The sequence below is a fragment of the Balaenoptera ricei genome, chromosome 15, assembly GCF_028023285.1.
Source record: "Balaenoptera ricei isolate mBalRic1 chromosome 15, mBalRic1.hap2, whole genome shotgun sequence".
In the NCBI taxonomy this organism is placed as follows: domain Eukaryota; kingdom Metazoa; phylum Chordata; class Mammalia; order Artiodactyla; family Balaenopteridae; genus Balaenoptera; species Balaenoptera ricei.
In genome coordinates this window covers 67347683-67616472 of record NC_082653.1, presented here as the reverse complement: position 1 = coordinate 67616472, position 268790 = coordinate 67347683, and the positions used below count along the sequence as shown (strand labels likewise).

The following is a 268790-nucleotide window of genomic DNA, read 5'->3' as shown; positions in this document are numbered from 1 at the left end:
TGTATGTGTCAATCCCAGTCTCCCAGTTTATCCCTCCCCACCCCACCACAACCTCCCTGTGGTCCTCAAGGAACTGTCAATCAAAGTACAAAGTGGGCAGGCACAAGATCCAAATTAGGCCATTCGGAGGCTTTATCCTGGAAATCTGAATCTGGATAGCAGACACAAGGATTTAGCTCACTAGTGGGGCTGGGAAGGAAACTTCCAGACTGTTACCTTCTACTAGATCCCCACATTTGCCCTGGGACCTCCCTTTCTGAGGCCTGATTATTTCCCTTTCACCTTCCAGTATATAAGCTACCTCCTTCTCAAAAAAAATTGCTTCTTCGCTAATGTTGGCTAGCGTTAATTTCTGTTACCTGCAACCAAGGAACCCCCCTGATCACCTAGGCCTCCCCAAAAGGAACCTTGTTTTTGCAGAAGAGACAGTTTAGTTGCTTTTGCAGAGCACACACCCTCAGCAAGGTGACCAGGGCACTTCTGTCAGAAACAAATGCTTAATTAGGAGAACTGGGACCCTGGAGTGAACTAGGACTCTCCCTGGTGGACCACATGCAGTCATCTTACACCTTGGCCACTTAAAAGTCCACCCAAATTGACAGACCCGAGTGAGATTTCCTGTGTTGACTCAAGTTAAGCTGAAGGCTCCACTACTGCTGGCACCCTTCCTTCAATACCTTTACGTTTCAGCTGTTCAAACACACTCCTGTGTCCTGTGCTGGTAGATCATGGGAATAATGCAGCAGCAGCTACAGTTGGCATCATTTATGTTGAAACTATGATGGTGTTTGAGCTTCAAACCTCCACCTTTCCTTCTTGATGAATGAAAACATTCTTATCAAATACTTTCGCTATGGGATACCTTTAAGCCTCATTTTTCTCATCTGTAAAATGGTCACAATAATACTGAGGTTTGTTGCAGGGTTAGAAGGTGACTGTGTATGTCCAGCCCAATGTCTGGCATGCCATATATCATTATTTCTAAGACATTTTTTTTCACATTTTAATATCTCTAAAATTGACCTGCATCTTATGATCGATGGCATACAGTTTATTTTCAGTGGTTTTTTTTCTTATTAATACAGAAAATAATGGTGCATCTTAAGATCAGTAGTGTCTTAGATTCAACATAGCATAGTAGTAGATGCTCAATATATGAATTACCATAATGAATTTTTAACTTAGCAAATTTATAGTATTTTTAGCTTAGTAAACATTTAAAATTCTTACTTTGAGCTCTGCAAGCTATCAATCTCTAGAGAGGAAACAGGGCCTCCTGCAAATTTGCCCCCTGCAAATTTCTCTTGCGGTTTCTTCTCTAGCTGGACATACCATATCAGGAAGGGAATTCTTGAAGATGCGGTTCAGCTTAGCCAAGTTGACATCTAGAACCACCACAGGCTATCACTGAAAGCCTAGTGAATGCTGGCACTAGCCTATGGAATCAGGCTTTATGAGATGGCAGTCAAGATAACTGAGAGATTATACCAATTTTCTAAGAGCCTGGCAAGAAGAGGAACAGACATAAAATGTAACAGGAAGCTGTGTTACTCCAAAAATATCGCAGGATCGGATGATGTGAAAACCTCCACGGAACATTGGACCATGACACCATTCGCATCGGGATGAGCTGCAATGAAGGAAACATCAAATCGACTAAAGGAAAGACAGTTTGCTTGATTCTACGTAAGACTCAAAGTACTATAAAACATGGCCCTTCTCACTATTGATCTTACCATCTCACTGAGGAGCTAAGACATACCCAAGTGAAAAATTAAATGCTGAAAACTAAACATGTGTATACAAAGTAATAATAAATAAAATTCTTACTTTGATAATTTTATCAAAGTTCTTCATGTGTATAATATCAATTCTACAAGGCTTGTTATCAAAATAAACAGTATGCCTACTCCTTCCACGCCAGGGAACCACTTTCAACTTTTAGCTGATTCTTTTTGTGTTTCTCTCCATATGTCTAAACAACATATTGCTGCTTTTTTTGTTTCCTCCCTCCCTCCCTCCCTCTCACCGCCTCTCTCCCTCTCTCTCTCTCTCTTTCAGCTTTAGGCGTTTCCTATTGACTTCCTGCTAAGGAAGATAAGAATTTAACCTTAATCATCCCACCTCTGCCATCACAAACACCTCAACCCTCCTAAAAGTGTTGTCTCGTAATTTCATTTGAACAATAATTAGTAAATGCTACTCACTAAGCTTGAGCTTAGCTATGTACTCAACTATGATTATTTCTCCTTTTCTGGAAAATATTGTTTACCTTATTCTTTACTTAATAATTACCTTTAAAAAAATGTACCTACTTTCTATGAATTCATCCCTAATTCAACTTCAAACTGTCCATCCTTGCCACACAGACACATGAGGTGTTCTATCGCTTCAACTTTTTGAAGACATGTCTCCCACAGCATCCTGACAGGGGCCCTAAACTCTAGGTTTATGGTAAGGCCACCATGTTGAGATGGCCCTTCACCCTCACCTGGGCACTGACTTTGTCTCACTCTTATGCTGGACCTCACACATTTCTTGTTATTCCCCCCACACTGGCCCTCTTTTGATAGAGCAACTCTTCCAGTGGCTTCTGGAGGAACAGTATTTGAGAGGTTACTTTCTTGAGAATTTACATGTCTGAAATTGTCTTTATTTCACGCTTATGCTTCATTAATAGTTTGGGCATATGATTCTAGGTTAAAGTGTATTTTCCCCAGAATTCAGAAGCCATCAGCTTCCAACTTCCAGTGTTACTGTTGAGTTGTCTGATGTTATTCTGATTCTCAGTCATTTGTATGAAACTTGTTCTTTCCCTCTGAAAGTTTCCAGGATCTTTTCCCTGTCCTCAGTGTTCTGAAATTTCATGAAGATGAGTCTTGGCATAGGTCTAATTTTATCAATTGTGCTAGATACTTAATGGGCCCTATTGTTCTGGAGACACACATCCTTCAGTCCAAGAAATGTTCTCAACATTTTTAAAAGACTCTCTTGGGGACTTCCCTGGTGGTCCAGTGGTTAAGACTCTGTGCTTCCATTGCAGGGGGCATGGGTTTGATTCCTGCTAGGAGAACTAAGACCCCTGCATGCTGCACAAAAAAAAAAAAAAAGATTCTCTCCCCTCTACTTTCTCTAACTCTGTTTTAAGTTAGGCTCCTAGACTTATAAAAAAATTTTTTTTTCTTTTATTTTAGTTAAGACTACTACATTTATTTTTTTCCAGTAGATACTACTTAGTATTAAGAGCTCTAATTCTTTGGAACTAATTTCCTTTATAATTGGAAAAACTAAAATTGTGCAGGAAGTCAGAAAGAAATATATGTAGGAAGAAAAACAAATGGATACCTCAAATGGCTCATAAAAGGAAAAAAAACCAAACTCAGTCCTAACCAGACTTATGAATTCCTTTTGGTGATCTTAAATACTGATAAGTATATCAAGGTAGGAGAAAAGAAAGCAAACCTTTTTGGAACCTTCATTGTATTACAATGAAAGCATTTGCTTACTTCTAAATGATTTGCATACTGGTAGGACTGAGTTACACTTCTTTACATTTTAATCTATATGCTAAATATAATTCAGTAAAAATATCTATATCTACATGTACGCTTAATTTCTAGTAGAAGGCTATATGAAAATTTTGACTTTGAAACTAGGATCGTAGAATTCTGGTTCTAAATTTTAAAAAGCCAAGGAAAGACCATTAAAAACTACACGTACATAATCTTAGGCTCTTCTTAGCTAATTTCTCCACAAAGCAAAAATGGTAACAATTATAATGGTTCCATCGGGGAACAGTTGTACAGCCCAGAGTGCGTGCTCCTCTAGCTCCTAGAATTTCCTCTCCTATTCTTTAGCTTTTTTTGTTCTTTTGTTTGTTCCACTTCCTGGGAGATTTCCTCAACTTCATTTTCCAACCCTTCTAATAAGTTACTCATTTTTGTAAGGGTATATTCGATTTACAAGAGCTCTCTGCTGTGTGAATTCTTTTTTTTTTTAAACATCTTTATTGGAGTATAATTGCTTTACAATGGTGTGTTAGTTTCTGCTGTATAACAAAGTGAATCAGCTATACCTATACATATATCCCCATATCCCCTCCCTCTTGCGTCTCCCTCCCACCCTCCCTAACCCACCCCTCTAGGGGGACACAAAGCACCGAACTGATCTCCCTGTGCTATGTGGCTGCTTCCCACTAGCTATTTTACATTTGGTAGTGTATATATGTCCATGCCACTCTCTCACTTTGTCCCAGCTTACCCTTCCCCCTCCCTGTGTCAAGTCCATTCTCTCTGTGTCTTTATTCCTGTCCTGCCTCTAGGTTCATCAGAACCCTTTTTTTTTAGATTCCATATATGTGCGTTAGCATACGGTATTTGTTTTCTCTTTCTGACTTACTTCACTCTGTATGACAGACTCTAGCAAGACCTGTATGCAAAAAACTATAAGACACTGATGAAAGAAATTAAAGACAATACAAACAGGTGGAGAGATATACCATGTTCTTGGATTGGAAGAATCAACATTGTGAAAATGACTATACTACCCAAAGCAATCTACAGATTCAATGCAATCCCTATCAAATTACCAATAGCATTTTTTTACAGAACTAGAACAAAAAATTTTACAATGTGTATGGAAACACAAAAAGACCCTGAATAGCCAAAGTAATCTTGAGAAAGAAAAATAGAGCTGGAGGAATCAGGCTCCCTGACCTCAGACTATACTACAAAGCTACAGTAATCAAGACAGTATGGTACTGGCACAAAAACAGAAACATAAATCAATGGAACAGGATAGAAAGCCCAAAGATGAACCCATGCACATATGGTCACCTTATCTTTGATAAAGGAGTTAAGAATATACAATGGAGAAAAGACAGCCTCTTCAATAAGTGGTGCTGGGAAAACTGTGTGAATTCTTAGAATCACATCTTGATCCTTTTTTCATGGACACAACATTTTATCTAAGGATATTGATAGTTTTTTATTACTTGAAGTTTTCTTCTCCAGGCATATTGTTTCCTCCAAGATGCTGTCTGCTCTTGGTTCTATTTGTCTGTTATATGAAATGCCTTCCTTACATATGGATCTTTGGGTGGCTGTTCAAGTTTAACAACAGGGCTCTAATATGTTATCTGGGAATTTCTGTAGGTGTGGGCGGGACTTGGTGGGTGAGGCTTTTTTTGTGAGGTGCTCTGGCCAGCCTGTTTCATTAGGGGGAAGTACCTTAAGTCTTTTATCTTAGGCTAGTCAGATTCTCAAGAAATTTCTTCAATTGTCTACCTTCCCCCAGGAGGGACAAAGTCAGCTGCCAGTGTCTGGCAGCACAGGGGGAAAGAAGGCTGGTGGACACTCTACAGCCAATACAGAAACTTCCACCAATCCTCCTTTCAGTAGAGTAGCCTCACTCTCTACTGTGCCTGGTGTCCTAGGCTTCTGCAGGGTGATGGAGTGGCAGCTGGCTGGCTACACAGGGGAGCTGAGTGGGTCTAGAGGTCTGATGCTTTGTCTTTCAACTGAACCTACAGTTTTAGCCCCATTTCACTCCCCCTTCCAGAGGTTCCTGGTGCCAATTCTTCAGCCTTTTGGGGGGGGGGGTCTTCAATGATGAAAACTGGGTTCTTAGATTTTCCTACTGCTGACCTAGGATCCAGCCTTCTTGGGTCTGCTAACTCAATCACAGTCTATCTGCTTTCCAGCATCCAAAATTTTGTTACTGTTGATGCCTCTTCCTTTTCACCCTCATGGGCTTATGCCATTAAGAAAATCTCTTTCCTGTCATTTTAGTGGAGACTTAGGAGCAAATGGACCTAAATATGTGTTCAATATACCATGTAGAGTTATGGTATATTGTTCAAATTTCTTAAAATTCTGAAAATTTTTAAAGAAATTCTCATACCAGTAACGAAGATTTTCTTAAGTTTTAGATCACAAAGCATCTTTAACATTCATTTTCTTTGAAACTGATGACAACTATGTAATGATAAAGATTATTGTTTTATAGATGAGAAAAACCAAGAAAAACGAAGAGGTACACATCCTTTATTTACAGCAAACAGAAAATGTATGTGCCAAATCTAGAAGTTTTTGTTTTATAAGAATTTATTAGAAATGTTAAAAATCAAGAAACCTTGCATAAAAAAATCCAATTTTCAGCAGCTTGAAAAATTGGAAAATGGGGCAACACTGGGCCCACACTCCCCATGGGGACAACCATTCGGAGTTGAATCTGGACTGCCTCTTTCAGGTGGGGCTGAGCCCTCCAATTCACCCCACCTCCACCCAGCTACTTCACTCATGTGTTACCAGGAGACATTTGAATTTGAGACCAGAAAGAAAGAAACCAAGAAAGAAAGGCAAAATGGAACTTAATATATATTCAAAAATAAATCTATAATGCAAGCCACTTCTCTGGGTCTACCCAGTGTCCACCTTGTCTAGGTTAAAGGGGTACCGCAGAGATTAGAAAAGTGAGTAACAGGCACAAATGCAGAGAATATGCATATTTTATCTCCTTTCCCCCACACAAGCTGCATATACTTGTGTAAACATTTGTTGATTTCTAAAACATGTCTAGTACTGCAGACAAATGTGCTGGGACGAAAGGAAATGAAGTCACTAAAACAGCAACAACACTAATTTACCTGGCTTGGTTCATCAAGGTTGCATTTGATGATAAATTCCCACAGGGCCTCAGGTGAGGAGGAGGGGATAAGGATATCCAGGTGCACAGGGGTTAGGGATTTTTTCCTACTTACATCCATAAAGCCTGCTTTTTTTCTTTCTCAACCTGCAGCAAAACTGAAAGAGACATTACACTCCAGTTTAACTTTAAATTTTATTCCCAGGATCCTCTAAATAAAAGCAGCTCTCAAATCCTAGCTCCAGCTTAGCCTCTAACCAGCAGGGTACTTGGAAAGAGTCTACCTTTCAGGACCTTGGATTCTCCATCTGTGATTGAAGATGCAAATTACATCTCCAACTCTGCTAATCTCCTGGACCTTCCCCTGTTTCTTGCACCTGAAAAGTTTCTGATGTCTCCCCAGTTGGGCTGGAATGTCCTGGGGTTTTTTTGCTTTTTGCTTTTTTTTTTTTTTTTTGGCATGTCTAGCATTTGTGGAAAAAGATGCCCTAACCAGCTTTAGAAGGCACAGAACTAGCTTTTGAAAGTGGAATAAGTTCTGCTGGCTCAGAAGGATCTCAGTATTTTGCAGATCATTTTGCTCTCAATGGTCCTTAAAGAAGCATTTGCCTAGCTATCCCAGCCTCCTGCAGGAGAAGGGGACTGCCCTGACATTAAGGCCATGTGAGCGGGTGGAATTACAGGGGTGACTGTTCAAGCCAATCCAGACAAGGAATCATTAACTGGTTGGAGGAACCAGAGCCACAAAGAGTGAGTGCTGTGACTAGGGCTGGATCTCCATTGTTCATGAATTTACTGAGTGTCTACTCTGTGCTAAGGCACTGTTTTTAAGCACTGGAGACCAAAATAAAAATTGAGATGACTCTTGCCCTCAGGGTTTAATATAGTTGCTCTTAAGTCAGGATTAGAGCAGGGGTTGGCAAACTCTAGCCCAGGCAGGCTGTTTTGTCAATAAAGTTTTATTGGAACGCCAGCCATGCTCATTCGTTTAGGTATCGGTCACCGATGTTTCTGCACTACAACAGCAGGGCTAAGTAGTTGCAACAGAGACCATATGACCCACAAAGCCTAAAATATTTACTATCTGGCCCTTTACAAAAAAGTTGTCGATCCCTGTGTTAGAGGAAAGCACTGACATATAACTAAGAAATGAGACAGGTAGTCAGGGAACATAAATGATTTGCATAATAAAATCTCAAAGAGCAAGGAGGCTGGTTGAACTAACAAAAGCATGAATTTTATGAGGCTTGACACCTTTGAAGAGATAAGTCAAAATAAAGTTGCTCCTAACTTACATTTAACAAATGCAAATTAACTACATGCACTGGTTTAAAACACGCAAACAACTTAAGACAAGCCAACTACTTGATCTGTGCAAACAGAAAAAGGGTGATCAGTTCCAACTTCTAAAGGAAACTGGTTGTGATGAGTCCAAATACAAAAACAGGGATACTGTCATTTATAGGTGCTCTAAAGGATTTTTCAAGGGTAATTTTGACTCTGCTTGATTTTTCCTTTAGGGCACACACTGAACTTTGGAACCTAATGCATGCACAGGGTCATGACTTCACAGTACTTAACACTAACATGCTAAAGGACCTGTCTCAATGAACAGGTAAGAATGGTTTGTATGGAAATTCCCTGGAGGTCCAGTGGTTAGGACCCTGAGCTTCCACTGCAGGAGGAACCGGATTCAATCCCTGGTTGGGGAACTAAGTTCCCACAAGCCGAGTGGTGCGGCCAAAAAAAAAAAAAAGAATGGTTTGTATGTTACACTCTGTTTTTTTTATGTTTTCATTTTTAAACAAAGGAAGAGAGGCTGCTTTAGCACTTGGGGTTGATCAAAGCAGTCTGTTTTCTTTGCTATTTGAAACACCAACTAAAATCAAACTGGTGTTAAATCTGAATTCCTTCTAAAGAGAATGCTCATTAAATACAGATAGCCATAGCCTGGCCCTGGGGAAACCACTGGAATTAATGAGTGTTTACAGTTCTTGCCCTTTCATTCTCCAACAGCTTAGACAAATCTCAAGGGACTGCTGCTGAAAGCATCCTGCTGCAAATAACAAGAAAATCACCAAGCTTCAAGCAGAAAATGCCAAGGACAGGGGTTGGGGAGCAGATTCTTCATAAGAACACCAGGTGCTAAGAAAATACGGAGGAATACGGTACCAAGGGTACTTCAGTATATTGTGGATGCTGCCATTGAGATGCAGGGTGCATGTCCGCTTGGAGGACAGGCTCCAACTTTCCAAGCCACTGTCCTTACATGTAAAAGCTCTGAGGTGCGCCCAAAAAGGTGCACAGTAGCTGATGGAGGAGTTAGAGGTAGTAAAAGTGTGCATATAGAAATCAAACCTGTTTTGTAAAGCCCACTGTAGACAGCATGCTTCAGAATGGAATTTGGCTGTATTCCAGAAAATAAGCTGCATTTCAGGAAGGACATTAAACTAAAAGATTAGAAAACATGGGAATTCCCTGGCAGGCCTGTGGTTAGGACACGGCACTTTCACTGCTGAGGGCCCGGGTTCAATTCCTGGTTGGGGAACTAAGATCCCCCCCAAAAAGAAAAGAGTGTGCGGGTCCTCCCCCATGACAGAAGGGGGCCTGGGTGATGTACAGTCTCATATCCACCAAAAAATGCCAGCACACTTCCAAATGCTCTGAGAAAGAAGGCTTTGCACTAAGTCATGACACTACACACCCCATGGAAAGTTAATGTGCAGCTCTACTGTACCCCATCGCATCCTGACTCAGGAAACACAGGCTCTGTGGGCCTGAGATTTCAGCCCAGCCTGAAAAGGCTGATGAGCAAAGCCTTAGTATTTTCCATCCAGGGGAGAAAAGATACATTTTCTTACATCTCATGACAAAAAACAACAATAACAACAACAAAACATAGAAGAAGAACCTCAAAGAGATATGTTGGTTCATTAGGCTGCTTTTTCAATCCCCCTCCCCCAAAATGCTGCCCTAGGGGACAGCTGCAGTGTCTCCACTGGTAGCAAAGACATTTTCAAGAGTCAACAATAAAATACAAAAGTAGATTTACAACACGCTAAAAATATTTGCCTCCTCCGGCCCCAAAACAACGCTAAATAAGTAAAGAAGTCTTTTTCTTTCCCCCACTCCTAGCCCTTTAGCTTGGGACTGGCTGGCAGTGATTTGTCCAGCAAGTTATTCTTCCATCTGTGCCCAGGCCTCCTCGGCTTTCTCGTAGTACTGGTTGGCCAGCCGGCCCTTCATGGCTTCCATTGCTGCCTCGGCTGCCTTGGTGTACAAGTCGCCTGAAAGAAAGTAAAGTGGGGCACAGAGAGGTGAAGCACCTGTTATTTTTGCCACCCAGTGTCCCCGACCCCCTCTCTAGAAGATCACCCTGAGGTTACCCTTTCTTGCCTCTCCTTCCACATAACCTGGGTGGGGCTCTGGGTGGGCATGTGATTCAAGCCTGGCCAATCAAAGCACTTCCCCATTCCCCACCAGGCCACAGGGACTGGTCCACATTTAGGCACAGCCAATCAGAGTAAGCCATCTCAATAAGCACAGTGATTGGTTTAGGGATGGGTAGGTGATTCCAACTGAGCCAATGAGAATCAGGCTGAGGGCTTTTACAGGGCAAATTGGGAATATATGAAAGTAGAAAAGATAAAGTATAAGAAATAAAAATTATGAACAACCTCATGTCAGTTCTGGACAGGTTTTGCCACCAAACGAATTTATGCAAAACATATAAAAACACTTGGTTTTCAGAGCTTTTTGGATTTAGAAGTTTCAAATAAAGGATTGTAGAGTTGCAGTATTATTTGCTTGATTTTGTTACACCACCTTAACAAAAAACTTTTAAACTTAGCCTCATCCTATACCTGTGAAATCAGGAGTTCAGTATGTCTATCATGTTATTTAAAAAAATACATATAGGGACTTCCCTGGTGGTGCAGTGGTTAAGAATCCACCTGCCAATGCAGGGAACACGGGTTCGATACCTGGTCCGGGGAGATCCCACATGTCGTGGAGCAACTAAGCCCATGCACAACTACCGAGCCAGCATTCTAGAGCCCGCGAGCCACAACTACTGAGCCTGCACACCACAACTACTGAAGTCCACGCACCCTAGAGCTCGCACACCACAACTACTGAGCCTGCGTGCTGCAACTACTGAAGCCTGCGTCAATAGAGCCTGTGCTCTGCAACAAGAGAAGCCACCGCAATGAGAAGCCCACACGCTGCAAGGAAGAGTAGCCCCCACTCATCGCAACTAGAGAAAGCCCGCATGCAGCAACGAAGACCCAATGCAGCCCCAAAATAAAAAAATAAAAACATAAATACACATATATATATATTTCATATATATATAAAAGTGTGAATCAACTGATGAATGTATAAACAAAATGTAGTATCTATACAATAGAATATTATTCAGCAATAAAAAGGAATAAAGGACTGATACATGCTACAACATGAATGAACCTTGAAAGAAGCCAAGACACAGAAGGTCACCTATTATACGATCCCATTTATATGAAATGACCAGAATAAGTAAATCTATAAAGATGAAAAGTAGGTTAGTGGTTGCCAGGGATGGAGGGAGGGGGAAATAGGGAGTCGCTGCTAACAGGTACCAGGTTTCGTTCTGGTGTGATGGAAATGTTCTGGAATTAGGTAGTGCTGATGATGGCATAATACTGTGAATATACTAAAAACCACTGAACTTTACACTTTAAAATGTTGAATTTTATGTTATGAAAATGTCAGCTCAATTTGTGAATTACAAACAAACCTCCCAAACTCCTAATATTTGACTATTAAAATAAAAATGTTCATCTGCATACCAACTGCATAAAGCCCCCTTCTAAGCCAGCATCATATGGGTATCCAGCCTGGCAAAAATACAGGGCCAGTACAAATCTTTCTCCCAACCAGAACTGAAAGAAGAGACTCAGTCTTGCATGTTGTTGTAATTCCCAGCGAGACAGGAATTATGTCTCTCACTGTCTAGCACTGTCCCACCCCAGGGGCAGGTCTGCCAGGCCCTACCTGATCTCTGCGGGTTCTTCTCCAGCCCGCAGCCGCCTGTGAACAGCATCTCTGCCTCCCTGGCCAGAAGCAGATACCGGGGCTCATCTTGCATCCCATCATACTCCCCACCTTCATCACAGTCAGTTGTCTCCAGGGCAGTGTTGTACCAGAGTAGAGCCTCTTGCCAGCTTTGGGACCTTGCCAAGAGATACAGAGGAAAAAGAGGGAAGTTACCATAGCAACAGGGCAGGAAGGAGGAGGCCCATCAGCAGGAAGGGTAAGTCAGGAATCCCAATGGGGCCACCACCTATGATTCAGGACGCATAGTACCCAATGCCACCACATCTAAAGGGTGTCATTCACATTGTAGATTTACATACTTATTACAATAGTGGTCAAGCATTTTCCCTAAAAAAATTGGTACAGTACAACAATTTTCCAACAGATGGAAGTAGAGCATCTTGAGGAAGGGGAACACTTTCCTCATTTGCACAAAATCACCCTATGGGAATTCCCTGGTGGTGCAGTGATTAGGACTCAGTGCTTTCACTGCTGTGGCCCGGGTTCAGTCTCTGGTCGTGGAACTAAGGTCCTGAAAGCCACACAGTGAGGCAAAAATTTAAAAAAAAATCACCGTATGGGTGATTTTTGCATTAGCAGTGGCTGGTATCCCAGCCAATTTGCCCTATGACTCACACAGGAGAGAAGGTGGTTGGGGGACTCTTTGTCGAGGCCTCCAGAACCTTCTCACAGCAGTCACTCAGCCTCATCTTTTGCTCTGCCTCTTCTGGCCAGCTCTGGCTCTACTCCAGCAAATGCAGAGTTTACCCGGAATAGCTGACTTCCCCCTTCTGGCTCTGCCCTCTACCCTCAACTCTTTCTCCTACTGCAGCACATGAATGGCCAAACCACCAAGGGCGTATGCTGAATTCAAGTTCCAGCTGAATCTGAACAATACAAAATAAAGAGCAAAGAGGGCAGTGGGCTCTTTTCCTTGGGGTGTACTAATGCATATTACCAAACATGTGAGTAACTATTTAGAGTACATCAGGAACGAGCAAAGAGAGACACAGATAAGAAGGTCTATGGGCCTCATGAAATGTTCCAGGAGCAACAGCTATATATTTATGGACCTGGCTCTACCCTCCAGTCTTAGCTCCTGTCAACCTCCTCCCATGCCAGGCTCGTTGGGTCACGTTCTCCTCCCCGAACGTGCCAGCTCCTGTCTGCTCCTTGGCTTTTGTACTTATTGCTCCCTCTGCTTAGAACGTCCTTCCTTCAACTCTTCCCATACCTGGCTCCTCATCTCTCCAACCTCAGCTCAACTTCTTCAGAGATGCTGTCCCCAAACACCCTATTTCTTATAATCACCTCAATCTGTAATTCTCCTGTTTACTTATTTACTTGCTTATTATGGTTTCCCTGACTAGAACATAAGCCCCAAGAAGGTTGGGACCTTGTCTGTTCTATTCACTGCTGCATTCCCAGGGTCTGGCAAACAGCACAGCCTCTCTAAATGTCTGTTGAAGTGGCTGGCTAGGATGGTGTCAGGAGATAACTTCCCTTTTTTATAAAATAAAATGGAGTCAAGGTTATTTGAAAATTACTGGTGACACACCCAAAAAATCAGGGTTTTAACAGTGGATTGGAAGCCACTAAACTAGATGATCTCACTTCTTTCAGCTTTGACCCTCCCCAGTCTTGAAGGGCAAGGCAGAATCCCCCCAACACATTAAATGTAGAAGAAGGGAAAGGGCCTACTCTCTCCCCACCCACCCCTACCCAACTCTGCACCCAGCGGTTAGCATGTCTACCCTGCCTTGGAATTTCCAATGACTTTTCCTTGTCCTATGAGATGGTAACTTCTAAGGGGGTCAAAACCCCTTAAAATGCAAATAGCTGACCCTCAATTAATGCTCCCTGAATGGAAGAGGCTGGAGCTGGTTGGAATGAGGAAGAAGAGTAAGAAAAAGACTATAGCAGAAGCTACAGAAGAAAATCTTGATAGATTTAACTACAAAATATTAAAAACCAGCATGTCCCCAGACCCAATAAACAATGGTCATTGTGTGGCACATGTGCCATCCCCTGCCCCCCCAAATCTATGATAGCCATCTCTCTTTTTTTTTGGCCACACCTTGTGTCATGGGGAACTTCCCACACCGAGGATCGAACCCATGCTCCCTGCAGTGGAAGCACGGAGTCTTAACCAAAGGACCACCAGGGAAGCCTTTTTTTTTTTAATTTAACACTATCTTTTTTTTTTTTTTGGTAGCCATCTCAGAAAATTTTTTTAAAGCCAACTCATATACCAGAGTTAACAGTGTTAATATATTAAAATTTTTTACACGGAATTCCCTGGTGGTCCAGTGGTTAGGACTCCATGCTTCCACAGCAGGGGGGCATGGGTTCAATCCCTGGTTGGGGAACTAAGATCCTGCATGCCACACGGTGGGGAGGGGGGGGGAATATATATATATATATACACACACACACATGAATATATATATATATGAATATATATATATATATATATATAATTCTTACAAATCAAAAACAAAAAAACTATTGTCTCAAATTAAAAAGAGAAAGTAGACAGAGGACATAAGGAGAAAACACATACAGCAAAGATTTTTTTTAAGGGCCTCAGATACAGATATTCAATGCCCAGCTCCAGCTCCCCACACCCATGCGGTGGTGCTTCCCCACTGCACTCAATGGGCACCACAGATGTTGGCATTTGATCAGACACAATTGTGTCGTGTCTGTTTTGTTTACCTCCCCTCCATGCCAGTGTAATTCTGAGTCCCCTAAGAAGTAGGCTAATGTACAGTCCACTGGAGGAGAGGTGAAAAGACCTAAGTTTTGGCTCCACTACTTACTGGCTACTTGACTATGGACAAGCCCCTTCACTTCTCAGAACTACAGTTTACTCATCCATAAAATAAGCCCCCAAATGCCTGCCCTGTCTGTGTCAAAGAGATGTGTTGGTTCATTCATTCAAACAACTACTGAGCCAGGCCCTGCACTAAGCACTGGGACTGAAGAGATGCAGGAGACCCAATTCTAGTTCTCAGTGAAATAAAATCACAGATATGAAAGTGCATCCAAATATAGGGGAGCATTACTGTTACAACGCAGTAGGTAGCTGACAAATGTTTGCATGACATGTAATTCAGGCAGGTTGTCATGTATCCAGATGTTTTAGACCCTGAGAGCTTGATGTGACAGACCCACAGCCCTGACTTTCCTTCTAAACCCAGTGAGAGGGACATGAACACTTGACCCACAGAGGAGGGAACTGCCAAACTGCCCCAGTCCTGGAGGTTTAGACAATGAATGTGCCCACCCTGCTCCCTGCGCCTGAGGACAACAGGGGGAAGCAGAGATCCACTGGGAGCCACAGAGGGTGAGCAATGGGTCCCACTAAGAGTTCAATTCCCCCAACCATCCTCTGCTCCTGGATTTCTGGGACCTCCCACTGGCCAAGCCAAAGAGCCGAGATGAAGCTGCCATTCTCCCCTCTTCCCACCGCAGAACCCAGTCCTGGCATCTCTGCCAGAGGGATAACCGAAAAGCTGTTGACACCTGCAGGGTTGTAGCCATCAGGAGTCTTAAAACCACTCTGGAAAACTCACACCAGGCTTGAACTCCCCTGGAGCTTGCTTCCTTCCCTCCCCTCCCTCTCAGAAGTGAAAAATAGTAAGAATAAAAACAAAAGTAGGAAGAGTCAATTAAAATCACCCCTAATTCTAACATCTAAGGACAACCGCTCTGGACCTCATGCTACATATCCTTTCAAACTCTTTCTCAGGCACATCTTTACATAAAATGGCTAAGATGCCATTTACCTCTCACTTTATGTGCCAGGCACAGTGAGGATTACAGGCAGCATCTCATTTAACCCTCATACAATGACACACAACCACCCTAGGATGCAGGTTCTGTAATAGCTTCCATTTTACACAGTGAAGAAACTGAGGCCAGGGAGGTAAAACTACTTGTCCACGGTCACTGGGCTGGTACTCAGGGGAGCCACATCTGGAACCCAGGTCTGTCCTAACACTGGAGGGGAAGCTCCCACCTGCAGCCCAGGTTCCCACCAGTGTCACCTGAGCCATGGTCACAGTACCTGTCTGGGCTGAGGTTCTGGCCAGTGTCAAAGGCTCGTGCCACCAGGATCATGGACTGTCTGTCGCCAGCTTCAGCTGCCTTCAGTAAGTAATCAAATCCTTTGGTTTTATTCTCTTCTGTCTCCTGTTAACACAAACCAAAGACGGGGAGAGAAAAGGAAATGAGGCTTACACGGGAGGGGCTGCCAGAATCTCACTCATCAATTTTCCCTGTTTCTTGAATTGTTTTGAGAGCTCCAGGCTGGGGCTGCGGTAGAATTGCACATCATGAGAAAGAGAACAGGGCTTCCCCTGCTGCAAAGAGCTCCTGGGGGTTCCCATCAGGCAGGGAGAAATGGAAGCTTAGCTCACTCCCGCTCGCTCTCCTCTATCTGCTCTGATTCCTCCAGAGACCACATCATCTCTCGCCTCCAGCAGGGGCTCCCTGCTTCCAATTCTTTTTACATTTTTTAGCATCTTTCTTGAGATATAATTCACATAACATACAACTCACTCATTTAAAGTGTACAACTCAATAGTTCTTAGTATAATCACAGATTGTGCAACCAGCACCATAATCAATTTCAGGATATTTTCATCAAGCTGAGAAGGATTCAAAACACCATACCCTCTAACCATTACCTCCCAATTGTTCCATCCCACCCAGCCCTAGGCAACCACTAATCTACATTCTGTTTCTAGAGATTTCCCTATTGTGGATATTTTATATAAATGTAATCATATAACATGTGGTCTATGGACTTCCCTGGCGGTCCAGGGGTTAAGAATCTGCGCTTCCCTTGCAAGGGGCGCGGGTCCGATCCCTGGTCAGGGAACTAGGATCTCGCATGCCGCTTGGCTCAGCCAAAAAACAAAACAAAACAAAAAACATGTGGTTTAGTGTGACTGGCTTTTTTCACTTGGCGTAAATTTTTTTTTTAATAAATTTATTTATTTTTGGCTGCATTGGGTCTTCGTTGCTGCGTGTGGTCTTCCTCTAATTGCAGCAGGCAGGGGCTACTCTTTGTTGCAGTGCGTGGGCTTCTCACTGCAGGGCTTCTCTTGTTGCAGAGCACACGCTGTAGGCACACGGGCTTCAGTAGTTGTGGCTCGCGGGCTCTAGAGCTCAGGCTCAGTAGTTGTGGCGCATGGGCTTAGTTGCTCCATGGCATGTGGGATCTTCCCAGACCAGGGCTCGAACCCGTGTCCCCTGCACTGGCAGGCAGACTCTTAACCCCTGCACCACCAAGGAAGCCCGTATCCAGTCCCTCCTGATCTCATTCCCTGTCACAATTTCCCCCCAGCACTTAAGAACAATGCTTGGCACAGGCAGTGCTCAATAAAGGTCAGTTATTTTTACTTCTGTTGGAAATATTTTCATTTGTTAATTATTATCTGTATTACAACCTTATCTGCCTGAAAAGTTTGCTGTTGTGAATAAGAACCTAGGACGGTGCCCAGAGTGTAGGAGATACTCAAAAAGCATGTGCTGGATAAATGAATGTCTTAGCAAGACAACAGGAAAAGGCCCTAAGAATGGGGGCTTTGGGGAAAGCGGGAGATGGGCCAGCAGCCTTTCAGGGCATGTGGCCATGGTTTTCTTTGCTGCCAGATTCTGTCCTGGAGAGAAAGGCCTTTGGGACACCTGCAGATGAGAAAACTGAAATAGCTTCTACATCCCTTTACAAAGGTGCTCGGGTGCAGTTGGTGTAAACAGCCTGAGATCACAGGGAGAGTTACCAGGGAGTCTCAGCGAGAGCGGTCTCCCCAGTCCTGGCCCCTAACCACTCATCCTGGACCCTGGCATTCCTTTATTCAGGCCTCAAACCCTTCTGAGTGTCCTCTCTGTGCCAGATGCTGGGAGAACAGGCCAAACGCAGTGGGTACACTGGAGCCGGCTCTGCAGGCTTGTGAGAACCGATGTGAAAGCAAGCCAGTCATAAAACACAGCCATTATTAAAAATTAAATTATGTACACTTACAATTAAATGAAAGGTAACAAATACCCAAAGGTCATCACTTCCTAATTATTTTACTATATTTTACTGTTGTCTGTCCTCTTGAGGTTATTTATATCTATTGCAGGGCTTCTCAACCTTGGCACTACTGGCATTTTAGATGACATAATTCTGTGTTACAGGGACTGTCCTGTGCATTGTAGATGTTTGGAAGCATCCCTGCCCTCTACCCACTAGATGCCAGTTGCACTCCCAGAGTTGTGACAACCAAAGATGTCTCCAGACACTGCCAAGTGTCCCCTGGAGAAGGAGGAGGCAAAATGACTGGTTGAGAACCACCAGCCTGTGGAATCTTCATGGTGGACATGCTATATAATGGTGTGCTGTTGTGCGTTTCCTCCAACTCCATGCTCAGTGATGTCATCTTAGTGCTTGCACATTGGCCGTGGTAGAAGCAGTTATACCACGAGATGGCAAAAAATATTAATAATGCAGATTAATTTGAAAGTGTGCCGTATCTGTAGCCATTACATTGTGACTAGCACAAGAAAATGGAGAAACATTCTTCAGTATTTAAAACTATTGTCTGATTCAGCAAAGAAGTTGCTCGTATCAGCAGCAAATAAATGAAGTTCCAACTCTGACAAAGGACTTGCTTATTTCACTTTCATCTTACTCACTAAAGTAAGTGAAAGTATCAACCAGTATCTAATGTCAGAACTTCATGCCTCCATCAACTGCAACCAAAGGTGGGCTACAGACATGAGTTCCACAAAAATGAGCGAAGGAATTCTGTAAGGATCAATTGACTATATAGAATTCACAACAGAGTATTTTTATGATTTGTAAACTGTATGCTCCACGTTCCTTATATCTGTAAATGTATAATAAACTTACAAGTAGATGTATAATAAATGTACATACATATATGTGCAAACATTCCCTCCCCACCTGCAAGAGCCAGTTGTTAAGCATTTATCAGCACACCACTGGCTAAATGAGATATATTCAGTCCACTCCTCAGATACATTCATGCTCCACTCCTCAGGGAGCATGGAGACGAGAGAAAGAGGAACAAATCAACTGCCTGTCAAAACCCCCTCCCCCAACCAAGCCTGCCCTTCACCATCTAAAACAGGAAATAAAAATGGTTGTAAGTTACCCCTGACCGCATGCCAAAGGATGTATTTGACTGAACCATATGAAACTGCCAATATTCTACCTTCATGACCTACAAAAATGGTTCAACTTAGTATGTCCAAGTCTGGTCACTGCAGCAATTTTTGAAATATCATAAGAATGGAACCAACCCAAGTGTCCATCAACAGGGCACAGGTTAAATAAAGTACCTGTACAATGGAATGTTACTCAGCTGTCAAAAAGAATGCGGAAGCTGTCTCTACAGCACTGAGGGAAAAAGTCTGCAGGACACTGCAGAAATAGGGTCTTTCCAAACAGACAGATGTAACTAGTTAAGATGACGGCAGACTGGAGTAGGGTGGGCCCTAAACTCCATAGGACGGGTGTCTTCGTAAAAAAAGAGACACAGAGGCACAGAGACACACACACAGAGAAAAGGCCATGTGAAGATGGAAACAGAGATTGGAGTGAAGTACCTACAGACCAAGGAACACCCAAGATTGCCTCCAGTCACTAGAAGCTAGAAAATCATGGCCTGTCAACACACTGATTTTGGACTTCTGGCCTCTAGAACCGTGAGAGAATGAATTTCTGTTGTTTTAAGCCCCCCAGTTTGTGGTTATTAGTTATGGCAGCCCTAGGAAATGAATACCCTCTTGGAATTACATGTGAGAAACTAATAACGATGGTTACCCCTTATCAGGAGAATGAGAAGATGGAGGAAAAGGTGGGAGGGAGATTTTTCACTGTAAACCTTTTCACATTAAAAAAACTTTTCGTCACATGAATGTATTAACTATTTTAAAAGTTAAATAAATCAAGGACTTTTGGGTGTCTTCCCACACCCTCTTCCAGTCTGAGACCCCCAACCTGCTGGGCCATGGCGAGGCCCACAGAGGAGGGCTGGTGCCCTGTGCCCACACCAGGTCCAGCCTCGTCCGGCTGCAAGCCTGGCCCACGTGACAGAGAGCTGGAGACATTTACGCTGGGAGCACGTGCACACCAAGGGCCTCTCAACTTCTCTAAGGGAAGGATCACACTCCCTAGGCCACGTCAGGTCCTGTCCACTGTGCCCATAGACCAGGGGAGTGATGAGAGAGCAGGCACCCTCACGGGTTCCCATCACACCCATCCTGCCCGGGCCCCTCTCCAGCCTCATCTCCTGCACCTTCTCACGCTCCACACTCCAGCTGCACTGATCGCCTCCTGTCCTCTCACCCCAACCCTGTCTCCCCAGGGCCTGGGCCCGCGCTGTCCCCTCTGCCCACGCTCCCCCTCCCACACTCTGCCTGGCTGACTCCACTGGGCCTGCAGGTCCACCTTAGGGATCACTTTATTCATTCGTTCCACAGACGAATGCTGATTTTCTAGTGTGTGCCAGGTCTGTTCTAGCCACTAGGGACAGAGCTGGAACTGCCAATCAAGAAACCCCAGCTACGGCCCTTCCTCATTTATTTGCAGTAGCATCTGCTGCTTCTCCCACCGCACCACGTCGCAACTGCCTGGGAATGTGACTGTCACCTTCCACTCAGTCCCCAAGGCCAGAGACCAATTCTATCAGCGTCAACTAACTTGGAAGTGCCTGGTCCCAAACTGATGCTCGGGAAATTTCTGAGGCATAAACCCAGGGAGGGAAGGGTGATGGGTTGACTGAGCCCCCGGCCCCCTCACCTTCAGAGAGACGTCCGCCAGGATGTGGTGGGGCAGCTGCGAGTACATGAGTCCCAGGCCCACGATGGCCTCCAGCTCGCCCAGGTCGGCCGCGTGCTCCAGGTGGAAGATCGCCGACTCCCGGTCCCACTCCTCGTCCTTCTCGCAGAAGCGCCCGCCCTCATGGTAGCGCACCATGGCCAGATGGACCTGCCACACAGACGGCAGGTGGGCCTGGCTGCTTGGAGGCCGCAGCCGCAGCCAAGGGCCTCCCAGCCAGCCTGGGGGAGGAAGCGATTCTAGGGGGAGGCGCCGGGTTAATGCAGAGAGGGCATCACCATACCTTCCCCAAAATGGACTTCCCGATTCTCTTCTCAAGGTCCAGAGCGTTGAGCCTCTGCACTTCCAGGGCCACGGCTGAAGGCCTCGGCAGGTGGAGACGAGAGGAGTTGAGGAGATTCCACTTCTCCACACAGACCTGAAGGGAGGACCGGGCATTTACAGGCCAGAGAAGCGAGGGGCTGGGGATGGACACACCCTCCCAGCTGCGAAAGTCGGTCTGGCAAGTTAAGGGGCGTGGACCTGTACGGTGTCAAGTTTTCTTGGACAAACCCGGCTCCATTTCCAGTCACTTGAATTATGCCAGCTTGTGGGCACTGAGGGAATGTTGTAGCAACAGGACACAAAGGCTAGCACACTGCACTGCAGCAGTTCAAAGAAGTGCCTCCTCACTTATCCATCTGACTTAGGTTGGGGAGTTTCAACCCTGAGCTGTTCCTCTGCCAGCTCCCCACACAAGGCACCAGAAGAGCCTGACTTCAGACCTGGCAGCAAATCCACTGTGCTTTCCCTGTGCATCCACAGGGACCTTCAGGAGATGGGCTTAGAAAACACATCATGTCTCCCAGCTAAAAACATCCCTGTCCAAAGTTCTCGCAGGACAGAGCCAGGCTGCTGTGTGTGTGTGTCTGTGTGTACGCACACTAAACATCCTACAATGCACAGGGCATCCTCCACAAAAAAGAATGACCCAGCCCAGAATGTCAGTGGTGCTGGGATCAAACGACCCTGCCTCCGCACCACGCTGTGGCCTTGACCCAACTGAGAAATACCTTGTGGTAAGGAAATACTGTGTGATAAATAATCTGTGTTCTGGAAGCAGCAAGAGTCAAGCCTGCCCCGGGGATCAGGGAAGGCTCCTGGAGAAGGTGCCACTGGGGTCCAGCCTGGGAGAGCAGACAGGCTTGAGGAGATATGACCACAGGGGAGGAAGGACCTTGCAGGCAGGAGAGAGACTCGCCTTAGCAAAGGCTGGAGGGTGAGAGGTTCAAAATGTGGTTCAGAGTCAGCTAGAGAAGAGCGTTTCGGAGGCTGGTCTTTCCCACATTGGCCTGATGATAATCACCTGAGATACTTCTTCCAACTATTAGCCAGGTAACCTGGGGAGAGTCGCTTAAGACCCCCTTTTTCTAATACATCAAAAGAGGATGAATAACATTAGCCTGTCTCAGTGGGTGGCTGCAAGAATTAAATTTTTGGGGGCTGCACCACGCAGCTTGTACGAACTTCCCCAACCAGGGATTGAACCCGGGCCACGGCAATGAGAGCCCGGAATTCTAACCGCTAGGCCACCAGGGAACTCTCTAGACATAAACTAATGTATACTGGAAGGCGTTGTGAGCTGTGGCCTCCAGGACAGGCCATCCTGACCTTCTCTAATTCTCCCCGCTGATTCTGCAGCGTCACACCCAGGAGCTCAAAAAGTATTTGCCGAGGGGACTGGCTCCTTTGCAAAATCGTCCTTTAGGAGACATGCGAAGCACCTGGGCAGGCAGAAGCGACATGATGTGAGGGGGAAGAAACAGAAACAGAGTCTGAAAAAGGCAAGCACGCAGCCACGACGAGGATTCCTGGGGGCACATTACCTGTCCGGAGCTGCCCAGGCTGTCTTCGTCCGACTCGTACCTCCGGTTACTGTTTGAGTGGCCCTGATGGAGACATAGATTAGAGTGATCCAAAGAGCAGCCTTCCTCCCAAGAACCTCCTTCGGGGGAACCGGTCCAGCCCTCCCAGGGGATCCTCCTCAGGGAACTGGCTCGGCCCCCCAGGAAGCTGGCACCTTCATCTGCCAAGCAGAGAGGATGCTGGGTAACAGGCAGGACTGATGTGCTGGGGCAGCCGCAGCCTCCCTCTCGCTCTCACCATGTGCATGGACGGAACCGACTCAAAGGCACAGGATCCCAGCAGACAGGCACCAAGAAAACTGGGCCACGTGCTTCACTCAGCCAAAGCTCCCATCGCCTGTCTATATATATTCGCAGTAACAAAGCCGAGACCAGAGGCTCCCGGCAAGACCGCCCGCAGCGCTCATGCTCCATTCTGGCACCTGGTAAAACCTCTAACTGGCTGATACTGCCTAAGACCACCCGCACCAGGATGCTGCTGAAAAGATACCGTAGGGCATCTTTCATCCTCTGCAGCCTTCCCGAGGGACTGCTGGAATCCCATGCCTTTGAGCTGGGCCCTCCCACCTACCAGCACCATTCTGGCCCACTGCCCAGCATCCTCTCTGCTTAGCAACCAGAGGTCCAGCTTCAGCTTCACTGTAAGATGTGTCCGCCATGTTCAACCTTGTGTCTAATCCCCCATGCTTGTCCCCTTACTAAAACTTACTAGTCCACGTTACCCTGTTTTATCTTCTGCCCTGCATTTATCTTTATCTGAAATGATTTATTTATTACTTTACTTTATGCTCTTACCACCCATTCACATTCCCCCCTCCGCCCCAGCCCTCTATCCTCCTGGACAACTAGGCAACAGGGGACTCTGTTCTCATTTCCTTGGGGTTCCTTACATGTTCTCGGGGCTCTGGGTCGTCCAGCTCACCCCGCTTCTCACTGGGGTATCCGCTGTCTCCACTGTTCTCAGAGTCCTGCGGAGAAAAGATGGCCCTAGGGTCTCAGTGGTCCTCTGAGTACCTGGTGGTGGTGATATCTGGAATCCCAGTCATTTGCTTTCCCTCCTTTGTCCCATCACCCCACAACATTCTCTTCTTCCTACCCTTGCTGGTTGGGTGACAAGGGAGCGGTAAAAAAATAGTGGCGAAGAATGTGGGCTCTGGAGCCAGACAGTCTAGGCTCAAATCCGAGCTTTGTAACTCACCAGCTATGACTCTGGATAGCTGCTCAGCCTCTCTGAGCTTCGGTTTCCCTAGCTATGGGGATTCATTATAACTACCTACATCAAGCGGCTGTGAGGATGAAATGAGATGTCACGCTCAGAGTGTGGATCGTAGTAAGTGCCATTGTTAAGAGTGACTCACCCATTTCACAGGCAGAAAAACAAAGCCTGGTTTAAAGGATATGACCCATGGATAAAAATGCAGCATTGGAGACGCAGACCTACTAGAGAATGGACTTGAGGATACGGGGAGGGGGAAGGGTACGCTGGGACAAAGTGACAGAGTGGCATGGACATATATACACTACCAAAAGTAAAACCGATAGCTAGTGGGAAGCAGCCGCATAGCACAGGGAGATCAGCTCGGTGCTTTGTGACCACCTAGAGGCGTGGGAAAGGGAGGGTGGGAGGGAGACGCAAGAGGGAAGAGATATGGGGATATATGTATATGTATAGCTGATTCACTTTGTTATAAAGCAGAAACTAACACACCATTGTAAAGCAATTAAACTCCAATAAAGATGTTTAAAAAAAAATGCAGCACTGGGAACAATTATTTACTACAACTAAGCCCTCTGCCAAAACCGCACACATCACCTGGGCATATGTTTTATTCTTCTAGATCTGAGTTCTGTTGTGAAAAGGAACCTGGTATAATTTAGAATCTCTAAAACTTCAGTCATTTGTCTACCAACGTTAAGTTCTGGCCATATCCGCATGTCACCTGCATCACTGTTCAACTAAAACTTTTATTTTTTTCCTCCTTCATTCCACTGAGAAACATTTCAAACACACAAATAAGAACAGAGAATCCTAAAATGAACTCCTGTGCACCTGTTGCCAAGTTTTGTCAACTCTTAACACTAGGCCTTAGTTACTTTAGATCTTTTATTTCTAAAAGGAATTAAAACATTGCTGTTAAAATTTAGACCTCTTATGAGTCCCCTCTGCATCCCATTCTCTTCCTCCTTCAGATAAAACTCTTCTCATGAATTCATACTTCTGTTTTATTATTTTTCTTTTTTTTTTTTAAAGGGATTTTCAATTTTACTCATTTTTTTAAAAATTAATTTATTTATTTTTGGCTGTGTTGGGTCTTCATTTCTGTGCGAGGGCTTTCTCTAGTTGTGGCAAGCGGGGGCCACTCTTCATCGCGGTGCGCGGGCCTCTCACTATCGCAGCCTCTCTTGTTGCGGAGCACAGGCTCCAGACGCGCAGGCTCAGCAGTTGTGGCTCACGGGCCTAGCTGCCCCGCGGCATGTGGGATCTTCCCAGACCAGGGCTCGAACCCGTGTCCCCTGCATTAGCAGGCAGATTCTCAACCACTGTGCCACCAGGGAAGCCCTTATTATTTTTCTTTAAGTAAACCATTTTATTTTACTTAAGTCAATATATTTTTAAAAGAAGCTTGGTATCACTACCATAAATGTAAAACCTGGATCAGTCTCCTAGACAGATGGGCGCCATGGAACATACACAGTGGAATCCTTGGTCTCTGGTCTGGCCAGGATCCACTCCACCCGAAGGAGCTGCGTTATTCTAAAAAGGCCCCTGCCCTGGTTTCTAGAAGCACCACAGGCTTCCTACCACCCTCCCCCAGGTCTTTGTTCTGTGTGAGCCAAATAGCTGTTCTTTTTTTTTTTTTTTTTTTTTAAATTGAGGTATAATTTACAGACAACCAAATTGAAGTGTTCAGTGTGCTGAGTGAAAGTCTTTTTTTGAAACTGGATCACAGGCTATACCTAAAAGCTCCAGGCAGCCCCCTCCTCGCACCCACTCTGCATGACCTTGGGCCCCACGTCCCACCCTTGGGAACCACTCCCAAGCCGGGAAACAGAGAGCCTCACTCAAACCCCAGCTCTGAACTCCCCAGGTCAGACCCTGGGCAAGGCAGCTAACCTCTCCAAACCTCAGCGTCCTCATCTGAGAAATGGTGGAGAATAAAAGCAAAGGGGGGTGGTGCAGTGGTTAAGAATCCGCCTGCCAATGCAGGGGACACGGGTTTGAGCCCTGGTCTGGGAAGATCCCACATGCTGCGGAGCAACTAAGCCCATGCGCTACAACTACTGAGCCTGTGCTCTAGAGCCCACGAGCCACAACTACTGAGCCCATGTGCCACAACTACTGAAACCCGCGCGCCTAGAGCCCATGCCCCGCAACAAGAGAAGCCACCACAATGAGAAGCCCGTGCACCGCAACGAAGAGTAGCCCCTGCTCGCTACAACTAGAGAAAGCCTGCGCACAGCAAAGAAGACCCGATGCAGCCAAAATAAATAAGTAAATAAACAAATACATTTATATATATAAAAAAAAAAAAGCAAAGGGCAGCAGTATAGAGGGTGGGTTCGAGGCCAGATGGCCTGGGTTTGAACGCTGGCTCCATCATTGAGTGACCGTGAGCAAGTGGCTTACCTTTCTGTGCCTCAGTTTCCCCGTCTCTAAATCAGGGATAATGAGGGCACTGTCTAAGCAGCTGCTAATGCTGGGGATAAGCAGGTGACTGAGGGGACAGGTGGGAGGGAGACTTTTCACCTTGTAATTTTCTGAATCTTTTCCTTTTCAACCTACTCTGAAATTCTAAAACTCATCCTAGCTCTAGAGTAAAACATAAAACCTATTCTAAAAGGAATAAAAACTATCATCTATTTATCTCATAAGTTGTTGTGAGGATTAAATGAGAAGTATCTACCAAGCTCTTAAGACAGTGTCCGCCCATGGTGATGAGTCCATATGTGTCAGCTATTCCTATTTTTTTTTTTTTTTTTTTAGCTATTCCTATTTTTTGTTCCCACTCAAGAACTCTGAAAAGCTGTCAGGAGCGAAGTTGAACCTTTGGAGCTGAGAGTGCAGCTTAAGATGCTATGGCCTGTGCACGTGTAACGTTTCTGTGAAGTCTGTTTAAAACATTCTCATGAATTTTTAATTTGACACCATAATATATGTTTGTCTGAATGCAAATATGTCATCTACAGCTTCTTACTGCTAGTCACGCAGAGGCTGCAGGAAACCTGTTCTGCTTATCCAAGCTGTAAGCATCACAGCTACCTGTGCTATAAGTTACACATCAGAGACCCAACGTAGCCCCCTGTGCCCCAAGATAGCTTGGCCACACAACGTGCGGCCAAACCAAACCCAGGGCCAAGTCCAGCATGTACCAGAAGGTTGCATTATTGCTGATTTGGATTCTCTCTGCTTTAACCACCTCCAGGAACTGGAATAGACCCAGCTCTTCCCAGACAAAATGCTGCCCTGGGCAGGAGGCTGGGATTCCCCCCATGCACCTGTATCCTCCTGCCAGTGCCCGGAGCAGACCTGGGTTACCCACCTCTGGACCTGAGGTCTCATCCTCAGTTCCCGGGAGAGGGGGTCCACTCCTCCCCGCCCTGCTCCTCCACCCCCTCTACTCACCCGGTGGTTGTCCAGAGGGTCGTGGTCTCGGGGTGCCACGTTATCGAGGTCGCTGAACACAGGCCAATCTGAGCAGGGAGAAAATGGAGTAAGGCACCAGGCTCCATCGCTGGAACAGTTCACAAGACCCATCTACAGCCTACAGCTGCCACCAAGCCTTTTTTATTTTAAATTTATAAAGTACAAAAATGGGTGAAGAATGTATGTTGTCAGCACCGGGGGGGCCACAATTATTCCTCGAGAACTTACCCAGAGTCTCTACTCGCCAGCTGTGGGGTCCTGAGCAAGCAGCTTAACAGGTGTGCCTCCTTGGGGTTGTCATAATGCAAATACAATTGTGTCATGTATTGATAAGCACCATGTGCATGACCTATGGTCAAACCTCAGTGAGGTGCAGTTGTGAAGGAAGGAAAGCCATTTGTATATTTGGGGCCCAATGAGTAGCTACAAATGGGAGAAGCCTTAGATGGCTTAAAAACCAACAACCCCAATCTTTATCTCCTGTCCTAAGCTGCCACCAGCCAAATCTGCCTTGTCGCCTATTCTCATGTGGTTTTTAAGAATGCTTTTTACATTTTTAGATGGTTGAAAAAAGTCAAAAGGAGAATAATATTTTGTGATATGTGAAAATTATATGAAATTTAAAATGCAGTGTCCATAGCGTTTTACTGGAACACAGCCGCACCTATTTGTTTTAAGTATTGTCAATGGCTGCGTCTATGCTGCAAATGCAGAGACCACATGGCCTACAAAGTCTAAAATATTTATTACTCTCTGGCCTTTTAAGAAAAGGTTTGTCAACTCTTGCTTCAGACTATTCCCCAGGCCTTTCAGTGGTGATTTACAGGCTTCTTTAATATCTGACATTAAAATCCTCCTCTCCTGCTTCCCTGGGGCCTCCTCCAGCTGAATAAATGGCCCCATCATCCTGCCAGTTCTTCAGATCAAAACCTTGGAGTCAGCCTTGCCTCCCCTCTTTCCTGCAGACCCCGCATCCATATCATGAGCAAACTCTGTCACTTCAACTTCGGAAATAATGATGCCCATTTTTCCCCTTTGACCTGTTCATATGATGTTAATTGGTTTCTGAACACTGAACAACTTTCAGATTCCTGCAAAAACCCTATTTGGCTGTGACAGACTATTCTTTTAAGGTACTAGTCTCTTTTTTTTTCCCCCCCGATCAGGGATTGAACCCACGTCCCCTACAGTGGAAGTGAGGAGTCCTAACCACTGGATCGCCAGGGAATTCCCTAAGATACTAGTTTTTATTTGTTAATACTTTATTTAGAATTTTTGCCTTGTATATTTATAACTGAGGTTGGGATATAGTTTTCTTTTTTGGTGTTTTGTCAAATTTTGGTATAAAAGTTTTTGCTAATTTCATAAAACACTCTGAAAAATGTTACCTTGTTTTCTACAACAAAGGCTGTTTTTACAGCATTTGGATGACTGCATCTTGAAAGTTTCTTAAAAAGAACTCACCCATAAAACCATCTGGGCCATCAACCTTTTTGGTTGGCATGTCTGATTTTCTAACATAAGTGAAAGCCAGTTTAGCCCTGTTTTACCTGTGCTCGTCCCCTCCAATCACAATGCCCAGGGGCCAAACCATCACTCACGAAGGTGGTCCAGTTTCTGGCTGTGCGGCGTGGCAGAAGATGGCGAGGAAGGTAGAGAGTCAAAGGTTATGTCACTCATGTTCTCATCTCCAGAGTTCTCTGAGAGGCGAAGGAGCAGGGGGGGCCGGCTCCCCGAGAGGGTCCTCACCCGGGGGCTCCCGCACTTTTCCTCTGTCCCCCTCAAGATGGTCTGGGCTGATTGCTGGAGAATTAACAGGGACATGCACATCACACAGGCACCCTCTGGGAAAGAGGGGCTCTTCCTGTTGCCTGTTGTTCCCTCAAAACCTGAGGCCCTTCCAGCCACAGCACCCACCTGTGCCTATTAAGGGACTGGCAGAAAACCTAAAACGAATCAGTGGGGGATTAACCCAAAGGCCTCTAAGAAGGGGCATCCGGAACAGGAGCTCAGAGGGCCAGCAGTCCCAGAAGCGCTGCCCACGCTTTACAGCCCTGAGCTGGGGGATACATTCCAGAATCCCAAGCTGGTCTTTGCCAATATTGTCTTATATCTGGTCCATGCAGTGGGGGTGGGGATGGGGGCACATTCTGGACACGGCGAGGTACTCAGTGAGCCAGGTCCAAGTCTGGTCCAGCCATTTGTCAACACATCACACAAACCACATTCCACACACCCCACTTGCTATCTGTACACACCTGGTCCCCTCACTCTGGGCAAAAATGCGCCCAAATCAAGCAGACCCCAGTTCCTCTATTAGTGGGGATACTCAGGAGGGCTGTGGGCATTGGCTCAAGAGGGACGAGGGACACAGACAGGACTAAGAGTCTTCCAGCCCCAATACTCTTCAATTAAGCATTGCAGGGCCTGAGCCACCAGCACACAGGAAACACAGTTTGCGGGTCCTGGCAGCAGAAGGGCCCTGCCAGTCCGAGCAGGTTTACACTGGGTACCCACCAGTAGCTTGGTGTTCTGAGTCACCGCATCCCTCTCTCTTGGGGAGAGGTCGAAAGGAGCGAGGCCCATGCTCTTGCAAATCTGGTTGCAGGCATGAGAGTGGAAGAAGAGAGCCATCCCACGGACACCTGCGGACACAACACAGCAGGGGGTCTGGAGCATTGCTCTGCTTTGGGACGGGGACAGGACGGTACTGAGCACCCTAAATGTGGCAGGGGCAGGTGTAAAACATGCTAAACTGGCAGGAGCCAGAGGCCCCAGGATCCCGTCTCCACAATCTTGGGGCGCCCCATATATCACCTCGGCCTGCTTTCTTGGGTGAACAAAGAGCCCGGAGATTTTGTGGGGAGTGTGGTCTCCATGGACACGCTGGCTTTCCCTGCCTACCTAGGTTGCCATCTCCAAAGTCAGTGCCCCTCTCGGTGTGGATCTGTGGGTCGGTGTAGAGGTCACCCACACCCTGGACGTCCACCACAATCAGCTGGTGGCCGGAACGCTCAAAAGTGAAGTGGCTGAAGGCCTGTGGGGTAACATGAAAGAAAAGGTGACCGCAAGAGACCAGGCCGTGGGCTGCACAAACGCTGGCAGGCACTGCTCTGAGAGGTTTCAACACCCCACCTCTGCCCATGCTGGGAGCCTTTATCTGCAGGGAGGAGTTGTAGAGAGGCAAAGACAAAGGAAGGAGCCCTGCTTAATTCGGAGGGACCCGAGGTCTGCTGAGACGGGGCACGGGCCTCTGCAGGGGCCTCACCTGCGGTGTCAGGCGCATGTTGTCATCGCGGACGAAGCCTGAGTTGGAGTTGTACTTGATGTACTTGCCCTCGATGTAGTGCTCTAGGTGGAAGATGGGCCGGCCCAGCCTTTCCTTCAGCTCTATGACGCACATCTGCATGATGTCCACCTGGCGGGAAGGTGGGAGGGGGGGTCAGAGGGAGGACCCAGGCGGAACCCTCCTCTGATAAGAGGCTGGAGCAGAAAGGCTGAAACTGCTAATTGTCCCCAGAATCCATTCCCCTTTTCCTTTGAGAATGAAAACCCCTGCTACGGCCTGAATGTATCCCCCCAAATTTCATAGGTTGAAATCTCAACCCTCAAAGGTGATGGTATTAGGAGGTGGGGCCTTTGGGAGGTGATAAGGTCATGAGAGAGAACCCCTCATGAATGGGATTAGTGCCCTTATAAAAGAGACCCCATAGAGCTCCCTCACTCTGCCCACCATGTGAGGACACAGCAAGAAGATGCCAGCTATGAACCAGGAAGAGGGCCCTCACCAGAACGTGACCATGCTGGCACCTTGATCTTGGACTTAACAAATTTCTGTGGTTTTTGAGTTACCCATTCTGTGGTATTTTGTTACAGCAGCCCAAATGGACTAAGACAACCCTCCATCCCTGAGCTTTAACAGGATGCACAGCCATTCGGTAAGGATGGATGGCATCGCTTGGCTTCCCCTGGATGCTAAGTGTGGCCATGTGACTAAGCCTGGCCAATAGGAAGCAAGCAGCAGTGATGATGCCACTCCAGCCTGCCCTCTCCTTCCCTGGCCTTCCTGAGGCTGTAAGGTGGACATCTGCCAGTGAGCCAGATCCGACCATGTAGTCCAGGGCAACTCCCGGCAGGTGACAGAGCAACAAGACAGAAGGAACCAGGCCTCTGGATGACTTAAGGAGGCGAAGCCCCAGCCCACCCTGAGACCCCACCAAAGCGGGATTGTTAGGTGAGACAAAAGGAAACCATTTCGAGTTAGCACACAACTGTGGGTCTGTCTGTTAAGCAACTCAACCTGTGCCTTATGCTAATACAGTGAATTTGCGCAAGTTATTTCACCAATCTGTGCCTGAGTTTCCTCACCTGAGGAATGGGTAAGAGGATGAAATCTGTTGGCACAGGAAAGAGCCGGTCAACGTTTGCTGATGTCATTATTATCAGCAGACACAATTCTAGAGTGATACATACCAAACCGCAAGAGTGGTTCTTTCCCTGCAAAGGGGAATTACAGGGGACTCAGACATTCCTTGCTAAATTTTGCACCAAGTATATGTTTAACTTTGTACTCAGAAGAAAACATGTAAGTACTGTGTATGTTTGTAAAGTAGAGCAGGGAAAACCTGAAACTCTAACTTGTGATCTGTTACACAAGATAATACCCACGGCACCCTGTTCCCTTGACGCCACCCACAACAGGAGCCAGGTCTGGGTTTCCCAAGGAAATGACCACCCAGGAAACTGCTTGGCTGAGTCACCAGACAGGCAGACAACAACTGCAGAGGCCAAAGGGGCCCAGAGCTGAGAGGTGAGAACCTCCCCAAATGTGGCCTCAGTTCTGAGAACCAGCCAGGGGTGAAGGAGTGGCTGGTTCCCAGAGGGCTCCTGTCCCAAAAGTTGGCTCCATTCCTACCAGGAAGTCTGCTGCAGGGCCACCTGCTTGAGCAGAAGGCCACTGGGTGAGGGTCAGTGGCAAGGACACATCCGCAAGGAGACAGCCAGGTCCTCCGCAAACAACCACATTCCTCCCCCTTCATCAATTCAACCACGTTAGTATTCACCGAGCACCTAGGCACTCGGACAGAGTTGAACAAGACAGATAAAATCCCTGCCCTCGGGGGAGAGAAGCAACTGAAATATTAACTACATGAATAAGACCCTTTCAGACGGTGCCAATTGCTCTGAAAAAAAAAAGAAACCAAAACAAACAAAGTGACAGGACAGAGGGTGCAGCAGTGGGTTACTTCCTTTAGGACGGTCTAGCACAGCCTAGCTGAGGAGGTGACATGAGCTGAGACATGAACCGTGAGCAGGATTGAGGAGATGCAGTGATGCAGCCTGGCAGGAACAGTCAGTGCAAAGGTCCTGAGGCAGAAACAAGCTTAGGGAGGAAGGAAAAAGTGGCCAGGCCTGAGTGTACTGAATTACTAAGGAGGTCACAACCCCCGAGGGTGGGAATGTGGCTTTTTGTATCCACACCAAGGACACTTAATCAGGGGCTCTGCAAACAGTAGGCACTCAATAAATTCTGCTGGCTGCCTGGAAGTGTGGCTCTCCTAGGCACTCAGAAGATGGTACCTTATAGCTAGTAGGTGCACAAACAGTAGGAGAGCCGAGGTGTGAATTTAAGCAGGGCAGAGGCCTGGGGTGCTATTTCCTCAAATGCCTGCAGGCAACAGGAAGTTCTGCTTGGTTCAGGTCACCAATACCCTGGGGGCTCAAGTGAAGAAGCCAAGAGCAGGGGCTTGGAAAGCCTGGATTTGAGCCCTGACTCCATCCCTGCCCATTTGGGCAAGACACTTAACCCCTTTGTGCCCTGGGTTCCCCAGGGGCAGATAAGGAAGGAATCCATTCCCCACTCCCTCTCCTGCTTTTCCTCAGGAGCCACCAATCTCAGTCCACCTAGTCTGGGTGGAAGAACCCATATTGCTGGTGGGTACAAGGCTCAGGCCTGCCTAATCTGCATATTCCCACACCCTGGCCGTCGTGATTGGCTCAGTGATAGGCACCTGACCTAATCAAGCCAATGAAACCCATGGGACTTCCCTGACAGTCCAGTGGTTAAGACTCCGTGCTTCCAACAAAGGAGACGCGGGTTTGATCCCTGGTTGGGGAACTAAGATCCCACACGCCACGCGGTACGGCCAAAAAAAAAAAAAAAAGAAAAAAGAAACCCAGTTTTGAGACTTCCATTGAAACTTGTGGGAAAACATGTCATTCCATCAAGGTTGCCGAGAAACGGAAAGGGAGCCTGCAGCTACTGGGACCAACATGTCACTACAAGTTGAAAAGCCGCCTGAGAGTGATGCCAACACAGAACACTGAGGCTAGAGCTGGAGGAAGATTCCCAACAACTTCAGTTTGGTCCTGGATCCAGCTACGCCTGTAGCCAGCACTATTTCTCAGTTATAGGAGGCAATAAATTCCCTTTTTGGATTAAGCCCGTTTGAGTGGGTTTCTGTCATTTGCAAGCAAAAATCCTGACTAATAGATCCCATCTGTAAGTGGAATAAAAACATTCCAACCTCAAACAACCTCAGACCTCTGTTTTCAGAAAGAAATAACTCTTGGCATGTAGAGTACTTGGCCTATCAGGCCCAATACATGATGGTTGTTATTAGCTGCTGCTGAGACGGTGAAGAAGGAAGCCTGTGACAGGCACCTCCATCGCCCTCATCTCCAGATACGTCCTGGTGTCGGAGGGTGGCAGAGTGGGGTGCCACACACCTGCTTAGGGGGCTTGTGCCGATTATACTCCTCTCCCCAGAGCTTGGCTTCCATCTGCAGACGCACGTCCTCAAAGTACACGTCCCTGTCCACGGACTCGATGTAGCGCTTTGCCACGTAGTTGGAGGCCCCCTTCCACTGCTGAGTGTGCAGGAAGTTGGAGAGCTTCTTCCTGAGGGGAGAGGCACCAGGGGGCCCGTCTGGGTGCTCCAGATCCCAGCCCTAGTCCTCAGGACGGGAAGACCCTGCCTGACCCGGCTGCCTAGAGCCAGGAACAAAATGCAAGAGGTGGGAGGGGCTTCCCCACCCCACAGCATCCTTCAAGGAGCTGCGAAGGGGGCTTAAGGGACATACTTCCTGTTCTCCTCCAGCCCATCCCCACGGCCGGTCCCAACGTATGGTCCAAGGGAGACCAGATGGAGAGGAGCTTGGGCTACAAGAAGAGAAGCCACTGTCTCCATTTCTTGACTGGAAATGTCACAGTGCCCCTGCTCTCAGGGGCCTGAGGGAGTCTGGGCAGGGCCCCCCGAGAGGCAGGCTGAGTCACTTACGTCCTGAAGCACTCCCTCATTGCTCCCCGGCCGAAGGGCTGAAAGACATCACACAGCGGGTTATCAGTCCCCACACCCCACCCAGAGGCTACCCTGAGCCAGGAGGAGATTTTCCCCTTGGACGTCACCCACCAAAACGATGCCCTGGACCTCATCTCAACCCTAAAATCCCTGGGCCCTCCTTCCTTTACTGCAGCACCAAGGCCTCATAGAACTTCCAGCCTGGAGGCTGCAGGACTGATGAGACCACCCTATTCCCCGCCCTAGCTGAGCAGAAGACCCCCCAGGGGGTGAAGATATTATGGGGGTGATGGGGTGGGGTTAGAGACAGTACATGTCAAAGGATGTTTTTTGTAGCCCTGTCTGTAACAGAAAAAAAGCAAAACCACCCAAATGTCCATCGACAGTATAATGGATCAATCATTCAGGTCTATTTGCTTGACAAAATATTATACAGCAATGAGAATGAACAAATTACAGTTCTAGAAAAGACACGTACAAACCTCATGGACAAAATGTTGAGCTATACATATACTGTACAGTTCCATTTATACAGAGTACAAAAATAGGCAAAACCAATCTTGGGTGATAGAATTCAGGGTAGTGTTTACCCTTGGGGGTAAAGGAGTAGTAACTGGGGCTGAGAGGGGCTTCTGGGGGTGCCGGTGATGTTCTGTGTCTTGATCTGGGTGCTAGTTATACACATGTTCACTTGGTGAAACTCATCAAGCTATACACTTTTCTGAGTGTGTGATACACTACAAAATGTTTCACAAATCGATCCTGCCCCTTACTATGCAGGAAGTTCTCTATTTTCTAGTTGATTCCTTTTTCTTGCAACCCACTGAGTTCACCTTGTTAGATGAAAAGTAATAGGTGGTGACCTGCAAGTTTTGAAAACTGATATACACATTCACGGTTCACTGATTTTCAATAAGAGTGTCAAGAAAAATATTTTGATATATATGATTAATACATGAAATGCCCAGAATAGGTCAATATACAGAGACAGAAGATAAATTAGTGGTTGCCCATGGCTGGGGCAGATGAGGGAATTGGAGACTGACTGCTAATGGGTAGGTACGGAGTTTCTTCTAGAGATGGTGAAAATGTTCTGGGACTGATCGTGGTGATGGTTGCATAACTCTGTGACTATACTAAAATCCACTGAACTATACACTTTAAATGGGTATGGGGTATGGTGTGTGAATTACATCTCAATAAAGCTGTTGTAAAAAATAAAATAAATATACAGTACTATAAAGAATTCCCCAAAGTTAAAAAAATAAAATAAAGTGGGTGTGGAGGAAAGGAAGCAAGCCCTGACGTTGGCTCAAGAGAAATCCCCAGTCAGCCCTAACTACGCTGGGCTCAAGGCTCTGCTCACCTGAGACGCCATCTTGATCACAATTTCATCCTCCAGCCACTCCCCGGTGACAGCGTTGTACCTGCAGAGACCAGAACCCACCCCAGGGCGCAGCATCCATTACCTGATCCTGTCACTCACTAGCTAAAGGCAGAAGACTTTTCTGGGTTTCCCACTGCCCTCGGGATCAAATCTGCTCTCTACCCACAGGCCCAGCCGACCTCCTGGGTTGGGTCTGTGGACACTCCCCCTCCCTCCCAGGTCCCCACCACACTAGCCTCCTTCCCCTTCGTCAAAGGCAGCTATTCCCTCTCCACCATGTCCCCCAGCGCTTACTGTTGTGCAGTGGACGGGCTCGCTCCCTACCTATCTGGCTCCCCCACTGGAGTGTAAATCCACAAAGACAGGCCAGTGAACAGGACCTGGTACAGGGGAGGCTTAATAAGCGCATGTTGGATGAACAGTTGAATAAGTAAATATCCTTATTATAACTGGCCTAGATAACGAATGGCGTGTCCCAGGATGGGAGGCGGCTGCATCCTCGGTCTTGCCAGTGTGAGGCCCAGCCCAGGTCCCGGTGCAGGCAGGGCTGGGGGAGGGTCCTGCCTCTGAGTCCAACCAGGAAAGGGGCTGCTGGATACACACCCAAGGCAGAGAGGGATGGAGAGGGTTCCAGAACATTTTCATCTCTCTTTTCCCAGGGATCCTCTTTCCCAGAGCAAATCTGGCCCTAGGCCTGGCTGGGCCTTAACAGGTTCGCCTGGTAGGAAGCTCCTTGGCCCCGTAAATCCCTAAAATCTAAAACCTCCCCCAGGGCTGAGGTGTGTTCTTAGCTCCAGCAGATGCCTCCCTGGCCCTCCCTCAGGGGCGACAGACTCCAGAACCTCCCAGCTCGTGGGAACAGCCTTCTCAGAGCCTGAAAAACAAGCAGAGGCCTGGCAGTTAACCCATCCCAGGCCCAGGGTGGGGAGGAAGGCTTGTCAGAGCCACACACCTGCTGGCACCAGCCCTCGGCAAGTACTGTGCTCAATAAATAACAGCAATCATTGTTATTACTACTATGTAGAGGCCAAGGTAAAGGAAGTAGTCTTCCCTCACTTCCAAACAGACTGAAAGCTGAGAGGCGCCCAGAAGTTGGGGGAGGACAGAGACATGCAACAATGGAAGGATCTTAACTGTCCTTCACAATCACTAACCTTACAGAGGACAGAGCCGCTCTAGGTTCACTGAGCATTCACTGTATGCTGAGCGCTTACACGGAACTCCTCCATCAACCATCACTCAGCCCTGTGAGATCCGTACAAATATTGTGCCCACTTTCCAGATGGGGAAACCAAGGTTCAGAGAGGTGGAAAAAACCTTCCTGAGAGCCAAGATTCAAACCCAGGTCGGTTTCAAACAGAACCTTGCTCTTAACCAGCCTGGGTACAACCCACGTGAACAGGACATCTGTCCCAATAAAGGGCTGGCTTGCAGCAGAGCTCTTTAAAAACCAGGAATAGAGGTGGAAGCCTCCAATTTAGAAATCTCTGGACATTCTGGCCATCAGTGCCTGACCTCCCTCTGCTGGCAGCCAGGGCAGGTGAAATCAGCTACTATGGTTAAGAAATAAACACAATTTGGCGCGGCCCCTGGTCTCTGGTCCCCAAGGAGCTCAGGGACACACAGAACCAGCCCAGCATGTGAGTCCTGCTTTTCCAAGGGCCTCCCTGGTGGCCTGGTGTCCTCAGCCTGGAGGCCAGATGTCACCGACCAGCCACCACGCTGCGTTTACAGGCAGGAAGGAACAGAAGTCCACAACCTGGCCTTCTGGGGCCCCGACGATGCTGACCTCAGCTGCCGGCACAGACCCCAGCGCCCACTAGGAGGTCAGCCTCCGAAACGGGGAAAGGTGCACGCCAGGCTCTAAGCCATCTCCTCACAAGGTGGGAGCAGGAACACATTGCAGAAAGGTGGAGAGGGCTCCACGGTTTCTGCCTACCTAGCAACTGCTCCCCTTTCTTCTGGTAACAGCACCCCAATTTTCCTTTGGAAAACCACCATCCTCCATTCTCAGAACATATGGACTGGGTGAAGCTGATCCCCCAGCACCTTCTGGCTTGTGGCATGTGATCTAGACCTGGCCAGTGAGAGCAAAGCTCCTGGCACAATGACTGGTTCAGTAACCGGCCTATAACCAAAGCCAGGCCAATGAGATTCAAATGTGGAACTTTTGTTTTAAAAAAAATTGAGAAAGAAAGATCCTTTCCCATTGAGTGAGATGAAATGTGGGGCTCCTAGGGGCCATCTGTGCCACTGACGTAAGACAGTCTGTCTGGGGTCAGAGCCAAAAGCATCCTTGGAGCATCTGGGACTAGCCATACGTGAAGCCCATGTAGATGAGCCCACCATTCCTTTCTATGCTTAAGCCACGGTGAATTGGGTTTCTGTCACTTGCACTTGAAACAGAGTCCTGACTAATTCAAAGACACTGGTCTGAGTCAGAAAGTTATCTTATTAACTACCTGGGTGACCCTGTTCAAACCTCTCTCTCTCCACTGGGGCAACTGAGGGAACTCACAGGGTTGACCTGGATGAGTCAGAGCTGGAGGGGTCTACAGAGGTCACAGGACACAGGACAGGCCCCAGGGCAGATCCATGAGTCTTCTAAAATTATGAGTAAAATTAGACATATGTGTGCAACTTTCTGAGATGGCTTCATCAGATTCTCACAGGAGTCCCGAATGCTTGACACAACTACTCCAGAATTTTTTTGATGAGTAAATACATATAGAGCGTTTAAACAGTGCCTAGCAGATGGAAAATTCAGTAAATAAGGACCCTCGTCATCATCATCGTAGTCTTCCTTACTATTATGTTGGTGGTAGTGTTTTGTTGTTTTTCATTTTTCTTCCTGAAACCCCCTGAAAACACTCTTGCTTCCTTCTGCCTTTTCAAATAGGAAATCTAGACCCTCCCAGCTCTATTCGGTGAATCTTCCTGGGGCCAAGGCACTGAAAAGCTGGTCTGCTCTCTTTCCCTTTGATAGCAATTGTGGGGTCATGTGTTGAGATGATGGAGCCACAAGACACAAGTAGCCTGGATCCCTGAGCTGCCCTGAAGAGTTACTCAACTCTCACCCAACTTCATATGAGCAAGAAATGCACCTTTGTTGCATTAAGCCCTTGGGGTATTTGTACTTGCAGCACAGCTCAGCCTAGCCTGTAGAATACACACCTTACAGAATTAAATACACACTGTAAGGGTTAAATGAGATCATGCACAATGCCTTAAGCATGTGTAAATACTCAAATATTGGCTGATATTATTATTATTATATTCCCTTTTCCTTGATCTCCAAGGGTACTTAAGCCTCACTGATTTTAAGCAGAAGGAGGACCCAAACCCCAAGGACTCCTCGTGGACTGGGGTCATATAGCGTCTGCAGACAAGGCACTGACCTGTGACGCGTGGCGCATTCCGTGGCAATGTCCTCCAGGTGGAACTCGGCCCAGGGGTCAGGCATGTGCTTGGCCTTCTCGATTGCATGCTTCCAAGCTTCCTGCAGAAGCAAAGGGGAGTGTTAGGTCCAGACCAGGAGCTTCTGGGACAGTGCAGGGCAGCTCCTCTCACCCTGTGATTTCCCAGTGTCTCCAACCTCTGGGGAGGCAGACAGCATCAGTCAGAGAGAATCGTTCCCATCTATTATCCCTGTAGGAACATAGTTCCCCAAAGACCTCACACGGGCACAGCTCACATGGGCCCAGCTTTCCCACCGCCAGACGTGACCTGTCTTAACTACAAAACCGAAGAAGAAACATAATATGTATAGAAAACACATACTGCTTCACTTGTTATCAAAAAGTTGAGAATGAAAATAAGATGATATTCCCCCATCCCGCCTTGTTCAGACTGGCAAACATTTTAACAGCTGGTAATGACGAGCCTGACCAGGATGTGGGGAAACAGGTGTTCTCACGTACTGTCAGTGGGTATAAACCTCTTCTAGCGGCAATCTGGCAATGTACTAAAATGGAAAAAGTGTATCCCTTTATTTTGACCCAGCAATTCTACATCTAGGAATGTATCCCCTAGAAATACAAACATAAGTGTGCAAACATATGTGTACAAGAGTTATCACTGGTATTGTGCAAAACTGAATTCATCCCAAACGTCTGTGGGGAGTGGTTAATACACTTTGATTCTATTCATTTAAAATGCTAAACCACCTTATGGTGGGAATTCTGGACCCTATCAGGCCCAATGTCACCTTTTCATAAATATTGTATAAATCATAAATACACCCCATTTTACTGCCCTAAATGAGATTCATAGACAATTTAACCTTCTTAAACTCAAGAGTATATCAAACTATGCAAAAGATATGTTGCCTTTACATTAACAAAGTGCTAAGTTCTCAGTTAATTATGAACAGATTCCCATGAGACGTTCCAAGGTCCTGGGGGTGCAGGACAATTCCTTGTGCAGATCTGCTCTGCCCGTTGCAGGGTTCAGCATCCCTGCCCTCCACCCATTCGGTGCCTCAGTGCCTTCCATTGTTGTGCTGCCCGAAAACATGTCCCCAAACGTTCAAACCCTGTTAAGAACAGGGCTTCAAGGGTACCAACTGGGAAAGACGACCAAGGCACGTTATGGAGAGAACATGCTGATTCTCAACAGCGTCATAGTACGACCCCATTTTTTTGTTTTAAGAAGCTCATTTGGGACTTCCCTGGTGGTCCAGTGGCTAAGACTCCACGCTCCCAATGCAGGAGGCCCAGGTTCGATCCCTGGTCAGGGAACTAGATCCCACATGCCACAACTAAGAGTTCACGTGCCGCAACAAAGATCCCGAGTGCCACAACGAAGATCCGCACAGCCAAATACATAAATATTTTTTTTTTAAAAAAAAGCTCATTTTACTGCTTTTATAATCCCAAGGTGGACTCCTTTCTTGTCCCCTCCAAACAAACACTCCGACTCTCACAATGGGTAGCAATACCCTCTCCATCTTTTCCTGTAGAGCTTGAACCTTTGCCCGACAGCCTCTACAGAATCAGTGAGACCAAAACTCCCTTCCAGGCCACAGGCCTGAGCCACAGGGAGGGTCTGGATGGTGGGCTGGCCACTGTCTGGGCCTGGCAGATTCCAGACCTCCCCACCCCCCAATGGCATCCCTCAGCCTCCTGGACCAGCTCTTAGGAGCTCTTCCACGGACTTGGGTCCAAACAAGACAGCTACCAGCGCACGCCCCCGGCCTAAGCTCCATCACTGGGAGCCTGCTCCGAGGAGATGAGGCACTCACACACATGCACGCACACGACCCAGGGCTCCCTTACTGGGGCTTTCTAATCTCTGCAAAGTCTAAAAATGAAGCCCGTAATTTTTTCCTTCCTATTTGGAGCTAATTCATGCTTAATGAAAACACTTGGAAAATACAGAAGACAAAGAAAATTCAAATCTGCCACATGCCGTCCACCAGAGCAACTATCATCAATGTTTTGGACTAGTTCTTTTCCAGATCCCTTACGTGCATTTTTAAATAAAATTGGAATCACACTGCAAATATAACTTACAGCCTTTCAGGAGAGTGGGTCAATGGGACTTGGTTCTTTATTTAGTGATCTTGATTTTTTTCCCTGATTCCAAATGTTTGATCTGCTTATTACAAAAAAGTACAAGTACTACAGAATTCTGAATTAGAAAGCAGCAGTCCTTTCTAACCTCTATTCCTCTGAAAACCTCAGCTGACAGTTGATTTAGATATTCTGCAGGTTTCCTCCTATGCATTTGTTAACACACACATGAATTTAAGAGCACTGGCACAGTATTCTGTTCTGCATCTTACGTTTCTCCACTTAACACAGGATCCCGGACCCAGCCTTTCCATGTCAAACGTACAGACAGGCTGGGTCGACCTCGTTTCCCTTCCATGGTTGTAGGATATACAATTGTATAAATGTACCTTAAGCTGTTTCTCAGACCTCAGTTGATGGCTATCTAGATTCTCTCTAATAATCCCTCGTATAAACAGTGCTGAAGGGACCATCCTCGTATCTAAATCTCTGTGCACTTGTGCAAGAGCTCAGTAAGACATACTTCTTGGAAGTGTAATCACTGGATCACATTTAAAGTTTAGAAATTTGCAGTTCTCCTCCAAAAAGATTCTCCTAGGTTACACTCCAAGAAGCAAAGAACAAATCACTCAGATTTTTTGACACAAACATCACAACATGAATTTACAAGTTAGCTGTAACAGCTGTGTTAACAATCCACTGGGGCTTCCCTGGTGGCGCAGTGGTTGAGAATCTGCCTGCCAATGCAGGGGACATGGGTTCGAGCCCTGGTCTGGGAAGATCCCACATGCCGCGGAGCAACTGGGCCCGTGAGCCACAACTACTGAGCCTGAGCGTCTGGAGCCTCTGCTCCGCAACAAGAGAGGCCGCGATAGTGAGAGGCCCGCGCACCGCGATGAAGAGTGGCCCCCACTCGCCGCAACTGGAGAAAGCCCTCGCACGGAAACGAGGACCCAACACAGCCAAAAATAAACATAATAAATAAATAATAAATAAAAATTAAAAAAAAAACACACAACAATCCACTGCATGGGTTTATCATTATTGACTTAACTGTTCACCTGTGTTTCTCCACAGTGAGACTCTGAGCTTGTCACTGCCTTTTCCCTGTTATACAGAACCCTGCAGCAGACATGTTTACGACTAAAGCAGCTGCTGGATTTCTGTACTTTAAAAAAGTGCCACAGTCCCCTCTTGCATTCCAGCTGCTGTGAGTGGCAGGGATGGCCTTCTGACCCCGACCTGTCAAGGAGCCTGCTGAGTTCTGAGTAGTCAGCAGGCCGCCCTTCTGAGCATGTCTGTACAAGCGCCCTGTTCTCTGCCTGAGACACACGACTTTCTCAATGTACCTCTCTCAACCGGTGACTAAGACGCGCCCTAAGCAACCAAAGATAGGGCCCCCCATTCAATGAGGATTATCGACAGAAATTACCTGCTGGCCGGATGCTATGGCAGCAACCAAAAAAAACAGTCAAGGAAAAAAGTATTTCAGAATTAGAGGGCGTGTTATTTCACAGGCTCAGAATTACCTTTTTTTTTTACAAACCCAGAAAAAAAATCAAGCCACGCCTTACTGGCAATAGGTGGGTTTAATGCAACTGACTTTTTTTTAAAGCACAATATAAAAAGTCCTGTACTAAGATTCAGTTCCCTCAGCTCTGGTTCCCGCCCACTGCTGACCAACTGGGGGAACCTCTATTTCCTCATTTACAAAAGACAATGAAGAATATTTTGACTACTGGTGGTCAGCTTCTTTCCTGTCCCCACCCGTGGGGTAGACAGGCTCCCACCAGAAATAGTGGCTGACTGAGCATGCAGTGCTCATTACAGGTGAACAACCTCAGCTAAGCTGAAATCACTGGTACTGTTTTACCCATCAGGTTAGGAAAAACAGGTGGTTACGGAGGACTGGGAAGTGAGTGCTCTCAGACACTGTGAGGAGAGTGGAAGCAGGTACTGCCACCTTTGAGGGCCATCTGGTTATGCCAGATGGTTGGCCAGCAGTTATTAACCTTCTTCACTGACTTCTGACCCAGCCATGCTGATCACCTACCCAGGTGTGCCCAGGTAAGCCAGCCCAAAGACGGTCGGTGCTCATGACGCTATGTAACAGGCAAGCATTACAAATAACCTGCCAGCCCACAGGGGGATGATTAGGTACACTTGGCATACTTGTATGCAGCCGTTAAAAAGATGATGGTACTGATATGGGCAATCCCTAAGGCCTACTGTTTGGGGGTAAAAAGCAAGGTGCTGAATAAAGCAAACAGCATGACACCATTTACTGGTGGAGGAAACCCACAAATCAGTACTATAGATTTCTTAGACTCACAGACAGATATCAGACCTGTGGTTGCCAAAGGGGATGGGGGGGTAGAGGGATGGAATGGGAGATTGGGGTTGGTAGATGCAAACTATTACATTTAGAATGGATAAACAACAAGGTCCTACTGTATAGCACAGGGAACTATATCCAGTCTCCTGGGATAAACCAGGAGATAAAATAATGGAAAAGAATATAAAAAGAATGTCTATATGTGTGTAACTGAGTCACTTTCCTGTACAGCAGACATTGGCACAGCATTGTAAATCAACTCTACTTCAATAAATATATATATGAAAAAAATACCATAGATTTCTAAGGATATGTGTGTCTGTAGATATATGCATAAATGTACATTTATATATAAATGCATCTTAAAAGGTCTGAAAATTTTACAGCACAGGAAATATAGCCAATATTTATAATGACTTTATTTTTTTACATTTATTTATTTATTTATTTATTTTTGGCTGCGTTGGATCTTCGTTGCTGTGCGTGGGCTTTCTCTAGTTGCGGTGAGCGGGGGCTACTCTTTGTTGCGGTGCACGGGCTTCTCATTGCGGTGGCTTCTCCTGTTGCAGAGCATGGGCTCTAGGTGCACGAGCTTCAGTAGTTGTGGCTCATGGGCTCTAGAGCGCAGGCTCAGTAGTTGTGGCGCCTGGGCTTAGTTGCTCCGTGGCATGTGGGATCTTCCCAGACCAGGGCTCGAACCTGTGTCCCCTGCATTGCAGGCGGATTCCTAACCACTGCTCGACCAGAGAAGCCCCATGATGATTTTAAATGGAGTATAATCTACAAAAATACTGAATCACTATGTTCTACACCTGAAACTAATATAATGTTGTAAATCAGCTATACTTCAATAAAAATTAAAGATAAAAATAAATTTAAAAGGTCTGAAAAGTGATTATTCAAAACTGACACAATGGTTATCTCTGGGAATAGAAGAGGATAAGAGGCTGATCAAGGTGACTTCAGCTTCATCTACACTGTCTTCATTTTTTTACTATGAGAATGTCTTCAGGCATTGCATGTGTAAGTCAACGCTATTAAAAAAGATCACTGGGTTAGATGACCTTAAGGCCCTGACAGCTCTAACATTCTCTAGTTTCAAAGAGCCTAAAACTCAGGTGAGTGGACTAATTATTCTTACATAAAACAGGGGCCTAGGGGGTTTCACAAAGAGGAAAACATAATCCTGGGACGAGAACAGAATGGCTTTGGTTCCTCAGAGCCTGAGAGTATAAAATAAAACTAAATAAATAATTAATAATAATAGTAAATTTCCTGAAATATGCCAGGAGTGAGACCAGATGTGTGGCTAATGTGTTTGCAATCTCTTTGGCACATATGATGTTATCAGCTACTGCTGCCGTTTTTATATCACTATTCTTATTACTACTATCACAGCAATCAAAGCATCCAGATCTTACATGAAGAAGCATCCAGTAGCTCCTTGAAGCTTCCTTTTTTTAAAAAATTAATTTATTTTATTTATTTTTATTTTTGGCTGCATTGGGTCTTCGTTGCTGCGCGCAGGCTTTCTCTGGTTGCGGCGAGCGGGGCCTACTCTTCGTTGAGGTGTGCGGGCTTCTCATTGCAGTGGCTTCTCTTATTGCGGAGCACGGGCTCTAGGCGCGCAGGCTTCAGTAGTTGTGGCACGCAGGCTCAGTAGCTGTGGCATGCGGGCTCTAGAGCGCAGGCTCAGTAGTTGCGGCACACGGGCTTAGTTGCTCCGTGGCACATGGAATCTTCCCGGGCTAGGGCTCGAACCCGTGTCCCCTGCATTGGCAGGCGGATTCTTAACCACTGTGCCACCAGGGAAGCCCGAAGCTTCCTTCTTGAAACATCAACTGTTACATTCAGTAAGCAGATGTCATAAAATATGTTTTCCCCATCATCACTTCTGTAGATTTTAAGAACTATAGCCCTAAGTCAGCCTTACTTACCCCTCCTGACCGACAGTAAAGGGCTTAAACCACAGCCAAGGACAAGTAAAAGAAGTGGGAAGAAGTGGGGATGCACAGTCACGCTCTGGGATGGAAAGAGGCCACATCACTGTGTGGCTGCCCCACTCTGGGCCACACACATTTAGAGGTTTCGTGTAATTTCCATGGAACCCAGCACTGAATATAATAGCAAAAACCTGGAAACTTCCTAAGGATCCCACAAAAGGAAATACTTAAAGAAACTGTGGCATATCTATACAACGGGCTGCCATGGGGCCACTAAAAAAATGATGGACTAGATCCACATTTACTGATGTGGAAAGATATGCACCATTTCTTGATTGCTGAGGAAAAACTGGTTATTAGAGAGCATATATAGCAAAATCCTGTTATTGTAAGGAAAAGTCCCTGTTTATTTAGTTGTGTCTGTATTTATACGGAAATACACACTAAGACCTTAACAGCAATTGTATCTGCACTTTCAAAGTTGTCTTCTGCAAGGAGCATACATTACTTCTATAAGCAATAAAACAAATAATTATAAAGGAAACAAAGTTAAGAATCCTCAAGAAATCTCCCTCTGTTGAAAACAGTAGCTGCAGCTCATCTTCCCTGACCAGGGGGATTCAGAGTCATGGCTAGAGAGGACGGGAAGAGAAGGATGGGAACAAAAAGCAGCAAAGCAATAACATTCCCTAGGATGACAAACCGCCCTGTCTCCTGGAAGTCTTTCCTCAGACAGCATCCTGGCCGGCACCTCACGGTAACCTGGCCAAGGACGGACAGGCAGGTAGGATAGTTCCCAGTCCACTGACGAGGTACCCAAGGCTCAGAGAGTGAGGAGGTGATTTGCCTTCAGACCTACAGCAACCATGAAATGGAAGACCCAGGACTCAAGAATGTGGACCAGGGCTTCCCTGGTGGTGCAGTGGTTGAGAATCTGCCTGCCAATACAGGGGACACGGGTTCGAGCCCTAGTCTGGGAAGATCCCACATGCCACGGAGCAACTGGGCCCGTGAGCCACAATTGCTGAGCCTGCGCGTCTGGAGCCTGTGCTCCGCAACGGGAGGGGCCACGATAGTGAGAGGCCCACGCACCGCGATGAAGAGTGGCCCCCACTTGCCGCAACTAGAGAAAGCCGTCACACAGAAACGAAGACCCAACACAGCCATAAATAAATAAATAAATAAAATTTAAAAAAAAAAAAAAAAAAAAAGAATGTGGACCAAACACAGAGTTACCATATGACCCAGCAATTCCACTCCCAAGTACCTACCTAACAGAAAGGAAAACATGGTCACACAAAGATTTGTGTAGCATTATTCAAAACAGCCAAAAGGGAGAAACAACCCAAATGTGCATCAACTGATGGATAAACAAAATTGGTATATCCATCATCAATAGAAAGGAATGAAGTACTGACACATCAACATGGATGTGCCTTGAAAACACTATGCTAAGTGAAAGAAGCCAGACACAAAAGGCCACATATTGTATAATTCTATTTACATGAACTGTCTGGAGGAAGCAAATCCATAGAGACTGAAAATAACGTTAGTGGGTACTAAGGTCTGGGTGGGATGGGGATACTGGGGGGTGATGGCTAAGAGGTACGGGGCTTCTTTTAGGGTAATGAAAATGAGCTAAAATTGGCTGTGGTGATGTGGATGCATAATTTTATGAATACACTAAAAGCTATTGAATTGTACATTTTAAATGGCTAAATTGTATGGTATGTAAATTATATTTCAATAAAGCTGCTCAAAATTTACAAAATAAAATTAAAGAAGGGGGACCCCTGTTAATGAATATCCAGCATATTCCATAAAGGACCACATGCTTCATAAAGATGAGTCCCTCCAGCCGGGCTTGACTCTCTTCAGCCTCCTCCTGTTTTCCAGACACCAGGTCACTGATGGCTTCCTGCCCAATGCCAGAGGCAACGTCTTTTTCCTTCATCTGTCCAGCAGGCCCTTATTTTGCTGGAGGTCCAAAGCTTTTTGGACCCAGGACACCTAAGCTTCTCTTTCCCATTCTGCATTCCCAGAGCACTGGGCAAAGTACCAAAATGGTCACCACCTCTGCGTATGCACAGAGTTTCCTGTGGTCAGTGGGCAGGGGCAGAAGCCCAAAGCTGCCAGGCTGGGGTTTCCCCGGGCTCGGGTGGGCAGCGATGGCTCTTTTCCCAGTGAGTCATCAGACGCTCATCCACTTCATTCTGGGGTGACTGCTGGACTTTGACCAAGCTGTTAGAGCCACACTGGGCGGGTTGAAAGTATCAGTTTAATCACCAAAGTCTACCAAGAAGGGCGTGGGAAGCAGGCGTGCCCATGCGTCACGGGAGCACCAATGCCAGTGCAACCTCTTTGAAGGGCAATGGGCAATGCTCAGCCAAGTTTTGAACCCACAAACATTTTGCTCCAGCCATTCTACCTCTGGGGATTTACCAGGCAGTCACACCCCCGAGTGGGCACCAGGACACACGCACATGTAAGAGACACACATAAGACATGCTTACGGAAGCGGTTTGTGGTAGCAAAAGACTGGAAACGACCTTCACACCCACCCATGAGGGACTGGCTAAATATATTACAGTGCTTCCAGATAATGCCATGATATTCGGCCATTAGAAAAACAAAACAAAATAAGCAAGACAACATACTGCACTCATGAAGCATCAAGCAATTAAGATCTCAGAGCCTCAGTTTTACTGTCTGTCAAAACATCAATCCTCATAGGACTGCTGTGCAGATTCAATGAGTTGATATGAGTAAAACATGTAGAGCGGGACTGCCTGATCCACAGTGCCAGTTCTATAAGTTCTAGCTGATGTCAGTTCATATGTGCCAATATGGGAAGACAGCACAGGAGTGCAAAACAGGTTTGCGGTAAACTAACATTTCTGCGAAAAAGAAAAGGAAGAGACTCACATACGTACATATGCTTATACTCACAAGGAACATCTGTGGAAGGACATCCCCCAGGGAAACAGGGATCAGGGGTGGGAGGGTTACTTTTCACTGTTTACCATTTGTACAGGTTGAATTCTTTCTACCGTGTAGGTATATTACTTACATATTATAAAATACATGTATTTTCAAGTTTGTTTAGATATGTGTATAGATTTATTACAGCACTGTTTGTAACAGGAAAAAAAGGAAACAACCCAAGTGTCCCTCAAGACGGGGAACTGGTTAGGGACTTCCCTGGTGGTCCAGCGGTTAAGACTCCATGCTCCCAAAGCAGGCAGCCCAGGTTCGATCCCCGGGCAGGGAACTAGATCTCACATGCCGCAACAAAGATCCCAGGTGCTGCAACTAAGACTCAGTACAGCCAAATAAAGAAATTTTTTTTTTTTTTAAAAAGAGGGGGACTGGTTAGAGAAACCCATGTACATCTTGTGATGGAATACAACTTAATTCACTTAAAGAACAGGTGATCTATATGTGCTAATAGGAATGATCCCCAAGATATTCTCAGACCAGGAAAACAATTCTTTTAAATAAAATTTTCCACTTTATTAAAAAATTGAAAACATATGCTTATTCTAGAAAATGTAGACATGGCACAGAAGTAGAAAAAAAATGATCCTATCCAAAGACAATCTCTGTTGGCGTGTTGATGTACTTCCTTTTAGGGTTTTGTTTTGTGTGTGTGTGTGTGTGTGTGTGCACGTGTGTGTATTTACAGAGCTAAAATCATACTCTAAATTCTGCTCTTTAAAATTAACTCCAGAGCAGAAGCACTTTCCCACATTATGATAAACTGTATAAACATCCTCTGGTTGGCTGCCTGATATTCTACCCAGGGGGTGGCCCCCTGCACGATTCTGCCACCATCCCCCTGGGAACTCAGGCAAAACGCCCTGGCCTTGACAGTGACAAACTCAACAGTTCACAATACACGCCTGGTACCTGCCAGGGTGGCGGTGCCACCTTGGAGGAATGCCAGGTAGCCATTTTGGTTAAACAACTCAGTTGCCATGTCGACAGTAAATGAAAAAACACGTTCAGTTTGTTGAGTGCCAGGGAGAGTGAGGTCTGGAAAACTGAGCTGCCATCTCCCTCTGAAGTCACCACTGGCAACAAGAACCCCATAGAGCCTCCCTTCGATCACCTAGGACAGTGGGCAGCCAAGAGCTACATCTCGTCCTTCAACAGCCCTTCCTCTGAGTACAGGGGATGAAGTGCGATGGGACACAAACCCTAGCCTTGAGGTCAGGGGCTGACCTGTAAACAGAATGACATTCAAGAATGACAGATGCACAGAAAGGTCTGCTACGAGCCCCAAGGAATGCCAAGACAATAGCCAGGGCTGGGTGTCTAGGGAGGCTGAACAATCATTTTAACAGACCCAACTGAAAAAGGTTTCAGGAAGAGGCGTGAAAAGAGAAGCCTGCTGCAGGAGCGGGGAGAGGTGCGGGGCCCCTGCGGACCATGAGCTACCATCGTCAGTGAAGATTTTGAACTTTCTCTTGCAGAATCGATGAGTTTTAAAGACAGCCAATTATTTTATAAATTTATTTATTTGTTTATTTTTGGCTGTGTTGGGTCTTCATTGCAGTGCGCGGGCTTCTCATTGCGGCACCTTCTCTTGTTGCAGAGCACTGGCTCTAGGCGTGTGGGCTTCAGTAGTTGTGGCTCGTGGGCTCTAGAGCACAGGCTCAGTAGTTGTGGCGCACGGGCTCAGCTGCTCCGCAGCATGTGGGATCCTCCCGGACCAAGGCTCGAACCCGTGTCCCCTGCATTGGCAGGCGGAGTCCCAACCATTGCGCCACCAGGGAAGCCCAAGGACAGCAAATTACTGATGTTTGTTTAGGGGAGGGGCGGTTACCTGGCTGTGCTGCTTTATTTTTCTTCTTCTATAAACATCCTTTTGCACACAGAAGGAATACATACGTGTAGTTTTAAAAGTTCCAATGTTTAAAAATATATACCATGTAGATAATCAAAGTCCCCCTTAACGCCACCCTCTCCCCCAGAGAGAATCACCATTAACTGTTGGATGCAAATTCCTTCTTTTTCTTGTTAGTAATTTTTAAATTGTTTTATAACATTCTATGAGTTTTTGCTATGCAAATACTAATACATGTATATCTATGTTTTTTGATACAAGTGGGATCATATTTCAACTTGCTTTTTTACTTCACAGCACATAAAAATAAAAATAGCTAACTTTTGTTTGTCCTTATTATGGACCAGCACTATCCCAAGAGCTTTTCATGGATTTTGTTTTCTCCCCACAAAAAATATATCTTGTGTATATCTTGGCACTGTTTTGAAGTCAATTCACATAGAAACATTTTTGTTTTAATGTAAATACAGCATTCTGTTAGGACCATGGTCTATAATTAAACAGGTCCCTCTCAATGGAACTTTTGAGCTGTTTCCATTTTTTCTTTATTACAAACAATACTGTAAAGCACATCTTTGAATATGTAAATCTGAACACTTGTACAAATGTTTTGTTACTTGTTCTCAACTGAGGGCAGTACCCCCTCATGCGAGCTTTGCAAATATACAGTGGGGAACATTTTGGGTTGTCATAATGAATAGGGGAGAATATGGCATTTAGTGAGCAGGGGTCAGACATGCTGAATGTCCTACAATATAAGGGACAGTTCCACCAAATAAAGAATTGTCCCCACCTGAAACTAATGTAATAGTCTATGTTAATTATAACTGAGGTATAAGTATTTTTTACTTTAATAACTATTGTCAAATGGTCCACAGTGGTTTCTGTTTTATGTAAATACCGACTATCTGTCCGTATCTGTCGTTTAGCAAGATAGCACCCAATGAAGTGAGCTCAGCACTCATCCCTCTCCTCACTGATTCCAAATAAAGCACCTGCTGTGTGCACGGCACTGGGGATGAATGTTGAGCAGGCCACAGGGTCCTGCCCTCATGAAGCTCACGTCCTAAGCCAGACCTAGAGACAAACTTCCCTTTGCTGGATCACTCCATCCGTGTTTCCTTTAAAGGATTTACCATACTGAGTTTTGTGGTCAGAGACTGTGTCCATCCCTCCCTGTCTGAGACCCTCCAGCTGCGGGACCCACTCGATGTTTGCCAAAAGGCCAAACCAGGCTCATGGCTCCTCTGAACAGGCAGCTATGGGTGGAGCCCTTCTGAGGGGTCTGCCCCACTAGGAGGCCTCCAGGATCCTCCTTCTCTGGAAGCAGCCCCCGTTCTGTGATCCCCGGTGCCCCACCATGCCGTGCCCTGGCCAGAGGTGACTGGACCAGAGACAGAGGACGCCTGACTCGGGCTGGGCCAAACAGATAGATTTTCTCCTCTTAACAGCTGGGATGGAAGAAGGTCAGATCTGTCTTAGCATGTGGCTCCGTCTGTAATGAGGGGACCCTGGGGCTGGGGGGGTCCATTTTCCCACTGTGTAGACTGAGGTGCAGAGAAGAATAAAGAATAGGCAAAGAGAGTTGAGGAATGAGACAGAGAGAGACAGTCCTGTGGCCTTCCAGCTTCCTGGATCCGTCCCCTGAGAGGCCAGACATTGTTTCTGCCCCTGCGTCTCAAGAAACACTTCTTGACTGCTAGAATAAATTTCCTTTTTTTTTTCACTTGAGCTAGCATGAGTTGGTTTGGGTTTCACAAGCTCTGACCCCTCCAGCCCCCTCTGGCACCTGGATCCCCTCACATGTGGTACACGAGGCTGCAGGGGTAAGTGTTTCCGCGAGCCTTCCTGACTTACTGGAACAGACAGGAGCGCCGAGCTGCTCCCCTGTCTTCCCACGCTGCCCTCTGTGGGCCAGAGTGTGTGTTTCAGAAGCCGCCTTAGGACAGGAAAGCAGGGCAACTCGCAACCTGACCCTTCAGGGGCCCCCCAACCTCAGAGGGGACCCACAGGCCTATTTTTGGAGCTGCCTGCCCGAGAGACCTAAGCTAGAACTCTGACTTGAAAGGAAAAATATACAACTGTCTGAGAACTAGAATTATTAATTTTCTAAAAACAGATTAATTCGGCAGTTAGAGAAGAATGACTTCAATTTCAAATCCCAAAGTGGTACTAGGCATTTTGGTCACAGTACAAACTGATACTTACTGTTTGTGAGGATTAAATTAAATAAGGATAACAGTACTGCATTAAAAAAATTTTTTCACCACCAGTTATTACACAAAAGTCCAATAACGTTCGCCTTTCTCCCTCTTCTCTATACCAGCTTTGCCATGGTATGAACACAAATTCCTAACAAAATAAGTCCCCTCTTCCTCAATCCAGAAGAAGGATGCCCAACTCTAAGCAGTGGCTCTTTTGACCACAACCAACATGAAAAACTACATTTTACATCCTTTCTCTAGACCCGCATACACACAAATGCAGGGATGAAATAAAAATACTTCACAACCGCTATGTCGGAGAACCTGGTCATCAACAACCGATTTGGTCACTGCGTGTGAGTGTGTAAACGTGTGTGTATGTGTCCCTAAAATATCTTTATAACTGTCAGTGCTCTCTGATATTTTTTCCCCCTCCCTCCTCCCTCTCCAATATTTTCTAGTCTATTCTGTTCTGTTCTGGGTCTTGAAAAATTGGCCAAGGTTTCCACAACCCACTAGTGGGTCCAGAGCAGCTATTTGTAAAACACTGCTCTAAAGTAATGAAACTTATATTAAAACAACCAAATCTTCCCAGCTTAACAGGCATAGCCTCAGATCCAGAATTTATGCACTGGCGAGAGTTTGGAAACAACCTCAACCAGCGACCCCAACCTCCCATCCCTACGGCAGGTGAGCTGGGCAGGGGGGAGGGGGGAAGGGGGGAACCACTCACCTTGAAATGGAAGGAGATGGCCGGGGACCCGCTGGAGCCGTAGCTCTCGCTTTTGGCTAGGTTGCTGTAGTAGTTATTAACCTTGGAATTAACATTCTGGTGTGCCCCCGGGTCCTCAGTGATGGGGCAGATGAAGTAACCGTCCTCACCATCGCTGTCTGCATCTGAATCACCAGCCCGGGAGGTCGGGCCGCCATCCACGCCTTCCAGGCGGAAGATGAGGTCTTCCTCTGCCATGTTCCCGGGATGCCCGTCTTACCCAAGGGCTGGACGGCACAGCCAGAGTTACCGGGCAAATGCAGCAGTGAGGGTCCTGCAAGGAAGCAAGAGAATGGGTGCTGGGGTCCAGGGGCTGAGAGCTTGCAGGGCACCTCACCCCGAATGCCCCTGGCACAGAAGGAGTGGGCACCCTCAGAGTGAAAACTACTGCTACCTTTAGGGGAGACACGGGCAGGCAGTGTCTAGGAACATTTTAAATGTACAAACTCCTCCACCCGGTAATTCCACTTTGAAGAACTCAGCACTTGAAACAGAAAATAAATGCTTCTTAAGCCACAAGGCTGATCTTTTTAGAACATAAATTAGATCAAATCATTTCTCTGCTTGACACCCTCCAGCAGCTTCTCTTCACATTCTTAACAAAATCCAAACGCCTTTTAAGGCTACCAGGCCTGTGTTAGTCTGGCCCCTGTCCACCTCTCCTCCGGCCTTGGCAGCTCTCCAGGCCCATGGTCTTTCTTTGTGTTCCGTGAACACTGGGGGCCCATTTTCCACCTCGGGGCCTTTGTACTTGTTGTGTTCCCTATGCCTGGAACAACCTTCCCAATTTCCCAACAGTGGGTCTTTCTCATCATTTGGATCCCAGCTCAAAAGTCACCTCTCCAGAGAAATCTTCTCTGATTCAATTCAAAGAACCCCTCTCAAACATACACCCAGTCACTCCCTAGCACATCACCCTGTTTTATTTTCTTCAAAGAGATTTTCCCAAGCCAAAATCATCCCATTTAACTTCTTTATCATCTGTAGCCCTGTTGCCTTAAGAGTGCCTGGCATAAGAGCAGGCCCTCAACACACGTCCCCGGAATGGATAAGTGGCCTGAAGAGCGTTCTCTGTAGCACAATCAGTAACAGTAAAAAGAGGGAAGAGCCCACAATGACCATCAATGGAGGCCTGTTATATAAACTACAGTTTTTCTACATCATGAAATACTGTGTGACTGTTACAAAGAAAAAGGAAGCTCTAGATACACAAAGACGTGCAAAGATAGTCAAGAAAGAGTTCAGCAACATTGTAGGATACAAAAGTCAATAATATTTCCATATACTAGCAATGAAAAAACCCAAAAATGAAATTAAGAAAACAATTTTATCTATAACAGCATCAAAAAGAATAAAAAACTTGGCTAGGGAATTCCATGGAGGTCCAGTGGTTAGGACTCCACGCTTCCATGGCAGGGGACACGGGTTCAATCCCTGATCGGAGAACTAAGATCCCACAAATCATGCAGCCAAAAAATAAATAAATAAAACATCTTGGCTAACAAAAGAAGTGCTTGACTTGTACAGTGAGAAACAAAACGTGTCAGAAGAAATGAAAGAAGACCGAAATAAGTGTAAAGATATCCCGTGTTCATAGATCAGAAAATTTAACATAGCTAAGGTGGCAATACTCCCAAAACAGATCTACAAATTCAACCCAATCACTATCAGAATCCCAGTGGCTTCACTGAATAAATTAACAAACTGGTCCTAAAGTTCACATGGAAATTCAAGGGACCCAGAATAGCTGAAAGAATCTTGTAAAAGTTACAAGAATCACACTTCCTGAATTCAAAACTTACTACAAAGCTAAAGTAATTAAGACAGTTGACAGTGGCATGAGGATAGACACAGAACTGAGAGTCCAAAAATGAACCCTCACATTTACAGCCAATTGATTTCTGAAAGGGGTACCAAGACAATTCAATGCGGAAAGAATACTCTTTTCAATAAATGGTGCCAGGACAAGTGAATATACACATGCAAAAGGATGAAGTTGAACATCTTCCTACATTAATATACAAAGATTAACTCAAAATGGGGACTTCCCTGGAGGTCTGGTGGTTAAGAATCTGTGCTTCCACTGCAGGGGTCATGGGTTTGATCCCTGGTTGTGGAACTAAGATCCCCAAGCTGCGCAGTGTGGCCAAAAAAATTAACTCAAAATGGATCAAAGGTTTAAATATAAGAGTAAAACTCTAACACTCTCAGAAGAAAATATAAGAGAAAATCTTTGTGACACTGAATTAGGCAAAGCCTTAGATAGGACACCAAAAACACAAGCAACAAAAGAATAGATACACTGGACATCATCAAAATTAAAAACTTTTGTGCTTCAAAGGACACCACCATGAGAGTGGAGAGATAGCTCACAGAATGGGAGAAAATTTTTGCAAATCATGTCTGATAAGGGACTATGTAAAGGACTCATACTACTTAACAATAAAAAGACAAATAACCCAAATAAAAAATGGGCAAAGGGGGACTTCCCTGGCAGTCCAGTGGTTAAGACTCCACGCTTCCACTGCAGGGGCACGGGTTTGATCCCTGGTCAGGGATCTAACACCCCACATGCCACGCAGCACAGCCAAAAAAAAAAAAAAAAAAAAAAAGGCAAAGGATTTGAACAGACGTTTCTCTAAAGAAGATACACATGGCCAGTAAACACATGAAAAGATACTCAACATCATCAGCCATTAGGGAAATACAAATCAAAGCCACACCCACTAGGATAGATAGAATTTTAAAAGTGGAAAATGACAAGTGTTGGTGAGGATGGGGAGAAATTGGAAACTCTCATTCACTATTAATGGAAATGTAAAATGGTGCAGTCACTTTGGAAAACGGCCTGGCAGTTTCTCAAAAAGTTAAACACAGAATTACTATGTGATCCAGCAACTATACTCTTAGGTATACACCCAAACATGTCCACAACAAAAACTTGTGACATATGGTTCATAGTAGTATTATACGCATTAGCCAAAAGGGGAAACAATCCAAACATCCATTAACTGATGAATGGATAAGCAAAATGTGGTCTATATATACAACGGAATGCTCTTCAGCCACAAAAAGGAATGAAGTACTGATGCTAAGTGAAAGAAGACAGTTCAAAAAAGACCATATATTGAACGATTCCATTTATATGAAAAGTCCAGAGAAGGCAAATCTATAAGAAAATACGTGAGTGGTTGCCTAGGGATGGGGGAGGGGAGAGTTGGGGGGAAATGGGGAACGATCACTAAAGGGTTTCTTCTGAATGGATGAAAATGTTCTAAAACCGATTGTGTTGGTTGCATGACTCTGTTAATACATTAAAAAACCACTGACTATATTAAATCCACTTTAAATAAGTGGATTGGTAGGTTTGTGAATATACTTCAATAATCTAATGTTTAAAAAAAGAAAAGACATGGGACTTCCCTGGTAGCACAGTGGTTAAGAATCCACCTGACAATGCAAGGGACACGGGTTCGATCACTGGTCTGGGCAGATCCCACCTGCGGCGGAGCAGCTAAGCCCGCGAGCCACAACTACTGAGCCCGCCTGCCACAACAACTGTGAAGCCCGCACACCTAGAGCCCATGCTCCGCAACAAGAGAAGCCACCACAATGAGAAGCCCGTGCGCCACAATGAAGAGTAGCCCCGGCTCGCTGCAACTAGAGAAAGCCCGAGTGCAGCAACAGAGACCCAACACAGCCAAAAATAAAATAAATAAATGTTTTTTAAAAAGATTAAAAATAATAATAAAAAAAGAAAAAAAGAAAAGACAAGAAAAACCGTTACATTTAAAAAGCAAGTTGCACAAGAGCAGTTACATTATGGTGATCCTATCTGTGCTAACAGAAAAGGTATGTCCCGGAAGGGCCCACAAGAGCGCTACCAGCACTGGGGTGGGCAGTGGGCAGTGGGATTGGGAGCTGGGGGGGTGCAGGGAAGTTTTTAACATTCTGTACACTTCTATACTGTTTTAAGTTTTTACAAAGCTGGTTGCTTTCAATATAAAAAAATTAAAAAGTGAAAACACTTAAAATTTTTTTAAATCAACTAATTCCAATTATTCTTAACAGCTGTTTCCATCGGGAGGCAGTTTCCTAGACCTGAGGCTTCAGCACTTTCTTGACAGTCATCCGAGCAAGAAATATATTTATATCCTAACCCAGTACCCACCTACAAAATGTAAGTTAAAATTTCAGGAAACTGTACTTAGCCTTACTTTGTACAATGCCCTCTGCTATTTTCTATCCTACTTGTTTTTCTTTCTTTTTTACTCTTTATCTTTAATGCACCACCCACAGTGATTACTCAACTCCGTTTGAAAATTGCTGCTCTGGGTGTCAACCTCCGAGTTCGTTTCTGACCCTCTGGGCACGACAGTCACCGCCCGGATCCGATGCCAGAGCCACCTGATCCTGCTTGTTACCAAAATCGTCCCGGGGCCCTGTGCCCACTTCTCCCCACCCTCGGCCGCTCCCAGCCCCAGTGCCTACTCTGCCCTGGTCAGCCCTTGGCCAGAGTCCGTGCTGACCAAGAGACACGGTTGCCTGGAGCTGCCAGCAGCCCAGCCACGTTACTGGCCTCTGGGGCTGCGCTGGGGCCAGGGGAGGGGCCGGAGCCACAGCCTCAGCTACGGACCTCCAGGCGGTGTTGCCCAGCCGTTAAGAGCCCGGGCTCAGGAGCCAGGCTGCCAAAGGGTGCAAATCCTAGCCGTGCTGCTGGTGACCTTGACTCAATTAGTTCATCTCGCCAACGTCCCCATTTGTGAGGGGAGCTGAGCGGGAAAGTGGCCTGACTGAGGCTCCACAGGAGTTCACAGGGGAATTGGGACCAGAACCCCAGCCCTTGGCCACGTCCCACCACAGACCTGACATTTTCCTCGGCCCTGGGAAACAACATGAGCTGCAGACAAGCAGCTGTGACCCTAGTTGGCACAGTGCCTTGTACTCGGCAGGCACTTGATATGGATTCCAGAACTGAGTGAGGGGGATCTGTTTCACGGCTTTTCAGCTGTCATACATTTGCTTTTAAAAGGCAGCTGTGGCAACGCCTGCTAACTGTCGCCCGACAGCTATTCTCTCCTTATTAATAACAGAACCACTGCTTTTTAGCTAAGCATGCGGCCACTCATAATAAGGTCTATGTTTCCCAGATTACTTTGCAATTAGGCGTGACCATGTGACCAAGTTCTGGCCAAGGGGATATGAGCAGAAGGGTTGTATGCAACTTTAGGAAGGGTTTTTTTTTTTTTTAATTTATTTTATTCAAGTGTAGTTGATTTACAATGTTGTGTTAATTTCTGCTGTACAGCAAAGTGATTCAGTTATACATATACATACATTCTTTTTCATATTCTTTTCCATTACGGCTTATCACAGGATATTGAATATAGTTCCCTGTGCTATACAGTAGGACCTTGTTGTTTATCTCGGAAATGGTTTTTAAAAAGAGGGAGCGTACCCTCCTGCTCTCTCTCCTTCCTGCTGGCTGGAATGCAGGTGTGATCGCTGGAGCTCAAGCAGCTAAATTTATTCATGAGAAGGAAGCCATGTGCCGAGGATGGCAGAGCCATGAAACAGAGCCTGGGGCAGCATAATCTTACATCATGGGGCACCATAATTATCCTGGACTCACAATCTTCAGAGTTTGCTATCTAAACTTATATAATATACTATAATTTTCTTTTTTTCCTACTACTTGCTAATTCTATCTGGTCCAGTGCCCCTTCTCTCCCATGTCATAAAAAGTCACATCATATCTCTTATGACAAGTTGATGCCTGGGCAGGTCAGCCTTGGAAAACTGTGGTCTCAATCCAGAGTCCTAACTTGGTAGCTGCTTCCACATCTGCCCATGAAGACTGGCCACCTGGAGGATGTTGGATTCCCCTAGACAGGCAAGGAGCCCTCACTGGCCCATAACCCAGCCCCATGATGCCTGTTCCAACACCAGCCTCTTAGGAATCTCCATCTAACCTGGGCTTTGCTCGGCCCACAAAGGGCCTCTCTGTGAGCAGAGAGACTGAGACCAGGAGCAGAACCCCAGTTCCCAAGACATCAGGATTCTCTAGAAGCTTTCCTCTGCCCTCACTCAGGCATCCACATCTTCCCCTCCCAGTCCCTGACACATCCTGGGAAAATATTTCTATGGAGAGGTAGCTGAGCAGAGTTCTGAGTCAGACCCGAGTTCAAGCCCCAACTCTGCCACTTACTAGGTGTGTGACTTAACCTCTTGGCCTCGGGTTCCTCATTATAACCTGGGATGCAGAGCTGTACCCACCCCACTAACTTGACAGTGCTAGCACAGAACAAGCACTAAGACTATAATTATCACCACCATCTTAAGTACCATCAATAAAGGGGGCTGAATCCTGGGTCCCAGCCAGGCTGGTGATCTGGACGCCTGGTTAGCAGCCAAGCCAAGCTTCTTCAGGGGTCCTCAGGGAACAGGCTATCTTAGGCTCTGGCCACTGAACCACTGCTCTCACTGCGTCTTGCTGTAAAGGGCTTCTCTGGCAGCCCCTGGGGCAGGAAATGATGACAGCAATGCCTAGGTCAAGGCCTGTGGGCCAAGCCACAGTGACCACCGGCCCTCCTTGGGGCTCCCCTCACCCCCAGGAGCTGCCTTCCTGATGTAGAAATGATCTGGAATCTCCCACCCACCACTCCTGGGAGCCAGCAGCCCAGAGCCAACACGGGCTGTGCTGAGCCACCAGTACACACACTAGTATATGGCCAGCACGGCAGAACTCAGTGGTCCTCACCTTCAACCACAATGGACCGGGTGACTTATGCACCACCTCGCGTCACGCACCTGTTTCTGTTTGGGGATCTGCTTCTCCCCCACTCTCCAGTCATGGGATTGGGGTTGGGGAATCCACCCCCAGGTAACGGGGTGTGTCACATGACCCCACTGAGCCAATCACAGCACTGGGCACCTGGCCATAGCGATTGGCTCAGAGATGGGCATGTGACTCAAGTCAAACCACTACGGCCGGGGCTTCCCTGGTGGCGCAGTGGTTGAGAATCTGCCTGCCAATGCAGGGCACACAGGTTCGAGCCCTGGTCTGGGAAGATCCCACATGCCGCGGAGCAACTGGGCTCGTGAGCCACAATTACTGAGCCTACGCGTCTGGAGCCTGTGCTCCGCAACAAGAGAGGCTGCGATAGTGAGAGGCCCGCACACCGCGATGAAGAGTGGCCCCCGCTCGCCACAACTAGAGAAAGCCCTCACACAGAAACAAAGACCCAACACAGCCAAAAATAAATAAATAAAAAAATAAATAAAAACTTTAAAATGACTAATACTCCCTAAAAAAAAAAAAAAACCACTATGGCCTAATCTCAGGTAAGCCTGGGCCTTTAGCTTGAGCAAATGGAAGAGAAGGTCAGTCCTTTCCTGCAGGATGTTAATCTGAGACAGGGGCTGAGGCCACCAGAGAACAAAGCTGACTTTTGGTGAAGAGCAGAACAAGAGATGAAGAGAAAAATGAACAGTGATGACATCATTTGAGATTCTGAATCCAAACATGCCTGGGACTCACAGATACAGAAACCAAAGTCGTGGGGACAGGGATAAAAGGAGGGGCAAGTTAAGATATATGAGCTACTATGTATAAAATAAATAAGCAACAAGGATATATTTATAGCACAGGGAATTACAGCCATTATCTTGTAATAGCTTTTAATAGCGTATAATCTGTAAAAACACTGAATCACTATGCTGTACACCTGAACCTACTATAATATTGTAAATCAGCTATACATCAATTAAAAAAAGAAGTTGGTGAAAATAAAAGAAACAAAAACCAAAGCTCAGCGTAGTGCCCGAGACACGGTGTTCTGCAGTCCCAGGGCCCAGTTTGAATCCTGGCTCCCCAACTAGGAGCCTGAAACAACAAACTCCATGGGGCAGGCTGGGACTTCCTTGAGTCTTTACCTGCACAGTGCCTGGCACTGAGCAGGGTTCATAAAGTGCTAATAAAATACCTTTCCAGGCTGAGTTTCATTAATTTGCTGCCGGTGGGAAGGGTAACAAAGTGCGACATCAGGAGTTACTAAGTCAAGCCTCCAGCTAAGAGTTCAGGTCAGTGACTTATTAACATATATACCCCCAGGATGTGGTGGGTGCTCATGAATAAACATTTATTAAAACTATTTCAAGAAATAATACAGTTCATGTCAGAGAAAAAGGACTGATTTACAGATGTCCCCACCCAAGAACCAGTCCCCATTCACGACCAAGTTCTCACTTCCCTGCCCCTGCACCCTAAGGACACTCTTTCTGGAATGCCTCTCCCACCTGCTGCCAAACCCCTGTTCCCTTCAAAATCCAGCTCAAATTTTTACCCCCTCCGGAAAGCCTTCTCTGGGTGGTTTCCTGTCTGTAAAACAGGGGACAGCTAACCCCTGGAGTTGTTAGTGAGATCAGGCCCATGGTGCCTGACAGAGAATTGTCCTCAAAAGCACCAGCTGCTATTATGCTCTGACCATACCCCACTCCCCAATTCCTAAGTCACTTCCCTCCTCCCAGGCCCTCCATAAGCATTTCCGTCATACCCAGAGACCCAACAGTCTATGTCGTGGGCAGAATAATGCCCCTCCAAAGATGCCCACATCGTAGTTCCCAAAGCCTGTGAATACGTTCCCTTATGTGGCAAAAGTGACTTTGCAGGTGTGATTAAGGATCTTGAAATGGGACAGTATCCTGGATTATCCAGTGAGTCTTTATAAAAAGGAGGCAGGAGGGTCAGAGTCAGAGGAAGAGATGGGACGATGGAAGCAGGGGTCATAGAGAAATTTTGAAGATGCTATGCAGCTGGCCTTGAAGACGGAGGAAGGGGCCACAAGTCAAGGAATGCAGGTGGCCTACAGAAACTGGAAAAGCATGGCAACAGATTTTCCCTACAGCCTTCAGAAAGAACATGGCCCTGCTGACACCTTGGCTTTTGAACTTCTCATCTCCAGAACCATAAGAAGAGAAGTTTGTGTTGTTTTAAGCCACTAAGTCTGTGGTAATTTGTTACAGTGGCCATAGGAAACACGTATAGTCTAGAACAGTGGGGTAATTTTGCCCCCTCAGGGGACACTTGGCAATGTCTGGAGACACCTTTGGCTGTCACATCTCTGGGAGTGCAACAGGCATCTAGTGGGTAGAGGCCAGGGACGCTGCCAAACATCCTACAATGCACAGCACAGCCCCCACAACAAAGAACTGTCCAACCAAACTGTCAATAGTGCTGAGGCTGAGAAACCCCGTTCTAGAATGACTCTGGTGGATTCCAAGGAGACTTCCCCCAATCCACCCTCCCTCATCTCCTCTTTAAAAACACATCTCCACGCATACCAGAGACAGAGAAATTAGCTTACTCGCTGATGAGAACAGCAACCCGCAGCTGGACCCAGAGAGACAAGTCAACATTCACTCTGCTAAAGCTCATCGTTGCAATTCACTGTCCTTCATTCATATAAAACTGTTAAGGTGCAAAGGCTACTTTACTGTTTTAAAAATCAGAAAAATACATTTTAGAATACAAAGCACAATAATATAGTTACAGCTTCAATTAACAAAATGCACAAGAGGGCTTGAATTTTAATTTTTAATCGTTTGCACCCTTCTCATGTTCCCAGGATACTCTGTCCTCCTGATGGGTCAGATCAGAGAGACAAGTGTGTCTCACTTCTCAGGGCAACTCTGTGTTTACACAGCCTCTCGGTGGCCAGACCACGTGAGTGTCTGGAACAAAAGGGGCCGTGTCTTAGTCCTTCTAGCTACCAGCCCAGAGCACAATGCCTGGCACACACTAGGTTCCCTGTAAATGCAGGCTGCATGAATGAATGAGTAACTGAACAAAAGTGGGCAATTTCTGCGGGTATAATGAGCATTGTAGGCATGGAGGAATGGAGGGGCTATCGAGTTAGAACTACAAGGCATCTGGGGGTTACTTAGCCCAGAGACGCAGCTGAGATCCCGAGTGGGAATGCCTGGGTCATGGGGAGGCCCTCAAAAAGCAGCCAAGACCAGGATCGGGCCCAACAAGTCTTTTGGGATGAACAGATCTGTGTTCAAGTCCCGGCTCTGCCACTAGCTGAGTGACGTTGGGCAAATTACCTAACCTCTCTGAACCTCAGCTTCCTCATCTATAAAATTCATTCATCCACCAAAGTGGGGCAGAGGGAGCAAGGTGAAGAAGAGGTGAGAGAACTGGTCTGTGGCATAGAAGCCAGCTGTCCACTATGGATTTGTTCTCCCCTGCCCAAATCCTTTTCCGTCTAAGTGGGGCCATGTGACTACATTTGAGCCAATGGGATGTGGACAGAAGTAACCTGCACTGCTTTCAGGCCCTCCCATCCCCAAGGCCCATTTCCCATGACTTGGTCAGCCTCCCCTCCACTGCAATCCCACCCTGAGACATGTAGCCCAGAACAGATTCATAGCATTTCAGCACCACTTATAAAACTCTTGCTCCATCACTCCTCTCGGCTCCTTGGAGGACAAGCGTTGCCCCCTCCCTTGGCTCGCCCACACTGTGCCATCTGCTTGGCACATGCTCTAGCCTGCTCTCCCTACCTGTCCCCTGGCCAACTCTGCTCATCCCTCAGGTCTCAGGTTAGATAGATGTCACCTCCTCCAGGAAGCCTCCCCTGAACCCCAGGAGGTACGCACCATTGGCTCCATCCTACAGGTGAGGAAACTGAGGAACAGAGAAGTTAAGTGACTTGCCCCAAATCACATGGCTAGAAGGTGGGGGAGGTGGGTCTGAAGCCAGTGCAGGTCTATCCAGGGCTTCACTCAGCCATCACTTGCTAAACCCCTTTTAAAGTGTGATCCTGGGACCACTAGCAGCAGGAGCAGCCTCACCTGAAAACTTGTCACATGTGCAAATTCTGGGGCCCCACTCCAGTCCTGCTAAAGAAAACTCTGGGGGTGGGCCCAGCAAGCCATGTTTAAACAAGCCCTCCAGGTGATACCAATGTTCACTAAAGTTCAAGAACCACTGGCGGAGAGAATGTTCTGCAGCTGAGCCTCCTGCCTTTCAGCCACTCCCTGTGGGGTCCTTGCCAGGTCTAGAAAGCATCACAGCTGGAGAACGGAACAATGACCGCCCTCTGACTTTCCAGCCCTCTGAAATGCTTCTCTGGGTGTTCCACAGCCCTGGGACTTTGGGGACCCAGAGAATGTCATCTTCTACTTCATCATCAGCCTGTTAGTGACTCACTCCTTCCTTCGTTTGAAGCCTTCTTCTTGTGCCCATCAGCCTTGCCTGCAAGAGTTTAATCCAAGCTACTTTTATCCTGTGGTGGTCACTATAACCACTTTCTTCTAGAACATTCTCAGTTCACGGGGGTTAAGTCTGCAGCTTCTTGGTCAGCAAAACTGATCTCCCCAACGCAAAAATGTTTATTTTTGAATCAGTCCAGCCAGCCACTATTACTTTGAATGCAATCCTGATCATCAGCTTTTCCTGTATCAGCTTTAGGAATAGGACCAGAAAGAGTAAATCCTAGAGAATGAGTTTGAACAAATCCAAGTTTCTGCTGGTGACCCTCAGCTTTCTTCCACACTGCTCTCAGTGTCCTGGCACCTGGATGCCAATCCTGCCAAAGACTGGACAAGACTTCTTTGGGGAATCTGACCAGTGTGAGAAAAAAGGCCTAAAGATACCCTTCCCCTGTGGAACAGCCCAGTTAGATCACCCTGAGGGGAAGGCCACAGCCAACAAGCCTCTCTCATATCCAAAGACCTTCCAAAGAGCTTCCTGGAGCCCCATACTCTTCAGTGGACAGCCACAGACCACCAGAGAGGGGGAAAGGAGAGGCTCTGCTCCACAGTCATTCAGAGGCCCAGGCTCCTTCCAGCTTGTGGCTCTGTCCTTCTCCAGGCCCTCAGAGTCCTCTCAACTCTGCTGGTAAATGAGGAAAGTGGGGAGGTTTTTACGGTCCAAGCTTGAGGGGGGCACACACTATTTCTGCTCACATTCCATCAGCCAAAACTCAGTCATGTGGCCCACCAAACTGTAAGGGAGCCTAGGAAATACATCCAGGTGATACCGCAAGAAGCAGAGGACATGGGTGATCAATAGCCATCTCTGCCACATAATTCATTAAAAATGTTTTAAAATCATATCAGTTATATATCCTTAGTAGTCAGCCAGAAAGTACTGTTCTGTCACCAAAAGCACACACACACACACAAAAAAACCCACTGCAAATCATAGAACATACACAAGTGATCATATGTAAACTGAAACCATTTCAAGGGATGGTCAGGCCCTGACTTCCTGCTTCCCCACCCCCTGCAAAAGATAAGAACTTGGGACCCCAGCCGACACCCCCTCTTTAAGAAGAACAGGAGAGGAGGGAGGATGGCAATCTCAACCATGTTACATCTAATTTCCCATCATCAAGCAGCTTTATTGTATTTGCTGAATAAATGCATTGACCAAACAATGACTGTAAGGTGCTGTGGAGGCCACAGAGAAGGAAGACGCCTGCCAAACTCTATCTCCTAAACCCTACCTCCTACCACTGGCATCCTTTCCATCACCTCCTCCAGGAAGCCTTCTCCAATAACCCTTCCCTCCCCCCCACCCCCCCGAGTGGGCATTATCAGCTCCCACCTGCTTGCTCTGTATTCCCAAACTTAGTCCATCTTGCTTATTAGTATCTGCCGTTAGACCACTCTGGACCTGTCTCCTCTGTAAAATCAGAGGGGTAGACAATTTCCTGGCTGAGCGGCCCCAAGGCAGGCAGCTTCCAGGGCCGAGGACCCAGAAGTCAGGCTCCCATAGAGCGTCCCCACAAGGCAGACTGAGCAGCGCCCCCCTGCCAGCAGCCCATCTGTCTCACGCGGGGCGCAGCTGGGCCGGTTTCCCGCAATCCCCCAGGCGTGTGCGGCGAATCTAGGCCGGGACTCACCCGGGAGGCCCCCGCCCCGCCACACGCATATTAACGCCCGGCCCCTTGGCGCACAGGTCCACGGAGCCTGCCAACACCCGAACTCCTGCAGTCAACAATGCAGCAAGGGCGCGTCTACACGGTCCTCGAGGTTCCCGGAACTTGGGCCTCTCGTTCAGGGGCCGGGGTGGGGGATGCGGGCCCTGCAGGGGAAGAAAGGCAGCGCTGCCCCCACCCTCTGCGGGCCTCCAGGCGCCGCGGGCGGAGGCGCCCAAGCTGCCTCTCCCCGACCGTCACGTGCCAAGTATTTTACCAATAGACACTGCCGATAATCTGCACGACTCCCCCATTTTACAGAAGCAAACACGGAAACCCGAAGAGCTTAACCCCCACGCTCTCCTTCCGCCTGGGGCCCCACTTCTAAGCCCCAGACCCTCCGCGCTCCGGGCGCCGGCTGCACCGGGGAGCATAGGCTTGCAGCGCCGGATCCCGGCCCCCCAGGCCAACCGCCGCCCCACCTACCTGCCTCGGGCGGAGAGGCACGGCAGCCGCTACCTACGGCCGCGAGGATCCAGAGGAGCTGGCAGAGGCTCGAGGCCCGGTGCTCCAGGGTGCAGGGCGGGCGGGCCCCCCGAGAGTGCCGGGGAGCGGCGAGCGGGGCGCGCGGGCTGGCGCTCCGGGGAGGCAGCGGCGGCCGCCGGAACGTTCCCGGGGCGCGAGGGGCGCGCGGAGCCGCTGGAACGATCCCGGGGCGCTGGGGGCGCGTTCCAAGGGCAAGGGCGCCGGCGACCGTCGGCTGGGCTGGGGCAGCTGCAGCGCGCGGCGTGCGGGCGGCGGATCCGGACACTCGCCGAGCTGGGGCTGTGGCTGGGGCAGGAGACTGCGGGCAGGGGCGGGGCCGCGGGCGGGCGGGCGGGCGTAAGCTCGGCGCGGCGCTCACGTGGCCGCGGGCAATGACCATCACCGCTCCTGCAGCCGCCGCGTGGATCTCCTGGCCCTGCGTCTGCGGCTCCCGAGCCTGCTGAATACACAGCGTCCGGATCTAACGCGTGGGGCCGGCCTGGCACCTACCAGCGAAGGGGGCGCCCTCCCAGCGGGTAGTTTGAGAGGGGGCAGCTAACCCCTCCCTCGCCCACCGCACCTTCCCATTCTCCATCCTATGCCCGCCTAGTTCCTGTATTTGAGTCCTTTCCAAAATCAGTAGTGATCGGATCTCATTGTACGTCTCTATGCATAACCTTGCAATATTTTCATAAGAAATTGCTTTTTTTTTCTGATTTCTGCTTTGTGAAAACAGGCACTTATGACTGTGGCAATTATTTGTGTAATTATTTGTCTAATACGTTGCTGTATTCCTAACTCAGCGCACAGCCTGGCACATAGTTAAGTGCTTTAATAAATACCTGTAAAATAAATGACTAAATATGGAAGGTATAAAGAAGAAAAGGAAATAAAACTAATGATAAGTACTGTGAACATGTTCATATTATATTCTTCCAGATATTTTTTCTAGTGAAATTTTAGAAATTTCACAACTCTTATTTTAGAAATAAAAGTAAGGGACTTACCTGGCAGTCAGTGCGGTGTGGCCAAAAAAAATAAAAATAAAAGATATAAGTGACAACAGTAATATTTATCAAGCGATTTATCTCATTCCATCTTCACACCAACGCTAGTAGCTCTACTTCACAGATCATAACACTGAGGCTTATAGAGATACACTTGCCCAGAAGGTTTCCAAGGTGGCTCCTTCCTCTTGGCAAAGGGCATCTATATTACAGGGCTCCTGCTGGTTTGGGGTCTGCTGAGTTACTCTGTGTAGTAAAAAAGGGGAGAGGAATTTGAAGGACCCCCGCAGGTGAGAGGAGCGGAGCAGCCAGGCGGGACCTGCCAAGGGCCGTGGGAAGGATGAGGACGGGAAAGGCTTCCAGTAGGGCGATGTCTAGCGGGGGCTGTTTAAATAGTTCGTGGTGGGGTTTGTGACCTAACCACTTACCTATGCCCCAAAGAGTTCTTCAGTGAAAGCCTCCTTGGACTGGAATGGTGTACGTGACCAAGTTCTCCCATGGAACTGGAGGGAGGGCTGAGTGTCCAGGTGAGCCCCAGGCAAACACAGAGAAACAGGTGTGTGCAAGCAGGCCAGAGACAGACACAGTTATCTGGGTATGCATATGGGAATATATACATTTTTCCTAACAAGAGTGGACTCATCTATTTCTCCTTTCTACTCAACACTAGGTTGTAAACATGTTTCTGTGGTCAAGGCCACCTGTCATTTGTAATGCCTTCTTTGGTGAGCCTTTTTGGGGTTGTGGTAAAAGCTGATATTTACAGGGCATTTTTTGTGTGTCAGGTACTGTGGTAACTGCTTTACAGACATTATCTCTTTTAATTCTCATCACAACCCTCTTACTGTCCTCACTTCATACACAGAAAGACTGAGGCCGGTTAAGTGACTCTCCCAAATTTACATAGTAAGTTGCAGAATTTGACCCAGGTCTAGGTATATACTGACCCCTTTAATGTCCTGTCTGTAAGCCTTGCCTCTTCAGTTTTTGTGGCCCCTAAAAATTCAGATCCCGTTGGGAGAGTGAAGTCCTTCAGCTTACCAGCTGCAATGGCCCCTGCAGGGAGAAGGTTCAAGTTTATGAGGCTTGGGGAGTGGGTGACATTCAGGCAGCATCTCATAAGGTGGTGAGGGGAATGAAAAAAAAGAAATGGTCCTGAAACCCATCACTGAGTGTTTTAACTTTTTGGTCTCTGTACTACAAGTTTCAGAAAATATCAATACAAGATCTAGAAGATATAATCATTTTGGTTTGAAGTATTGGCTCCTTTAGTCACCTTGAGAAAACTCCTCTGGCTTTTGGCAAAAAACAAAATTGCACCTGAAATTTTGACTGTGGGAAAGTTGGGCAAGGACAAAGAGTCCGAGCTAGTCTGTCCAAGCCCAAAGCCAGACCAAAAAAAAAACAAAAAAAAACACTGCTCTACTTATAGCTCTGTGACCCTGCGCAAGTTATTTAGCTTCTCTTTTTTCCTCTTTAATCTCTTCTGTGCATGAGCATCTTGATTTGTCTTCAAGGAACCAGTCCACCCTATTCTCAGTTCATGAAAACTGCCCTCCCCACTCTCCTGGCTCTAAGATTGGACATATGATTAGACCTGGCCAATCAGCATATTCCATCCCTTTTGCCCCATTCATTGGTTCTGGGATGAGTATGTAACCCAAGCCAAGCCAATGAGATACTAATCTGGGTCTTTTATAGAAACCATTTAAAAAGAGAATCTCTTGGAAGCAACCTAAATGTCTATCAGCAGATGAATGGATAAAGAAGATGTGGTATACATATATACATATGTGTGTGTGTGTGTGTGTGTGTGTATATATATATATATATATATATATAATGGAATATTACTCAGCCATAAAAAAAATGAAATAACACCATTTGCAGCAACATGGATGGACCTAGAGATTATACTACTAAGTGAAGTAAGTCAGACAGAGAAAGACAAACATCATATGATATCACTTATATGTGGAATCTAAAAAAAAATGATAGAAATGAACTTATTTACAAAACAGAAATATACTCACAGACATAGAAAACAAACTTAGGGTTACCAAAGGGGAAAGGGGGGAAGGGAAAAATTAGGAATTTGGGATTAAAAGATACACACTACTATATATAAAATAGATAAACAACAAGGACCTACTGTATAGCACACAGAGCTATATTCAGCATCTTGTAATAACTTATAATGGAAAAGAATCAGAAAAATAATATATATGTATATGTGTAACTGAATCACTTTGTGTGCACTTTCTGTAACAGTTGTGTTAGTTTCAGGTGTGCAGCAAAGGTATATATATATATATATATATATATATATATATATATATATATTCTTTTCCATTATAATATTTACAAAATATAGAGAGCTCTTATAACTCAAATAATAAAAAGATAACTCAATTTCAAAATGGGCTAAAGATTTGAACAGACAGTTCTCCAAAGAAGATATATAAATGGCCAATAAGCACATGAAAAAGATACTCAACATTATTAGTCATTAGAAAAATGCAAATCAAAACTACATCCACTAGGATGGCTATGATCAAAAGTCAGATAATAACAAGTATTGGCAAGGGTGTGGAGAAATTGGAACACTCATACACTGCAAGCAGGAATGGAAAATGGAAAACAGTTTGGTCGTTTCTCAAAAAATTAAACATGGGGTTACCATACAACCTAGCAATCCCACTCCCAGGTATATACCCAAGAGAAATGAACACATGTCTGCACAAAAACATACGCACAAATGTTCATAGCAGCATTATTCATAATAGGCAAAAGGTGAAAAAAACCCAAATATCCATCAACTGATAAATGGATAATTAAAATGTGTTATACCCATACAATAGAATATTACTCAGCAATAAAAAGGAATGAAGCACTGATAAATGCTAAAACATGGATAAACCTTAAAAACAGTATGCTAGGGCTTCCCTGGTGGCACGGTGGTTGAGAATCCGCCTGCCAGTGCAGGGGACACGGGTTCGAGCCCTGGTCTGGGAAGATCCCACATGACGCGGAGCAACAGGGCCCGTGAGCCACAACTACTGAGCCTGCGCGTCTGGAGCCTGTGCCCTGCAACGGGAGGGGCCGCGATAGTGAAAGGCCCGCGCACCGCGATGAGGAGTGGCCCCCGCTTGCCACAACTAGAGAAAGCCCTCGCACAGAAACGAAGACCCAACACAGCCATAAATAAATAAATAAATAAATAAAATAAATAAAGTAACTATTAATTAAAAAAAAACAGTATGCTAAGTGAAAGGAGCCAGACACAGAAGGCAACAGATTATATGATTTCATTTATACGAAATGTCCAGAATAGGGAAATCCTTAGAGACAGAAAGTAGATTAGTGGTGGCCCACAGCGAGGAAGGGAGTCTGGGGGGAATGGAGAGTGACTACTAAAGGTACAGTATTCCTTTTTGGGGGGATGAAGATATTCTAAAATTGATTGTGAGGAGGGCTGCACAATTCTGTGAATATTATAAAAAACAATGAACTATACACTTTAAAGGGGTGTCTTGTATGGTACGTGAAGTAAATCACGATAAAGCTGTTACCCTCAGAAAAGGGCTCCTGGCATCCTCGCGGTGCTTCAGGGTGTGGCAGCAGAAGAGAGGTCACCAGGAATGGTGCTCTAGCCCAATCTAGGTATGTGGCTTCTCCCAACTTCCAGGGATGGGTGTAATCCTGCCACGGGCTCAGGGGGGGTTGGAGAACTGCTCTAGACACACATGCCAAGGGAATGAAATGCTTCCCAAGCGCTAGCTGCTCGGATTCCCTGTCCACAGGAGGCCGTGTCTGTGGGAGTTTAAGGCAGTTTTAGGTTCACAGCAGAATTGAGTGGAAGGTTTGGAGATTTCCCATATCCTTCCTGCCTCCACACAAGAATAGCCTCCCCCATGATCAACATCTCACACCAGAGTAGTGCATGTGTTACAATTAATAACGAACCTACACTGACACATCATAATCACCTAGAGTCCACAGTTTATATTAAAGTTCACTCTTGGTGGTGTACATTCTGTGGGTTTGGCCTAATTTATAATAATATGCATCAACTGTTACAGTAACATACACAGCAGTTCCACTACCCTAAAAATCCTGTGTTTCACTTGTTCACCCCCTGCATCCCCCTCCATCCCTGGGAACCACAGTGGGATGTTTTTAAGCAGAAGCTTTAAAAAAAGTCCTTGAAAGTCCTCCTTGGCTCCTTGGCTCAGGAGGTCCAGGGCCTACTGGGCACAAAGCCAACACAGGGCCATTCAATGACCCACCTGTAGCTACAGAAAGACTCACAGAAGCAATGAAATGACCACTCTTCTGTCTTTTGGATAGTGTCTTTCTTCCTTTCTCTTGCACAAGGCAAACCCCAGGATTAGGGTGGGGCATGTGTGGGCCTCTAGTTGCCCCTACGTCTGCATAGGGAAAGATCTGGAAGGATACAGCTAAACTGTTACTCATTATAATGAGTTGTGGGATTCAGCTGTGAAGGAGGAAGGTGGTGAAGAAGAGAACTCCCTTTAACTTTATACAGAAGATTTGACATTTGAAAAAAAATTTACAAAGAGCATGCATTACATTATATTTCAAATCTAAAAAGACAAAAAAGCACCTTCCTTTACCAAAGTGTTGACAGAGCTTAACTGGGAGGAGAAATTAAAGGTGATTTTATTCTCTTATTTGTGCTTTTCTTTCTCAGCTTGGAGTTTCAACAAGGAACACGTATTTATTATTTTAGCAAAAGTTATTTTTAACTGTTACTTAAAAAAAAAAGAAAAGAAAAGAACAAAAACTAAACAGAGCCCAGTTGCCCTGGTTTCTGTAGCCTCCCCACCCTTGCCTGCCTGGGCCTAGGTTTTGCATAGGAACTGCCCTCCCAGCCTCAACCTTAAGGCATAAATCACTAGGAAAGCCGAGTCAGCACTACTGCAGAAGTCTGCAGGGAGACAGGCCTGCTCGCTGGAGCAGATGAGCTCATGGCCTTGCTTCCACTGGATTTTTGTCCTGGTGAAGCACCTCTGTCATGCAAGTTCTGAGCAGCTCTGCTTCTCCCGAAAGACCTGATTTTTGCCTGATCTGGCCTAGTAGGTGTTGGATAAATGTTTACTTGAATTAAATTATTAGAGACAGAGAGAGTTGGGAGGGGAAGGGTCACATTACAGAGTCCAAACTCATACTACTCGTCGCACGACAGGCCAATAAATTGAGAGACGAGGTATTGGGGCAAGGAATAGCAACTTTATTTGGAAAGCCAGCAGACTGAGAAGGTGGTGGACTGGTGTCCCAAAGAACCATCTTCCCCAAGTTAGAATTCAGGCTTTTATATTAAAAGGGGAGGGGGTGTGGTTAGTTGTTGTAAATTTCTTGGTGCTGGAATACTTTGTTCTCTCAGCTGTCCACATGGGTCAGGTCACGATGTTCCTGTAAACCTCCAACAAGACAAATGTTCTTTTCTGTTCTGCAACTTTTTCTCTCTATATGAATGGAAAAGTGTTAAGTTTAAAGGTCAGAGCCTTGAGAAGGGAGTATCCTGTATGTTTCAGACTACAGGCAACAATCTTTCACAAAAGGTGCAGTGCCAGTATGACTAAGCACAGGCAACAGAGCACAAAGGTTAGAGCTAAAGGAATAGATTCAATATGGAGTCAGGTTTGTTCTTCTCTGTTACAGTTGCTGCTAGCAAATGGTGCAACTACTGGAGAATGCTTTGAGTCATTTGTCGGGGGGATGACTCAAAGAGATCTCTGCTTCCTTCTTGTGGCCGCAGGGGGTGATCTTTCAGAAGAGCTGAATACAATTAATTCTCGGTGGCAGGAAATGGAAGTTTGTTATGTATTTATTGATATGTATTTGCTCTGAATTTACTGCATTTTGTTTCTATTTTATTTTTTTTTTACAAGGAAAACCACCATTTTGGTTCCCAAGTTTTATTCAAGAACTCACACAAAATATTCCAGATAACTGAGTTTTAATCATCTTCCTCCTCTTCTTCATCTTGATTAATCTGGAAGTAACGCAATTCGTAACTCTCTTTGCTGTTAGCAACTACGCGTAACCAATCAAGTAGATTATTCTTCAAATATTTTTTGGTGAGGTATTTCGAATACCTTTTGGAAAAAGGCACCTCAGAGGTTACAGTAGTCTTGCTTTTGCTTCTTTCGGTTGTTACAACCCCTGCACCAGGATTCCCAGCTTTTCCGTTCACTTTCTCTCCTGAAGAAACTGCTCAAACTTGGCAGCATCTATGATTCCATCTTCTATAGGGTGGGTACAGTCAAGGGTAAACTTCGGGACCTGCTTTTATTTTGCTCCCCTTCGCCACAAACTTTCTCACGGGCGCCATGGAGGCAGCGAAGGCAGAAAGGGCTACTGCATTTTAAAACACACTGAAATACTCTACATAGAAGAACACTGGGTTTTGGGAAGCTAGGGAATGCTGGCTCTGCCTGGGGGTAGCTAACACAAGTTACTCTGCCAATCTGAGCCTCAGTTTCCCCCTCTGTAAAAAGTAGATAAGAGTGATGATTGAGGGAGCCTACACAAGGCAAGGATCTGTAAAAACGTTCAATGATTTTCCTTCCTGGACCCATGATTTTTACATCGCGGTGGCAGGGGCCGGCCATGGGGCCACCCGAAGCTGCAGAGGTTCCCTGAAGTAGGGCTAGAGAGTCCAAACAGGATGGGGACTCGGCCGGCTCCGCGCAAACCCGGGTTCCCGGCGGGACCCGCAGCCCAGCCAGGAGCAAGCGGCAGCGCGACACTGCCCCCACGTGGCCGTAGGCAGTATGCCACGCTCGCGAAAAATCAAATGCAAACATACATGACGATTGAATATTAATATTAACAATTGGGAACTTTGTTTTCCTTTTCAATGCTGCGTCCCGACTGAACTTACTACTGCCGATTACAAGAGCACTTTGACTCCAAAGCCCAAGAGGAAGCCAGGGGTTAATACGCTGTTAACTGGCGCGGTAAGCGTCAGGCTGATATCGCGCATGCGTAAACAGATGAGGGCGGGGCTTAGAGAATGTGAGGCGCCGCGTCATTAGACTAATATAGTAAGAACGGAAGAATTTGTGAGCGGGCGGTAGCGTGGCCGAGTGGTCTAAGGCGCTGGATTTAGGCTCCAGTCATTTCGATGGCGTGGGTTCGAATCCCACCGCTGCCACACCTGAAAGGTTCTCACTTTTCCATCCTTTAACTTCTATATCCTCTCCCAATTACTCTTCACTTTTTCTGCCTTCTGACGGTTTTTTTTTTCCCCACAGTAGAAAATCCCCAGAGGGATCCTTCATTTCATTCACTTTCTCCTTATACAGGAATTTCAACCTGTAAAAGTGATTTCTTCCAGTTCAGCCTTTATTTTTTTTTTAATGGAATGGGGAAGGGAGGGGAAAAGAAGGAAACTGCAGGACAAGCCACCTCACTCCCTAGCCTAGTACACAAACCCACCAATCCCGCTACCTTAAAAAACGAAAACAAAAACGTCTCCCTATTTCCATGGGAAAGCATCCTGAGATACCTTGAAAAGCTCTCAAGAGTCTGTCTGCGCCTTTAATTTAATGCTTCAAGGCCTGAGGCCACCGGGAGTGGGCCCCTTTACCTCCCAAGGACAAAGATTAGGTGGAGGTGATTTTAATCAAGACGTCAGTTAGGAAGGGTCCCTTTCTGGCCCGCTCTGTGTCAGCGGAGAGCCCAGGCTGACTCCATAAATCCCTGTTGGTAGAAACTGTGTCAGGTGACTTTATGGAGGGTCTGGGGTATCAGGAGCCCTGCCCCGCCCAGGTGTATCAGCCTTGAGGTCCCAGCTTCATTGATCCACTTCCTACTTGGTTTTGGTGCTTGTTTATTTACTCATTCAACAACCATTTATGAAGGGCCTACTATGTGCCAGAAATTAAGATCAACCTGAGGCTACAGAGCAAAACAGCAGACATGTCTTGGCCCTCATAGAGTTCACAGCCACTGTAATTTCTTTAATTATACCTGTGAGGAGTGTCATGCAGAATGCGGAAGCTGACCCAGGGACAACGGAAAAAGTGACGTTTAGCTTGGACTTGAAATTGAGAGGTTAGCTAGTGAAGGTGGGAGAGGGGAGTTCCAGGAAGAGGGAACAGCATGTGGAAAATCCTAGAGGCAAAGGAGAGCCTGGTGAGTCTGAGATGCTGGGAAGGTAATTCAGGGCAGCTGGAGAGAGAGCAGCTGGATAAATGGCTAGAGATGAGACTGAAGTGTTAGGCAAGGAGGGCCATGAATGCCAAGTTAAGGCTTTGAACTTGGCCCTGAGGGCATGGGAAACCATCGAAAGCCAGAGGGTGGCATGTTCCAATTTTGGATGTTCCCTCTGGCAGTAGGAATAGGAGGTTCCATTCAAAGCCTACTGTAGTTGTCTAGGAGAAAGGAGAGTGGCTTGTACCATGGTTGTGACAGTGTGTTGGACAGGGAGACGTTTTGGAGGTGGATCTGACAGAACTCAATGACGAAGACATGAAAAAGAAGAACGCATCGAAAGTGATGACCAGGTTTTGGGCTTGAGCCACTGGATGGCTGGCGGTGCCTCTTGTCTCCCTAGGAGGGAACACAGGATGAAGAGGACGTTTGTGGAAACGATGATTTCAGTTTGATCCACACTGAGTTTGAGATTTAGGACATGGGGTTGAGTAGATTGGACATAGAAGTCTGGAGGCCAAGAGAACACTCTGAGCAATTGATACAGATTTGGGAGGCACTGGAGACTGAGGTCATGGGAATGGATGAACTTGCCCAGGAAGAGCACGCAGAGGAAGTAGAGGGACCAAGATGGAGTCCCGAGGACCATCATCCTAAAGGGAATGCAGTGGAAAAGAAGCCAGTGAAGGAGATAAAGAAGGACTGGTCAGAGACACAAGTGGAAGACAGGTCTGTTGTCATATAGATTGTTGTCAATAAGATTATGGCAAGAAGGAGGGAGTAGCCAACTATGTTGAAGAGACTTGGCAAAATAAAGACTGAAAAATATTCTTTGGTTTTATGATTTATGGACAAGGTCATTGATGACCTTGATTAAGCCATTTTGGTGTGAGTTGAAGAGAAGAAATGGAAACATAAGTGTGGACATCTCATCACGAAATCTGGTGAGTGATGGTAGCAGTAGCGGGAGGGGGAATGGGGAGTCAAGAGAAATATTTTTAAGATGAGAGAGACCGGATGGTGTTTTAGATGCCTGGCACTGGGTCTACAAAGGGGAATAGCTTCATCACTCATAATGGAAAGTTTATGAATTCGCCTTACTGGTCCATTCTGACTGGCTATTTCACCTTGAGCTGCCCACAGTAATGACTCTGTTTTCTGCATTTATAATGCTTCTGCTTAGTGTCTCCAAGAAAGCTAGGACCTCTTCCTACTTGCTGTCTCAAAATTAGAACACTCCCTAACACTATACACAAAAATAAACTCAAAACGTATTAAAGACCTAAATGTAAGGCCGCATACTATAAAACCCTTAGAGGAAAACATAGGCAGAACACTCTCTGACATAAATTGCAGCAAGATCTTTTTTAATCCACCTCCTAGAGTAATGAAAATAAAAATAAAAATAAACAAATGAGAACTAATTAAACTTAAAAAAAAGCCCTTGCACAGCAAAGGAAACCATAAACAAGACGAAAAGACAACCTACAGAATGGGAGAAAATAGTTGCAAGCGAAACAACTAACAAGGGATTAATCTCCAAAATATAAAAACAGCTCACGCAGCTCAATATCAAAAAAACAAACAACCCAATCAAAAAATGGGCAGAAGATCTAAATAGACATTTCTCCAAAGAAGACATACAGATGGCCAAAAAGCACATGAAAAGATGCTTAACATCACTAATTATTAGAGAAATGCAAATCACAACTACAATGAGCTATCACCTCACACCAGTCAGAATGGCCATCATCAAAAAATCTACAAACAATGAATGCTGAAGAGGGTGTGGAGAAAAGGGAACCCTCCTGCACTGTTGGTGGGAATGTAAATTGTTACAGCCACTATGGAGAACAGTATGGAGGTTCCTTAAAAAACTAAAAATAGAGCTACCATATGATCCAGCAATCCCACTCCTGGGCATATATCCAGAGAAAACCATACTTTGAAAAGATACATGCACCCCAATGTTCATTGCAGCACAATTTACAATAGCCAGGACATGGAAGCAACCTAAATGTCCACAGACAGAGGAATGGATAAAGAAGATATGGAACATATATGCAATGGAATATTACTCAGTCATAAAAAAGAACAAAATAATGCCATTTGCAGCAACATGGATAGACCTAGAGATTGTCATACTGAGTGAAGTAAGTGAGACAAAGACAAATATCATATGCTATCACTAATATGTGGAATCTAAAAAATGTACAAATGAACTTATTTACAAAACAGAAACAGAGTCATGGATGTAGAAAACAAGCTTATGGTTACCAGGAGGGAAAGGGGGGGGGATAAATTGGGAGATTGGGATTGACATATACACACTACTATATATAAAATAGATAACTAATAAGGACCTATGCATAGCACAGGCAACTCTACTCAATACTCTGTAATGACCTATATAGGAAAAGAATCTAAAAAAGCATGGATATATGTATATGTATAACTGATGCACTTTGTTGTGCACCTGAAACTAACACAACACTGTAAATCAACTATTTCCAATAAAAATTTAAAATAAAATATCTATGAGAAGGTATACAAGAAAAAAAAAAAGAACCTCACGGAGGGTGGGTTATCTGGGCAGCCTCTAAAACCCTCAGGGGCACTTGGTTCCTCTGTTGGGTGAAAGTGCCACCTCCTTTCCCACTGGGTAAAGACACTTGAGAGGAAGGAAGCTTTCTGGCATAGTGACCCATGCTGCCCCCATGCCCAGGGTTTAGACAGTCTACTTTCAGGGGAAGAGGTGACTTAGAGAAATCCAGAGAACAAAGAAATTGATTTTGCTTTTGGGTTTCACAAGCTGAGGTTCGGCGTAGACAAAAGATCTAGAAGATTATGTGAACAGTGAAAACCTGTTTTCCCTGCCCTAAGAACAGATTTCTCAGGATTGGTAGAGAAAGTCAGAGGAGAAGGTGAGTTTACATGCAAGCATGTTACTGAGAAGAAAGAAAGCCCCAAATGGCCTGAGGTTTGTGGATCTGAGACTGAGAAAGATCCCAGAGCTCAACCCAAGCACTGACGTGGCTAAGGTGCAGAAAAGCAGAAATAACCATGTGTCATGTTTAGGCCAGTGGGCCTTGGGCAGGTCCTCCAAATTACCCCGCCTGTAGAGAAGTGACCCCCACCCTCCTCTACTCTTTGAAGTTAGGCAATCCCAGTTTCTTCATTTATAAAATAAGAATAATAAGCCCTATGTAAGGGTGGGCCTGAGAATTAAGTAAGAGCACACAGATGAAAGCTCTTTCAAACTGTCAAGCATTAAACATAAAGGATAAAGCATAAACAAAGCATAAAGATTATTGAGCTTTTAAAAATTATATACACACATGCAAATTCAACATAGCAAACAGGAGCACACATTTTTGAACTGCTTCACGAACTTTCTTAATTGTTCAGCAGAGGACATACTGCTGATGCCCACGCCGTGCGATGGACATGTTGGCCCTAACTAACACATTTGCTCCTCCCCGTCACAGATTTCTTTAGGCTTGTGACGGTTTTCTTCTCTGCTAGGATCCATAGTTTTATCAGCCAATTCCACGTGTGCATATTATGATATATACACAGACGTATTTACCCACTAATATTTTGGTTTCACAATTCATACCAAGATGATAGGGAGGTGCTGTTTCTGTGGAGAGCAGCGCTGGATTAAGAAATTTTGTGATTTAAACATTAAAGATTACGGTGATCACCACTGGCCCCCTCATTAACAAATTGAAGCAATAGTAAAACAAAAAATATGACCAACTAATTTCTAATAATTCCCATTATTACTATATTGGTACTTTTTAGAGAGATCCAATTCTTTAAAAAGGGTGTTTTTTTTTGAGATTTAATTGACATGTAACATTACATTAGTTTCAGCTGTACAACATAATTATTTGCTATATGTATATACTGTGAAACGATCACAATGTCTAGTTAACTTCCATCACCACACAGAGTTCCAATTATTTTTCTTGTGATGAAAACTTAAGATCTACTCTCAGCAACTTTCATTTATACAATACTGTATTATTAACTATAGTTACCAGGCTGTACGTTTCACCCCCATAATTTAGTTACTTTATAACTAACTGGAAGTTTGTATCTTTTGACCACCCTAAAAAAAATTTTTTTTTTCCTTTTTTGATGTCCCTTCTGGTATTGAAGTCTGTGCTTACTGAGTCATCCCCAGACTCATGCACCGGAAACCCAAAAAGGCCAGGTTGGGCTGGGCAGAAGCCTGGGTCTCACGTGTCCTTCCAACCGTGGCCATCAACACACAGGGAGACCTGCATGAGTGAGCGAACCCAAAACATAAGCGTAGCAGCTGATCAAACTCAGTGCTCCTAGAAGGGGTCTAATCCAAGATCCCGAGACGATCTCAGGACAAGCACAGAGAAGCTCGGGCAGCGAGGAGGGTCCGTGTCCCTAGAGAGGTAGCAGCAGCCAGCGAAAACTTGCAAACGTCAGCCCAGCCTGCACGAGCGGCTGCAGCTAGGCCCCTAGGAGGTGTGACTGGAGGGAGGGGAGCCAGACGGGAGGGGATGGGGCTAAGGCTGAATCACAAACAGGAGAGGAGAGGGACCGACCAAGAGAGATGAGCAAGTCTAGTTACCAACGGAGAAACCAAGGCGAGGGCTCAGGCGTTCGGCTAGAGCCAGAAACGGGGCGGACCAGAGCAGGGGAGAACGCGGCGGCGGGCCAGGCCTGGGCAGGGGCGGGGAGAAGGCCTGGAAGGCGGAGCAGGCTGTGAAGACCGGACCTTCTCGTGGGCATCCGGGCCAGGTCAGAGGGAGACCAAGGCCGGAGGGAGGGGCAGGGGCGTGGCCAGGGCTCAAGAGGCGGGGCAGGGGCACGTTGAAACCCAGAGGGCGGGACAGGGGCGGGGTTAGAACGCCGGACTATCCAAGCGGAAGACTTGCTGGGCAGATCCAAGCCCAGAGGGTGGGGCAGGGACAAACCCAGGACTCAAGGGAGCGCCCAAGTCCGGAGGGCGGAGCAGGGTCTGGTCCAAGTCCTGAAGGCGAAGCAGGGGCAGGGACAGGCCGGCGACGATGGTTAGACGACGAGCGGCCGCGGGCCTAGGAAGTGCAGGGCCAGCACGAGCAGGCCAAGGAGCAGCAGCAGCCCGAGCAGCAGCCGCAGGAGTGTCCGCGCTGTGGAGCCGCGGGTTCCCCGGCCCGTCGACTGCACGTATCGCTCCACGGCGTCCGCGAAGCTGAACTTGTCGGGCACGTAGCCAAGCTGAGCGCGGGCCTTAGCGATCTGGAAGGTGTGCGTCACGGCCACGCTGCGCACCTGCGGGGAGAGGCGGGGCAGCCGAGGGACGGGACTAGTGGGCGTGGGGAGCAACCTCTACCATGTTTCACTCGGATGAGAGAGGGTAGGGATTTCCCTTCCGTCGCACAAAGATTTAAAAGAACCTCTATGCTGGATCTTGCGTCTGCGACGCCCTCATCGGGGAAGACTTCCTGTCTCTCTTCCACCTCCATTTTCCTCGAGGGGGCCGCCTCCAGGATACACTTTCTGCATCTCCCCACCCTACTGAACTCCTCAGTCCCCCAAAAGTAAAGGCCCCACCTCTGCACTCCCCTTCCCCGGCCCTAGCACGATGCCGGGGCTCAGGAGGCCCTTGATACATTCTGCTTGTGGCCTGAGTGCAGCTATCCGGAAAATTGTCTCCAGGAAACGTCCTTGACTTTTCAGCCCACAGCCCCAGATGGAGTCTGGGCAGGCAGGCTCCAGGGTGCAGGCTTCACGCCCTGGCTGATTAACTGAGCTTCCCTAAGAGACGAATTCAATTATGCATAAGTGATTACTCTCTCCAGGGTTTGAAGCTGCGTTTCCTGATGCCAGATGGCCTGGGTCCCACAGGCTTCAAAGGTAGTGCTGACAACAACAATTACTGAATAAGTACTCTGTGCCTGTCATGGGCTAAATTCTTTCTAGGCCATATCTCATTTAATTTTCTGAAGTGGTAATACCACCATCTCCTCTTTTGAAAATTGAAGATCAGAGAGGTTAAGTGACTTGCCCAGGGTCACACAGAGGAGCCAAACTCTAGCCCATGCCCTTCCCTGCTATGCTAGGATTGAGAAGATACCCTCCCACCTGACTCATTTCTTCGCCTTTTGTTCCTCAGCTGGACACTGGGAAGGAGTCCACTAGCTGCTTGATTCTGCCGTGGCCCTGAAACAGCCCTTGGGGTCAAGCCCCTGGTCTTGGATGCTTGTGTGAGGAGAGAGGGAGAGAGGCCAGTTCTTGTCTTTTTTTGCCTCAGCTAGTAAGTTCAGGGCTTTGGCGGGTACAGCTGTGAACTAGGTAGGCAGGGTCCTGGGACACAGCATTCTCAGATCTCAGGCTTAGATGTCACCTCCTTTGGGAAGCCTCCCTAACTTCCTCAGAATTGGCTTAGGTGCCCCTTCTGTGTACTCTGAAGTTCCTCATTATTTCCCCCAGTATAGCCCTTGCTGGGCTGTCTTCCCCTTTGGGCTGTGAGCTCACTGTTAAATGAGATCATAATCTTTTTGCCCTTCCTAACTTAGCAAAGCATCAGAGACAATCAAATGAGAGAGTGGACTGGAAGGATTTTGCAAATAACACCAAACACCACGTGTTGCTTTACTCTTTACAATCTACATTAAAACATCCTCTCTTTTAAACTGTATGTGCGAATAGAAAGCAAGGACTGTCTTGCCTCCACTCCTCAGCACAGTGCCTGGCATACATTAGGTGCTCAATACGTGTCAAATGAATGAAAAAAGGCTATGAAGTCAAACTAGAGGGCTAGTTGGTGTGTCATAGACTGACCAGAAGAGGGCGCCCGAGCTACAGTGCCCAGAAACTTCCCAGCTAACTAGGGATCCTTTGCCCCCCGAGTTGAACAAGGAAACCCACAAGTGAGTGGAGAGAGAGGGGAGCCAGCTCCCTACCTGACCACAACTCAGCAGCACTTTGGCAGCTATTTTACGTGACTATGATTCCTGACATTTCACAAGCTAATGGTTAAGCTTGAAATCATTTAGGTCTCCTCTGGGTTCAAATCTCGATGCTGCTACATAAGGGAATGATCATGAGCAGGTTATTTCACCCCTCTCCCTCTCCCCGCTGAGTGTTCCATTTCCTTCTCTGTACATGGAGGTGATAACAGAATCCACAGTGTATAGTAGTTGTGAAGATTAAATGAGATAAACACAGTGCCTGGCATTTCACACTCAATAGATGGTCCCTATTTTCATTATTCTCTTTCCTCTGCTAGTCCAGACGGTTCAAAGGAGAGACCATAGGGAACCGCTTCTTTCTGTGGCCCGTTCTCGATTCTCTGAGGTGGAGAGCACTGAGCTTGGAATGTGAAGCCAATTCCAGAATGGTGGGACCCAGGACAAATCACTTATTTCTCTAGTGCTCAGTTTCTCACCATTAAATGAGATCATAATCTTTTCGCCCCTCCTAACTTAACAGAGCATCAGGGACAATCAAATGAGAGAGTGGACTAGAAGAATTTTGCAAATAACACCAAACACCACGTGTTGCTTTACTGTTTACAACCTGCATTAAAACACCCTCTCTTTTAAACTGTATATGCAAATAGAAAACTGCATCATCATTATTTGAGAACGGTGTTCTTAACACAGTAGGTACTTAATATATACTTATTATTCAGTGAGCAGGAACTGTGAGCCTCGAATCAACAGGCTGTGTGTGTGTGTGTGTGTGTGTGTGTGTGTGTGTGTGTGTGTGTGTATTGATGGTTATTGGGAGTAGTGACATTCCAAAAAGTGAATTTCATGGAACCTGCCTTTGGGAGCCTCCAGTCTGGCTGGGAAGACAAACTGCTTATGAATGAAATGACAGTGATAAAGGATGGGCTTGGAGCTGTTGCCCTTCAGACCAAGAGAGCACAGCCTCAGCAAAAGCTCAGAGGTTGGGATGTTATACAGGATCTGGCCCTAGATTTGAGCCCACATGGGAGGTTCTGAGACCTCAGACAAGCATCCAGTTACGGTGTCAAAAGGTGAGGGTTTGTGGCAGTGGAGAAGGGGCAGGAAGGCAAGTGAGGGGCACAGGGGCTCCCCTCACAGCAGCCCACTTACCTCACTCCGGGTGAGCAGCGGGGGGAGGCTGCAGATGGGCTTCAGGGCCAGGTGCAAGTACTCCATCACTGTGGCTGTGTGGGGAGAGAGGGACCAGTGACCAGGGGGCCTGCTCTAGGCAAGCTCCAGGGAGGTTCTCAGGGACAAGTCAGTTGGGGGCATTATTTGCTTTGCTAGGGGGAATCTTCACTTTGCCAACTTTTCCTGTCCTTGGATTCCTTTAAATCAGCAGTTCTCCGCACACCCTGGGGTGCCTTGTTTGGCTGTGAAATATGTCACAAGTAAGTTATTATTAATATTCAAAGACTGACATTTTAAAATAAATCTGAGCAGATTCAAAGTGATCTCTACAATCATGTCTCTCTCACTCACTTCTATCCCGATATGCTCTCTTGAGTCAGGGAGAAAGAAGTTGGAACAGTGGTTCAACTCAACCTGGGTTGCACTTCGGACCACTTTTTAAAATGTTCCTTCTTCCCCCACCCCCTTGCTTCCTGCGGATGCTGAGGTAATGGGTCTGGGGGTGTGGCTGAGGCATTTCTACATTTTAAATGATTCCCAGGTGATTCTACTGTGCAGCCAAAGTTAAGAAGCACTGAGTTTACAGTCAGCTCACTGGGAATTGGGAATTTATAGACAGTCCTCCAAAACTGCCAGAACCTGCGGTTGAACTTTTCTCAGCTGGGGGCCAAGGAGTGTCAATCTTGGTGGTAATGCTGTGCAGGGGAAGTCATCCTGTGTGGGCGCCCTGGGGGACAAAAATTTGCAAACCCCTGCTTTAAATGGCAGGCATCCCAATGCCTTATTTTTTATTTTTATTTTTTGTCTGCGCTGTGCAGCACGTGGGATCTTAGTTCCCAGACCAGGGATCGAACCCACATCCTCTGCATTGGAAGTGCAGAGTCTTAACCACCGGACCACCACGGAAGTCCCCCAATGCATTTAAAGTGCAAGAGATCCAGCTGAGGTTTTCCAGGAACACAGTTATCTGTGACTTGAGGGCCACCTGCCCCCTCGGGCTGATCACTCCAAGCCTGAAGCCCGTGCAGCATTCCAGCTGGAAGGAGGCCAGCGTAGGGAAGCTGGGGCGTGAGAGTAGAGACTGACCTTCAGGGTGAGGAGGAGAATCTAGGGCCAAACAGAACCCTCACATGTCCAAAAGCAGCCTTAACTCCAGGGTGACCTTGGGGGATGGGGCAGCCCCAGGGCTCCCCCTCCTCCGCCTGGCATAGCGCATTCCAGCACAGACAGCAGGACTGGCCGTGGGCTGCGGAGTCAGCCGAGCCCCGTGTGAATTCTGCCTCTCCCACCTTCTCACTGGGGCACCGTGGGCAGGTTGCTAACCTCTCAGAGCCTCAGTTGCCTCATCTGTACAATGGGCCTAACCACACCCACCTTGCAAGTGGGATAGGGTTTAAACAGGGCCAGGACTAGGGTGAGGGGAGTGAGGTGCCTCGAGTGCAAAATTTAAGGAGGCACTTGCTCTCAGGGCTGGGCAAGTGCAGATGGGGCTTGGAGCATTTGACTCCTGAGAGTGAGGGTTTCCTTAAAGTTTGTGCTCTCAGTGCCCCACTCACCTCAGCCAGGTCCTGGCTCTGGGTTTAAAATGAGGTAATGCATGTACATCTGGCACATGGAGGGTTTTCACATACACACTCCTTTCCTCACCTGACAGGTAAACCCAGGAAGTAGGAACCTGGATCCAGGGCTTGCTGTACCCCAGCTTCTCAAACTGCAAGGAAACATGGCTTGAGGTGAGAACAGATCCTTGGGGGGCTGGTAAAGGCCACATGTTGCCTTTACCCCAGGGCCAGCAGAGCACCTCCTGGCCCCTCCTCAGCTGCCCACCAAAGGGGGCAGACCCCACAGCCAGCCCCAAGTTTACACCAGTCTTTAAATGAAGCCCACACTGTGACCTGGAAAACTAAGTAGGAACTGACTGCATGGGGTGCAGTCCCATCATTTAGTTATTTTTTACATCTGCGTACACCCAAAGACACTCTAAGGCACTTATATAGAATCTGATTATTCTCTAGAATCTACTTTTCTGCTATTAAATTAAAAAAAAAAAAGCATACGTATGGAGGGTGGTGGGAGAAGCATGAAGAGATGGGCTGGAAAAGGATGAACTGAGGTCTTCACTTGTATGAAAACTCTCCAGGTCAAAAAGACAGATAATAACAAGTGTTGACAGGATGTGGAGAAACTGGAACCCTCTTACACTGCTGGTGGGAATGTAAAATAGTGCAGCCGTTTTGGAAAACAGTCTGGCAGTAACTCAAAAGGTTAAACATAGAGTTACCGTATGATCCAGCAATTCCACTCCTAGGTATATACCCAACAGAAATGAGAAAGTATGTCCACACAACTATTTACACACGAATGTTCATACAGCATTACTGATAACAGCCCCAAAACGGAAAACCCAAACTTCTATCAATTGATGAATGGATTAACAAAATGTGGCACAGCCATTGAATGAAATATCTTTTTGGCAATAAAAAAGAATGAAGTACTGATATGACACATCCGCAACATGGATGAACATTGAAAACATGCTAAATGAAAGAAACTTAACACAAAGCCCATATACTGTATGATTCCATTCATAGGAAATGTCCAGAACAGGCAAATCTACAGAAGCAGGAAGTAGCTTAGTGGTTGCCTATGCCTAGGGGTGGGGTGTGGTGAGAGGCAAATAGAAGTGACAGCTAAAAGGTATGGTTTGGGGAGGTTCTTTTCTGGGAAGGTGATGAAATGTTCTAAAATGTGTTTTGGTGATGGTTGCACAACTCATACTAAAAACCATCGACGTGTATGCTTTCAATAGGTGAACTGTACAGTCTATAAATTATATCTCAATAAAGCTGTTAAAAGTTGACATGCAAAGGGCCTGAATGCCCCCAGGACGTATCCTCCAGCACGGGGTTTCTGGTCTACCCCTTCCAGGAGTCTGTAGGCTGCTGGGAGAGGAGGCCAGGACTCTCAGAGGGGCTGCAGTGTAGGGGCCCGAGGGCCAACACCTCCCTTTGTGCTTTGCCTACCTTCTACTTACCTCTTTCAGGGCCTCACCACATAGTACGGGGACCACAAGCAAAATCCCACAGGGCAGGACATCGACATAAACCAGGAAGCGGGCTGGGAGGGACTATGGCAAACTGGGGGAGCCCACAGCCCCCCAAAGGGGCAGCCGCCACCCAGCTCCAGCCAGTTCCAATGTTGCCCAGTGGACACTGTTGCCAGAGCTGGTCTTTAATGTGAAATCCTCTGATTGTTTTGGAAAAGGTGACAGGGAAAGAAGACGTGGGGATCCCTGAATTCTCACTTGGGATGGGGGCGGTGTCCAGGCACCTACCAGTGGGGCCATCCACTCGAAGAGGTTGACGCTCTCCCCATCATTGATGTAGTACGCCTGCCCACTCTGAGGGGGACACGCGGGGAAGGGGATGGTCAGGCACATGCCCGCCGCCTGACCTCACCCTCTCCGATGGCTCCCAGCAGCTGCCCCAACTCCCCACTTCTCCTGAGCAGCCCTGGAGACGGACCTGAACAAGTCCCTTTGAGTTCTGGGGCTGCCAACTGACTAGCTGTATGACCTCAGTGGAGTCACTGAACCTCTCTGTACCTCAGTTTCTTCATCTGAGAAATGGGAGCATAATAATGGCATCTCCCCCTTGGGCTGTTGTAAAGGTGCAGGTGACAATATATGTAAAACGCTTAGCATGCGGTGACTGTAATTCCGGGCTCAACAACACCTACCTCACAGGGTCATTTCAAGGAGCTAACGATGCTCTAAAAGGCCACTTTCCCCCCCACCCCATCAGGCAGCTTGAATCGGGGAGCTATGTCGTGTGTGAGCCAGGAATCCCCAAGGGATGGGGGACACGCCTGCAGCCCGAGGGGTAAGGTCGGGGGAGCACTGCAGGAGACTCACGGCCACGTAGCCCTTGGCGGCGGTGAGGGCCTCGGCTGCCAGCACGTGTGCCTGCACCAGATTGCACACGTGGACCCAGTTCATCCTCGTCCTGCGGTCCCCAAATCGGAACATGAACAGTCTCTTCTTGATGTGGCCCTGGTGGTGAGGGGAGAGGGCGAGAAACACAGACCAAGCCTGGAGTGGCTTTAAAATCCATCTACACGCAGAAGGCTCCCAGGCCAGACTCCTCTGTCCCAGCCCCACATGCCTTCCGGAAGTCTCCACCTGGCTGCTGGATAGACAAGGCAGACTTGTCCTGTCCTGTGAGCGCCTGATCCCCATTTGGCTGTCCCCTCCCTCACTCTCCACACCCAACCCGTCTGCAAACCCAGTCGTCTCAGCCATTACAATCTGTCCAGAATTCGGCCACTCCTCATAGTACTGACTTCCGCCCTCATCTCTCACCTGGACACTGAAACAGCCTCCTAACTGGTCCCCTGCTTCCACCCCCGGCCGCTGTGGCCTGTTCTCCATGCAGCTGGGGGATCCTTTTGAATCCTAAGTCAGATCGTGTCTCTTCTGCTCAGAAACTTCCGGGCGCCCATCCCACCAGGTCAGGTGGCAGAGGAGGCCCTTCTGCTCTGGCCCCAGCTACTCTCTGACGTGTCTCCCACCGACCCTTTTGCTCACTCTGCACGAGCTACTCGGCCTCCTCCCTGGAACGTGCCAGCAGGTCCCCACCTCAGGGCTTCGGACTAGCCTTTCCCTCTGTCTGGAAGGCTCTTCCTCCAGATAGCTGTGTGATGCACCTGGTCACCTCCTTCAAGTTGCTCAATATCCCTGCTTGAAGAGGCTCCCCGACTGCCGGCACCCCCGGCTTCCCCCAACCCCACTCCACTTTTCCTCTTTCTCCATAGTCCCTGGCACCTTCAAACGTTCCTTGTATTGTATCATGTTTATTCTCTCTCTCTCCTCCTGTGAGAATATAAACCCCACAGGGGCGGGAATCATCTGTTTTGTTCACTGACCTGTGCCCAAACCTGGAACAGTTTTTCATTTCCAGCTTTGTGCCCAAGCTGTCTCCTCTATTTGGACCACTTTCTCTCTACCACCCCATTTCCTTGGTTAGCTCCTTCTGTATCCAAACAGCACAGCCATCACTTCCTCCAGGAAGCCCTCCTGGACCTCCCCTGCCAGGCCCTCTCTGCTGTGCTCCCATCTTCTCCCTCTCACCTCTACACAGCCCTTACCACCCTGAATCTGTGACTATGGCATCTGTCTCCCTGACTAGGTTGTGAGAAATTTGAGGACAGGATCTAGAGCCCCTTGTAGCTATATCCCTGGCAACCAGCCTTCTCTGGAGACAGGTTTTCTGCGTGAAAAGCCTGGTGCTGGCAGCATGAGATGAGCCATCTGGCCCTCAAGGGGCTCACGTCTGAGCAGGGCAATAGTTTCCTCTGCCTCTTCGGGGTCATAGCTCCATGTCTCCTCTACCGGTACCCAGGCCTGGCTGGCGCACCCCGAGAGCTCTGTTCCTGGTGGGCCTAATGGGGGCAGGACTTCTCCCAGAACTGAGGGTCCCCCGCTCGGGACACTGCCCCAAGACTGACGCGGTGACCGTGGGTCCCCATTCGCACACATATCAGCCAGGCTCCTCCTGTGCCTCCGGCCTGGGGCTGGGACAACATACCGCCACGCGGGGCAGGTGCCTTTGCTCTTCGGGGCCGTAGATCCCTGGGGGCCGGAGCACACATGTCCGCAGAGCGCCTCCTCCTACAACACAGGGGAGGGCAGTCAGGGGCCTGGGGAGGGGCGGATGAGCAGGGAGAGGGACAGAAAGGCTGTCCGCATCTCCTGGTTCTTACCCGGAAAGGTTAGTGGGGAAGGCAGGGTCTTGGGGTTTCCTCATTCAATTAATTATTCTCTCAGTCGATCAGTCAGTCATTCAACAAACACTGTTCAGAATCATCCCCCACCCCCAGCCCCCTCAGCACTGGGCCCTGGGATGGATGCTGTGAAGAATCCAAGGATGACCAAGAAATGGTCCCTGCCCTCACTGTGCTCTCAGGCCAGTAACAGAGGCAAGACCTACATGCAGGTATCTGCATGGCCCGTGAGAGTTCAACCAGCACTTGACAGACATCTCCTTCGACTCCGAGGGTCCTACTGTGTCCATTTTACAGATGCGCACAGACCCACACGCCCTCATGCCAATAGCTATAGTTCTTTCCTTTTTCTGGTCATCAGTTAGATAAGGACCATGATGGCTCTCAGAGAGGTCCTACTATGTGGCTGGTGCTCTGGTAAGCCTGGAATTTTTCCCTCAAAGCAACCCTATGAGGTGGGAGCTGTTATTATTCCTGTTTTATGGATAAAAGAACCAAGGCTCAGAGAAGGGTTGTGATTTGCCTAAGGGCACACAGCTCAGCCTCGTGGAGCTGAGATGGGGACCAAAGTCCAGGCACTTTCCACTAATACCTCTGGTGATACAGTACTAACAAATAGGCCCTCAGCTCTCTCAGCCTGGGTCTCCTCACCTGGAAAATGGGTGCTTTGTAACTGGTGGTAGCAGTCATACTTTCCAGACAACCAATGGAGAAATGAAAAGACTAGAGCCATCAGCATGAGAGCTGGGGGTCTGTTCCCCTAACTCTCACTGCTCTGTGCCAGCAGAGTCCCCAGACCAAGACACAGCTTGGTCCAGGGCTTCCCAAATTCTCTGCTGAGGGGCCCCCACTGGTGGAAGTGGGAGCATGTCTCCCCAGGGGAAGTCTGGGGGTACAGCCTGAAGGGCTGCTCCAAACATATTCCTTTTAAGTCTTAAGAAAGCCTACAAATTTTTCAATTTATTCTCATAATTCATTTGTGTTTAAGATTAAAATTTTTAAAAATTATTATTTGTAGGGCTTCCCTGGTGGTGCAGTGGTTGAGAATCTGCTTGCCAATGCAGGGGACACGGGTTCGAGCCCTGGTCTGGGAAGATCCCACATGCCGCGGAGCAACTAAGCCCGTGAGCCACAATTGCTGAGCCTGCGCGTCTGGAGCCTGTGCTCAGCAACAAGAGAGGCTGCAACAGTGAGAGGCCCACGCACCGCGATGAAGAGTGGTCCCCACTTGCCGCAACTAGAGAAAGCCCTCGCACAGAAACGAAGACCCAACACAGCCATAAATAAATAAATAAATAAATTAAAAAAAAATTACTATTTGTAAATTATTATTGATTATTGATCCCCAACCCCAACTCCTTAACTGAGATGGAGCCTCCTGGAAGATGTTCCACTCCTCCAAGGCTCAGGTTTCCCTAGCAGCTGTGCCTCCAGTGTGGGGAGCCTAGTGTATGCCATCCTCTGGGACCAGAAGCCCACCTTCCTTTGGGGGTCCCTTCCGCTTTACACCAGGTCTAGCGGGGGACTGTCAGTCTAGATGCACCTCTCTGCCCTGAGATGGCAGCCACGGGACCCAGGCTGGGCCAATGCCATGTTCTCACCCAGGAATGTGACTCTGTGCATCACTGACACGGGATCGAAAATCATAGGACTGGGTTCACCCTGAGAGACTGATCATCAGCTCCTGCCTCCTAGGTCCCTGGAACTGCCCCGACCCTGTCCATTCTAAGCCCTGGTGGTCATTTTTCTGGAATATATTTTCCAGAAGCTATCCCACATCTTTCCAGTATAAATTCCATTTTCTCCATAAATTAGCCAGGGTCAGTGTCTCCGGGTCATAGCCAAACACTCTGACTTCTCCCCCTCCAAAACCCTCACTTTACAATGAGGCCCAGTGTATTGGGTTGAACAGCGGCCCCCCCAAAAGATATGTCGGTGTCCTGGAACCCGTGGATGCTACTTCATTTGGAAAAGGGGTCTTTGAGGATATAATTAAGGACCTAAAAATGAGATGATCCTGGATTATCCGGGCGAGCCCTAAATCCAAGGTCAGGTATCCTTATAAGAGACTCACAGAGAAGAGACAGATGGAGAAGAGGAGAGGCCATGTGAAGACAGAGGAGGAGACTGGAGCGACGCAGCCACACACCAAAGAAGGACCCCCAAGCTTCTGGGGCCACCAGAAGCCGGAAGAGTCAAGGAAAGATTCTCCCCTCGCACTTTTGGAGGGAACGCAGCCCAAATGACACTTTGATTTCAGACATCTGACTGTAAACTGTGGGAACTGTGAGAGAAGAAGTTTCTGTTGTTTTAAGCCACCAGGTTTGTGGTAATTTGTGCCCGCGGCCCCAGGACACTAATACACCCAGAGACAGGAGGACACAGCACATTCACGTGGAGCTGGGGTCTGCACGCCTCAGGACTCTGCTACAGGGACCAGGGTGCTCCATGCCAGGTTAGAGGCAGAGTCTCAGGGACCAGCTTGGGTAGTAGGGACTGGAAATCACCCAGGGTGACCGTGGCTGGACTCCTGCAAGGCAGGTATCAGGTGAGCTTTTCTGTAAACAGCCTGCAGCTAATTTTAAACTCTGGGTCACCTGGGCATGGTGGGGGGAGGTTGGTTGGGCTACAGCTGACACTGGCCAGTGGGGCGCTGGGTGGCCACGTCACAGAGGGACTGCGCCCAGGGTATCCATGACTCTCCTGACCATGGAAAGCTGGGGATGCTTGTATAAATAATTCTCAGCCAGAGGATTAGGTGTCTGGCTTGTAGGCTGCTGGTCCAGCCAGGGGAGGCCCTGGTAGAGAAGAGAATTCAACTGCAGAGGGTCAAACTCCTGGGAAACACAGATGGATGTTCCCACTGGGATAAGGGGTTGAGGCTTGACAGGCCCAGGGTGAGATGGTGGGGTAGGGAGGATTTTAGGGAAAAGAGTTCATGCTCAGAGACTTACTCAGCCATAGCTACAGTGGAGCACAATGGTTAAGCCCCAGGCTCTGGTTTTAGACTCCCCTACGGGGAGAGGGGGTTTTCTTTTTTTTTTTTTTGAGAGGGGGTTTTCAAATCCCACCTCTGCCACCTAAGAGCTATGTGACCTTGAGCTAAGTCAGTTAACCCCTTAGCCTCAGTTTTCTCTCCTGTAAAATTGGGGATTATAATTTGAAACAAACTTTGCTCTCCAAATCCACTTGGCTCCTGAGCTTAGACAGTGAGGGAAACCAGGTTTTCTGTTTCTTTTTAGTTTCTGAATTTCAGAAAGCAAATAATGATAATTTAGATAGCAGGAATTTATCTGAATCTATTGATATTTGACTCCTGAGTTTGGAAAGCAAGGGGTAGCTAAGGCTCTTACCTCATATGGATGCTATGAAGAGTTGAGACTTTTGCAGGTAAAATCAGCATGTAAAATAGGGCTCGGCATGTAGTAAGCACTCAATAAACACAAAATGTCCATGTTGGTGTTTTGTTTTGTTTTGTTTTTTAACAGCGCCCATCATTATTTTATTCTCTCTCAAGCTCTTTGAGGTAAATTCCACTATCCATTTTTTCATAGGTGAGGAATCTGAGGCTGGGAGAGGGTAAGTGCATTGCCCAAGATCACATAGCTGAGAGGCGGTGGAGCTTGGATTTGAACTCAGTTCAGTCTGATGCCAGTACGTGGGTGCTTAGCCACTGTGCCATGCTGCCACCTGTCCTTAATCTACTATTATTTCTCTATCACAATACAGTAAGAAGAGGCAATCCAGTAAGGCAGCCGAGGCCAATTTTTCTGGGAGTTACTGAAGGGCCCCTCACTTGCACAGCCCTTCCAAAGCGCTATACTTCATGCATATTCATAAGTTTGTACTCTTATAAAGAGGGTCCCCAAAACTGGATCCCCTCCTATGTGGCAGAAAAGAGAGCTAGACGTGGACTAGCTCAAGTGTCTCCCCACCAGGCCATGAGCAATGTGAGGGCAGAGACTGGGCCTGACGTTTTCCGGGCTGTATCCCTGGTGCAGTGTGGGTGCTCAGAATTTGTTGGACGATGAATGTCCAAGGCCCTGGGGAAGCGTTCTTTGGAAGGAAGCTGGGAACATACCAGCTAAAAGCTAGGATCGCACATGTGCTTCAGGGAGGGAGCAGTGGGCATGCATATTGGCTGTGAGCAGGGCCCCCCAGTACTCACCTGGGAGAGGAGTCCCGTTGGCCATGAGGATCAACTGGTCGGCAATGGCTTTGGTTCGGGAGTAGTGGTCCATGTGCTATCAGAGGACGGGAGCACAGAGCCACAGAACAGGGGTCAGAGACACTGCTGGCCACACCTGCCCGGCCCACCCAGCCCTCCCGGCCCCAGGGCTGTACCTCTGCTTCAGACCACATGGGGGTTCACTTCTGGGACCCCCACTGGGAAATGGGCAGGCCCTGAGCCCCACTGGCCCTCCTCTCCCCCTGGGTGGGAGCCACAGGAACAGAGGAGAGAGTTCAGAGCAGTAAAAACGACCAGGGGCTCCTTGATTCAGGGAGGCTCCCGCAAGCCACAACGCCTGCTCTGGGATGTGAACGCTGGACGTGAGTTGATGGATTGTTCACATGGAGTCCTTTAGTGCTCACGGGGCATTTTCACATACATCATCTCACTTCCTGGTCTCCACGTCCCCATAGGGTGGTGCTGTCACACCCAGATGAAGAAGGAGAGCCTCCAAGTGAAGTGGTTTGCTCAGGGTTCCACAGTAGAAAGTGGCTTTGCTGGTTCAAGGCCAGGTCTATGTGATTTCAAAGCTCCTACTGGCACGACCAGCCAAAATAGGAGAAGGCTTTTGTGCCACGTCGTTTTGGGGACCCTTTCTTCCTGCGTCTTACCCTGAGTTGTGAAATTGACCCCGGCTCCGCCCATCCCTACCCTTTGGGCTGTGGGTTCCAAGTCCATTGGCCCCGCCCACCTCTCCTGGAAGCCAGGTACCTTCTCCAGTGGGAAATATGGCACAGAGTCCTCATCGCCCTGTTCTATGGGCGTCCCGCCGAATGCGACATTGACGGTGCTGGTGTAGACAAGCCTGGGAACGCGCCGGTGGACACAAACTACAGCGACAGGTCACACGGCAACACACACACACACACACACACACACAGTTGATGTGAGCAGGGAGTTGGCTGAGGAGGTACCCGTGGGGACCTCCTTGGGTGAATCCTCCACCCAGCCTCCTGCACACATCCTGGCTCGGGAGGGAAGAGCCTCCTTCCCTTAACTTGGGGAGGGGTCAAGTCCCCGCTCCCTGGGCCCTTGGGGGCCGGGCCGGCTCATTCTTCCTTCTCAGTGTGGCTGCGGCCCCTTAGCTACATTGCCAGGGACAGGTCAGAAGAAAGTCTCACTCAGTGGGGACATAAGGAAAACACACTTTAGAATCAGAGAGAAAAATGGGATGCAGGACAAGGCAGGACATGCCCAGAGAGCCCAGATGTGAGTTTTCTAATTTGGTGCTTCAGCAACTTTTCTTGCTCCCAACCCCTAACCCCTCTGTGCAAACTCCACTCCCTGTGTCCCCAGACACACTGAGGCCACGCTGAGCCCCATGCCGGGGCCTGGGCAGGCCTGCAGAACAGGAAGGATGTGCTGCCCACAGGCCCTCTACTGGGGAGGGCGGGGGTGGGGAGAGGCTCCCACCTCTGTCCCCCTGCCCTGTCCCCCAGAGCCGGGCCTGCGCAGGGGTGGGGAGAGAAGCACAAACACACAGCAGGTCACACTCTGCTCTGAGCGCCTACCATCAATCACTAGTTTGGTGCCTCCAACATTTATAGACTCAATCTGCTCTTTTTGCAGCTAAAAGACAAGATGGAGGTGGGAGAGTCGGGGTGCTGTCTCATGCCTTGTAGCTGAGGCCGTGAGGCTGGGCTTGGGTGGCAGGGCGGGGGCCTGCAGCTCAGAGGCAGGGATCCCGAGGGGCCCATGGGCAGTGCGGGGGTCCTGGGCTCTAGTGCCCCTTTCTGCCACCATATGCCTGGGCCACAGGGAAGGTTCTATCCCCCCTCTGGCCATCAGCTCCCTCATCTATGAAGTGAGGGAAGACCCCTTTGGGTGGTCAGCAGGATTTAATAAGCCCCATGAGAGGACATGGTACAGGGCATGACACAGAAAAGAGCCTCAGATGTGTTAGATTGTTTCCTGGCTCTAGAAGTCTCAGCTTCCTTATCCGTAAGATGGACAAGTAATACTGTCCCTACCCAAGTGAGAGGGCTGGGCTTTGAAAAATAAAAACAACTGGGCTACAGTGAGAGCTCCTTGTGCGCCAGGGATGGGGCGAAGCCTTTACATCTCATTTAATCCCTACAACCACACGGGAGGTGGGTTCCATATTGATTTTCAAACTATATTTATTCTTGTTGCGGTTGTTTTCAATAGGTAATACAATCGCAAGGTTAAAAATAGCTCAAACAGTAAAACAAGAATGCAATGAAGAGGAAATTTCCCTCCCACTCCTGATTCCAAGTCTCCCTTTTCCCTCACCAGACTGTTACCAGTCTCTGTATTTCTAGAGATAATCAACACATCAATATCAGCGCACACAATGTGTGAGTACATAGCTTTTTTTTTTTAAAAAAAAAACAGTGTCAAACACTGTTTTCATACCTTGGAAATTGTTCCGTTATCAGTACATATTGAGTTACCTCATTCTTTTGAATGGCTGCCTAGAATTTCATCGTTTAGCTATATCACAATTTATTTAAATAATCTCCAACAGATGGGCATTTCAGTTGTTTCCTGTTTTGTTATTAAAAACAATGCTACAAATACATAAGTAAGTGTAGTTTCTGAGTCAAAGGGTATTGCATGCTTTGATAGATACTGTTATACTGCTCTCTGCGGAGGTCGTGACATAAGTACTAGTGGTGTCCTCACTCTACAGATGAAGAAACAGAGGCTCAGAGAGGTTAACTTTCCGAGCCACACAGCTAGAAAATGGCAGAACTGGCATTTGGTCCCATGCGTGTAGCCCAAATCCTCCCTGGAGTGGGTGACGAGCATGATGAACACCGGGCACGAAGGGGGCGGGCAGAGCCGGGACCTAAGCCTTGCACGTGAGGCACTCACCTGCTCGGCACCAGACATTCCGCAGGAGGCCATGTGGAAGACGCAGTCCACCCCTTCGAAGGCGCGGTGCAGGGCTTCTGCATCGCGGACATCAGCCTGAAACAGAGAAGGAATACACGGAGGTAGGAGGTCTGGGTTCAAGGCAATCAGAGGTAACAGCTGTGCCAGGTCCCGGAGCCGGCCCCCTGACCCGACCCGGGCCCAGCACCTGCAGGGCCCAGACAGGCTGTGGGGCAGGATTTACTAGATGATCCCACTGGGCATCTTCATCATCATCGGCCCCATTTATGGAGCTAAGTCACAGAGGCTGTGCTCAGTGTTTTACATGCACTGTCTTCTCAACTCCCCACGAGACCCTTGCGAAGCAGATATGGTTAGTGTCCCCTTTCAGTGGATGAAGACGTGAGGCTCACAGGTGCGGGACCCTGTGGCCAAGGCTGCCCAGCTGGGAGCTGGAGTTGGAGCTTAAACAGTCTGACTCCGAAGCCTGTGCTCTTCAACGCCAGGCACTGGTTACACGTCAGACACCATCCCCTGACCTCCACCACCAGCCTTCCCCCCCGCCATCACTGCACCTGGATGAACTCGGTCCCCGGGCACAGCACCCACTGGGGTCTGCGGAGGTCGAGCAGGATGACAGAAGTGCCGCTCCTGGCCAGGCTGGAACCCAGGCTAAAGCCCAGGTAGCCTCCTCCTCCAGTCACCAGAACCTTCTGCTTAGAGGCCTGCACAGGTGTGGCCTGAGTCTTCTGCTGCAGCGCTGGCGTTGGGGCTGTCACGGGCTCACTGGGTTTCTGCCCAGCCCCGGATTCCCGTCTGGGCCCAGGCCCTACCCCTGACCCAGGTAAAGGTGCAGCTCCTGAAGCAGGTACTGACCCAGCTCCTGGCCCAGGCCCCAGAGCTGGTCCAGGCGCTGAAGCAGCACCAGGCCCTGGTCCAGGCCCCAACACTGCACCAGGCCCTTGTCTGGGTCCCAGAACAGCACTAGGCTCCTTCCCAGGCCCTGACACTGCCCCAGTCCCTGGCCCAGCTCCTGAAGCAGCACCAGGCCTTGATCCAGGTTCTAGAACCACACCAGGCCCCAGCCCAGGCCTCAGAACAGCACCAGGACTCGGCCCAGGCCCCGGAACAGTACCAGGCCCAGGTCCAGGTCCTGACACAGCACCAGGCCCCAGCCCAGGTCTGGACACAGCAGCAGGCCCTGGTCCAGGTTCTAGAACCACACCAGGCCCCGGCCCAGGCCCTGACTCAGACCCCAGGCTTGAGACCCCACCCCAGGCCTGGCAGACAGGGCAGCTCTGCTCGCCCTGCCCTGCAGCTTTGCAGGCCTCTGGGGAGGAGCCTGCCAGGTTGGGCTTCATCTTCTACTGAGCCATGTGGACCCGGGATCTGTCCACCTGTAGGAAAAAATAGAAGAACGTATGTTCTAGAGTTGTCTCAACTCATGTAGATTATCAGACCCCTGGGGGCTTAGGGGACCTCCTGGTGGGAATTAGAGACCCTCTGAGTTCCCAAACCTGTCCCTTTCAGAATCTTGAGAACTTCCAAGGTGGCTGCTGCCTTCGTCAGAGAGAGTCAGAGACAAAGCAGCCAGGCCTTGGGTTTCACAGCTCAGGAAACCAAGGCCCAACGTCACACTGCGTGGCTGAGATTTACACCAAGAATTCCTGGCTTCTCTTCCAGTTCCTTAAAATCCCGGTTCCCATGTAGTACCAGAGGGAGACAGATCAAATCGTGCCAAGGGGAACCCCACCTGACTGGGGGGGTGACTGCTTTCTGATGAGGAAATGGGGAGGGCTTCCTGGAGGAGGAGAGAAGGGAGGAATCCACATGGGATCCAAAGGGCCTTGGAAACTTGCACAAGTGCTGCACCGCCTCTGCCCTGGCAACTGCTGCCTCTGCTTCTCCCAGGTCCCCCAGCAGTGCAGATGGCTGGCACCACAAGGCCTACCAAGCCCCCAGTGGGCTTCAGGATCAGGTCTGTGGGTCTCGGGGGCCAGCACTGAGGATCTCTTCCTCCTCACTCTAGACTTAAAGCGAGCCAGGCTGTCAGTCACTGTTACCATCGTCTCACCCCCAGCCCCCCACCTCCTGCTCCACCTGAGGATAAGGCTGGCCCAGAGGCCGGATCACCATTATCATCATTAATAACAGCAGCAACTGTGTACTGTCAGCCTGCTGTGCGCCAGGCCCCGTGGATACAGAGAGAGGTAAACTCTGCCCTGCGTGGCACACAGTGGCTGTAAAAAAAGAACAGGTGCAACCGGGTGACTGAATGACTGAGTAATGAGCCCCACAGGTGTTGCGGGTGGTGGTCACGGGTCAGGGACCAGGACAGCTATACAGCATCTTCTAGTCTCCTCTGTCACTGCCCTGCTCTCCGAAGTTCTGAGTGAGGGATATAGTCATGCCGCATACAAGCACTGACCCTCATGGGTGTAACAGGGAGGGGATACACCCCAGATGTTAGTCGTCACAGGGGATGAGTCTAATTCCTCCACTGGGAGGGGGGAATACAGCCACAGAGTGGAGCCCTCCTCTACCCAGGCCCAGGGGACTCTGTCCTGGGGAAGGGTTTGCGGCACCAGAACTGTCCTTCTATCCTATGGGGCTGCTTCCAGCGACAAAGGCTGGGACCCTGCCTCAGGTCCCATTTGCTGGGTGTGCCCTTGGGCAAGGTCCTTATCACCTCACTGCACCTCAGTATCCACGTCTGTCAAATGAACCCCCATAACTCTCACAGATGGCAGAGTCCTCACAGACCACTGGCATGCACGCTCCAAGAAGGCTTGGATCACTATCGTGTCCATGGCACCCAGTCCTGTGCCTGGCACAAAGCAGGCCGTCAGTAAACAGCCGCTGAGTGAATGAAACCACTCAGGACTGTTCTGCATGAGGGAGCCAAGGGCCAAGCACCCGGCTGACCCCCGGCACTGCCGCATTTAATCTTCCTGGCGGTCCTCTGCAGCGGGGGCTACTGTTCCCATCATCCGGGGAGGGAAACTGAGACTCAGAGAACATTTGCGAACTCTGATGGAGTCTCAGCGAATGGCTGGCCCTGGATCCAGGTCGCTGGGGACCCAAAGCGGGGTTGGGTGAAAGGAATCGGTGGAAGATGGTCAGGGACCCCTCCGGGCGCGCGGGCGCGCCCGCCTCGATGGGGTGGCAGGAGCAGGCCCCCAAGCTGAGAGCGGCCGCCTGGCAGCTCGGGGGCGGGTCCTCCCTGCTGCCGCGTGCGCCCGCCGCCCCGCGTCCCCAGCCTCGCGCCCTGGCTCCGCTCACCCGGCCCGGCTCCCGCGGCGCTGCGTGATCCCGGCTGCAACCCCGCGTCAGTCAGTCTCCGCGCACAGCCCGGCGCTAAGGGGCTGCCCCCTCCTCGGGGCGGGGCCGGCCTGGGCTCCGGGGACCGCCCCGCGCCCGCCCCACGCCCGCCCCGCGCCGGTTTCCTGCGTACCGGCTGCACCCACTACCCCCTCCGCCGCAACCGTCGTCTCTAAGGCGGGGACACGCACGCTCTCCCAGCGGGGAAAGTGAGGGCGGTCGAAGGGTGAAATGGGCCACGATGCTAGTGGGGAAAGGGCGCGAAGGTTCTGCGTGCTGGTCCGGGTCCTGCCCGCATAGACGGCCTAGAACCCCAAGAAACGGTGTTTTTCTCTCCACCCACCTACCCATCCATGTCCTCTCCCACGTGGTCCCGTCTGTTCAGCCTGCCTCTTGCCTTCTTTCCTCCTGCCCGCCTTCCCTCCCTCCTTCCTCTCTTTCATCTATTCATTATCCCACCTATTCTTCCATCCACCTCTGTCTATTCATCCATCCTTCCACCAATTTTAAACTATTTTTTTGGTCCATTCATCCATTCATCTATTCACCCGTTATTCTGTCTTTCCACCTATCTATCCATCAAGCCTTCCATCCATCCAGTTCATTTCATATCTTTCTTTCCTGCCTTCCACCCATCCATCTACCCTTCCTTTCTTACATCCTTCCACCCACCTCTGGGTTAGCCATTCTCCAATGCCATCGTTCCACATTTAATAGGTGATTCTTCAGTGCTGTCCTTTCCCTTGCACTGGGGACCCAGATGGATCGCACCATCCCTGGAAAATTCATTTGCAAGTGCCAGTGGCAGAGGGCAGGCATCTGCCCAACAGTGGGCACAGCTTCCGAGCACCAAGGGCTGGTTACTTTGGTTTGAAGAGGGCTACTGGAAAGGCTTCACCTAAATGAACCTCCTCTGTGGACATGGGTGTGGGGAAGAGAAAAACCTCAGCCAGCACATGCGATGTGCCAGGTGGTATGGTATCTTGCTTAATCCTCACAACTCTGTTTTAGCCCAGTTTTAGAGACAGTGAAGCAGGTTCAGAGAGATAAAAAGGGGCTCAGAGTGTAGTGGGAAAAGGCCATGGGGTCAGCCCTGGGTTTAAATCTTGGCCCTGCTACTTTTTTGTTGTGTGTGTTTGGGCAGCTACAAGGCTTGGTTTCCTCATCCATTAACAGGAACTGGTGTGTACTTTACAGCTGTGATGTTGCAAGCCTTGTGGCTCACAAGGTACCATATGCAGAATGCTGAGTATTGTGCCTGCCCAGTTGGTGCTCAACCAACGGTAGCTGTTATCATCATTATATGAGAGGAGGTTGGGATTCAAACCCAGTACCTGTGATTCGCTGCTTTGCAAACCATGTCTCTGGTCTGTCCTTCCATTCACAAAGACCAGCCTCTTCCTCTCCCACCAGCAGGACTGGAGAACTCTTGTTCCCCAGGCCCAAGTGTCATCTGGCTGGTGCCATCTCATTAGGAGAAGCATAGTTTACAACACAAGTGTTATAGCTGAATTGTGCCCCCCTCAAGTTCATATGTTGAAGTCCTAAGCCCCAGTACCTTAGCATGCGACCTTAGCTGGGAATAGAGTCGTTGCAGATGTAATTAAAGATAAGGTCATACTAGAGTACGGTCCTAATCCAGTATGACTGGCATCCTTATAAAAAGGGGAAATTTGGACCCAGACATGTGCACCAGGAGAGCATCATGGGAAGATTGGAGTTATGCTGCCAGAAGCAAGGAACTGCTAGAAGCCAGGAGAGAGGCCTGGAACAGACCTTTCCCCGTGCCTTCAGAGGGAGCATGGGCCTGTCTGTACCTAGATCTCGGACTTCCAACCTCCAGAGCTGGAGACAATACACTTGTGTTATTTCGGCCACTCAGTCTGTGGTACTTTGTTATGACAGCCTGAGGGACATACTACAGCGACCACAGGCGTGGATAGAGAGGACGCAGAGGGCAGCTGTCCAAGACAGTGACCAGACTGAGACCCACTGTGGAAGGGACTGTGATCACTGCTGTCTCCCTGGGCCAGTACAGAGCCTGGCCAAAGCCATGGCGTGTCAAGTCTCCATAAACTGTGTTTTTAAACAATCTGATGAATTTTTACTTATATATCAATGTAACCACCGCCAGATCAAGGTATAGCCCCGTTGTGGCCCCAACACACAAGGTAATCACTATTCTGACTTCTGTCACCAACAATAGTTTTGCCTATTCTTGAACTTCATATAAATGGAATTACACTGTCTGTACTCTTTTGTGTCTGGTTTCTTCTGCCCAATATTGCTCATAAAATTGATGCAGCTTGTTGAATATAGCTGTAGTTCATTCTTTTAAATTGATGTGTAGTATTCCACTGCACAGATGTATCACAATTTATTTGTCCATTCTACCATTGATGGGCATTTAAGTAGTTTCTATTTTCTGACTCTTACGAATAAAGTTCCTGTAAACATTCTTGTGTATGTCTTTTGTCGAACATGGGCACTCATTTCTCTTGGAGTGGAAGTGCTGGCAGAGAGAAGGCACACATTCTACTCTGGTGAAAATTGCCAGACAGTTTTCCAGCGCGGTTGCACCAAGTTACACCGCTCCACCCTCCACTCCAGCAACACGTGAGGGTTCCGACTGCTCCCTGTCTTCAACTTGCCGGTCTTTATCTTTAGCCACTCTGGTGGGTGTGTAGCGGTTCTCACTGTAGTTTTAATTAGCATTTCGCTGATGGGTAAGGCTGTTGAGCACCTATTTTCATATACCTCTTGTTCATTTATACCTGTCTGAGCCTTTTGTCCATTTTTTAAAAATCGGATGTTTATTATTTTCTTATTTATCATCTTTTTTTTTTTTTAATTACACTTACACTATACTAGGTGTGATTTATTTATTTATGGCTGTGTTGGATCTTCATTTCTGTGCGAGGGCTTTCTCTAGTTGTGGCAAGCGGGGGCCACTCTTCATCGCGGTGCGCGGGCCTCTCACTATCACGGCCTCTCTTGTTGCAGAGCACAGGCTCCAGACGCGCAGGCTCAGTAACTGTGGCTCACGGGCCCATTTGCTCCGCGGCATGTGGGATCTTCCCAGACCAGGGCTCGAACCCGTGTCTCCTGCGTTGGCAGGTAGATTCTCAACCACTGCGCCATCAGGGAAGCCCTATCATCTTTCTTATTCGGAGTTCTTCATATATCTAGATACGAGTCTTTTAATAAAGTTTTATCACACCAAAAATTTACACAGAGAGAGAGACACAGACACGCACACCAATGATCACATCCATTTAAAAGTAACTTTGATCCTATTAATTAAATAAAAGCAATTTTTCCTGTCTTAGAAATGACCCCAGCTGACATAACACATGACACAGTCGTTTCATATGTACACAGTGGGGCTGGCCCAGCAGGTCCAGCCCGATTTTCACATGCTTGAGCTGAGCGTTCGCTCTGGACTGGGCTCCCGAGCAGACTTCAGTTCAGTTCAGACGAGCAGGGGCGGTGGGTGGCGGTGAGACTCACTTGTTTCTTCTTCCTCCAAGATGGGCTGACGGTGAGTCTGCATCGCACCCGTGGATCGGGGTGGTGGGGAAACACAGCGCAAGAGGACCGGGGCAGAAACAATCCCGTCTGGCTGGTCTCCAGAGCTGGGCTCTCACAACTAAGCTTCATGCTCACTGTTTACTATGTGTCTGCCACGTGGCAGATTCTTGGGACCCAGAGATGGTTAGGACACCAGCCTCATCCTGAGGGAGCTCACGGTCAAGGAGAAGAGACAAGGGAGCAAGGAAGCATAATGTGGAGTGCCAAGTGTAGTTAAGTGTCACCTCTATAAAGAGGGATGTGTGGTCAGGATGCTATGGGGGGAAGACTGGCATCTCCCAGCTCTTGATGGGTCCCAGGGGCATCTCCACAGTGGAACTGATGCCACTTGCACTGTGCCTTCATGGGCGAGAAGGAGTCAGCAGGCAGAGGGTGGCAGAAGGATGTTCCAAGCAGGGGGCTCAGTGCAGGACTTCCAGCAAGTGACAGTCCTGTGACTGAAGTGTAGGGTGTGTTGGGGACAAGGCGGGAACATTAGGGTGGACCCAGGGATAGAGAGCTTTCCTCTCTCAGCTTCCAGGGAGTCCTGGTGCCTGGAATCATGCTGATCTGTGGGTTACAGCTTTCTAGGGCACCTTTCCCTCTGGGCCAACACTTGCTGAGTGGTTCTTCGTAGGATGGCCTTTCTATTTAGAGGAATCATTGTTTCTGATCCCTCCCCATAGTCACTGCTGTCCACAAAATAGAGCATGCTGCCTGGCCCTTGACGGGCACTCAAAAGTTGATGAGTTCATCCCCTCCCCTTACCTGAGAACACTTTTCTAAAACGGAGCGACCTTTGGTTCTGTGTTGTTTTTCTTCTGGAGTTGGGACCTAGTGAACAGGAGATGAAGAAAGATGGACCCTCGATGCCCAAATTTCTGGGCCTGGCAGGGAGAAGCAGGGCAGGAGCTCTTGGAGCAAGGGTGTCATGACCGAGTGGGCACTGACGTGACGGGGCCCCAGGGTCTGGGTGGGCTGGAGCCACGAGGCAGGTGGGAAGGGCTGCTTGAAGGGCATACCTGAAGGACTGGGCCTGCCAGAGGAAGCTTCTGGCCTTGGTGATCTCCTGGGCCAATCTCCTTAAATCATCTCCTTCAAATAGTGGCAGCATGGGGTCCTTGAAAAGGGGAAATGAGTATGAAGTTAGATCCATTAAATGACTGGGTGGGACTTGAAAATCCAAAATCTCAGGAGAAAAGTTTTAGAGTGAACTCAAAGTAGCCTTCCTCCCAGTGCAGGAAATCTTGTGGGCCTCAGCTTGCATGTTTCCAGGGACAGGGAGCTCACCACCTGTCAAGGCAGTCATTCTGCAAAGAGGACACTTTGCAGTGAGATGTCTGAGAGTCAGTGTAGGGAGGGGATGGTGGAAACTAAGAGGGTCTCTGGACTTCACTGAAGTCAGCACAGCTCTGCCCAGTAGAACAGAAGTAGTATATACACCTTATCTCACTGTTAATCAGTAAAACCTATCCAGCCCCGTCTCTATTTCTTCTAGTAAAACAGCTCCACAGACATGCCTTTTTCTTATGTCAACTAATGAAATTCTAGAGCCTAGACTTAAAAGTACAAGTTCTCACAATTAGCAAGAGAATCTAAGAAAGAGATGAAACTGTTCCTTCTCCCTGGGAGCAGTAGTGGCAAAGGTCCCACTCTGCACCCAGAAACTATTCAAAGAATCTGATTTGATAAGGTATGAAACAGAGAACCTTCCCAATATCGTCATTTGTTTTCCTGTGTAATAAGGATATGGGTGAATATTCATTACTTTTACTTATTCTGATCTCTGTATTATTTGTAATATTTGCCCCTAAAACAGTTACTCAAAGAAATCATGCAAAGCATTGACTTCAAAAATTATGCAATGTTCTGTAAACTTTAATTCCCCCCCACCAAAAAAAAAAAAAAATCTGGTATTCTGGTTGGTTGTGTTACTGGATGATTTGTTGGCCTGGAAATGTTGTAATTCACAGCAGCACATTCCTAGAAGGTATGAATACGTACATAATTTTTCTATCAGATTGTAAGATCTTATCCTGCATGCATTATAAAACCTATGACTTTACTGTATTTATTTTTTAACAGATCATTTGAATATCTGTGCTTCAATGAATTTAAGGCGGGAAGACAGAAATATCCAAGAATTAAAGCACAGAACTTAGGAGCATGGGTGTCTGGGCTCCGGCTTTACCATTTACTCCAACTTTAGGTGTATTCCGAAACCTGACTGACCCTGTTCATTCATCTGTTAAATGGGTATAATAATGGCTGGAAGGCTTAAAAGAGGTAATTTACATAATGCAACAAACCTGTAGCATGTAGGAAGTGCTCAGTGAATGTGAACTGTTCTACTATTAAATAATGCCCCTAACCCTGCTTCTTTCCCAGCCTCTAGGGGAGGCAGCCTAAAAGGAGAGCAGCAGGGAAACACAACCTTTTGAGTCAATACTTTGTTTTACAAGAGAAGCAGAGATCTTATCAACCAGGAGGAAAAAGCCACGCCTATTGACATTTTATTGAGCTGTTTCAACAGAACTCACCCAGTAGCTCCACAACCTACCCTTTGGTCGATGAAGCCCCTGGTCAGCAGGCCCTGTATTTTGAAGAGCGAGTCCTCACCGACAGGGCAGTGATAGCGGCCCCCAGTAAGAGAGGCCAGATCTCTCAAGAATTTAACCGCTGTCCTGCGGGGAGGAACAGAGGGCTGGGGCCAGGCCCACCGAGGTCTCTGTGAGCCCCCAGCCCCTGGGGAAGTCACATGAGTGGGGTAAGGGGTCTTGGACTTTGAGGTCTGTGCCACTGAGACTGTGTCAGCATCACCAAGCCCACTCTCCCAGCTGGTATTTGGGTGGCAGTGGCTACTGCTGTGTGAAGTGGATTCACCGTATGAGGGTCATCCTCAAAGCACGGGGCCCCATTCCTTAACTGGACATCTATCCAGTGCCTACTATGTGTCTGGCCTGGCAGGGACACAGTGTGACCTTTACGGAGCTCACGGTTTAGACAGAGAGATTAAATATGAATGTTCTGAAGGAGCTGAATCTCTCCTGTCTAACACATGTTCTTCTATACAAATAACCATAGCTACCTTAAACTTTTTGCCCCTAAATTTTCACAAATGTGCCCCCAAGAAAGACGAAATGGGAGAACACAGCATGTGACTGTGGGAATTGGTGCAAATCCATTTCCACGCTGGAGAAAGTCAGGATGCTGACGGGTGGGCAGGGGCACAGAGGGGCTCTCTCCGGTGCAATGCCTGCCCAGGGCCTCCTAACTGCTCACACACAGGACTTGGGCCCAGGAGAGCTCAGTGTCTAACGTGGGTCCCTGGATTAGGTGAGGATCAGCCTTGCCCCTCAGACACGTGGCCGTGGGGAAGGGATACAACTCGGCCGCCTCCTCACCGCCCACCTGTCTGAGCAGTTCAGGGAAACGGTGTGCACTTTCACGTCTCTCTTCTCCTTGAGTCTCTGGACTTCACTGAGGATAAGGTTGCAGCTTGTGTCTGGCTTCCCGTCGGTCAGGAGGTACAGTCCTTCCACATCAGGAAAACTGAAAGCTTTCTGAAAGAGCATGTAGGTTGTCTGGCTCAGAAGAGGGGCCAACCAAGACTCAGAAACCACTGGCCTGCTGTCCCCAAGTCTGGTTGGATCTCACCGACTTGTCATTAAGACTGAGAGCCTCCTCTTTCAGCCTATGACAGACCAGGAAGCTGCTGAGGTTTAGGAGAAAGAGCTCAGCCCACTTCCTAGCAAGTCACTTAACTTCTCTGGGCCTCTGTCTCTTCATCTATAAAGTGAGAACAGCGAGAATCTCATCCTCACTGGGTTGCTGGGAAGATGAAATGATTTAACAGTAAATTCTAAAGTGCTCTTTGTAAACTGCAAAGCATGGTGCAATGTCAGGATAGGGGTGATGGTATTTCTGCTTTGCCACTGGGTCGGGCTTGGTGGTGGAACTTGCCAGCAATGCTTGCAAGACTGAGGTGCTCCCCTGAGCGTGCAGGTTGGTCACCCACTGCATAGCCTCGTGACAGGCTGCGTCTGTGGTCCCCACCAGAGTGTCCTGCCACGGCTGTAGGCCCTCTGCAAAGCTGAGCAGGTTAAAACTGTGGAGAGCGGAGAAGAGGTGGGGGGCGGAGAGGAGGTGAAAGAGATTGGTTAGAACACACCAGTCTATATTGACCTCAGGATTGGTTAGAACACACCAGTCTATATTGACCTCAGGGGAAGTAACCTCCATGAGGACTCACACCTATCCCTGAAGACCCTACAGCAAGCCCTGTGCCCCCTGTGGACCACCTGAGAATGAGAACATACACAGTGAAAATTCTGGATGCAGACAGAAATAGATTTAAATCCCACTTCAGCCACTTACTGGTTATGCAATCTTGGGCAAATGATTTAACCTCTCTAAGCCCTTGTTTCCTTTGCTGAAGAATGGGGATAATAATAGGATCGTTGTGCAAACTGAATGACATCACGCATGTAAAGCGCTTGGCACAAGGAAAGTGCTCTATAAGTGTCTGCTCTTTTTAATATTAAGGCAAGAAGGAGTCCCAGCCTAGGACCAGAGTCTCCCGCTATCCCCTCAGGGTCAACCCTTCTGGGTAGAGAGAACAAACCACCCCAAACCCCCTCTCTTAAAACATCAAGTTCAGCTGAAATCCACAATTCAAGGCCACCTGGTGGGTCCTCTGATCTGCTTGCAATTGTCCCTGCGCCTGAGATGGATTTGTAAAAACCACTTTGCTTCAGAAGGCAGTGTTCTTCCCTGCTCTTCAGAAGAGCACTTCGGAAGCCTCCAGGCCCTTTGGAACTGTGAGGAGGGAGTGACCTTGGCCAGGGGAGCCGCAGGAACTATCCTTTGGATCTCCTGACCCCTGCGCCCCAGCACCCCTGCCTCTTACCTGTCACAGTGCTTCCACAGCTGTTCCCAGATCAGCAGAGCGAGCTCTGTCTTCACCTGCTGCAGGCAGGGGCCCATGGATCCCGACGTGTCCAGCAGGATGCACACTTTGCTCTCCAAAATGGCACCAAAGAGTCTGCGGCTCCCTGCTCCGAGGCGGGTGGAGGCAGAGGCAGGGGAGGAGTGAGGGTGGTTTTCCTCACTGCAGCTATCAAATCCAAGGTCTTGCCACACCCACTGCCTGAGTGATCATGGATCAGATGTGAACCTACTGGGAGACGGCCTCTGTGGTGTTGCTAGGGGGGTCATTGTCCAAGGGCAGAGCCGGTGTGAGGACTGGGCTTCGGGAGGTCAAGGTTTCAGCCGTGGCTTTGCCTGGGATGACTTGCCCAAGTGATTATAACTTCCCTGGGCTTGAGTCTCCTCACCCCTAAAGTTAAGTGATTGGGTTAAGCGGTGTCACAGTATTGTTTGGGGCTGGAAATGATGTTACGGAGCATGGAGTCTGTAGATTGGTTGACAGAAGTCAAGTGAGCATGCACTGTGTGCCTGGCTCTGAGCAAAGTGCAGGGGAGATGAGAGAGCGTCCCTGCCCTCACGGAGCTGCCAGTCAGGCAAGGAAGACGGATGTTATACCAACAGCTACCGCTCTGCTGAGGGTTATGACAAAAAGTTAAGGAGTACATACCTGGGAGAATCTGAATTTGATGGATGTGGGGTGGGGAGCAGACAAGCTATGCCTGAAGGATGAGAGGGCGTGTGTGTGGAGAGAACAGACTGTGAAAGGCTCTGAGTGGGAGAGAGGAGTATGTCATGCTTGAGGGACAGAGAGAAAGCTGGAGAGGTTGTTAAAGGATCTGGGATTTATCCCAAGGGGAAACAGAGAGGGCCAGCGACTTGCCCAGGGTCACACAGCCTGGCAGCAAAGTCGAGATTCACATCCAGGTCCTCTGATCCACACTTTAAGGCAACCGCTAACCCCAGCCCTTCTGGTGCCCCAAGGCTAAACAGAGGTAACACAGGGGAAGCCAAAGAGCAGAAGATGGCATGTCCAGCATTCCCGAATCACACCTCAGACCTCACTGGAGGCAGGAGTAGAAAAAATGGAAAACTGCTGCAAAAAGGGCCCACTGGTCTCCAGGAAAAGATGGCCTGAGCTGGCTGGACCCACTGCCCAGGAATCTTCCAGGACTCATCTGGGCTGTTCTCTGGCAGTGCTCATGGCAACATGAGGACATGAGGGGAGCCATCCTGAGGCGTGTGGGACGTTCCACGGGGACAGCCAGCCAGCTGGCCGAGGGGCCTCCCACCACAGAAGGCCAGCTGATCCATCCTGGGAACCAGACAGCGGAAACACCCCGCAAGCCACCGAGCCCCGCCGTTATCGCCTCCCTAATCTAACTCTGCTTTCTTTGTCCGTCTCCATCATCACTACCCTTCCCAGCTATCCTAATCTTTCCCCTGGATTCCTACTAGGTTCCCCTGATTGCACTCCGTCCCCTCAGCAATTTATACTCCACGCAGCAACCAGAGGGATTGTTGCCGATGCTAACTTCATCACTTTCCCCTTATTTAAAACCTTTTAGTGGCTTCCCATTGCTCTTAGGATAAAGTCTGGGCCACGGCCTCATCTCCCTGGAATGGTGGCACCCTTTAATCTCAGCCCCCCTGCTTCCTTCAGTCTTTGTACTCAGCCTCCTCCCCCGCTTAGCACCTCAGTCATGCCCTGAGAGTCTTCCCTCTCTTTCCTCAGGTGATGTCTATTCATTCTTCAGATCTCAGCTCAAATGTCACCTCCTCGGGGAAGCCCTCCGTGATCTCTCTGTGCAGGCCCCCTGCCCCTCTCTCACTGCACCATGCCTGTCTCCTCCCTACACTTGTCACCATTGCTCTCTGGGTAACAACTGTCCCCCTAGACCATATGTTCCATGAGCTCAGGGAACCTGTGAAGTGTTTCCCCTACCACCTCCCCAGCACGGAGCGGGAGAACATCACTTATTCGTTGAATAATGAATGAGTGGCTCAGTGCAGCATCCCCTGGGTACGTTCGGAGGCGTTAGATGGTGTTGGGTGTGTAGCTGTATGTGAGGTGGGGGAGCGACTCGTACTACACAAGGAGCGGCTGCACGGCTGGCCTTCACACTCTCCCCGGCGGGAAGTGTGCGTTGGGAATGGGGAACGCACACGACCTCGTGGCCCCGCCTCAGCCTCTGACCTGACAGCTGCACCCGAGCTTGCCGCCGCTCCAGAGGCTTTGGAAAGCAGCAGTCAGCCCAAGGACTGTTTATACCAGGTTCTACTGCAGAGGACTGGACCTAATGAATTTGCGCAGGAGCCTGAGCGGCCCACCCTGGGATCCTTCCTCTATCGTCCCAGGAACCCTCCAGGCCCCAAAGCCTGAACTGAGCCTCCGATTCAGTTCTAGCTGTCTGCCCGGCCTTTTGGACTTGATGCTTCAGACCATCTCCTAATCCCCAGCCCAGCCTCCTCTGGGATGTGAGCCTGGCTCTCCTCAGCCAGCCCTGCCATTCACCTCTCCCAGAGGGGCCTTGGTGCTCTCTGTAAAGAAGAACAGGGCCGTCTTCTCTGTCCGGAGCCCCTCCCATCTCTACCTCCACGGACTGGTTCTACGGGGCCCAATCGATACTAAATTGAGGCTCCTGAGGGGCAGCAGCCCTTCAGTCACACCCAGGAGGCGAGGTGTGGGAGACGAGGTGTGGGAGGCGAGGTGTGGGAGGCGAGGTGTGGGAGACGACCTGGCAGAGCGGCCTGAACAGGCCTGGTTCTCCCTGGTGCTCTGGCTCGTGCTCTACCTCCCTGTCATCCGGCACCTTGCCTGACCTCTGAACCCAGAAGTCACGTTGCCCCTGGCTGACAGTCAGTCTGTGAGTGCCTAGCCTGGGAAGGACTGACCCTGGGGTCCCTGGGGTTGCCCTCCCGCTGCCCATCACGCTCCTCCGCCCTCCAGGATAGCAGGCAGGCTCACCAGACAGCAGCCACTGCAGCCTTTGGACATAGCACCGCATCACCTTCTCCAGGTGTGTGATGTACGCTTCGATTTCCCTGGGTGTACACTGAATGTGTCTCACCATCCCCTGGATTAAGGCAAGCAAAGGAAAATTCCACCCCCACCCCCACCCCGTCAGCTATTTCTTCACCTCCCCATTACCCCCTAAAATAGTTTAGTCTACTGTGGTTCACAATTTTCAAAATATTGTTAAGCATACATTTTTGTCTGTTTGTTTAAAAGCTTTTTTCTTTTATTAAACTACCAAATGCATAGTTCTCGGAAGGTGTGTGGGAATTGGGATGACGATTTTTGTGGCGGATGTGGTCACTGTAATAAGAAAAAACATAGTATCTCTAAATTTTAAATAGAAAACCCTTAATGGTAGGATGGGAGGTCGATAAATTTCAAACTAAAAGATGACCTCCGATGGAGGAGGGGGGCAGCATGATTAAACTCCCATAAAATTTTTCTGGTGGATAATTTTGAATTTGGTGGCTATTTTTAGCTTTATAGCTGACAATGTCATATCAAAGGGCAAGGAGAGAAAATGGGGTCTCTTTTTTAAAAGCACAATTAGATTTTCATTTTCTACTAAATTTACCTGTTCCAGTGTCAAAGCAATAAAAAAAATTACCTCAAAACTAGAAAATAGAGAACCCCCTCACCTCCTGTCATAAGCGCTGTTCCCGGCCATCCTGATGGGACCATCATCAGTATCAGGGTACAGAGTTCTTATTAGTGAGTATTCCAGCCACTGCCTTACGTTCTCGGCAGCTGTTTCTAATTCTCACTCCAATGAGCCCCTCTAACCCTAGAGCATGGTCTCAGGCACTCTGAGGGGCTGACTTTTCTTCCAACAGGATTCTGCATCTCCTGTTCCTTGAGGGCAGTCCCCCTTTGGGGGGTGGGGTTCTTAGAAGCAGGAATTGAAGCCAGGGGCACACATTCATGTGGAGTTTTCCCCAACACACCCAGCCGTTTGTGCCTGAGAAGAGACAGGAGCTGGGAGAAAAAAAACCAACACCAATCTTGACTTACATTGATCTCTATGCTGGGGAAGATACTGCAGTATTTGGCTGATGCCGACGTCTGTATTGACTTTTGATGAGTGCAGTTGGGACCGAGGTATCTGGAGATCTCCATCTTCAGTTTTTTTAGTCCATAATTTGCTACCCACTTTGGAATAAAGGAAAGAACTATTATCTTGGGTAATTCAGGCTTAATGGAATGATTGACTCATCTTTTAAAACCTCATGTTTGAAATCTGTCTTGTATTTGGAATGTGGGGTTCCCAGGTCCTCACTGAGCCTCCATCACATTCAGATTCCTGCCCCTGTGCGGGGGAGAGATGCACAAGAAATACGGGGAACAGGGAACAAAATTTATTGAGCACTTACTTCTCCCTAGTCTGGTGGATACTGTTGCCTCCCCAATTTCCATTTCAACCCTCTCCCATGAAATTTGAATGGAAACCCTGATTGTTCTAAAGTTTAGACTCTAAACCAATGAGGATAGTCTCAGGCTCCTTGTCACAATGAGAGATACAAGAATGGCTTGGTTTAAAGCAATCAGAGCATGGCATCCAGGGTCAGAACCAAGCTCAGACTTTTATTGACCAGTTGTGGGAAGAAAAGATGTTCTATCTTCTGGATCTGTACAAGAAGGGGGATTTCTGCTGCTTGCATCCAAAAGGATCTGACGCCACTAAATACTTTACACAAAATATATTTCAATTAATCAGCAATCCTATTAGGTACAATTGTTTTCATTTTATAAAGGAAGACATTGAGACTGAGTGACTTGTCCAAGGTCACCCAGCTAGGAAGTGGCAGACCCAGGTTCCCACGTAGTTCTATTGAATCCTTATCCTGACACTTTAAACAGTCATTCTAAGCAGGTTTGGCCTCAATTCCAAGTATACCCACACCCTCTTAGAAATAATGGTTGGTGGGAGGAATTATTGCGTGGGGGCATGTGCTGGTGCAGACAGCATAATACCTCTCGGCTGGAGCAGACTGTATCCTTTCTGGGCAACTCAATAGAAGAGCTAGTCCTTCTTAGGCCTCTTCCTTGAGGGTACTTCCTGTACACGAAGCCTGGGAGAAACAGAGCAGGGTTACTTTGTGCAATTCTCTTACCCTAGACTCCCTTTTCCATGTCAATTTCTCTGTCAGTCAAGTCAGCTGTAACATTCCTTAGGTGCAATTTGCTGAGAGGTAGGAGGGAGGCTGTTGTGCTGATCTGGGGAAGCATGCTGGGATCTCCCTTCTCTACATGTCAATGAGTTGCTACCGGGACCTATGCCATTTCACAGCAATCAATCCGGCTGGCCCGGGAGACTCATCTCCACTCCCTTCCCATCAGTCTGAGGACCCTGCCCCTTGTGCACGGAGCAGGAGAGCCGCGCCCAGGGACCTGGGGAGATGCCGACATCAATTCTTCCCATTCTCCTGCCTGTGTCAAGACTTTGCAAGCTCATTTCCCTGGGCTGGGAGATGTGAGTGGTTTGAGGATAGGCCTGCTTGGGGTGCACTGCTGCCCATGTCCCAGGACTGCGGGAGATTTCTCCTTTCCTTGGGGCCTGACCACCTTCCAGGTCCCACGGGGAAAGGGGGCTGTCCAGACATCTGTGCAGCCTCCGACTTACCCACTTTATTCCCTGTCTCTGTATAGAACAGCGAGAGAGAGGTCTCTGAGTCCCTTGATTTGGTCTTCCTCCTCCGATATGCAGTCCCTTCTTTCACTGGCTGGGCTGTAGCTAGAGGACATTTGGCCTGTCGGCTGGAGCAGCCTTGACGGTTTATGTGGCGAAGCTGTGCAGCTTGGCTTAGAGACTAGTCAACTTCAGCTACGCTCTGCCCTTGAACTGGGGCTCCCACGTGGACTTGAGGTCCTTTGGGACTACCAGGGTCCTCTGGCCTCCCCTGGATCAGTAAAGCCAGAGCTGCTGATATTTACCAGGCTTGGTGCGAAGTGCTTCCCGTAGCCTGTCTTGTTTTATCCTCATAGTACCCCAGTTTACAGATGAGGTAAGTGGGACTCAGAGTCAGTAAGAAGCAGAGTAAAGATTCCATCCAGGTCTTGCTGACTCCAGAGCTCTGCTCTGAGCCACTCTGCTATGTGTCTGACATTAGAAGACACATGGTCTTAGGTTCTATGAGCTGAGTACTTTCATAAAAATACTGGTGCCCTGTCATGACCGGCTGACACTGGACATTCTCCTTAGCCCCTCTGAGCCTGAATTTCTTCATCAGTAAAATGGAGGAACTAATAGATTCCCTGCCATACAGGATGGATTGCTATAAGCTTTAAATGGGCCGATCTTAGCAGAAGGGCTGGCACACGACTGCTGACCACTTTAGTTACTGTCGTCACGAATCCATGCCTCAGCCGTGCTTGTCCGCCCTCCACCCCCGTGGCCGTGCCTCACCTGGGGGGACGCCCGCTTTGCCTCTGAGTGGACTCCACAGCAGAGCTTTCCAGGGGGGACGCTTCTCTCTGGCAGGGTCGTCTTCAGCGCTCTAGAAAACAGCAGTCTTTTCCAGCAGAGGTCTGTTCTCGGTGGGAGGCAGTACCCCAGTCCTCCCAGCCTCAGTCTGTCAAGTAGGAACCTTTGCGTGGAGAGGCCTAAGGAAGTAGACTTCTCACACGCTCGCCCCATCTCCTGCTGCACATTCAGAGAGGACTCTGGGGTTTGAGGTGAAAAAGGGTGTGTGTGTGTGTGTGTGAGAGTGTGTGTGAGTGAGAGTGTGTGTGAGTGTGCGACTCAGTGTGTTTGCGTGTGTGTGCGAGTGTGTGAGACTGTGTGTGTGCATGTGCATGTGTATGTGTGACAGTGTGCGTGTGTGAGAGTGTGTTGTGTTTGTGTGAGTGTGAGAGTGTGCGTGTGTGTACGCGTGTGTGCGTGCATGTGTGCATGTGAGTGTATATGTGTGCACGGGTGTGCGTTATGTGTGTGCATGAGTGTGTGTGAGTGTGTATGCGTGTGTGGAGAGTGTGTGCATGTGTGTGAGTGTGCGTGCGTGTGTGCATGTGCGTGTATGTGTGTGAGTGTGTGTGCATGGGTGTGCGTTATGTGTGAGTGTGTGCATGAGTGTGTGAGTGTGAGAGTGTGCGTGCATGTGTGTGGAGAGTGTGTGCGCATGTGTGTACGTGTGTGTGTGTGAGAGTGTGAGTGTGTGTGTTATGCGAGAGGGCCTGCTAGGATAACTGTGGGGATTTGCCTGAACTTTCTTCACCAGTTACCTGCCCCTTTTCCTACTGGACTGGGATTTCTGGGCCTCCAGCATGACAAGCAACCACTCCGGTAACTTCTGTGCCCTATTGGGCACCTCGGTTTTAAGGAAGGGGTTCCTTCATTACCGGGCACAACCAGAACGTGGTGATGGTTAAACAAAGTCACCCAGGGCCTGGACCAGCGGAGGAGACCTCTGGGTGGCGGCTGTGAAAAACGCCCAGAGCTGCCATCCCAGAGAGCCACCCGCCAGCAACCCAGCTTCCCATACCTGCATGTCAGGAGGCCTGCTAGAGGCCCTGGTGCAGCCCAAGCCCCCTCGTAACTGAACCAGCTTGGGAACCACTGAAGGCCCAAGAGGCGGACTCCGAGACCGTGGGGTTTCACCTCAGAATTTGGGAAGACGGGAAGGCGTGATGTCTCTGGGCCGGCTCCCAAAACCTGGTGGAGTTCTGTGCACGAGGGCAGTGCCCGTGTGGACAGAATCTCTCGGAAGTGCTGACCCCGGGAAGGGAGCTAGCTGCACACTGTTTGAGTGGATTTCTTCATCCTGAAAATGTGCTGTGTTCACAAGGGCCTGTCAGTCGGTGAAATGCTGAAGCGCTCGCAGATCTCACTGCCCTTCTGCTCACAAGTGCTGTGGAGTCTGGGGTCTCCCCCCAGGCACACCTCTAGAGGCCCCTTCTGATTGCCGAGGTGGGTATTTTATGCGGGACAGATTTGACAGGCTGTGAACGGGGATCAGCCCCCGGGCAGGCCCAGGTCCACCCTCAGGCTCCAATCAGGCCCCCGAAAGCCTCAGGCAGCAGCAGAAAGAACCCATTAGACGCCCCAAGCCCCTAATTCCTTTGCCCCAAGAGACCCTCCCGGACAAGCCCTCTCGCCTTACAACCAGCACGTGTAACGGAGGGTGCCAAGTCCATGGAGCCCTTGGTACCGCAAAGCTGGGACAGCCAGGCAGAGCCAAAGGTGGGGTGGAGGGGTGGCCGGAGCTGAGAAGCAGGCCCCCGGGGGTCCCCTCCCCCTGCAGGCCAGGACACTGACCACTGAGGACCCTGCTCCCACCTCCGCTGGCCCTGGGGTCTGGGGCCCTGGCCCAGGCCGCTTCAAGATCTAGGAAAGACCAGGAGACAAGGCAGAAACAAAATCCCCTGTGTGTTATTAGGGAGGGGAGTCAAACCATTCTGGCCACAGAGGGTGCTGTGGGCTTGGAGGGACCGAACTTCCCGGGCTGACTTCTCAGCTTGAGCATCTTCGGCTTTTCTCTCCGGAGGGCTGCACTTTCCTGTTCTTTTCCAGACTGGTTCTTCAGAGAGGACACGAGTAAGGCACACTGCAGGGGGATTGGGAGCGTCAGCAGCACCCGAGCCAGCGTGTCTCCACGCAGGGCACTCGCATGTGCGCGCACACACACACACACACACAGCAGGAGGCACTGGGGCCACTGGGGCCCCTGTACTCCTCTTTCTGTCCCTAGAGTGCTGCCTGGGGCCAAGAGCACTGTGGATCAGGCCTATTAATAATAAGTACCATGGGACTTCCCTGGTGGCGCAGTGGTTGGGAGTCTGCCTGCCAATTCAGGGGACACGGGTTCGAGGCCTGGTCCGGGAAGATCCCACATGCCACGGAGCAACTGGGCCCGTGTGCCACAGCTGCTGAGCCTGCGGGCCACAACTGCTGAGCCCGCGGGCCACAACTACTGAGGCCTGCGTGCCTGGAGCCCGGGCTCTGCAACAAGAGAAACCACCGCAATGAGAAGCCTGCGCACCGCAACGAAGAGTAGACCCCGCTCGCTGCAACTAGAGAAAGCCTGCGTGCAGCAGCGAAGACCCAACGTAGCCAAAAATAATAATAATAATAATAATAATAATAAGTACCATGTATGAAGGGCCTGGGATGCATCAGGCACCGGGCTAGTTACTGCCTGAGGGTCTCAAACCTCCTTGCCAACAAGACATGCAACTACAGTGGCAGGGCAAGTGCTATCTTATCCCCATTTTACAGGTGAGGAAACCAAAGCTTATGAATTTAAAGGACTTGTCCAAGGCCATACTATGAGTAAGTAGAGGATCTTCCATTCAATCCCAAGCAGGTCTTGTTCCAAAGCCAGTGTTCTCTCCATATGTGGACCCAGCATCCACATATGGTGGTCAGCTCACCATGTGCCCAGGGCCGACCCTGGATGCTGGCAGAATAGTGGTGTGATACTTGGTTCCTTTGCCTATATATTTCTCAACTTCCTGAAAGGTTCTTCAATAATTATTCTCAATCAAGGCACTAGAAGACACCACTCAAATGTAACTAACATCATAAGAAGGGTGGATTAAACCATTAGTGCCCATTAACACCTTGTAAATGAGTTTATCAGCTGAGGGAACAGGACTAATGTGCACCTGAGAAGCAGTTTAATAAAGCACCAAAGAGCGGCCCTCTCTGGGAGGACAGCTCAGGCACGGCTAGGGGAGCCACGGGTTTGCCAATCTATGGCCCTGCCCTCCCAAGAGCTCACCATGTAGCTGGGGAGACGGGCAGTCTTGACAATGGTCGTATTTGAAATGTGAGTCACGTCCACCTACGTGTTCTCTGTCCATCCCCATGGCTTAAACTGCCCCACACCTCTATGTCCAGCCCTCATCTTTATCCACCTGCCTGAAGGATGCCCCCACTCATTATCTCACAGGCCCCGCAAACTCACCTTTGTTCTAGGCCCACCCTCCCTGAATCCCCACCTGTTTTCTCTCTCTGGGTCAATGGCACCACTGTCTACCAGGTCCCACAGCAAGGAACTTGGGAGTCATCCTGGGATTTCTTCTTCTTCCTCACCCCATTCATTCAATCAGCCACAAGTTTGGTCAATTCTTCCTTAAAGACATGTTCTCATATTTGTTCCCTTATTTCCATTCTCATTGTTCCCGATGCGATCTGGTCCCGCTCTCATCTCACCTTGAACTGCTCAACTCCCTCTCTGAGGAGGTAACATTTTAGTGAAACTTGAATCATAAGGAGCAACCCATGGATGACCTGGGAGGGGAACAGTTGGTGAAGGAAGTGGCAGGTACAAAGGCCTTGAGTTTAGGAATGAGATTGATGTGTTCAAGAATGTACAGGCCAGGATGTAGAGCACACGGACCTGAAACCAGTGACTTACAGGAAACTCTCACATTTCATTGGAAGCCTTTGGTGTCTGTGGATCAGCACAAAGGTGGAAAGCTGATGTGGGATGAGTCGTGTCCCCCAAAAAGACATGTTGAAGTTCCCCGGTACCCATAAACATGACCTTACTTGGAAGCAGGGCCTTTGAAGATGTAATTAAGATGTAAGTTAATGAGGTTGTACTGGGAGGGTGGGCCCTTAATCCAATACAATTGGTGTCCTTATAAGAGGAGAAGAGACACAGACACACACACAGAGGGAGGAGAGCCATGTGGAGATGGAAGCAGAGATTGGGGTTGTGCTGCCTCAAGCCAAGGAAAGGCAAGGATTGCTGGTGCCAAGGACTCCCTCCTTGACCAAACTTTAGTCATGTTCCTCTGAGCCCTCTTCTTGACTGGGCTTTGACTTTGGCCTGCTGAACCCAGTTTTAGCAAAGAATCCCGTTGAGCCTGTTTAGCAAGAATCCCCCTGCCCTCGATATCTAGTCAACTTCATCTTAATAATTTTCCATCCACTGACCCTCTCACTCTGCTTATTGGCTATAAATGCCCAGCTATCTTTGCTGTATAATCGGAGTTGAGTTCAATCTCTCTCCCCGATTACAGTCGTCTTGAATAATGTCTTCCTTGCCATTTTTAACAAGCGTCCAGTGTAATTTCATTTCTTTAACAGCAACCATCACCAGAAGCTAGGAAGAGGTAAAGAGGGATTCTACCCAGAGCCTTTGGTGGGGACATGGCCCTTTTGATACCTTGATTTCAGACTCTAGCCTCTGGGACTGTGAGGGAAGAAATGTCTGTTGTTTTAAGCCACCCAGTTTGTGGTACTTTATATGGCAGCCCCAGGACCCTAATACAGAAGCCAGCGCAGTCATTTGCCCCACACCTAAGGCATACCTTTTGGGAGTAGTTGAGAGCCTTTTCCATCTCAGACATGATGGCACTGATATCATCGCTTTCGTAAATACCTGGAAACAAAGCACATCATGATCGATCGTGGGGAAGGGATGGAGATTCTGGCAAGTGTCTACATCTGTAAACACGTGGGCCATGTGGAGGTGACCTCAGCCCAAGGGGCAGGGTGGGGTCTTAATGGGCTTAGCTGACTAGCTCCCCCCCATACTTTCTGGTGGTAAAGGGGATGGACGGGTACAGTGAGGATACCAAGAGCAGGGCCAGCCTTGGGACCCAGCACCCCGGCACCCAGCCAAGAGCTCTCACCCACAGGAAGCGTAGGTCAGGGGAAAGGTCCTGCTCCTCCAGTGAATAAAAAGATCCACCTTGAGGTTAATTAAAGTAGCTAATGTCTGTAGTGAATAATGTCTATAGTAATATCTCAAATATGACTCATTTGAGAGGGACTAGAGTGTAATGACTAACAAGACAGACTCTGGGTTCAAATCCTTGTTCTACTACTTACTACATCTATGCTTTGGGTTCTGTGTCTCAGCTTCCTTATCTGTAAAATGGGGATAATAGTATAACACACTTCATAGGGTTATTGTGAGGAATGAATCACGACATATGTAAAACACTTAAAACCGTGTCTGGCATATAATAGCTATTCTATAAATGTTTGTTATTATTAATAATAATCAACAATAATAACTTAAATGTATATGCCTAGCACTTTTCATGAGTTCCACCCCTGGCTATGCCACTAATTTTGTAACCACAGGCACCTCATGTTCTTGGGAGTCATTTCTTCATCTATAAATCAGAGAGGTCAGAATGCACTAGCATGTCCCAAGCTTCAGTCCCTCCTGAATCACATCACAATTTTGCCTTGTCTGCATATCACCTAAACCATAATTTACTTAACATATATTTTTAATCAATTCACTTTCATTTACTTAAAAGTACACACATATATAAAATTGAGATATAATTGACATATAACATTATATTACTTTCAGGTGTACAACATAATGATTTGATATTTGTATATATTGTGAAATGATCACCATAAAAGTCTAGTTAACATCCTTTAAAAGCATATTTTAAGGGCTTCCCTGGTGGCGCAGTGGTTGAGAATCTGCCTGCCAATGCAGGGGACACGGGTTCGAGCCCTGGTCTGGGAGGATCCCACATGCTGCGGAGCAACTGGGCCCGTGAGCCACAACTACTGAGCCTGAGCGTCTGGAGCCTCTGCTCCGCAACAAGAGAGGCCGCGATAGTGACAGGCCCGCGCACCGCGATGAAGAGTGGCCCCCACTCGCCGCAACTGGAGAAAGCCCTCACACAGAAACGAAGACCCAACACAGCCAAAAATAAACATAATAAATAAATAATAAATAAAAATTTAAAAAAAAAAAAGCATATTTTAAAGAGAAAATTTATGTCACTGCTGACAATGAATGCTAGCATTTTTTAAATGAAATATTACAACAATCATATAACCATTTAGGGAAGGGAAAAAAATTTTCCTCTACCCTCCTAGATTCTCCAGCTGGGGCCTTGGAAATCAAACTGACAAAAGACAGATTAACAAGAGAAAAATAGAGTTTATTAATGCAGGCGGTGTGCATACATGGGGGAGAAACTCAGCGATGAGTTACTCAGAGGGAGTGGTTGGAACTTGGGGCTTCTGTAGCATCTTACCGAAGAACAATAGAAATGACAAGACAAAGAGAAATGACAAGACAAAGGAAATGGGGTTTGGCTTTGAGGGCCGGCAAACTGTGGGAAGGTAAATATTTGGGGGGAACTAATGGAAGACAAGGGGTTTTTAGGTGAGGGTTGTTACGTAGATTCCTCTTGGTGCTGTGAAGAGCCCAGAGCTGCCAACCAGAGCTTAAGAGTCTAAGAGTCATCCTTCATCTCCTGGCACAGAAGCAGGACATAGAAATTTATGTCCTGCTTTTAGGCAAATGGGGTAAGGGGAAGCAGAGAGGTTTTTTGGCATCTGCTGTTTCTTAATTGTCTTCAGCTCAAACTAATCCTTATGCCAAAGTGGCATATATTGAGGTGGCATATTCTGACCTCCTACAGCTATGACAAAAAATTGTCGCTTTGTGTTCCATGTACAACGATCTTGCCAGCCACCTGCTGCGAACATATCACCTTTTGGGAAATGCTAAACTAAGGGACCTTTAGGGCCCCTTCCAGCCCCGACATTCTAAAATATTTTTAAGTAGTTTTACTTTTTTTCTTTTTCACTTTAAAACAGTTATGGGAAGATATACATAACATAAAATGTACCATTGTAACCATTTTTAAGTGTTCAGTTCAGCAGCATTAAGTACATTTACACTGCCGTACAGCCGTCGCCACCATCTATCTCCAGAACAGTAATTTTACATTTGCAAATGTGATTTTCACAGGCCGCTTTCCTGGAATATGGCTATAGCATAGGGAGCTATGTTGGCACTGAGACAACTGTCTGGGAAGAAAGATGCGGAGAGTCCAGCCAACTCTTACACACCTGTGTCTCCAAACCAGTGGAAGCGGCCCCCAGCAGCCCGGGTGACCTCCCGGTACGCGGCGGCCGTGTCACTGCGGCTGGCATAGCAGGCAGGGGGCGTGGTGTCCATCTGTGACTCGCCCACATAGAAGAGACACACGTTCAGCTGGAAATCACAGCCCACACGGGCCTCGGCCATGTAGGCGCTGAGCATAGCCTGTGGGGAGACAGGGAGGAGGGGCCCACAGCTGAGGGCTCTCCAAGCCGCTGATCTTGGGTCAGTTCAGCCTAATTGCTTTCCTGAGGACCTACTGTGTACCTGGTCTAGTATGTGGCACTGAGGATGGAAAGGTGAAAGAGCCTGGGTCACCATTTCTCTCACTATCTTAATAGGGCCTGGCCGGGGAGCGGGGTCTGAGATCCTAGACCAGCATCCTTGACATCCCGTGGAAGCTTGTTAGAGATGCAGACTCTCAGGCCCCTTTGGAACCAGGTCTAACAACATCTGCATTTGAACAACATCTCCAGGTGATTCTTTGGCACGATAAAGTCCAGACTGGAAAATCATGCTGGAGAAACCAGTTGCTAGGCGTCCACCTAGCAGAAGATGTGGGGTCACGAAGGATAAGGGATGCCCAGGACGTGGCCTACCCACCACGTCCTGGTCAGGGATGCCCCCGGTGAAGAGGTAGATGCCCTGTGATTGCTGTTTGTCTTTGTCCTTGAAGTCCACTTCCACAGCCTTCCGCAGGGCGCTGAGGACATTCCTGCTGCCTTGACACTGCAGGCTCAGGACCCACCTGGGGGGCAGGGAGGGCCAGGCTGAGAGGGAGGGCCAGGCTGAGGGGGAGGGCCAGGCTGAGGGGGAGGGCCAGGCTGAGGGGGAGGGCGGGGAATGGAAGGCGGTTGTTTCCTGATTCATGCCTGAGTCCGTCGGAGGGCAAAGATTCTAGAGAGAGCTACTTTCTAGGGGAGGGGGGCCAGAAAATAATAGCACAGGGGAGGCTGACGTCAGACCCAGCAGGTCACCTACCGCCAGGCGCTTTGTAAGTTGCTATGGCTCGCGGCAACCATCTCGGGCCTCCAGCTTTCAATGGTGCTTCCAAAACTTGGAAAAAAGGAAAGAGGGCTTGTTCTTAGGGGGGAAATACGTGCCCCAGCTCTTTGGGCTCCCCAAGATTTTAAGGGGGCAAGATTTGGATTACACCGCCAAAATGTTAGGATGCCACTGTCCTGGGCCAGCCACAAGATCTCCTTGCTGGTCATGACACGTCTCAGCACATTCACGGTGGGAGCAGGGCTGTGCCCTCAGTGGAGACACAGCCAGCACCAGTTTGGCCAGACTTCCCTCCTGAAGAAGGGTCACTCCCTTCTCTGTGTGGACTTCCTTACCCCCAGGGAAGGAGTCGTTTCTCCCTTTTTAGCTCTGATTCATCCTCACAACACATTTTTCACTCTCCATCTGCACTATAGCTTTTCTTTTGTATATGTATCAGCTCATTTTCCCTATGAGACAGAACTTAAATCTTTGAGAAGAGGATTTATCCCCTTTATCAAGGAAAAGATGTCCCCTCTCTGGCTCAAGAGCAATTCCTCCACCTGGGCTCTTGACTTCACCACCACCAATCTCTTCTGAGACCTTGCCCACAGTGACCTCTCTCCCACACACATGCCCAGCGTCTACTTCCATCTTCCCCATCGCCTCTCTTAAATATAACTTCTTCGTCTACCAGCTACTTCTCTCTCTTTCCTCTTCCCCCTCACAGACGTGCTCCCTAGAAAAACGGTGTTACCACCTCCTCCTCATCTTCTACTTCTCAACCCACTGCAGTCAAGCTTCTTCCCCGGTTCTCTGATAAATATTAACAAGGACCTCCTTTCCCTCTCCCATGGAAATATCTCTCTTATAGTTGGATAAAAATTCTAACAATATACAAAGAGTGAAAATTCCTCCAATTTTATCCCCCCCCCCCAATTTCTGTTAACTCTTTGTTCTATATTCTTTTGGATTAAAAAAAAAAATAAATGTGTAGGACTTCCCTGGTGGTCCAGCGGTTAAGACTCCATGCTCCCAATGCAGGGGGCCCGGTTTCGATCCCTGGTCAGGGAACTAGATCCTGCGTGCCACAACTAAAAGATCCCACGGGCTGCAACTAAGAGCCAGCGCAGCCAAATAAATAAATACATATATTTTTAAAAATGTGTAGGTAAATATATATTCACAGAAATGGAATTACATAACCTATACTGTTTGTTTCCTTTCATTTGGACTTACTGAGGACTTTTTCTGAATGCGTTCACATAAATCTCCCACATTCTTTTGAATAGTTGCATAGAATATGCATAGTTGCATGTTCTATTCTATTCAATAGAATAGAATTCTACTGTCAGGATTATTTTACCAATTTCCTCTTGCTTTTTTCCAGGTTTACCAATCATTAGAACTCTGCACTGAAAGGCTTAATCAAAGGAACAAAGAACATACACTTAAAAGATTTAGTGCTTGCTTCAACAGCACATATACTAAAATTGGAACGATACCAAGAAGATTAGCATGGTCCCTGCACAAGGTTGACACGCAATAAATTAGGAGTTTGAGATTAACAGATACACACTACTATATATAAAATAGATAATCAACAAGGACCTACTGTCTAGCATGGGGAACTATACTCAATATTTTGTAATAACCTATAAGGGAAAAGAATCTGAAAAAAGAATATATATACATATGAAACTGAATCACTTTGCTCTACACCTGAAACTAACACAACATTGTAAATCAACTATACTTGAATAAAGAAATTTAATACAAGGGCTATACCAAATTACACTTCCACCAATACTTTCCAAGAGTGCCCTTTTCACCAAATTATCATCAGCACTGGGTATTATCAATCTTTTAAATACTTGCCAAAATGAATTGCAAAACACATTATATCTCATTGTTTTCCTATCAGGGAGCGCTATTGCCAGATTCAGTGGATTCCTGCATTCTTCCCCTTCCTTTTTTGCTTCTGCAGGCTCTGTTTTTTTTCCCTTGGGAAAGGGTAAACACCTTTCTCTCCTGGTTTTCCTCCTGCCTTTCTGGCTGCTCCTCTCATTTCTTTGGCGGTTCCCTTTCTCTGCCCACACTCCAAATGGCAGTTCTTCCCAAGTTCTGTCCTTGGTTGTCACCTCTCCCCCTTCACATCTCCACAGGTGCAATTCATGCCCTCTCATGTCTTCAACCAAAATGCTGATGGCTCGCAAACCCGTATTTCTTGGCTAGAGCTCCTAACAGGAGAATCCCCAGACTCCTGAGGATCTCAAACTCTATATGTTTACTTTCCAAGCTCTGCTCCACCTGGCACATCTTCTCCTCACCATTCCCTCATCCCCTACAGCCAAACAGTGACTACATTCTGTAGATTCTAACTCTCCCGCACCCCTCACAGGCCTCGCTGTCTTTCATTCCCACTGCCTTGGCTCAAGCCCCCTCTACCCCTGCAGTGGTCTAACTGGTCTACCCTCCAGTATCGCATCCCTTCAGTCCATCCTTCCCCTTGTAGCTCGAGTGTTTCAAGATTATTACTCTTGCTTAAAATCCTTCAATACCTATACGTCCTATAGTATAAAAACTCCTCTATAAAGCCTCCATCACCTGGTGTTTTATTTTGTTTTTTGGTCATGCACAGTCTCTCCCTCTCACCCCTTATTCACACGGGACTATTCACACTGACAGCTCCCCAGGGTTCTGTAGTCCGTCACACCTCTGTGCCTCTGCTCGTGCTTCTCCCTGTACCTGGAATGCCCTTTCTCCCCATTTCCCCCATCACTCCCATGTGCTAGGCAAACACGTACTCATTTGTCAAGACTCAGCTAAAGGGTCACTTCCTCTGTGAAGATTTCCTGACCTCACTCTACCCAGATGGAATACACTGACCCTGCCTTTGAGCCCTCACAGTCCCATATCCTCCCTTTTACTTATTTCTTCAGAAAACATTTAATAGCACTTATATTTTGACACGCCTGTCTCCTACTACTAGGCCATAAATTCCTTGAGGATAGGTATTGTGTGTTTTAACTTCTGTATCCCTAATGCCTGGCATAGTGACGGTGCATGGCAGGCTTTCAATAAAAGTTCGTTGAATGAATGAATGGATGGATGAATGAATGAAAATATTGTCCAAAATGCTTCTCTAAGCATTTTTTCTGTAGAATTTATTAGGGAAAGATTAGACTCTGGTACAGTTTAATATATAATATTAACTGCTGACTTATTAGGTTTAGAACACTCCCTATTTCATGTGAAATTGCATAAAAATATATATATAGGGCTTCCCTGGTGGCGCAGTGGTTAAGAATCTGCCTGCCAATGCAGGGGCACGGGAAGATCCCACGTGCCAAGGAGCAACTAAGCCCATGTGCCACAACTACTGAGCCTGCACTCTAGAGCCCGCCAGCCACAACTGCTGAAGCCCACGCACCTAGAGCCCGTGCTCTGCAACAAGAGAAGTCACAACAATGAGAAGCCCTTGCACCGCAACGAAGAGTAGTCCCCGCTCGCCGCAACTAGAGAAAGCCCACACACCACAACTAAAGAAAGCTCACACGCAGCAATGAAGACCCAATGCAGCCAAAAATAAAATAAATTAATTAAAAAAAAATATGTATAACTATACATATATTTAAATTATATATAATTATAGATTAAAAATATAAGTAACTATGTAGACAGAACTATAACTTAAATATATATAGTATTATATATAGTGATATATAATTTAAATGTATATGTAGTTAAATACTTGTTATATATGGAATATTTACATTTTAAATTTAAGTTTATTTATATTTAAAATTTATATATAAAATATATAATTTAAATATATAGTTATATAGTTTTAATTTATATTATATATACTTATATATAATTTAAATATACAGTTTTATATATAATTAAATCATATAGTTTTATATATAACTGTATAATTTAATTCTATATAGCTATACATAATATACAACATATAACTATATACAAAAATTATATTGATATATCTATGTATAATTAAAATTTATAATTGGAATTCTGAGTGTTTGAAATACTGTGGCTTGCTAGAACTGAGCTAGGAACCAAGCCTGGGGGCCCTTCTTTTTCTCTTTTGTGTTTATCAGCTTGGTAGCCAAATGGGGCAATGGGCTGAGTTACTTTATCCTGGCTGATCAAGCAATGTGTTTTGGGGCCGCTTATCACCTTCGCCCCAGTGGGACTGTCCTGCAACCATTTAATTATTCAATGCCCCAAACAAGATCCTTCAAATCAGATAAACTGACGGCCCTCCTAGGATGCTGGGTGCCCATACATCTGTCGTCCTGCCAGAAGCCTCAGCCCAGCGATGGCATCCGAGTGCACACGCCCTCCCCACCACGGGAAGCGGGAAGCAGGAAGCGGGAGCATACGCGATGATGTTGAAGCAGTCCTTGTTGGACAGCTGCTCCTCCAGCAGAAGTCTCAGGGAGTGCTGGATATGAATAATGTACATGGAATTGGTCACAGAGATATCGAGCAGTATAACCACCCTAAAAAGAAACACAAGCTTTAAGAGGAGAACCAAACCTCTCAGATAATGTTTATTTTGTTCCATTTTACTATTTAACGTTTTTTCCAGGGGAGTTCTGCATGCCAAGTTCATAGCTGGCCAAATCTCCATGGTCTGAAGTCAACACAGGCGAGTTTACAACAGTAGAACCTTCTCTCCAGGAGGGTCTATCATGGTATAAAGCCTCGTGGTGGAGATGGTTTAAGGACAGGGCTGCATATAATGATTTCGTACATTTCCTTGTTTTAAATTACTAGCATTCAATATTATTATAGGTTGGGGTCTATGAAGGCAAAACAGAAACAAGCTAAGCAAGTTAGATGGGGAATTAGGCATAACTGGGGCCTCTGGGGAAATGTATCTTATTATTTTCTCTCTCTGTTTTAAGATCTCTAGTGCTATTCAGCCTTCTCCTTTTATTACTTCAAATCTTATAGCCCCATCTCCTCCCCCCGATTCTCATTTTGAGGCAGCTATGGATAGCAAAAGAAAAGCCACTGGATAGAGAGTCAGAAGGCCTTGGTTCAAGTCCTACTTCCTGTGTGGCCTTAGGCAAGTCACAACACCTCTCTGGTCCTTGGCATATTTAACTATAAACTATTTATAATGAGACTCTTCACAGGGTTGCTTTGAGAATTAAATGATATAATAGATGAATAGTATTACAAAGCATAATACTTGGTAAGTGGTAAGGCATCAAGTAAGGTGTGGAAGTGATAATGATATTTTGGATACCTATTGGTTCTCCCTACTCAGCATCCATTACCTTTTCTCACAGCAGCATCTTGATTTGGGGGGGGCGAGGAGGGGGAATACCTCTGACTCTAACAGTCCATTTGAATTGGGTAGAGCTGACGCCAGCCCAAACTTTAAGAGTGGACATTTGACCCCAGGCAATCAGAACATCAAACCCTCTTGGCCCTAGTGAATAGCTCAAGGATGGACCCTTGCCCCAAGCCCTGGGAGTGCTAAACTGAAGGAAGGAAGTTGGGAGCTTTGGGTGGCTACCTTGCTACCTGGAGGGGCAAGCCAGCCTGAAAACAAAGCGAACAGAGAGGAAAACAGAGCTGAGGGGTGGAGAGAGATTCCTGACAGGCATGAACCTCTGGATCAAGCCATGCCTGAAGACAGCTATCAAATCTAGTCTAGAATTTTCAGTTACCTTAACCAGACTTCCCTAATTTGTTTAAGTCAATTTGCACTTAGTTTCTGTTGCTTTTTAACAGAAAGATTCCTGAGTGACATTGTTGATATTGAGTGATGCTATTGTTGATGTTGGGGATGATGGTGGTGACTTTTCCCTCCAGGGGTTCTGCTGAGTGATTACTGATCCTTAATCTAAATGATGCTACCAACAGGGAATTCATGAGTTGGTTAAGTGCTGTGTCACACACGACACCCACGAAGGACAAGAACACTACTGGGGGAAGGTACCTTTTTTCGCAGACGGTGCCCCAGATTCTTCTGCTGGCCAAGGAGAGCCACTCGATCCGTCTCTCATACATCCGCGTAGCTCTGCTGAGCTGTTTCTGCAAACTCATGCGCCACACACAGTGAGCGACTGTGCAGAGCATGGCCGATTAAGGGGTCTGGGGGAAGGGGGTGTACCCCACTTGGTTTCTGGGAATGGTGGGTCAAGGCCATGGGTATCCAGGCAGTACAAACATTCCGCTAAAGCATGGACGAGTCTGCCACAAGATCAGGAAGGGAAGAGTCAAAGTATTTCATTGCCTCAAATGGGGAGGAGGTAAATATTGACCCAAAGGATCAGAGGCTTTTGATCCAGGTCCCTGCCTGGCATCCAGGTCCCTGCCTGGGGAGGAGGTGGAGAAAGCTCCAGAGGGGCCTGTGGGTGGAGCACAGCCTCTGTTTATAAGAGGGAGTTCAGTCAGCGGCGTGGTGCCTCCACATTCCACCCATCTCCCTCCCCGCACCCCATATTCTGACTGATGGGACCCACCACTGACCTGGTACTCATACAGGAAGGGCAGGTCCACGTGAATATTCTTCATTGTCCCATCATGCCATTCAAATTGTACCATTGCCTTCTGCACTCAGGTGTGGCCAGGAGGGGAGCAGGTGAACAGAAGCACAGGTGGGGAAGGATTTTAAGTTTAAATTGGCCACTGGGCTCTCCAAGTGAGATGCAAGAGAGGGAAATGGGCTCTTAGCACAACTGGGGTTGGATTATGCCCCTCTTTCCCACACACCAGGTCATTGCCTTGTCTGGAGCTGGCAGCAGAGGGCCTTCAGGATACAGTCCCCTGAATGAACTGTGCCTGACAGCAAGCCAGCTCCCTTCTCAGGAGGCTCTTCTGAACATCAGAGTCTTTACTACAAGATATGGTAGGAGGTTTGGTAATAGCAGAGTTGCAGACCTTAAAACATACTAGCCATGAGTTCTTAGGTTTGGGAACCCAGATGGGCCTTCATGGACACTTTGAAAATCAAATTTGTTCATTTTGTTCTTTCATCCTCCACCAAGTTGTCATACCTCTAACCATCACTCTTTCCATCTAGTCATCCATCCATGGGCTGCCAGGACTCTACATCCCCACACTCTCTCTTTCCTTTCATTCTTCTGCCTTTCCACTGATCTTTCTTTTCCTTCCTTTTCTTTTTCTTTCTTTTTTTTTTTTGACCGCACGGTGCGGCATGTGGGATCCTAGTTCTCCAACCAGGGATCGAACCCATGCCCCCTGCAGTGGGAGCGCAGAGTCTCAACCACTGGACCACCAGGGAAGTCCCTCCACTGATCTTTCTATTCACCCATTACCATTATACCGTCCTTCCATTCTTCCATCCTTCCTTTAATCTTTACTTTCATTCTTTCGTCTTTTTTTAAAAATATTTATTTAATTAATTAATATATTTATTTGGCTGTGCCCAGGTCTTAGTTGCAGCACATGGGACCTTCATTTCCACGTGCGGGATCTTGGTTGCGGCATGCGGGATTTAGTTCCCTGACCAGGGATCGAACCTGGGCCCCCTGCATTGGGAGTGCAGAGTCTTAACCACTGGACTACCAGGGAAGTCCTCATCCTTTCATCTTTTTTATTTTATCCTGTCATCCATCCTTCCATTTTCCCTCCCATCCTTCCATCTGTTCACTTTTCCATCCATCCATCGATCTAACCATCCATCCATTCTTTTACCTATTCATTCATCATTTCCATCCATCCGCTCATTCATCCTCTTCATTCTTCTTTCCATCCTTCCTTCCACCCACTCAGCCACCATTCACTGAGTGCTTACTTGTACTAGATATCAGGGATAGAGGGTTGGAGAAGAGCTTTTTCTTTTAAAGGGCTCATACTTTGGTGGGGATTAGACATGTAACAAATACACACATTAGCGCATTACAGGAGCGATAGTAGAAGTCTGTACAAGGTACAGCGAGGACACAAAGAGAGTGTGTTCTGAATGGGGAGGAGGAAAACCTCCGTGGAGGAGGCGACCGTGGTGCCCAATATACTCCCTCTTACCCCAGTCTCCCAAGTTTCATTTTCGTATCTTTGTAAAACAGCAGTTAGAGTAGATATGATGAGAGTTCTAGAGTCCTGGGTGGAACGCCTCCACCCCACTCCAGGCCCTCAGGCCCTTGCTCCTTGGGCTCTGTCTATGACTTCTATTTCCTGAACATTTCAGAAAGGAAATACCATACAGGAGCTCCCCTGCAAAGGACTGGACAGAACTCTGAATCTGAGTTACCTCATAGATAGTTGATGATACTGTCTTCCGGAGAATAGGCACAAATTCCTCCACGGGAGAGAATGCATTGGGTGCCAGAACCTGATAAAGGCTTAGCTTCTTGGCTGTAAAAATAAATGGTGGGGTTTGAGGCACTACTCATGAAGCCCCAAAGGGTTCATTCCTTTCAGTTAGTCACCTGAGTCCTGGGTTCTTCCCTCTTTGGGTATTTACCTTTCAGGCTATTGGTCTTTAGCCATTCTGCAGAAGTCTTGTCCAAGTTTGGGAACTCAATTGTGAGGGGATCCTCATGCTTTGGGGGTTTAGGCAAGAGACTTGTGAGTGGCCTCTTTGCAATCTCTGTGGAAATCTAATTGAAATGAAAAATCATCCTTACATAATCATATTTTACAGCTGGAAAGTCCACAGTCTCCCCCACCCATCCAAGGGAGCATCTTAAAACATTACCTGGTAAACTAAAGGCAGTTCTGCCGCCCCCCCCCCCACTATCCCCATCTGCTTCTCAGGAGATTTCTGGAATTTCCAGGAGAAGAGAGAGATGTACCCAGAAACTCACTTCCTCTTTCATTTGTCCGTCCTCCTCACCCCTTCCCACCCTTACCATTAAGATAAGCACCTCGGACTCCAAGATGACAGGTGGCCCTGCCGAGGGCTCAAAACATGAGGCTCTAGGGAACTGAAAAGTAACTCCTGCACCAAATCATTTAGGGAGCCCTGATCTAGCCCAGCCTCCCTCGCCCACATTTACAACCAAAAACCTGAGGTTCTGAGAGGTTAAATCACATAACTCGTGTATGAAGAAAACACAGAACAGCAATTCCCAAACTTCAGACATTCGAGCACCTCCTTCATGAACTTTGCTATGAGTACCACTGTACTGTTATTTACTTAATATCTAAAAAATCAAACATATAACATTAAATCTTTTTAATTATTAATTTTAATAATATTAATTGAAATTAATGTTAATTTCAATTTTAATTTTTGACTTCCTTTTTTGTACTTAAATAATTTTAGAAAGATCTATTTCTGCCATAATGAGCTAGTTTTAAATGCATAACATTGAAAAGAATATTAATCTATGTATCACCTTATAATCATCTTGCAAACTACAAGTAGTACATGTGTTTCATTTTGGGAAACATCTGGCAAGGTTTTGGCATCAAACAGACCTGGGTTCAACTGAGACTAATCAGCTTCCCTCTGTGATCTCAGGCAAATTATTTAAACTCTTAACTTCAGTTTTCTCATCTGTAAAATGGGGGTAATAACATATCTACCGCAGACTGTTGTTGTAAGGATAAAATAAGGCATTTAAAGAATTAAGCATTGTGCCCATCTTATAGTGAGCACTCAGCAAATGAAAACTATTATAATCCTAATAATTATTGTTATTGTTTTAGATAATCAGTAGAAGAGCTGAAACTAAAATTTAAAGTCCCAGTCTAGGTGCTGTGTTTCTTTCACTACATCCAGCCGGGTCAAAACGTCTGGTACCGCAAATCCATACATTCATTCTGTGAAGCTATAAACGCATTCCCAATTCTCTTCGGTACGCAGCTTTAACGGTGATTGTGTCCATAAGCTTTCTGAGTTACTCTGCTGATGTTAAATTAAGCGTCCCCAAGCAGGGCCTTTGCCCTGAGTGAGATATTGGTGGAAAGACCGTCTTCAAGACAGCCTACCCTGTGCGGTTGAGGTTTTCATCGTTCTCCAAACTGGGGGGAAGGGAGGGGTAGTGGTACGGCGAAGGGGTGGCAGGAGCCTGCTGGCCTTTCTCTGAAATAAATCTTTCAGTTAGAAAATCCACCAGGATCCTTCCAGCGGAGGCCTGGGCAGCTCACAGCTGTTGGGACAGCGGGGGGCGGGGCCTCGCTTTGTTCCATTTTCGGGACTTGCGTGACAGGTGAGACAGGAGACCACGGTGAGGCCAGCTGCGCACCTCCGCGGAAGGTCTGAGCTTGGGGCTCTCACCGCCTACCTCGTGCATCAAGCCGGTCGGCTCCTCCCAGGGGGCGCTCTGGTGCAGGGCTTGGACGTGGCCCCGGAGGCTCTGGGCCTTCTGGATTTCTGCCAGGAGCTCATCCACCTCCCGGCTGCTGTAGATCTGGGGGTGGCGAGGGCAATCAGTCAGGCAGAAGTCACCTGGCTACCGGCAGTGGCCAAGGCGGGAAAGGACAGGCAGCCACGTGAATCCCTAAGGCGGAGCGGCAGGCTCTTTAAAGCGGACGTTATAAACCGGGGTCCATGTGCAGGACAGAGCCTGCGAAAGTCAGTGTTCCATTTGTACAGCATTGGCTTGCAGTGTTTTTAAACAATTGAAGGGCTGTCTAGCCTTAAAAATGTGAAGAAACACTTTACACCTTCTAGGATGACAATAATAATAATAATAATGATGGGGGGAGGGGATCGGGAGGGGGAGCGGGAGAGAGGGGGGAGGGGGAGGAGAAGGAATTGGAACTGTGGGATGAGGGTGGAGTTGTAAAATGGTGCAGCTGCTGTGGAGAACTGTTTGGTGGCTCCTCAAGAAATTAAACAGAATTACTACCTGACCCAGCATTTCTACTCCTAGCTTTATACCTACAGTAATTGAAAACAGGGACTCAGATACTTGTACACCAATAATCATACCAGTTCACAACAGCTCAAATGTCCATTGACTGATGAATGGATAAACAAAGTGTAGTATATCCAGAAAATGGAATATTATTCAACCCAAAAGGAACAAAGTTCTGATGCAGGCTACAACATAGATGAACCTTGAAAACATGACGCTCAGTGAAAGAAGATGGACATGAAAGGTGTATGATTCCATTTATATGAAATATCAACAACAGGTAAATCCCTAGAGACAGAAAGCAGATTGGTGGTTACCTGGGGCTGCAGAGGAGGGGGAACAGGGAGTCACTGCTTTAGTAGGTACAGAGTTTCCTTTTGGGGGGATGGAAATGTTTTGGAGCTAAATAAAGGTGGTGATTGCACAACATTGTGAATGTACTAACAGCCCTTGATTGTTCACTTTATGTTATGAGAATTTCACCGCAATTTTTTAAAAATGTAAAGAAATCACACACATACAAAAATCCAGGTTTCTGGCTCTTGTTGAAAAATCAGAAGACCTGGCAACACTGGTGGTCACACCCCTACAGAACACCCGGCTGGGGCTGTGTGGAGGTGCCTCTTTAGCTGTGGCAAGTGCTGTTTCATTCACCACACTCCTTACCGCCCACTGTTGTGTCCCCATCAGAATCAGTTGTCATTTTTTGTCACCTTTGCACTGTTGTTTTGCCCATAATAACAAAGGCAATGAAATTTGTTTTAACCATACCTCTACCAAGAGTGGAAAAACAACAGATAAGCCAAGAGGTTCACAGGTTTTAACAGAAAATATTTCTTAAACCAGCCAGTTTCATTCACTCACTGTACTTTCCTAGCCACTGGAGTCTGTGACTCCTCTAGGGTCTGGGCAATGAGGTAACAAGAAGGGGTTCTGCCCAAGGAAAATGTTGCCTGACCTTGGCTCCCTCGTGGGAAATGTCCGACTTTTCGACCCTTGAACGTACTTGTGAGATGCAAATATTCATGTGCTCACGGCGATTAGGTTAGCAGGCAAGGCACAGCCTATTAGCTGAGCAGACGGCTGGATTCTCAATCTGCCAAGTGGATCTACCCACACATTTGTTAACTGTCACCTCCATTGTGGACACGGAGTACGCGATGTTATTATTAACCGGGACAAGGATACTAATGGATGGATTGGTATTGAATTACTTGCTCATTCAGAATTGATTGCTGTGCGTCTCCTGCAGTAGGTGGGGTCCATCTAGGAGAGAGAACTGAAGCAACTGCTTCAGACTCAGAGCGCTGGTGGGAGCAGAGGTGGGCCGGGGCCCATGTTGATGGCAACTGGATAGGGATTCAGGGTTCTACCGGCGTGTAATCAACTCATCATACACACCGACAAAAGGATGTCTTGTGACTTCATGTTGTTTCTGTTCTTCCCACATATTCATTTTAACCTGATTTTACCTCTGTAAACCCACTGAGTTGGGGAGGGGGGAAAGCAAGCACACACACAGCATGGTCTGTCTGGCCCAGATTCCCCAGGCACAACCTTGGAGGCAGGCAGGGATGGGAGGAGGGGGCAGTGTGTTGGCCCAAGGGCTTACCTCTGTCTCTGGGCTGTAGCAGTGGTAGTAGCCCCCAAGAGCTTCTGCAAGGTTCTTCAGAACAGCCTGCGGGGATGGTGACAGGGTGAGCCATCACTAGGGCCATGCCGGTACCTTAAACTTTCTCCTCGTCTGAGCCTCCCAACTGAGCTTACCAACAGGAGAACTAGGTATAAGGAGAGTGGTGTTCTGGTCCGCAGCTTGGGGGCCTCAAAGGCTGGCCCAGCTCTCTATAGCCAATCCAAGGGAAGCCTTGGAGAATCTCGATACTTACAGGGGGCACCTGATCATTGCATTTGTAGGTGACGATGTGGGTGATGAGGTCCCTTCCCATGGTGGACTGTTGGATGTACTCGGACAGGATTTCAGAAGGCTGATCTGGGCTGTGGAGAAGACGGAAGAAGAGAAGGGGACACCTCAGCCTGAGGACGTTCCCCAGCAAAATGGTAATTCCCAAGGAACATCTACCAAATCTCATCAACCACCTGTGTCCCGGGTCACCTGTGTAAGATGCAGGGCTGAGCGGGCCACAGGCCTGGCCACCCTGGCTGCCCTGCCCCAGCATCTGTGGACAAATGGCCTGGAAACACAGTCCTTCTCTCAAGCGTACGTGAAGAGTCTTGATGGTCTTTTCTCTAACAGTGGTTTGGTTCTCCAACCCCTTCATGTTATCAGCTTAGGAAAGGAGACCTACCAGCTTCCCATTATGGTCACCAGAGAATTCAGCCCCTTCAGAGCGAAGATTTTCTTCAGAGCTTGAAGCAGATTGCTGCCTCTGTCAGGCTGCAGTTTCTTTACCCAGAGCTTGAGTTCCTGGAGGCTGGGGGAGAGGATAACAACCTAATAACTCTTACTAGGGGCCAGGCCCAGAACAGGTACAAGCTGGTATAAATCTAACAATCATTCTTTGAGGTGGATACCTTTATTCCCATTTTATAGATGAGGAAACTGAGTCTCAGAGTTAGGACTTGCCCAAGGTGATACTGTAAGCAGCTGGCAACGCTGAGATTTCAAACCAGGTGTGACTCTAGGGCCTGAGCTTCTAGCGACTCTGCTACATGGGGGGTCTGGGGCTAAGCTCCTTTCCCCTCCAACTCTCCTGGGAGGCAGACCTCAGCCTGAAGCACAGAGTTAATCCCTTAACCCTAAGAGGGCTTGAAGAGAAGGCACTGAGGCTGTGTGGCTACATTCCACGTGGTTGGGATGCACACCACTCGCGACGGGGAAAATGACATCACACAGAGCTTTCTTGGTGGCACTAGTGAGACAGCCCTTCTCTTTCCATTTCTCTTTCAGTCTGACCTCCCCCTGCAAAAAAGACCCCTCAGCTCGTTGCCAGTAAGTCTGTCCTTCATTATGATAACTGTTTGAATCTCCCTTTTAAACAAAGAGAACAAATCCCAGGCCTGGCGCCCTCTCTAGCCAATAGGTTTCAAGCTGAAATTTAATAACATTGTTTTGTCTGCTTTCATCCTATTTATTTTTATAGCAACTTTCTAATTATGGCAAGTGATACGGGATTCTCAGTTATGGTATTAATAGTTGCCTTCAAAGTAAATATAGCGTTGATATTTTTAAAAATCGATAATAGTACAAGTGGCACAGAGTAAATAATAGTTCAGGTGGCAGGGATATGACAAAAATCACAAGGGAGGACCAGGAATAATTGCAGTTGGGGAACTCTTGGCTAAATGGTCTCAAGGTGACTTCCAGGTCTGACATTCCAGAGCTCGGGGGTTGAACAAGAGTGGAAATCACAGTAAAAAACACTCTTACCCACTGAGTACCTGCCCCATGCCAAGTACTCATTTTTCACTCATCTTCACAACAACTCTGTGAGAAACAGTTGTCCTTGCCTCATTCTGCTAATAAGGGAGTTAAAGGACCTGTCAAGATCCCCCAGTAACTGTCAGAGCCAGGATGCAAAGCCTGCGCTGCCTGAACCGGCACTTCTCTACCCGGAAGGGCTCCTCTTTACACTAGTGCTGGGCAAGGGGACCTCCGTCCCAGAAACCCAAGCATGTGGTTTTCCCTGGGATCCGCTCTGGGCTTTGGAATCCAATCCTGACTCTGCCATTTTGGAAAAGTTCCCTAACCTGAGTCCCAGTCTCCTCATCTGCAAAACAGGGATAGTAATCCTATCCCATGTGTTGGCTATAAATATTAAGTAAGAGAGTACATGTGAAGTGCCAAGCATGGCACCTAACACATGGTAGATGATCAAGGCTATTCCCTTCATGGAAAAGAGATAACTATTTACTGGCATAAGTAAGTAGAAATTCTTACCTTCCCCTTCTCCCCACCTGCAAAAAACCCTCCTAACCAGAAACTCCCAAAGGACTAGCTCAATAAATTACAGTATATCTACACAGGGGAATACTATGCAGCTATTAAAAAGAATGAGGTTGATCTCTGTGTACTGAGAGAAAATAACAGTCAAGATTAGGTGCAAAGCCAAGATGCAAAACAGTGTAATGTGCTCCTGATTATGTTTAAATAAGAGAGGATAAACACACAGATACATGTATGTGCAAAGACTGTGGAAGCTGATAGAAGAAACTGTTATTGGGAGGTGAGGGAGAACTAGGTAAGAGGGAGACTCATCTGCTATTATTTATCCTTTTATTCTGTTCCAATTTTTGAAAATGAGCATGTATTATTTTCATAATAATAAAACTACCTTCCTAGTTTTCTGGGTAAAAACGGTGTCTCATCTTTTCATTTTGTGGTGCTTGTGGGGTGACTTTTCCAAAAGTTATTGGCTCCCTGTGTTTCTGCTTTTGTGAATTGTCTCACTTATCTGTTGTGGGTCTTGCACTTTAATCATGCAATAAAGACACTAACACTTAGGGAGGAAGATGACCAGGTAGACATCCGGGCTAAGGCTGGGCAGTCACTCACCTGGAGGTGCCGACTTCCACCGGGCTGGGCCACAAGGTGCCGGTGGTGGTACCGAAGGACAGGACGTACAGCTTCTCCTTGTGGCTCAGCTGCTCATCAATGAGGCTCTGGTGGGCAAAAGGACATCGCTGGCTGCCAGAGCCACGGGCCACGCGGAGCCTGGCTCCACCTCTCACGCCGTGGCTGGGCCCTCCGGGCTGGGGTGTGAGCCGCGCTGAAACAGGGTCGCTTAAGGCCCAGCTTAGTAGCCCCACGTTGACATTCGCTTGCTGCCCATCCCAGCCTGCTCCTGGCTGTGCGTGGCGGGTATGGGGCCTGGGCGGTCAGCCCGCAGCTTGGCAGGCCAGTCCGGGAGCTGGGCTCTCACTCCTGCTGACCGCAGACCACGTGCTCTTCTGCCGCAGCTGCTGCGCACTTGGGTCACGGGTGCAGTGGGATGGGGACCCACCTCAGCGTGTGCTGTGGTTGGACCCTCAGCACTTCACTGTGGCACCCAGGGAGGAGAACGGAGGTTGGGGGCAGCGGTTTCTGTCCCGGGCGTGTGAGTTGGGGATAGAGCGATGGGTGCGGGGCCAACCCATTGGATGCTCTCAGGCTCAACCTGGTGAGTATCCAACAATAACATAACTCATCCCTCTTCTTCCCGGCCAGCTACAAACTTCACCTGTTACTGCCAACACGGGCCTTGCCCTGGCTAAGACTGGACCAGCCCAGATGGGGGATGTTTGGAAACCGGGCCCTGGGACCTGTCAGGAAGGGGGGCCTGCACTGACACCTGTTCCCTGACACCTGCTGAGACCAGGAACAAGGGACAAGTCTGGAAACTGGCCCATGTTGATCCCTCTAAAGAGTCCTGGGACCAGCTGTTGCTGCTAAGGTCTCATTCAAAGCTCTAGAGGTTCCTCTAGGAAAACAGACCCTTCATATCACTTCACAGAGACTACAGAGGTTTTTTTCGATGCCAGACTCTGTACTGAGCACTTAATTTGCATGAACTCCTTTTGTCCCCTGGTGACCCTGTGAGGTGGTGACTGTCATCATCCCTGTTTTACAGATGAGGTAACACGGTCACACAGCCGAGAAGTGGTGGAGGTGCCTGGGGTTTGACCCTAGAGTTCTTAGCTTCTGAGTTACGGCCAAAGGAAGCAGGATAGCTCCTTGTGGAAAAGGCTGGAAGCCCGTGCTGTGCTGAAGTCAGTCCAACTGATTACCACCTGCGTGCCCTCTTTCCGGGCTCTTGAGACAAAATCAGGTTAGTAGGGACTGCTGTGGTGTGAATACTAGAAGCTCACACTGCAGCTGAGAAAGACCCTGAGGCTGGGTTTTGCAGAACTCAACATATATTTTTTTTAACTGTAGGTGCTAATTAAGTGTGAACTGTTCTTTGCAAAACACTCCATTTTGCACTTGCTATAAACAAAGCCCATTAGCAAGCTCACAAGGGGAGGGTGGGGTGGAGGTGCCAGTTCCAGGTCCTTCTCTGTGCCAGAGAGACTTACCATGAGGTCATTTTGGAACTCCTCCTTCTGAGGGCCACTGCTGACAGCTGACACATCAATGAGGATGCCAACTCTGGCCCCCTTGATGAGGCCAAATGCCTAAAACCAAAGAGGGCGTGCGGAAACAACCAGCACAGCTCTGTGCTTCTACCCACCTTTTACTGGGCAGCTCTGCATAGCAGACGTTCAAGCGCTCCCCGACCTCAGCAAGAAGCTGCAGAAGGAAGACCCATTTTATAGAAGAACGCTGCAACTACTGAAGCCCGCGCGCCTAGAGCCCGTGCTCTGCAACAAGAGAAGCCGCCGCAGTGAGAAGCCCGCACGCCGCAACGAAGAGTAGCCCCCGCTCGCCTCAACTAGAGAAAGCCCGCGCGCAGCAACAAAGACCCAACGCAGCCAAAAATAAAATAAATAAATTTAAAACAAACAAACATGCATTCCCTTAAACCTAGCCACTGAAATTCTAGAAACTCATCCCATAGAAATAACTGGAAAAGTAAATAAGAGGGAATTGGAGCCCAGTGATGCCAGATAGTCCCAGTTTTTCAAGAGAAGACTGAAAGCAGACATAAAAGTGAAATATCAGGATTTTAAAATCTTGACAACTAATTCAAAAAATAAAACTATGGAGGCCAAGAAAAACATGGTCGTAGGGCCAGACCTGCCTGCGTGCCACCGGTTAATAACCCCTGCTTTTATCCTCTGCAGATATGGAAACGGACACCCAGAGAAGTGAGGCCTTGCTGACAGCAGAGTTGGGAACTGGGCCCAGTGATGGACTATGCATCACCCCAGGTGCCCCAGCACCCGGAAGACTCAGGAGCTGGTTTACAGGTGATTGCTTCCCTGGAATCCAATCGGGGCTTGTTTCCTGGCTCCTAGGTAACTCCATCAGAAAGGGGTAAGGGGAAGAAGGACCCAACCAGCAATCCCTGCCCCCTTTGTCAAAAGTGCCAGGACAGGTGTCATGTGGGTAGGCAGGTGAGAGCAACATTCTCTGAATGGATGTTTGTGGAGTAGGTGAGGATTTCATCCCTCTCAGTTCTCTCTGCCTGTGTTACCACGTGCAACCAGAGGGGGCATACCACAGCTGGAGGTGTGCATTTGCTGACCTGTCTAAGCAACTGAAGATGGTTCTGGATCTGAGATGTAGACTACACCCTGGAATCGGCCTGGATAGTAGAGGTGGGGCTTGGGGGTGGGGAGCATGGATTTCAGCATCTTGCCTGTTCCAGGGTTTAAGAAAAGAGTTGAGGATTGCCTAAGGTGAAAGCAAATAGTGGGCCAGAAAAGCATCAGTGGAAGAATATAGGCTAAAACAAATAAGAAAGCAAAATAAAGGTTAATTTGCCCATGATCACTCTTCTACTCTTTGGGTCTGAGGAAAACATTTAATCAAACTTTCAAAAGTTATGTCCAGATGATCAGCCTTAATCATAAATCTCATTAGGGGTCTGAGGTTAAACGGTCCAGGGGATTTCTGCTGTTCTCACCCAGGATCTGTTTCCTCTTCTGGTAATAGCATTCTGGCTTTCCATGTGCAGCCATCTGTCTCCCTTTTCTCAGTCCATGAGGTTTGGGGGGGGACTCACCCAGTCTCCCCCAACTTCCCTCGCCCCCTGTCTTTCCCCAGGAGTGAGCACTTGTTCCAGGCCCAATCAGTTAGTGCATCTCATCCTCTTGGCTATGGTGACTGGTCTAAACTGGTACAGAGAGTGTCAATCCCAGGACTTGGGAGGGTGTACTAGGAAAGCAAGGTGAGATCCTTTTTGACATGTCACTTTAGCTGGTGACATGTAAGCTTAGAGCTGCTGGTGACCATCTTCCCAAGACTGGGGAGAGCCTTCCCGAGAGTAAAACCAACGCAGGGGAAAGCAGAGCTCAGAGACAAAGAATGACATCATTTGAACCCCCGGATACAGCTGTGTTTGAGTTTTTCATTTCTGTAGGTCTAGAAATTCCCTTTTTAGCTTTGGCTAATGTAAATTGGAGGTCTAGCACTTGCATCTGAAAGGGTTCTAACAAGTACAGGTGGAATGAGTGAAAGGGGGCAAAGAATGAAATCTATTACCTTCTTGCTGTTTTCTGTGAGCCACTGAATTCTCTGTTGATAGAGTTCAATAGCTCTGTCAAAACACCAGGAAGGCTTGTCACCCAAAGTCAGCTTCATCACTGAGCAAAACAGCCACTTACATACACGGAAGGAAAGTGCAGATGGGACTTTCTTTCTTTTAATGTGTCTAAGGCATTGGGAGAATATAAGGCAAAATCTAGCAAAGGGAAAACTGAAGGTCTTTGTTTTCTGGGATAAAGGATGGAGGGGATTGTGAAAGGGATCAAGTGTGTGTGGGGTCCTTTTGCTGATGCAATGTTCATTATAAACGGCTGTGGTCTGGTGGAACTAGGTGGGCTTCGAGGGAGGGCCAGTCTATGGAGGATGGGGGGGGGCGTTCTCATGAGGAAGGTGGAAGAACATTCTTGCTCTTCTCAAATCTGTGTCTTTTTTTTTAAATTAATTTATTTATTTATATTTATTTTTGGCTGTGTTGGGTCTTCGAAATCTGTGTCTTCTCAGGTGAGACTTCCTAGTCACCTGGACATGATCATAAATGCACAAGTGAGGCAACTCAGCAGCAGTTTCTCAGTGGATTGATGAACAAAAAACTTAGTTTTTGAATAGTAAGTGGCCAGGGGAATTTCTTGAGTTTCCCTTATTGCAAACTATTCCAGTGGCTGTTTGGAGACCAGCCTGTAACAGGCACTCAAGTTAAGGACTCAGCCACGTGAATTTAACTGAATTGCCCTCACTGAGGCAGGTGGGATTTGGGGGCCCAGAGAAGGGCAGGGAAGGCCTTTGGATATAAACTCATGGGCATGGGGCAGTGGGCAGAGTCATAAGGCATGCATGAGTGTGGGTGCAGGTAAGGGCATGGGCAGGTAATGAGACGATGAGACGAGCTTGTCTTTGAGACCCAGCTCTGCTGTTTACTAGCTGTGTGACCTTGGACAAGTGTGGTAAACTCTACAGCTTCATCAGCTCCAGCATGAAGATAATAAGACTTTATCCAAGTCAATTTGCCAAAAGTTAGTTTACTGAAAACTAATTCTCTGAAAATCAATTTGCCAAATGACCAATTAACTGAAGAGACCTGAAACATTCCTTAAATTGCTGGATTCACAATGAAAACCAATCAACCAAAATATTGCAGAAATCTTTAAAATCTGTTTAACCTTCCAACCCAATAAAATTTGCTATGAAAGTTACAGTTACAATGATTTGATAAATTTGGCAAATTGGTTATTTAGTAATTAACTTTTGGTTAACAGTCTTGAGAGTAACACTATATTTTGAGTTGTTGTGAGGATTAAATAAGATAATGTGTGCAGCCCTTAGCAGAACTCCTGACACATTAAGAAATGTTGGCTATTAATTATTATTCTAACCCTTTAAGAAACCTCAGGCAAGCAGTAATCATGGTCCATAGATTGCTACACGGGGGATGGATGGTGCCGTCAAAATCTGGTTTGGGGGACTTCCCTGGCGGTCCAGTAGTCAGGACCCCCTCGCTTTCACTGCCAAGGGCCCAGGTTCGATCTGTGGTCGGGGAACTTGGATCCCACAAGCCTCTTGGTATGGCCAAATAAATAAAGAAATAAACCAAAGAGAAGCTTTAAAAAAAAAAATCTGGTTTGGAAGTGGGGAGCCTGAATATTTTTGACATACTTCTGTAAAAGTATGAACCCAATCAATCTGTCATCGAAAGTGGTCCCTCTTAACCATTACCCATCAGACGAGGCTGTGAAGTTTTATGTGTTCATCCAAAGGGACCATGGATTTTAAAAGGCTGAGAAAAACTGATATGGTCCAACCTCGTTATTTGCAAAAACAGGAAATTGGGGCTAGAAGCGGGAAGAAGCCTGCCCAAGGTCCCACAGAGACTGTCGTTTGAACAAAGTCATTTTCAGACTGCTCAAACCAGGTACTTCTTGAGCTCTTGGGTTGTTGGGAAGACACTGAAAAACATACTTACTCAGAAAGCTTGGATTCGAATTGGTGGATGGTCTGGGTGGAGATGTGCATTTTCCTCGTGACATTGCTACCCTCCTTCCTGAAGAAGAAAAGTCTTATGAAAGGGTCTCTTGAGCTCAGGGGGATGGACATGTCTTGCAGGCTTGGGGGGAGAGGGGAATGGCTTCAGACTCACAGTATGGCTGTGCCCTGGCTTATCAGGTCAGCCAAGGTGAGTTTCATTGACTTTAAATTGTGCGTTAAAAGCCAATCTTCTGAATCCTCCCAGGCTGAAGGCAGCTGGGTCTCATCGCCCTGCAGCCTCTGCAAGACAGAAGCCAGAGTCAGCCAGAAACCAGTGGAAAGGGAGGGTGAAGCTGAGGGTGGTTTAGGTTCCCTGCACGTGGACCCCTAAGGGGTGCCAGCCTGACCAGTCCCACCTGAGAGCAGTCTGTTCTAGAACTCGCCTTGCTGAGGCAACAGGCAAACGCGGAGGCCTGTGCTCGGGGCCAGTTGCCCGGAAATACCCGTTCCCATCCCTCACCTCATCCCCAGTACGTGTCTAGAGGAGTCCAGCGCCACTCGCCACATCCTGCCTTGGGAGAGACTGAATACACAAACCCGCGGTGGCTAGACCCTGTACGGCAGCAGAACTCCGGCCCACAAGTGTAGCAAGCAGTCCAGGGAGTCAGACCACAACCTCTGCAGCAACTGGACCGGGAAGTCAGGACCCTGGCAGTGACTGCCAGCTTGCCTACTTTTCATCCCCTTTTCAGCTCAGGACCAACCAGAGAAAGCCAAACATGCCCCCAAATCAGTCACAGGAGACGCCGGCTTCTAGTTAGCCTGCCTCTGGCTTCCTTCAGGGGACACCTGAAGCTTTCCCTTTTTTTCACCATAAAGCTTTCCTTCTCCCCTGCCAACCTTTGAGTCTCTGTCAAACACAAGTGGTGGTGGCGTCTTTGTTTACTCCTGTATTTGCATTCCCTGCATCTTTTCAGGTATATGAGTTCTGCCTCCCTCTCAGTCTGAGGGATCCTCCACAAACATTTGTTGACTGATGGAAGAGGGAATGGGTTTCCCTGTCCATTCCAGAGGCCAGAAACAGGAGCAGTGGGTAAAAGTTTTAGAGGAAGAATTTCCGAGCCATCACAGGAGTCTGGCCAGGAAATGAACAAGCCCCCTTGCTTGTGCTGAGTGACACCAGTGTCACTTACATAGTACTAAGCTCAGGACGTGGGTGGTGGCCTTGGTGATGGAGCTGAAGTCGTTCACAGCAAGCATTCAACATTGGTGATACATTCTGAGAGCCAGAAGGTGGAGAGAGCTGACCTAAGACTCTGAGCCCACTTTGCCTTGTTCTGAGCCCTGCTTTGAACTAGGCACCGTCCCTGGTCCTAGGGCTACTGTGTGAACAAGATAGAAACGTCCTCGCCTTCTCGGAGCTCACATTCTAGTGTGGATAGATGGTCAGTAAAGAAAAGCAAAATCAATGATGTCCATAATTTCAGCAAGGAACAACTGTATTAAGAAAGCGGGGCAGGGCAGGGTGATAGAAAATGACTAGGGTGGAGACGGGGAGGTCACTTTAGCTGAGGTGGGGGGTCAGAGGAGGCCCCTCTGAGCTGTGATCTGAAGGTTCAGAAGGAGCCAGCCCTGTGTGTCTCTGGGCACGCACAGTCCAGGCAGAGGTGGGCTTGGGGGCAGGAGCAGAGTGCTGGAAGAACGGAAGGGCGGCCACGGTGGTTGGAGTGTAGCAAATGCAGGGTAAGTGTGACGTGAGAAGAGGCTGGAAAGGTGTGCAAGGCCTGGAGCAGACAGGGATGCTGCAAGAGCTTCCGGCACGGCCGCCATTGTCTGTGTGAATCCGTGGGACTTACATGTCGCCAGGGTTGGCTGTGACTCAGGGTGTGGGACATGGCCTCACAAGGGGAGAGGCCGGCTCAGTCCCACGGTGAGAGAAACCGCCCTGCAGCGTCCAGTGACTGTGGAAGGGGCCTGCGTGCTGCTTAGCCCACCGCGGCCCCCGACTACACCCAAAGATGGCTTTGCCTGTCTCCTGTGCACCTGCTTGAACCCTGGGTGGGTACTGCTTGGGCTTGTCTTTGTCAGGCTGTCCCTGTAGACAGTGAGGTGATAGACAAGGGGTTGAAATTATCTGCTGTGGCTGACCGAGCTGCATTAGACAGGATTAGATCAGACAGAGGATTCGGAAGGAGGAAAGGGCAAAGGAAGAGAGGGAGGGGAGAAGGGAGTGCAGTCCTGGGCCCCCCACTTACAAGCTTTGTGATGCTGGGCAAGCCCTGTGTCTCTTTCTCTACCTGTAAGATGGGCGTGTGACGCTAAGATCTAGAACATGGCCTCGAGTGCTGCTGCATAAACGGTTCTTAACAGTGATTCTTGTTTCCCCTCAGGTTGGGTCATAAATAGAAGGTAACAAACAAACAAAAGCAATGAAAATAAACTGCTGCTATCATATTCCAGCTAGATAGTATTGGATGCCGTAAGTTCTGTGCCTGAGACCTTCTCACCCTCTGTTTCAAAAGGAAATTAGCAAGTGTTAAAGAAGTGTGAAAACACGAATAATTAGAGCAAACTCTTAAGAGTGCTTATTATGTGACAAGCACTTTCCGTATATTAACTTATTTACGTCTACAAAATAGGTTCCATCGTTATTAACCTCATTTTACTGACAAGGGTGCTGAAGTATTGAGAATTAAGCAATTTGTCCGGTCACACAGCCAGTTAGTGGTGGAGCTGGGATTTAAACCCAAGCAGTATAGCTTGAGCCATGCTCATAATCACGATACTATATTGCCTTTACATTACCACAAAACTGTGACTATCTTCGTGAAGGATCGAGAGAGAACTGACTGAAAAGACAACTTCCTCAGTATGTGATTCTCTGCTAATTAATGTCCTGCCCCAGAACAGCACCGCCTATAATCTTAGCCCCAGCTGCACACTTAGGAAAATGCTGCTCTGCAGCATATAAACACTAGGTGTCACTCTTCTCATCTTTCCGGACAACCACCTCCCTTTGGTAACACTGAACCTGGTAGACTTCTAATTCACCTCTCTTCCATTTTACTTGCATTTGAAATGATCCATCACGTTTTAGGACATGGATTTTGTATTATTAATATTTGAAGAGCCACCATTAAACACATGATAGATTTTGACTGTAGGACATACTGATTATATACTGAAGGATGTGCTTTACATACAGAAGAATAAGATCTTTGTTCTGGGGCAATCCTTTCCCTCTTTCCCACTGCTATTCATTTGTGAAGTAAAGGAGGCCCCAATTGTGGCTGATAAATAAGAGTGGTCCTTGTACACCTGGAAAGTCGTGTATTTGATAAGAAATTAGGTGAAATAAAGACTCATAGTATCAACATCTAAAGTCATTGAAAGAAGCCTTCAGAATTTCCAGACTCTATTTCCATGACATTTGCTCATTTCCTTTTAATTAAACTTGCTTTCCCATAAGTGTCAATACTGGAGAAAAGTAAAACACAACTATTTTCCTGATTTTTAATTGCTAGCATTAAAACTGTATTGTTTTTGACTGATTATCATTTCAAAGGACCATTGTTAAACTCTAGTGTAGAATAGGTAGACGGTTATGGGCCAGACTTGCACAGACAACCCCTGATGACAGCAGTTTCTATGGTAGAGTGAATTGCGAGTTCTAGACAATCCACTCACCACCACGGGAAGAGAGCTCATCAACACATTGAGGGTCAGCCTAAGACCACGGTTCTGGTTATTCTAGAGGTTAATTCTCCTGCCATAACGTTCTCACTCCAATGGCACTTCCTGAAACTGATTTTTGGATCTAGATTTTAGGGAATCCTACAAGAAAAACAAATCTCAGGGTGGAGAATCTTAGAATTAAATTCCTTAGTCTTCAAGCTTTGATAACAAGGACAGTGATTTCACAACTCCCTGAATATTTAATGATATGGCCAAGAAGGCTATACAATTTCTATAAACAGCATAGAGATTCTTCAGTCACTTCTAAAGGCAGGGGATCAGAGATGAGTGCGTAATTAATCCTTTTCAGTCCTGAGATCCTACGTGAAGAAATAAATACCCAGAGTTTAACACATTCTGCATTCCCAGACTATGATTTGTAAGCAATGCCACTCAGTTAAAGCAATATGGTTTTTACCAGTAAGTCCTTTGTCTGGTTAATATGTGTAACCAGTAGTCCATTGTCTAGCTTTTGGCCACGTTCATTGATATTCTTCTGGTTCACTTGCTTCTTTGGATCTCTGTCATTGTTTCTCCTCATGCTAAAAAACACAAAGTAATTTGATCAATGCCCCAGCACCAGACATTGACTCCACGTTGTCAGGGCCTCCAGAAACATTTTATTTCTGTGTAGTAACTGGGAAAGTTTCCTGTGTAGATCCCGATAAAATGTGGACTCCAGGTTCATAAGACATTTTATTCTATTGTTTTGGTAGTTAGGTAACTGAAGCCCTCAGGTATAAGATGATGCATCGACCATTTACCCAGTCTCACTTAAAGGCAGGTATTTCCCCCTCAACTTCCGTGAACAAAATATTGTTGTTGTTGTTGTTTTCATTTGGAAAGTCAGAGAAGATGCTTACCAATGATTTTCCAGAAACTTATTATCTTGACCATGGAAGATATGACTAGTTTGTGTGGCCATTATAAAAACACCCAATGCTTTTTTTCCTAAGGAGGAAAAGAATACCAGAAAAGAAAAGGGTAAGTGCAGCATATAGACAACAGCTCAACTGTTCTTTCATTCATTCATTCAATAAATACTTATTGAACACCTACTAGGTATCAGGCTTTGTGCTAGATGCTGAGGATACAACAGTGAACAAGGTAACAAAGGTTTCTCGACTTCAGCACTTTCGACATTTTGGACGAGCTACTGCTCTGTCGTGAGGCTCTCCTGTGCACTGAAGGATGCTTAGCAGGACGCCTGGCCTCTACCTACCAGATGCCAGTAACATCCCTGCCCCCCTGCAAGTTGTAACAACCAAAGACGTCTCTAAACATTGCCTAATGCCTCCTGGGGAGCACAATTGTCCCCAGTTGACAATCACTGAGCTAGACGTTGTCCTTGTCCTCCCAGAAGGGGAGAGTGATGTAAATATAGTAATAACAAATTGTGGGAAGTACTGTGAAGGAAGTAAACAGGATGATATGATAGTAATCACGAAAGGAATCTGCTTTGCATAGGTCAGGTGATCAGTGAAGGTGTCTTTTGAGCTTAGACCTTTTTTTTTAAAATAAAGTATTTTATTTTATTTTATTTATTTTATTTTTATTAATTGATTATTTTTTTTGGCTGCGTTGGGTCTTTGTTGCTGTGTGCGGGATTCCTCTAGTTGCAGCAAGTGAAGACCCAACGCAGCCAAAAATAAATAAATAAATAAATAAATAAATAAATAAATAAATAACACCCCCCCCCCCCCGCCCCAAATCCAGGGAATTCCCTGGCGGTCCAGTGGTTAGGACTCCACGCTCTCACTGCTGAGGGTCATGTTCAATCCCTGGTTGGGGAACTAACATCCCACAAGCTGCACCATGCGGCCAAAACCCCCCACAAATCCAAGGTCACACCCCCTCTTCTCCCTCCTGCTTAAAGCTGTTCAAAGGCTTCCCTTTATTTCTAGGATAAAGACTAAGATCCTTAAGATGGCATTTGAGGCTCGCAAGCTCTGTCTGCTGCCCACCTACCTTTCCAGCTTTTCCACTCCACCACTGCTCGCTGCTTCAGTGTTCAACAACCCCGTTCCCCTTCAGTTCCTAGAATGCTGTCCATCTCCTTTAATCGCAGGGCCTTTTCATGTTCTGGCTTTGCTCTGGAACATTCTCCTCCCCTCCCCCCAACCACTCATCCTTGACATTTCAGCTCAAATGTTACTTCCTCTAGGAAGTCTTCCCTACCATCCCACTCTATTCCAGGTTCCTTTGTGTTATGTAAACTGTCATAGAACTGTGCTCCTTTCTTTAAAAGTAATTACCTTAATTGAGAATAATACTTTTATTAGTGTGATTTTTAAGAATTGGCATCTTTCTCCCATTAGACTGTAAGTTATGCGAGAGCAGGGACTGGCAGACGGTAAATATTCTGAGGAGGGGAGGTAAACCTCCGTTCTTGAAGAACTGACTTCGCTTTCTGCTCTTGGGTTCCATGAGATACTTGTTCCTTCTAATTCCCTTCCGTTTTGCTTAAGCGACCTCATTTATTTATTTATTATAAATGTATGTATGTATGTATTTATTTATTTTTGGCTGCGTTGGGTCTTCATTGCTGCACGGGCTTTCTCTAGTTGCAGCGAGCGGGGGCTACTCTTCGTTGCGGCGTGTGGGTTTCTCATTGCAGCGGCTTCTGTTGTTGCAGAGCGCGGGCTCTAGGCACACGGGCTTCAGTAGTTGTGGCACATGGGCTCAGTAGTTGTGGCTCGTGGGCTCTAGAGTGCAGGCTCAGTAGCTGTGGCATACGGGCTTAGCTGCTCCGCGGCATGTGGGATCTTTCCGGACCAGGGCTCGAATCTGTGTCCCCTGCATTGGCAGGCGGATTCTAAACCACTACGCTACCTGGGAAGCCCAAGTGGCCTCACTTGTATTTCTTGTTACTTGCAACAAAAAAAATATTGTCTAAAACACCACAAGTGAGAAACTCCAGATAGAGTTGCAGCTTCAACATTGGAGCGTGCGTTCTTATGAAACCATTAAATTAAATAGCCTAATGATGGCTCGGCAACTTGCTTTTCTCTTTGAGGTCTTTAATCTTTTATTCAGAGGAATTTTCTTTTGAGAAGCACCAAGATAATGTGGCAATGTCTCAAAAAAAGAAAAAGCGGTTTTACTTCAGTATGCTTTGCTGGGAGACTCTTGTGGCAGAGACTGCTGGAATAGAAATACCTCATCAACACTGGACGCCCCGCAGTCTCAGTTCCCTCTTTTCAGTGAGTGATTAACAACCTAATGAATTCAGAGGCTTGCACGACTGGATTCTGGGATGACTTGTGTTGGCCAGTGGAGGGGTGTTTGGGTTGCATAAAACTAGCAAAACAATGTGGTGTGCTAGAAGGAGCACAGGACTATTGGTTTCTTCATCTGCAGAATGGCATGGGGATAATAGTAACTGCCCCGCCTACTTCAACTCCATCATCAGGAGGATCAAATGCAATTGAGAATGTACAAGAACTTTGTAAAATACAAAGGGCTATAGGAATGCAGAATACCATTTCAAAATCTGCTGCATCTTCAAGCACTTCAGCATATGACACAAGCACTCGTTCATTCCGCGCACACTTATAGAGTGCATGCTAGGTGCCAGAGAGAGCTGGTACTGGGGAGGCAGAGCTGGACAGCCCTTACCCTCAGGCCTTTGCTCAAATGAAATCTTATCAGAGAGGTCTTCTTTGATTACTCCATCTCAGACAGAACCTCCCTGCCCCTGTTTTGTTTTCTCTGAGGCACGTTTCATCATCTGATGTTCTATATATTTACTTATTATCTGTCTCTGCCCCACTCTCCCTCATCCATCAATCCACTAGAAGTAAGATCCATGAGGGCAGGGACTTAGTTATGTTCACTGTTAGAACCGTTTTATGTAAACATTGCCTAGAAAATAGTAGTTGCTAAAAAAACATTTGTTGAATAAATGTACTCAGGGCAGGTCCAGAGTTTAGAGAAAGGTGGGCCACATTACCTTGGGAGACTGGTCACAGGAGGGGAAGAGAACATGCAAGCCGGTCCTTAGGAGATGGCATCTTGTCAAAGGGAGAGAGGTAGCCCTGATTAGTGGATAAAAGAAAATCTTCAGCTAACTTCCTGATTTGCTAACAGCTGGATCTAGGATTCTCTTAAATATCCAGGATAAAGCCACCCCCAGGGTTTGTATTTTTAACTGCCTAATAACCTCTAGTCTTTTCCCCCATCCAATCCATTTTACAATCTGCTGCCAGAATGATTTTTCTGATATGCAGAATTGTTCATGTTACTACTTGTTTAGAACCCTGCCATGGCTTCTCAGTACCGTGGACAAGCAGGTCAAACCTTCACAAGGCTTTTCATTCCATTTGGATCTATTCTTTGCTTACCTCTCTACCTCATCTTGCATCCTTCTACACACCCTGGTAACCCCTACCTACACACACCTTGCTAATTCATACTCTTCTTTGTTCAAGTTGGACCTACTTCTAGAATTGCCCTTTGCCCTTTTTCTTTGACAAGAAAACCCAGGAAGTCTTTCCTGAACCCCATTTGCTGCCCCCCAACCCCCAAGGAGGAAACCATTCCCTCCTATTGCTGCCTCCTGGCTGTCTCTTACCAAGTTGTCACAGCCCTTCTCAGGAGCAGCCCCATTACTTCCTTGTCTACTGTTGTACCCCCAGCACGTAGAACAATGTCTGGCAGGTAGGGAGCAGGTGCTTAAGACCCAGGCTCCCTAAATCTTTCTCACTTAGTCCAGAGCTTAGAGTCTGGGCCTCCCCCCGCCCACTCTTTTACCACCCTGTCAACCCTTGTGACTCTCAACTTCACCTGCATTTCTCCATTTATTTCTCCATCTTTGGGAGAAGGGCCCCTGGTCATCCCAGGACTCTTTTCGCTGGTTCCCACTTCTAGTTCCTCCAAGCTCCTCCAAGCAACTCAACAGTGAAGGTTGCCCTGTCGGGAAGTGTTTGCTGGTCTCCAAGGTAACAGACTGCACCATTGCAGCTTGAGGCAGGGACAGGGAAAAACCTTCCTCACCCCTGGGAAAAAATTACCACTTTGTTGTTCATAACAACCTCTCCCTGGGCACTCTGCTTTTCTCTGCCCCCGCAAAGGCTGGGGAGCAGGATTTGGACCTCTTTTCTATTTTTAGAACTTTTGGGTCAGCAGAAAACTGTGGTTTAGACCAGTGGAGCCCTGGTGCCTGCTGCCTTCCTGTGGTAGGAACTGAAGAAAGCAAGCAGAGAACCTGTGACATGCGTGAAAGGTGGTAACCTTCTCTTCCTCCTCAGAGCCCCCCAGACACACTCCTTGGGAGAGGTCCGGCAGTCCCTCACCCCTGCCAGGTCCATCTCCACCCAAACCGGGCTAATACAGCAGCAGACTCAGTGACCTCTTAGCATAAGAAGAGATCATCTACTGCAGTGCTTCCCAAACCCAGGTGCCCATCAGAATGATCTGGGTTGTTTGCTAAGAAAACATACGTACATTCCCATCTGGGAGATTGATACAGAACTGTAGCAAAGTGTAGGAACATGAATATTTAACAATGGCTCCAGGTGATTATGATGTAACCAGCCCTTAGCCCACAGTTGGGGACCTTTCCAACTCCTTCTATGGAAATCAGGAGAGATGAAGTGATGTGCTTAATGTCAACTAGCTTGTAGTGGCTAAGGGAACTGCACTTAGTTTTTCTTATCCAGGTCATTTCTCAAATCACAACCTTCACTTTCTGAATCTTTAATTTATAATTTAGAACATGTGCTACTTGTGGTAGTCACTGTATGGTAGAGAACCCCTTCAGATGTTGACCCCAGTGCCTCCTATAGGCCAGATCAGAAACAACAAAACCCTTCAAAATAGACACAGCTTACCTACCACCAGTCGCTCTGGGCAGAAGAGTCATGGGGTGTAAATCGTGGCATTTGGTCAACACCAACAAGGCAGGAGAGGAGGGAGATCAGAAAGAGGTAAGGAAGTCAGAAGAGGGAAGAGTCACAAGAGGCTGAGAGCAACCAACCAAAGGCTACTCTGTGAGCCAGAGGTAAGTGTCCTTGTGCCCACCTTACTGGAAATCCTGGGTAGAGGGGCTGGCTAACTTTGAGACACCATTTTTGGAGACACAGGGGCTCAAGATAGATGGCTTATCACCCTCACAACGTCCTTTGCTCCTGGATACATGGGTTTTCAACATTTTACAAGAAGTAAAACCCAACTTTGTTACTGCTTTTTTTCTACTTGAGTTTACACGACACATGTTCTGGATGTATTTGTGCCAGATGGATAAAGCAGAGTAAGATTTTCAGGCTGTATGACCAGCCAAGGAGAAAGCTCTGTGCTGGTACCATCTTTCTCAGTTCTCCTCAGGCTGTATATAGCTCATGATTGGCCCCATGTAAGGAATCAGAGAACAGTAGGAATTTCTTTTCCTCTTACCTTAGGTTCTTGGGACCTGATGGGTCACCTTACCTCTGGTCTTTATTTAGGAGCTCTAAACTGTTCCCATTACTCAAAATATATTTGCTATGATCTGAATGTTTGTGTCCCCGCCCCGCAATTCATATGTTAAAAACCTAACCCCTAATGTGATGGTATTAGGAGTTGGGGTCTTCAGGAGGTGATTAGGTCATGAGGGCAGAGCTGACAGAGCTCCCTAGCCCCCTTCCACCATGTGAGGATATGAGAAGTCTGCAACCCAGAAGAGGGCCCTTGCCTGACCGTGCTGGCACCCTGATCTCGAACTTCCAGCCTCCAGAACTGTGAGAAATAAATTTTTAAAAAGTGATGTTGCAGTGAATATTGTGTTGTGTCTTAGGTTCACAGCATGCTCACTTCATGGCAAAGCCTGACTTGAACTGTCATGAGGCTAGTTACAGTCTTTATTTGTTCCCTTTAATGTGAATATTTAGATGTTTTGTGATTATGGAATACTGCTTCATTCTCTGATGGGGATGTTACATAATATATAGAGTAGGCACCTCACTGATTTTTTTAAGTCTGAAAAAAATTGAATTCCAAAGATCTTTTAGCTTTTTGATAAATACCGTAGTAATGTGTCATATTTAGTCCCTATTATCTTCATGTGTTAAAATGAGCAGATAATGGTGACTTTGATGGTTTTGTTTTCAGCATCTAAAATTCCTCTTTTTGGGAATTCCTTGGTGGTGCAGTGGTTAGGACTCTGCACTCTCATTGCCAAGGGCCCAGGTTTGACCCCTGGTTGTGGAACTAAGATCCCATAAGCTGCTCACGCCATGGCCAAAAAAAAAAATCCTCTTTCCCTTTTTTTTTTAAATTGAGGTATAATTGACATAAAACATTACATTAGTTTCAGGTGTACAATATAATATGTATATATTGGGAAATGATCACCACAATAAATCTAGTTAACATCTAGTTAAATTTGTTTTTTATAAGCCACCTAAGTCTGTGGTGTTATAGTAGTCCAAACAGGCTAAGACAATATTATTGTGTGATATATTTCTTTAGGTATTAATTTGTAATTTGCTCTATTTCTTTCCTCCATTTCAAGCAGTTGCAGGTGCTTTTTAAGAAGCGGCTTGAAGTCAACAGTTTTTCCTGTCTTTTGTAAAAGCCTAAGCTACCTGAAAGATTATAAAGTGACATGCCAAAGCACAGGAGGTGAGGGATGTGTTTAATGTCAAGAGGAAAGTGGGAAGGTATATAAAGATTCTTTTAGTTAAAAGAGACAGAAACCCAGTTCAAACTGGCTTAAGGGAAAAAGGGAATTTATGTGATCAGATAAAAGAAAAATCCAGGGATAGTTCTGGCTTCAGGCATGGCTTGATCCAAAGGCTAAAATGTTAACAGAAATCTGTCTCCACTTCTCAGCTTCTTTTCTTCTGTGATGGCTTTATTCTTAGGTAGACTCTTTAGGAGTGGTTGGTAAACTTGGGACATCAGCACTAAGCTGTCCCCTCCATAGCTTTTAGCACCCTAAAGGAAGGAGAACAACTCTTTTCCAGGAGTTCCAGCGAAGTCCCAGGCTTGGCTTGGTCACAGGACATGCTCATTCTTGAACCAATCACTGTGACTCTGATTGGCCAGACCTGGTTTCTGCACCTAGTCCTGGAGCCAGAGGGTGAAATCAGCCCTATGAAAAGAGCTGTTTTTGTTGTTTTATTTGTTTTGTTTTGTTTAACCAAAGAAGGGGACACTAGGCAAACAAGACTGAGGAAAGCCAAACGGGAGAGAACAGTCCCCAGATAAACAGAGGTCAAGAAATCAGAACTGAAAAATCAGAGGGAGGAGGGACCTGCCCCGTGTTTGGTAGCAACAGTGGTGAGATGGCAAGACCTGAGAGGAAATGGGTCCTCGGTACATACAGGAAGAAAGTCCAGAGGCATAGGGGCTCACAGCTCACCAAAGGTTACCATGCCCCAAGCGTGGGATTGGGTACTGTAGAACTACTGCACCATTCGGCCTGGAACAGTTGATGTTTCAGCAGCAGTGGGTATAGGCAAATGACAAACGACCAGAGGGGACTTTCTGAAGTTTCAGTCATGGATCTCTGCACAACCCTAGGGTATCCCCAATGGCCAATAGATTTCCTACCAACAAGGAAGAAGGGATCTAGTTGATTTTTTAAAGTGCTACAGGGAGAATAGGAGATAGCTTCTTTGGGAAAATTTCCCTGGGTGCTCAATTCTCAAAAGGGTTCCGATAAAACCAATGGATAACATGGTATAATTCACCAGTCAAGGAAGTAAGCCCTATAAAATACCACTGAGCAATGATTGCAGAAATCTTGACAATGAGCAGGGAATGATGGCAGATTAAACACAACTTAATGATAACTTACATAATTTTTTTCTTTCAACAAAATATGTAATATTCACAAGTAGAGACTACTTTTTATGGTTGTTTGCATTCCACATCCAGAAGAAGCAAACCATAGATTTAGCTGCTCATGTCTGAGCCAAGGAATCATGCAACTGGGACAAGCTATTTTTATTTCGTTTAGACTAGCCAAACTGGCAATGTGGGACAGCAGAAGCAGTCCTAGATTTGAAGTCAGGGAACCTAGGTTTGAAACCCAGATTCCCTAATAGAACTTTGGGTAAATTGCTCACCCTTCTGATCCTTAGTGTTTTCTAGTCTATACAATACCATCTCCTACTTCATAGGAGGAGTATTAATTAAGATGACATATGGAAAAACACAACATGAATTTAATGTTAGTTTCTTTCTCTAAACTCTAATGAATGCCACTATTTTTTAACCACAGTTTTTCAAAAAATATGAATTGCCTTAATAGAGTAGTTGATATGCTTCAGTTAGAATGTCAGATTATTATGATATTTGGGAAGTTTCTGTCATCTAAGGGCTAAGTTCAGAGCAGCCTTATTTGTAATAGCAAAGACTTGGAAACAACTTAAATGTACAACAACAGGGGAAGAGAAATATATCTATATCTCTACAGTGTGTAATAGAGGTATCTATCTATACTATACAGCCATTAAAAATGAGGAAGATCTATATTTACTGACACTGAAAGATATTCATCATAAATTAAGTTAAAAAAGAAAGCAGTGGTAGTTATGTATAATATGATCTTGCTTTTGTTAAAACAATTGAACAGGACACACCCATCTCACACACACACACATATAAACACACCATACACACACACATATAAACACACCATACACACACACACACACACACACACACACTGTAAAGAAAGCAAAATGTCTGAAAGAATACCTAATAAACTGTCAACAATGGTACTCTCTGGAAGGTGGATTGTGTGGGAGGGAACTTTTAATTTCCTATATTCATTAAAAAAAATTTACAGACAGGTGTTACTGTAAAAAAAAAATTCTTTTGTCCCAGTTTAGGGTCATGTTAACTTCCTTCTCCATAGTAGCACTTAGGACAAGAGAAAAAGTTACTGGGATTTCCCTGGTGGCACAGTGGTTAAGAATCCGCCTGCCAATACAGGGGACACAGGTTTGATCCCTGGGCCAGGAAGATCCCATGTGTCACGGAGCAACTAAGCCCGTGCGCCACAACTACTGAGCCTGCGCTCTAGAGCTTGCGAGCCACAACTACTGAGCCTGCGAGCCGCAACTACTGAAGCCCGCACACCTAGAGCCCGTGCTCCGCAACAAGAGAAGCCACCGCAATGAGAAGCCAGCGCACCTCAACGAAGATTAGCCCCCGCTCGCCGCAACTAGAGAAGGCCCCCAGCACAGACAAAAAAAAAAAGTTACCAATGACCCAGAAAGCAGAAATGAGGTAAAGTATTTGAGTGGTGTGTGTGTGAGTGGGACTGCAACACACAAGTCCATTTTGCTCTCACTAATTAATTAGCAAAATACGTAGAAGATGAGGTAGTAAAAAACTTTCTTAGATATGTGGATTATTTTTTTTCCCCTAGAGTGGATACAGGTTTTTTTTGGTGGTTCTTCAACTGCATTTGTATTTTGCCATAGAAAACAAAGCAATGTAAAAGAAAGAGTTTTAATTTTTTTTATTAAAGAAAATACTTGAATTGTCTTATACAACTAAATTAAGTATTTAAACAACATGAAAAGAGTGCCAGAGTCAGGACACGGTATTTATTTTACTGACTTGCCCCAACAGATAATAAATAGAGATTGATTTAATGGTGACCAAACACATTGAAAGTATCTACTAAAATGTGCCATAAGATGGCCAGTTGGGGATAACCACATCTAAAATGAGATCAAATCCTTGAGTCCGTTCCTTTTAGCAGAAATAATTAAAACCATCTTGGCAGAACCAAGTCTCTGCAAAACATACCAAATGTATGGACGGCTTCAAGAGAACGGAGAACCCACAAGCTTGAAGAAGCCTCCAGAGAGTTCTCTTCAGGATCGACAGGGTACTTGCATCATCCTGGTCCTCTGTATAAGTATCAATATTAGAGCACTGTGAATTTAGTAGCAAAGGGTCTTGAGTCCAGAGAAATCCTAAGGAGGTCAGCAAGACTGGCATATTATACAGTCAAATACTTACCAGTAAAATAACCACACTTACTTATAAAGGCTGATGATCTATGCAAGCTTCTGCTTTCAGGAAAAATTTCACTGAAACAATCCTGGAAGACAGGTGACTGGGCCTTTCGCATCTCCAGGAAATATAGTTTCATAATTTTCCTTTATAACCTAGCCCCAAATTTAATCATGATAATTCATGTGTAAAGCACTGTGTCAGGTCTCTGGACTACGAGAAAGCCACATTCCTTGAGTTCAAGAGTTTATGATCTAGTTATAGAGAAGTATTTAATAACATCAGCAGCTAACACTTGAAGGCTTACTATGTACCAAGAACTTTCCACACTTTATCTCATTTAAACCAACAATAACCCTATAAGGTAGGTACTATCAGGCCCGGTCTACAGATGAGAAAACCAAGGTGCACAGAGGTTAAGTGATTTATTAAGTGATTTATTGTGGAACTGAGACTTGTATCCAGGCAGTCGATTCCCCTCTAGTAAGTTCTGTTACAGAGGTACAAGCAAAAGAGAAACAAAGCACAAAAAATTAGATTATTTCAAATATAGGAGGGATTAAAGAAACTGCAAGGGGGAGGTCATACAGGCACAGCTAAGACAGAGAGCAAGGTGTAGTAAAAGAATGGAGAATAGGCTGGTTTATCAGTAAAAAGCGAAAAGAGAGAATGATGGGAAATAAGGCTGAGGAGACAGCTTGAAGCCAGCTCATCAAGGGTTTTCAGTATTATGCTAAAGAAGTTTGGATTTCATTCTGTAGACTGCTGACGTGACAGGAACTCGAATAAACAAGTGAAAAGTTTCTTTTGTGTTAAGATTATTTTGGCAGAAATGATCTGGATGAATTGAAGTAGATGGAGATTAGTTGAAGAAAGATTCGTTTAAGTGGCTATAGAATTTGAAGAACTGTCCTAGGCCAAAAACTGTCCAAGGCCTATTTGTCAAAGACATTCTTTTCTACATTGAGTGTTCTGAGACCTAGTTATGTGACTCTGGGAAAGTCAGTAAGCCTTTGAGTCCTTGATTTCTTCATCTGGAAAATGGAAACACTGAACATGCTTTTAGATTTCACCCAGCTCTGAAATGTTACAAGTCTCATGAAAAATTTCTTCTTGAAATTTAATCTTGGGTGGTCTTAGTCTTTGGAACTGGGGCTTCTTTGTAGAAACCTTGAATGTGCTTCAAAATACATCCCAGCATTTTTTTTTCCCTGCTGGGAAAAGAACCAAAATTCTAAAAAAATAATACAGCATTATGCTTTCTATCTTTAATACAATTTATAAATAACTACTTTTATTTTGTTGCTGGGTAACTGTGACCCAGAAGAGTTGACTTTGCATAAAAGGAACCCACAGTCCACTAGTCTTGGTGTTTTTCCTATAATCTTCTCATACAGTGGTTAGAAGAGAGTTGATGGAAGAGTAACTCAAAATAATTTTTTCACCCATGTTATTGTTTTTAAAGACAGTCTGTTGCCTTTTCCTACAGTATTACCAAAGAGAAGAAAAGTGTTTCCTTCCCCTCTCTTAGAAGTTCAGTATTTAGTCAACCATTACAATTTCCAGTTGACCTATTCATTAATGTTTATAGAAAAGAACTCTTCAAATACCTCTAATCTGTGTCATAAATCAGGGTAAGATTTGAATGGTGGAAAGGTAGGGTGACCAACTCACCCCTGTTTGCCTGGAACTTTCTCAATTATAGCACTGAAAGTCTCATGTCCCAGAAAAGCCCTGTCTCAGGCAAACCAGGATGGTTGGTCACCCTAAGAAGATGACGTTAAGGTCCAGAAGCCAAGAACACCCAAATCCTACCTTGTCTTAAACTCCCGACTCTGCATGAGGCTCCTGCAGAGGCCATATAAAGGAGAGACAGCAGCAACGGGTAAATATAGTGTTTCATTTGATTACTAGTTATTATTAGGCTAGGTCACTCCTGATACTCCTAGAGAGAGTTACAGTAAAGCTGTGATGGAGCACACAGATAAGTCTAGAGACCAAAGGGTTCTATATTGCTCCTTCAACCCAAATTTTAAAATCTTACAAGCTAAGAGGACTTTGGCCTGAAATAAAGTACAAACAGAAGAATGAAGCAAAGATGAAAGGGCTTAGGTTGATGTGCAAGGAAAAAAGGAAAGAAAAAGGAGAGCCTTGGCTCAGTACCTCTCTCCTAGTCCATGGAAACATGATGTAGAAGAGAGTGCCACATGTGTGTGGTCTTTTATTGCTGAGTGCCTCTTCTTATTGGTAAACATAGCCTAATCCATGTTCTGGAACATTAATAGCATCTCCCCCTGAAGGGGGAGCTAGGAGTGAGAGTGGAAGAAGAGAGGGGAGACATTCCCCTGGCACAATGCTAACAACAAAACTAAACCAAGAGGCATGGAAGTGTCACTGTGTGAATATGTGAAACCTCTACAAGAAATTCATTTCTGAAATAAATTTTTAAATTCAAAGCTTATTCCAAAGTAATAGAAGCCTTTTTAGTTTCTTTAGTAGACAATTTATTTTGATAAACTTGCTCAATAACAAAAATACAAGTGAAGAAAATTATGTTCATTTTATACAGTTTGTATTAACAATTTGTTTTGAAACTATTAATCGAAAAATGTTATAACCAATTAGAAAACAATTCTTAATAAAGTTTGGGGTAATATACAGGCCTTGATGACAAACTTTAAAATCTCTTGAGGTGATATAACTAATAAGTCCTATGTAGGGAAGCCAACCTACACAGGTCACTTTTTTCCTTCATATATTTTTATCCTTCAAAAATTAGTTCTGAAAGACAGCTTACTGCTTTGAATCGTGAATGTAAATTTAATATTTTAAAGAAGATCAAAGTGGGTTGATAAAACAGTTACTACAATCAGAGTAACTGTGGATAGTAGTCTTTTAATAAAGACAAAATAAATGCAACATGTTCCTCCCATGAAGCCCACGATGCAAAATAATAGCTAAGAGTAGTATATTCAAAGTTAGTTTCCAATACTTTTTCAGGGTCTTTCCTCTAAATCAATAGGTTGTATGTCACCAGGACTGTTCATTGTTTTACTTAAGAGATTAAACAGTGAATTCACAGAACATCAAGTGGGGATATCAAAGATTTAGGCAAAAGGGTAAAAACCAATGAAGTGTTTTGGTCATCTAGAACATTAAGAAGAAAAAAAAAAAAGAGCCGTCCTTCAAAAACAAAACAAATGAAACGGAAAATAGGCTTATAAGAAGTAGAAGAGTCAGAAAAATTACATACACACATTAACAACATAGAACATGGATTACCTTTGGAAAGAATCATACTGAAATGTTTGCTTTTAATGAATTGAAGATTTTTCATGTTTACAGATGTTTAGGCATGTTCAATAGGAGCTTCCAAAACTTTCAAACTAATTAAGTCTTGTGCAAATAAAACCTATAAATATTTTTCAGCAGATTTTACAGTGATATTCTTAGGTATGAGAAGAATGCACACACTCTAAAAACAATGTAACAGACAAAAATTTGACAAATGATTGCACCATTTAACAGTGTTTTATATACAGTTTACAAGATATGATTTCCTGCTATAAATTAATACTGTACTATATAGTACTTATTATAGTGACCTTTTTAAAAGCAACTGCTGACAGTTGTCTATCTTTTCACTTACAGGATTTATAGAATTTTATCTGAATGAGTCCATTTCAATGTTTGGTCTGGAAGAGTACAAAGATCTGACTTCACATACTACTTGATGGGATGGTTTTAATCCTGGGTTAGAGTGCTGACTGGTTAGAGGGAGCTTTCCCCTATCAGCCCTTTGTGCACTGGACCTCCAAGACAATGATGAAATTAAAGACAATTTAATGGTTTGTGTAATAGATACAAATAAAACCGTAAATTCTGCAATCTTATATGCAATACCACTGTAAGTGAAAGACGTAAACGGTGGGGAAATTCTTAGCAGCTGAGAAACTTTCTCTCCCCATGCTCATGATCCAGTTAAAAATATTTTGAGAAACTATTTACAATAAAATTCATCTTTTGGAAGAGAAAAGCTCTTGGTCATATCATAAGTTAATTTGAACCATACTTTGCTAACCCTTTATTTCAGTGGTATAATGGTGACAACCAAAGCTTTCCTTCAAAGTGATCCATTTGACTGAGGTCCAATCAGATCGCAATGGGAACTGCCATCCCAAATGTCCATAGCACATATCCAGTGGTATTCTTAGAACTGACCAGACATCATAATACTTGGGGAAAATTAATCTCCCTCAGGCATTTCCTAGAGGTTTCTTTGGACTCTGGGAAGGAAATGTGTGACATGCCCCCAGCACACTCAAGGAACTCACCCCAGTGGTGGTCTACCTCTTACCTGACTCCTGAGTGAGCTGAAACACTGGGGTTTTCTTCCACAATAAAATACTGCTGAATTAGCAGTAAGATATGTGAATGTTAAACAAGCCAGTGTGAAACACATCAGGCTCCTCCATTTCATACCTTGACTATCTGAGGAGGCAGCTCCTTAAATGAAGTAATCATTTAAAAAACAACAACAGTGCATTCATTTCAGTTTGTGTGAAACAAGGGACCCTAACTCTTCTGATAGGGACGTTTCGGTTGCCGTTGCCATGAAAGACTCCATTGCCATGAAAAACCCTCCTGCCCCACATTTCAAACAGGAGATTATCTATTGTGTTCACCTGGAAAAACAACTAAGCGTTGACATGAAGACATGGAGATGTGGAGAAGAGAAATACTATATTTTAAAACTATCTGTGGGCTCAAGGGTTAGCTGCAATGCTTCTTTCTGGAAGAAATGTAAAGCTGTGGGTTTAGTACAGCCCTTTAAAGTAAATGCAAAAATGTTAGCTTTTAGCAAACAAAGGCATATAGCATTTAAAGAAAATACTGTATTGCTAGGGTTTTTGGTAAAGGAGATTATTAATAATGCTTAGATGGAAAGAAACATAAATTTAATTTTTATGGCAAAGTGAAGTTAGTGTTATAAATAGACAAAATATTGTAAATTGATATTACTAGTGAATTTTGTATTTATGTAAAGTTGTGTGCTTAAACATATAAAATGCTTTATTAATGTAACAGAACGAGCCAGTAGAAAAAGAGAACCTCTGTACAACAGACAACAGTTGCCAATAATTTAAATAGTGTCAGATTCCCCAAATTATAAGGTTTGACATGATCTTACCTTCTACTATCATAAACAAATAAATTAACCCTACAAAGAATTTTAGCTTAACTTAAAATTGCACCTAGAAAGGTATGGGATTATTTGTACCTATTACAAAAACCTGTTAAAATCAAGGGCTGCTACAAAGAATGAGGTAAACTGAAGACTCTCTCCACTATGCAGCCTTCAGATAAATGGCTTTTTTTCTATTGAGTTCTAGGTTTGCACACCACAGTGTTTTGCTAGCAAAGCATTCAGAGTTCTCTTCCAGGAACTGTTTGCATGTGTGTGTATATAAATTTACACACACACATACACACACACACACATATATACACACTGTATACTGCATCAGCAAAATATATATATTATATATATATTTATATAAATATAAGGAAAATTTCCCCCACCCAACCCCCCGCCCCCCAACGACATGTTTCTTAGTGTTTGATTTTTTTTTTTTTGTACACAGAGAATAGGGAATTTCAGAATTTTTACATACATTTTAGCAAACGAGTTTTGATCTATTGGCTTCTTGGTGCGGTAATGCAATGGCAATCCATTCTGGTGCCAAAGGCTCATACCATTACAAGGAAGCTGTGAACTCTAATTTCTTAGGAGGTGAGGCCAGCCCCACATGAACTTCTCTTGCATCCCTCTGGTCCGCCATGATTCATAAATACTTAGACTTATTTTTTCCTCCCTCAAATGAATCATTAGACGTTAAAAATGGAACAACAGAGTCACAAAGGGCCACATGCTTTTCAGTATAAAGCATTCTCCTTCACTAGGTTGCTATCACAGTGCAGACCTGACTGCCTGAATATGCTCAGGAGATTTAGTCAATATTGTCTGTATTTGGTTATGGAAAAGGCTCTCCTTATTTTTTGTTTTTAAATCCAAAGTGCATAGTGAGAACAAATCAAAGCATTTTTTTTTCTTTTCAGCATCAGTTTCATCTAAGCATCTTCCTATGCGAGGACTATTCAGATGCCTTGCCTTTGTCCTCCCCACCCTCCAAAAATAAAAAAATAAAATAAAATTAAAAATAATAAGAGTCAAGCAATTCAGACATTCATCAGCCTGGTAAACAAACTTTGCCGGCAAATAGAAGTCCTACTATTGTAAAGAAAATTGATAAGACAAAAAGTACATATGATGACCCAACTACTGTGTTGTTGGGTAATTTATATGGTTGACCTCCGACTTCATTGATGTAAAATCCTATTGGAAATATTAGGGCAGCCATACAGAAAAGGATCACTGTAAAACAAACCAGAACACAACATTAGTAACATGGTTTGGTGATTAAGAAAACAATGAAAATTTGGCACAAAGGAAGTTTATAAGAAGGGTTGTGGATTGATGACATGGTCAAATCTGTTACAACATGGGTCACTTATCAAAAGATTTGTGTATACTACAGATCCCCAAAGCCTAACAATTAAATACAGTAAAAGTTAGCTTAGCCTTTTACATAGTTTTGAATATCAGCATTAAGGAAGGCCTCCAAACCTACTAAGTACTCGTATATACAATTCCTGACCATTTAAAGTAGTGACTAAGGGCTCTGGCTAGTGTCAGACAGGGGCTAAGTTCTGGCTCTACTACTTACTAATGGTGTAATCTTAGGCTTCTGAAATTCTGAAAATGGGTAAGTATATAGTACAAGGATAAACAAAACAATGTCAAGTCCTTCGCACAGTGACAGGCTGATAGTAAGTGCTGAATAAATGCTGTATATTATTATTATCCTAGCATTATTTTGCCAATTCTCTGCTCTCTCAGTTGGTACTAGCTATAAGGAATTGAGAAAAGGTGCATACAAATATAAATACTATTTATCTTACTCTGATTTAAAATCAGCTAGTGGAAAGAACCACGGACTTCTGGGATGAGGAGCAAATTGTCAAATTGGTTATCTCTCATCATGGACAACGTTCCAAAAAAAAAAAAAAAATCTCCCAGGTTTCTGACTACAGAGTTTAAAGTGGGGGAGAGTGGGGAAATCTTTTGAGTTTTGTATGCAAACACAATGAAATATATTATTTGCTAAAATGCTTCTAGAAAGATATCAGAAAACCCAGTGTCTGGGCAGAAGTAATTCCACAGTTGGCTGTTTTAGGAAACCATGTGCTCCCCTGTGCTACCAAAGAAACACTCTTCTTAGGGAACACAAATTACCTACAGATAGGCTGGCGTTTCCAAGAAAATATTTTATGCTTTTTGAAAGCATGTTGGTCAAATGTTCATAGTCTTTCAATTTCTTTGAAGGCAGAAACATTTCTTCAGTGTAATGTCATTCTATAGTTATTCCCAATATTAACTGAATGAGAAAACTTTTCTCAGTTAAACCCATCCCTAGCAATACTGACAGAGTCCTGGATAAATATACCAGCTGACACTTGTCCTAAATTATTTTTGTGTTACTCAATCTACAAAATTTAATAGGAGAGTCCTGAAAAAGCCAGTTAGGAATATTTCCTGGGAGGAAGCTCCAGAAATGCTGTAAAAAGTAACATTTTCTTAAGTAATACACTAGCTTAAGAAACACACCAGCACTCTCGTTTGCTTTGCACCATTTAGGTGGATTATTTTATATTAAGCAGACATAGAATCTGTTTCATTTTGGGCATATGACCACACCAAATAATGTTACATAAGCAGATTTAGATTCTTTTGGATACCTACTACAGAACAAATGAAAAATTCACGTATTCAGTATTACATATTTTGGCCTTTCTGTTGTATAGTTAGCAATAAATAACTTTATTACTGCTGCCAGTGCCCCCTGATCTGTGGTATCTGTCACCAATCTCTAATGGTTCTTATGCCTTAATATGGTTTGGTAAGCAAAATGAAACCACAATCTAAATAGCTATAGACAATCTAATAAAAACAATGGGAAAACATTATTGTCTTAAAAACAATTTGTTCTTTAATGTGGATTAATCTCTAACCTCAAGAAACACTAAAATAATTTAGAAGTCCTTAAAAGATATGCAGATATTACTGTTGTTCATTCTGTTAATTGATGTGCCAACTTAATTCCTATCCTTCCCTATTTTCTACTGTAAAATAAAAATCTATCTTTTATAATGGAGTAATCATTTAATGACTATATTTAAAGCAGGGTTTAATATTTTACAAGTGTTAAATATTTTCCAAATTGGTTAGGAAAAGCTTAATCAAATTTTAAGGAAGCAATGAACTTCTAATTCTATCCAATATTTGTTTTTAATCCAAGGAATCTAGTTCTCTATCCTGGGGAGATTTAATGTTGGTGGGTGAGGTTTTTTTGTTTTTGTTTTCCTGTTTTTTGTGGGTTTTTTTAGCTATTGAGACCTGTGAAGTTACTTTAGATCTTAAAATACTGTTATTGGTGAAAATACATATCAACTTTTGACAATTAAGTTCTGGGTCCTAAATAAATAAGTCTGTAAAGACATAACTTCATATCCTGTATAGCATAGATTTCTTGGTGGTGAAAGTCAATCAGGTGTACTGGTAGACAAGTAAATTAGGGTGGCAAAAGCAAGGGCAAGAGTCAGACTTGAAGAAAAAGGCACAGCTTTGTCACCCTTGCCCCCATAGGTGAGCCCCCTCATGTGTGGCTCTCCTTTGAGCATTTCCACTGTGTAAATCCATCAGAAAATGTTAGCTTATATTCTTACCAAACTATAGCTTAACTGGAATAGAAGTGCATAAAATAGAGATGAAGTACATTTTCAAAGGCTGAATGGAAACACTAGGGGGAGCCCAATCCCTCTTATGACTACCACCCCAGTAAACTAGCTCTGGGAATTCAGCTCTATGCTTCCTTAGATGACATCAACACCAAGATATATTGTTGAACGAAAAAACCAAGGTACAGAATAGTATAAATAGAATAAATATGTATTTATAGAACACTCACACATATACATATATGTTTCTATGCATAGAACACCACTGGTAGGAAACCCCAGAAACTGGTGAGAATGGTTGCTTCCAGGAAAGGAGTATCGGACGACTGGGAGACAGGGCCACAAATGAGACTTACTTTTTACTTGGTGACCCTTTCATAGGCTTTGAATTATGTATCATGCACATATTATTTTAAAAAGTTAAATTATTTAAAATGAAAAATAAAGGAAAAACATTCTGCATTTCAAGGTAGCTATATATTAAATATGTACTTAAATATTTTCTCTTGAAGAGAAATGAAAAACAAGATAATCAAGTTCTTTCCCTTTATTGGGTCATAAGAACCAATGGCTCATGTGAGCACCTTAATGCTTTTCTCTGACTCATATTACTTTGCTAAATAATATTTCAGATTTTTGGTATTCAGAGCACATGCACTCCCAAATTTCAACTAAATCCAGAAACTAAATCCTTCTTCTTTGATTTTATTTTACTCCTAAAGAGTGAATTCTAAAGAGTGGATAAGTAACTGTATCTGTGAGTAAAGATTCTCTTTAAATTCCTCATCAATACCCTTTAATTTAGTAGCACTGTCTCTATAGCTGCCTCTAGACCCTACTATTTAGAAAAGAACTGTCTCAGGAGGTCTGTTTGACCTCAAAAAAGATCAACTTGTTTCACATTTCTTAACAAGGATGGAGAAGCCTTTTTATGTCAACTGCAACTTGATCTAAATTTTAAAGTTAAGGGAGAAATAGAGACAAAAATAAAACAACAGATCCAGAAACATATACATTCTCTAAAGAGAGTTTCACAGAGAGATAGGGAGAAACAGAGACTCATGAACTAATATCCCTATCCTATGATCTTTAAGAATAAACTGAGTTTTAACATTAATAGGGATACATGGGATTATGCCTTAGCCCTGTGATATAAGTTCTACAAGACAATAACAGGTGAAAGTAAGCTGTGTTATAATATTCATTTTCTGAAAACTTAAGAAAACCTGAGATGATTAGAAGACACTGAATTAGAAATTAAATCCCATAGTATTTGGCACAGGGATAGTTATCCTGTTCTTTAGAGCAGGGTTTCTCAACAGGGCCCTATTGCCACTTGGGGCCAGATGAGTCTTTGTTGTGGAGGCTGTTCTGTGCATTTGCACGCTGTTTGGCAGCATCCCTGGACTCCACTCACTACACGCCAGGAGCATCCCCTTAGTTGTGACAATCAAAAATGTTTCCAGACTTTGACAAATGTTCCCTGGGGGACAAACCTGCTTTAGAAAGAAGCAAGCAGAATTACAGAAATCTTTCCTTTGAGCATTTTTGTTGCTTTTAGCTTGGGAAAAGCCTGTGTTGTGTTCTGAAATTAAACCAGTTTTGCAAAGTACAAGAGAATGTGTAATATATAAATATTATCACACCCTTGGGCATAGCTTAAGTGGCGTAAGAAATGTTGAGAAACGATTATTAAATAACCAAATGTGTTGATTTTTCAATGGTCACACCACGACTTACGGTAGGAACTCAAATCAATGATATTAAAAAGCAAATCACCACCTTAAACTAATTTGTATTTCTGTATATTTTCTTCTAGATTTATCTTTATTTGACAGAAGATACCAATACCTTTAAGAAGAGGAAGACTCAGGTTAGTGGTAGCTCTGAGTCACAGACCTGGAACACTTATGTCACAATGTGAGCAAAAATAAAATTCATTAAAATAGCACGTTATACAAAGCAATTAAGGTTTGGATGTCCTGGTCTTATGGTGAGAATTCTGAAGAGCTGATGGGACCGCGTAGAGTCTATCTGATGGCCGTATGCAAGTGGTGCCCTTTGATGATTAGAGAGTCCTTATTACTGAGTCTTGATTCCAGGGTGAGGGCCTTCTAGACAAATTTAGTTAGCACAGGTTACTTACTTCCAGTGAATGCTATCCATCGAGCATATTTTGTGGCTTCTCTTCGCCAGTGGGAAGCCACCAGCAAACCACATGTGACAGTCAATGAAATGATTCCCATGATGATAAAAAACAGTGTGGTGACCCACTCTGGGGGAAGCCGAGGTGGGATGCATGTCCGGTCTCGTCCATGGATTGTTTGACACTGTCGCACAAGGCCCACAGTGAGTGCTCCTGGAGAGATGCAAAACGTGGGAGTATTTTAGTGGGTTTGCACACCCAGGGAATTGTCCCTACCAACACCCCTTTAGTCCTTTTCTCTCTGAGTGGGTCATTCAAGCACTGAATTCCACTGAGTCCTATTCTTCAGCATCCTGCTGTAGTCCACTATGTAGTAATACTTTGTTTAAGGTACAAAGTGAACTTAAAAAAAAAAAAAAACCTCACAAGTCATAGAAGGCAATTCATTCAGTCATTTATTAAATACTTTTCTGGGTACTTGTGTCTGGCACTGTTCTAGGCTCCAGGAAAATAACAGTGAACAAGAGAAATGAGGTTCCTGCTCTTGCTGAGATTACCATACTAGCAAAAAGAATTGGAACTTTTCTATTCCCAGATCCAAGACTCAAATGTATATGATGTTATTTTGGCTGAGGAGAAACACACGTTTTAAAAATTTGAAGGCAAACTTGAAATATGTCTAAGTGTAATACATAAATAAAATTAAATAATGGATTAAATACTGGAACTAATATTATTTTATTAAACTTAAAAGGTCTAAGAAAATTACAATATAAGTACTTTTCCACTAAATTCAAGAAAATGCTGGAAAAACTAGTAGGTTCACCCCATTTGGTAAGTTCAACAATTTCTGTACGATGTACAAATGCTCACAGTGCCAAATCATTACTAGTATGCTTCAGCAGAAAAGCATAAAGGCATCGGTGCTAATTTTTAAAGTGCCCCCTCTTCCATTTAAATAAATGAAAGTGGTTTTTGTAAAACATCAAGTGCTATTTTTAAACAAACATGTTCTCATGTCAAACCCAAGGAACCTCTCTATCAAATTTGGGGTGAATTAATTTACAGAAACCTAGATAAGGAAGATGAAAGAATTGTTATTTTATCCTTTTCCCCAGTATGAAGAACAATTAAAATGTTACTTTTGAGTAAAAGTTGCTTGCTTCCCCCTTTAAAGGCAACTGCAAATGGGAAAACAGTTGCCAAAAATACAAGAAAAGAAATTTCTGGAGCCACTGAAAACAACAGATTTCTGCATCTTTTATTGGTCTTATTTTCTCATTATGAACAACAACAACTACAACAAAAAGACATTAACCTCAAAATCATAGCACCTGCCATGAACAAGTGCCTTTTTTGAGGACAGTCAGTAAAATTCCCAGAGGCATTTTGGGAAGCTGCCCTTGGTGGCAGAAGACAGACCAGGGCTGGACCTGTACATACAGATGTATATGTGGGTAGGTGGGGCTGTTGGAGGGAGGGGGCTTTCCTGCAACATGCCTTTGCCATTCATACATTTGTAGAAATAAGCAATGTGTTCAAAGAAAATGAAGAGAAAAATCAGTTCTGCTCTCAGAATTGAGTTGTGGTCTTTTTTCCTCTAATGCTAACTCTGACTATAACTTTTCAAAAGAGTGGAAGACGATAACGCAAACAAGTTGTACCTTTTTCTCTCAAATCATCTAATAATTAGGCCCTTCTTGTGATCTCCGCATAGGTGCAAACAGCATTATAATTACAGGATCATCGCCAGCAAGATGGAGGCAGATATGGAGGCAGATGAGGGGCGGGAGAGGGATAGAAAGTGAGCAAACTGTCACAGTAAGTAATGCCACACTATCCCTCCTCCTAGCTGCTGTTTGGAGTGGAGTGATTCCACAGGCCAGAGAAGTAAATCAGTTCAAAGTTTTTGACAGTCACTAACACTTTTAGTATCATGGTAATTGCTTGAAACCAGAAAAGGGGCGACAATAGGGGTGAGTAGGTACCAGGGAGTTGCATAATTGTTCTTAAAATGAAACATTAAAAAGTTTTCTTGAAAAGAAAACTTGAGGGAGAGGGCATGCCTTATTATGATAAGGCATTTTATGGTAATTTTGGAAATAAAGAAGGCATTCACAGCAGTGCTCAAGCTCTTCTAACACGAAACCACTCCTGATCACTCAGCAAAAATCTTCTAACAAATTACCCTCTGTAGTCACTATCTCATTTATAAAAGCTATCAGTACTGTGAGAATAGACAACAGGCAATGAAAGACCCTCCGGCAAAATTCAATATTATGGGTTCTGATTATAGTAACAATTCTCTTCACAAATTTAAAATATAAAGAAACTTTCATTGGTAACTCTATAAATAGCTAGCGGACTGAGATTTACTTTTTTTTTTTTTAAATAAATTTATTTATTTATTTTTGGCTGCGTTGGGTCTTCGTTGCTGCACGCAGGCTTTCTCTAGTTGCGGAGAGCCGGGGTTACTCTTTGTTGCGGTGCGCGGGCTTCTCACTGCGGTGGCTTCTCTTGTTGTGGAGCACGGGCTCTAGGCGCGCGGGCTCAGTAGTTGTGGCTCGTGGGCTCTAGAGCACAGGTTCAGTAGTTGTGGCGCACGAGCTTAGTTGCTCCGAGGCATGTGGGATCTTCCAGGACCAGGGCTTGAACTCGTGTGCCCTGCACTGGCAGGCAGATTCTTAACTACTGCGCCACCAGGGAAGTCCTGAGATTTACATTTGAGAATTATTTTTTGCTGGCAAATATTTGAAGTTGTAGGTTCAATAAACCATAACTAAAACATTTCTCCTTCAAAATATTTTTGAGTATCCTTATGTTGCCTCGTTTACTTTCCATTTATGGACATGGCAAGGAGGGCTCAAATTTAACTTCCTGTGCCTATAGGTTGTTAAGCTTTCTGAGTAGGATTGCTTTTTCCTCCTCTCCTGGCTGGCACACCACACCAAGTGAATACAAAGAGAACAAGTAAGAAAATGAAAATTATACCTATACTTTCTACAAATCAATGGAAATAACCTGACAGATGTTCCGCTGTAAAAGAAGAGTTATGCGTCTGTATTTACGAAAGTCCTTATCCCACAAATCAAGACCAAATATTCAACAACTACATTCTGGAAGAAAAGAAAGCTAATGCTAACTAACAAGAAGGTGTACTGTATATAAGAAAATCAATTCATAAATATTTTATTGAGTGTCTCCTATGTGCTCACATTTTTGTAGTGGTCTGAGATTATAAAACTAATACTGTCACACTTTCAGTGAAAATAGAGTTTTCTTAAATTATGCAAAGGCTAGTGCAAACAGTGGTTGGTCAACATTGTCGCTAAAATCCATTTTCTTAAGATTCTATGGCAATATAATTTATATCAGAGTTACATATTTTCCATAAGCTGTCTGGGTGTAGGGATCTGCAAGGGTAATTGTGCTGCTACCATTGAATCTTGTAAATTCAGGTAACTGTTAGTACCCAAACTTTCACCAGGTCTTTAAATTTCATCTTTTACCTCAAAGAATTATCTCCTGCCTGTAGATTCAAATCTATCACTCACATTGACTAGCCAAGATCCTTTACATCCTCCAAATTCTCTGAACACATTTAGACTGTATCACATAATCGTGCACTTGATTTTAAGGTAACTTCTTTTAACCCCAAACAGAAAATGAGCTTTTCAGGAGGGAACTGAACCTTCTGCTTCATTGGAAACCCTTAGAATGGCCTGCAGCAGTGGGCACAAAGCAGGAATTAATAAACATTTGGTGAACTTAAATGAATTAAAAACAAGCTAAATTTAAAAATCATGCTGCATTAACTAGGTTCTCCTATAGAACTGTCTCAGTTTGATTTGTTGAAGCACACTAAATTAAGCATAAATTCAGCCATTCACTAATTTTTACTTTATCCAACAGGTCTTTTGCCTCTTGAAGGGGCCTGTAATTCCATTTTCCAAATAGCCAATCCATCTTTACCCTGCAGCTATTTCCTAGGTAACCAGTCTAGACAAATAAAAACTTGCACACAATAGGAAAAAGGAAAACCAACTAGGAACTATAGCATCCCACATGCCTCTTAGTATCTCACCTGTGTATCAAAACACAGAAAAGGAAGTCATAATGAATCTTACCCTGTTAAGTGGGGAATCTTAACTAAAGAGGCTTTTGACACCCATCATCTACAGATCCAGACACTGCTGAAATGATTTAACACAGTCTGAGCATGTCTGTTGCCACAATGAGGATGATTACAAGGCATGTCATCACTACATGTAAAAGCTGTGTCACAGAAAATTTGAAACACAGTAATTGTAATGCAGAAAGGCACACATTCCCGCCAATCTGTCAGAGCAAATCATATGCAGTAACTGCTCACTAAACTGACCACGGAGAGGGTTTTCCAATATAGGGCTGAATTTGAACAAAATCGTGAAGTTAACATTTGCTATTGCCCTCTCCCTTCTCTCCCTTGAGTTTTCTTCCTCCTCATGTTCTCTTCCTCTCAGGGGGCTCTCTTCGTTAGCTGTAGGTATTGTGAACTGGCCCACCCAATCCCTACAACTGATGTGGATCTCTTACTCTACTTTCTCCCTGGGGATATAAAAATCTAATCTTGGCAAGCTATCCTACTGGTAACACAAACCAAACACGTTACCACAAAAGTCTTAATGACTGATAAAGGCTTAACATATTGCCCTCTCTAAGAGCATCTGTAGTTAAGTAAGGGACAATATTCCAACTTAACTGAATTATAGAGTTTCAGGTTTCAGTGACAGGTTGGCTGAGGAAATTTAGGAGAACCTGGAGGCAGGTGAGAAGGGGCCTGGTAGGGGGCCCCAATGTAGGCAGTGACACATACCTTCCGGTGTAAGTCATACCCTGGCAGCTCATACTTTAAATGAGTAGAAGCACAAGCACAGAAAATAATAGTCTATAGGTAACTTAAAAACTTCACATATTTAATTTTTTTCCTCCAGAAGCACTGCTAGTGATGATTATTTTTTATCAGCTGTGATTTCTGGGTTCTACCTTAAGATGAGGGTGCTTATAAATAGTGAACTGGCCAAAAAGAGTCAACACGTAAAACAAGGAAACTTAATGAACCATACATAGGCAATGTCTGAAAACCCGAGTAACATAATAGGTTTATTAGGCCAGTCACTAGTGTCCACTATAGTAACAGTGTCCATTCCTGTTACTTCCACCTGTTCTAATACCTCCCTGGCACTTCCTGACACTGGTCGCTATTTTCTCTCCATCCATCACTTTCCTATTGTCTTCACTTCTTTCCTTAACCAGCGTAGAGCCCTTGATCCATCATATTACCACCTAACTTCTATCCTTTCACTGCACCCACCTGGCAGAAACCATAACCCTGATTCAATATAAGTTTTGCCCCTCCTGCACTTACCTCCAGTATGCTGAATGCTGATGAAGAAAATCATACTTCAGAGCAGAGGCGTGCCACTAGAAATTCCTAAGTTTCTATCTCATGACCATCACCACTACCCAGAAGCTAATTAGCTTTCCCTAATTCAGCACTTCCTCATTCTCTACTGTGGCCATTCCAAGTCTGCTGCACTCTCCCTCAATATGAGAACCATTCACCACCCCTATCACTTAAGTAGGTGCCTGTGTCTGTTACTTTTCAGAAAAGATAGAGGCCATCAGACAGCAACCCCTCAACTGTCCACCATCAAAACTTATGAATTTATCTGCACACACTTGTTCTTTCATCCTATTGATCTCTCTCCCTTTGTTTTGGATCCCATTCCCTCTCACTTTCTTTGGGAGCTTGCCCAACTTATTATTTTCTTTCTCTTCTGGATTGCAAAATTGTTTGAATAGCTTAAGTCTTCCCTATTTTTTTTAAACTGTTTATTTTTTATTTTATTTTATTTTTTGGCTGCACCGCGCGGCGTGTGGGATCCTAGCTCCCTGACCAGGGATAGAACCTGCGCCCCTTGCGTTAGATGCGTGGAGTCTTAACCACTGGATTGCCAGAGAAGTCCCCTAAGTCTCCCTTATCATAAAACAAAACTATCCCATCACGTCAAGCCATCCTCTGGTATCGACATGTTTGTGTTTCTGTCCGCTCCGCCTAGTATCCTTTGTCCCCTACCCTGTCAAGAGTCCCTGTCCCCACTTCCCAGAGTCTTGTTCACTCTTTAATCTACTGCAGCTTGGCTTTTACCCCAACCGCCCCACTGACACAGCTCTTGCCAGGCTCACTCATTCCATACTGCTGACTCTAATGGGCATTTCTAAGTCCTTTCCTTAATATTTTAGCAGCATCTGATACAGCTTCTTCAAACACATTTCCTTTGGTTTTGGTGACTCCATGTTCTATTTATTTTCCTCATGCCTCTTTAGTTTTTCTTTCTCTGTCTTTTTTCACAGACACCTTTTTCTCTGCCATGCGTTAAAATTTGGCATTCTTTAGGGGTCTTTGTTGGATCTGGTTTTTCTTCTACACACTCTCTCTCCTCTAAGTCCAAATGGCCTACAAAGGTCTGGATGATATTGCTTTTTTTTCTTTTTTTACATTTGATGCTCAAATTCTTAAATTAACTCTTAAATCAGCTCTAACACACACACACACACCCCAGGCCTTCGTATATGCCGTTCCCTCTGCCTAAACTACTCTTCCAAACTTCTTCTCCTGGTTTCTACCTATGATTCAAAACTCCAGTCACAGCTTAGAAGTCACTTCTGGGAAGTCTTCCTCGACAAGCTTATGCTCCCATTCTGGGCTGACTGCTTCTCTATGCTTCCATGGCCCCGATCAAAGCATTATAACTGTCCCTCTATTGAACTAGAGGGGGTGGTGGGAAACCCCAAATTTGTAGCCAGTAGGTCAGAAGTGCCCCGCCCCCCAAACTTGTGGCAGTGTCTGAATTAGAGGCAACCTTGTGGAGGACAGAGCCCTTAATTTGTGGGATCTGTGATAACTCTAGGTGGCCAGTGTCAGAATTGAAGTGTATAGCAGTGTACTCAGTTGGAGTTAGAATACATACATTTATACAAAAACTTGTACATGAATGTTCATAGCATTATTCATAATAGCAAGAAAAGGGGAAACAACCCAAATGGCCATCAACCGATAAACAAAATCCATACAATAGAATACTATTCAGAAAAATTTTTTAAAGTACTGATACAGGCTGCAATATGGATGAACCCTATGTTAAGTGAAAAAAGCCAGACACAAAAGGCTACATACTGTATTATTCCATTTATATGAAATATACAGAATAGGTAAATCCACAGAGACAGAGACATTAGTGGATGCCAGGGGATGCGGGAGGAGGAATTAGGAAGTTTGGGGTTTCTTTTTCCTGGGGTGATGCAAATACTCTGGAATTAGATATTGGCAATGGCCACATACCACTGTGAATATACTAAAAATCACTGAATTGTACAGTTTAAAATGGTGGATTTTATCTCAAATGAAACCCAACAGCTTAGATTTACCAACTTAATTTCAACAGTGTATCAAAATTTTTGCCCCAATATCCCTCTATTCTCTCCCCTTCTTTTGTAAAATTACATCTTTATACATTATAAGCCCATCAACACAATTTTATAATTACTGCTTTACTTTAAAGAGAAAAGAATTACTAGCAAAAAGATATTTACACTGACTTTTTTTTAAAACATCTTTATTGGAGTATAATTGCTTTACAATGGTGTGTTAGTTTCTGCTGTATAACAAAGTGAATCAGCTATACGTATACATATATCCCCATGTCTCCTCCCTCTTGCGTCTCCCTCCCACCCTCCCTATCCCACCCCTCTAGGTGGACACAAAGCACTGAGCTGATCTCCCTGTGCTATGTGGCTGCTTCCCACTAGCCATCTATTTTACTTTTGGTAGTGTATATACGTCTATGCCATCCTCTCACTTTGTCCCAGCTTACCCTTCCCCCTCCCCGTGTCCTTAAGTCCATTCTCTATGTCTGTGTCTTTACTCCTGTCCTGCCCCTAGGTTCTTCAGAACCAATTTTTTTTTTTTTTTTTTAGATTCCACATATATGTGTTAGCATACAGTATTTGTTTTTCCTCTTTCTGACTCTCTTCAATCTGTATGACAGTCTCTAGGTCCAGCTACCTCACTACAAATAACTCAATTTCATTTCTTTTTATGGCTGAGTAATATTCCATTGTATATATGTGTGACATCTTCTTTATCCATTCATCTATCGATGGACACTTAGGTTGCTTCCATGTCCTGGCTATTGTAAATAGTGCTGCAATGAACATGGCGGTTCATGACTCTTTTTGAATTATGGTTTTCTCAGTGTATATGCCCAGTAGTGGGACTGCTGGGTCAAATGGTAGTTCTATTTTTAGTTTTTTGAGGAATCTCCATACTGTTCTCCATAGTGGCTGTATCAATTTACATTCCCACCAACAGTGCAAGAGGGTTCCCTTTTCTCCACACCCTCTCCAGGATTTATTGTTTATAGATTTTTTGATGATGGCCATTCTGACCAGTGTGAGGTGATACCTCATTGTAGTTTTGATTTGCATTTCTCTAATGATTAGTGATGTTGAGCATCCTTTCATGTATTTGCTGACAATCTGTATATCTTCTTTGGAGAAATGTCTATTTAGGTCTTCTGCCCATTTTTGGATTGGGTTGTTTTTTTTTGATACTGAGCTGCATGAGCTGCTTGTATATTTTGGAGATTGATCCTTTGCCACTTGCTTCATTTGCAAATATTTTCTCGCATTCTGAGGGTTGTCTTTTCGTCTTGTTTATGGTTTCCTTTGCTGTGCAAAAGCTTTTAAGTTTCATTAGGCCCCATTTGTTTATTTTTGTTTTCATTTCCATTTCTCTAGGAGGTGGGTCAAAAAGGATCTTGCTGTTATTTATGTCATGGAGTGTTCTGCCTATGTTTTCCTCTAAGAGTTTTATAGTGTCTGGCCTTACATTTAGGTCTTTAATCCATTTTGAGTTTATTTTTGTGTATGGTGTTAGAGAGTGTTCTAATTTCATTCTTTTACATGTAGCTGTCCAGTTTTCCCAGCACCACTTATTGAAGAGGCTGTCTTTTCTCCATTGTATATTCTTGCCTCCTTTATCAAAGATAAGGTGACCATATGTGCATGGGTTTATCTCTGGGCTTTCTATCCTGTTCCACTGATCTATATGTTTTTGTGCCAGTACCATACTGTCTTGATTACTTGCTTTGTAGTATAGTCTGAAGTCAGGGAGCCTGATTCCTCCAGCTCCGTTTTTCTTTCTCAAGATTGCTTTGGCTATTCGGGGTCTTCTGTGTTTCCATACAAATTGTGAAATTTTTTGTTCTAGTTCTGTGAAAAATGCCATTGGTAGTTTGATAGGGATTGCATTGAACCTGTAGATTGCTTTGGGTCGTATAGTCATTTTCACAATGTTGATTCTTCCAATCCAAGAACATGGTATATCTTTCCATCTGTTTGTATCATCTTTAATTTCTTTCATCAGTGTCTTATAGTTTTCTGCATACAGCTCTTTTGTCTCCTTAGGTAGGTTTATTCTTAGGTATTTTATTCTTTTTGTTGCAATGGTAAATGGGAGTGTTTCCTTAATTTCTCTTTCAGATTTTTCATCATTAGTGTATAGGAATGCAAGAGATTTCTGTGCATTTTGTATCCTGCTACTTTACCAAATTCATTGATTAGCTCTAGTAGCTTTCTGGTAGCATCTTTAGGATTCTCTATGCATAGTGTCATGTCATCTGCAAACAGTGACAGTTTTACGTCTTGTTTTCTGATTTGGATTCCTTTTATTTCTTTTTCTTCTCTGATTGCTGTGGCTAAAACTTCCAAAACTATGTTGAATAATAGTGGTGAGAGTGGGCAACCTTGTCTTGCTCCTGATCTTAGTGGACATGATTTCAGTTTTTCACCATAGAGAACGATATTGGCTGTGGGTTTGTCATATATGGCCTTTATTATGTTGAGGAAAGTTCCCTCTATGCCTACTTTCTGGAGGGTTTTTTATCATAAATGGGTGTTGAATTTTGTCAAAAGTTTTCTCTGCATCTATTGAGATTATCATATGGTTTTTCTCCTTCAGTTTGTTAATGTGGTTTATCACATTGATTGATTTGCGTATATTGAAGAATCCTCGCATTCCTGGGATAAACCCCACTTGATCATGGTGTATGATCCTTTTAATGTGCTGTTGGATTCTGTTTGCTAGTATTTTGTTGAGGATTTTTGCATCTATGTTCATCAGTGATATTGGCCTGTAGTTTTCTTTTTTTGTGGCATCTTTGTCTGGTTTTGGTATCAGGGTGATGGTGGCCTCATAGAATGAGTTTGGGGGTGTTCCTCCCTCTGCTATATTTTGGAAGAGTTTGAGAAGGATTGGTGTTAGCTCTTCTCTAAATGTTTGATAGAATTCGCCTGTGAAGCCATCTGATCCTGGGCTTTTGTTTGTTGGAAGATTTTTAATCACAGTTTCAATTTCAGTGCTTGTGATTGGTCTGTTTATATTTTCTATTTCTTCCTGGTCCAGTCTCGGAAGGTTGTGCTTTTCTAAGAATTTGTCCATTTCTTCCAGGTGGTGCATTTTATTGGCATATAGTTGCTTGTAGTAATCTCTTATGATCCTTTGTATTTCTGAAGTGTCAGTTGTTACTTCTCCTTTTTCATTTATAATTCTATTAATTTGAGTCTTCTCCCTTTTTTCCTTGATAAGTCTGGCTAATGGTTTGTCAATTTTGTTTATCTTCTCAAAGAACCAGCTTTTAGTTTTATTGATCTTTGCTATTGTTTCCTTCATTTCTTTTTCATTTATTTCTGATCTGATCTTTATGATTTCTTTCCTTCTGCTAACTTTGGGGTTTTTTTGTTTTTCTTTCTCTAATTGCTTTAGGTGTAAGGTTAGGTTGTTTATTTGAGATGTTTCTTGTTTCTTGAGGTAGGATTGTATTGCTATAAACTTCCCTCTTAGAACTGCTTTTGCTGCATCCCATAGGTTTTGGGTCCTCATGTTTTCATTGTCATTTGTTTCTAGGTATTTTTTGATTTCCTCTTTGATTTCTTCAGTGATCTCATGGTTATTTAGTAGTGTATTGTTTAGCCTCCATGTGTATTTTTTACAGATTTTTTTCCTGTAATTGATACCTAGTCTCATAGCGTTGTGGTCAGAAAAGACACTTGATATGATTTCAATTTTCTTAAATTTACCAAGGCTTGATTTGTGACCCAAGATATGATCTATCCTGGAGAATGTTCCATTAGCACTTGAGAAGAAAGTGTAATCTGTTTTTGGATGGAATGTCCTATAAATATCAGCTAAGTCCATCTTGTTTAATGTATCATTTAAAGTTTGTGTTTCCTTATTTATTTTCATTTTGGATGATCTATATACTGACTTTTATATCCACCCTTGTAGTTACCTTTATTGTGCCCTATTTCTTTGTGTGGATTCAAAACACTGCCTAGTGCCCTTTTCTTTCAGTTTGAAGACTCCTTTCAGTATTTCTTGTAGGACAGGTCTGTTAGTGATGGATTTTCTCAGTTTTTGTTTATCTTAGAATATTTTGATTTCTCCTTTGTTTCTGAGGGATAGTTTTGCAGAATTTTTAGTTGACAGTCTGTTTCTTGCTGCATTTTGAATATGTCATCCCACTGCTCTCTGGTCTCTTGGTTTCTGATGAGAAGTCAATTGTTAATCGTATTGAGGACCCCTTGTACATGAGGATTCACTTTTTTCCTGCTGTTTTCAAGGTTCTCTTTATGTCTTTGGCTTTTGACTGTTTGACTACGACGTGTCTAGGTGTGAATTATTTTGAGTCTATCTTACTTGGAATTTGTTGACATTCTTCAATGTGCAGATTAAGTTTTTCATTAAACCTGGAGAGACTTTGGCTATTATTTATTCACATATCCTTTATGTCCCTTCTCTCTTCCCCTTCTGAGACTCCCATTATGCGTAGGCTGGAATACAGTATTCCCCTCTTATCCACAGCTTTGCTTTATGCAGTTTGTACCTGCAGTCAACCGCAGTCCAAAAATATTAAATGGAAAATTCCAGAAATAAACAATTCAGTAGTTTTAAATTGCAAGCTATTTTGAGTAGCATGATGAAATCTTGCACCATCTGGCTCCAGCCCTCCTGGGACGTGAATCATTCCATTGTCCAGTGCATCCACACTGTATAGGCTACCTACCACCTGTTAATCACTTATTGGTCATCTAAGTTATCCAATGGACTGTTGCAGCATTGCAATGCTTGTGTTCAAGGAAGCCTTACTTTACTTAATAATGGCCCCAAAGTACAAGACTAGTGATGCTGGCAGTTAGGATATGCCAAAGCAAAACCATAAAGTGCTTCTTTTATGTGAAAGGTGAGAGTTCTCAACTTAATAAGAAAAAAATTTGTATGCTGAGATTGCTAAGATCTACAGTAAAAATGAATCTTCTTTCTGTGAAATTGTGAAGATGGAAAAAGAAATTCATGCCAGTTTTGCTGTTATAACTCAAACTGCAAAAGTTACGGCCACAGTGTGTGATAAGTGCTTAGCTAAGATGGAAAAGGCATTAAATCTGTGGGTGGAAGACATGCTAATTGATGGCAATGTGTTAAGCCAGAAAGCACTGAGCCTATAAGAAAACTTCAGCAAAGGATCCCGTGAAACAAGAGATACCAAGCCATTTACTGCAAGTAAAGTATGACTACACAGCTTCAGGAATAGGTTTGGACAAAAAATATAAAAACTACTAAAGAAACTGTATCTGCCAGTGAAGAAGCTGCTGCCACATTTCTGGCAGAGTTGAAGCTAAAGAGAGAGATCACATTCACATAACTTTTATTCAATATATTGTTATAATTCTTCTTTTTATTTTAGCTATTGTTTTTAAGCTCTTACTGTGCCTAATTTGTAAATTAAACTTTATCACAGGTATGTATGTATAGGAAAAAACATAGTATATAGGGTTGGGTCCTATCTGCAGTTTTAGGCATCCACTGGGGGTCTTGGAACATATCCCCTTGCAGTGGGGGGGATAAGGCAGGCACAACTGCATTTCCCTTATTGAAGTAAAAGAGCTCTTTAAATATTAAAGAAATTAACTACTTGTCTGTGATTTGAGCTACTGATATTTTATCCCAGATATTTTGAGAACTCCTGCTCTAGAGATAGGTTTACCTTCAATACTTGCTTCTAGTCATAGAGATGATCAGACCTAAAGAGTAACATCCAATTACATTTGGCAAGAAAGGTGTTTCTTAAACAATGGAATTATTTTTTTTGGAGTTTAATATTTTAAATCACCAAGTAAATTTTCTGGTGCTAGAGATATAATGAAGTATGCTCTTTAAAGACCACAAGGCAGAATGTTGATAGAGGAACACAAGCAGAACCCAAGTCAATTCACTTCACTTACTGTAGCTTAAGAGGGGTTTTCCTTTTAACTTCCAAAATTAAACTGTTTGAAAATACTTCCACAGAGTGCTTTCTTTCCAAGGTAAACTCTCTAGCCACAAAATAGATACATCAATCAATAAAACAGAATAAAATACACCTCAACAGGCCAAATATATATATGATGGCATTAGAAATCAATGGAAATAATGGACTATTTAGTAAACTGTTTTGGATAATTGGTTTACCATTTAGAAAAGAATTAAGATAGATTCCTACTTAATACCATGCATCAAAATAAGATGGCAGAAATATAAAAATGAAAATCATAAAATAAAAAGGAAAATAGTCTAGTTGACTGTGTGGTCTTAGGAATGGGGAAGACCTTTCACCTATATATACAGTCAGATTCTATAAAGAAAAAGACCATGACTGTAATTTAAAAGTAAACAATAACCATCGTGCAATACACATGAAGGGGTAATATTCTTTATATATAGTGAGTCCTTTCAAATCAATGTGAAATCAAACACCAAAATTGAAAAATGGACAAAGGATATGAATAAGCAATTCATATAAGATGGCATACAGGATATCAAAAGGATATATATTTTTTAAAGTTCATGCTTTCCAGTAATCAAAGAAATGCAGACCAAAACAACAAACATTTAAAAATATCTGTATCTTCCAATCTAATACATATAGGAATTTAGAATACGGTAAAGGTGGCATTTCAAAACATCAGGGAAAAAACGTGCCAGTCAATGAATAGCACTGGGGCAATTGCCTATAGTTGGGGGAAAAAATAAAAGCTAATTATTTAAAATTATGGATAAAAATAAAATGCTATATACAGCTAAATGTAAAAAAAACAAAACAAAAAACTATAAACTTGAAAGGACTTTCAAAAGAAAAGAAAAAAAAAGACACAAAACCCTAAACCCATGAAGAAAAAAAAAAGATAATCAAAACTTTAAACTTCTTTACGACAAAAGAAACCAAAAACAATATTGAAAAATAAATTTGAAAACCAATGTGAGGCTGGGAGAAAGTATTACAACTATATAACAGTTTAATATCTGGAATATATGAATAGGTACTAGAAATCAATGAGAAAAAATTAAAAACTTCAAGTATACAAACAGAAGAGTGGCCAGTAAGATGAAAAGATGTTCAGGGAATCCCCTGGCAGTCCAGTGGTTGGAACTCCGTGCTTTCACTGCCAAGGGCCCGGGTTTGATCCCTGGTCAGGGAACTAAGATCCCACATGCTGTGGGATGCAGCCCAAAAAAAAAAAAAAGTTCAACTTCATAATAAAGAAATAGAAATTAAGACAAAATACCATGTTTTGGTCATTAAATTGGCAAAAACTAAGATTTATATTAGCCAGTACCAGAAGAGTTATAGAGAAATGACTATTATTTTACACATTGTTGGGATGGTGGGAAGAAAACTGGTACAGTATTTTGGGAGAGCAATTTGAAATAATAATAATAGCAACAGTATCAGTTAATGCTTATGTAGTACATGTCCCAGGTAGTATTCTAATTGCTTAAGATAAACTAGCTCATTTCACCTCTTTACAATACTATGAGGTAGGTACTATTATTTCTCCAGTTTATAGATGAAAAAACTGAGCCACAGAGATGTTGAGTAAAATCATACACAAAGATGTTGAACCTAGGAAGTTTGGCTCTAGACTCTGCTATTATCCACTATGCTATATTATTCTGCAGTGGCAGCCCTGGAAATACACTGCTCAGATCTCCCTGGAAGACACCTCAAAGTTTAACTCCAAAGTGCAATTAGCCTACAGCTGTTAGTGCCTTTAAGATTTACCTAATTTTTCAAGATGGAGCCACTTTTTTCTCAGACAGCCTCTGGTCAATAACTGAGCATGAAGGAGTTCTAGGGCCTAGCCATTTCTTCCCAACACAGTACTACTCCTCTAAGAAGTAGTCTTTACTTCAGAGTGTCCTGCTGAGTTGGCTGAGACTCTGATAGATCTGTATCATGATCTGACCACTTTCCCTCTCCTTCAGCTTCTGCCCCTCGTCATTCACAGGCACTAACCCTTGAATACTATTTGCAGTTCTAACTCCATCTCAGTGTCAGCTTCCCAGAGGATCCAACTGACTCAATTGCCTTTCTAACAAAATTTTAAGTGCATATACCCTTCTATCCAGCAATTTCATTTTTACATATGTAATCCAGAGAAAACCCTGCACATATGGATAAAGAAACAGGTACAAAGATATTCACTGCAGAACTGATGAGGATGATTATAATTTTTGTGACTTTCTGTTTGAATAAAAATAAAAAACAATATGTTCACTGCAGTATTACTTATAATAGTGAAAAAAAACTAAACACTGATCAATAGAGGAATGGTTAATTAAATTGTGGTACATACACACCACAGAATACTGAAAAAATGAGATAATTCTGTGCATACTGATGTGAAAAGATTTAAGACATCATGAGAAAAAAATAAACCATAGAACAGTATGTATCATGAGATCCACTTATTTAAAAATATTTATTTCTGTAAGTACACATATACGTAGATGCATAGGAAACTGAGTAACCACTGTTACTTCTGGAAAGGAAAGATGGAGCTGGGGGTAGGAAAGTTAGAGATGGGCAAGAAAACCCTATATTTTCCCTTTTTGTTGGTTGCACCTCACGGTTTGTGGGATCTTAGTTCCTGGACCAGAGATTGAACCCGGGCCCCGCAGTGAAAGTGCTGAGTCCCAACTACTGGACCATGAGGGAATTCCCTCATTTTTCATTTCAAAATTTAGAATGCATTCATATACAGTTGATCCTCATTATTTACAGATTCCATACCTGCAAATACGTCCACTCATTAAAATTTATTTGTAACCCTGAAATCAATAGTTGTGGCACTTTAGTGGTCATCCAAAGACATAGCACATGTGCGGGATGGCAAAAAAACTGAGTCAGCTGACACACACACTTTCATTTGAAGTCAAACCAGGTGATGCTCTGCCTTGTTTCAGCTCTCATACAGAAAACAAGGGTCCTTTCCATGGTCTCTTTAGACCGTGTTTTTTATATTTTTGTGCTTTTTCTTGGGGATTTTGCTGTTTAAAATGGGCCCCAAGTGTAATGCTGTAGTGCTGCCTAGTGTTCCTAAGCGCAGGAAGGCTGTGACGTGCCTTTCAGAGAAAACATATGTATTAGATATGCTTCATTCAGACATGAGTTATGGTGCTGTTGGCACGATGTTATTATATATTATTAGTAGTATATAATATATAATATTATATATTAATATATAGTTGATTCATTGAATCCTTAAGGTGTCTTTAAACAAAAACACTCACAAAACTAGGTTACGTATTGATTAGTTGATGAAATGTGACCATAGGCTCGCAACAACCTAACCCCTGGGGACAATAATCCACTATTTACTAATCCAGTGTTCACAGTGACTTTATAGAACATAACTACTACATGAGAATCAAGTGTGTTATTAAAGTTAAAAAAAAAAAAAGCACAAGAGCTATGTTAACCAGAGTCCTTTAAAAACAGAGCAATAAAATCATCAATAGGGGTCAAGTGTCCTTTTAGCTCTCCTGTGCACTCAAATTCCACACCCCTGAGCTGCCTCCTTTTTATAAGGTGATGATACAGCTGTTTGGACTTTTATTAACTCAAATTTTTCTTCACAAGGCCCCACAAAAGAATTAAAGAAATCAGAACAAATTACTATTGACACCCTGGGTTCATCCAAAGAGACTTAAGATCTTACTACATAAATGACCCCTTGGTCAGCTTGGACCTAAACTAATATGATAGCCACTAGCCACATGTGGCTATTAAGAACTTGAAATATATCTATCATAAAAATTTTTTAAAAACACTAATTAAAGTCCTTTTAAATTTAAGAAATGCAACGAGCAGACAAATTTTTATTTTCAGGATCCAATAACTACTCATTTTTATCAGTTTCCAAATATTTTACTACCCACCAATGCCCACAGCCAACATTAGAGAATTCAATACATTTTATTTACAAAGATCATGGAGATCTATTCCAAATACCGCTCTTCTGGGAATTCCCTGGTGGTCCAGTGGTTAGGACTCGGCACTTTCACTGCCGTGGCCTGGGTTCAATCCTTGGTCGGGGAACTAAGATCCCTCAAGCTGCGCGGCGTGGCCGAAAAAACCAAAAGAAAACGAACACTGCTCTTCTTATGCCTTTCCCACTCTGGTAAAGTGTCATGAGAAAACATGTTGCATTCTTCTCAAATACCCAAACTTCACACTATGAATTAACTACAGACGTTAGAATCTTGACTGTGTATAAGAGATTATAGCGAAGACCTGATTCTTTCTTTTCACTTAGTTATATTATTGCTATTAAACATAAGGTCATCAGATGATACAGAATAACTTGCTAAGCTGTTTGAAAAGTTATCCTTATTTAACATGAGGGCCAGTGAAAGGCAGCACAGAATACTGGCTAAGAGCATAGTAAGCTGGAGAGCGAGTCTGTCTGGGGCTCTGTCACTTACTAGCTCTGTAGCTTTGGGCAAGTTATTTATCCTCTCTCACTTTCTTCATCTGTAAAATGGGGATGATAAATAGTACCTACCTTATAGGGTTACTGAAGATTAAATGAGTTTAATCTTACAAAAAGCTTAGAACAATACCTGGCACACAGAAGGGCTTAATAAATTAGTTACTATTATTAATATTGAGAAGGTGTTTCAACAATACAAACAAAACACCTCTGGCTACCTAACTTGGGGAACAGGTAACTAAACAATCATGTATTCCTTCAATGGGTTGCATTCTTTACAACTATTTTCTATACTATTTTCAGACAACTGATATTTCAGAATTTCTCAAACCTACCTCAACTGATCATATATTTGAGGCAATCTAGGCATCTTAGCCTGTTTCCTTATTTGTAAATAGAGATCTTCTATTATCTATTATACAGGTTGTTGAAAGTATTTAGTAAGATAAGTATAGTATAAACAGTATAGTGCCTAGGTGTTCCTCCCCACTTAGTTCCAACTGATTCTTATTTATCCAAATCTACAGAAAGCTAAGCAGGTTGGTTTCCTTTGCCCTGAGGCAGGGCCCTACATTCAGTTGGTAACTTCTGGTGCTCAGGTGAAAATATACACCTCCCACAGAGCTGGCCTTAGAAACACCAATCTGTAAAATGACGGCAAGCATCATATGAATTGTAATCAAAGTCCATAAAAACTTGAAGAGTATGGAGAAAATGAATGTAATTATGTTTTAGCAAATCACAGGAACTACCTTTTGAGTTAAAAGTCAGGTAAATTTTAAATACGTATAAAGTAAAATACCCTGTATGTGAAGTTCATTATTCCATGAAGTGAGACAGGGTAAAATCGTCAAAAAAGGTGTAAGTAAATCTACAGATGACAGAGTCATGACGAATTACCAAGAGAAGAAACATGTTTTTAGGACTATTCCTTACTTTGAAAACTGTCAGGTAACTGCTGACTGGGTCTGCCAGTCATGCCACCTAACTTAACCGAAGCCTAACGCTGCTCAGTGGGGCTTAAGTTCCTCCTTGGTGACTCTGTTGCATCTCCCACAGCAGCTGTTTTCCTTTCCACTCTCCTCAAATTCTCTCTTGCCTGCCCAGAGTAGATAAATCAAGGTCATGCTAATGAAGCAAACTTATTTGCCCTCCTCTCCACCTGAAAACATCTTTGAAGCTCAGTGTACAATCTCAGAATTTCTCTGTACCACCTCTTCCGGTTTTTGTTTTTTGAGAGCTTAATAGTAACTTTCACAGTGATTCCTTTTTTTTTTTTTTAATTGACGTATAGTTGATGTATTTCCTGTTTCTTTTAAAGGAGATGGACTCCTTCTCCTTCCCAAAGCTTAACCCTTAACTAATTCACTTCCCACCCTTTCTTTTGACTTCAATTACTCCCTGGACCAGTGTTGGTCAGAGTGTGGTCTTAGTATTTAAATATATCAGAATCTCTTAAATGGGTACGTGTGCCTGTGTGTGTCTTGGGGGGGGGCGTGGAAGTTACTTGTTTTAAAATGCTGATATCTGGTACCCAGACCTACTGAATCAGGTTCCCCTTATACGGTGCCAACAACTTGCATTTTAAACAAAACCCTCTTTTTTTTTTTTTGGCTGCATGGCATGTGGGATCTTGGTTCCCCGACCAGGGATTGAACCCACAGCCCCTGCAGTGGAAGCACAGTCTTAACCACTGGACCACCAGGGAAGTCCAGGCAAAAGCTTCTTGTTATTCTTGTGCACACTAAAATTTGACAACTGTCTTAGACTATTGATCTTTCTTCTGTCTACAAGATGTAGATTTATGTCTTTATATAAAAAACAAAACAAAGCAAACTATACTTCCTTTAAATGATTATCTCAGATTGCCACATTGCCCCTCTTCCTTTAGCTCTGTGGGGGAAATTTATCTCATTATCCACTCATTCCTCACACCCTTTGTAATATGATTTTCACTTCATTGCTCTATATAGGTTGCTCTTTCCAAGATCATTCTTGTCTTCTCCAGTCCTCATTTTCTTCAGCTTTTCCGAAGCATGCAACACTGGTAGCTCCTTCTTCCGGGCTCTGTCTTTGTTATCTTGAAACCATACTCCTGTTGTTCTCCCATCTCTGGGGCTGCCTCTTCTGTTTAGTTGGTTCTTTCCCCTTAAAGGCTGTAAATCCCAAGGCTCTTAATTCTTTACAGAATTTTAGCCTCATCTTCTACCTGCTTGGGTGTCCTATTGTTACTTCAAACACACAATGCATATAAGATGTAACCTTCTGATTTCCCATTTTCCTTCCTTCATTCAAATATTTACTGCCCATCACTATATGCTAGGCACTGTTCTAAGTATTGGACATAAAATGTTGTAAAAGGAGACGGAGGCAGACCCTTTGATAATGAAACTGTCACTGCTTCAATCACCCAGTTTGGAAATCATGGAACCATCTTGTTGCTTGCCTCATTCTGTCCCTTCTAATATATTAAAAATCATTCTTTCTTTGTAATTTTTATTTGTTCCTTCCATTTCCACTGCTATCATCCCTATCTAGATCTTCATACCCTAATGTTGAAATTATTCTAATAATTTCTTTTTTTTTAATGTCACCTTTTAAAAAAATTTTTATTTATTTATTTTTTATTTATTTTTGGCTGCACTGGGTCTTCGTTGCTGCACGCGGGCTTTCTCTAGTTGCGGTGAGAGGGGGCTACTCTTCGTTGTGGTGTGCAGGCTTCTCATTGTGGTGGCTTCTCTTGTTGCAGAGCGCAGGCTCTAGGTGCGTGGGCTTCAGTAGTTGTAGCACGCGGGCTCAGTAGTTGTGGCTCACGGGCTCTAGAGCGCAGGCTCAGTAGTTGTGGCACACAGGCTTAGTTGCTCCGCGGCATGTGGGATCTTCCCAGACCAGGGCTCAAACCCATGTCCCCTGCATTGGCAGGCAGATTCTTAACCACTGAGCCACCAGAGAAGCCCTCTAATAATTTCTTAACTAGTCTCTCTCCTTCTAGTCCCTTCTTATATTTCATTCATTCAACACATATTTACTGAATGGCTTCTATGTGCTAGGCACTCTTCTGGGTAATGGGATACAGCAGTAAGGCCAACAGCATCCCTTTTCTCATGAAGCATATATCTTAGCGGAGGGAGACAGGAAAAAAATAAACAAATAAACAAGGTAATTGTAGATAGTTACAAATGTTACTATGACATTGGAAAATGATATAGGGTAAGGGGTTAAAGAGGAGGAGGAAGCAAATCTTAGATTCTCAGGGTGGTTATAAAAGGCATCTCTGAAACGGTGGTATCTGGCTTAGATTATAAATCCTATCACACTACTGTTAAATTAATATTCTTAAAACACCACTTTCATGTTATCTCTCTGCTAATGAACTTTTAAAGGCTATCTATTGATTATAAAACAAAGGCCAAAATTCCCACCTAACTTTCCAATTTAATTTTCTAAAAAATCTCCTACAGATTCTGCTTCAACTCAAAGTTACTAAGTGGTGAAAAGGATATGCCTGGCATAGTGCTCTTTTTTCTTTTTTTTAATGTATTTATTTTATTTATTTTTGGCTGCATTGGGTCTTCGTTGCTGCATGTGGGCTTTCTCCAGTGGCAGTGAGAGGGGGCTACTCTTCGTTGCGGTGCGCAGGCTTCTCATTGTGGTGGCTTCTCTTGTTGCGGAGCATGGGCTCTAGGGTGTGCGGGCTTCAGCAGTTGTGGCTCATGGGCTCTAGGGCACATAGGCTTAGTTGCTCCGAGGCATGTGGGATCTTCCCGGACCAGGGCTTGAAACCCTGTCCCCTGCATTGGCAGGCGGATTCTTAACCACTGCACCACCAGGGAAGCCTTGGCATAGTGCTTTTTTCCCTTCAAGATACCCAAATGAATACATACTCCCAACAAGTATTATAATGTCCTTTTTACAAATAAAAAGGAAAGAAACTTGCCTAAAATCATTCAGCTAATAAGGGACAGGACTGGGCCACAAATAACAATAAAAGCTGCTATTTATTAACATTTATGTGCCAAACTGTGTGTTAAGGGACTTACTTGTTTGTCCCATTTATTCTTCATCACTGAAAGAGACAGGTATTATTATGACTAGGAAACTGATATGGTTAGGTGTGGTTTGATTATTAGGAAATAGAAAAATAGAGAAGCTTAAGTAATCTTCCTAAATCACTAAGTGGTCAAAATAGGATTAAAACTGAGACCTGTCTGATTTAAAAGTCTATTAGACAACTATGCTTAATCAACTCAACGTTATGTGGAACAAACTCCAACCCTGGATCAACACAATGATCTTTTCCCATATCTCCACTTAGTCTGCTGAACTCTACTGGAAAAAAATATATAACCAGCAGACTGGGATCATTAAAAAAATTTATGCCCCATAGGCCCAGCTAGGCCCTCATTATGACCTAGAAATCTTCTTACTTTTCTAGCCAGCCCTCTCTCTCCCATTCTCTATAGCAGCTGTCTCAACCTTTTCCACTCTCCTCAAACTTCCTACCTTATCATCCCCTTTTCACTCGTAACAAATGACCCCTTCTGTTATACCACAGAGAAAATATAAGCCATCAGAAGTAAACTCCCTCAACTTTCTACCATCAGATCTAGAAACTAACTTAATCTACTTGCCCCTTACTTCCTTTCCTCTTGTCACAAAGGAAAACATACCTTGTCTCCTGAAGTCTACCCCTCTGCTATGCTCTGTCTACCACTCTGCTTTGTATCATTAGGATCCTTACTTAATCAAGAATTCCTTCTCTTTGGTGTATTATCAACCCCTCCCTTTCTACTGACTCCTTATTACCATCAAGATAAGCCCAACTCCTCTCAAGCTAAAATTGACACACCCTGGACCCCACATTCTTTTCTATTTAACTAACCTCCCTCTCCCTTCCACTGGCAAAATTCCATCTCCACTGCTATCTTACTTCACCTAGTCACTTCTTAACCCACTGTAAATGAGGCTCCTACTCTACCACTTCACTGAAACTTCTTTCATCAAGGTTATTAAAAATCTTTTAAAAACCGATTTCATTTTACTTTGGTAACACTGCTGACCATTACTTTCTTCTTGAAGGCACTTTCTCCCCATGGTTTCCACAATATCAAATTTTCTTTTGGTTTTCCTCTTAAGTCTAGCTCTTTCTCAGCCTCCTAAAAATGTTGGTAATCTTCAGAGGTCTGTCCCAGGTTCTGTTCTCTTTTTTTCCCCCCTCACTCCTTGTACTCTCCCTGGGAAATACCATCCCTACACAGAGCTTCTAAAATAAATCATATATTAATGACTATTCTTTATCTTCACTCCAAGTCTGATTTATCAGTTTCAGGTTCACCTATATACCTGCCCAGCAGGCATATTCTCCAGTTTGACAAGCTCTTCAAATTCAAAATATTAAAATTGGGATTAATATTAAAATGGCCCCCTAATGCCCTGACAATCAAGTCCAAGTTCTTCACATAGTTTAAAAGGTTCTTCAGAAAACATGTTTGCAGTTTCTTAAAAAAACTAATCATGCAACTACTATATGACCCAGCAGTTGCACTCCTGGGTATTTGTCTCAGAGAAATGAAAACTTAGGTTCATACAAAAACCTGTACATGAATGTTCATAGCAGCTTTATTTGTAATAGCCCCAAACTGGAATTAGCCCAGGCGCACTTCAGCAGGTAAATGATTAAACAAACTATAAAAAGAAATTAACTATTAACACACACAACTTGGGATGTCTGATCCTGACTGTGGTGGTGGACACATGAAACTACCCAAGTGATAAAACTGGGTAGCACTTATTAATACATAAACACAAGTGAGTACAAGTAAAAGTAAGTAAATCTGGATAAGATCTGTGAAATACATCGATGTCAATAACCTAGTTGTGAAATTATACTATAGGTTTGCAAAAATGTAGGTATAGAATAGGAATAGGCTAGGAATAGAAATGAACTTCCTCAACCTGATAAATATCATATATATATATAACATATTATAACAGTGGGATGTATGTATATATCCCACCGTTAACATACTTAATGGAGAAAGACTGAATGCTTTCCCCCTAAGATCAGGAATAAGGCAAGGATATCTACTCTTGCCGCCTCTATTCAACACTGTTCTAAAGGTTCTAGCTAAGGCAACTGGGCAAGAAAAATAAATTCATGGAAACACTATTAGAATAAATGACTTTAAAAAGATTGCAGGGGGCTTCCCTGGTGGCGCAGTGGTTGAGAATCTGCCTGCTAATGCAGGGGACACGGGTTCGAGCCCTGGTCTGGGAAGATCCCACATGCCGCGGAGCAACTAGGCCCGTGAGCCACGACTACTGAGCCTGCGCGTCTGGAGCCTGTGCTCCGCGATGGAAGAGGCCGCGACAGTGAGAGGCCCGCGCACCGCGATGAAGAGTGGTCCCCGCTCGCCGGAACTGGAGAAAGCCCTCTCACAGAAACAAAGACCCAACACACCCAAAAATAAATAAATAAATAAATTTATTTAAAAATAAAAAAGAATCACCTGGGGAGTCTTGTAATAAAAAAAAAAAAAGATTGCAGGATATAAGATCAATACATAAAAATTAATTGTGTTTCCATATACTAGTAATGAGCAATCTGAAAATTAAGAAGGTAATGAGGGACTTCTCTAGTGGCGCAGTGTATAAGATTCCACGCTCCTAATGCAGGGGGCCTGGGTTTGATCCCTGGTCAGGGAACTAGATCCCACATGCATGCCACAACTAAGAGTTCGTATGCCACAACTAAGGAGCTCTGGAGCTGCAACTAAGAAGCCCATGAGCCACAACTAAGGAGCCTGTCTGCCGCAACTAAGACTCCATGCAACTAAATAAATAAATAAATAAAAATTTTTTAAAAAGAAGGTAATGATTGCATTTACAATAACAGCAAAAAGAACAAAATACTCAGGAATAAATTTAACAAAATAAGTGGTAACTTCTGGTTTCTAGACCAGTATGTAAGGAGCTTTGAAGCTGTCATTCTTGCCCACAGAACAAGAAAAGTGATGAACAAACTGAATATCAACAACTCTTCTTAGATCCATCAGAGAACTGAGGACACAGGGCAAACCACTACCTCCAAAATTAGAGAAACAAATAGGCAGATATAGAGAATTACAACCTACTGGAGCAGAAACCTTGAAACTTCCATGGGGACTGATACCAGGGTAGGAAAATCTAAACTGTAACTTATGAATTCTTGGAGGCTCAGTGTGATCAAGTTTAAGAGTTAAAAATTCCAGGAGTGTCTAGTTTTAGAAGGTCTCCCACACTTTTGTGAGCTTTACCTCTGGGAGCTCTACAAGGTTCTCACAGTGGAGATAAGAGAAAAATTTCCTTTTGCATCCAGCATGTAAAAGGAGAAAACAGCTATTTTAAAATAAACCCAGAACATTCTATTCTTAACGAGGCTTGGCCTCAAAAGAAACCATTTCACCAGAGCCTAACAGACTGGGGTTTTTACCAGAGCCTAATGGAGCTGGAGAAAGAGAAAGAGCCAACTCCAGCCTTTTTTAGCCTTAATGTCTCACCTAAGGAGAGTAGGGGGACTGAGAAATACTTGCAAAGGTCACAGCCCAGGGGCACAGGCTCACTAGAAGACTCACTAAAAGACCTGACCACAGAACTGTAAAATGCTCTCCCTCCCTACGTACCTTGACATCACCCAAATAGGGTTCCTGTATAATAGCAGAGGAATACAACTGAAATAACTGCATGTATCAGATCTTATTTAAGAAGTCTCTAGAGAACCTCCAGAAAACACTGAAGACAAAAGACGAAAAAAAAAAAAAAAAAGACAAGACACCAAAGGAAATTTTAGCCACCAACACTACAGCTACAGTAAATACAGCCAAGCCCCTAGCCAGATAAACATAAAACCTCACACTAAAAGGTCTATTTATCTTAGTTTCCTTTTACCCAATATATCATGTGCAGCTTTCAACAAAAAATTACAAGACATACTAAAAAGATAAACACAGTTTGAAGAGAAAGAGTGAACAAGCATCAGAAGTAGACTCAGATAAGAAAGACACTGGAATTGTCAGACTGGAAATTTAAAATAACTATGATTAATACGCTAAAGACATATCTAATGGAAAAAGTGGACATCATGCAGAAATAGATGGGCAATGTAAGCAGAGAGACAGAAACTCTAAGAAAGAAAATGCTAGAAATCAAAAACCCTGTAACAGAAATGAAGACTGCCTTTGATGGGTTCATCAATACACTAGACACAGCTGAAAAAAGGATCAGCAAGCTTGAAGAAATGTCAATAGAAACTTCCGAAACTGAAATGCAAGGAGAAAAAAGAAAGAAAAAGACAAAACAGAATATCCAAGAACTGTGGGACAATTACAAAAGGTAAAACATAGTGTTGCAGGAATACCAGAAGGAGAAGAAAGATAAAAAGGAACAAAAGAAATATTTGAAGCAATGACCAAGAATTTTCCAAAATTAGTGACAGGTACCAACCACAGATCCAGGAAACTCAGAACATCAAGCAGGATAAATACCAAAAAACATACAAGTATATATATTATATTCAAACTGAAGAAAATCAAAGAGAAAACCTTGAAAGAAGCCACAGCAAAAAACACCTTACCTATAGAGGAGCAAGGGTAAGAGTTATATCAGGCACCATGCAAGAAGACAGTGGGGTGAAATATTTAAAGTTTGAAAGAAAAAGCCCCATCAATCTAGAATTCTGCATCCAGTGAAATTATCCTTCAAAAGTAAAGGAGAGAGGGACTTCCCTGGTGGCGCAGTGGTTAAGAATCCACCTGCCAGTGCAGGGGACACAGGTTTGAGCCCTGGTCTGGAAGATCCCACATGCTGCGGAGCAACTAAGCCCGTGCGCCACAACTACTGAGCCTGCGCGCCACAACTACTGACGCCCATGCACTCTAGGGCCTGTGTGCCACAGCTACTGAGCCCATGTGCTGCAACTACTGAAGCCCACTTGCCTAGAGCCCATGCTCCACAACAAGAGAAGCCACCACAATAAGAAGCCCACGCACTGCAACGAAGAGTAGCCCCACTCGCTGCAACCAGAGAAAGCCCGCACGCAGCAATGAAGATCCAATGCAGCCCAAAAAAAAGTAAATAAAGGATAGTCTTAAAAAAAAAGTAAAGGAGAAACAAAGACTTTCTCATACAAACAAAATTGAAAGAATTTTCCACCAGTAGACCTGCTTGCAAGAAATATTAAAAAATTCTTCAGAAAAAAGGAAAATTACATAGATCAGAAATTTGAATCTACAAAAAGAAAGGAAGAGCATGAAGGAATAAATGAAGGTAAAATAAAATCTTTTATTTTTCTTATTCATGATTGATCTAACAGAATACAGTCTGCTCAAAGTAATAATAGCAACGATGTATTCAGTGAAGTGAATGACAGCAATGTTACAAGGAGGAGCTGGGAATTGAATAATACTTTATAATAAGGTAGCTGCACTACCTCTGAAGTGGTATAGTGTTATGTGAAAGAGGACTTGGATTAGCTATGAATACATACTGCAAACTTAAGGTCAGTCACTAAAAAAAAATTTTTTTTAAGTATAACTCTTTTACACTGAACACTACAAAATGCTGCTGAAATTAATGAAGTTTTAAATAAATGGTAAGATATCCCATACCCACGGATTGGAAGACTTAGATAATACTCCCCAAATTGATTTATAGATTCAGTGTGATCCTTATCAAAATCCCTGCTGGGTTTTTTGTTTTGTTTTGTTTTTGTTACTGTTGCAGCAATCGACAAGATGACCCTAAAATTTACATGGAAATGCAAGGGACTTAGAATAGCCACAAAAATCTTGAAAAAGAACAAAGCTGGAAGACACACTTCTTGACTTCAAACCTACTATAAAACTACAAGTAATCAAAATGGTGTAGCAGTGGCATAAGGACAGACATATAGATCAATGGAGTAGAATTGAGAGTCCCAAAATAAACCCGCACCTTCATGGCCAATTGATTTTTAACAAGGATGCCAAGACTATTCAATGAAGAAAGAATAGTCTTTTCAACAAGTGGTGATGGGACACATGTGAAAGAATAAATGTAGACCCCTGCTTCACACCATATACAAAAATTAACTCAAAACTGAAGAGAAATCTAAATGTAAGAGCTAAACCTTCTAGAAGAAAACTTAGGAAAAGACCTTCATGACAGTGGATTAGGCAATAGTTTCTTAGATATGACACCAAAAGCACAAGCAATAAAATAAACAATAGATAAAATGGACTTCAAAATTAAAAGCGTCTGTGCATCAAAGAATACCATAAAGAAAGAGAAAAAACCTACAGGACAGGAGAAAATATTTGCAAGTCATATGTCTAACAATGAGTTATCTTTTATAACTCAATAATAAAAAGACAATTCAACATAAAAATGGGCAGAGGATCAAACAGACATTTTTCCAAAGACAGAAGAGAAATGGCCAAAAGCATATGAAAAATGCTTACCATTATTAGTCATCAGGGAAATGCAAATCAAAACCACAATGAGAACTACTTCATATCCACTAGGATGGCTATAATCAAAAACACAAATAACAAGTATTGGTGAGACATGGAGAAACTGGAATCCTCACACATTGTTGGTGGGAATGTAAAATGGTGCAACCACTTTGGAAAACAGTCTGTCAGTTCCACATAAAGTTAAAGATACGATCCAGCAATTTCACTCCTAGGAAGGCAAGAGAAATGAAAAGATATGTCCACATAAAAATGTGTACATGAACGTTCATAGTAGCATTACTCATAATAGCTACAAAAGGTAGAAACAATCCAAATGTTCATCAACTGATGAATTGCTGAACAATATGTAGCTTATCTATACAATGGAACATTATTTGGCCATAAAAAGAAGTGAAGTACTGATACATGCTATGACATGGATAAACCTTGAAAACATTATACTGAGTGAAAGAAGCCAGTCACAAAAGACTACATATTATATGATTCCATTTATATAAAATCTGCAGAATAGGTAAATATATAGAGATAGAAGGTAGATTAGTAGTTGCTTAGGGCTGGGATAGTTGGTGGGGGGGTTAATAGCTGAAGGGTATAGGGTTTCTTTCTGAGGTGATGAAAATGTTCTAAAATTGACTGTGGTGATGGTTGCACAACCCTGTTAATATTCTAAAAACTGTACACTTTAAAGGGATGCACTATGTGGCATGTAAATTATATACCTCAATAAATCTGTTTTTTTAAAAAAAGGAGGAAGAGAGATGGAAAAAATAAGCTCTTCATGATCTAGTCCCCATTTCCCCACCATCATCTGATACCACTCCTCCCTGCAAACTATTGTTATAAGGCACACTGAGCTTTCAGGTTCCCTACGTATAACTTTTTTTTTTAAAACCTCTGAGGCTTTAAACTTGCTTTTCCTTCTACATGGAACATTCTTACATTCTTCCCTTCTTTGGCCAATTTATTCCTTAGATCTCAGGTTGGATGTCATTATTCCATGTAGCTAGCCATTTCTAACATTCCAAGTCTGAATTAGAGGCACCCCAATGTGCTCCCACAGCAATATGCATTTACTACTATTTCAGCACTCTTCTTACTGAATTCCAATTAACTGTTTAATTGTTTGTAGTTCTCACTAAAACTGGGTCTTATTTATTGCATCGTGCTCTAGAGTAGGTAAAAAATACTTTGCAAAGAATGGAATAAATTAACCATAAACCAGAATCACTTTTGTGATCATTAGTCAGCTCAATAGAATACTTAAAAAAAAAGTCCTGAACTACTGGAAGTATTTAATTGTAAAGAGAAAAGCACGGGCGCACAATTTGCCTAGAAATATGCATGAAACACTTAATGTTCCGAAACTCTAAGTTTTCAAATGGACAAATACTGACCTGCCTTAGCTGGTTAAGCTTTATACAGACATACATGTTTAACCTGACTGTTTGGAAAATACAGTTTTGATTTTCACATACTTTTTTTTTTTTTTAATGATTTTCACATATTTGACTGTATTTGAATCTTTTCCTGTGGTGATGCATGATAGGTTCTGAATCCCAGTGAGTATCTATCTACAGGTAAGTCTGCAAAATAAAAGACCCAAGAGAATACTAAGGCTCAGAGTACTCTTATCAATTCTGAGTCTGGGTCAAGTTTGAATAGATAGTATAGATTCCATATATATGGAAGATTATATATAACAGTTCCTAAAAGAAAGAGGTTCAGTAGAGTAAAAGGTAATTAAAAAAGGAAAGTCACGGATATAGAAAAACTAGTGGTTACCAAAGGGAAGAGGGGCAAATGAAGGGTATGGGATTAAGAAATGTAAGTCTAAAACAACGTGGTGTTGTCCTTTGTATAGATTTCTTCTAACTTAAGAATGGACTTCAGAAGCAATTTTGCTAGGAAACGTTCTGAATCTGGGGGGGTTGGGTAGAGAAACATGGGTTTATGGGGAAGGAATCTGAGAAAATGGTCTTTTTAGCCAAACATTAATGTTTTGTGTGAAGTTGTTTAGCAATCCTGTAATTTAGAAATTTCTGTGAGAGGTCCAAATAACTGCTGAAAAGCCTTTAAGAACACAACAGCATTTTCTGTCCAGAAGATTTAATTGTCTGAAGTTCCAAGTCAATTGATTGCCAAACTACATTTTGGTGATACAATGAAAGGAGAGGTAAAAGCTTTAAAACTGGAAAGGAGATTGAAGAAAGGAGAATTTTCTCAAACCATAAGATCTATGATAATGACATTAAAGTATGTTAGATTTTTTTTTTTGCCTAGGCAGATGATAAGGCTAGAAGACTATAAATGTCAACTCAATTAAGAAAGAAAAACAGGCAACCCTGTTTCATGTTATGAATCATACATGTATCGAACAGCCTTGAGAAAGAGTACTTTTGAACGTGAAAGTACTTAAAATGCTAGGAATGTACATTAAACAATCTGCCTTTTATAACTTTTAAAAACATGAACATTGCAGAAAGTGTAAAGGAAACAATGCTCTGATCATATGCACTCATTCACATGTACGATAGTGAGGGAATGCTAAGCAGAATGTAAATGTAGAACACGAAATATATAATTTATGGCCTTTGGGAAAATAAGGTTTTAGAAAAGGAAAAATTAAAGGAAATATGACTGAGAAGATTATATATAACAATTCCTAAAAGAAAGAAGTTCAGTATAGTAAAAGGTAATTAAAAAAGGAAAGAGTCACAGATATAGAAAAACTAGTGGTTACCAAAGGGGAGAGGGGCAAATGAAGGGTATGGGATTAAGAAATATAAGCTGCTATGTATAAAATAGATAAACAACAAGGATATGTTATATAGCACAGGGAATTATAACCATTATCTTATAATAAATTTTAATGGAATATAATCTGTAAAATACTGAATCAATATGCTGCATACCTGAAACTAATATAATATAATCAACTATACTTCAATTTAAAAAAAGTTGAAGACAGCCTTCTGATATTTACAAAGTATTAATTATGTGCTTCTGATGTTAGGATCCTCTCTTTTTTTTGGCCATGCTGTGCGGCATGTGGGATCCTAGTTCCCTGACCAGGGATCCGATCCGCACCCCCTGCATTGGAAGCATGGAGTCTTAACCACTGGAACTCCAGGGAAGTCCCGGATCCTCTCTCTTTAAAGTCCAGGGACCAGCAGCTTATCCATGACATTGCTGAAATGATTATAATCAAACAAATATCATAACTTCTACTACTTAAAGCAATTGAGTAATCACAATAAAGGAAAATTACATTTGTATGTATGGGTATATATGTATATGCATGTATGTGTTTGGTGTAATGCTTATATTCTGAAACTGAGATAAGAAGGGAAAACTCCAGTAGTTTAATTTATAATAATAATTTTTATTGATAGTCAACTACAGTCTTTGTATTTTCTGCATAAAAGATATACAGCTCTTAAAATGGATGGGCACAACCTAGGAAAAGAACTGAAATCAATAATTTAGAACTACAGAAACTTAATGACATAAAATATGATAGACTTTAAAAGCTGAAACTGCATCCAGATGTTCTTCCAGAAAGTTATGGTTAGCTAGCCATACTAAAACTCCTGGAGACTGTTCTTTGTTGTTTCAGTCAGACAAGAATCTCCAAACGAATACAGAAATTTTCATATTGAGACAAAGGAATTGAAGGCAAGGGCTTGAGGCAGGAAACAAATTAGAAATTCAATCTTCTTGCCACTGCACAAGTAGAGTAGATATTTGGCGTCTGTCTTTCTCATTTCCCAAACAGAATCTCAAGTGTTTGGGTTCAGAAAAATCTGGTTTTGTCCTAATCTCTCCTTTAAAACCTTGACATTAGAATAAAGGGTGCTCAAAATAAATTGTGTTTCCCTATCACTCATAAATCTGGAGGAGGAAAAAGGATAAATAATAATAGCTGTCACTATATTCTGGGCACTTATTTAGTGCCATTCATGGCATTATTAAGTGCTTTACATATGCTCATTTAATTCTCAAAACAATACAAATGAAGGAACTGAATAACAGGCTAAATGAATAGGTACCAGCTTGAAAAAGGTCTGATTCGACACTGTGCTCAAAGTTTACTATTTAGTAATATTTTGGTAGAACAGTTTAATTTTTTTTGTATGTTTGTCCAGAGAGTTAAAACCTTAGAAACGGGCTTCCCTGGTGGCGCAGTGGTTGAGAATCTGCCTGCCAATGCAGGGGACACGGGTTCGAGCCCTGGTCTGGGAAGATCCCACATGCCGCGGAGCAACGAGGCCCGTGAGACACAATTACTGAGCCTGCGCGTCTGGAGCCTGTGCTCTGCAACAAGAGAGACCGCGATAATAAGAGGCCGGTGCACCGCGATGAAGAGGGGCCCCCACTTGCCGCAACTAGAGAAAGCCCTCGCACAGAAACGAAGACCCAACACAGCCATAAGTAAATAAATTAAAAAAAAAAAAACTTTAGAAACATCAACAAAGAGGTCTCATAAACCCTGTTTCCACAGACAATGGCACATTCTCCACAAACAACTTTGCACAGGAAATACTAAATTAATTTTGTCCAGGTGTTTAGAAACTCAGTTAATCCAATAAAAAACTGTAACACTATTTTACTTTCTTAGTCCTAATAAAAAGAAATTTTTAAAAATTAATCTGATTGCCAACCTTACTTCCTTTTAAAATTATATTGAAATTCTGGGCCTAGATCTTCTGGACAATTTCTCTGGTATATTATTTAAAATTACATTTTAAAGCCATGCACTTTAAAGATAGTAATTCATGAGTGATTAAAAAATAGACTGAATTCCATTTTGATTCTGCTAATTCAAGAAGTTCTTTAAATTCTGTAATTTATTTAAAAAGTAAGTTTGGAGATTTACGACACGAAGTACTTTAAGCAAGATCCAACTAAATTCTTGTACAGTTTAATTCTTCCTATCATTTTTACTCTGCAAAATCTCAAATAGCAGCTTGTGTACTCCAGTTATTTACATATTTTCTCCCTTAATCATTCGCTTTTCAAAGGACAGAGTTCATTTAACAACCAGTTATTATGTCTTTGTTTCGTTGCTATTTTTATTTGCCTTCTTTAATGAATGAATCATTTCAAAATCACAATTTATAAAGTGATACATGTTTCTACTATCTCTCATGGAAAAAATGCAGGTCCAACAATTGCATTCTTTATCACTCTCCCCGCTACATGTCTCACCACCAAATCTCCAAAAGATATGTTAAATTACAAATAGATAAATGTCTTTAAGAAGGCAGGTCTCTCATTTACAACTTTCAGGCTCAGTTATCAATAGACTATGCCCGTAAGTAATCATGACTTTGACACTAGTTATAATTCAGCAGGAAACTAATTATAGGTGAAGTAGGAGGAATGAGAATCAAGAGAAAGATCTGTCAGGCCACCTTAATTCGTAAAGAAAAGGATGGGAAGTGTCACATACCCTTTAATTTAGGAAGGCAGATTTCAAAAAGGTAGGCATGATTGCACGGAATTAAATTCTTGAAGGAAAAGAGATGCGAGAGGTTAGGAAGCTCTTGAAAATGGGGTTCTGACTAATATTACAGATGATGCCAAGAAAAGGGAGGTACTAAAGAAACCAGGGACTCACCTGAACAGCACACTATAAAAATAAAAAAAGTAGTGTGGTATGAAGAACAGAGCATGGGCTTTTAAATCCAGTTCTACCACCTAATTAAATGATGCCAAGCAAATCCTTCTCTAAATATGCTTCTTCGTCAGCAAAATGGGAATAACATTTCTTGTGAAGAGCTACTATAGGGGGTTTGCTAAGTTCAATATTTCTTTGCTGGTCTCTTTGCCCTTAGGCTATACACTATTAAGAAAGCACTACGTTCAAAAGTTACTTAATTCTTTTTTCCTTGATAGTTACATTATCAATTTGACATATAGTCAGGCTCACTGGTTTCAATTTGTATTCAATACTAGGATTTACTTTCTTGCTATCATTTTTAATTTATTTTTTTGAATATGTGACACACATACGCAGTTCAAGCAAATCTTCCTCTTTGCCCTTCATTACAGTAGTGGTACTATTCTTTACATAGGGTAAAAATTTGACCATTTGTCCACGGGCTAGAATCTATATTCTAGTATGGTGACATTTATATCTACAACCTAAAACTACATAGCATTTATGATCAATTTTAAGATAACTGCCTATGGCTACTGAAAAGATTATAGCAAAGAATCTTCAAAAGTTAGTCCCATTAATTTTAGTTGACACACAGTGCTATGTGCCAAGCACTGTTTTATATACATGAATGTTTTAACCTTCAAAGAGACCTCTGAAGTATGTCGGCCAAGATCATGCTGCTAGCAAGTGGTACAGGTAGAATTTGAATCCAGACTCCAGAGTCTGTGTTATTAGCCACTTAACTGTAATGTCTCCTGCATCCTAACCAATCACACAGATGTTCTTGCCATATGGGGACTACAGAATTTAAACCTTTTCTGGCTTACCTTAAAAAAAAAGTGTGACTTAGGAAAATTACTGTATCACAACTTTTCCCATTATTAATAAAAATTTAAAAGATAAGCAAATATGGACTAAATCTCTTTTGATTTCTCTCATTCAGTTAACATTTATTAAACACCTTTGGGAGATAAAGTGAATCAATTTGCTCTCCTTCCTTCTCCAAATCCCACTGAAATGACCCAAGCAATATATATGTAGAAAAATTCTATAACAGCATGGGAAAATGTCAACAACAAAGCAGAATCATTAAAGAATTTCTGGAATGTAGAAGAGAATAAGTTCACAGAAAAGGAGTAAGTGCCTATGTTGCTTATAATAATACAGTTAAAAGACAGTCCTCTTCCTCAGAGAAGTGGATGGATTTTCCTTTTTAGTTTTTTAACTCAGAAAAACCCCAAGCTCAGAAGATTGGAGCCCTCAACCACAGTAGAGGGCTTTGGGTGATATCTAAGGGGAAACAAGAAGTCAGTGGGAACTGCACCAGTGTCCTGACCATTTGGGATGGCTGATGACATTTGCAAGCCAGACTTTTTCACCTGGGTGTGAACTGCTTGAAGTCAAGTTGGGGATTTGCCACATCAGGTTCCTAAAGAGGGAGGGCAGAGGGCAGTAGGAGGCGATATATGAGGGATAAAGTATTTTTGTTAACTCTAGGCTAACAAAGAGAACAAAAGCACCGGCCAACAATTTACAGAGGTAAAAATTAAAAATAAAAAAAATAAAAGAAATAGCACAGTAGGGAAAATCCATAATGCACCCAACCCCCCTGATAACTCTGAAGACATTCACAATAACATTAATTAAAATCTTAAGGGGGGAGGGATAAATTGGGAGATTGGGATTGACATATATACACTACTATATGTAAAATAGATAACTAATAAGGACCTACTGTATAGCACAGGGAACTCTACTCAATACTCTGTAATGACCTATATGGGAAAAGAATCTAAACAAAGAGTAGATATATGTGTATGTATAACTGATTCACTTTGCTGTACAGCAGAAACTAACACAACATTGTAAATCAACTATACTCCAATAAAAATTTTAAAATAAAATAAAACTTGAAAGTCAAAACAATAAAATAAAATGAAATCTTAAATACAGGGTGGTCCACTTAAAGCAGACATCTTACCGGCTACTGGTGTGATTGTAAATGGTTGATGGATGATAGCTACCTACTGGATGGTTAGTAGGCAGATACTAGAAATAGTCCTCTAAAGCTCTGGGGGTCAGTCCTATATCAGCGACACTTCAACATACATGAGTTTGTCTTCTGATCCTAACACATTAAATGTTACTGAGAGTGGGAATCCTAAAGGTGATCTAACATGACTGTCTACATCTGTTTTAAATAAGATTCATTGCTATGGTTTTTTAAGTGATTCAATTAATGATTTTAAAACTTTAAACTCTCAAAGTAATTATTTTATCTACAGGATAAGAAAATACAAAGAGTTTCTCATTTTATGCTCATAATAAGCAAATGAATAGGACTGTAACAAATTATCTTATAGGCTACCCGTGATTATCAATCACCCTTTACTTTTAGAACCCTTTTACTTGGTTACTGACTTCAACTAATGAGGTCAGGGTCACGACTTATATACTTAGCTGGTTAGGGAGAAATCTACTTTAGGACGGCAGACTACATCCATAACCCACTTAGCAAATGTTAGCTAGAGTAAGAAGGCTGACAGAATATTAATGGTTTAGTATAATATGTCATCATTACTGGAAAATCCCCAAATACATGTTACCTTTGATATGCAGAACAGAACTTGTATATAAACATTTAAATAGGCTGCCTGGTACTTTTTTCTCTTAGTGCACTAAGGTGGAAGGAAGAAGGCAGCAATCCAGGTTAAGCATCAGGGGCATCGTACAGCGTGTATGGTAAAAATGATAGGGTCAACCAGGTCTAACACAGTGATATATCCTAGTTTAAAAAAAAATCAGGACTTCCGTGGTGGCACAGTGGTTAAGAATCCACCTGCCAATGCAGGGGACACGGGTTCGAGCCCTGGTCCGAGAAGATCCCACGTGCCACCGAGCAACTAAGCTCATGTGTCACAACTACTGAGCCTGTGCACTAGAGCCTGCGAGCCACAACCACTGAAGCCTGCACACCCAGAGCCCGCGCTCCGCAACAAGAGAAGCCAGCACGATGAGAAGCCTGCGCACCACAACGAAGAGTAGCCCCCACCCGCCGCAACTAGAGAAAGCCCGCGTGCAGCAACGAAGACCCAATGCAGCCAAAAATAAATAAATAAATATTTTTTTAAAAATACCAAAAAAAATCAGATTGCTTTTGGTGACTATATGATGGGCAAATAGCCAACTGCAACATTATATTTTATGTATCACAATGTGATAACAGATTAATCCATTTAGTTGCTTAACAACAACAGCTATCTATCATAGGTGCCGGTACTGTGGTAGGTGTTTCAGGTATATTAACTTTGATTCGTACAGCCACTTTGCAAGGTAAGAGGTATTATCCCCATTTATAGATGAGGAAATTAAAGCTCAGAGGCCAAACAACAAGTCCAAAGCCACATAGCTGGGAAATGGCAGAGCCAGAATTTGAACTGAATTCTGGCTTCACCCCCATACTCCTTTCACTATAACTTTCTTAATAAAATAATTTTCTAAGAATTCAATATATCATATATACCCACTTTTATTTTAAATCAAGAGATGGGATTCATGAGGGTGAAGGAGGAACACAACTATTTTTTGGTTGGGGAAAATAAAGAATAAACATTTAGGTAATTTTTCAAGCACAAACAAAACATCTACAGCAAAGCCTAAACTAGAAGCCAAGTTTCAATAGAGGTACTCCTCAAGTTAAAAATACTTAATTTGTACCATTTTGTACCCCAACTGGCATATAAAATACTGTTTTCCTCCTCCTTCCATCCATTCACAGGGCCCCTCAACAAACAGTAACCATACTAGCCAGGACTAACGACCCCTCCCATGGGGGTTGAATGAGGAGCATTGGATCTAGCCTATTTTGTATCACTTTGCTTCCCCATGGAGAGATCATTTATCCATTACAAGTTCCTTATCTTCCCCATGTCCACTCACCACCATCATGCACCATACATATCACATGCACATTCATGCACTCATACCAATCTTCCTCATCTCCACTGAGTTAATTCTATCTCAGGTTATTCCACTTCAGGAAATCTCTTAAACATACATTTTCTGCGAGTCCTTTTTCTTCCTTTGACAGGGCAATTTGTAAGTAAAAAAATGATGCAAAATATTGTTGACAAATGTTAGAAGAATCTCAGTGAAGCACCTATATCACACAGAAGAAATGTCATGTTTTAAAGTCAAATTGACAAATTAAAGGATCAGAGAAATAAGCCACCATTTCTTATTCCTTTTTAATATTTAAAAGCTATTTATTAGTAATACAACTGTATTGCTTTCTATTTTTTTTTTTTTTTTGATGCAGAAGTAAATGTTTCAGTTATAACATGGCCTTACAGACTAGCTTAGGAATCTAATTTCTGTATTGACCCAGAGAATCAACTAATCAACCTACAAATTAACTTTCATCTTATAATATCTTTTCAAAGTTGGGAATAACTAGATGGTTGCTGGACCTTACTTTCCAAAATAAAAACCAACTGATAATCTGTCAAAAAAATTAAGAATGAATTTTGTGGACATGCAGTTATTGAACAAAAATTTGGCATATGTAACAATGTAAGTATCGTGTTTGTGAAAATGAGATAAGACAACTAGGAATGCCAAATAGTCGTCTTTCCTGACTAGCTCCTTTCTGCTTTGATATTCGAATTCTACTCTCACTTCAAACATAACGTCTAAACCAAAATCATCACTTTTGCCCTTAAAGCAGCTCACTCTCCAAAGTTCCCAGTTCTATTCCCTACTCCAGGTTCAAAATCTTAGTGTTAACCATAACACTTCCTCTTTCCTGCCACGTGAAAGCTTGGTGTGAGTTCTACCTAAGGTATGGAGACCAATAAATTTTATGCCCTGTTCTTAAGGAACTTTAAAAATCTACACTAGAGGGACTTCCCTGGTGGCGCAGTGGTTAGGAATCCGCTTGCCAATGCAGGGGACACGGGTTCGAGCCCTGGTCAAGGAAGACCCCACATACCATGGAGCAACTAAGCCCGTGCGCCACAACTACTGAAGCCCGCGCCTAAAGCCCATACTCCACAACAAGAAAAGCCACCACAATAAGAAGCCCCCACTCTCTGCAACTAGAAAAAGCCTGTACACAGCAACAAAGACCCAATGTGGCCAAAAATAAATAAATTTATTTTAAAAAAAATCTACACTAGAAAACAGGGCAAGTAACACACATATAACCATGATATGGATATGCTACCATGAAAAACATGCAAGAGGGAAAAATCACTTTAGGTAGGGGATCAAAAAAGGTTTTTATGAAGACAGCAGTTGACACACGCTTGGAAGATGGGTAGGACGCTGATACAACAGGAACTGCGAAGAGTGAGAGGGCATTTCAGACTGAGAATAAACAACATAAGCAAAGATTTAGAGATGAGACTATAGATTGTATTTAGGAAACATAAAGTAATACAGAGGGGCTGGAATGTAGATCCACATAGGGAAAATGTAGGATCTAAGGTTGGAAAGGTAAGTAAGAGCCATATTGTGAAGATCCTTGAGTGCCTTCTGTGCTATGGCAGATGAAGAGTCACTGAAGGTTTCTGGTTCAAGCATATGCAGTGGTTAAGAGCCAGGACTCTGGAGCTAGAGTTCCTGGATTCAAATCTCAGCTCTTCCACTTACCAGCTATGTGACCTTGGGCAAGGTACTTAATTTCTCTGTATCTCTGTGGGGCTAATAACAGCACTTAGGGATGCTGTGAGGATTAAATTAGTTCATACATGTAAAGTGCCTAGAAAAGTATCTGTCATAAAGTAAATGCTATATAAGTGTTTGCAATTATTACTATCCTTATCCTTTAGAAAGATAAATTTAGCAGCGATGTATAGAAATGAACTGAAATGGAAATTTCCTTGTCTTCTATATACGTTTACTCATGCCATTCCACTTTCAAGCACTGCCCAAGTCTTCCTAATTATTTAAATACCATCATTGGTACTTCCCTGACGGTCCAGTGGTTAAGACTCTGTACTCTCAATGCAGCGGGCATGCGTTCGATCCCTGCTCGGGGCACTAAGATCCCACATGCCGCATGACGCGGCCAAAAAAAAAAAGAAAGAATTGAGTTTCATAAATACTCATCATTAAATGTATAATCTATTAAGCTCAAATTCTACCTCCTCCTCAACCACCTGGGCAGAAAGTAGTTTCAACACCTATGACACTTATTTCATATGTATATAACTTTATCTTCCCAAACACAGTACAGGTTCCTCAAGGATAAAATACTTTTTCATTTGCTTAAATGCAATCCCTCAGAATATTTAGTACAGTTCCTTCCAGACCACACATACCTTAATAAGCATCTGTTGTGAGACTGTCTGGAATAAAGTTCAGTGGTATACGAAATATCTACGGGAAGATTTACGGAATACTCATAGTAAATTAAAGATTTATTTTATTAAAATGGATGGTACTTTATAAATGAAAAGGTCATATAAATGAAATGGCTTTGGAAATCTCTGCCTTAATTTGAACATGTCCTATCTATTTTTGAAAAAAATTTCTATTATTATAGCTGAAAGTAGACCCAATAATGTTCCACGTGAATAACTTACTGTGAATAGACCACAAGTGGGGAGACCTAGTGAAATTCTCCTCTCCCATTTTCTTACTTGACCCAACCAACTGTATTTTCTTTACTCTTTTTAAATCTCTAACGATAGCAGTATATGGTCGCTGGTTGAACAGATCTATATTAAAAGTCAGCAGCTGCCTTTTTGCTCAATATACACAACAGCAAGTGTCAAAATACCAAATGTGACCTTTTATTTATAGCAAAGCTAGTATAGACACATAAAAAGTGCAGTCTTTTCCTCCCAATTAAAAAAAAAAATTCAGCAATTCAAAGAAATGTTTGCTTCAAAACTGAAGTCATATACTGAAACTTCACGTAAGCAAATTATACTTGCTGGTTTTATATACTCATAAATACATGTAAGTATCATTTACAGAAACACCCAAATCTTTATTTTGTCAACTCTAAGGCAATAAGTCCCAAAGGACTACTGCGTTCTACTTGCCCATGTCATATTCAGTAAGGATATGTAATTTAGCTGTAATTTACAGCTAATGAGAGAATACATAGTAAAGTTTACAGAGGTATATTATTGAAAAGTGATTTTGATCCAGATACTTACTTTTAGGTACCTTGATTTTTAAGGATCCTTAGGTTGCCTCATGCTCTTATCTAACCTCTCTAGTATTTCAACAATAGCTTTGCTAAATATTACTTTTTCATCAGTCTACAGTCAATAAAGAATAAAATAGTGTTGCCACTACCCCCAATCTGTTGTTACCAGTGGACCAGGTTTTGTAAGTAACAAACTTTTCAGCAGCTAGCTGCAAGTTGGGCAAAGAATTCTAAAAAGTACTTAGAAAAAATGTGTAATTTCAGAGCTTGAAAATAAAACATTCTGATAACCAAAAAGATATGAATGTCATGTTTACATAAATCATCATAAACAAAGTTGTAAATATGAAATTTATACCTATACATTGTCATTGCTGTCACTGTACAACCTAATTTCTTGCGTTACTTAGAAGATATAAAACAAGGTCACTATGTAAACAATTATCCATTCAGGTTGCATGATTAAGCTCTTATTTATAATTCAATAATAACAAGTTCATAAACACTAATACTTTACTACACATCTAAATTTCCCCTATAAGATTATGTAATATGGCCCACTGCTTAAGTATGCATTGAAATGGGGTATGAAAATATTCAAAGACTCACAGTTGCATAGAGGAAGCTAATGACAACTAGAAGAAATTTTATTCCATAAACAAAAACTAAATTTTCAGTTGTACTATTTGCTATTATACAGTTGTACTATTTGCTATTCAGTTGTACCATTCTATTAAGAAACAACTATCTCATATATTTCAAACTTATTTTCAGCCTTTGAGGTGAGACTAATTGACTCTCTATACTCCAACTGTAAAGCTTTACAGACCACTATATTCCTTTAAAAATAACTTCTGAGACTTCCCTGGTGGTCCAGTGGTTAAGAATACGCCTGTCAATGCAGGGGACATGGGTTCGATCCCTGGTCTGGGAAGATCCCATATGCCACGGGGCAACTAAGCCCATGTGCCACAACTACTGAGCCCATGCGCCTAGAGCCTGTACTCTGCAACAAGAGAAGCCACCGCAATGAGAAGCCCATGCACCGCAACTAAGAGTAGCCCCCGCTCAGCACAAGGAGAGAAAGCCCGCATGCAGCAACGAAGACCCAGCACAGCCAAAAAAAAAAAAGAAAAAACTTCCAAAATAAATGATTTTCACAGTGCGCTGCAGATATTACTCTAATCTACAGAAGAACAGAAAGTTGGGGTCTGAACCTGCATAACAATTGGAAGTGCTGCAAGAGGTATTAAGCACATCTGAATGATATAATTTTTATTAATAAAAAACCCTCAACGACAACTTGTCTAAGATCAATTACATGGCTAGCAAATAGTGGGACTGGGATTTGACTACATGTTGATTTAGCCCCAAAACCTGTGAGCCCTTTCCACTATGCCAGGCTGCCTTTCACTTAGAAAACCTCTTTAGTCTGTTCCAGAAACATATAAACCCAATGCATTCCTTGGTTTTGGTACTTACGTGTATCCCATTAAGCTTATATCACCACTACAACTGACCTCAAAGTCTGTCTTCCCAGAGACCTCCCCTCCCCAAGTAGGACTTCAGAAATATTCAATACAGACACATCATGTTGCCTTAAATCTTTTTTAGAACAAGGCAAGATATAAGTAAATAAATAACACAAATAATACAAAAGGGAAATATTTTTAAATTCAGATGTTTTGATCTTTCATATAATAATACTAACATTTGAGCATTTGCTATTAGACCATGTGCTAATTCTTCATATGCCATATTTTATTTTCTCACAAGCATCCTTTGAGATAAATATATCATCCCCATTTTACAGCTGAGAAATCAAATTACATGCCCCCAATCATAAAACTCATAAAAAGGGAATCCAAGAATCAAATCTAGATATGTCTGACTCAAATCCCATAGGACCATTTTACTACACTGCAACTCCAATACAAACTCAATATTTATGAGGAAAGGGGTTAAACAACAACACTATTTTAGGACACACTAAGCTGAACAGTGGAGGACTGACGTATATGACTCTTACTATGCCAGCTTTGAAAGGGGCTCAGGCAGTCGAGTGAGGAAAAATTCAACAAGGCTGGTTGCGTCTAATAAATGCAACGGCAGTCATCACTCCATAATATCTTTTTCGGAATTTCCTTCCTCTTAGATTTTTCCATTCTCTCATGGCTTCTGTCCATGTTCTTGGTCCCAAATTCTCCTTCTCCAAAACTTTTAGGCCAACTAGCTTACACCCTTCATCCTGAAGTAGCTACATCTCTGTTGATAATGGTAAAAACAGAGGCTTTCTGGAACTAAGGTTGTAAAGGGAATAAATGCTTTGTTCAGGAAATATAATCTCATATTGGAAAATCTGGCCTATGCGGTGAAATTCACAGTACTATAAGTGATTTCAAGTTTCAAGTATGACCTATGAACACTGTAAAAAGACTGGTCTTTGATTCTGGGGGCTCTTTTTGGCTGTATTGGGTCTTAGTTGCGGCACGTGGGACCTTTCTTGAGGCATGCAGGATCTTTCGTTGCGGTGCGTGGTCTGTTCATTGCAGTGCAAGGGCTTCTCTCTAGTTGTGGCGTGCAGGTTTTCTTTCTCTAGCTGTGAGGTCTTTGAATTTTTATTCAAAGTTCTTATTTGATATGTTGAAATAAATAATACTGATAATGTTACTTTTTTAAAAACCAAGGAGGACTTCCCTGGTGGCGCAGTGGTTAAGAATCCACCTGCCAATGCAGGGGACATGGGCCCGAGCCCTGGTCGGGGAAGATCCCACATGCCGCAGAGCAACTAAGCCCGTGCGCCACAACTACTGAGCCTGTGAACCACAACTACTGAGCCCGTATGCCACAACTACTGAAGCCCACACGCCTAGAGTCCGTGCTCTGCAACAAGAGAAGCCACCGCAATGAGAAGCCTGCGCACCGCAATGAAGAGTAGCCCCGCACAGCAACAAAGACCCAATGCAGCCAAAAAAAAAAAAAACTTCCATTAAAAAAAAAAAAAAACAAGGAAAAAATTTTATACCACTTTACCATTATGAAGAAATGTTATTCTTGGAAGGGAAAGAAATTTACTGGCCCAAATTTCCATCAACTGATGAATGGATAAATAAACGGGGATATACCACACTATTTGGCAATAAGAAGAAATGAACTGCTGATACTTGCTATAATATGGATAAACCTTGAAAATGTTACGCTAAGTGAAAGAAGCCAATCACAAAAGACCACATATGGTATGACTCCATTTATATGAAATGTCCAGAATAGGCAAATCTACCAAGATAGAAAGTAGACTGCCTAAGAACCAGGAAGGTGGAGGGTGATGGCTAAGGCATCTGGGGTTTCTTTTTGGAGTACTGAGAATATTCTAAAATTGACTGTGGTGATGGTGGCACAGCTTTATGAATATACTAAAAGCCACTGCATTGTACACTTTAAATAGGTGAATTTTATGGTTATGTGAATTATATCTCAATAAAGCTGTTTTTAAAAAAGAAATTTACTGGAAAAAGACTCAAAAGGCCATTGAAAAAGTTTTGTTAATGCTTTTTAAATTAAAGAAAAGCACAATCTCAAGATTTTTGCCCTCTTAGGTAACCCAATTCTGTCCTTCCCTGTAAGTCATGTCCAAGATTATTAACAAGACAAAGTTCTAGATAGGTTTGTTTGTTTAACAACTGATGTTACAGAGCTCCTTCACACCAAACCAACTTTGTGATTATTGAAGTTGTCATAGTTCAGGAGAAAGGGCTTATTATTTAATAATTTTCCAGTATTTAATAAACGGGTCTGCTTGGGAAGCTTGTAATTTTAATGTTTTAAACCAAATGACTCCCAACTTGTAGGCTAGGATCTACCTAAAGATCTTGAACTCTTATGTGATAGATGTCAAGCCCATAGTCCCCTATCTGAGGTTTACCAGGATTTCCTGTGGAGAGAGGAGTGGGTAACAGAATGGGAAATGAAACCCTCCCCACAAAGTCTTTTATTTCCCCAAGCATCTGCCAGTCTTTTACTTTAGGAAAAAGAAAATTCTTCCTTGCAAAATGCCAGCCATATCCTGGGTTTCAACCAGGTAATGCTTTTTTCCCATTTCTGATGTTTCTATCCATGAGGGGCGGGGTAGAGGTGTGGCTGTTAGAATATCTTAGTTTATCTGTGTCCCCTCACTCAATCCTTCTCAGATCAGGAGGAATGACTTCACCTGACTGACAGTTCAGGAGAAAAGACTGGGCATAAGTGGTCCAACTTTTTGGCCTTGGGAGCTAGTTGCCTAAAGGGAGCATTCATCTCTTCTGCTCTTTCATGCTGGAAGTCTTATAGGGCAGGTCCCAAGTCCTGCCTGGGATTGGACAGTTAAGTCTGTTCAATTTTGAGGCCCAGTAAGAGGAAGCGCCTTGTCCAAGGATATAAGCCACATTCTCCAATATCCTCTTTATAAATAATAAATAATATTTTGGCTCCTAATTATCTTATTCTTTTTTTTTCTCAATTAGTTCAGAATATAAGTAGGGAAGAGGGTGTTATTGAGACTCCTTAAACACCCTAACATCCAATCTAAACAATTTTAAAAAGAACAAGAATGAAAATAAAAAAATAAATAAATAAGGTGGCAGTCATTATATCTTTAAAAGTTTGTGCATAATCCGCAAGCTATTAGAACAAACTCAGGAAATGCTATCACACACAGATGAAAATTAAAGGAACATGCTTTCTCTGTATTTGGGCCAATACTATAAAAACTGCCGGTATGAAGCACAGTCCATAATCTTATGGTAATATAGTTTATTAGTTGGGATTTTAGGAAGTTCTTCTACTCAGCTTTTTGTTTTGGGATATTTCATTTCCTTTTGTGGTAGTTCAAGTAGAAGCTGAGGAGTAAAGACACTAGAATATGGAGATGAGAGACTGAAAGAGGAGAAACAGTGATGGAGAAGTCCAAAGCCAAGAGGGAAGACAAATTTATTTGACTTACACTAAGCCTGGCTATATTATTCTTGATGTTTCTTCATTTCCAAGAACATCTAATAAAGAAACTGTGTCAGTTCTCACAGTAATAAGTTCTGAGCTTTAGTCTCAAAATTGGGATTCTGACATCTGTTATAAACTAGAACAGCAATATAACAATATCTAACTTTTACTGAGCACTTCCTATGTGTCAGGCACTGTACTAAATGTTTTACATGGATTAACTCAATCATCACAACAACCCATTGAGATGGGTACTATTATTACCCTTATTTTACAGAAGGGGAACTATAAGGATAGAGGCTAGGTAACTTTTCCAAAGTAACAGAGTAGTAAGTGATAAAGTTTGGATCTGAATTCTAAACTTTCCCTTACTAGTTTACTGCAGTGGTTTTCAAACTACATTCTACAGAACCTTTCAGCTCCAGGAGTTCTATTTTCAAAATACATTTTGTTCATTTAAAAAACTGCAGTAAAAACATCACAATCAAGACTTTTGTACAATGTATAATGCACCAAAGGGAATCAACACATTAACTTTTTGCTACCAGGTGAAGTCACTTTTATGCAGATCTTAGCATAAAGCTAGTCCTGTCACCTCTGAGATCTTAACTGAACTTCCTGTAAATGTTTCATTGATTTGGAAAGTATAACTCTGCACTGATTTTTTTTTTTTTTTTTAAACTCAAGACTGGATCTGTCCAGGTAAAAGTGTACAGTGAGTATACAAGCTCAAACACTAGGCAAAGTTCAGGTGCATCTTATCACAATGCAAAAGCACAAGAGTGAACAAAGGAACATACCATCTCATTCATTTTACATTTTGGGGGCTTATTGTCTGACATATTTAGCCATAAGAAATACGGGTTAGGGAATTCCCTGGCAGTACAGTGGTTAGGCCAAAAAAAAAAAAAGGGGTTAGATACGATTTTGAAAAATTTCCCCCTGTTCTTACTATCTCCTCCTATTCCTCTTTCTAGCCACAGAATATTTAACTGAAGGGTATCTCGAGATGGCAGGGGAAACTGTTAGAAAAAAAAAATCACCTCCTCCACCCCACTTCAGCCACACATCACCACTGTCACACTCTGGACCTCGTGCCCACAATGCCCTGCCCTTCCATTCTGCTGTATCAATCACTCCCAGTCAAGTCTTCAGCTCCACTGGGTCCAGGTCAACTATTCCACTGACCATATACCAACTGTTATTCAATGACCAATATACCGGCTTTTTCCTTTTTCACTTTTACTCTTTATCCAGCTAAGATTTCATGAGCCATCATTACAATATTTTGACTAACACCCTAAACACCTTTGCTCCTCTGTCATTCTGTTGCATGTATCTGGCAAATCCCAACCCTGAATGAAGCCTTCTATTGGCTTTCACCACACACTGGTGACAAAGTAGCTGAGCACTACCAGAGACAGTCAACAAAGCAGATCCGTTATCACACTGTATGTTCATGACCACTGACTTCAATGAAGTTTCCACACTGCTAGATAATCCTACTGTCTCTGGTTGGCATGCTTTCTCTCACAACTATTTATTTATTTCAAACATTTTCTACTTCTTTCAAACCTTGGACTTCTGTCCCTCCCATCTCCAAGGCAACTCACAGCGGATGACTTTGCCTAATTTGAAGGAGTTGTATTCATCCTATTCTTGCTTTCTTTCAAATATAATAGAGCATAACATCTTCTCAGGAATGTTATGCTATTACTTATCTCTCTCTTCCCTCTCTCAACTCTATCTTTCCCATGGACATTTAGTCTATTTTATACATTGGGATTCCACTTGAAACTTCTTTACAAGAAAAGATCTGCTAGAACAGTGAACCTCTTTGCCCCTAAGTATGTTAAGTCTCAAAGAAAGTCTCATAAAAGGAGTCATTGCACACATAATCAGGATAAAAACAACAACAGGTCATGAACTGGACATCACACATATAACTACAAACTAGTACTAACACTGACATCACCAGCATTTTCAGAAACAAAGCCCATAGTTTCACCAAATTCTAAATCACTGATATTTTCTTTATATGCTTTACAGTTTAAAAAATTGAGATATAATTAACATATAACATTGTGTATGTTTAAGGTGCACAAAGTGTTTGATACATTTATATATTGCAATATTACCACTGTAGCATTAGCTAACACCTCTGTAGGGTCACATAACAATCATATATGCTTTATAATTAAGAGCTCTGCTAAGACTATATAGGCAAGAAAAGGAGCAGAAATTTTTAGAGTGTTATTTTAATAACCAGTAAATCTAACGGCATGATTTTGTGTTACTAGGTCTAGATGGGGGAGAGAACGGAGGAGGAAGCAACAAATGTCCCAGCCACAGCTTTTTTTTAAGGGCTAAAAATATTGCAGGATAAATACAGAACCATAAGTAATACTTAAGAAGTAAGTTTGACAGCATAGTGATACATTCTTACAACAAATTATTCATGGAGGGAGTCTGACATTCCCACCCCCCATTATTCCCTTCATCTGCACTGAACAAGCAGTTAGAAAACAAGCTCATTCCTTTATTCCCATCAGCTCTCCTGGCAGCTGTTACATTAATTAAAGGTTTGGTCTCACAGGTCTGGGTGAGTGTGAGTGAGTGAGTGTGTGTGTGTGTGGGAGGGTGGAGGGTGGCCCAAGCTGAGAAAAATCGTGCAAGGGCATTCACCTAGGACACCCTTCAGAAAGATGCCTGCCTCTTTCCTGAGGGCACCACCTTGTCTCTGCTGCCCACAGCTCCGTGGTGTTACAGCAGGCACTGCTACTGGGCTGCCTGCAACTCTAATGTGTTATTTAATTTTGAAACTACGATTAGGATCGCTAAAGCGTTTTGTGATGCGCTGGAACGAAAGATGCTCCATAAAATGAAGTTTATTATTAAGGTTATTACAGCTCTGGGGCCTAAAATAAAGCAAAATTATAACCACACAGACGTCAAAGGGAAACTCGGAAGCCACATGCATCTCAAACACTGCCAAGTGGGCAGGGGCTGGGCGGGGGCGCGGGCTGGGGGCTCTCATCCGGCGCCCTCCACCGGCACCACCGCTCCCGGCACCATGAACCCGGCCCCGCCCGGACCTCTCCCCCGGACGCCGCTTCCTGGGGAGGGGTGGGGGGACGTCAGCGGTCGGACCCGACTCCTCTTGGTCTCTCATCGACCGTCAGCTCTCGGGTGACTCTCACACTCCATAGGCTGCCTCGCTCCCGGCCCCAGCCTCCCCGGCGGGTTTCTAATTCCTTCACAGGCGCCTCAGTTTCCTCCCGTCTCCCACCTTGACTTTTGTTTAAGTCCAGGACGAAGCTCGTTCTTCCACGGTCCCCCAGGTCGCCGGCTGTCTCCCCTCACTCTCCCTCCCCGGTCCAGGACCGCCAGCCCTGGCCAGGTCTCCTCGCCCCTCCGCCACTTTGCACTCAACCTGGGGCGCAGCTCCTCTCCGTCCGGGGATCCCGCTAGCGACCCGCGCGTCCCCTTCGCCATCCCCTCTGCCCCTCGGCCGCCCGGCCCGGCAGCCCGGATCGCCTCTCCGCCCCCTTCTCCTCAGGCCGGCCCCCGCCTCGCACCCTCTAGCCCGGTCTTCTCCTCAGCCGGGTCTCCCTTCCCCTCCCTTCGCCCTCAGCCAGTCCTCCATCCGGCCCCGCGCGCCCGCCGCTCACCGGCGGACTCCCCGGTGTTGATCCAGTCCGGGTTGGCGATGCTGGCGATGGCGAAGATATCGGCGGCCAGAAAGAGACATCCTGAGATGATGGTCAGTTTATCCATCTCCCCGCCCCGCTCCCCCCACCCCCCGAGCCCCGGGCAGGCCGCGGCCTCACGCCTCCCGCCCCATGGGCCGCCGCCGGGGCCAGGAGACCCCGCGCCGCCGCCTCGCGCCCCCTCGGCCCCCGCGCGCCGCTCGCGCCCTCCGCGCGCCCGGGACCAGCAGCCGCGGCGCGGCCCGCACAGCCGGAACCGCCGCCCGCCCCGGAACTGCTCGGCCCGCCCGCCCCTCACCCGGAAGCGAAGCCGCGGCCCTGGCGAGGCCGGCTCCGGCTTTGGGCTGGCCGACGACCCTGGTCCGCCCTATCGGTCCTGCCCTGGCACGCGGCCCCGACCCTCCGGCCCGCCCGCCTGGGGCCCCGCTCCGCCCGACTTCTCCTCGGCCGCCCGCCTCGCTGTCCTGGACAGGGCAGAAGCCGCCTGTCTTCAGCAGGAGGAGGCCCCGAGCCCGCGGAGGGAGTCGGTGACAACGCCTTGTCACCTTGTGTTATCATTGCCTCTGCCCTGTCAGCCCCGGGACTGCCCCTTTTAGGAAATGGCTATGGACACCTGCTGTGCGTCAGGCACTGTAGGTGTAGGTGCTGGGGCTGCTGGAGTGGACCTGAGAAAGTTTTCGTTCTCAGGAAGCTTACCTCCGGGTGGGGAAGAAACGGAAACTGTTAAAAACTGATCTTTAAAATAAAGATAATGTTAGGTATTGATCTATTAAGTTGGGGGTCGGTCTGATGGGGGGTTTAGGGGGCGGCGGTGGTACATAGGATGGTCAGGGAAGGAAGGTTACACGGAGAACGCCAGGTTCATAAAAACCTGATCTATGAAGATCTGGGCAAGACTGTTCCAGACAGAGAGAAAAGGAAGTGCAAAGGACATTAGGGGAGCGGGCAAGGAAGAGGTTGGCCTGTTCAAGGAACCGCAATATATCCTGTGTGGCTGGAGAGTGGTAAGAAAAGACAGGTGGGCAGAGACCAGATGTAGGACTTTAAGAGCCATGACAAAGAGTTTGGATTTTGTTCTAAATGCAAAGGGAAGGCACCGGAGGGTTTAGAACAGGGGAGTGACAAGGGCTTATTTAATCTGTAAACAGAGTGTCGATTGTAGGGGGGAGGGGCAAGAATGAAAGCAGGGATAGCAGTTAAGAAGCACAGTAGTCCAGGAGAGAGAGAAATGTAGCTTTAGGTAGGACGAGAGTAGTGAAGATAGGGGATGATGGGCAGATTGGATGTTTTGTAGGCAGAGGGAAGGACTTGCTGATAAACGGGGGAGGGGTTGAAAGAAAGAGAGGACTCAGGGAATGACTCCTAAATTTTTTGGCCTGAGTAATGGGGTGTTTGATGACACTATTTATTGAGGTGGGATGTGGGGAGGGGCTTAGCTTGGATGGAGAAACAGAAAATAAACAAGACATTGGCATAATTTATTAGCAATACAAATGGTCTACCACATACAGTTTTGCTATCTAGTGGAGATTTCCTTTTCTTCCATGGCTCATGGACTAAATCACCATTAACCCTGACTTTGAGTCCAGCTCTTTCTTTCCCAGTTAGTTCCCCATGAGACGCTCATTTTCTCCGTAAACGCCACCTAGGTCACCTCTAGAAAGACCTAGAAGAGTGACATCTGTCTCTATTTTTGGAATGCCTACATGTCCACAGAACTCAGCAAGTTTCAAATTCCACCAATCCAACAGCCTTGCAGAAGTGCACAGAGTTATCAGTATCACCACATAGATTGGGTAAGGAAGTTTGATTGCTAGCCTGTAGACTTTCCTGTCCAAACATTGGTCTCTTGTGGGGGGGGGGGTAGTTTTTTTATTATTATTATTAAACCATTCATTTTTCCTCTGCCACAGAAACTGACACAAGCTGATTTATATGTTCCAGGGACTTGGACATAATGCGTATCACATTACTGCAGGAGGTTTCACCATTTATTGTTGTTTAAACACTGGAGAAGTTTGGTGGAGTCATATTCTCGGCTTCTTTTTGGTGTTTCTGTTGCCAAGTAATAGAAGAAACTCCAGCTATACAGTTCTGAATTCTCAAATAATGTCCACTGATGTTCACTACTGGGCAGTTGATGAGAATCCTAGGGTGAAATGTTGGAACATTTGCCTATTCTAACTCCAGCTAAGTGGAACGATGACTTGATTCTTGTGTTTAAACAATACAAGTATAAATCCCTCCTTCTACCCAGGCATCCCTTCCTGGTCCCTCCAGCCTTTGCCCCTCCACAAAATGTTCTAGATCTAAGATTAAAGCATAAAAACAACCAGTACACAGTTAAAAGAATTTAAAACATTTTTTTACCAGGTTAATAGCTGCATATCACTACAGACAATAGTCACCTATCCCATTCCTTACCAACCAGGATGTGGGGTGGGTGGCATGGGCAGGACCAAATACTCTGTTTACAGATTTCCCATTAATCCCATTAATTTGGGGCTGTTTTTAGCCCCAAATCTCATTCTTGCTTGCCAGCGTACCTAGTGTTTCAAAGTCTCAAGGCTCTCAGGACAGGACAGATCAATTCTGTTCTCCTATGTATCTCAATCTAGATTTTAGAAGAGGCAAACCCTAGGAGTTAGGGACAGGTGGTGTGACGGAGTAAAAAGAATACAGAACCATATTTTAGTCCCGCCTGTGCTACTGACTTGAACTTGGGAAAGTCATGTCACCTCTCTGGGCCTCTTTCCCCTATCTGAACAACAGACTCCCAGAGTCAGGCACTCTGCTTCAGTGATAGAACTTCCCCAACTTCTCACCCCTAAGCAAAGCAGCTAGGGCTTTTCTATTCAGAGAGAGGATGAGCCATGAGGCTACTTAAGGCAGAAAATCCTTGAGGACCCGGAAGAACATAGAAGGCCCCCAGGAGGGAGCTATGCTGGCAGCCTGAAGTCATAAATAGTCATTCTGTGGTTGTTAAAGGGCCGTGAACACAGCGTGCTTTATTGTGATGGATGGTAGGCTTCAGCCCAGCAGAGGCTGAATCCAAATGCGACCTCAGGGAAAGCTGTGGAGGGGAGTGTGCAATCACTCTTCTCTTTAAGGAGGATCTTTGACCTGACAGGATAGAGAACACACTACCTCCCTGGAGGTTAAGTTTACCATCCAGGCCAAGAATGTGGATGCACCACATGTGTTCACCTGGGGTTTCTGGGACTAGACGAAACAAAAGAGCTGAATCCAGAGGTTAATAGTTTGTGCCTTGAGCTCAAGTCTCATTTAGTCTCATGGATTGGGTTCTGTTGGAGCTGACTTGGAGATAAGAGATTATTGTCTACTGTGCAGGAAGTTTATTAGGGTGTGCTCTTAGGATCGATTCCTGTGGGGGAAGGGAAGGAAGCAGGATTGGACAGAGGGAGCAGTTTGACTGTGGTGCAGTCACAGGAGGCTTTGGCAGAGCCCAGAGGGAGCTCTGAAGCTGGGATGGCTGTTCTGAGATGTTCTGAGTTGGAGTTAAGGGGCCAACCGAGCCTTTGTATCTCTGCATGGACCAGTCATTGGATGTCAGTCATGGGGCATGACCTTGGGTAAGGCGGCTCTCCAGCCAAGGACAATTCCTTGAGAGAGCTGACAGCTGAGAGCAGTCAACCTACAACCTCCCCAAGAGCTGGGGCCTAGGTTCTCCTGTCCTGAAAGGGGACTAGGCATGACAGTGCAGCATTTGCAACAGTGCGCCCATTGTGCTGCACAGATCCACTTGCTTCTTTTTCAGTTCTGAAAGCAGCACCTTTAGGACCCTGGTGGACATCTTTTCCTGTGGGAAACTTATAAGAGGAAAGTTAGTGGGACAAAGTATAGCTCTTGCTACTGCTGCTGCTGTAGCTCACCTTAAGGTGTAACTGACATAACATACCCTCCTCTCCTATCCATCCTAGATTCCTGTCACCCTCTGCTAGCACCTCTAGGTGGCTTATGGTGGGGTGGCCCAGACCTCCATCCCTGAGGGGGCTGAGCCACTGGTTGCCATATACTTCTCAGGCTGTGGCTACTGTTTTTGTCCATTTACTGTAAAATAGGCCAAAGGAGAACTAAGAGACACCCAGGTGGATCATGTGGGTGCCACATCATTCCATTCTACTACCGGTGGAAAACTGAACAATCTTAGTGCTTCCCTGTGCTGAAGGCTACGTATCCTTCTCCTCTACTGGGGATGGGGTCCTCATTATTACGTGGGCAGCGGGTCCAGCTCCAAAATCCCATCTTAGCGTCTACTCTTTCCTGTTGTCCCTGGCACCAAGCTGTTGCAGGTTGGGTTCTCTAGGAAATACTCTTGAGTTGCAGGACATTTATTGAGGAGTGCTCTTGGGACCCACATGTGTGGAGGGAGAGAAGGAAGCAGGATCTGGCAGAGGGAGAAGTCGGGTTGCAGTGCAGCGGTAGGAGGACCTCAGCAGACCCTTTAGGGAGCTCTGAAGCTGGGATGTCCCTCTAGAGTTGTTCACGTTGGGCTGAGGGAGCCAGGTTTTGTACCCTGCATTGCTCAGTCACTGGAAGCTAGCTGCCCTGGGTAGGTGTGATCTTGGGCAAGGGGCTCTCTTCAGCTAGTGGCAGGGTTGGGGGGGAGGGAAAGGAATAGGTCCTTCGGTCCTGAAGGGGGACTCTGGGCAGCACAGCATCCATAACGGTTTGTATCCTTCAGCTCCACCAATCAGTCTGATCTTGGCATCCACAATAAAGAGTTTTCAGTCTGGGATGGAGGGAAGGTGGATGGACCCTGTGCCCCAGGCACTGATATGCTCCCCTCACAGGACCTTAAATGCTGATGTGCTTTATTCCTTCAAACTCTCACCATTCCCTACCGATAGGAAATTGGAGGAAAAGGATGCATTTTATAATAGAATTAATTTGGTGTCTGGACAGAAGCCTTGCCAGACTGGAGGAGGAAACAGGCGATCTATCACAAGGCGCTACCTGCAGGAGATGCCTTGAGGCTGAGAGTAACAGGGAATGGGATGACTCTTTGCATTTCCTCTGTCTCAGCCACTACAACACAAGATTTATCCAACCGGAAATCTGCCCTGGTTTACTGTCTGGGTAGAGCCACAGAAACAGCTGAATAAGCTGGGACCTCCCAGTTTACCATGGAAATCTATGCACACTAATAGGTGCTTGTTTACTATTTGCTGAAGGCACCAACGCAAGAGTCTTTGCCTTTCGGTTTCATCAGAGTGGGGATGACAATAGGACCTACTACATTACATTGTTTTCTATTTCTTCTAGAATTTATTTTTGATACTTTATACTTTCCTAAAATTGTCCACTCCATCTGCTTTTTAAATCTAAGTTCCAAGAGGATAGAGCCCTTACTTGTTTTGTCTACTGTTGTGTCCCCAGCATCAGCAAAAACCACAGAGCGGGCTTCCAGTAAATATTTGCTCTATGAGTAAACGTGTCTGGGGGAGGAAGTATTATTTTGGAAAAAAAAGAAGGAAGAATTAATTCCTCTCCTAATCGTGACTCATTTTTTTCAGGCCACCCTTGGCCTTTTCTTATTCAAAACATCCGTGAAAAAAGTGCAGTTCCAAAGCAGTTGGCGCGGTTGATATAACAGTATTTGAAAACACCATTATCGGGAGCGCAGCAGGGCATCTGTGCTCTTGTATGAACTAGCTATGATCTTCCTCCGTAGCCCATTCACATCTTTGAGACACCCGCCTCTGGGCTTCCTCCACCGTCTCCATTTCAGTTTCCCAAGAATGGGTGAGGGGGCTTCCCTGGTGGCGCAGTGGTTGAGAATCTGCCTGCCAGTGTAGGGAACACGGGTTCGAGCCCTGGTCTGGGAAGATCCCACATGCCGCGGAGCAACTAGGCCCGTGAGCCACAACTACTGAGCCTGCGCGTCTGGAGCCTGTGCTCCGCAACGGGAGAGGCCGGATAGTGAGAGGCCCGCGCACCGCGATGAAGAGTGGCCCCCGGTCGCCGCAACTAGAGAAAGCCCTCGCACAGAAACAAAGACCCAACACAGCCAAAAAAAAAAAAAAAAAAAAAAAAAAAAAAATCTAGTGGTTCTCAAAGTGTGGTCCTGGACCAGCACCTGGGAATCATAGATTCTTAAAAAAAAAAAAAAAGAATCGGTGAGGAACCCACTGTGAGCCAGGCACTGTGCTAGTCCGTAGAAGTTTTGTTTTTCTGCACCCAAATTTTCACATACTGCATTTTCCAGGGTCCACTGGGGACCTTGTGGTGACCGCACTGCAGCGCAACGTCCGGGCGGCGTTGTCGCAGCGTCCCCTGGGGGCCAGCCCGAGATCTCCTCGCCGCTCGCGGTCGGCCCGCAGTGCGCCGGTTCCCGGAGGGTTCGAAACAGTTGGGAGTTGGACTGACTCCAGCTTCGGTTCCGGGAGACTCTCCTGATCGGCCTGCCGTCCCGGGGCCATGAAGAAGGCCGTCCACAAAAGCGTTAAAGGTAACTGGGTGATGTCCTGGGGACCAAGACTTCTTCACTTTTTCTCCTCTGTAAAATGGGAAAGTCACACTCTTGGGCCTCTCACCATCATTTGTTTACCAAACTAAAATTTACATACAGGAAGAGTCCCCCCTCCCCCTTTTTAGTGTACAGCTTTGTGAGTTTTGTACCCACGTTTAACCACCACCACAATCAAGATGTGGAGGTCTCACCACCCCCAAAATTACCTTGTGATGAAGCCCCGTTGCTGCCAACGCCTTTCACCACCCCAGCTCCTGACACTCCTGATCTGTTTTCTATAGTTTTGCCCTTTCCATGGAGAATGTCACAAAAATGGAATCCTATGATATGGAGTCTTTTGAATCTGGCTTCTTTCACTTAACGCTGCTGTCTTTTGAGACTGGGCTTCATAGTAGATTATATCATGAGCACTTTAATTTGCAAGCTGAGGTTGGAACTCAGACCCTGTCTATGATGCCAGATCTCTGTTTGCTCAGGAGCCAGAGGCTCGAGGAGGGGATGACCTGTAATCCTGAAAAGTCTTGAAGATTGTACCTTCTTTATACTAGGTTACTTTATTTTCCAGACAGAGAGCATCTGTGGTTTGGGGGAGGGTGAGGTTGGAGATAGGCAAGGACAGTTGCTTGGAGTTGAAAGGGCCATGAAACCGCCCAGCTCCCTGCAGCTGGAGATGTGGGAGCATGGGAAGCCCCTTCCCCAGCAGTGGGGGGGGACTCCTGGGCCCCCCCAGACACCACAGTCACATGGATTTGGCAAAGGTTTGGCAAGGTAGCAGTTTGTCACTTCTCCTTAAGGAAAAGTGTTGCGTGTGTGAAATGCTGGAAGAGTGTGCTGAAAACAAGTTTCCCCAGAAGCTTCCTGTAGGCTGAAAATGAGTCTTCTCAGAAGCTTCCTCTTGGGAAAATAACCTGTTGTTTTAAATCACTCCTCCATCTTCGAAACTTTTCTTGTGAGGTTTAGTTTTGTAGAAAACATACTTCAACGCCTCCCTACCCATTTTTCCTGGATTTTCCTCCCAAATGCTTTTTTTCTACTGTCCATTTCCACTGACATTGCTTGGGTGACATGCTCTGGGTGAACGCAGTAACCCTTTCGTTTCTCACTTCCACTCTGGACCCCACAATCCATATAACAGCCAGAGGTTTTTGTTTGTGTGTTTCTCTGAATGCAGACCTTAGCTTGTCCTGCTGAAATTGCTTCTAAGCTTTTCCAGTGAGGTAGACCTGCCAAGCAGCCTGTCTGCTCTGCCTTTGCTCCTCCTGCCTGCCCCCTACTGGTCTCCTTTATGTTCTTTCCTGTCTCAGAATCTTGATCTAATTTGCTCTCTCCCATCCTACTTCGCTTAAAGCTTTCCTGTTGGTCTTTTCGATCTCAATTCAGATTTTACCTCCTCTGTGAAGCCTTGACCCACCTTCCTCACAGGAGACGTTAGCCTCCTGTTGGTCACCCTAAGAGCTCTCTGAACTTTTCCTTCATAGCATGTGTCGCAGTTTGTTGTTCAAAATATGTTTACATGATTCATTGATATTTGTCTCAGCCACTAGGCTGGAAGATCCATGAGGGCAAGAAACACTTACGATTCCTAGCACACTGCCCGTATCAATAACTATTTGTTAAGTGAATGGATAATAATAACTAACATTAATTAAATATTCACAATGTGCTAGGCACTGTGCAAAAGCCCTTTAACTGTCTCCTTTAATTTTCCTAACAACCCTCTGAGTGGGCATTTTTATTATCATCACTTTACTGATGAGGAAACTAAGGAAGAGAGAGGTTGATTAACTGTCCCAAGGGTCTGGCTTTAGAACCCCAGTTACTACTGTCATGCTGATGTCTAGGTGAAGGACTAAAACAAATCTCTCCTTTTTTAGAAGAAAGACAAATCGGCCTCAAGGTCAAGCCATCTGTACACAACTTGAGCAAAACTCAGCAGACCAAACTCACTGTGGGCAGCCTGGGATTAGGCCTGGTCATCATCCAGCATGGGCCCTACCTTCAGATCACGCACCTCATTAAGAAGGGCTCTGCAGCCAGGGATGGAAAACTCCAGCCAGGTGACTGTGCTTTCCCCATGCCTCCCAAACACTCCACCTCTTTCTCCCTCCCGTCTGCCTTCAGGGAGACTCAGGTTTCACTGTAACAATGATAATGATGACATTGTTTGAGAGCTTTCAATGGGCAGGCCAGTTGGTATTACTTGTATAACCTTCGCTGTTGGGCGTTTTTATTCACTGAATTCTTACAATAACCCTCTAGGTAGGAACTATTATCATTCCCCTTTTACAGGTGAGGAAACTGAGGCTCAGTGAGACTGAGTTCCTTGTCGAGGTTCACCCCCATCTAGCAGGTGGGATTCATATACAGGCACAGCGTCACTCCAGTGTTTATGGCTCTCTGTGGATAAAGCTTTCTTCTTTTGTAGGCAGTATTAATCATCATTAACATTTAGAAGCATGATCTTATTTCACCTTCCTGGCAATCCCTGAGGTAGATTCTACATTTAAAAAAATTTTTTTTTAATTCTTTAATAGACCTTTATTAGAGTATAATTGCTTCACAATACTGTGTTCGTTTCTGTTGCACAGCAAAGTGAATCAGCCATATGCACACACATGTCCCCATATCCACTCTCTCTTGAGCCTCCCTCCCATCTTCCCTTTCTCACCCCTCTAGGTCATTGCAAAGCAATGAGCCGGTCTCCCCGTGCTATGCTGCTGCTTCCCACCAGCCAACTATTTTACATTCGGTAGTGTATATATGTCGATGCTACTCTCACTTCACCTCAGCTTCGCCCTCCCACCCCATGTCCTCAAGTCCATTTTCTATGTCTATCTCTTTATTCCTGCCCTGCAACTAGGTTCATCAGTACCATTTTTTTTTTTTAGATTCTATATATATGCGTTAGCATATGGTATTTGTTTTTCTCTTTCTGACTTACTTCACTCTGTATGACAGACTCTAGGTCCATCCACCTCACTGCAAATAACTCAGTTTTGTTTCTTTTTATGGCTGAGTAATACTCCACCGCATATATGTGCCACATCTTCTTTATGCATTCATCTGTCGATGGACATTTAGGCTGGTTCCATGTCCTGGCTATTGTAAATAGTGCTGCAATGAACATTGTGGTACATGTCTCTTCTTGAATTATGGTTTTCTCAGGGTATATGCCCCGTAGTGGGATTGCTGGGTCATATGGTAGTTCTCTTTTTAGTTTTCTAAGGAACCTCCATACTGTTTTCCATAGTGGTTGTATCAATTTACATTCCCACCAACAGTGCAAGGGGCTTCCCTTTTCACCACACCCTTTCTAGCATTTATTGTTTCTAGATTTTTTGATAATGGCCATTCTGACCGGCATGAGGTGATACCTCATCGTAGTTTTGATTTGCATTTCTCTAATGATTAGTGATGTTGAGCATCTTTTCATGTGCCTCTTGGCCATCTGTATGTCTTCCTTGGTGAAATGTCTATTTAGGTCTTCTGCCCATTTTTTAACTGGATTGTTTGTTTCTTTGCTATTGAGCTCCATGAGCTGTTTGTATATTTTGGAGATTAATCCTTTGTCTGTTGTTTCAGTTGCAAATATTTTCTCCCATTCTGAGGGTTGTCTTTTTGCCTTGCTTATGGTTTCCTTTGCTGTGCAAAAGCTTTTAATTAAGTCCCATTTGTTTATTTTTGTTTTTATTGCCATTACTCTAGGAGGTGGGTCAAAAAAGATCTTGCTGTGGTTTATGTCAAAGAGTGTTTTTCCTATGTTTTCCTCTAAGAGTTTTATAGTGTCTGGTCTTACATTTAAGTCTTTAATCCATTTGGAGTTTATTTTTGTGTATGGTGTTAGGTAGTGTTCTAATTTTATTCTTTTACATGTAGCTGTCCAGTTTCCCCAGCACCACTTATTGAAGAGGCTGTCTTTTCTCCATTGTATATTCTTGCCCTCTTTGTCATAAATTAGGTGCCCATATGTGCATGGGTTTATCTCTGGGCATTCTATCTTGTACCATTGATCTAGATTTCTGTTTTTGTGCCAGTACCGTACTGTCTTGATTACTGTAGCTTTGCGGTATAGTTTGAAGTCAGGGAGCCTGATTCCTCCAACTCCGTTTTTCTTTCTCAAGATTGCTTTGGCTGTTCGGGGTCTTTTGTGTTTCCATACGAATTGTAAAATTTTTGGTTCTAATTCTGTGAAGAACGCCATTGGTAGTTTGATAGGGATTGCATTGAATCTGTAGGTTGCTTTGGGTAGTATAGTTATTTTCACAATATTGATTCTTCCAATCCAAGAACATGGTATATTTCTCCATCTGTTTATGTCATCTTTGATTTGTTTCATGATTGTCTTATAGTTTTCTGAGTACAGGTCTTTTGCCTCCTTAGGTAGGTTTATTCCTAGGTATTTTATTCTTTTTGTTGCAGTGGTAAATGGGAGTGTTTCCTTAATTTCTCTTTCTGATTTTTCGTTGTTGGTGTACAGGAATGCCAGAGATTTCTGTGCATTAATTTTGTATCCTGTAACCTTACCAAATTCCTTGATTAGATTCTACATTAAACCACCTTACAGAGAAGGAATCAGATATTTAGTAACTTGTACCTTGTCACACCAAGGAGTGGGGATTTGAACCCTCTCTGTTACACTCTTTGTCAGTACTGCCCTGCTTCTCTTGGCTTTGGGTGAATGAATTTTCCATCCAATTCAAGACATTTTCCCAGCGCCTACTCTGGGCCTGGTGCTGTGCTCAGGAGTCAGGGACGCACAATGGGATGGTAAGGTGGTGGGAAGGAAAGACCATTCAGTGGGAGCTGGCCTGAATTCAGGCCCAGGCTCTGCCACTTTCTAGTTCTGTGACCTTGGACAAAGCCCCTTAACTTTCCTGGCCTTAGTCACCTCATCTCTAAATTGGGATAATACCACCTTTGTCAGGAGTTGCCAGGATTTGATGAGATAATCTTTATGAAAATGCTTTGAGAACTACAGTGCTATGGAAATGCTGGCAATCATTTCTCTTAGGCTGTTCTTACTTAGAGATTCTTTAGACTGGTATCTTTTTTGTTGTTGTTGTTAACTAAAAATGATTGTGGTACAGGAGCCCCCAGTGGATTAAACCACTGGTTTGCAACTCTGGTTACCTATTAGAATCACCTGGAGACCTTTTAAAACAAAAATGCCTTGGCCCCATGTCCCCAGAGGTTCTGATTCAATTGGTTTGGCTTTGGGGATAGGGCAGTTCATGGTTTAAAAGCTCCTCAGGTGATTCTAATTGCAGCTAGGGTTAGAAGCAGTGGATTAAAGAATTAAGTAGACCAATGATGCTATTACAAAAGTTTACCTCACCTTAAAATCCAAAGCATTTTCTCCACATAGAAAATGGTGCTGGGGAACAAACTGACAGAAAGAGAGTTCTGGACTTTCCAGACCAAAAGAACTCTAGGCCAGGTCCCATGGGCCTTTTCTGCTTGTTCTCCTTAGCTTCTCTGGGGTCAGGGGACAGATGCTCATTGATAACCAGAGTGCACACTCACTAGAGTGGGACAGGAGTATGCTTTCATGCACATGAAACAGAATCTCCTGGTGGGGCTACAGTTAGTGGGCTCCTGGAGGTCAGAGGCAGTCTTGAATTCACCTTTTAAATCCACGACTTACCTACAGCACTGGCACATTTATTATGTCTGTGCTTGATAAATGAATAGCAAGTGAGTATTTGTCCTAGGCATTTTGCAAGGTGTTTCCACATCTATTATCTCATTTAATCTCTGCAACACTCCTGGAAGGTAGATAACAAAACATAGAGCCTTAGAGAGATGAAGTAATTTGTTCAATACAGAGCTAAGTGGGTGGTCAGAGCTGAGACTTGAAACCGTATCTGCTTAGAAAGCCCATACCTTTGACTAGAAAAGAGATTTCAATAGAGAGTAAGTCCAGGGCCCCAAATCTCTTCATGACAAGTCAGCCACTTCTCTTCAAGGTCTAGGTTTCAAAGACTCTGTAACTCAGTCCTTTTGACAATGATTATGAAATTTTGAGAGGTGACGGTCTTAGAAACCTGATGTTTTTTTGACCCCATTACCTCCCAGCCCCATTATTTCTCATTCATGTGCTTTGAATTTCTCTCTTTTTGGTGTTTCATAATAGGGCTTCATCTCGATTTCCTGATTAGTTTATTCTGGCTAAACTTTAAAATCCTTTTGGCCAGTATAGCTTTAGCAAACTCTGATATCCAGAGTCTTAAGAAATTAATATAGCTTTGAAGGTAAATACAAGTCATGTACTGGTCACCACCCTTACTAGGCCACATTCATTCAATAGGCATTTCCTGAATGCCTGCTCTGTGTAAGCATCCTGCTAGGTAGGCACTGTGGTATAATGATGAGCCAGACATACATGGTCTCTAACCACACAGAGCTTATGGAATTTACAGCCTAGTTTGTAGAGATGGTAGTGGCTTGGCTGCTGCAAAGTTGATTAAATATAGGTAATCGAGACAGTTTATATAATGTGGTTCCTATAGCCCATTAAAACAGAAAGAAAATGTATAATGTTGATATTCATAAATACCAAATTGGTGTTTCTTTATGAAAGGCAATGTTAATGTCTATTGCCAGAGTACTCACATTCACACAATGATATGTCTGGTTTACAGCCAGGACGGTCAGGGAATTAAGCTGTTTATTTTCTGCCCTCTTGATAAAAGTCACCCTTTAACAACATAATTAAGCAAAATGACAAGCCATAAACACTCCTTTTAAGATTAGGCAAGTAAGCTCATCCAGTGAGGTCTTCTTCCTCCCCCCCCACCATTTTAATTAACCTCCATGGGGTGAACAGCTTTAGATCACACAATCTGCAGGTCGCCGGGAGAAGCCCTGTTTCATTCTGAAGTTAGCCCCAGCTATTTTTAAAGACCAAAGTAGAAGGTTTTCTTCACCCTTCTAAGTATTCATTTTCTTTAATACTGTGAACTTTTGTTTCTGATAGGATCTAGCACTATGGAAATTTGTCCTTGGCATTCCTTGGAGGCTTCCTTTGGGATCGGCATAATTCCCAATTATAGCACAGTGGGGAGTAGTATCAGAGAATGTACTTCATCTTGACTCTTTTCTCCTCTGAGGTTAGGCTTCAGCTGTCTTTCAGGTTGATTGAGGGGTCTCTAGCTTCCCATGCACAGAGAGGTGAACATATCCTTTGGGACTCATTGGGGTTACTTTATCCGATGTTAGCTATAAAGTATCCATGACCATTTGGCAGGATTTTAGTACTAGTAAGAGCTGATGACTAAGATTTTACCCAATGTATCTGTCTGTCCTTAAAAAGCAATTTCCCTGTATTCCTTCCTCTCTTGCTGAATGCCCTTGTAGTAGTCAGAGGTCTTCAATGCAAGCAATAGAAAAGTTCTGTTAAGGCATTGGATTTAGAACAATGAGGCTGACAGAGTTGCCAGAAAGCCTGGAGAACCAGGTTTGGAAAATGGTGAGAGAACAAAGGGCCATGGAAACTGGGTGCTCCTGTCACCTCTCTGCATCTCCTGCTCTAGGTTCAGTGACCCAGGGAGACTGACAAATAACTGGACCTAGTTTACATGTTCACACCCTAGCTGCTGGGTACAAGTGAATAACTGGTCTTTTTAACATCTAGTTTGGAGGTCCAGGGGCTTGCTGTCAAGATGTGGTTCTCTTCCTATTTGCTGGGGGCTCAGGAGCTCCATGGTTGGCCATCACCCTTCCCTGCCTGTTCAGCACTGTGCTACGGTAGGGGACCTAGCTGTCTAATCCCTTTGAGCTGACATACTCTCTGTATACATAGCTTAAACTTAATTAAAGCATGCTAATTGTCCAGTGTTGCATGTAGAATTACTTGCTCAACGAATACTATGTAAGGGCAAACATTAAACTGAAAGGCTTGATGTTTAATATGGTCTTCTGCTTACTGTGGAGGGCATTGGAAATGGCCAGGCAGGTATAATAGAAAGTAGGTCATTTATTCACTTAGTGTAAGTGGTTTTTTCTTTAATAGTAATAGCCATTTATTTTACTTGAAGAAAACACATTTTTAGAATCCTAAAGGATGATTCAGATTATAAATGGTTTTTAGCCTCTGTCACACCAAGGACTTTAGAAATGTTGTAAAAACATGCTACAATATCTACCACCACACTGACTATTAAGAAACATCTTGCATGTATTCTTCATTATTCAAAGGATACTTATGTCACGGAAAGGGTCATTTTTATTAAATAAAGGCTGAAGCCTGGCTTTGGTTCAAAATGAACCAACAATATGAACCCATAAAATGAAATACCTCACCCCCCCCCAAAAAAGAAAGAAAAACATCGCACAATAAAGCCAGAAATGGTATGATCCTTTTAAACCATTATCTTAATTTTACTGATTTTTTTCCTTTTTCAGGTGATGTTTTGATTAGTGTTGGCTATGCCAATGTGTTAGGATATACTCTTCGAGAATTTTTAAAGCTTTTGCAACATATCACCATAGGAACAGTGCTACAAATCAAGGTTTACCGAGATTTTATTGACATACCCCAAGAATGGCAAGAAATATATGATTTAATCCCTGAGACCAAATTCCCAATTACACGGTAAGTAGTTAAGTTTAGGAATCTTTGTTATACTACAGAGTTCCCCAGGGTCTAGGAAGTAGAGTCTTAGTTTAATGTGAGAACTATCAGTTGGACCATGTAGGAGGGATTGATGACACTGCCACAATTTAGTGGGTTTCTAAGTCCTTTTGGAAAGTACAATCTGTAGGACCTAATATGAGGCAGAATGATAAAGGCAAGAGCCTTGGACATGGAGTTTAAAAAAAGACCAAACTATCCAATGGCAACTCCACCTCCAAACCTACATGCGTGACTCCGCCTTTTCCAAAGTTAGCCCTTAAACATGTGCTGTGAATCCCATTTCCTCATTTGTCTCCGGCATATTCAACTTCTCTCTCTGGATCCTTCCCAATAACATTTAAGCCCCTTTAAAACCTCTACCATCTTAGCAAACCCCACCTAATTCCACTCTCCTCTCCTTTCCCTTCCGGCCACTGCCTTGTCCCTTGACTCCAAACCCATTGAAAGAGCTGTATTAGACTTTGCCATTTCCTCAGGAGACACCATTTCCCCCCTCAGTGCAGGCCTTGGCTGAGAGTCCTTTTTCCCAGGGTCACTTACAACCTTCATACTGCTGATTTCAGTGGACTCTTCTCAGTCTTTATTTTGCTTGGCTTCTGAGCAGCATTAGACACTGTACACTCAACTCTGGTTGAAACATCATTTTCCCCAGACTTCTGGGATACCATACTCCCATGATTTTCCTATTTCCTCTAGTCACTTCCTCTTGATCTCCTTTTACCCAACCTTGGAGTTCCTCAAGGTTTAATCTTTGGCTTTCTTCTCTCAATCTCCTAAGCAGACTTCTTGATTTCTCTAAAAATAGAACTACCATATGACCCAGCAATCCCACTACTGGGCATATACCCGGAGAAAACCATAATTCAAAAAGAGACATGTACCACAATGTTCATTGCAGCTCTATTTACAATAGCCAGGACATGGAAGCAACCTAAGTGTCCATCAACAGATGAATGGATAGAGAAGATGTGGCACATGTATACAATGGAATATTACTCAGCCATAAAAAGAAACAAAATTGAGTTATTTGTAGTGAGGTGGCTGGACCTAGAGACTGTCATACAGAGTGAATAAGTCAGAAAGAGAAAAACAAATACTGTATGCTAACACATATATATGGAATCTAAAAAAAAATGGTTCTGAAGAACCTAGGGGCAGGACAGGAATAAAGATGCAGATGTAGAGAATGGACTTGAGGACACGGGGAGGGGGAAGGGTAAGCTGGAATGAAGTGAGAGAGTGGCATGGACATATATACACTACCAAATGTAAAACAGATAGCTAGTGGGAAGCAGCCGCATGGCACAGGGAGATCAGCTCGGTGCTTTGTGACCACCTAGAGGGGTGGGATAGGGAGGATGGAAGGGAGACGCAAGAGGAAGGAGATATGGGGATATATGTATATGTATAGCTGATTCACTTTGTTATAAAGCAGAAACTAACACACCATTGTAAAGCAATTATACTCCAATAAAGATGTTAAAAAAAAAACTCCTTGATTTCTGTGGTTTCTATTAGTATCTATAAATTAATAATTTTCAAATTGTATTATCTCCAAACTTGTATAAACACCCACTTGATATCTGCATTTGTATGTATCATAAACCCCTCAAACTCATTACGCCTAAAATCAAAAGCCAGCTTGCCACCGTCCTAGTGGCAGAACACTCACATAGTCAAACAAGTCAGAAATTTACGGGTTGTGCTTGATTTCTCCATCTCCCTTTTCTTTAACTGACAAATTCAGTGCTCTGATGCAAGAGTGGTCCTTATTAATTCTGACCAGATTCCTGACCACTAGTTGCTACAGCTGTGCACCTTTGCTTATTGGGATGGGCTCAAAGAAATATGGCTAGGGACTTTACTAAAGACTAAAAAATGGCCCATATTCCATAGACATTACTTTAGAGTCCAACTTGTGGCCGTAGGAACTGATATGGCTAGCAGATGTGCTTTGCTTGTCTTCCTCAGTGTTTTAAACACTGTAGAGAGAAAGGAGGATACATAGGGGGTGCTTTTCCAGGGGGCAGTAATACGCTATTTCTTGACCTGGGTAGTAGCTACCAAGGTATTTATAATTTTTTTCATTCAACTTTTTTGCATTTTTCTGTGTATTTCAAAAAAATTTTTAATGAAAAAATATTTGAATCGCTAAATTTACAAATCTAAGATTTCATGCAAAGAGTCTTTATCTCTGGTTTCTCCTGAAGAAACTAGAAGATGGGCTTGCATTCCCACATGGTGACAGTGGACTAGAGCTGGGCAGTTGTCCCCTTCAGATGAGGTACAGATTGGGGAAAAAATTCCCAGTAACTAAGCCAATCCTGATTTGATTAAAAGTCATTAATGATAATAGTGATAACTGCTTACTATGTGGTGGGCACTGCTTTACAAGCATTATACCATTTAATCCTCATGCCAATTCTTTTTATTTATCCTCGTTTTACAGATAAGAAAACTGAAGCCAATGTAGTGTATAAACTTGCCAGAGGCCACAGGGCTAAGTGGTATATGTCTGTCTCCAGAGCAGCAATGTCCAGTAAGAACTTTCTGTGATAGTGGAAATGTTCTGTGTCTGCGTTATCCCATGTGATAGCCACTAGCCACAGGTGGCTACTAACCCCTGAAATGTGAAGATTTGTAACGGAGGAATTTTAAATTTTATTCAAGTTTAACCAGTTTAGATTTAGCAGCCACACGTAGCTGGTGGACCTTGTATTGGGTCGTTCAGCTCCCGAACCTGAGCTCTTAACCATTTGCTTATAGAACAACTACGTTCTAAGCACAGAGTTCAGAATATTAAAAATCTAAGGATGGCAGATTGACCATTCAAAAGCAAACACAGAACAGCACAACTTAAGTATGAGGCTAAAATCCACAAACTTAGGAACAATATCAGTCATGTTCTGAATCCCTTTCTTAATTAAGCAAAGTGCTTATAGCTAAGGCATTTTAGCATCTTATGTGGAAGGGGGCGGGGAAGGAGCAGAAGTGGAAGGAAAAGGCTTATTTGGTATGACTTCCTTCAGGAGCAAAGAGCACTGTGTGCACAACGGAGAGAATACTCCACAGGATGCTCTGGGCAGGCCTAGTCGTATAAAAACTGTTTCCAGCTAACCCTGACCTCTGCTGGCTTGTGGCGTTACTATCTAATGCAGTTCAATAAGAACCTGGCTCTGCCACCTGTCCTTGATGATTATCTAATACAATTACAAAGGATGTCCTTTGCACTCTGAAGGCAAACTGTTCTAGTCCTGAGATCTGAATCTCCTTGCACAGCACTAAATCAAGGATTAAAAGAAAATAGTACAATTAAGACTAGCGGCCCTTAGTAAAATTGACTCCATACCAAATGTCATTTCCAGAAGAGATAAACTTTAGGAAAAGCTTGAAAAGCTTAGGAGCAAATAAAACAGGCAGGCCTCCAAGGATGTTAGTGAAAACACCAGTAAGTCTGATAGCTTGGAAGGACTGGGGTAGGGAAGAAATCTATTTCCTATTAGCAGGACAGAAAGTAACAGAGAAAGTAACCGAGGTTCATAACTACAAAGGTCTGGTTTTGGATCTGCTGGCAAATCCAGCACCAGAATGAGGGGTAGCAGGTAACAGACAGTATTTGTTCAGGAAAATAATAGCAGGTGCACGTGCTGCAGACATGAGAAAAGTTCAAGAAACCTGTTGTTGGCAAATTACAAAAAAAAAAGTCTGTACAAGTTTTTGGATGGCAACAGCGAGGTGGAATAGTGAATGATGAGACATCTGGATAGAAGGGTGTTCTACAGATCCACATATGTAAACCCAAACGAGGAGCAAAGAATGATGCTCAGGGGAGGAAAAAAAAACTCAGATTAGCATGTTGAAGATCTTTGAGGGCCATTATTTCTGGATGCCCCCTTGGAAATCAGTAATATTCTGTTATTGCTGACCCCATGTGACCCATGAAAACTGAGTTCTGTGGAGGAGATGGCCACATTGACCTGTCATTCTGTGTGAAGTGAAATTAACCCACCATTAAGGCCTGCTAATATTCTGGTCAATAGTCTGGCTTAAGTCTGTGCAAAGCTTTTAAAAGTAATGTGAAATAATTTAGGGCAGAATTTGATTTCCATTTAGGAATGGAAACAAATTTAAAGGTAATTTTTTTTTGGGCCGCATCTCGCGGCTTGTGGGATCTTAGTTCCCCTACCAGGGATTGAACCTGTGCCCTCGGCAGTGAAAGCTACAGTCCTAACCACTGGACTGCCAGGGAATTCCCTAAAGGTAATTTTAAAAAGAGAAAATTTTCAATAACACAGAAAGGTAGTGTTAAAGCTAAATTGTATTCTTTCTTTTACGAACCAAAGCAGGTTGTCAAGACATCTCTTAGGTGATAATGAATGTTCAGACATTAAGAATCCATTTCATTCACTATTCTTTTCATTTCAGCACAACAAAGAAAACTGAGGAGGCAAAAGATGACTCTTTCACAAGCAGTGATGACGATGAAGATGCAGTTTTAGATAAAAGACTTAAGTACTATAAATATCCACGGTCCACTGGCCATTACCCTGCAAGGAGACCAATGTCTATCTCTACAGAATGGCATGGATATAAAAAGAAGAACTGTACTATTAGTGTAGGAAAAGACATTAACTGTGACGTGATGATTCACAGAGACCACAAGAAAGAAGTGAGAGCCCCTTCTCCATACTGGACAATGGTGAAGCAAGACAATGAAAGCTCCTCCTCCTCCTCGGCCTCCTCTACCTCAGATGCATTTTGGCTCGAAGACTATGCCCATGTTGAAAAGGGCAAGAGTGAACCTGTATCAAAAGTTGGTTAGGCAGCAGTTTGCAAATCTGTGACCACAGGAGCATTTGTCTTGAAAACACCCATTTTTTGTGCACTGCCATGTATACGTTTGCTATACTTACAGGAATATGTGCAGACTTAACATTTCTCTTTGAGGAGTGTGTTGTAAAGCCTTTAGAGACCTTCTTCAATGTGATATCCAAAGACTTCCTTGGGGTTTCACAGGCCTCACAATTATTCAGATCCTTAAGACCTTCCTTTCTGAGAAGAATGTCTCATATTTTAGAAAATGCAGCAGAGGAACCCAATACCAGAATGTGTAAACACAGTAGAGAATTTTACTCTTTAAGGTAAGTATCACATTTTACTTTATTTAGTTTCTCGTTTGTAAACTTCAAGTGCCCTACTTAAAAGAAATGAGAAATTTTTGCCTAGTTGTTCACATTAGTTTTTTCACCCTTTTCAGCTCCACTTTTACTTTTTTTTTTAATATTTATTTATTTATTTGGCTGCACTGGGTCTTAGTTCTGGCATGTGGGATCTTAGTAGCGGCATGCGGCATCTTTCGTTGTGGCGTGCAGGCTCAGTAGTTGCGGCACAAGGGCTCTCTAGTTGTGGCGCATGGGCCCTAGAGCACTCGGGCTTAGTTGCCCCGCAGCATGTGGGATCTTAGTTCCCCAACCAGGGATCGAACCCGTGTCCCCTGCATTGGAAGGTGGATTCTTAACCACTGGACCACCAGGGAAGTCCCCCTACTGTTACTTTGAATGTTGGGTTGATAGTTAATTACTTGAAAGAGATAGGATAGAAACAGATGAGGGAGAAGATGAGGAAAAAAACCCACAAAATTCTGCCACAGTGAAGATAAACATAAAATGAAGCAGTGCGAATACAGGATATGACTGGCAGGGAATTTATATTTTTCACAAATAACTCTCTCGCAAAAAAGGCAAAAAAGGGGGTAAAACCCAGACCATTTAATTATTCTTACCCAAGAAGACAGACTTTTAACTGCGTTTATCTTAAAAAGCCACCAATAATAATCTGGAAATAGTTACTCTGATAGCCACTTAGCCTTAATTTTTAATACTTTCTCATGCTTCTGTACTTTATTATTATATTCCTGTTCTCCTTTAAAGCATCTAAAACAAAAACTCAGCATATAACAAATACTTGTTGATTAGCTGATTAGGAAAAACACAAGAAAAACATTTAAACAGAATGTTTTATTGACTTTAGGTCAGCTGGGAACAATTACCTGCATTTATGCTTTATGATATTTCATCTCATTGGAAAAAAAGATAAATGTTAGAGACTTCTCACTTTCATATACTTGCTGCTCTGGGTTGAGAAAAGGTTCAGCTCTTTCCTGCAATATGTGTTTCAGTACTACAACTCATCAACGAAAGGTGTATGCCCCAAATTTCCACTTGCTGCCATTGACTTCCGGCCAGAAACAAACTTCTTTGCAGCCTTTAAGTAAACAAACAAAACAAGACAGAAAGTTAACAGAAATAAGCAAGTAGATAAACTTCTGTTCCTTTGAGTATTTCATCCTATGTGTGACTGAGCAAGTGTGGTGCTCTAAATATGAGCGTAGCTGTTAAAGAGGGAAAAGGAAAACCCTTCTGACGTTGCAAAATAGGGCAGAGTCTCCTTGAGCAGAGCTGTACTTCCCTGCTTTGGTATTGCAATGGCAAATAGTCTGAGTCAATAAAAATACACTGATTGTTAACTTAAAAGTTACACTTTATATCCTAGTATTCTTTATGCCGCTACTTTGAGTCCAAAGGCTGGTTGTTTAGGTTAAGTGCAATACCACGAGGAGCAGTCCCACATTATCTCAGGTCAGCTTTTTTAATAAAGAGACAGTGTTGCAGGCAGCTGGGTTGGACTCACATGATAGTATGGTATATAAGATGAGGACAGCCATTTGGAAGAGTATGTAATGATGAACTTATGGGCCAAGTGAAATCAAGTCAGGGTTGCTATCTTAAAATAGCCTGCTTCTTTTTTTCTATCCCCAAGGGGAGACCCCTTGGTGAGAAGATGGTTAAGACCTTGACCATGGAAGGGGAGTTGGCATTTTTAATAGAGAAAGGACTGATTTTGGGTTCATTCTGTAGTTCACGTACTTGTTAGGCATAGCAGGGAATACAAAGAGGTATAAGACATAGTCCTTGCCCTCAAAACAACTCAATTTTATAGGAAACAATATATGTGAAAATAAAAAAAAATAGAGCAGGGGCAGGAGAAGGTCTTAGGTTGAGAAGACTAAAGAAAATCTTGAGATGGTAGATCATGAAAGATTGGCAGGATAGAGAGTTTATTTCTTAGGAGTGAGGAGGAAAATACCAAACTCAACAATTAGGTTGAATCGTATGAAACTGCCAATATTTGACTCTTCTTGACCTTTAAGAATTTAAAATGGTTTAACCTAATGGTAATTTAGTTGCATGAGGAAGATACATCACCCTGAGTTGACAAGGAAGCTATCTGCAGATATGGGGATGAGCCCTTCTGCCTCCACACCAGGTACATAGGCACCAAACACCACGAGAACAGAATATACAGCCCAAGGAAGCTTACGCATTCCTTCTGAAACTGGATCATTAAGGACAAGTTATTTGATGTTAAATAAATTTTCATTTGCTTACATTTATGACATCAGCGTCAGCTACCGAGTCAATCTGCTGAAGGACTGTGGATGGCGGCACATATGAACCAGCAACTAGAGCCTGGGACCCAACTTCATCCAGGAAACCCTCAGAAGACTCCACTGACATTAGGTACCCAGCTTTCAGCTTGTTCCTGTCCAATAAAAGGTGTGTAACTAAGGCAGACGCCAGTTTTATAGAGCAAGGCAAAGTATGTTCCCAAACCCTTAAACATGTTTGGGTAAATACGCAAACTAACAGCTTTGAAATCTTACAGTGCTAAAGGTCTCCATTCTATTTCTTCAATTCACCAACTATTTTAGATACATTTTTGGTCATGGTTTTAGGCATCTCTGTTAAAGAACATCCCTATGTGGGCTCTTCTCACTGTCCCTTTAGCAGAATGCTGTGTGCTGATAATATAACTTCCCTTAACCCCACCCCCCAGCCCATTTGTGTGCTGGGATTTGTCTCACTGAGGGTAGGGCAAGTGGGGAAGGACAGTATAGGTCTTATAAGTCCCTGTAGCTTAAATATGGGTACAAAAACATCAATTTGAAATAAAACAAAATCCAATTCATAATTATCCCAGAAAGAAATTGATGTTCAATAAGGCACTTGAGTTATTTAGCTCAAACTAATCTCCTTGGCACTCTGTAGCAAGACTTCCATTTAAACATAATTACAATTTAATGTAGCAATTTTACCACACTGTCCACTTAACTGAAAAAAGATTTTACCTGCAATAAACTTTACCAAGTGATTATTAGTTTGTCCCTTCAGCAATGACACCTTACTTTCTCTCTTTCACTATAGGAGGACTAAGAACCTTACAAAAAAAGTATCAACTCCATCAAAATGGCAGAAAATATATTTTGACATTAATAACCAAAATTCCATTTTCTAAATGTTGCTGTACCTGGTAAGAACTGTGCTACACTTATTAAGAAAACACATTTTCTTAAATAAATTAGATTTGAAACAGATTTCTCCTAAGCTTATCCATTGTTTCAATTTATTATAAGGTTTGTTTCTGATGCAATCATGCAGAGCTCCATCCTATCGATCCTTGGTTCCATGTATACAATATTTAATAAATTGTGTTGCCCTTATTTGAGAGATGCACTTCTTAGTGTGTTCAGTATAACAAAAGTAATAATACTAATGAGAACAGAAATGGTAAAAGATTGTTCCCTCCTGGGTTGTAATTCACCCTGTCATATTTCCTTTGTGGGCAATATTAAACGATCATGAAGACCTCTGGAGTTTTAGGATTCACATTCTGAATTGTCCTAAATGGATGGAGTCAAATTTAAATGTTTTAAACTCCTGTATGAAAATGCAAGCTGATTTCCAACTCTGTCCAAAGTCTGTCTCTTTTAGAGAAACTCCCAGAGCTACTGAGTTAAGAGGTGTTGTTAGCACTTTCAATGAGGACAGTGGGAATTTAAAAATCACCAAATAGGAGACAGATACTGCAATCTTTTAATCAGATATATTTTTTGGTCTATCAAATCAGTAAAGAGGAAAAAGTTGCCAATGGTTATGGTAGAACAGGCACTCTCATATATACTGACGATGTGCGTATCAACTGGTAAAACCTTTCAACATTGTGACTCCAAAATATAAAAATAAAAATACTACATAAACACAAACATATATTTTAATGCACAGCCTTTCATTATAATGTTTATAACTCTTGGCCCAGTTGCTAATCTATACCAAGAAAGTAATATGAAATACAAAAATGTTTTAAAACCCAAAGATATCCTTTATAGTTTATAATTTCCAACTGCCAACTTGTTGAAAATGTCCAACAAGTATATTTTGACACACCAATTAAAATTGTTTATGACAAATTTTTAGTAATAAAAATAAATGGAATAAATGCAAACAGCATTATAATGTTAAAAAAAGAGAAGAATCATTGGTAGGGAATGAAAAATAATTTTTGTCTTTCTTTGTGTTTGTAATTTTCAATTTCTACAATAAACACTAATAAGTATTATTTATTAACAAGTATATATACAATATTAACAATTATGTTAAAAAATGGTCAAGAAAATAATCCAAATGTTAACAATTATATCTCTAGGGGGTAGGAGTATATTTCCCTTTCCTTTTAAATACTTTTCTGTACCTTTCAATCCTTTTGTGTATTTATTACAATAGTGTTGTAACTAGAAAAAATACAACTTTCAAATAATTGAAACATGAAACATTAATATTGAAACTTACTTGGCAACTTGGACATCTGTATTAGAAAGGTTTCCTTGAGCAACTGTTTTTACCTGGTTATAGGCAGCCTTGATAACCTAGGATAGACAAGTAAAAGCTGGTCATCTTTGATCAGTGCCAAAGTCTGCTGCAGCATTCAAATGCTCCTCTACTGAGGCAAAAACAAAAGATGGAAGGTTAGTTCCAGAGAAACAGTATAGTGTCCATTTGGAATTCTTAAGTCACTACGTGCTGCTTACTCTTCCATTGTTTCATAAAGCAGCTGTTTGTACAATATTCAAGTGGCCAAGTTTCTTAACAAACGTTAAGTGGCAGAGGGCAGAGGACAGCAGTAGGGTTTAGGAAAAGAAAACTCAGGGATTTATAATTGCCTACAAAGAACAAGCACCTCAAAAATTTCTCAAGACTCTCAAAGTATCATGTAATTAATACTGCTATCTCTTACTATTCACTAAGAAAAAAGTAGTAATCCATACACAGCCAATCTCTAAAGCCTGTCCATACCTGGAGTGCTAGAGTCATGAAGGAATCAAGTTCTAGTGATGTGGGTGGGTACTTGGTAAATATATGTTGAATAAATAAATTAATAATAAACCTGGCCCGTGATTTTCTCCATCCCAACCCTGGCACCATTCTGGGTCTGCTACTTACTGTTCTTCCTAATCACCTAAACTCTAGGACCTTCATTTCCCCTACAGGTGAGCTACCCATTTCCATAGCCATACCCCAGACCTGCACATAACCTAGATCTGACCTACCTCTGAAATCCTCAATTCCAAGACCTCTGGCCTAAGTCTTTAATCACGCTATCCTTGTCTTCCATTTTATCAACATCTCTAGTTCCTTGATTTGTCCACTTTCAATCTATCAGGTCCCCCTGGCTTCACTTCTTTAGCCTAAATCCATGAATCATCTCTTCAATCACTCTTGCCAGTGTTTCCAACTTCCTGCCATCTTTTCATACTTCTGACCTGCCTACTTTGCAGGATTCCAGCCTGGGATCAACCCTACTGCCTGCCTCCTCCATTTCTGCATTAGGCTAGACGTCTGACTGTACTATGAATTTGTGGTCACTTATCTCAAGGAGACATCTGTACTGCTGTTATGCTCATTCTGTGTGCATCTAGCCACTCATCTGTCCTAAACCTCGTTACTTTCTTTAAACTCTCCTCCCTTCTCTTATTCTCAAAACATGACTTAGCCTCCAACCTCACCAGGGATGTACTTCCTCATCTTCCCGACATCCTCTTCTCCCATTAGCCTTTGTGTCCAAGGCTAAAATGTCCGATTGTACTTTGGATCCTGCTTGCTCTTGCTTTTTCAGACTTGATCCATCTATAATTTATCTCCTATATTCGCTCCAATTTTCTTTCCTTTCAGTGTGAATGTCTCTTCCTACTTAATCTCTCAGTGGAAACTCTCCTAAAACTACCACCCACCTCCTTGCAAGTCTAAGCTCCACCTGCCTGCACCAACTTTGTATTTCTTTCTTCCCATTCATTCCTTAATATTATAAATTTTAGTTCACTTCCAATACTCTGATAAAAACTGATAGTATCACCAATATTATCCTAGTTTGCTAAAACTACCAGACCTCTCTGTGGTAACTAAAGGGATGTTAATCCAGAGTAGATTGAAACAGTGTTAACCATTCTCTCTTTCCTGGCCTCCAAACATGCCAGTTTCTCTTCTTTTTCTTTCTGTCTTTTTTGGCCATTTTCCTTAGCTCGACCTTCAGTTTTCTTCTCCTCCAACCTTTCACATGTAACCCTGACTTCAACACACTCTTTATAATGAGGACTCCCAGTATACATCTTGGCCTTGACCTCAACTGAGTTCTCCATTTAGATATCCCAGAGACAACTCAATGCCACATGTCCACACAGAACGAAAATACCAAGGAAACATTTCCTCCTTCTTTTCTGGAAGCATCAGTATATGATGCTTCATTTTTAACTTTCCTCCACAGTAGATAACACTTTAATGATATTACACTATACAGAACTCTGATAAATCAAGGCATTCAAACATTCCATGTTCTTACTAAAAATATGTTAATGGGGGAAAAAATCTTGTGAGAATTGATGAGTTTGCAACTTACATCTCCAGCAGCTGCAGCCTGCGAGATAGCGTAAATCCCAAAGAGTCCAGAATCTGAGTAACTGGCATTAAAAGCGGAAACCTGAAAATATAATGAAACTTTACTGTATGTCATTCTACCAGGTAAAACAGGGCACAATTTCCCTAAGGCTGTCTAGACAAAAACGTATTCCTTCACAGTAGAAGCAAAGACATGGATTACTATTTCACTTAAATGGTTCCATTAAGGACTGAGGTGTTCTATATACAGGTTACCTCTTTCACAACTGTAATGTTTTAACTTTTCTCATTTAACTCTTTCTAAAATGACGGCTCACTTTCCTTGGTATTTTCTAACCTTTTGATGATTAAAAGTTAATGCAAACATTAACTTGTGAACATTACTACTGTATATTCAGTACAGCTGAGTGGTATAAATCATGGGCTTTGGCATTAGACAAACCTGCTTTCTTCCCTCTGCTGTTGGTGGTGACTTCCTTTTCACCAATTCGCTTTCACTTCTCCTATAGACTAAAGTTAAAGGGTTAGGAAACAAATTTCTGCTTAGTATCTATTATTCAGATGTCCAAGGGAGCAAGAAATTTAGCCTCTGGAAAACAGGGGTATTTCTGTCTGTAGTCTGAGTAGAGTGTTAAGTTCCTTAAGGTGGACATGACACCCTAGTAAAGTGCTTTTCAGTGTTTATGTGGACCGTTTACATAAGGATCACTTGATTTGTTATTAAAAATGTAGACTTTCAGGTTCCCACAACAGATCTACTCACTCAGATCACTAAAGATGCAGTCTGGGATTCCGAATTTTAAACTAGTGCTCCAGATGAAGTTTGAAAACCATTGGTTCGGCCCATATGAAGCATACAAAGATATGCACTTCAATCACCTGAAGTTTAATTCTGAGACTAACTAGTCATCCTCCAAATTTCTGGCCAAATTCTGAAGTAGTAATTTCTATTAATTTTTTTTTTTTTTGGTGGATTTATCTTTTAAATTTATTTATTTATTTATTTAATTTTGGCTGCATTGGGTCTTCATTGCTGCGTGCGGGTTTTCTCTAGTTGCGGAGAGCGGGGGCTGCTCTTCCTTGCGGTGCCTGGGCTTCTAATTGCGGTGGCTTCTCTTGTTGCAGAGCACGGGCTCTAGGTGCGCAGGCTTCAGTGGTTGTGGTGTGTGGGCTCAGTAGTTGTGGCTCGCAGGCTCTAGAGTGCGGGCTCAGTAGTTGTGGCACGTGGGCCTAGTTGCTCCACGGCATGTGGGATCTTCCCAGACCAGGGCTTGAACCAGTGTCCCCTGCATTGGCAGGCGGATTCTTAACCACTGCGCCACCAGGGAAGTCCCAGGAATTTCTATTAAATTATGTCACTGGATTAGATTAAACTCCAACTACCCAAAGCATCATTAACATTCAATGGTGAAGAGTAAAGCATGAAGAAAAGAAAACAGAGTAGACCATGAACCAGGAGAAAGAAAATCTGGAGAAAATCTAATTTAGGACTAGGACTAATTTAAGATAATGGTTTTCGGGAGTTCCCCGGTGGTCCAGTGGGTAAGACTCTGAGCTGCAGGGGTCCTGGGTTCGATCCCTGGTCGGGGAACTAGATCCCATGTGCATGCCGCAACTAAGAAGCCCACACGCTGCAACTAAGAAGCCCGCATGCTGCAACTAAAAGATCCCGCATGCTACAACTAAACATGCCGCAGTGAAGATCCCACGTGCCACAACTAAGACCTGGTGCAGCCAAAATAAATAAACTTAAAAAAAAAAAAAAAATAAGATAATGGTTTTCAAACTGTGCTCCAGGGAACTCTAAGGCTCTGTACAGAAGATTCCAAGGGTTTCACTGTCAAGTAAGCCTTCTAAACTTCTTTAAAAGCAAAAACTTTTGTGTTGGGCATTGCAGCTGGGAAATGGCACTGATGAAAAAGGCTCCTCTGCTAAAAAAAAAAAAAGTCTGACACTACCACTAAAGTATTAAACAGAGGAATAAAAAGAGAAGATGACTGATTTTAATTTTCACCATTAAGTGTCAAATGGCCAAAGACTTACTGAGGCATAAACCTACCTGTGCCATGTACTATTGCTGAAATTATGAACGATACTTAATCCTACAATTTAGTACATTTGTTACTTTTTAAAGATATCATTGAAGGTCACACGGGGCATTACATTGGGCAAACTATCGTCACTCATTAAATATTTTGCCGGTGACATTTTACATTCTCTTGATTTGAGTATCATTATTTTGAAAGCTTTAGCACTTTCCTCACTGTCATAAAAAGGTGTCTTCTAAGGCAACATAACTTTGGTTATGGTTAAATGTCATTTTTCTCTTTTAACTTAATCTCAAGCTGGAGGAGCAGGTCTGTAAGTAATTTCTTGCTGTATATCTTGTACACTTGGTTGGAAAACATGAAGAGCAGTGAAATTCAGGAATTAGCCACAAGAATAGAAGGGGACAGAGGAAATCAGAAAAAAAGACTAATTAGAATCTAGGGGAATGTTTACTATCTAAAACTTTATTCTAAAGGGAACTGAAGTGTGAATTTCTGACTTTTTAAGCATTCAATTCTTCTTTTTATATTAGAATAACAGTAAGTTTTTGATAGACCCACTAAGGTACTAAAATTAAGCCTGGCTGTCTCTTCAGTTTTACAAAGATTTTCTTTGTGTTCATCTTAGTTTTTTTTTCTTTTGGCCACACCGCGTGGCATGTGGGATCTTAGTTCCCTGACCAGGGATAGAACTCGTGCCGCCTGCAGTGGAAGCGCGCAGAGTCTTAACCACTGGACCACCAGAGAAGACCCTCATCTTAACTTTTAAAAGCAGATTAACATTAAGAGCAAGTATCAGGACTACATCGTAAACACTGAGCCTGTGAAAACAAAAGGAGAGATATCAACTGTTCAGACTCACATCAAATGGCTGGTGAATTCCCTTGGCAACAGCTTGGTATAGAGAGCTGGTGGCATTGCTGCCCCTCTTAACATGTGGTCCAGCACCGAGGACATGCTGGAGAACACTAAACGCATTTGCTTCTGCACTTCCTGCAGCAGCACTTTCTGCTACAAGAGCAGCATGGACGAGACTGTCTCCATTCTGTTCTCGAATTTCACCTGGGGCCAGGTAAGGCAAGAGCGAAGAAAGTGGCTTTTGGTTTTATTCTTCAATATTCTCTACAACACAGTATTAACCCATTAAGATTAAGCTTTTCCCTGGCCTGGTGCTCTCCTTGCTATCCTGCCCTTCCCCCAACACATACACAAACATGTTTAATACGTAACACTCAAGCAATCTAATTCTTTCTTTCCACATTGATACTATTTGGTAGTAAATAATCAGGCCTATTATACTCCAATATGCTACTGGGGGGAGAGGCGGCACCCTGGTAAATTAACCTTAATGGAACAAAACGCTTACCTCCACGGTACTTGGTCTTTGCACCAGATAAACCAAGCCCACCCCTCATGTTGAGAAACTGTTCAGCAACTTGCTTTAGAACAGGATGACTCACACCTATTTCAAAAGAAACAAAAACAAACTAGAACCAGAATTTCTAAAACACAATCGTAAAACACGATTTTAAAAATACATCATTATACAATTCAAATATTACAAAAATAAACAGTAAAGAAAATAACAGCCTCCCATAATGCCACTCTTCCAGAAATATGCATTTACAGCTTTACTATATATTCATCTAGAACTTTTTCTATGCAAATATTAATATTATCCTTTTTATTTTTAAAATGGTGTCATTCTATTGATATTGTTTCTTTTTTTTTTTTTTTTTTTTTTTAAAAGGAATTCCTTTATTTTTATTATTTATTTATTTTTTTAGCTGTGTTGGGTCTTCATTTCTATGCAAGGGCTTTCTCTAGTTGCAGCAAGCGGGGGCCGCTCTTCATCGCGTTGCGCGGGCCTCTGTCGCGGCCTCTGTTGTTGCGGAGCACAGGCTCCAGACGCGCAGAGCTCAGTAGTTGTGGCTCACGGATCTAGCCGCTTCGCGGCATGTGGGATCTTCCCAGAGCAGGGCTCGAACCCACGTGCCCTGCATTGGCAAGCTGACGCTCAACCACTGCGCCACCAGGGAAGCCCTTGATATTGTTTCTAACTTGTCTTTTGTAATTTACATCTAAGTGAATGGACTACACCAAACATTTAATGGTTATAAAGAATTTTATTATATGGATATACCATCATTTATTTAATCAATCTCTTCTTGAGGGACATGAGTATGCTTCTAATAGTTGGCTATTCAAACAATATGGCAATGTGCATCAAAAGACATTTTCAAAAGAGTGAAAAGAAAATCCACAAAATGGGAAAAAATCTGGTAAGGATTAGTATCCAGAATATATAAAGAACTCTTATAACTCAACAATTTAAAAAAACAAACAACCCAATTAAAAAATGGGCAAGGGACTTGAATAAGCATTTCTCCAAATAAGATATATAGACGGCCAAAAAGCACAAAAAAATATGTTCAATGTTATCAATCACTACGGAAATGCATATCAAAACCACAATGAGACACTACTTCACACCCATTAGGATGGCCATAATCAAAGACAGATAATAAGTGTTGATAAGAATGTGGAGAAATTGGAACCCTTGTGCACTGCTGATGGAACGTAAAATGGTTCCACTGCTTTGGAAAACAGTCTGGCAGTTCTTCAAATGGTTAAACAGAGAGATACCCTATCCTGGCAATTCTACTCCTAGGTATACACCCAAAAGAATGAAAAAGATGTTTTGTTAAAAAACTTACATATGAATGTTTATATTCATAAAAGCCAAAACATTCAGGAACAACCCAAATGTCCAGCTAATGAATGAATAACAAAATGTGGTAATGAAATATATTTTTCAGCCAGAAAAGGGAATGGAACATTGGTACATGCTACAATATGGATGGACTTTGAAAACATTATGCTAAGTGACTAAGTGAAAGAAGCCAGTTACAAAGGCTATTATTGTATAATTCCCTTTATATGAAATGTCCAGAACAGTCAGCTCTATACAGACAGAAAGGAGATTAATGGTTGCCAGAGGCAAGGAGGAGGTGGAACGAGGAGTAACTGCTAATGAGTACGGGGTTTCTTTTGGGGATGGTGAAAATGTTCTGAAATTAGATAGTGACAATAGTTGCACAACTCTGTGAGTATACTAAAAACCACAAACTGTACACTTTAAAAGGGTAAATTTTATGGCATGTGAATTATACCTCAATTAAGCTGTTATTTATAAAACAAATGAACAAAAACCCAATACTGCAAATAATATTCTCATGCAACTATTTTGTAAACTTGAACAAATGTTTCTGCAGGGTAAATTCTTAAAAGTAAATGCTGGGCCTAGGAGAATAAACAATTACAATTTTAATATATTAAAACAGACCTCCAGGGACTTCCCTGGTAGCACAGTGGTTAAGAATCCACCTGCTGATGCAGGGGACACGGGTTCAATCCCTGGTGCGGGAAGATCCCACATGCTGCGGAGCAACAACTACTAAGCCCGTGAGCCACAACTACTGAGGCCACGTGCTTCAACTATTGAAGCCCGCACGCCTAGAGCCCGTGCTCTGCAACAAGAGAAGCCACTGCAATGAGAAGCCCGCGCACCAAAATGAAGAGTAGCCCCCACTCACAACTAGAGAAAGCCCGCGTGCAGCAACAAAGACCCAACGCAGCCAAAAAAAAAAAAAAGACCTCCAAAAATGTACCATTTTACACTCCCACCAATAATTTTTGAGTGCCTATTTCTCCATACCATAGTTAATACTGGGCAGTGGCAATCTTTTAGTTTTTGTCAATTTCACAGATTAAAAATTTTTTAGTTATTACATCTTTTACAATAATTGGCCATACACACACACACACACAAACACACACACACACACTTTCCCCACGAATTGGATGTTCATGCCCTTTGCCTATTTTTCTACTAAATTGTACTTAAAACGATGCAAAACAAAAACAAAGGCTCTTTGTAAAAGCTCTTTGCTTAGAGAAATCTGCCCTTTGTCATAGGTTTTGCAAATACTGTAATGAATTTGAAAGCCAGTGCTTTAAAAAGTTAAATGCTGGATTCTGCTTAAAAATAAAAAAGACTAGCTATTTTTTTTTTTCAGAGTTGTGGAGGATTTATTTATATGCTATAAAGCTGTGTTGGGGAAGTTTTAGTTTTTTAAAATTTTATTGACATATAGTTGATTTACAATGTTGTGTTAATTTCCGCTATAAAGTGACTCAGTTATACATATATATATTCTTTTTCATATTCTTTTCCATTATGGTTTATCACAGGATATTGAATATAGTTCTCTGTGCTATACAGTGGGACCTTGTTGTTTATCCATTCTACATATAATAGTTTCCACCTACTAATCCCAAACTCCCAATCCTTCCCTCCCCCATCCCCCTCGGCAACCACAAGTCTGTTCTCTATGTGAGTCTGTTTCTATTTCATAGATATGTTCATTTGTGTCACATTTTAGATTCTGTGTATAAGTGATATATGGTATTTGTCTTTCTCTTTCTGACTTACTTCGCTTAGTATGATAATCTCTACGTACATCCATGTTGCTGCAAATGGCATTATTTCATTCTTTTTAATGGCTGAGTAATATTCTATTGTATATATGTACCACATCTTCTTTATCCATTCATCTGTCAATGGACATTTAGGTTGTTTCCATGAAAGACTAGCTATTAAAATCCTATCACATACTGACTTTCTGACATAAACAGAGGATGAGTTCTGAAATTTTGTTCAATCCTGTGTTCACATAATTATAGCTTAAAGGACTACTCTTTTTTTTTAATGACTCACATTGAGACAGTGAAACAATACTTTTATTCATAACTATAAGTGCAACATTTAATAGTAGCACATCTTAGAGTTTCTCTTTTTCCAATTAACCACTTTCTAGAATGAGACAGAACAACATAATGGAGGATCGTATAATCAGAATTTAAGAAAATACCCAAGTGAGTATATTATAAATTGAGGCTGGTTACCTATATAGTGACAGAATTACAATGCACTGGAAAGGTGTCCCATCCCCTACCACACCAAATTATAAAAGAAAAGTCAGCAGCCTCAGTGAATTTTCTGACTTTCTACCACTTTCTCTGGGAGCCAAGAACCATAGAACTGTAAATTATCTAGATATCAGTCTATATATAACTATAAAAGATGTATATATACATAGTCAGTTACATATGATAGTACCTGATTTTACAGAGTTTCAAGGATAATTCTACCTCCTCATTGAATAAGTTAGTCACGTTTCACTATCTGCCAAGTCATACTTCTTTTTTTGTAACTGAAGATTTACAATGTTGTGTTAGTTTCTGGTATATAGCAAAGTGATTCAGTTATAAATATTCTTTTCCATTATGGTTTATTACAGGATATTGAATATAGTTTCCTGTGCTATACAATAGGATCTTGTTGTTTATCCATTCTATATATAACAGTTTATATCTGCTATTCCCAAACTCCCAATCCAACCCTCCCCTGTCCCCCTCCCCACTGGCAACCAAAAGTCTGTTTTCTATGTCTGTGACTTAAAAAACCACTCTTAAAAGAAGCAAACTGACATGCAGGCAATTCCCAACTTACCAAGTCCAATCAAAGCCATTCTTGCACTTGTAAAATGATTCTGTACATAGTCATGTAACTGAGGAAGTAAAAATATTTATTAGGTTATATTGGTATAAATATAAAAAGCTATAAAAACGTGAAACTGCAGTTCAGCAGAAGATAAATACTCAGACTTAAAAGCTGCCATAATGAACTATAAGGGACTACTTAGTACTGAATTAAACTGAGCTTTTAAAAACCATTGCTGAACAGTCAGCTCTACCCACCACCAGAGCCTCCCATCAAGCCTCTTAGATAGCCTCAACCACCAGAGGGCAGACAGCAGAAGCAAGAAAAACTACAATCCTGCAGCCTGTGGACCAAAACCCACAGTTACAGAAAGATAGACAAGATGAAAAGGCAGAGGGCTATATATCAGATGAAGGAAAAAGAAAAAACCCCAGAAAAACAACTAAATGAAGTGGAGATAGGCAACCTTCCAGAAAAAGAATTCAGAATAATGATAGTGAAGATGATCCAGGACCTCGGAATAAGAATGGAGGCAAAGATTGAGAAGATGCAAGAAATGATTAACAAAGACCTAGAAGAATTAAAGAACAAACAAACAGAGATGACCAATACAATAACTGAAATGAAAACTACACTAGAAGGAATCAATAGCAGAATAACTGAGGCAGAAGAACGGATAAGTGACCTGGAAGACAGAATGGTGGAATTCACTGCTGCGGAACAGACTAAAGAAAAAAGAATGAAAAGAAATGAAGACAGCCTAAGAGACCTCTGGGACAACATTAAATGCAACAACATTCGCATTATAGGGGCCCCAGAAGGAGAAGAGAGAGAGAAAGGACCAGAGAAAATATTTGAAGAGATTATAGTCGAAAACTTCCCTAACATGGGAAAGGAAATAGCCACCCAAGTCCAGGAAGCGCAGAGAGTCCCATACAGAATAAACCCAAGGAGAAACACGCCGAGACACATAGTAATCAAAGTGGCAAAAATTAAAGACAAAGAAAAATTATTGAAAGCAGCAAGGGAAAAACGACAAATAACATACAAGGGAACTCCCATAAGGTTAACAGCTGATTTCTCAGCAGAAACTCTACAAGCCAGAAGGGAGTGGCATGATATACTTAAAGTGATGAAAGGGAAGAACCTACAACCAAGATTACTCTACCCGGCAAGGATCTCATTTAGATTTGATGGAGAAATCAAAAGCTTTACAGACAAGCAAAAGTTAAGAGAGGGCTTCCCTGGTGGCGCAGTGGTTGAGAGTCTGCCTGCCAATGCAGGGGACACGGGTTCGAGCCCTGGTCTGGGAGGATCCCGCATGCCGCGGAGCGACTGGGCCCGTGAGCCACAACTGCTGGGCCTGCGCGTCTGGAGCCTGTGCTCCGCAACAAGGGGGGCCGCGATGGTGAGAGGCCTGCGCACCGTGATGGGGAGTGGCCCCCGCTTGCCACAACTGGAGAAGGCCCTCGCACAGAAACGAAGACCCAACACAGCCAAAAATAAATTAATTAATTAATTAAAAAAAAAAAAAAAAAAAAAAAGTTAAGAGAATTCAGCACCACCAAACCAGCTCTACAACAAATGCTAAAGGAACTTCTCTAAGTGGGAAACACAAGAGAAGAAAAGGACCTACAAAAACAAACCCAAAACAATTAAGAAAATGGTCATAGGAACATACATATCGATAATTACCTTAAATGTGAATGGATTAAATGCTCCAACCAAAAGACACAAGCTTGCTGAATGGATATAAAAACGAGACCCATATATATGCTGTCTACAAGAGACCCACTTTAGACCTAGGGACACATACAGACTGAAAGTGAGGGGATGGAAAAAGATATTCCATGCAAATGGAAATCAAAAGAAAGCTGGAGTAGCTATACTCATATCAGATAAAATAGACTTTTTTTTTTTTTAATTAATAGCTACTTTATTTATTTATTTATTTATTTATTTATTTATTTTGGCTGTGTTGGGTCTTCGTTTCGTGCGAGGGCTTTCTCTAGTTGCGGCAAGCGGGGGCCACTCTTCATCGCAGTGCGCCAGCCTTTCACTATCCCGGCCCCTCCCGTTGCGGAGCACAGGCTCCAGACGCGCAGGCTCAGTAGTTGTGGCTTACAGGCCCAGTTGCTCCGCGGCATGTGGGATCTTCCCAGACCAGGGCTCGAACCCGTGTCCCCTGCATTAGCAGGCAGATTCTCAACCACTGCGCCACCAGGGAAGCCCGATAAAATAGACTTTAAAGTAAAGAATGTTACAGGAGACAAAGAAGGACACTACATAATGATCAAGGGATCAATCCAAGAAGAAGATATAACAATTATAAATATATAGGCACCCAACATAGGAGCACCTCAATACATAAGGCAACTGCTAACAGCCATAAAAGAGGAAATTGACAGTAACACAATAATAGTGGGGGACTTTAACACCTCACTTACTCCAATGGACAGATCATCCAAAATGAAAATAAATAAGGAAACAGAAGCTTTAAATGACACAATAGACCAGATAGATTTAATTGATATTTATAGGACATTCCATCCAAAAACAGCAGATTACACGTTCTTCTCAAGTGTGCACGGAACATTCTCCAGGATAGATCACATCTTGGGTCACAAATCAAGCCTCAGTAAATTTAAGAAAATTGAAATCATATCAAGCATCTTTTCTGACCACAATGCTATGAGATTAGAAATGAATTACAGGGAAAAAAACGTAAAAAAGACAAACACATGGAGGCTAAACAATACGTTACTAAATAACCAAGAGATCACTGAAGAAATCAAAGAGGAAATCAAAAAATACCTAGAGACAAATGACAATGAAAACACGATGACCCAAAACCTATGGGATGCAGCAAAAGCAGTTCTAAGAGGGAAGTTTATAGCTATACAAGCCTACCTAAAGAAACAAGAAAAATCTCAAGTAAACAATCTAACCTTACACCTAAAGAAACTAGAGAAAGAAGAACAAACAAAACCCAAAGTTAGCAGAAGGAAAGAAATCATAAAGATCAGAGCAGAAATAAATGAAACAGAAACAAAGAAAACAATAGCAAAGATCAATAAAACTAAAAGCTGGTTCTCTGAGAAGATAAACAAAATTGATAAACCATTAGCAAGACTCATCAAGAAAAAGAGGGAGAGGACTCAAATCAATAAATTAGAAATGAAAAAGAAGAAGTTACAACAGACACAGCAGAAATACAAAGCATCATAAGAGAATACTACAAGCAACTCTATGCCAATAAAATGGACAACCTGGAAGAAATGGACAAATTCGTAGAAAGGTATAACCTTCCAAGACTGAACCAGGAAGAAATAAAAATATGAAGAGACCAATCACAAGTAATGAAATTGAAACTGTGATTAAAAATCTTCCAACAAACAAAAGCCCAAGACCAGATGGCTTCACAGGTGAATTCTATCAAACATTTAGAGGCGAGCTAACAGCCATCCTTCTCAAACTCTTCCAAAAAACTGCAGAGGAAGGAACACTCCCAAACTCATTCTACAAGGCCATCATCACCCTGATACCAAAACCAGACAAAGATACTACAAAAAGAGAAAATTACAGACCAATATCACTGATGAATATAGATGCAAAAATCCTCAACAAAATACTAGCAAACAGAATCCAACAACACATTAAAGGATCACACACCATGATCAAGTGGGATTTATCCCAGGGATGCAAGGATTCTTCAATATACGCAAATCAATCAATGTGTTACACCATATTAACAAAATGAATAATAAAAACCATATGATCATCTCAACAGATGCAGAAAAAGCTTTTGACAAAATTCAACAACGATTTATGATAAAAACTCTCCAGAAAGTGGGCATAGAAGGAACCTACCTCAACATAATAAAGGCCATATATGACAAACCCACAGCAAACATCATTCTCAATGGTGAAAAACTAAAAGCATTTCCTCTAAGATCAGGAACAAGACAAGGATGTCCACTCTCACCACTATTATTCAACAGTTTTGGAAGTCCTAGTCATGGCAATCAGAGAAGAAAAAGAAATAAAAGGAATACAAATTGGTAAAGAAGAAGGACAACTGTCATTTTTTGTAGATGACATGATACTATACATAGAGAATCCTAAAGATGTCACCAGAAAACTGCTAGAGCGAATGAATGAATTTAGTAAAGTTGCAGGATGCAAAATTAATGCACAGAAACCTCTTGCAGTCCTATACACTAATGATGAAAAATCTGAAAGAGAAATTAAGGAAACACTCCCATTCACCATTGCAACAAAAAGAATAAAATACCTAGGAATAAACCTAAAGAGGTAAAAGACCTGTACTCAGAAAACTATAAGACACTGATGAAAGAAATCAAAGATAACACAAACAGATGGAGAGATATACCATGTTTTTGGATTGGAAGAATCAATATTGTGAAAATGACTATACTACCCAAAGCAATCTACAGATTCAATGCAATCCCTATCAAATTACCAATGGCATTTTTTACAGAACTAGAACAAAAATATCTTAAATTTGAATGGAGACACAAAAGACCCTGAATAGCAAAGGCAATCCTGAGGGAAAAAAACGGAGCTGGAGGAAACAGACTCCCTCATTTCAGACTATACTACAAAGCTACAGCAATCAAGACAATATGGTCCTGACAAAAACAGAAATATAGATCAATGGAACAGGATAGAAAGCCCAGAGATAAACCCACACACCTATGGTCAACTAATCTATGACAAAGGAGGCAAGGATATACAATGGAGAAAAGACAGTCTCTTCAATAAGTGGTGCTGGGAAAACTGGACAGCTACATGTAAAAGAATGAAATTAGAACACTCCCTAACACCATACACAAAAATAAACTCAAAATGGATTAGAGACCTAAATGTAAGACCGGACACTTTAATAAAGCTCTTAGAGGAAAACATAGGAAGAACACTCTTTGACATAAATCACAGCAAGATCTTTTTTGACCCACCTCCTAGAGTAATGGAAATAAAAACAAAAATAAACAAATGGGACCTAATGAAACTTAAAAGCCTTTGCACAGCAAAGGAAACCAGAAACAAGACGAAAAGACAACCCTCAGAATGGGAGAAAATATTTGCAAACGAATGAACGGACAAAGGATTAATCTCCAAAATATATAAACAGCTTATGCAGCTCAATATTAAAAAAACAAACAACAACCCAATCCAAAAATGGGCAGAAGACCTAAATAGGTCTCCAAAGAAGACATACAGATGGCCACGAAGCACATGAAAAGATGCTCAACATCACTAATTATTAGAGAAATGCAAATCAAAACTACAATGAGGTATCATCTCACACCAGTTAGAATGGGCATCATCAGAAAATCTACAAACAACAAATGCTGGAGAGGGTGTGGAGAACAGGGAACCCTCTTGCACTGTTGGTGGGAATGTAAACTGATACAGCCACTATGCAGAATAGTATGGAGGATCCTTAAAAATCTAAAAACAGAATTACCATATGATCCAGCAATCCCACTACTGGGCATATACCCAGAGAAAACCACAATTCAAAAAGACACATGCACCCCAATGTTCATTGCAGCACTATTTACAATAGCCAGGTCATGGAAGCAACCTAAATGCCCATCGACAGAAGAATGGATAAGGAAGTTGTGGTACATATACACAATGGAATATTACTCAGCCATAAAAAGGAACGAAATTGGGTCATTTGTTGAGACATGGATGGATCTAGAGACTGTCATACAGAGTGAAGTAAGTCAGAAAGAGAAAAACAAATATCACATATTAATGCATATATGTGGAACCTAGAAAAATGGTACAGATGACCCAGTTTGCAGGGCAGAAACTGAGACACAGATGTAGAGAACAAACGTATGGACACCAAGGGGGTAAAGCCGCGGGGGGGGTGGGGGTGGTGGTGCGCTGAATTGGGCGAATGGGATTGACATGTATACACTGATGTGTATAAAATTGATGACTAATAAGATCCTGCTGTATAAAAAAATAAATTAAATTAAATTAAAAAATTTAAAAAAAAATGTAATGTGTTTTATCAGTACCTCGTCTGGTGTCACTTTTCCAATCCTATAATCAGGACAATATAAGGAATTAGCCAAGGCATTTCGGTAAGCTGCAGCATGCAAATTTTCAATGACATCTGTAAAATAAGTAAAGAAGCAGTTACAGAAGTGTGATTTAAATAAAGACAACACGACATTTAGAGCCTAGAAAGCAATTAAACTATACAACTTTGGTCATCGAATTCAAGTATTCAAAATATACTTTCATTTAACCTCTAGGAACTGTTAAAATTCTGCCACTCAAATGTGCTGAGAAAAATAAGAGTTTCTATGATAGCAGCTTCTAAATGTCAGAGTCCACCTAAACTCTTCTCTAACTTTAATCAACCTGGTATCATCTGGAAACCATATATGGGTTTTAGATTCATAAGTCTGAATCTAATTACAGTTCTGCCACTGATTTGTCGTGTGACCTTGATTAAGTCATCTAATCTGAATTTTGCTTACTTCTAGATTCCCTCTCGAGGTAACAAGGGAGTCGTCAGGGTAAGAGGAGATATGAAAGTATCAGTGTTAGGTCATATTACTAGCTTATAGGGGTCAAATGCTACTGCCACATTGTACACCTCCCTGGCACTGTTCCTACTTTCCTGGTTCAGTGCCTTTGCTTGAGGTATGTCTCTTTTATTTGCTTATTATTTGGGCGTCCCTCCATGCCAGGCACTGTGCTGGAAATACAGAGACCAGTAAGACACATGTGTGCCCTCAAAATGTTGAGAGGGAAAAACTGTAAAATAAAGTATTATGGGTGTGATGTTAGTAGTATATCAAAAGTGCAGTGGGGACACTAGGGAAGGGCAGTGGGAATTGGAAAGGAGTAATAAAAGTAAAATTTGGGATGAGTCTTACAGAATGAGTAGGTGTTTCCCAGGTGAATGATCTGGGAACAGCATTTCAGGCAGAGGACACAGACAAAGGCATAAAGTATGACAACAGTCTGATTCAAAGGGGAATTGCAGCTAGGAGGGAAAGAGAGCAAGAAACAAGGGAGGGAGGCAGGGGCCAGATCATTAGAGTTACCATATATGCTAAGTTAAAGAGTTTGCCTTTAAAGGATTTTCACTGGATTTTCATGTCAGAAGGATCACTGTAATGGCAACCTAAGATGTACATTGCCATTGATGGAAGATGTACACCTGGGGGCAGAGACACAAGCCAGGAGACTACAATAACTGTCCAGGCAGAAAGGATAAGGGCTGCAGCCTCACTGCTACCAGTGGGGAAGAAAGCTACTCTGGACACTGAAATCATCTTTTGTACAATTTTACCATTCTATCTATTTCTTTGGTAGAGGTTTGGAGTAACAAAGTTATCTCCATGAAATAATATGAGCTAACAGGAACCAAGCACTCTTTATGTCCCAGACACTTGACAGGAGTCCCTCTCTTGACAGGCCTGCATCTGAGAAGTCCATCCCATTCTGAGCCCCTGCAGCTGGTCACCTGCTTACACCTCAGTGGTCTACCTGCACACTTCCGCTCCTACCAGAAGTGCTATGACTTCTGAGAATCAGTGGTGCTTTTTTTTAAAGATTTGTTTTGCCAGATGTGCTTGTCAAGATTAAATAACTAAACATTATATAAACACAAATATGAATACAAAAAAGTTTTTTTTTTTAAAAATTAAGTTGATTACTTTGGAAAGACACAATAAAAGTGAGTTGGCTAAACAATAATAGCAGCAGCAACAATAAACTGCTGCCAGATTTAGTGTAAGCAAAACAACCACTGAAAAAACACCAGGGGTGGGGTGGGGTGGGCAGTAGGGTGGATGGGTGGGGAGATGGGGGGAGGGGGAGGGGGACGACACAGGCAAAAGGCCTAGGATTCTATAGTCAATTTATTTGCTATCAAAGATAAAAAATAACAATACAAATGTTTAGAAATGAACAATATGTTTTAAAAAGTGGACAAATTTTTGGAGAGGGTATTTTCAAACCCAAGTAGAAAAAGAATTTCAATATCAATTTTATTCTTCTACAAATTGATCTTCTTAAAAACCCAGTATCTTAGAAACAACGGAATATAATCTGAAAGTGTACTTACGAGTCTGTGGATTCTGAAAAGCGACAGCTTTGTCAATCCTTAGCTGAGGCTGAAGGGCAGCTACCTCCCAGCGACGAAATTCTGGTGCTGTGGTGACGTTGAGCAGGAACTCCATTAGAATATCACTACAGAAGACATGAAGATAAGAGTTACCAGTCAAAAATTTAAAACCAACATCCATTCTACATAACTGTATTGCTCTCATTATTAAACTTTAGGCAATTTGAAACTAATAATCCGAAACCAACATCTGAGGTCATAATGCCACATTAAAAAAGACTACAACTGAGCAACTTAGTATTTCTTTAAAAGCAGATGTTCTAAACACACAAAGGTACTTACACATCATCCCGCAGGCATTCCACAGTATAAGCCATGTTTTCCCTTGTTGAAATCACACTGAGTCAAAAATAAATTACAGTGAATTATCTAAATCAGAAGAACAAGCTTTCCCTTATATCTTCGTTAAATCAACCAATTCTTTTGGAAAAAATTATTTTGAAGTACATAAAGTATAAATAATAGTATAACAAAAATACACTCAACTAAATTTAAAAAATATTTTTAAAAATCTTAAGAAAACCGCAATATTTCAACCTTAAAAAAAAAGGAAGAAAATCCTGACATGTTACACATGGATAAACCTTGAAGACATTTTGCTAAGTGAAGTAAGTCAGTCATGAAAGGACAACAAATACTGTATGATTCCACTGATACAAGGTACCTAGAGTAGTCAAAATCATAGAAAGAGAACACAGAATGGTGGTTGCCTGGGGCCGGGGGAAGAGGGGGATGGGGAGTTAGTGTTTAATAGCTACAGAGTTTCAGTTGGGGAAGATAAAAACATTCTGGACATGGGTGGTGGTGATGGTTGCCTAATGACACTTATTGCCATAGAACTATACAATAAAAGATGGTAAATTTTACGTTAAGTATATTTTACCACAACTTAAAAAAAAAAGGACAACTTTAAAGTTGAAGATCTCTTTGTACCATTCCCAGGCTAACTCTCACACTTTCTCCCACTCTAGAGACAAACATAATCATAGGCATTACATATTATTTTGTTAAAAACGTCATACCTTAAAAAAATCTTGAAACTTGTTTTTCCACAAAACATTTTGTTTTTAAGTCTGCTATGTTGAAACAGATTGAGTTCATTCCTTAACTGCTGTGTAGTAGTCCCACCATATTACTACATCATACTTCACTTATCCCTCTCTTTAAAGATAGGCATTTAGATTGTTTCCTGTCTCAATAATGATCAAGAATCCCTTTGTGCATGTGGATTAAAAACTGTTAGGTTGTAGAATATGCTCATTTTCAATATTAATAGATATTCCTTGATTCTTTCCTATGTAGATGTATCAATTTATACTCCCACCAGCAGTATAAAATGGTATCACACTGTTGATTATAAATAAAGATCATTGTTTCTGGCTTCCTCTTCTGGGAACAGCCTGTTCCTCTCCTCTGTCTGTCCATTTACTCTTTGGTTGTTTTTTCCTAATTTGTAGTTCTTTATTTTTCCAAATAATCCTCTCCATGTTACATATGTTACAAATATCTATTCCTAGTTACTTAAATGTTTACTTTAAGGCATAAAGATGTTTTACATTTTATGCAGTCAAATTCATCAGGCTTTTCCTTCTTGTGCCTTAAGAAATTGTTAACCACCTTGATAACAGAGAGAAGTTCCCTTACAATTGATTATCTTCTGGTGTTTTCACTATTTCCGATTACTTATTTTTAACAAACCTTAATTTGCCACCAACTGCTTCAATTCCACGGGTTATCTTGAAAGATGAAGCTCCTTTTGTAGTCTTAGAAATGAAAAAACAATTGTTTTTAGTAGTTTTTTAATGCTAAGCTTGCCAAACATCACTTTATGTCAAAATCTAAAGTCTAATTCTCATTAAATTCAAAAGGAACGCTAACCGAATAGTGAATCCTTTTTAGTTTAAGAATTATAAAACAAAGTTGACCAAAAAGCACAAGTATAGATTTTTATATAAAGTACGTTTAGGTAAAAATTCCATTATCAAATACAAGCTTACTGGATTCATCCATTTATTCTGAAAGAGATCTGCATATGAGAAAGAGTAATTTTCTTTCCGTTTCTGGCACTTCTTTTTTAAAATTAAAAATTTTGTTTTTTACTGATTTCTTATGCTCTAGCACTAACATTCGGATGGACACTAATTTAATGCTTCTCTATGGTAAATATCCTGTGGTTTTTCATGATATATTAGGGGACTGTACTAGGTTGAAAGTGTCCCCCAAATTCATGTCCACCCAGAACCTGCAAATGTGACCTTATTTGGAAATAGCCTTTGCAGACATAAACATTTAAAATGAGGTCATGCTGGATTAGAGTGGGCCCTAAATCTAATAAGACTGGAAAAATTCAGTAAGAGGGATATTTGGATACAGAGACACAGAGAGGGCCATGTGAGAACAGGGGCAGATACTGGAATGATGCAGCTGCAAGCCAAGGAATGCCAAGGATTGCTGGCAACCACCAGAAGCTAGGAGAGACAAGGCAAAATTCTTCCTAGAGCCTTTAGAGGGAGCACGGCTCTACTGACACCTTGACTTTGACTTCTAGCCTCTAGAACTGTGAGAGGATAAATTCCTGTTGTTTAAGCCACCCTGTTTGCAGTAATTTGTTATGGCAGCTCCAGGAAACTAATATAGGGATGTTGCTTTTAGTTTTTCTTTTCTGTAGGACCAAGGTGCCACAGATTTCTAAACATATTGAGGTAGTAAAGATGCTTACCAAACTGGATGCAAGACGAAGCAAATGAGAGGTTCCTAAATTGTTGGAGTCCTCATATCTGCTGCCTGCTTTAATGAACAAACCAATTCTTGATGCAGGAGCATAGTTTTCGAGAGAAGCAATCACTAAACCATTTGGTAATTTGGTAAACTGTATTTAAAATAAAGTAGGGATGTGATTAATGTCTTTATATTACCAAGGACAGTAAGGCACGTATGTGTCCAGTGAGCAACTCAGTGGGACTAACCTCAAGGTCCTGAGGATGTGGAGGCGCTCCTGCAGGGGCAGTTGTGGCTTTAGCTTTGGGAGCAACTTTGAGGGAATAAAATCTCTAAACACAAAAAAGACAGGTTACCACATTTCTCAAAAGAATAGTGCATTGTATCCAAGTGGGCCCAAGCAATAGAGGGTGTTCAGTGGTAAAAGAACTCCATGGGAGGATTTAGCTGATTAACTTTACTATGAAATTACTACCCACCAGTTTACCCATGCCACTCTTAAATCTCTAGTTATTTGTGATTTGTAGAGCCTGAAGGAATACTGAGTTGAACATGTTCATTTCGTACTATGTAAAGAATTACTATATTTTCTTTTACCTTTTAACTACCTTATTAAAACTTCAAGTGGTCCTTTCTAGCTCTAATGCTTTGGAATTTTTTGAAAAAGTGTGGAATAGCCACATTCATACCCTTTTATAGATTTCAGCATTATTGCTTCCCTTATCTGCCCAAAGAGTCTCATCTTTTTAGTCTATTTTCCAATATGACTTCATTTCCTTAACCAGTTTAGTAATCTTTAAAAAAGACAAAGTATATCAAAGAGAACTTCCTCCAGCCCCCAATATTTCCCATAGTATCTTCACTCTCTTCTGTGCTACATTAAGACTACACAACCAAAGGTTTTATCTTCTTTGACTAATATACCCTGAGATTAAGAATAGCGTCATCCATAGTAGATTCTCAGTATATATAATATGCAGCCACTGGAAGGGTAAAGGGCTCCTCTTAAATGTCAGATAATGGATCCAAAATGCATAACTTTATTCAGTTTTTTTTTGGCAAATGATATACAATGCCACAGAATGCATTTTGATTATGTCTAAGGATCTTAAGGTTACTAGTAGAGATGTTGAGAGTTAATCCTTGGTACTCCCAGGATCAAATGAACATGCTGCTAGAGTTTCCCAAGGACCCCCCTCAGAGGCTGCAATGCCTCTACTCCGTGTTGTCCAGGACGGCTGTTTGTTGTGCATTCAGCATCAGTGCTATACTATCGATAAGCTGGTTCCTAGTTTTCATTTGCTGTTAGTGCTTTCAAATTATAAATTCCAATTAGCTTTGCTTTATCATCATCAATTTCATTTCCTGGGTGTGGTATAGTTAACCCTACTATTGATTCTAGCTTTTCATTTTCCAGAAAGTAAAAAATTTAAGATACATGGGCACAGCAGTTCAAATAATCCATAGTTCCATTGCTAAGGTACATTTTGGTGCTCTCCTCTCAAATGTGCCTGAACAGTGATACTTTGTTGGTTAGGTACTTCCTATAATTTGTCCCATTCAAATCTGTTGCAAAGAATTATCCCAGTAATTGTCCATACAACTACTATTTTGTTTAAATAACAAAAGATGTATAAATTTATTCTTATGTAAAATAAGTGTTATAAGTAGAAACAACAATTGCTTTCAAGCTTATTGCAATTTGTTTACATTGGTCCTCTTCAACTCTGTTATCTTTGAGTTCTTTTTTCTACTGGAAGGTGGGGATGGATGCAATGGAGGAAGAGCTTTTGGGGCCTTTTGCCAGTCTAACCGGGCTTCTCTCCAAGGGTTATTAATCACTGGTTAGTCTAGGAGTGCTAAGAAGGGTAAGAGAATTACAGCCTAAATTACAGCCATTTGTATAATTCATATTTTATTTATTTAAACATTAAGCACAGGGAAACTCCATTCCCCGGTCTTCTGCACCTCCTTCTAGCAGGTTACTAGGTTTCTCAGTAACCCAGGTACTCTTGGCACTTTGGGCTGGAAAATTCTTTGTTGTGGGTGGCTTTGTGCACCGTAGGATGTTCAGCAGTAGCACTCCCCCCCCAGGCTGTTACAACCAAAAATGTCTCTAGATACATTGCCAACTGTCCCCTGGGGGGCAAAATTGGCCTCGCTGAACTTTTTTAATCTCAGAGACTGAGACTGTGCCCCCTTGACAACCACCGGTTCACACTGATATAACACTGACCCTAGAGGAGTTTTCCCCAAGCGAGAGCTGTGTTTCACTCGGGCTTGAAGGAGGAGCCTTAAAAAGCTCTAGAAGACACGCCAAGAAACCCTCCTGGATAAACTCTAACAAGAGATCAAGAAAAGCACACTTTATACAGCCAGGACACCACAGTAACAATCAAGTTCCAGGCACAGTGAAAAAAGCTATAAAGGCATTAGCTCATTTCTTCCTTATGATTTCACTCATAAGCCCACTTAACCGTTGGGGAAGCTGATGCTCCGTGATAGGCCAGGAAGCAGAGGCCGCAGTTGATAGGTTAGGGATGGGGGACTAGGTCTACGCCGGCCTCCTTCTGCACGCCAAGTGCACCAGTGACCTTCAAAGGTGACTCCACCCGAGTCGCTGCACCTCCGCTCTTAAGCCCTCCCCCTCTCTTCAGGTTTTCCAGCATTAAGTCTCCTCTGCTCAGAGCACGAGCTGGCCTTCCAACGCCCGATCCACCCAGCCTGCAGCCCACTTGGCCGGCAGGATTCACCTGAAGGGCAGAACAAAACCCAAGGCCCCGGGACCCCAAACCAGGCACCTCCAGTCCGTATGACCTTGCTGACAATCTGCTTCCCCACCCTCCCCCAAGCCCGCCAGCTGTGCTCACCGAGAGGGATCCGGCTCTGGCTATTAGCTTCATGGCTCAAGATTGCTCTGACCCACGGTCACTGCCTCCTTAGAGTAAAGCAAGATGGCGGCCGACGGCGGGAGCGGCCCAGACTGCCCCGCGACACTCTTTCCCACGCCTCCTACGTGAGGGTACTCTCTATACGACCGACCGCACTCTACTGCTCCTTGGAGGAGGTTGGAACAGTCCAACTCCTCCAAGACGCAGGATAGGGAGACGCATAATTTCGTAACGCAGTTTTCAGAAGATAATTTAAGTTACCGCTCTTTGGGTTCTCTTTCTGGCCCGGATATACGCTCTGTAATCCTCTTCTAACTACGTC

At 44.0% G+C, this 268790-nt stretch overlaps 6 protein-coding genes, 3 non-coding genes and 1 pseudogene across 11 annotated transcripts; 3 read left to right on the top strand and 7 right to left on the bottom strand.

Annotated features, from left to right (window-relative positions):
• Positions 1 to 6028: 6028 nt before the first annotated feature.
• EEF2K (eukaryotic elongation factor 2 kinase) lies at positions 6029 to 67221 on the bottom strand. The gene is made up of 18 exons (XM_059896017.1): positions 66850 to 67221; positions 53396 to 53708; positions 39217 to 39317; positions 35798 to 35858; positions 34411 to 34448; positions 33860 to 34031; positions 30399 to 30548; positions 30035 to 30167; positions 29648 to 29775; positions 28732 to 28933; positions 27110 to 27177; positions 23376 to 23453; positions 22447 to 22509; positions 20865 to 20999; positions 20543 to 20731; positions 15794 to 15918; positions 11680 to 11858; positions 6029 to 9932 (listed from the first exon to the last, which is right to left on the bottom strand). Exons 2-18 carry the CDS (start codon positions 53630 to 53632, stop codon positions 9823 to 9825), a joined length of 2169 nt encoding a protein of 722 aa, XP_059752000.1. The 5' UTR covers positions 53633 to 53708; positions 66850 to 67221; the 3' UTR covers positions 6029 to 9822.
• Positions 67222 to 73878: 6657 nt separating this feature from the next.
• LOC132349162 (large ribosomal subunit protein eL22-like) lies at positions 73879 to 74253 on the bottom strand (annotated as a pseudogene).
• A 743-nt stretch (positions 74254 to 74996) lies between these two features.
• On the top strand, positions 74997 to 75078 carry TRNAL-UAG (transfer RNA leucine (anticodon UAG)). The gene has a single exon. It is a non-coding gene; the product is annotated as a tRNA-Leu (tRNA).
• Positions 75079 to 81137: 6059 nt separating this feature from the next.
• Positions 81138 to 98404, bottom strand: SDR42E2 (short chain dehydrogenase/reductase family 42E, member 2). The gene is made up of 12 exons (XM_059898701.1): positions 98350 to 98404; positions 97619 to 97803; positions 97044 to 97139; positions 95717 to 95774; positions 94917 to 95035; positions 94143 to 94218; positions 89779 to 89861; positions 88107 to 88244; positions 87528 to 87593; positions 85841 to 85904; positions 84173 to 84246; positions 81138 to 81377 (listed from the first exon to the last, which is right to left on the bottom strand). The coding sequence occupies exons 1-12, from the start codon at positions 98402 to 98404 to the stop codon at positions 81138 to 81140; spliced, it is 1254 nt and encodes a 417-aa protein (XP_059754684.1).
• Positions 98405 to 107783: 9379 nt separating this feature from the next.
• Positions 107784 to 153176, bottom strand: VWA3A (von Willebrand factor A domain containing 3A). Of its 2 annotated transcripts, XM_059896435.1 has the most exons (30): positions 153057 to 153176; positions 152224 to 152308; positions 149135 to 149222; positions 148690 to 148813; positions 144709 to 144836; positions 144535 to 144612; positions 142575 to 142629; positions 140504 to 140602; positions 139005 to 139111; positions 136798 to 136923; positions 136378 to 136486; positions 136104 to 136169; positions 133916 to 134041; positions 132148 to 132283; positions 131935 to 132038; positions 130191 to 130271; positions 129658 to 129752; positions 128084 to 128203; positions 123675 to 123749; positions 123297 to 123441; positions 122663 to 122858; positions 120136 to 120206; positions 117267 to 117419; positions 115283 to 115373; positions 114500 to 114610; positions 113851 to 113948; positions 112891 to 113028; positions 111829 to 111937; positions 108844 to 108988; positions 107784 to 108042 (listed from the first exon to the last, which is right to left on the bottom strand). In XM_059896435.1, exons 3-30 carry the CDS (start codon positions 149194 to 149196, stop codon positions 107784 to 107786), a joined length of 3207 nt encoding a protein of 1068 aa, XP_059752418.1. In that variant the 5' UTR covers positions 149197 to 149222; positions 152224 to 152308; positions 153057 to 153176. The 2 variants fall into 2 exon arrangements, 1 of the variants encoding a protein (XP_059752418.1); XR_009497518.1 differs by lacking the exons at positions 107784 to 108042; positions 108844 to 108988; positions 111829 to 111937 and adding exons at positions 112123 to 112179; positions 112518 to 112747.
• Positions 125141 to 125246, top strand: LOC132350087 (U6 spliceosomal RNA). Its single transcript, XR_009497839.1, has one exon. It is a non-coding gene; the product is annotated as a U6 spliceosomal RNA (small nuclear RNA).
• On the bottom strand, positions 131183 to 131255 carry TRNAG-CCC (transfer RNA glycine (anticodon CCC)). The gene has a single exon. It is a non-coding gene; the product is annotated as a tRNA-Gly (tRNA).
• Positions 153177 to 165316: 12140 nt separating the features above from the next.
• MOSMO (modulator of smoothened) lies at positions 165317 to 220218 on the bottom strand. Its single transcript, XM_059896436.1, has 3 exons — positions 220108 to 220218; positions 170233 to 170445; positions 165317 to 165663 (listed from the first exon to the last, which is right to left on the bottom strand). The coding sequence occupies exons 1-3, from the start codon at positions 220211 to 220213 to the stop codon at positions 165479 to 165481; spliced, it is 504 nt and encodes a 167-aa protein (XP_059752419.1). The 5' UTR covers positions 220214 to 220218; the 3' UTR covers positions 165317 to 165478.
• A 6369-nt stretch (positions 220219 to 226587) lies between these two features.
• PDZD9 (PDZ domain containing 9) lies at positions 226588 to 240155 on the top strand. Of its 2 annotated transcripts, XM_059898140.1 has the most exons (4): positions 226588 to 226618; positions 228517 to 228696; positions 235043 to 235232; positions 239700 to 240155. In XM_059898140.1, the coding sequence occupies exons 1-4, from the start codon at positions 226588 to 226590 to the stop codon at positions 240094 to 240096; spliced, it is 798 nt and encodes a 265-aa protein (XP_059754123.1). In that variant the 3' UTR covers positions 240097 to 240155. The 2 variants fall into 2 exon arrangements, with proteins under 2 accessions (XP_059754123.1, XP_059754125.1); XM_059898142.1 differs by lacking the exon at positions 228517 to 228696.
• Positions 240156 to 241272: 1117 nt separating this feature from the next.
• Positions 241273 to 268565, bottom strand: LOC132348874 (cytochrome b-c1 complex subunit 2, mitochondrial). Its single transcript, XM_059896815.1, has 14 exons — positions 268448 to 268565; positions 265826 to 265909; positions 265579 to 265728; positions 264558 to 264622; positions 263142 to 263198; positions 262800 to 262924; positions 260734 to 260831; positions 254684 to 254741; positions 250475 to 250570; positions 249971 to 250170; positions 247062 to 247142; positions 244961 to 245037; positions 242723 to 242876; positions 241273 to 241538 (listed from the first exon to the last, which is right to left on the bottom strand). The coding sequence occupies exons 1-14, from the start codon at positions 268478 to 268480 to the stop codon at positions 241455 to 241457; spliced, it is 1362 nt and encodes a 453-aa protein (XP_059752798.1). The 5' UTR covers positions 268481 to 268565; the 3' UTR covers positions 241273 to 241454.
• Positions 268566 to 268790: the final 225 nt, after the last annotated feature.

Excerpts from the sequence above, each read along its gene's own strand:
- VWA3A (XM_059896435.1), bottom strand. The coding sequence starts at position 149,196 with ATGGCCACACAAACTAGTCATATCTTCCATGGTCAAGATAATAAGTTT. Across the intron at positions 144,613-144,708 it reads AGCCAGGGCACAGCCATACT|GAAGGAGGGTAGCAATGTCA; the intron begins GTGAGTCTGAAG and ends TTTCTTCTTCAG. Across the intron at positions 115,374-117,266 it reads CACCCTCTGTGGCCAGAATG|AGCGCTGAAGACGACCCTGC; the intron begins GTTTGACTCCCC and ends GCTGTTTTCTAG.
- LOC132348874 (XM_059896815.1), bottom strand. The coding sequence starts at position 268,480 with ATGAAGCTAATAGCCAGAGCCGGATCCCTCTCG. Across the intron at positions 264,623-265,578 it reads TTCGTCTTGCATCCAGTTTG|ACTACAAAAGGAGCTTCATC; the intron begins GTAAGCATCTTT and ends TTCATTTCTAAG. Across the intron at positions 250,171-250,474 it reads AAAGACCAAGTACCGTGGAG|GTGAAATTCGAGAACAGAAT; the intron begins GTAAGCGTTTTG and ends ACCTGGCCCCAG.
- SDR42E2 (XM_059898701.1), bottom strand. The coding sequence starts at position 98,404 with ATGAAGCCCAACCTGGCAGGCTCCTCCCCAGAGGCCTGCAAAGCTGCA. Across the intron at positions 97,804-98,349 it reads CTGCAAAGCTGCAGGGCAGG|CGCTGCAGCAGAAGACTCAG; the intron begins GCGAGCAGAGCT and ends CCCCAACGCCAG. Across the intron at positions 97,140-97,618 it reads CGGGGACCGAGTTCATCCAG|GCTGATGTCCGCGATGCAGA; the intron begins GTGCAGTGATGG and ends TCTCTGTTTCAG.
- EEF2K (XM_059896017.1), bottom strand. The coding sequence starts at position 53,632 with ATGGCAGAGGAAGACCTCATCTTCCGCCTGGAAGGCGTGGATGGCGGC. Across the intron at positions 39,318-53,395 it reads CCATCTCCTTCCATTTCAAG|GAAGCTTGGAAGCATGCAAT; the intron begins GTGAGTGGTTCC and ends TTGCTTCTGCAG. Across the intron at positions 11,859-15,793 it reads CAGAACCTCAGCCCAGACAG|GTCCCAAAGCTGGCAAGAGG; the intron begins GTACTGTGACCA and ends TCTCTTGGCAAG.
- MOSMO (XM_059896436.1), bottom strand. The coding sequence starts at position 220,213 with ATGGATAAACTGACCATCATCTCAGGATGTCTCTTTCTGGCCGCCGAT. Across the intron at positions 170,446-220,107 it reads CAACACCGGGGAGTCCGCCG|GAGCACTCACTGTGGGCCTT; the intron begins GTGAGCGGCGGG and ends GCATCTCTCCAG. Across the intron at positions 165,664-170,232 it reads ATGGATAGCATTCACTGGAA|TGATCCTTTTCTGTATGGCT; the intron begins GTAAGTAACCTG and ends TTTGTTTTACAG.
- PDZD9 (XM_059898140.1), top strand. The coding sequence starts at position 226,588 with ATGAAGAAGGCCGTCCACAAAAGCGTTAAAG. Across the intron at positions 228,697-235,042 it reads GGATGGAAAACTCCAGCCAG|GTGATGTTTTGATTAGTGTT; the intron begins GTGACTGTGCTT and ends TTCCTTTTTCAG. Across the intron at positions 235,233-239,699 it reads ACCAAATTCCCAATTACACG|CACAACAAAGAAAACTGAGG; the intron begins GTAAGTAGTTAA and ends TTTTCATTTCAG.